This window comes from Gigantopelta aegis, chromosome 6 (genome assembly GCF_016097555.1).
Source record: "Gigantopelta aegis isolate Gae_Host chromosome 6, Gae_host_genome, whole genome shotgun sequence".
NCBI classification, from domain to species: domain Eukaryota; kingdom Metazoa; phylum Mollusca; class Gastropoda; order Neomphalida; family Peltospiridae; genus Gigantopelta; species Gigantopelta aegis.
Genome location: NC_054704.1, coordinates 4,264,222 through 4,515,684, shown reverse-complemented (window position 1 = coordinate 4,515,684; position 251,463 = coordinate 4,264,222). Strand labels below are relative to the sequence as shown.

Below are 251,463 nucleotides of genomic sequence, written 5' to 3'. Positions count from 1 at the left end.
GTCATGACCAAGGGGTCGGTCGGTACCACCTGGGGGGTCGGTCGGTACCACCTGGGGGGGGGGGGGCGAATGCTCATAGTGATGTTTGTCAATATAGTCCATGAGCCACAGGGGTCGGTCGGTACCACCTGGGGGGGGGGGTCGGTCGGTACCACCTGGGGGGGTCGGTCGGTACCACCTGGGGGGACGAATGCTCATAGTGATGTTTGTCAATATAGTCCATGAGCCACAGGGGTCGGTCGGTACCACCTGGGGGGTCGGTCGGTACCACCTGGGGGGGGGCGAAATGCTCATAGTGATGTTTGTCAATATAGTCCATGAGCCACAGGGGTCGGTCGGTACCACCTGGGGGGTCGGTCGGTACCACCTGGGGGGAGCGAATGCTCATAGTGATGTTTGTCAATATAGTCCATGAGCCACAGGGGTCGGTCGGTACCACCTGGGGGGGGGGGGCGAATGCTCATAGTGATGTTTGTCAAGGCTTACATCCCTAGGGATGGAAAATTTATGATACCATTGCAGGACTCACAGCTTTCTATTATTGTGTATCTGCCCGTTTTGTGACCCAACCTTGATTTCCACGACACTGACAGTTACAGAATTGCTAAAGGGTGACTATATTAAAAGCATTGTCAAATATTTGTCAAGGCATTTAGGAATACAAAACTTGGAGTTAATTGATTGGATAATTCAAATATGTTAACAATATTGAAATCCTTTGAAGATTAGGGTCTCATATAACACTTTTTCTGTAACGTTACAAAATACAGCTCACACAGTTTTATTGTTCAGTAGAAATTTAACATAAAGTTTAGGCTCAGCACCTTAAATATTTTCTTTAAAGGTTCTAATTAAAGCAGAGGCCCATTTGGATATCCAGGTATTATTTACATCCTATAAATAAAGTTTTATTGCAAGATTCTCTGTGTATTACTCATTTTATAACCCTGCCCCTATTTCTGAACAGCAATATTTCAATGGAATTGTTAAACAGTGACTAAATAAACACATTATAAAATATTTATTAGGAAGGACAAAGCACAAATAAGGGAAAAGCAAGTTAGTGGAATATAAATTTCATAAATAGAAGCAATCGTGTGATCCCTAGAGGGTTAAGGTCTCACGTAACACTTTTTTTTACATTATGTAAAATTTATTTTGTTTAACGATACCACTCGAGCACACTGATTAATTAATCATCGGCTATTGGATGTCAAACATCTGGTAATTCTGACACGTAGTCATCGGCGGAAATCCGCTGCAGCAAGGGATCTTTTATATGCACTTTCCCACAGACAGGAAAGCACATACCACGACCTTTGATCGGCTATGGTGCACTGGTTGGAACGAGAAAAAGTCCAATCAGTTAAATGGATCCACGGATGCAAGCAGCTCAAGTAATACATTATGTACATGACAACCAAAACCAGCTTGAATCGAGTTTTAAAGTGGAATCGGGGACGTGTAAGACCATTACAGTTTTCTCTCACGACTGACAACTAACCATTACCCCATGTTCTGGAAACGCAGCCTAACTAGCCGCTTTGTCTCACCCAGTAGAATGAAATACCGCTTGCGTGCGGTCTAGGGATTAACTAGGGCTTCTAGAATATTTATAAAAATCCACTAGCCTTGGGATCAGTGATATAAAAATTAACAAGCCACGATTAAGAATTCATTAGCCCTACTTTCAAATAAGTAAATACATTTGTACTAATAGTAATAATCGGATATGTCGCCTAAAGGAATGATATAGAGCTTAAAACCCCTTAGAATGGGGTTGGGGGTATGATATTCATATTTACAAAATGCTGCATTTGACAACTTTTTTTCACTAGCCATCGGGAATGGTGATAGTAGTTATTTACTAGCCCAACATTGAATATCGCTAGCCATGGGAGTGGGGCTACCATAATCTAGAAGCCCTGGCTTAAGCCATCGGAGATGTGACCGGTAGTTTTAAGGTATCGGTGGGAAAGTGTAAGACCTCTCTAACATTAACCATTATACCCCTAGACACCGATAGCTTTGACTGAATAATAAGCACGAAAGTCAAGTTAAAATGATGCGCAATGAACAGATGTCTGTGACTCGATAAAAGTGTGTGTTTATCGGCTGACATCGGCTATAACCATTTGGAACGCCACGAAAACCCGGGCAACCGTAGTTTTCGGAGTATCAAAAAAAGGTAAATTTCCTTTTGTTTAGCGGTCACTTTAAAATAAGTGCAAAAAACAATCGTCGTGAGCTGGGGGGGGGGGGGGGCAGACCCCCTAGATCAGCGCCTGCTTGAACAAATGCACTTACTAAAATAGTTGAACTTGGACAAGGATGTGTTTGGCTGGAGCTTGAGAGAAGCTATTTCGTTCTCTTTAACACTACAGACACGGATTATCATTGATGTACTCGATCGGTTCAAGTGTGTCCATTCCCAGGGATTTGTACACGCATCGTATCTTCATCATAACGGCTGTGGAAATTCATTGATAAGTTTGATAACAAAATTACCAATATATATTAATAACATTCCGATTTCCATATCAGATGCAAATAGATTAAGCGCTCACAAATATGGGCCCTGTAGACAAAACGGCCCCTCGTTTTTCAAACCTTTCTCACTCCAATACCGAAAACAATTTTGTGATTGTCATGCTGACAGTTCCAATTTAGATGTAGTCAGGCAAACGTCCCTGTCTAGTAATTTAGATAATTGTTTTCTTTTACTTGGCTGTTTAAAAAACAAGACTAATGGTGTGGAAAATACATTGAGCTATGGACGTCTCGTCTAAATGAATTCAAAGACGGGGGGGGGGGGGGGGGGGGGGGGGGTGCAGGTTTTCATTATAGTTTGGCCTGTTGGAACCGATGGTCTACCCTTGAACATTCCGGTAAAAAAATGTATCCGGCTGGTAGACTTAGGATTAACAACCAACAACAAAAAACCCCACTTCCAACCAAATTGCTTTATGTCATCGTCAGCCATGCAGGAACGTGACTTTTCAACCAGTACTAAAATGTCAGTCATTTTAAATATAGTACAGATCAAAGTAATTACAGACAAAACCAGACTATCGTGGGAAATTAATTATCACAGAATTGTTGCGTGGTGAAGTGCTACATTTCTGGCGTCTTGGGACAAAGTGGACGATATTAATTTGTAGCTAAGCGGTTCCTAAGTCTGCCGTTCGACAGATAAGTGCTGTGCTGCAGAATTCGCAAAGACAGGAGGAGTTAGGCTAGTGGAGAACATTTTGTTATGTGAAAAGCATAAAGTATTTTCATGTACTCTTTAATTCTTATGGGTTTTTTCTATTTTCATGCTAATAAACTGCTCATAAACGTTTCTATCATGGTGTATTAAGTCAACAAAGACCTTTATATGCAAACCAGAGCATGTTTAGAAGACAGCAGTAGATGCGTGGTCCTCATAATTCAAATCTTCCTTGTGTTCACATAACCCTAACCCACTGTGCAATCGAACGTTGATCGACTGGCTGAAATCGATTATGACCGTGACTACCCCCCCCCCCCCCTCCCCTTGAAAAGTCATTTTAAATTAAATTAGACACACTAAATTGTCCTGCGCATCTCTATTTCAACATTTTCCATTTAGCTCTTTTTTTCGGTCAGGATATAACCTGCTGCTGCAACACGCAAGGAGGTTTATATACACGTGTGTACTCTGTTTTATTATAGACATAGGGAACAGATTTTACTCATATAGGCGGATACATGACAAAATTCTAAAACAAACAACAAGACAAATGAGTCGATCTGCCAAAGACTGAAATCTGTATGGAGTTCGGGAGAATCTTCGCCGGAAATGTTTAAAATAAAGATGCTCAGACGCTGTTTCATGGCCATTTAGTGTTGTGTATTGTCAATAATGAATTTTGTTTTTAAATCATTAAAAAGGGCACTTCAAACGGCACCCGCCAATGTCTAAATAGATGGTTTATTTGAAGCATTGTCATCACTACACATGGTCTTATACTTTGGTGATTTTTTTTAAAAGCGCTGACAAATCTGTAAAAGTAACACTTTAGCCATCTGAAATAAAGAGAACAGCCTTTGAAGTAAACCATTTTGAAAAGGGGTTTTGCTCTTCAAGGTTCCGTATCAAATTGAATCATCCTCAATAGCTGTATAATTTGAAGCGTATAACCACAGTAGTACTGTAAAACGGGTAATTCGCGAATGTGTAATTTTCGCGTTTTTCGCGTTTTTAATTTAGCCGCGAAAATTACACTTACGCAAATAATAAAATCCATTAGAACCAAAAAAACAAAACAAAAAACAAGCCAAAAAAACACAACAACAAACAGTTTAGCAATTTTGGCATTCTGTTCTGCATCATACAGTCTATATTCGCCGTGTTTTTGTTTACGATTTGTAGAAGTGTTTAATTTATCAACGGCATCATTGGCGGTCTGTGTCGATTGAACTTCTTCGATCGTTAAACACGTTGAAGGGTCAGGTAAACCAACGGTTTCAGGTTTGTCCGAGCTTTTTTTAACCACTGCAAAACTGAACCTGCCATAACGCTAAATGTAGTTGATTTTTGGTACAGACATTCTTACTGGTATTGTTAAGCTATTGAATAAACATTTAGAAATTAGTATAATGAGCCATTTTTAATTGGCCAATCAAAATAAGGGACACAAATGGTTTTGTAAACTTTCGGAAAAAGTGACAAAAACAAAAGAGGTGAGACGTTTTTAAAAAACCGGTGTTTAAACATTAAAACAAGATTACTAGTACAATTGTTTGTCTTTATTTCACACTTTCTGGAGATTTGATTCATCCACATCCTGGATTAATTTCATTAATTGTATACACAGTGTGGTCGCCGCTGGACATGTGGATGCAGCACTAAGCGGAGTCGCTCAGAAAGGGATAATATTACATATACCTTTGTTGACCACTCTAGTATCGATTTAATGTTATGTACCAAAGTATAGTTTTGTACGTGTTAGTAATTTAAAAAACAAACAAACCAAAAACAAAAAACAAAAACCATGATACCGCGAAAATTAAAAACCGCGAACTGCCTGAATTTTTCATATCGCAAAAATTTACTGCCGCGAATAATACCCGTTTTACAGTATTTGATCTTGAGTGGGCTAATCTTTGGGCTCTCTTGTAACTTGCTCTTGTGGCACACTTGAGTACCAGCCACGGTGCTTTGTGGCCGTCCATATTATACAACCAGACTATCAAAGCAGAGAGCCCTGTGAAAATACTAAAGAGATGTCATTACTGCCACGGCCTGGGTTAAGCCATTACCGGCCTCGTGGTGTTGTCGTGGTTAAGCCATCGGACATAAGGCTGGTAGGTACTGGGTTCGCCTTCCGGTACCAGCTCCTACCCAGAGCGAGTTTAACGACTCGGTGGGTAGGTGTAAGCCACTACACCGACTTCTCTCACTAACAACAAAACAGGAACCCGCTGTCCTAGACTGACAGTCCAGATAGCTGAGGTTCGTGACAAGGGCAGAGTGCTTGAACCTTAATTGGATATAAGCACGAAAATATATAAGTTGGAAAAAACAAGATAAGCCTTCGGACAAAAGACTGATAGGTACTGGTTTCGCTTCCCGGTACCGGCCCCCACCCAGAGCGAGTTGAACGACTTGGTGGGTAGGTGTAAAACCACTGCACCGACTTCTCTCTCACTAACCACTAATCCACTGTCCTGATGTCGTATTAACGTTCAAAGTTAGTATCGTCATTGATATATAGAGAATAATACATGAGTGGCCGTTAGATATCATTTATCTCACAACGAGTTGTTTCGAAATGTATCTAACGAGCGAAAGCGAGTTTGATGCGTTGTTAAGCGACAAGTTGTGAAATAAATGATATCTAACGAACACGAATGTATAATTCTATTTCTTACATATCCTCAAAAACCAGGTGTTAAGCAAATTTTAACATCTTTTTCGACTAAAAATTATTTTACAACCTTTGCACTTGTAGCTAACTTACGCGTCACAGAACCATGATTGTCAGGTTAACTATTCGTCGCAATGTAATGTATTTCCATCGTGTAGGTTTTCATTGGATGTATGGCAATGGTGACCTGGTCATCACCTAAGAGCAGCCAGTCGTATGTCTTGAAATTGTTAACACACGTACATGTATAAACAACCATGTGTTATGAAAAATAACGCATGGTGTTCTCACCGACGGGTGTGTAAGAAATTGTAATATTGGATGTCACGACAATACTTCCCAATGTTTTATTTGTGTCTATAGGAAAGTACTACAGGGCCGCATCTAGTGGTGGGGGCTAGTAGTTGGGGGGGGGGGGGGGGTGCCCTTTTTGTCTACCCGAAAACGATATTAGTGAGCCATGATTATTAGTTTACAACTGCCCCCCCCCCCCCCCCTCCCATATTTTAGGCTGTATCTGAACTATATGAAAGACTACAGGCTGTTGAACTCTCGTATCGTTTTAAAATTCCGGGGATTAATGAGTGGCAGATTTGCACTGGGAATATTTGTGGGGAACATTCCAGGGTGATCGATCGAACGACCTCGGGCACACAGGGTGGTCACATTGTAAATGACAAGGTTCCATTAAATACTCTCTGTTCGGATTATTTCAGATAGAATCATTGATTTTTCATATTAAAAAGAAAATCAGAGATCATAATGGATGGATACATTGAAAGTGCATCATCGCGGGACGATCTGTAATTCGGGATTATCATGGAAGTGGCCGAGTGAAAAGTCGTGTTCAGCAAGAAGCCAGCACCAAGCCATGTTTGTTTTTGTTTTTGTTTTTTTGCTTTTTTGTTTGTTGGTTGTTGGTTTTTTAAATAATAGTAATAAATACATAATACAAATTATTTTAAAAATAATTGGAGATGGAATTCACAACTGGCGGCCCGGTTTAGTCATATGGCGCCACGTCAGGCGCATATTCAGTAAATTGTGCGGGGGGGGGGGGGGGGATGTAGGAGGTTCTAGACTATAGCGAGCGAATGTTTTAGTGTTGTCCGAGCCATTATCGAAAATTCGTTTTGGGCAGACGTGGTTTCGACCCACGAAGCCCCACCTTCACCCGCTGTCGGTAGCGACAAAGAGCTGGTTTCGACCCACGAAGCCCCACCTTCACCCGCTGTCGGTAGCGACAAAGAGCTGGTTTCGACCCACGAAGCCCCACCTTCACCCGCTGTCGGTAGCGACAAAGCGCTGGTTTCGACCCACGAAGCCCCACCTTCACCCGCTGTCGGTAGCGACAAAGAGGTGGTTTCGACCCACGAAGCCCCACCCTCACCCGCTGTCGGTAGCGACAAAGCACCTAGTACCAAATTCATAGGATGAAAACTCATTATTTCTATTACAATATTTAGACTGCATTCTTAAAGCGACAGACCCTAGTTTCAGGCCATGAAAATTAACACTAAGTTTAGTTAATCTACAAACCTGTAACACATTTGGATAAAGTTACAATTGAGTGAAACATAAGTCTGTGACTTTCAAATGGTGAAATACCCTCTAAAATAGACTAAAACTCGACTCAATAACTGTTACCTCTCAGATGCACGTGCGTTTTTAAAAATATGAGAAATGCATTTTGTGATATTAAAAACACTCAGATGAACAAAAACACTTCGAAAGTACGGAAATGGATAATCTAAACAATAAAATCTAAGTAAAGTATGATTTCAGTTATTAAAAACGGCTCTAATAGTCAAAAATATGTTTTAGTGTTTAAAAATTAGGGTATGTCCCTTTAATAATCATTATCTTTTAATTTTAGGATAATACAACCTCACCCCACCAACCCACCCCCTTCCTTTATAGCTAGCTAAGTTCGTTTAGCGCATCGGGAAAGTTTGATAAAGCCTATACTCACTATAGTCTTAGAGAGTATACTCGCTACATATTTTCCATTAGCAGCAAGGGATATGTTATATGCACCATCCCACAGACAGGGTAACACACAACACGCCTTTGGTATACTAGTCGTGGTGCACGGGCTGGAATGAGAAATAGCCTAATCGGCCCCCGACAGGGATCGATCCTAGATTGAACTCGCATCAAGCGAGCGCTTTACCACCGAGCTATGCCCCGTTCCGGCTTTTTATCAGAAACCTACACCTTCAGTCTATGATCGATCTCAGTCCATGAACCCAGTACTCCATAACTGGTGTAACGAAGGTCATGTATGGTATGGGGAGGGAAGGGAACTCTTTTTAAGTGCCCATATCCCGCAGGTCCAAGCACGCCCACCCCGGATTTAGTCTCTGGCACCGCCAGTGACCAATTCTGGCCCATGAGGGGAAGTGGGAACTGGAGATTAAAGGGGACAATTTTGAAACTTTGAAATTAATGGTCTAATAATAATGGGAGGGGATAAAATTAATAATAATTAAAAGCGCCATGCAAAAGGATAATATTAACTATTAAGTTAATTAATTAAATACTTAGTAGGCGCATTTTTCAGTCGGGCTGGTCTAAATAATTGAAATATTAACTATATTATACTTGTACAACATTTCAGTTTATAAGCCCTGGAGGTTAAAGATTCGCCATGGGGAGGGCTTCGCGACCAAGCTGGCCTACGTTTAAACAGCCAGGCTGAACCCAAAGGTAGTCGGTCCGGATTTCCAGGGGGTGTACGCGCCGGGGGGGGGGGGGGGGACAGGCCTCCTATCCAGGCAGCCTATCGGCCGAGACCGCCTAACCCTTATCGCACCCAAATGCATCCTAATACGACGCCACCCACCCATCCTGTCAACCCCCAACTTATCCATACAGCAAGCAAATTATAGGTGTATTTAAAATGTCAGTGAAGGAGGGTAACAATGACAGGAAGGGAAGTAGGAATGATGATGTTGATGACAAGGTCCGCCAGTCGCCGCTCAGATGTTGGTGAGTGAACGTATTGTTGATGTAGATCTGGCATGAAGGTTGATTTTTTTTTTAAAGTCCGAGGTGTGAGCAAAGAGTTCCTCGAGCATTCGTGAGCCTACATCTGAAAAGATGTGCCACTGATACGGATGACCACTTAAAGGAAGGGACAATTAAGGCATTTGGCCTGGTATGCATATTCAACGATATATAATGCACATTATTGCTTAATATCAACAAGTATAATCGTATAGTTAATTAATAAAACGGTTAAATGTGACGGCTATTATATATAACGGGCGTAGCCATTTTGTACCATCTCAGTGAGTACGCCCTCTGGCGAGCTGGTGGTGTCGTAATACTTAACGCGTAACGTCAGGAATGAGCCTTAGATAAACACAATCTACCTGGTTTTTGCAGGATGATAAATAGTCATACATTGCAATGTTCTGTAATAATACACATCCCAATAAGCCAGCAATAAGTATATTCAGCACTATATATACTATTTTTCAATACAAAATAAAATACCATTGTCAAAGTGGCTACACAACAAGTCGAAATAATTAACAATCTTTTGTCCATGCATTAACCTACGTACTGAAATGATAGACGGAATGTTTTCTTAGTTAATTGGTCTATGCTGTTAGTTGCTTCTACCTATGATTCCTGATTGGCAGGTGTGTATTTGATTGGTAACCAGACGAGCCAATTAATTGACGCGGTCTAGACACAAAAATACATACCGGTATTGTGGAATGTTACCTGTCGCCCCTAAAATGGTAATGGGAATGGTTTATTACTGTAAATAGTTCTGTAAGACTATTGATTAAGTAGACTTTTCCATCTAAAACCACAGAACTGACCAATTACGTAGTCCCAAAGAAAAGAAAATTATCACTTGGGTATCGTCGGTTGTCGTTTTTTCTCCAACGTAGCATATCAATAGGCCTAATAGTGTACATTTTTCCTTTGGATTATTTAACAGAGAAAAATACTATAACCACATTTTGTTCCCTTAATGCAACTTGGAATATATTTAGTTAAATAGTTTATTATATTGTTACGTCATTTATGCTGTTTTACACGTCAGGTTGATCAAAGAGAAGCGCCTTGTCGAAAATTACTGCTTTTGTTTACACTGTACATACAGGAGATAGTCAGGAGCTGACGTCGCTTCTCCCCAAGCTATCCCACCGGACGTCACAAAAACGAAACAAAATGGCTGCCCCCAGTTAGCAGGAATAATCATGGTTTTTTATTAACTCTAAAATTACGCGTTTTTCATTTGCTAAAGTGTCAGTATGTGTTGGTGGTCCGGGTATGCATCTTTCCAACACATAAGGCTCTTGTTTGAGTTGACCCTACCTTTAAGGTCATTGCTATATAAATCCCAGCGGCAGCCGGGGGAACTACTAATCGTTCGACGGATGTCGCTGAGTTTCAACCAGGCTATACCTAGGTTTGAGCTTGGGGATGGATAAAGTGTTTATCTTGTTATTATTATTATTATTATTATTATTATTATTAACTGGTTTAACGTGTCCATATACCACTGAGGTTTCGAACACGCCTGTCACGGGCTTAGCCTCTGACATCGCCAGTGACTAAGTCCGGGCCAGGGAGGGGAGGGTAAGTCTTAGGTGGGCGGAATTTGCAATAAAAATTTAGTAATTAGGTCAGAGACATAAGGCCAAAAAATAAGCTCATGCATTCTACTTGTGTCTGGACAAAACTTTAAGTCCCAAAAATAAAATTAGAGTGTTCGACCAAGAAGAAAGATCCTCCATCTCGGTGTGTGCACTGTCAGTGTACTTTGAATGAAAATCGAAAAGATATATTTGGTCAAAGAAATGTGATGGAATCATTTTGATTCCATCCAGAATTTTTATTAAAAATTTTACGTGATACTGACTTTTACTCTAAATTTTAATTTGATCCATCTGTGATATTTATGGTTTTGCACAGTTCTTTACACTGTGTTATTGATGTAGATAATCACTTCATATTTGGATTTACCATAGTTTGACACCCAATAGCCGATGTATTTTTCGTGCTGCGGTGTCGTTAAACATCCATCCATTGATTCGCGAACAGTTTGACTGGTACCATCGTGTTCTATGATATCCCATTCGTTTAACGTAGGTATAAACTCCAGTCTAGCGAGACACCTCGTGCGTCACACTCATTAATAAGCGTCAATAACTTGATCGTTTTCGTGTACTACTGTAACTCAGAACAGCTGTACGTTTGGCACAATGAATCGAAAGAAAAACACGTATTTAACAACAACAAAAACATTGATCAAATAAATTAGTATTGTAAAAAATCACGCAACATGTATACTTTTCAAGTTTGAAATATTATTTTTTACAAACAATTATTCAACATATAAATTTTGCTTACATCAACCATGCACAATACAACTGCAGCACCATATATCGACTCGAGTGGCAGCTTAAAGTAGTGTTGGAAATAGAAATTAAAATGATTTTCGTCAATCATTTCTTTCATTTTAAACTGAAAAGTAAATATTTTGTAAATACCTATTTAATGATACAGGAGATTTGTGACCTTTATTGGAACAGACTATAACATAGTTTGATGGATGTGTCAATTTCATTTACCCTTAAACAAACTTTTAATTTAAAACTGCAAGATAACTGATTATTTTGAACTGCAGCATAAATTATTAATTATGGCCAGCATATTTAGTGAATATAAATTCAATATAAATACCGTAGAAATTTACACAATCTTGCAACCACTTAAAGGTGCTACATCAGAAGTTATATGTAAGCATCTGTTTGTGATAAAGATTCTCCAATAAAAATGTAGTTTCTATTAGTAGATAAAATCATTTTCTATAATCATTATGGGCATATAGTTAAAGGTGTAGCCTTTAAATGTTAAGCAAAATTTAATAAAAACATGATTTGCAATAGCTGTCATAATGCAACTTTGAGATAGCACCTTTAATACCGGAAAATAGATCACAAACACAAAATGGTTCTTGACAGTTTTGCTCAAAAGTTACTTATAAATGTCTACAAATATTTAGTTTTGGAGAGGAATAGGGGTAAACCATCATCAGAAACGGTCCCTCACATATTGTAACAGCAATGAAATTGACCAAACGCTGTTATAGTCTGTTCAAATAAAGTGCACAAATCACCTGTTTACTGACATATTTATTTAATTTCAAGAGTAAACACCACCTTGTACATCAATGAGAGCCAAAACAAGTAAATGTTAAATTAGGTAGACTATAATTAAATATATATTTAAAAAAGATTTACTTGTCTGTTCAATATGTAAGAAAGAATCGACGAAAATCATTTTTATTCTATTTCCGATAACACTATAGTAAACGATCGAAAACAGTTGGCGTTACTTAAATACAGAACAATGTGCTTTTCTAAAGGACAACAATATCTTCATTGCAGATTGTCAATGTTTTACAGACTACATTAGCATAACCATAGGTAGGTGAAATATTATCCATGTACCACATGTCATTTTAATTTATAAATATTGTTCGCTTATTGTGTATAGGCCTACAGTTCTAAAACGTCACGTCAAAAAAATATTTTAAAATCCAAAAATCGATCTCGGGGAAACAAACGCACGCACGCGAGCGAAAACACACACACACACACACACACACACAATCACACACACACACACACACAGAGAGAGAGAGAGAGAGAGAGAGAGAGAGAGAGAGAGAGAGAGAGAGAGAGAGAGAGAGAAAGAGACGCACACACATACATACACACAAACGCACTGTCTAGTACTGCACTACAGGCGCGTGTGCAGGGTGGGGGGGGGGGGTGGGGTCGAAACCCGATTTGTTACATTCCTGTGAATGGATATGGAAGTACTGAGATGTTATCGGGCTTCGCCAGACACCTCGGGGGCCCCCCCCCCCCCCCCCCCCCATGCAAAATTTGACACCTCGGAACCCCCCCCCCCCCCACCCACCCCACACTGCAAAATTTCTTGCGCACACCCCTGCACTAGAATCCATTTTTTATTTTGTTTTAGTTTTTCTACTTTGGCCCTTGGGGTGGAGAAGCGAGCCTCAAGCGAACGATTATTGACTTGATGAAGACTGAGGAAAACTGAGATTGACCTGTATGTAGTTGGGTTATTTCCAGACTGTACTCCAGCTATACGTTGTGTAGTTTAGTATTAAACTCCTCCACCGTGCTGTTGGAATCGCAGCATGCCTGCTACTAATTGGTTTCCAAATCTCGGTTTTTTATTCACAAATAACTTTTACGAAATACTAATTATTCCTTGACTTTCGGTTTTCCTTTCATGCCATGTAATTCACTGATTTACTTCCTGGTGGGAAAATTCACTTATTAATTCTAAATTCAGAAAAACGTGATTGCTCGTGGACAATTTTTCTTGTTATTGCTTTGTTTTATAAGACACGTTTGTCATTTATCGAATCTGAATACGCCAGCGTATCCTCTGAGAATACAGTGTAAATGTAGGTGTTGTTTTTCACATTAGCAATAAGAAACCTGTACATGGAAATAAAATGTGAATAATAAAAATAATACGTTTGGTCTTATTGGGTGTATACTACTAAATCAAATCCCATAGGCGACAATAGTAACATATGCGGCTAAAATTCCTACCTGCAGCCTATCAATCGACATAAACGCAACGGATATAGATACTACCACCCCTCACCCTTAAAGTCAATCAGAAAAAATTGGGGTTCAAGCTGCTTATTTCTGAGATAACGGGTAGGGTTTATGACTACCCTAGTTCCGCACAAAATTCGAGTACTTTTTTTAACAGGTACCCCATACATGTTTCAAGCACAATGCTACATGACACCGTGGTACTAGATGAAATAAAATTGCATACATTTTTTCTCAGATAAAGCTATTTGTTTTACAACCAACACACTCACATTTATCACCAGTCACAGGACTTGTGTTGTTCACTTCTTTATCAAAAGTCCTCAAACTTTGACCCAGCTGGAAGTTATCTGGTTTAGTACTATCTATTGAGTAGCGATCGAATTCATATAACAACTTAATGCCTAGTTTCTTGTTGGGTCAGTTTTTAAAGAGTAAATGTTTAGCATTCATTTGTTCAAGGATTACATTGTGTGAGGGTTTTTTTTAGTATTGCTATGTAAAACAAAAACCTTTATTTAAATCCTGCAATGCAATATTTAGTTGATAGTTATAGTCAAATTCTTACAAATATCACAACTAAAAACTTGGTAACGTATGGATATCCATCATAAAACAGCATTTTTAGTATATGCCAAAGTGATTTGATAATGATTAATGGCAAGAGTACAGCGATACAATTTAATACTTTACCCTCCAATATGAATTCTAATTATTAAGATACATATCAGAGTAATTTTCTTGAAGAATTAAATTCGCATAAGTTGCAAAGTAACAACTTAAATGGATAGTTACGATTCAACTTCGTTATATCGATGTTTATGATGATCATCATAGAGCTTGACGCATGTACAGACATTTCCTTTCGGTTTCCACGCTAATGCTGATGCATAGCTTCTGTACTTTGGAGTTTTCCTTTTCCTAGAAGAGTTTCTTTATTAGGATTCTGAGCCTCTACAGCCCAGTTTTGATTTTGAAGTTTGCTTCTCCTAGACCGATGTCGTTCTTGACTCACGTCCTCTGTTTGTCCGGTCCATATTAGTCTAGTCTCTATCCTTTGACCAGTCCAGCTTGGGTGACCCTACTAGGAGTTGAAGCGCCAGCTGACATAGCTCCCCGAGTCATTGAGACATGCAAGCTACTTCACCACGTCAAGGAATGGACCATGAGAAAGATGGATGTTTATGACTTAGGAAGTATATTAGTCTGGTGCTACATGAAGTGTTGCCATTACGTTTTTGTGGGGAATGTTCGTAGGTGGTTTTCTAATAACAGATCATCCCCAAAGCGGTGAGTTACTTGCAAAAGACTTCAACTGAAGATGTAGATTTCCTCATCCTCAGCACAGCCGATTTGGACGAGTCTGACTAGGTAATGTGAAATGAAATACAGTGGTAGTTACCCCCTCTTATTTGATGATGTCCTTCAAGCCCGTTACCTCAATACAATACAACTTTATTTCCATGTTCTTGTAGGTTTCAAACATAGTTTGATTAACCAGAAAATATATTCTGTTTATCTAGCATTACTGACGGAAAAAACAAACGCTGGTTTTTTTTTCAATGGTAAATATTTCAAATGTTTTATTGATATTATTTCATTGTTTGGGTTTTTAGATTATGTCTTTGTCACGGGGATCCTATAATACCCGTAACTGAATGAAACACGATTGTCCAAATATCTCTCCTAACTGTATATCTATTAGATCTCTCTGTAACAGGCAGTTATACCCGCTGGCTCGTCTAGGTATGATCAGAGATACGATCTTATATAAAGTATATATAATATAGTACGTTTAGTTCACTAGAAAACACAACAAAACACAGTACACTTTGGAATCTGTATTAACCTACGCTGACAAATGTACAGCCGCAGTAGTTAATTAACAACAATAAATAATAACAACCCAGAACTGATCACTTAATTAGTTAATCTCTAGGTGTCTAGTTTACACAATATGCTAATCACTTCACCGTGACACAACACCCACACGTGTGATAATTGAGAAACGCTGCCAGGAGAACTTAATTAATAAAGGAATTACAACTCTATTCCTAACTGGTTAATTTTTAATTAACCCTTACTACTCGTTCAATAACGTGTGATAATTGAGAAACGCTGCCAGGGGAACTTAATAAATAAAGGAATTACAACTCTATTCCTAACTGGTTAATTTTTAATTAACCCTTAACTACTCATTCAGTAACGTGTAACACAGAATTAATACTGGTACCTATCACAATAAAGACAATAACTTACAGTTTACCTAGGTCCTCTAGGATGACTGGTTAAGCTTTATATATATTAGACAGTGAGCCTACAGATTACTGCGTCGGATGACCGGCAGCACCGTCTAAATAATATTGGTATAATACAGTATTAAAATATTTAAAGTCACATCAATCACATCAAGGTTATACACAGAGCAGAAATAAAATTATTTACCAGTCCGGACGGACAGCGATCCCCTGGAGCCTTCCTTTTGTTTCTCCCCGATATCTCTAAAACCCTAGCTATTTATTAAAAAAAACGAATATCGCCTGGGGGTACAAGGCGGTACTGAATCTTATCATGTGAATTTCCACAGCGACCAAGCGGTATTTTTTTTCCTAGATGGTCAGACTCAATGACGCCTAGTCACCAAAATCATGGTTGTAAAAACCGCACTCGCGGAGGTATTGCGTGACTACTGGCCACATGGCCTCCGCACCGGCGCTGGGTGTGTATTAGAAAAGCTCGACGACCGTCGCGCAAAGGTATCACGTAACAAGTTGCCCATCTGGGCTTAAGTGCATATTGGAACTGCACACGGCCCTCTAAAACAATTAATATCGCCACAGGCGAAAACAAATTAAGAGCATGTTCCGTCACAGTCTTCATTACTGGATAAATTTTGACAAGTTTTGTTGTGTTGTCACAGGCGGCATTTGCAAGGATAACGTTAAAATGTGGGTGCTCTACGCCATTTCCTATTCCAAATCAATAGCGTGTGTGCCCACCTCGGGTTGCAGTCGCTGCTCTAACTCTCCTTACCATTTGTCCTTTGTAGGATGTTATTCCAATCATGAAGAAGGGCCTGCGTGAACTGAGCGATTTTGTTTAGGACGTTAACGCGCTTCCTGACCCTCCTGTCCAGCTCGTCCTACAAAATTTTAATGATCGATCGGGTTCAAATCTGGACTGTAGGGTGGCCTATCGAGCACTGGGACATTGTTTTGGTTGAGGAAGTTAAGACAAACCCTCTCAACGTGCGGCCTCACATTATTCTGGTGCAACGTACGGTTACGAGCATGGATAAGTGGAAGGACGTGAGGCCTGATGACCTGACCCCGATATCTTACGGCTGTAAGATTGCCAAGAATGATCACGACAGGCGTGTTCACGCCATGGGATACCCCCACCGCCAACCATAACAGACCCTCCCCCAAATGTGTTGTTTTCCTTGACGCACTCGTCTGAATATCGCTCACATTGACGTCGATCGACACGTTGTCATCCATCTAACCTGTAAGGCGAGAACAGAGACTCGTCAGTGATTAACACACGTCTCCAGTGAGCAATGTAATTAAAATTAGCTCCACTATTACATGTGGGCCTAACAGCAGCCCGTTGGAGCTCATGTCCAGTTGACCTTTCATTCGACCAATCAAAACCTTACTTGCAAAATCATGCCACTGATTTAAAAAGAATTTGAAAACATTCGGGATTATGCCGAGGTTATAATAAATGATTCGGGTGAATTACGAAGTCTGCCGGAAACTAATTTCAAAATAAAATGTTATATAATTCCTTTCAAGACGAAAAAAAAAACTGTGATGGTATAGCCATAAAATCTGTTTATACTAGTATACAATCCAGAGCTTATTACTGCACTTTCCCCCGTTCTTTTAATGTTGAAATAGACTATCAAGTTCGCCTATTACATAAATAGTCTCGCCCGATATTTTTAGAATTTGTATGCTCCCGAATAACGCTATAAACGGCGAAGTGTAATTGGTCGATATTTGAATTATTTATAGATGAAATGTCACCTGGACATGGGAGTCCACGCAATGTTGTTAGATCTACATGGGTACACCCAGTAGAGCTAATTTTAATCAGATTGTCCAGTGAGCCAAGTAAAACCGATTTTGTGCATATACACGCAGCCATTGCAGTCGACGTTGACGTCGCCTGGGTGTAAGTTGCGGTCCAACGTAGGCACGTCGTGACTTTGAAGTTGAACTCCCGCAACAGATTCCTAACTGTGCGTAAACACATTGGGCGGCCATGAGTTCCTACAATCGGTTACAGAGGTGTGTTAGACATATGCCTCTATCTTGACGTGGCAACGTAATGCACGGACGTCCGCTCCTGGGATGGTCAGCTATTCTTCCTGTGGCTCTGAGACGCTCAACTAAACGAGCTATCATAGACTCATGTACCCTAATTTGCTGGGCGACGCGACGTTGCTATTGCCCCTGCATAATTAGAGCTATAACTCTACCCTGATGAAAAGGAAATAAGAGTTGAACATCAGTCAGCTCCTATTGTTAACGAGGGAGCCTATTGTTATCGAGGGATCCTATTGTGTGGTCTTCTGTTGCATGGGCGTGGTGCAATACTGGAAGTTCCCATCGCGCTATAAATAGATCGCGTCACCCCAGTCGGTTAGGTCTAATAAGGTCATTGTTATTAATGGTAGTGTGTGTTATTACTAGTGTTTTACTTAATCTACAAGTCGGAAATTAGTTTAAGGACTAGTTTAATGATATGTAGTTTAACAATATATTGCGAATAGTATTTAGTGTGCAAAGAACATTGTAGCGTTATCAAATGGGGACACAGCCGATATGAACTGATATTGTTGAGAGGTGTTCCACTGTGTGCAGGCACGTGTGTAAACACATGTGTTGTAAGCGATGGACGTAGAGCTCTTGGTCTGGTCACTTTAAAGTAAATACACGCTAACGACCGAACTAAGCTTAACAATAGCCTGACGGATAATGAGATCACACCCAGATGTGATGTAGCATGTTATCACTACACCCGTTAAACGAAGAAAAATAGAAAACCCACCTATTTTAAGTATTTCCGTATTATGAATTGATTGAAAGGTGCCTCGCGGATATGACAACATTGTAATGCAAGCAAATTACTACATTCAGTATAAATATTAGCAGCATATTGCTTTTATGTCATTTAATCTAAAACGATGCCGACTGAAGGGTGGAACGAATATTTGTCTGAAATTTACTTCAGTTCAAAACACCCAGCATCCTTTTCGGGAGTAAGTAAACTGTATCAAGTCGTGAAAAATGAAGGTAAATTTGACATTAGCCTACACCATATCAAGCAGTGGCTCGCTTCCCAAGACACTTACTCGCTTCAGCGATCGTTACGCTACAAGTTCAAAAGGAACAGACTCGTGGCCAGTGGACTGAATGCACGGTGGGATGTTGACTTAGCCGATGTATCTAATCTTTCTTCGGACAATGATGGTGTGAAATTCCTGCTGATAGCTATCAATGTATTTACAAGATATCTATGGGTCGAACCCATGAAAAACAAAACACCCGAGTCTGTCATTAAAGCACTAAAGAAGATTTTTATTACTGCACCTCTCCCAGGGATCATAAGATCGGATAAAGGTCGTGAATTTAATAACAAAAAGGTAAAATCCTATTTGAAAGACAAAGGCATTGATTATTACTTTACCCAAAATGAAACTAAAGCTTCCTATGCTGAGAGAGTAATAAGAACTCTCAAGGTTGCTATGTACAGATATTTTACGTATAAACAGACTTATCACTACCTGGATATTCTACAAGATCTAGTGGATGGTTACAATCATAGACCACACAGGTCATTAAATCAGCGATCACCTTCAGATATCAATGAGCAAAATGAAGCTATGGTGTGGAAAAAGCAATACATCGATCCTTTGAAAACAAAGTCAAAAAAGAAACTATTTAAATTTAAGATTGGGGATCAAGTGAGAATTTCTCATTTGAAATACACCTTTCAAAGAGATTATCAAGAAAAATGGACTGAAGAAATATTTATAATAAAGAGGAGATACTATAGAGATGGAATTCCCATCTACCAACTGAAAGATTATGCGGATGACCCCATTGAAGGTAGCTTCTACGAAAATGAGTTACAGCAAGTCATCAAAACAAATGATAACATTTGGAAAGTGGAAAAGGTGCTCAAGAGAAGAAACAGAAGAGGACAAAAAGAAGTCTTTGTCAAATGGATGGGCTACCCTAAAAAGTTCAATAGTTGGATACCAGAAACAGATCTTCAGCAAGTATAAATAGCAACACTTCTTAATCGATCACCAATGTTCGAAGTTAGATGCGACTATAAAGGGAGAAACAACCAATTGGTATTCATTATGATTTCTGATGTCATGGTGTCAACACCTATTTTAAAAGATGTATCAGTGTCATATTTGCATTAAAAAATATGTCTGGCCCCATGATCTGTCTCGTCATATACGGACTAAACATGACAAAATAAGACAATCTTTTTCACCAGTGGCAGCAGTAGCAGCATCTATACCATCAGCAGCAGCAGCATCATCATCTATACCGTCAGCAGCAGCAGCATATATACCAGCAGCAGCAATACCACCATCGGCAGCAGCAGCAATACCACCATCGGCAGCAGCAGCAGCAGCAGCAGCAGCAGCAACAGCAGCAGCAGCAATACCACCACCGCCGCTAGATCAAGAGATATCGGGTCCACTTGTAAAAGAAGTGCCTTTTCAGTTTACCATACCTTCCAATGCTGTTTTCGTGGGTCCGAGTGGATGTGGCAAGACTATGTTTATGTATCATATTCTGAAGAGTGGACTCATCAAGCCAGCACCTAACAACATTGTATGGTGTTACACCGAGTGGCAGCCCCTTTATGATACTATTCGTGAGAACCTACCCCAGGTTAAGTTTGTGAAAGGTATTCCCTACAACCTACATGATGATACTTTCTTTGATGCACGCAACAACAACGTTTTAATTCTGGATGATCACATGACCGAAGCCAAGGATGACAAACGTATTTCTCAACTGTTTACAAGAACTTCACATCACAAGAATGTAATTAATTTTTTACTACTTCAAAATTTGTTTCCGAGAGGCAAAGAATCACGTGACATTGCTCTGAACTCTCATTTTGTGACTTTGTTTAATTCACCAGTGGACAGACAACAGGTGAACTTATTTGCGAGAAGAATTTATCCCAACAGTACTGATCGTTTTATGTCTGTGTACGAAGCAGCTGTTCAACAACCTTATGGGAATCTGACTATTGACTTACGACCTTCTACTTCCGAAAATGAAAGGCTTAAACCTAATGTTCTAACAACTAATAGCAGCGTTTCACAACAAGCTATAAGAGAACCATCAACTCGAGAGTTTCCTCAGTCGAGTAGTATCACCCCACCTGTGAACATCACACACAACGCTGCAGGTGAATACCCTAACGTTAACAGTGAATTTAATTGCAGTGAGAGTGAAAATACTTCAGAAATGCCTTCGTGTGACGATTGTGGTGTTATGTTTGAGAATAATCATGATCTCCAACGTCATGTAAAAACCTGGTGTCCAGAAAATGGAGATGAGCCTTTAAGAAAACGAACTAAACTGGATGAAAAATCAATGAACACTGATGTGAATAATTCCGAAGTTGATAACAAAGAATGGGAAGCTGCTGGCTTAACACAGATGTGGAGATTAACCTTGCAAAACTGCAAAGAACGCATTAAAGCAAAACGAGAAACGTTTGAAGATAAAGGCAAGTCTGAAAGATGGATTGAAAAGAAATTGGAAAAATGTTGGAAAGACACTTTTTTGAAGAGAATGGTTCAAGCTATTCAGTTTGTGACTTATTTTAGTGAGGCACCCTTCTTTAAACCCATTATCGCTAAAGTCAAGACAATGGACCCAGAGACAGATCCTGATATGCTATCTACCAAGATTGAATTGTGGATGAAACCCATTGTAAAAGACATACTATTGCATGTGGATATATCAGAGGCTGAGGAGTTAGTCAGTGAGCAAAGTGAACAAAGTGATAATGACACTGACACAGACACTGAATAAACATTAATCTCTGTTGTTAAATGTATTGTGTGTACTTGTGGGAGTTTCCCTCAATCCTTAACATGTGAAATATGACTGAGTGAGGAAATAAATATTATACAGTATAAAGTTTATGAGTTTTGTTATAATTTCAATGTAAATAAAGCATAAGAAAACCCCAGTCAATTTCAGCATTTTTATTGGCTCATTATATTAAATAAATACACAAATATACATAAAGTCAGGATGTATTGGACACATAACATTCATATATATTTACATTTATTACATATAACATCATATATCATGTTCAAAAGACCACACTCTTTTTATAAGGTGTGTGTAACCTCACATATGCAGTTAATTATTCACAGCACATCTATACAAATACATGTTTGCCAAGCGTGTTGACAGTAATACAATATTCAATTATATGCTTAACAAAATACTATACAAAGAAATGAAGTGGTTCTGTAAACTTAGGTTAATTCAATGTTGTAGTGTCCATGTGCCAGTGTGTGAATACCATCTTCTAGAACATAGCGTTTGTCATCAAAGGGACTTAAGCTGATTTTATTTCGACAGACACTGTAAAGCTGATGACCCGGACTGTGAATTTGTCGCATTTCGTGTCGAAGCTGAACATGATCAAACAAACACTGTTTGTACATAGAATGTCTCAGCTGTTTCTTTATGACAGTTTTACTGACACCTTTGGCTGTCACTTTATCTTTCCCATCATAGGAAAGCGAATACATTTTAGCTCTAAGACCTACAAACTCTTCCATAATACTACCCCCTAACTCGTCCTTCATTTTCCCCAAGACTTTAGTATTGACTTTAGAATAGTTCAAATGGGTAGGATCATAATTACTGGTGTCGAATAAGTGAGAATGACCAAGCATGTCAGTGTAAATATCATTCGTTTCTATCTCATACAAAAGAGAATCAGTATCTGTGAAACAGAGCTGGGCTTTGTTACCATACTTCTTCTTAATGAAGTTATAATGAAAATCGTACATGAGTATTTTTGACATGTCTAAAATCGAAAAGCCAGCATAGAGTGGTTGATTGAGATAAAGAGAAGCTTTCTTCAGGTGAACTGCCGCCAAGTCTGGATTAAATATTTTAAAAGCTTCAAATGTTGGTTTTGAACATAGCTTTCTCAAACGCTTTTTGGTGTTGACCAGTTCGACGTGAACGTGCTTTCTAACATTCATCATACTTCGTCCAAAACATGAATTGTTAGCCAACTTGAAAAAGGCCTTCTCAGCTTCATTTTTGGCCGCTTTTCTTTTTTCGGTATTGAAGTCGATATAGGGTTTTAGCCAAGGAGATTGAGTGAATTGTATAACCTTGTATATCTTTTTGAGAATCAAGCCTTGTTTTAGATAGAATTTCAAGTTTCTGTAATGAAGGACATATCTGTGTTTATCGTTGAGATTAGGAACAAGCTTTTTGACAGGTTTTCCCTTAATACATAGTTTGTTTTTTAACTCTTGAGAGTGTTGAGACATCATATTATCTGTGACTGTCATGGATTCTGGGGCAAGAGGGTAATCGTTATGATGATCGTGTAAGTTGTTAGGGTATTCGAGATCTACCTCTAAAATATAGCCAACATCAGAATTGTCTGGGATAGTATTTACATCAAAGTGTTCAAGATCATGGGAACTTACCCACTCGAAATCCCTCTCAGGCAGTGACTGAGACATAGCCCAACCATATAGGTTGTTCGCATCCCAGTAAATAAGATGCGTTGTTTGATCACTTGGGTTGTAATCCTGGAGGTGGGGATTATTGGCTTTAGCATACTTCTTGGTAATCATAGATATTCCACCTCTCAAACCCTCTTCTACCATCAAATGCATATCTAAATCTGTGAGTAACTCCAGCTTGACATCACCCATCTTTAACATGGCATCCCATCCAAGCCCAGGTAAAGTGTAATAATGGGCACTGTCTAACCCATAGTACTGAAGACATAAATCCCTAAAATTTTCAAAAACATCAGCCAAAAGAATGACATCCGTTTTCATGTACAAATCGTGATAATCTCCCATTGTTTTCAGATTAAACCTGGTCCAGACGTTTTGTGCATGTTCATAATCACTCTGTGAAATATGACTGTTTTTCAATACATTATAAAAGTCCAATATGGATGGAAGATGGTTAATATCAAATTTTGATACATCATCCATATAATCGTAGGGATAAACCCCTTTTCTCAACAGTAAATCAATCTTGTCAGAGCTAAATTCCCGCTTTAAGTGTCTAAATGAATCAGTACCTTCTGCTTTTAGATTTGTTACCAGTGTATCCAAAGATGCATTTAAGAACTGAAGTGAATCTATGAATCTTAAATTGCCCAGTGAGAAAGATATGTATTTTTCCATATTGTTAGCAATGCAATCTATTTGTCCTCTGTAGGTTTTATCCAACTGTTTTATAATCAAATGTGAATCATACCCTTTCAAGTTGTGGAATACAACAGGTATAAAGAATTTATCAGGCTCATTCATTTTTCCATTTTTCTTTTTAAATTTCAAGTTTAGATTGCAGTTTTTATGGGCAGCACCTCTGAATATACCAGACAAGTGATCATGATCACGGACTCGATCCTCTCCTAATTTACCATGACAAATGTGACATTCATCAGCCATTTGAAATGTCTTCTGTTGTTCTTCTGTTAAATACATTGGCTCAGGAATTTCTAAAAGCTTAGTTATCTCACCTTCTTCTTTCACGAGACACTCTATGAAGTTTTTGATGACATCAGGTCCCCGGTAGACTATGGCTGATTTGTCAAATTTTGAATCAGAAGCAACAATTTTGTAACAAAAACCAGAAGGTTCGTGCTTCTGATACTGTGTGGTATGTGATACACCTGGGGATGGATTACAACCACTAATTTGTTTGGTAACAGATTCGAAGTCACAATAGATGATGAACGGTACCCTTAGCTGTTTGTGTACACTTTTGAATTCTACCCACTTCTTTTCCTCTGAAGGTAGTCTAACCTTTTGAGTACCGTGTTGAGTACAGTAAGGTGTGTGCTCGCTTAACAAATCTTGCCTAGAGAAACCATGCAAACATCGTCTACAATAAAAGGTCTGTCCATTGTATTTTGTTCTGTCTCCCATGAGCCTGCTAAAATTTCTGATGAGACAAAAATGTCTCTGCCCTCCCTGGCTAAGAAGTAATAAATCAACTTTTTTATGCACTTCAACATTACTTATATGCATAGGAAATACCCCATCCTTCTCATCGTATCCAAATACATTGATAGATAGTTCATTCTGGTCTTCAAATTTGGATATTTGAGAGAGAGGGATAGGCATGTCAATGCCTTTTAGGTGAAGCTCACTTTCATAAGGTTGGTATTTTCCTACCCTGTTAGCATTATCCTTAAAAGATATTGGGTGAAGCGCTGCCAATATGGACCAGATAAAACATTTTTGGTCTTCGTTCTGAATATTGAGGATAGCTTTCTTCTTAGTCAGGACTTTTGGAAGAGGGATATAGCTGCTACCACTCAGTGGAACATATTCAGCTGTATTGACCTCCAAATGTATGATATGATCAATAGCCCACCCACTCCCTTCAGCTTGAAACTCCTGTGATGATGTGTACAATTTTTGAAATGCCTCTGCTATTTGTTGATCTATTTCAGAAACATTAGTGGCAGTAAAATTTGTACTTCTAAGCACAGGTTCAGCTAATGTGCTTTCGTTGTTTTCATCATATTTAATAAATTTAATTTTTAATGTTAAGAACCACTTCATACCTTTCTTTTGCAACAAAAACTCATGCAGAATTCTGTCTATATTTGCTTCTTCATCTGATAAGAACTGTAAAATGTCAACATCATTTGCATGATTAGGTGTAAGTGTAGTTGTTAAAACTGCTCCCTCGAGTGCCTCCACACGTCCTGCTCCGACCTGGTTTTGTCTGTTTTCATATCTTTCACGCCGCCTCACACAGCTGTCGCACTGGTTGACCCGCTGGCTGTAAAATCTCTCGGGAAGTGGACGGTGACACTGTTTACATTCTCGACCTTTCATTGAACAAGCTTGACAAAAGCGCTTTCCCGGGAGTAAACACTTAAAATGACCACACCAGTTACATTTAGCCAGTCGAGCGGGTACAGCATTGTTTGTGATACTGTTCACAGTATTCTCTAGTGAGTGAAGACACAGTCGTTTATTTGATACAGGTGATTGTGTGGTCCGCGGTCGCTTGACACCATGCTGACGTGTGTGTGTAATATATTTATCATGACGATTAAAGGAGACTCCACACTGCTCACACTTGTAGTTTTCCCTCATTTGTATAGACCTGTTGTGTCTTAATAGATTTTTCCTTAAAGTAAATGTTTTGCAACACATACTGCAGTCATATCGTTTTGGAGATAATCCAGTCTTTTCACCAGAAAGGTTTGCTGCCATTAACTCGATCCGCTTCATGTTGACTTCTTCGTCATCAGAGTAATGATGTGCATTAGCCCATGTATCTAACGCTTCGACCGTCTTCACGTTATTCAGAAATTGTTGTTTTTCCGCCATTAGTAAATTGTTACACGTTATAGATCTAATTTACCTTTAAAAAAATATTACTGGCGAATATAAAAATCAACAAAGTCGGTATCTCGAGATGTTTCGTGCACGAGAGCTATCTGTTGACATGTCTTGATTGGCGATCCGATCATAAATGACCCAATGACGCTAAACCTAACTCTTTATTGTACATTCAAAATACAAGAATGGACATGCTCATTTAAACATTATTACAGATAGTATACTTAACATGACTGATAACTAATACGTGTAATCAGAGGGGTGGTAGGTTCTGTCATACCCTAAAATATTTCTAACTACATAGCAATAAAACTGAAATCACCCCTCCGGAATAGACTCATCCAACAATGCAGATGTGTTGTGGAGAGTAGCTAGATATGTGACCTCGATTGAGTACACAACAGCTTTCTTTTCACATGAAATCGTGGTCGTCTATACATCAAACGAAATATATTGTTAAACTACATATCATTAAACTAGTCCTTAAACTAATTTCCGACTTGTAGATTAAGTAAAACACTAGTAATAACACACACTACCATTAATAACAATGACCTTATTAGACCTAACCGACTGGGGTGACGCGATCTATTTATAGCGCGATGGGAACTTCCAGTATTGCACCACGCCCATGCAACAGAAGACCACACAATAGTGTGTTTTCACGTGACGTTACAGAACGGATGTCCGCCATTGTGGAGGTATCGGGCGTTCCAGTTGACCTGTGTTGGCGTGTAACCTCAAGGATTTAAATTTGAATAGCAATGGTTAACTATTGTCGAGTGGTTGGCTGCCACAATAGATCCGATAGAGAGACACAATTAATGTATTATAGACTACCCAAGGTGATAAAAAGCCAAGGAAAAGACTGGGAAAACCTGACTAGCGAGCGAAGACGACTGTGGTTGCAAAGCCTTAAACAGAATTTTGACACATTATAGAGTCAGTTAAAAGATGGTGTAGCTTGCTAGAAGTAGCAACAGTATTACTTATTTCCTTTAGTTTTCAGTCAGTAAATATCTTTGTCGACATATGTACATATATCCACTGAAATGGCAAGTGATTTGGCAATACTGACTTTCCCTGTGTCACAATGCAAACTCATTTCCCACAAATTGCCTTGTTTGAGGCAGAAATCACTATATTAGTGCACGAAAGTATTTCCCTTTATGGTAAAGTCTGTTTTGTTTGACATCTCTAGAGCACCTTGATTGTTAATCATCGGCTCATAGTCAATAGAGGAAACCCGCTACATTTTCTTAATGCAGCAAGGGATCTTTTATATGCACTTTCGCATACTAGTAGACAGGGAAAGCACATACCACTGCCTTTGTCAAGTTGTGGTGCACTGGTTGGAACGAGAAAAAACCAATCAGTTGAACGGATCCAATGAGGTGGTTCGATCCTGCAATGCAAGCACCTTAAGTGAGCACTCAACCAACTGAGCTAAATTCTGCCCCTCCCTTTATGGTGTCATATCTGTTTGGAACATGTAATAGGAAACAAGCAATATTTTGGTTAAACCTAATGATGTTAAGATACATTTACAAAAAAAGAAGATTACATTGAAAACATATTTTATTGCTTAACAAACAAATCAGTTGGGCATACATTTACGTCCCTCTCATATATATACATGTACATATAAACACAATGCAAGTGATGACAAAAAGTGGGCACCTTAATAAAGATACATGTATTCTGAGCCTAATAATAATTATACAGTGCCTTACAATGTGTCGCATAACATGTTTATTTTACAAACTTGTATTATTGTCCATTGATTAAAGTCATTTTAATATCATTCATCTTACATACATATACCTTGTGATGTGTCACAGATGAAAAAAAACATGCTCATAAAGTTTTATTTTACAAAAACAAATAGCCATTGTTTAAGTAATTTTGAGATCACTTTTTTTTACAGTCTTGCATATATATCATTTATGTACATAGTTTGACAGTATGTAATACTAGAAGTGTTAAATTCATCATCTGATACACATTAGGCTGTGTTTCCATAAATGCAGTTTTAGCTGATATACAAATAAATAATGAAAGGCAAACGTGTAGTTTTTTTTCCTTTGAATACTACGGGTGTTTCAGGTGTTAGATCCACAGTAATAACCTATTTAAGCAATTCACAGTTATTGTACTACATCAATGAATCAATTTGATATTGCTGTAATTTTTTTGCCACGTTTGGACCGAAACTCAGGAAGTTTCCTACAGTCTGGACAGTACCATTTCCCCTTTGGTGCACAGCTTATACCCACACACAAATAATGAAACCATTGTAATGGACAATTTTGGTTGTCACATCCAATCATCTTGCCCGATTCCACCTGGTCACAAAAGCACCATTTTAGCTCTTCGTCATTGGCCACACTTTTCACATTGGGTGAAATAGGTCCTGTATGTGCAAGTTCACTGAAGGGAAGACGTGAGTAAAATTTGCCCACAAGTTCTGGCAGAATTGCAGAATAAAAGATGTGTTTCGACTTTTCACATATTTCCTCCCACATTCTTTCATCAAACATGATATGTTCTATGTGCAGATCCTTCTCTGTCCATACAACAAAATATGCCAATTCCAGTTTGCATACCCCTAGCTGGGTTTGTACTTGATAGTAATACTGATGCTTACTGTCAAGTTTCAGTAAACCATCATCTCCCACTTTTAGGTAGAAATTTTTGGTACTAGTTTCAGCTAACATTGTATCTTTCTTACAAAATGGGCATTTGATTTCCACAACACACTGTCCGCAACAGTCACATGTTACAACCCCATCAGGAGATGCACCAATAAAAGGAACGTCAGGATTAATGAAAAAGCCAACATCCTCAATTCTGAAATTTTCATGCAATGGTTTCATTTTGTCCATAAATATATCCAAAGCATATTTCTCATGCTGACATCCCCACTGAGTTGCTTTTGTTGAAAATTTGTAACTTTCTGGATAACAGACACTCTTGATTAAACTTTGTGCTGGTGAGGCCGGATCAGTACAGCATGCAGTTTTCATTTTGGATGCTGTAATTCTCCCAGCCCGAAAACGATACCACATTTTTGAATTTTCCTGCTCACGAGTAGCTGTCTCCACAACTCTGGCTTGCTCTTCTGTCACTTGTATATCAATGTCTTGACATTTTTTCAGGAGTTCACTGTAATTCAAATGGACTGCACTCTCGTCTCTCAACTCTGTTAACAAAATTGGAAAGTTTTTTTTTTCCATTGGTGTTGGTATATACCCATCTGAATATGGCGGAATTAACGAAAGCAAGGCTGGTTTTGAGTCACGACAGTCGTACAAAGATTTAAATAAAACAGAAAGTTCCTGTTCTGTTGGTTCAGGGATGAGTGCTTTCTTAGCCGTGTAACAGGGTGTGTAAACAGATGAACCACACGTATCTAACATTCTGTCCATTTTCTTTTTCATGGTCTTTGCTGAGGTGAAATCAATCTCCCGACATGGTTTGTAGCCAACACCTTTAACTGAGCTTGGGAGAAGCCAGTAAGCTTTCTCTTCTGTAACTGTTTTGGAATCCCTCAATTTGACTGTGGCTTCAATGGCAAAAAGTAATGCAGCTACATGTGTGCATGCTTCTCCTAAGCCTGCCATACAGGTACAATGGGCTGCTAAAATGCACCCTTCCTTGCTGACAATAAGCCATGGCTGTAATGGTTTCTCACTCATTCTCTGCGAATGAAGAACCTGAAATCACGAATACAGCAAAATTTATTAATCAATAATTTGAATATCCATTTACATTTATACATGTTCAAAGTACATGCAACTTTTTAAAGTAAATAAATAATTCTGTGCAGTTTAGTATGAACACATGACGATAGGGTGTCATTGATAAAGTGTTATTCAATTGTTTCTTTTGCAATACATGCATAACATTTTGTTGCTCTCACAATTTTTATAGTAAGTTACTGGTAATTTAATGGGGACAATTATTAATTTTAATAAGAAACTGGCCACAAGAACTGGTTTTTGAATCTTTGGGATATACATTAAGCACAAACAGTTTAATGTCAACAATATTTTTATTAATATTACTGACAAATACGAATAAAGTAAATGCATATTTATTCGACCTGATTCGTTTGAAAAAATGGGACATGTTGGTAACTTTTGAAGGACAAGTTGTTTAAACAGCATGGAGATAGCTGACCAGCCATTCACCCATTGGGATGAGTTGGTATGGTGCGAGTAACTAGCATTCTTTGAACTGAGCAGATGAAATGTACAATGAAAGAAGGAAATGTTTTATTTAACAATGCACTCAGCACATTTTATTTATGGTTATATGGTTAAGGACTACACAGATATTGAGAGAGTAAACTTGCTGTCGCCACTTCATGGGCTACTCTTTTTCGATTAGCAGCAAGGGATCTTTTATGTGCACCATCCCAAAGACAGGATAACACCAGTCGTGGTGCACTGGCTGGAGCAAGAAATAGCCCAATGGGCCCACCAACGGGGATCGATCTTAAACCGATCGTGCACCAAGCGAACGTTTTACCACTGGGCTACGTCCCACCCCTAAATGTACAGTGAATGAATGGTCTGAAATGTTAAAGCTGTAAATATGTGGGGTAATCTTTAAAATACATACCTACATGTATATTCATTATTAGAAACTTCAGACAGTTCCATCCATACCCCCACCCAACAAATTATTTTATATATTTAGGGGTCTGTTTTAGCCTTTAGAATTATGGTTAGATTGATAACTAATGGGGGAACTGATGGAAACTCTTTCCATAATATATTCATTATACAATATACATGTACATCATAATGATATAATAATAAATAGACCTACCTTTGCTTTAACAACACATCTGTCGTTCACAAGTCTAAAAGTCTTGTCTCGTACCCATCCACACACGAACTGATTGTAAGCTTCTAGTCCTTTAAAGCTCTTTAAGTCATCTGATGTGTAAGGACTGGGTGAAAATACCAAGTAGTTTACTATGTCTGGATACGTGACCGGTGGAAGTAAACACACGTCTTCAGACCACGCTGAAACTGCTATTTCATAGGGATCTTCACTTGCTATTAGCTCTAGTTTCCCCATATATCTTATTCGTTCTTCTTTATTAAGTCCATCTCGATATTTACACGAAGAAATGGTCAGTTTAGTGGAAGCTTTAGCCATCACATTAAGCTGTTTTAGCAAAAGCCCTTAAAAACGTGTAGTTTGTTTACAGTCGAATACCGCCAACATGGCCGCCCATCCGGGTAACTCGATAAATTGTGACGTCAGTGCAAACACTCTATAGGATCCCTCGATAACAATAGGCTCCCTCGTTAACAATAGGAGCTGACTGATGTTCAACTCTTATTTCCTTTTCATCACTACCCGTATCAACTTGTAATATTCGCGGCATTTTGTTTTTCAATGGTGTTGAAACGAAATGATGTGCACTCGATGTGTACTGTTCAAAACTTCGATTTGGTATGGTGTTCAAGTGGCCCGGAAGCACGCTTTCTTGACAACTCGGTAAAAAGCAGGCAGTTTCGTACGTGTTCACAGTTGATCCAGTTTTAACCAAAGATTCTTTAGACAGTGCATTGAGATAGCTATGTGTTAAATGTTACTACATTTAGTATACGGATAAAAAAAAAAAAGTTATATTACCAAAACTGAACTTGCGTTTCTTTTTTCCGTCAGTATATATTAACGTATCTTGGACAAGTTGTCTCTTTTAAAATATTTTTAAATTGTTACTGGTAGTGTGTAAGGATCTATTTTTTGACTGCCTGCAAAGTAATTATGGGTTTTTCACACTTTTGTATTAGTTTTGTAAATATGTCTTTCTGTGCTTTGTTGCAAATGCACTTTTTTCAAAAGATTCATATTCTAGGCATTTGAGTTGAAATTTAAGTCTCTCATACATGAAGCAATAATACCATTAATGCCAAGGTGTCGGATTTTTAAAATCAACAAAATGTCACCTTTTGACCTCTAGTAATCTAATTTACACCAATTTGTATATATCATATATCAGTTTGTATAGAGGTTTAATATAAACACTTTGAGTGCTGATTTGTGTGGCTATATTCAGTGATTGCAAAGTTACAAGAATTTGTCCTCACCTCACTATTTGTATGGGCTGATATCCACCAAAAAGCTACTCCTTACAAAAGTCTATCATACTAAATTGTTATATACAGGCACAGGGCTATTAAAATAAAACACCATGTGAATTTTCCCGCCCATATGATACCAAATTCGTTAAATTTCAGGGTCTGGCCCATGGACTATCATCTGCATACTAATAATTATTACACACCAGTGTAAAATATTGCTCATGTCATAACAATCACACAATATCTAACTAGTGTAATATTGGTGTGACGTGAGCGTGACGTAATCACTTGCTGACCCAATTCGTAGAAAAATAACATGTAGTAGGTCTTGACATCTCCTTACTACTGCGTTGTGGTTTCTTTGCAGTTGGTTTGTAATAAATAGAATACTAAACAAGCTTGCCTGTCATATCATTTTTATGAAACTCGTGAACAGTGTTGGTATCGGACTCGCTTTCGCTCGTCTAATACAAAAACTGTTTACTCATTTCATAAAAATGGTATGACAGGCAAGCTTTTTTTAGTATTCTATATTTTGCATTCTATATTCCCTCATTTAGTGCACTATAAACATTTTGCAGTTCTTTTTATTTACATATTATTTAAATTCCTATCCTAATATAAAATGTATAAACAGAGAATAATACATGAGTGACAGTTAAATACCATTTATCTCACGGGTTGTTTTAAAATGTATCTAACGAGCGAAAGCGAGTTTGATACGTTTTTAAACAACGAGTTGTGAGCTATATGGTATCTAACGGACACGAATGTATTGTTATATCCTCAAAAATCAGGTTTTAAGCTAATTTAAAAAAAAAATTCGACTAAAAGTTACTTAAAGCCGTTGCACTTGTAGCCGACTTACGCGTCACAGACATGAATGTCAGGTAAACTATACGTCACAGTGTAATATATTTCCACCGTGTTGTTTTTCATTGGATGCTTAGCACTGGTCACCTGGGCCCCGTTCCACGAAGCGATCTCAGCCTTAAGATTACCTTAAGTGCATAGGGTAGCTATGTGCTTAAGGTGATCTTAGGGCTAAGATCGTTTCGTGGAACGGGGCCCTGACCATCACCTAGGAGCAGCCAGTCGTAGGTCTTGAAATCCTTAACACACGGACGTGTGTTAACAAATCATGTTCACTTTTCATGATGCTAATGAGGCAATTTTAATAAATAAACAAATAATTATTAAAAAAAATAAAAATAAGTAAACACCCTGCACGGCATTCGTGAACTAAAATCGTATCCATGAAAGCACGCTGCGGTTCGTGTTCCTCGGTTGCCTGCAGAGCGTGCTGGTAATATTCCAATCCATTACCGATCTTCCACATCGATTTGCTGTAAATGCAGTGTCACAGGCTATTGTTCCGTCAATTCATTTTATTCTGCGTAAAAAAAAGCACGTTGTTAGCTTGGTTTAGTTACAAGCAGACAAAGATTTTCCCATTCAATAATTCATTTGCTTTACATTCACTTAAAGTTTAAGCACGTCTGTCCTGGGCATATCCTCAGAATGTCCCAGAAAATGTTTTCATGAAATGGTAATGTTATGGAAAATCAGTTGCGGGTGACATTATATCAGTTATTGCGTACATGTTCTACGTTGTTGTTTTGGGTGTTTTGGGGTCGGTTTTGTTTTTGTTTGTTGTTTATATATATATATATATATATATATACTCTTCAAAAAAAGAAACGCAAAAGGGTACAAATGGGTTATAACTCCGATTTTATGTTTCCTACCGGTTCATGCTTTGTGAATATACGGTCATTGCATGTCCCAAACACATTCCCACGGTTACATTCGATAAAACGCAGCTACTGTACAATAAAGTTCCAAAATGTGAATATTCGCAAAAACGCAGCCACGTGCAAACCATGTCACCACTGCACGTGCGTTGTCTGCACGTGCAACATGAACACCGACAGTATAAAAGTGCAGGGTGTTCGCTTGCCTGGCCTCTGTATCTGGCCGACAGTTGACAATCCAGGACATGCCACGTCTCAGTGAACCGCAGAGAAACAATGCCATCGGCCGACTAGACGCAGGCGAATCCAGAATGGCCGTTGCCAGGGCATTCCATGTGTCCCCAAGCACCATCTCCAGACTGTGGGACCGTTACCAGCAACATGGATCAACACGTGACCTCCCTAGATCCGGTCGACCACGGGTCACTACCCCCGGGCAGGACCGCTACATCCGGGTACGCCACCTTCGGGAACGATTGACTACTGCCACTTCCACAGCCGCAGCAATACCAGGTTTGCGCAGGATATCCGACTAGACCGTACGGAACCGCCTACGTGAGGTAGGAATTCGTGCCAGACGTCCAGTTCGAGGTGTCATCTTAACACCACAACACCGTCGACTCCGACTGCAATGGTGCCAGATTCATCGACAATGGCCTCAACTGCGATGGAGACAGGTGTGGTTCAGTGACGAGTCCCGATTTCTGCTTCGACGTCATGATGGAAGATGTCCCGTATATAGGCGTCGTGGTGAACGTTATGCGGCAAACTGCGTGCAGGAAGTGGACAGATTCGGCGGGGGTAGTGTCATGGTGTGGGCAGCCATCTCACACACTGGCAGAACTGACCTGGTCCACGTGCAGGGCAACCTGAATGCACAGGGCTACATTGACCAGATCCTCCGGCCACACATCGTTCCAGTTATGGCCAACGCCAACGCAGTGTTCCAACATGACAACGCCAGGCCTCACACAGCACGTCTCACAACGGCTTTCCTACAGAACAACAACATTAATGTCCTTCCTTGGCCATCGATATCACCGGATTTGAACCCAATTGAGCATCTATGGGACGAGTTGGACCGACGCCTCCGACAGCGACAACCACAGCCCCAGACCCTGCCCGAGCTGGCAGCAGCCTTGCAGGCCGAGTGGGCCACCATCCCCCGGGACGTCATCCGTACTCCGGTTGCTTCAATGGGCAGGCGGTGCCAGGCAGTTGTCAACACACGCGGAGGCCACACCCGGTATTGACTCCAGATGACCTTGACCTTGGTGGTGTGTCCTATCACTTACTCACAATGGACTAGAGTGAATTGTGAACAATCCTGCAACATTTGGTAATTATCGGACTCACCATTCTATAATTAAATCAATTCTCCAAATGTTACGACAATGTGGTTTTGCGTTTCTTCTTTTGAAGAGTATATATATATATATATATATATATATATATATATAAGAATTTAAGGGTCAAAAATTTATAACCAAATAAGTTTCAGAGTGTATTAGATTGATGATGTAAACTACACCAAAAATTTAATTTATTGTTCCATATTTACAAAAAACCACAAATAAACGTCACTGTATACAAGAAAGTCACATGACATGCTGTCAAAGTTGAAGGTTGTCAAACATGGATTTTACACATTAGAACATTCGTTTAATAGTGTGTGAATCCACCCCTGGCGCGAATACACTCGACACATCGTTGCCTCATTCTGTTGATCAGACGTCTGAAGAACTCTTGGGGAATGGCCTGCCACTCTGCCATAAGAAGTTGACCCAGATCATGAAGGTTGGCCGGAGGGGCATGGTTATCCCGAACTCTCCTGCCTAATTCGTCCCAGGCGTGCTCTATTGGGGCCAAGTCAGGCGAATATGCTGGCCAATCCATCCTGGCGATACCTTGTTGTCTGAGAAAGTCCGTTACCACCCTGGCGCGGTGGGGTCTGGCATTGTCATCCTGCAGAACTGCCCGCCGCCAATCTGCTGAAGGCCTGGGAGAACCAACGGCCGGATAATCTCATTCAGATAGCGGATTCCATTCAGATTGCCATCCACCACATAGAGGGGGGTCCTGTGGTGGATAGAGATGCCGCCCCACACCATGACGCTGCCACAACCGAACCGGTGACGTTGTCTAACGTTAACGTCAGCGAAGCGCTCCCCAGGACGTCTGTAGACACGAACCCGACCGTCGTTGAACTGGAGACTAAACCTGGACTCATCAGTGAACATCACTCGACCCCACTTAACACGTTGCCACCGCAGATGAAGTGTGCACCAGTCTGGCCGTTCTGTGACGTGGTAGGAGCGGTGGTCGAACAGCCTGGCGACGGCAGCGTAGATTATTGGCTCTCAGACGATTGCGTATGGTTTGATCAGACACTCGAGTTCCAGTCGCAGTCCGCAGATTGTCACGTAATCGGCGTGCAGTGGTTGTGCGTTGACGTAGAGCCATATTGGTGATGTAGCGGTCCTCTCTATTTGTAGTGCTTCGGGGTCTTCCCGAACGTGGACGATTTCGAACAGAATTCATTGCTTCGTACCGTTGCCACAGTCGGCCAACGACACTCTGGCTGACACCAAGTCTCAGAGCAACATTTCTTTGCGTATTGCCATCCTGAAGCCAAGCAATAGCCCTTCCTCGATCTTCGATAGTCAGATGACGTCGTACCATTGTCGAATTTGGAGTGTGCACCGTACACGAACGCAAGCTCCAATAATACGGAAATTCAGCATTGGGAACATGGAATACACATGCAAAGCGTGCAAATGAAGCGCTTTGTGAAAAAGCAAGTTATGGGCACTTAGCAGACCTTTCGCTTTCGCCCTAATTTACGTGCAAATGTAAGCATGTTTTCGCCATTAGAACTAGTCGACAGTGTCAATGACAGTGGATTTTAATTAATTTATGGGTTGCTTAGACCCACTTTCGTCAAAATGGAACAATACCATGCGTGACATTATGGACTAGCTAATATAATTGACATTCAGAACATAATGTCGAAAATATCGTCTGACACTTAAATTCTTTTGAGTATATATATATATATATATATATAACTGGATATGTTTTTAGCTATGGATACGACTACTGTTGATTTTTGTTTACTTTTCCACTCAAGATTCTTGTGGAGGCAACAGTTTACCCGGAATGTCTGCACATTACTATCTCGATATTTTGGAGTTAACTATACTAGCATAGTGTGGGATAATTTATAACAAATACCAAAAAAAAAAGTAAAGTAAAATGTGGCACTTAGAATTTATAATAATGCACTTTTAACATATTCTGAGTCTCCGATAATTCTAGCCACTCAACTTAGGTTACTATTAGCATCCGACATAAGACACTTTGTGTCCAGGGGACCTTTGTCTCGAGGTGTTGTTCACAGCCAAATATGACTGGTCATATGATCGATAACTTTATTTTGGATCCAGTAAGTTATTTTCCCCATTTACAACAGCGTTTCATGACTTGTGCATAGATGTGGTATATCAAACAGATTCTTTTATCGCTAATACTAGTGTAGACATCTAGTAAATAATCATGTTTACAGGGTGATGGGGTGTGATTATACATTTATTTCTTTTCCATTATTCAGGTTTGTCGGACATTAAGTGGAAAGGGGTACATACAAATAATGGTTAGTGTTCATAACAAGACGTTACAGGATACTGGGAAGTGTGTGTGTGTGTGGGGGGGGGGGGGGGGGGGGTTAAATCATATATGACCTTTGTACATACAATTTAGATAACAAATACACTTAAAAATTGTTTATAGAAACTTAAAGAAAATTATCTTCTTAACCGTTAAAGGAATTTTAAACTATTAACTACTCGGTTATCCCCTCACACCCCACCACCACCAAATTCTAGCTACGGCCCTGGCAATGTTCTGTAATAAAAGCCAGCATTAAGTATATATTATTTTTTCAATACAAAATAAACCACCATTGTCAAAGTGTCGAAATAACTGCATGATGTTTGTGTATATTTGAAAGGTCAAACAAATAAAACACCAATAAAATGTGATTCGTGTTTAATCATTATATAGACATAATAGTAAATGGTTTCAATGTATACAGCAGTTATAACAAGATTAAACTCGCATCTTGACAACGTAGGTGTTAAAATTGTAGTTCCATAATTTACATACAAATATACAACACGAGCATCATCACAGCCCAGATGACAAAAACATCAACATACAAATCAAGGGGCATAACTCCTTATTACTTAAAACAATACAACATTGAACATCATCTGTAGGTTGCACTACACCAAACCTTATTCTTTTGGAACTCGTGTTAATGTTTACTGGGAAGTCTCTTTAGACAAATAGTAACAGCTGCTTTGATAATATATTGTTGTGATGGTTACTGATGCAAATATTACCTGTGTGAATTAGTCTCCTTATTTCAGTGTACAAAACTATTATGAGCACATTAAAAATAGTTGTATTTTAAATTATAATGAATATAATAAACAGAAAGAAAGAAGTGTTTTATTTAACGACGCATTCAGCACATTTTATTTACGGTTATATGGTGTCAGACATATGGTTAAGGACCACACAGATTTTTTTAGAGGAAACCCTCTGTCGCCACATAGGCTACTCTTTTATGACAGGCAGCAAGGGATCTTTTATTTGCGCTTCCCACAGACAGGATAGCACAAACCATGGCCTTTGTTGAACCAGTTATGGATCACTGGTCGGTGCAAGTGGTTTACACCTACCCACTGAGCCTTGCGGAGCACTCACTCAGGGTTTGGAGTCGATATCTGGATTAAAAATCCCATGCCTCAACTGGGATCCAAACCCAGTACCTACCAGCCTGTAGACCGATGGCCTGCCACGACGCCACCAAGGCTGGTTATAATAAACATAAACATCCCTTAAACATTTTAAATGCTCATGAAAGCTATCTTCTTTATTAGAAGATGGATATGTTAATATTTTTTATGGGTCATGTATTGTGGAATACTGTTTATCTTGCACAAGTTTTATTGGGAAATGTTAACATTGTTTTCAAAAGAAGAGAGTTTGTGTAATGTAACCAGTATACACATTATTTATATACACAAATATTGTACTGAGGTATATATATATATATATATATATATATATATATATATATATATATATATATTTCAGTAAGAGACAATGCATTTTTGATATGAAAACTGAACGACAAACACAATATGCACTCACTGAAGCAGTTCTGTAGGTTACGGAAAACACACATCTGATTGTAGGTCTTTGACTAGAAACATTTACATGCACTCATTTAAAAAAAAAAAAATAAAAAAAAAAAAATAAAAAAAAAAAAAAATTGAAAAAAAAAGCACAAAGATACAATTTGAGACTGAATCGGACACACACACAAATGTTTCCCTGATAATCGTCCATCACACTTTGTCTAGTAAGTGACAATTCAGCCAAAAACTGACATATCAATATCCATTTTGGCCGAAACCTACAAAATTTTTCCCCTTCTTCACCTATTACAATCAATTCAAAACTGACCCCTTAAATAATTTCCCTTCTGTCCGATACTCAAACAATGGCCTTGCCAGAGACTGGACATGGGACAGACATGCCTCAACCATGTGTGGATAGTCACACATTAATAAAATTACTTAACTCAACATCCTACTCAAATAGTTTCTGCATCAGATTCATGTGAGCTGCAGAACTAGCCAGTGTGTTGACGGAAACCTCAAAGGGAAATAACTCTGCTATACTCTGAAGTATTAAGATGGATATCAATTTGTTAAAAGATGACAACAGCTTCCAAATAAAACATCAGATTTGTGTCCGATACATGAGTATACTCGTACACAAATAGTAAAACCATAAGGTCAGGTCATAGTTCTAAAGCAAAAAAAAAAAAAAAAAAAAAACAATGCCAAAAAAATATTAAAACTTTAAAAAATAAATTTAGGATTCCTCATGACAGGCGATTAACAAAGACAATGTCCCCTCATGTGTATTGGTGGAGACATTACCAGTTTTACAAACAATAGTATATGGAAATGCAAAATGAACCAGGAATATTTCAAATAAGTTACCAAAACAAACATTTAATTTTTTCATAACTTTAAATTATGTAGAATGTGATATTTTTTTCCCCAATTCTCCCTTAGACATTATTATCCATACATATAAAGGGTAGTTTATGTAATGAGAAGTAAGCCAGAATCTGACCTGCAGAAACTGGTAGAAATGCATTAAAACATCAAGAGAAACTGTGATTAGTGAAACATTTTGAAAAGTTAATTATATTTCATTGTAAATTTTATTTGGAATGTTTACCTTCAAGAAACGTTGTGCCAGTGCAAAACTCTACAAACGTTGAGCATTACTCTGACAAAACGTCTTCAATGACTGAGTCTTCATTATAGTCCTGGTGATTCTGTAATGTAGCCCACCATTTTTTTGCCGCCATATTATATCTGGGGAAAAAATAACAAACGAGACGAAAAAACCCCCCAAAAACCCACTATTGCTAAAGGAAAGTTAGGGTTAGCAGGTATGCCTGCATAAAATATTGCTTGTGAGCGACTTGTCAATAGCTGGCCGAGACTGAAAACTAGATGTCCTGAAATGCATTTTCATGCAACACATTTTAATTTATGTATTTTTCACCACATAATTTTGTATTTTCGTTTTATGCTGAAAACATATATATACTTATATAATATAATAAACAGCAGAGTCATGTACCAAATTATTGTATCAAGTGAAATAATTACTCATAATGAACTATATGAATCATTTAAATGATTTCTTAACAGTTGCAATCACTAATGTCACATATATTAATTAAAAAACAAATAATTATTTTGTAATGCATTATTTTCAAGTGACCAAGTTGGACTTTGTATTTAAAAATTCATCTGATTTAGTTTGACTCTAGTTAATATATTTACATTAATTGTAATGGGGTTTGGGGGCATGCCTAAGCAACTAAACAAAACAAACCATAACAATTCAAGTGGAAATTTATTTAGTAAACTTAACCAGAAATTAACTCTAATTAATAACTGTAAATAAAATAAAATAAAACTTTAAAAAACACAACAGAAAATAACACATTTGTCACAAAACCTAAACCTATATTCGCGATCATAATCTGTTTGCATCAAAAGGGAACCAATGAATTGACATATAACTCTACAATGATTTATGTTGAACTGGTATATTGTATAAACACAAATTTAGTAACAAATTACCATCAAATTGCAGTTTTGCCTTTAGCCTCTGTGCAATGCATTATCGATTACTAGTCTTTTTTTGTTACGAGTTGGTATGGATTTAAAACTTAATAATATGTTTTTACATTGGTTTTAGCATTATTAGCAAGTCATCAGTTCCCTTTTGATGCAAATGGACTGTACAGGCTAATGTAACTCAAAAACAACCCACTGTCAAAAAACAAATACAAAACCCTCACAAAATCAGCAATGTAACTTTCGTTCCTATGAGACAGACTTTTACATGTTCTGCGTTTATCTACACTATGCAAGGTGTGGCAACAGAATCAGCAATATAACTTTCGTTCCTATGAGATAGACTTTTACATGTTCTGCGTTTATCTACACTATGCAAGGTGTGGCAACAGAATCAGCCTTTAACACTTTATCTCCGATATTACTTGTGCTTTCTTCGATTGGGAGTTTTCTTCCAATCCATCACAAAGAGATAAAATCAGTTTCTTCTTCTTCTGAAATTTTATAAGGAGCAGAAAAGAAAAGGAAAACAAATATTAAAAAATAATAATAAAAAATAAATAAATAAAAAAAAACCCAAAAAACAAAAACAGCACTAGAAATACCTGTGTTATATAACTATAGTATATGTAGTTTTGCCTTTTTAAATACCTAGCATAATGAAACATTTATATATACTAGCAGTTTAACAATAATTTGGACAAAAAGAAATATGATGTTCACTTTTTAATGATTTAACATGTTTTAAGTGTTTCTGTATTTATTATTTTTAGTTGTTTGTGTGTGTATTATTTTTAGGTGATTTTGTGTTTATTGTTATTAGTATTATATATATATATATATATATATATAGAGAGAGAGAGAGAGAGAGAGAGAGAGAGAGAGAGAGAGAGAGAGAGAGAGAGAGAGAGAGAGAGAGAGAGATTATACGAGCTTGTGTCATACTGATTTTACGAAACAAGTGTCAGGATTATTGTATTACCCAAGCGAGAGCAAGTGTAATACATGAATCCTGACACGAGTGTCGTAAAATCAGAACAATTCACACGCAAGTGTAATCATTTCTTTATTATCCAAACTATTATTTTTATGAATAACAAGCTAGGACCATGTTAAAACGTTGACGTCGCTTCACAAAATGACGTCACTCGTTGTGCACCTGAAATCATTAAAACACACATGGGTCATAGTGGTTATATTTCCCTGAATATCTTGAACTATGTGGACAATAAATACATCATATGTCTTAGTCTTTGTCAGGCAATTTACTCAAAGAAATTTCATGTTTTATTCAGAATCAGTTTCTAATTAATTTTAACACTACTATGTTTTTATGGGGTTTTTTGTGGGATTTGTTTTTAATTATTTCTTAAATTGTTTTATTAAATGAATTATACAATGATCAAATGGAATAATTACATGTTAATTGTAATAGTTTTTAGTGGCTTCTATATATTACTTCACAAAGAAGAAACCTCCGACCCCCCTTCCCCTTATGAGCACCCATTTGGACAATCTGCCCATGACAGTGGGTTAATGCTTTCTGATCAGTTTGTTCGTGATCAGTAAGAGAAATGTTAATGTAATGGTCTTACACCTTCCCATTGCAACAGCAAAAAGTACGAAGGATTGGTTTGTCACCTGAATTAATCCATGTTTTTATCATCACTGCATAAAAAATTATAGTGGCTTGTGTTGTCTTCTGGAAACAGGGACAGGGCCCCACTTTTGTTAATGGAAAAACTACATATTGGTCTTCAAGTTTTTCCTATTCACGGCAGCTTCACACTAACAAATAATACTAATTTTAGCCACTTAACAGCAATGTTTAAACCAGTGAGATCACAGGTGGTTATGCACCACGACATATTGCTATTAGTAATGATTTATAAGTAAAAACAAAAATGAACAGATGAACTTTTCACTGTGCACATGCTCCAAACAAAGCCATTCGCATTACTTTTCAGTGTCGTTGTGGTCATCAATGATAACTAAATTAAATGATGATGATTACTATTTAGCACAGTAAGAATCCCTATGTAACAAAACAGAATACATGATGATGATACTTCATGGCAGTACCCAGTGAATTGATCATTCTCTATGACAATAGATCATAAACATTGATTGGTCAAATACTTTCTTTTATTTTTCTATTGGTCACCAAATGAAATATTGCAAAAAAACAGTTTGTACAACCAGAGTTCTAAATAACATTCACTAATATGATTTCCAGGCAGACCAATGAATGACATGGCAATGAACAGCTTCATACATTCAGTGATATTTTTTTCAATATCAAACAACAACAAAAGAGCTTTCACAACAGCACAAAATTGTACCAAGACATTTAAGCGTGCACTCATGTCAACACAGACACAAACCAAGGCCTAGCCCCAAGAGGTTCAAAAGAAGCTAGACATGTTAACTCCAACAAAGCTGCATGTAGGGTCTCCACGAGTACTCGAGTACTCGGGTGCGGGTCGAGTCTAGCAAAGACTCGAGTCCGTTCACAGGACTCGAGTACCCGTGCAACGAAGAGCACGCTCATTTAAATATTTTTTTTACGTCATATTATGCTTCCCGCCGGTTACATTATATGCTATGAGACATACAGGGGGAAAAAGTCAAATGTGCTGAATGCAATACATACAATGGTATGATTGGGCATCCATGTTCAGCGTTGGAAGTAAGAAGCATAAAGCTATTTTACTTTATTCCTTAGTCTCATTATCATCTAATGTAAATGGCGAGTACTCGGGTCCGGGTCGAGTTTGACCCTCAAGTACTCGAGTCCAATATTTTGGACTCGTGGAGGCCCTAGCTGCATGTTCCATTGACGCGAAGCTCACCACTTAGAACAAGCACTTCTCTTAAAGCATATAACAGAAACGAAACAAGACAAAGCAATTGTAAAAGTTATTTCTTTAAGAATAAACCCTACCCCACCCAAAAAAAAAAAGAAAAACGAAAAACAGAAAACCAAAAGTCAACTGTACATATATGAACATTTGTCACAATATGCATGGTAAAACAAATGCCTTTAACAAAATTATATATGAAATACTGATATTGGTAATTTGTGTAAAACTTCACAAGTGGCAGGTGCTGGAAGAGAGTATAATAGTAAGGAAGGCTTTGTTCAATTTAGAAGAAAAACCTAGGTCTCACTGCACTGTTAATTACTAGGTCAAAGTTCAGTCATAAAGTCCATCATAGGTGTCAATTTTAGAGTAAACTAGATGAGGATGTAAAATATATTCTAAGTGGTCGATGTTGTTGGTGCCAATGATAACCCATTCTCTAAACACACTTGATTTGCAGATGGCCACACTGATTAAGTGACAGACCCTAGTTTTTAAAGACTATGGCACATTTATCACTATTACTATCATTTTGATAACTGAAATCAGACATTACATAGATATTATTATTTAGATTATCTATTTCTGTACATCTAAAGTGCTCTGGTAATACTGCTGTCTCTAATATAAAAAAACACATTTTTCATATTTAAAAAAATGCCAATACATCCGAGAAGTAACAGTTATAGAGACTAGCCTATTTTTAAGGGTATGTCCCCATTTCAACATCCTACTCTATTGTTTCACTCTACTGTAACTTTATCCAAATATGTTATACGTTTGTAGATTAACCAAATTTAATGTCCATTTTCACAGGTTGAAACATGGGTTTGTCTGCATTTCAGTGTCCTACACTCTCGTTTTACCCTATTGTAACTTTATCCAAACCTGTTATATGTTTGTTGTGTCTGTTTTCAAGGGCTGAAACGTGGGTTTGTCTCCATTTCAATGTCCTACACTCTTGTTTTACCCTATTGTAACTTTATCCAAACCTGTTATATGTTTGTGTTGTCTGTTTTCAAGGGCTGAAACATGGGTTTGTGACTTTAAACATCTGTGAATTGAGACCAGAGGTTTTTAATTTGATTTTCCAGTTATTTTGTAAATAACTGTGGTGTCCTTCAGACTGTACTGTTGCGCTATTTGGTGGGGTTGGTACTGGTGTACAGCCAGTTCCTTTCATCACCTACCAGGTATCAGTTTTCTTCGTGTAAATCTACAGTGAAGGACATTTGTCAAAGCACTTTGTTACCTCATTCACTTGTACATGTACTGGTAGTCATCTGTCTGCAACATTTCACAATGGAATGCTTCTTAGCCACATCAAGCACTTGCCGTAGCCAATTCATAATACTTACTACATGTTAAAGTATACTAGATACTAATGCAAGCCTGCCACAAGGTAACGATAAATTGCACGAAATGTCTTTTTTCTATTCTGATGCACCCATACCAGTGCTTGTGACCACTATAAACTGTATCCTCCAAACACCTGGTACTAGCACTGTTTACTGAACCTATGAGTCCTGCACACACAACAAATACCGACTTATTCTACACGCATCAACATACAACGCATCAAAGTACCACGTTCTATCGTCATTAATCTGACATTGATATAGGTAAGTTTCAAAACAGTCTGTGGCTTTCGGACGAGTTCACCCAACATACACACACATCCTGTTTACATCTATTCTGCATAAACATCATAAATAAACTAATCACATATATTATTTACATACATCTGTTAGTCGTTTTCAGCATATACTTACAATAAATTAAAAATATCTTCTGATTTGATTGATTTGAATCTACACTCAAACTTCGTTATCTCAGTGTTGAAGGGTCCAGACCAACACTCTCGACACATCGGTTGTTTGAGATGAACATAACAGATGTTACAATTATTTTAGCGAAAATTATGACAGAGGACCATTTCTCAACCTCGAGATATCTCAGACTCGTAAAACAAGAAAGATAACAATGTTTGACTGCATTTCCCTGACCACCAAACAAATATCATCACTTGTGTCAACATGTCCGGTCTGAATATTTGAAACACTAACATATACCCTAAATCTACTGTCACCTCACTGGAATTGATGTGTGAATATCTACACCTGCCGATATCAGTTTAACAAACCATGCACCATTCACTACTCCTCCACACTACAGATCTCTGTAACATGCTTTCACTCCTGTCCAACCACTTTTAAACTTGGTCACAAACATCACCATCCATTTTCAACTGGATTTCTTTATATTGGTTTCAAGCTTCAAACTTATTTTCTAATCATTTGGTCACAAAATCTTAATTTGTTGTCACTAAACCACACAATCCACCTTTAACTGGCTTTTTTTTCCACAATACAATCAAATCCAGATATTTGTTTCTAAACATTTGGTGACAGAACCACAAAAATTAGCTTTAGCCAGCTTTTTTTGAACTGCAATCAATTCCTAGACATATTTTTTAAATGTTTGGTGCTAAAACCACATGATCTATGTTTAATTGGCTTTCTTTGAACAGCAATCAATTCCTAGACATATTTTTTAAATGTTTGGTGCTAAAACCACATGATCTATGTTTAATTGGCTTTCTTTGAACAGCAATCAATTCTAAGACTTATTTTCTAAATGTCTGGTCACAGAACATCAAGACCTAGCTTTAATCAGCTTTCTTTGAACTGGATCAATCCCAAGACATATTTTCTAAATGTTTTGGTAATAACACCACATGATCTATGTTTAACCATCTTTCTTTGAACTGCAACCAATCTCCAGCCTTATTTCGTAAACGTTTTGGTGCCAACACCACCACATGATCTGTGTTTAACTGGCTTTCTTTGCCTTGCTATCGAGCTCTAGACTCTGCCATTCATCGTCCTCGTCGTTAGCCCACACCTCGTTATCCCAGCCCTTATTATCCGTACCCCCTGATCCGGCCGTGTCGCCCAGATCCAGCAGGTTGCCCACCAGTGGCTCCCTCTGCCTGGACTCGCTCGTGAAACCCGTGTCCCACTCCGCATCTTTCCAGCCGTCGTGCTTCACTTTCGAGTATTTCTTCGATTCTTTAGGCTTCCTGTTTGAGCTGGACGGTGGTTTTTCGGGCTGCCCTCCACCGCTGCTGCTGCCCCAGTCGTCCCACTCATCCTGAATCAACTTCTTGGATGACGGCGACGAGTTGTTGTCGTTCAGCCACGCTTCATACTCGTCCTCATTCCCAGCCGACCACTCAGAGCCCTTGTCTCTTTTGTTGCCGTTCTGCCCGGGAGACTCGTCTTCGTCCCAGTCGCCCCAAGAATCGTCGTCACCGGGCAACAGGCAGTTCTTCGGGGTGTCACTGAAACAACAAACAACATGCTTTCTTTAGGCAGATAGTAAAAAATATTTCAGTAAAAAGCTAAATAAAATATTGTTGGTCTGTTTTATTAACGACACCACTAAGGTCTACAACAGTCACTTTTTGGACCCTTGTTTTGGCTTTGTACACAATAAATAAAGCATATCCAACAGTAATTTTTTGCAAGTACGAGTGCGAATAATTTGTACATGCTCATATACCACTAGAGTTTCGAGCATGTCCGTCCCGGGGCCTGTCTCTGGATAGCCAGGGGCTTGTCCCGGGACAGAAAAAAATTAAGCGGACAATTTTAAAATTTACATCCAAAAAAATTAAATAGTGGGACTTTAAAATTTTGATGCGCATCTCTAATATAATTAATAAAAACAATTCTACTCATTAAATTTGGTCGCTAGATTAGATCGGGTGGTCAAAAAGAAATTAGATAAGATAGGGGGGTGGGGGGGGTGGAGGTGTAGAGTTGAAAATGGGCAGAATTTTGAAAATAGCAATTAGTAAAAAAGTTAATAGAATTAAAAAAAGAAAAAAGAAAAAGAAAAAGAAAAATTACACGCCAAAAATAAAAAGAATTGACTGCTCGGTCGAATATTTATATAATTTGGAGCATTTTAGAAGGACAGTCCAAAAATAAATAAGAGAAAGAAGAGAGGATCAGACTATTTAATAATATTTTTTTTTTTAAAGTAATTTCGACATAAACTTTTGAACGAAGGTCTAAAAGTTTAAAGTCCGATATATATGTCCACGTGAGTGGCCTCGTTAAGGCCGTTAGGTTGGTTTCTACTTTGGAGAGGCTGAAGATTCCTGGAGTGTCGGCAGTTGGTCTTTTCGCTGACGTAGTGTCTGAACTACACTGGAGTAGCCGGGGCCGCAGACTGCACTGATCATCTTGTGTATGGATCTGTTGTCGATCTTGGCGAACAAGATGCACTGTCTGTAGGTCTGGTCCCTCCGGTGCGTGACGACTACTCCACGTATTCCACTAAAGATCTTGCTGTGTAGCTCGTAGCTGCTGCCTTCATCCAGTGGTCTCCAGTCCGCGTTGAGGTATCCTCCCTGAAGTCATTGTGGATCCCGCATGTCCCCCTGCATATACTGGTGCAGTTGGCGTCGAAGTCCGTTGATGGCAAGGACCCATTCGGCATCGTCAGGGGGCGGGGCTACCGGCGGCGGCTTGGTCTTGGCTGGTTGGGTGGTCGGTGATGTCGCCTTCCGCTTTGCCGCCGCAACAACAACATGTCCCTGTGCCGACTCAACGACTGTGCCGACTTGGTCGGTATAATTGACCGCTGCACCGGAGTCGGCATCCGGGGAGTGGAGGTCGGTGGTACCGCCCTTGGAGGCTGGCACATCGCGATGTCCAGGCTCGAATACGGCTGCTCCGGGATGCAGGCGCCGATGGCGATCGCGTCCTCTCCGGCTAACTCAGTAGGGGCGGCGACGCAGAAGGGACCGCCGCTGGCGGTTGTGCCGCAAGCTTTGACCCCCCCTCCCCGAGCCATCCCTGGCACGGGTTTCTTCTTCCTCCTTCCTCTTCCAGTCCCTCCATTCCTCTTCTTTGGAGGCGGGTCACCAAAGACACGGTCGGACACGGTATAGGTAACCCGGAACTCCAGTAGAGCCCCAAAGCCGGCTATCAGTCCCCCCAGGTGGGGGGGCAACTCAAGAGCGCATGTAGACACGTCTACTCGCATCACGAAAACAGTTGGGAGTCTGTTTCTGAATTTTTTGATATAATACATTTGATAGAAGGTAAATTTTTATTTCATTCATCTTTTAAAACTTAAAATTAATATTTGTCCAGAATTATGAAATATAAAAAAAATAACAACATGTAAACAAGTCAAGGTCAGTGGACCAGTTTTTATTTTAATGTGGCGAAGCATTGTAATAATATAGCTAATTTTGAATTTGAATGACGTCAGTATTCCAACGACATCACTTTGCATCTCCTTACAATAACCATATGCTGGGTACATGACGTTTCCGTTTTAAGAATGCAGGAAAAATTCCAGTGCAAAATTGCTATTGGAAATGTTTCGTTTGAACATTACTAATGCACGTGAATCAGTTTGAAGAAAATCTTGTTATTAAAAAATTGTACCTTTTATGAAATATGGATTTCAAGTGAAATTACGGTGAGATATGTTATATTTATTGCGTATGAAGCCGAAACAAAGGTGTTAAAAGTGACTGTCATCGACTTTAGAGCAGATGGATTGATTAATCATCAGCTATTGGATGTCAAACTTAATAAAAAATGCAATAATTAAGCATATAATTCTGAAACATTTATTTGTGTTTGCATTTTGTCCTTGATAAAACAATGAGTTTCCATTCTGTCCATAAGAAAGGAGGTACCTGGTACTTTCTCTCCTGAGAAAGAGCTGCCATTTTATCTAACGCAAAATGAGCTGTATTGTTTTGGAACATACAAATTCCTTTTTTGGAAGCATAAGTTGTACTGCAGTTAATTACGGTTCATTCTAATAATAAAAATTAAAATTACACCTAAACAATGTGTTTTTCTGTAAAATGGTATTAATGACATTGACAATATCATCCACATCCTGTAAAATAGTAACAACGTGGCTCAGTAATGACAACTCTTTTGAAGACGACGTACCCATCAGTGTCAGTTGGCTTGATGCCGAGTAGAGAAGTTTTCTCGCAGGGACTCGTGTCAGCTGTGGCCAGGGTCGTCTTCGGCTCCGCCCACAGCGACGATAGGTCTTTCCATCCTTTCGTACTGGCTGCGGTTAACTGGAATAACAAACAACATATGTTAGGAACACACTTTGTCTAAGGCCCACTTTCCTTTAACACGATGCTGTGCACAAGTTTATCAATATAGTGCAGTTACACAGTGCCTTTCCCATATATACATTTCTGTGCACGAGCATTCAGCACATAGAAGAAGAAAAAAGCTGATTAATGAGCAATTTTTCCGCACAATGTTATAATGCAAAGTGTTTACCAAGGGCTTAAAAGTATGCATCAACATCATCACATTTTATATAGTGATCCCCTTACAAAAATGCAGATATGGAAATGCACATCTGTGTGTGCGGAACTGAATTACTGGAAAGCAGGCCTTGTGTACAAACATGTCTACAGCAGTCCAGACTTACAAACCCTTCAAACCTCAACCTAAACTCATGCAGAGCATCTCGACTAACTACATTTATGTTGTTTAATAAGAGTTTAGGTTATCATAAAGATCAGGACCCATATTCACAAAAAGGTGTAAATTTACGTCTACGACTAGCACTTACATCTGCCGTAGATTTACGTTTACGTGCAAGAAGCACCTTATTCTCAAAGACGGTCGTAAATGTAAATGTAACTTAGTTGGACGTAAATCTACGATTTAACACTCTCACTGGAGTAATTAATAAAAACACATTAGAAACGATGGCTACCGGGTAAATAACAAATGCGCAAAACGCAATTTTGTTTGTCGTCTGCTAACAATAACATCGCGGACAGTGAACCATGGCATTTTGGTATTGGTGATGATCCGTGTTTTGGTACGAACTTGAGGACATTTCTTAAAAAGGAAAAGATAACTCAGGAGAAATTGACTGAGTCGAAAACATCCGTTCGATCACCAACAAAAATATGTTCAATCCGTGGGCGTTCGCCATCACAAACTGCTTCATTTATTGGAAATGCTGCTAGTTTCCATAAATAATAGTAAATAACGGCGATCGTGCTTGATTTATTATATGTACACGACTTACGTGCAGCGTTAGTTGCAACCTGAGGCACTCTTATATTTACGTCCAACTTTACACGTAACTTACGTTTTCGTTGTTTCGTGAATAGCTCTTCAGTCGTAGATTTACGTTTACGTGTAAAACTAGGCTTACAATGTTTTGTGAATATGGGTCCAGGGGCCTAATTCACAAAGGTCTCTTATGCTCTGCTAGACAACAAAGCATCCTCTTTGCAAGTTTTTTTGCATTGCACTGTGAGATCATGAAGTTACAAGAGTTTAGTGAATTAGGCCCCAGATGTAAATTGAATAACAATAAGATCTGATTGATGTTGCAGTCATAGTCTGATAGACTAGACAAACTCTGGCTGAAATCTAGTCTGGCAACTACTGTAAACCAGTAACTGTCTAATCCAGAAATCTGTCTTGAATGCATCAACTTTACAAAACTAGGCCAGTTTGTCTAGTAGACATATGTTGGACCCTAGCTGGTAATTTATAACAATAAACATATTCCATTCAATCTGGCATCTTAGATTAAACCAGCATCTGTCTACATCATCAAATACTACACAATTCTACAATAACAGCAGCAAAAAAAACCACCTTCAGTTCCACTACAATTAGTCTGGTTGACACATGGACTTCACCAGCTATAGCTGCATTAACATTTTAACAGAGACTTAAAGTACTTTAAGCAGAAGAAATAGGTCTACATCTAGGTTTATCAGTGAGCTATAGAAATAACTCAACACAGACACACAATTACATTTTTAGCCATATAGAACTAATTAAACTTCAATATATTTATCAGGATTTTTTGTTTGTTAAAAGCTAGTTCATCTTCCCAGGAGTTAATTTGTGTACTGTTGCTAATAGCAGCTGCCACATTCGTTACTAGTTACCTTTGATGCAAACCCACTCATTGAGCTGCCTACGTCATTTATTAAAGTCCCGTCTTTGACCTAGAAATAAAAACAGTTTAAAACATTAGTTTTCTCAACCACATACATGTATTACAAACCTGTACACACAGCAATGCATTACTATCAGTCTGGAAACACTCGTCAGCTAGGCTCATGATTCCAGCTGGTTAGTGCCATGTGTATCCGAGTGTTATCAGTCTGATTTATACAAAACCAAATTGTTGTTTTCCGCATTTTGATGTTTATTTTACCTAATGTGCGTTCATGATAGGTAATATTATTTAAGAAAAATAGGAAAGGGCATTGTCAGTTGCGAACTTGTGCCCAATATTTTTGATGTTTATTTTACCTAATGTGCGTTCATGATAGGTAATATTATTTAAGAAAAATAGGAAAGGGCATTGTCAGTTGCCAACTTGTGCCCAATATTTTTGATGTTTATTTTACCTAATTTGCGTTCATGATAGGTAATATTATTTAATAAAAATAGGAAAGGGCATTGTCAGTTGCCAACTTGTGCCCAATATTTGTGTTATTTATATGCCTTAAAATAAGTTTTCAATCAATGATCACCTGCTTTGAGATTTTCAAAGAAGAACTCTACAAATACAATGAAATTGTCAATAACTGTAGTCAGTTTAATCTAGATTTAGAGTCAATGATTTTTAGAATCCATACTGTATCAGAATACTACTTCTACTAAACCATTCACAAACACCATTTAATTTTTGTTCAACTAATATTACGTACGAATGGTGTTAATTTAAAAGAAGCAATAACTATTAATTAAACAGACAAGTAATAAAATCACAATTTTGTATGAACTATCTTTTGACAAACTTAGCAAACATGTCAGTGTTAATTAAATCTGATGATGTTAGTAATATGCATTTACAAGCCATCGCTAGAACATCTTGTTTTAACAGAACTTAAGATAAAATTCTTCTTACACAGACTCGTGGATAATAAAATTTAATGAATAAAATCCATTCATTGAATAAGCTACATTGTATGTTTTCTGTGTATAAATATGAATACCTCATTTCAAACCAAAATCTTTTCACTAATATGAAAAAATGCTATTTAAGTGTAGTCCAATTGTGCTTGACATGCAAGAATAGCAAGATATTGTTTTTATCAAAATTAAAGATTCCAGGTATTTAAATACATTTTGTAAATATTTGACATATATATTTCCAACACTTTAGGTGTTACACCAGTGGCAAGAAGCCACCTCATGAGTATCAAGATATGTTCTCTTCAGACAGGTGCTTGCTTAATGTTTCTCCAAGCATGTTTTAGTGTGGCGTGGTGGTACACCTCAATAGTGTCGTGCCTTCTCAGTTCTTTCCCTAATCAACACTCACAGGAACACCAAACAGAAACTCCCAATACTAATACTATAGTTACACATATAACACATATCAATAGTACCCTCGGCAGTATTGGATGAGAGTACCGGTGGCTTAACTAACAAGCCTTTGCAGTAATTAAATCTAAACTGACCTTAATAAATTAGCCAGAAACCAACAATCCCACAACTAATCTGGTAGTTACATAGTTCTACCAAAACAGTGTACGACACACAAAGTTAATGTTTACTAATGAACAATGTGACATGTTTTCGTGACTATGAAATACATTGGGATAAAGTCAGCATGGTAGTAGTTTATTATAACAGTGGCTTTTAACAAATATCAAAGGCTGTGGGATGTGCTATCCTGTCTGTGGAATGGTGCATATAAATGATCCCATGCTACTAATGGATAGCTTGCTACTACAGTAATGGTGTGTTGATTTCACAATGTACCAATTACTTTCATACTATGCCTCGTAGAAAACACCCATTGTGTATTAAGCGATGAAGTCATAACGTTTGTCTTGTCGCCATCAGCTACTCTCCTACAAGGCACTCGTGTTGAGTAGCATCACCTTTACTCTTACAAAAGTATGGATTACATAAACATCAAATTGGGGGATGGAAAAGCAGGTGTGAGTGCAGGGTTTCAGGCGATGAAACTTAAGCAAATTTTCTTGTTTGTCACTATATTTCCTGGTGAAGCATGATTCCACCCCTTATAAAGTTGCATTTTACACCATCCAAGCATTAAAAATATGTTATGGGGAAAGCATATGGCTTGCACATACCCTCCTCCTAAAATATCCTTCAGACGGGACTGATTTGTAATTTATATATGTATTATTAATTAATCATATTTATCTGTTACTTATTTTGAAATTCATTTATCAAAGCAAGCACATTAATTAAATTTATTATTTTAGTTTTTTTCTATTTAATGAAAAAAAAAAGTGTCCTAAATAAAGTGAAAATCCCTAAGTTTTCAGTCTATCAATGCTTGCCAAATTTTTAGAGAAAATACTATAGCTTAATAGTTATGTTAATTTATTTTAAATGATGAAGGAATAGTATGGTGGCATCTCGACATACATGTAGGTGGTTGGTGGAACAAATATGATTAAAATTTTTTTTACCAAAAGATGTTAATCATCACTACACCGCAAAACTTGAAAAACAAAGAGTTTAAAATATTACTTGTCACAAACAAGCGATTAACATCTTCCCTAATCTCAGACTGAAACATTATGACCACATGGAAACTTAACTGAGGTGATACTCGGCTTCTTGTCTGAACATTTGACAACAAATCACAGCAGAAAATCATGTCAAATCATATTACTGCACTATTTTGTGACGTCTAGCAGTCTTTATCACATTAGGTTCTGAAAACGACTTTGCTCATTGCACCGAAAACATCTAACTGGCCTTTATAAGAGGCCATAAAAAGCTCAGTTCATAAGATGGAGCTTAAACACTTATAATGTGGTCGAGCAGCGATCTGCTAGGACACTGTGGGCTCACTAGCTGTGGAATACCAGCTCAGTGTAATCCTATAGCAGCTGCTTAACACAACGATAAGTCCTTTAGACATAACAACCTATAGGAGCTGATTAACACAACGATAAGAGTCATTTAGACATAACAACCTATAGGAGCTAATTAACACAACGATAAGAGTCCTTTAGACATGGCAACCAATGTGAATACTCAAGTATCTATTACCTTACAATCAATATAAAAAAATATGCTGCATTCAGAAATCATATACTTCATAAGAATTATTTTACTTCAGCCAATGTAAGGAATCGTGGATTACATTCTTGAAAAATGATTGAATCATGAGTAAATTATAAATAAGTAAATGTTGTTTTTAAACAGCCACAGTAAAGTTAGTTTCCAAGCCCATGTAATCAAAAACACATGATGTCTAAATAAAGTTTGTGTAAGATGCACATCAGTTATTATATGTTCTCTCATCTTTTAAACCTTGATATGAGATCAGACATTACACACAAAGTTGTTGTTGAGTATTCATGAATAACAGAAATAAATAACAGTAATTGTAAAATATAACAATCATAAAAGCTAACAGTTAACGTAGCATTTTTATAGAGTATACGTAAATGTTTTATAATGCTTTTTGTTTCCCTTTGTAAGAAATATATGTTCAACAATTAATGTTAACATTTTATTATAGTAATCAGATAATTTAAAAATCTTTTCTTGTGATAACGGACCAAATTAATTTTCACATAATCTCAAACTTAAAGAAATCAAAAATTTGTTTTTAACAACACATGCTATCAGTGGAACACTGTTTTTGATAATTAGTAAATTTATTGGTTTATTAAAGAAGGTATTTTTCATTACCAATGTTTACGTAATAAAAAACTGAAACAAACAAATCTCAACTTTTATAATGCCACTTTAATCTTCACTTTAAGTTTAAGACTACAATGTAATTATAACAGACTAATACTAATATGGCACAAATGGCACCAACAGGATGAATGAAAAACAAAAGCAGAGGCATGCTTGCAACACAACAAATCTGTAGGTATAAGCATTAAAAACAATTTAAGATGTAAAGTTGATCCAAGTGTAAGATGCTAACTGTCATCACTCACTTTTTCAGCAAGACTCGACACCGAGGCAGATACACCGTCTACGAGATTGCTCTCGGCTACCTAGACAACAACAACAACAACAACACTAGTCACCATGACAACCAACACCACAAACAACACCCCAAAACACCAGTTTTCAATTAAATAACAGGTGTTACAACACAAATGTTTGACTTTTAAACAATAAAATGATTGAATTCACTATATATTTTTTTTAAATTGATGAAATAACAACTTTTTTTTAATCTGAATATTTCTCCCTTCAGCCAACTAAATATATGTTTAATTATTTTCATTTTGACAACCATTTACTTTGTTGACTCTTTATTTTCAGAATATGTTATTGCTATAAATATATAATCCTGGGCTTTCTCTGGTGTTGTGGAGTGTAAAACATGCAAAATTATTAATAAAATAAAAGGTGATTAGCCAGAAGCATACATACAAGAGACAGTCAAAATGTTCATAGAACTAGATTCCATAGCTTGGTACACCATAATAAAAGTATGTTCGAGTGTTTCTGAAAGGTTAATTATTCTTTCTTCTTGTTTGTATATTTATAAAACATTTCTTAAAGATAAACTACTCAACTGAGACAATGAATTTGACCATATTGGAACACGAGCCCTCATCCAGTTTCTCCCCAAAGAAGGTAAAAAATGCTACTGAAATCCATAACTGTAGGATTGTGAATAAGTGATGGATCTACAAATTGTTCAACAATTGTGAAATATGGTCAACTAAATTCAAGCAAGGACAAAACAACTTTGATGGTGACAAGGTCTGGAAGACCTGATGATGTCAAGGCAAGGTTTTGCCAAGTGTTTTCTGGGATGCCAAATGAATTCTAATGGTTGATTGACTGAAACATATTTTAAAGTTTTTTAAAAAACAAATGGATTAAGTACTACTAACTAGTTATACAACTTACTAGGCGTCCTTCATATAGGTTGACTAAATGCCTCCAAAACCTACTATCACTGGTGCCTAGTAAGCTAATATGATGATAAAATAGAGAGAAGCAATCAAGGAAAAGATCAATAAGAAATGTTGACAGAGCTCTGCTCCACGACAATGCTCCAGTGCTCAAATCCAGGATTACTCAATCTGATGTCCCTAAGTGTGGCTTGGAGCAGCTTAATCCCCCACCCTACAACCCAGACCTTACCCCAAGTGATTATCAGTTGTGCAATAGTTTAATGCTCGAAACCTCTGTGGTATATGAGCATGTTAAAAAGTTACACTATGTGGAATATTAAAGCCTTCCTTTGTGGTACTAGTTTGAAGATGCTGACAGTCTGAAGGCAGCAACAGAAGAGCCGGCCAGAAAGAGTTCTGGTTTGCTGGCATCAGTAGCTTGCAGAATAAATGTGTCAAATACAATGAGGTCAAGGCCGATTATATTGAAAACTAACGTATTTATACCTTTGGTCTATCATTGCTTTTAATACAAACTTCTATGAATGTTTTGATGATCCCTCATATCATTGAAAAAGTCTTTAAAAATAATATTTAAACCAACCTAACCTCCGGCCTTATATACTATGAGGGGCAGAAAGTAGCTTAGTGGTAAAGCTATCACATGATGCGCAGTCAGTCTAGGATCAATCCCCATCAGTGGGCCCATTAGGCTATTTCTTGTTTCAGCCAGTGCACCACAACTGATACATCAAAGGCTGTGGTATGTACTATCCTGTCTGTGGGATGGTGCATATAAAAGATCCCTTGTTGCTAATGGAAAAATGTAGCAGGTTTCCTGTCATAATTGCCAAATGGTTGACATCCAATAGCCAATGATTAATAAATCAATGTGCTCTAGTGGTGTCGTTAAACAAAACAAAGTTTACCTTTTGAACCAATGAATCTGTGACTCCAATGAAGATGCATGATGACATTGCTAGTGAGAGGTTATAAGAGATCACCATACAGCAAACTTTCACATATACTGTTATCGTTTACCTCTAATCTCATTTTTAAAAATAAAATTCCATGAGAATCCATTTGGATTAGCACAACTTTTATATCACGGGAATCCAAGATAATCCATTTCTTAATAGATTTTTTGTTACAACATGCTAAGTAATTAATTATGATTTTATCTGATGCTATTATCTGTACATTGGAATTTATATATATATATATATATATATTCTGACAGGTATTCCTTCAATATTGGATGTCAGACTGGATGCTGTTGGTTGTTTATTTTTCAAAACGGATGTTACAGAATGTTTTTTGTTACATTTTTACTTACAGAAATATTTTAGAAATCAAACATTAGAATTCCCACTGCACATCAACTAAGTCCCATAACTTTGTAAATCTGTGGTATTAAATTCTATTTAGGACACAAAGTGAGATGGCTAATGTGACAGTTTAGTTGGTTTGCTTTGCTTACCTACTTACATATATGAAAACCATTGATATCTTTAGCTTGTGCTATAAACGTCTTTCATGTGTGTACTCTGATATAAGTTGCTTTGTGCGAGTCTTTAGGTAATCACATGTGTATACATGCATATTACATTTGCCACATACACCTATAATAACTCAAATATCACTCATTATTCTTTTAATATAACATCAGTCGTCGTGAGAGCTGAAATACATTGTACAGACATAGTGAACTAGTGTACTAAATAAATCATTTCATATCATGTACTTAGTTTTTACCATTTTATTTGATTTGTAGGCCATCACTTGAGAGACACTTTGGAAGAGCAAAGAGGAATGAAGTTAAAAGATTAAATGTGCGTAAAAGCCGAGAAAACTGTGATTGTGAGATGATAAGAGATCGGGCCAGCTCCCAGCTAGCACATCGTCTGTCTCGGAATAAAATCAATAATTTATCCTCATTCCACGTGCCGAGTCAGCGCGGACACAACAGCTACAATTACAGCTTACGTAAAAAGATGACAAAAATAATTTCATCCATAATATCAAGTGGACAGAAAAATATTGATGTTTCCTATTTCTATGCGATGCAAATTACAACTTACACAAAAAGTTACCAATATTATTGGCAATTTAACTTCAAATACTTTGTATTTGTGCTCAAGAATATAACTTGGCTGTTATGTTTTATTCATAATATCATGTCCAGCATTTGTGATGATAGACAATGTTTCTTATTTCTCTATATATTGTCACAAACTACAGACTGTATGAATGGAACTGTATTATCAATATCTCATTCTTAAATATCATATGTTGCATCTGTGCCGACAGAAAAATCATGTTTTGTGTTTCTACTACATTGTGTATATTGTGTAAAAAGATAAGACGCCAATGGAATAATGTCAAATAAGAAACATTCTGAATTAATGCATCTCTCCTGTAACATTTTCAGTGACAAATGTTTAGTGTATTAAAGGCCTGTATTTAAATATCACTAAACGCTTGTTTCCTTTTTAAATAAGAAAAATATACAGACTTTTCTGTTGTTAATATTTCCAAGAAAAAATGTTAAGAGCCCTATAAATAATACAGCACTCAACTGTACTGTAAAACCTTACAATGATGTGCTTTAAGTGTTGTGTATTGATATTATCTGAGCACTGGGCCTTGAGACCATTACAGGAACTGACAGTTACAGAGTGCCTGCTGCCTTCAGACTGTCACTGCTACACTGGCGATATCTTTAATAAAGAATTTTCTGTCGCCCATTTCAGAACATGATTCATAGGGGTCACTTTCTACACTTTTATTGAGCTATGTTGTGAGTTATTGACTTGCATAATAGTGGAAATATTACTGTAATGAACTCAGCACATTCTGTCAACTGTATGACAGTACGGAAAGAGATGTCTGTATAAAGACTGCAGGAGAGCAATCCATTGTTTTCATTGTTAAATAATTCCAGGCAAGATGTCTTAACATTCTAACAAGGAGAGCAGGGCTCAGGTTTTCAAAGCTATCTTAGTGCTACGACATCGTAAAATCATCGTAGGCTATGACTGTACTGGTAGTAGAACATATTAGCCATACCTAGCAGTCTTAAACCTCATGGTGTATTTTTTTTTGTCCACTAGCCAAAGAAGAGTAAGTTATAAAACCGAGTGTTAAACACTGTTAATAACACGTGCTCTTATTAGGTACCACGGTAATTGGTGACACACGAGATCGCATGACAGTACGGTAACGTGTGTGGCGATTAAACGGCTTTTATTACAAACTGCTAAATACTGTAGGCCTATAGAGAAAAATATATCGTATTATCGTAACTCCAGTCATCTCATACAATGTAGGTTTATTTTCCAAAAACAACAACGTGCGATCTCAACAAAACAATAAAGGATTTCTCGATACCACATGCACAGACTACAAGTCATCACATTTTTTCCACATGCAAAGGTGAAGGTCATTTGAAGAAGACTTGGTATAATTTTCGTTGCTGGCTACTGCTTAATATACACGGGTGTAGCCTGTAGGAAGATACCAAAAAGTGGGGTGGGTGGGTACACACACATATAAAATTAATATATAAACCATCGAAGCCGCTTCCTACGCCAGTGATGTAGATAGGCCTATCAACTGCTGAGCATGGGTAATAATTAAACGGAATATTCAAGAATAACCACTAACATTAAACAGTTCACATTTATTTCAGTGTTTCAGTTAATTGGGAATAAATTAATTTGAGTGATTGTTCAATAGGCTAATAAACATTAAAACTATAAGTCCGTCCCACAGGGAACGCCTTAGCCCGAGTACTCTGACTGTAAGAGAGCTAGACGGACATTTGAACATAAACACGCTCTCATTATTTATGTCCAAATGTCCGTCTAGCTCTCTTACAGTCAGAGTACTCGGGTTAGGAACGCCTTTTTTATTACTATGAAATTTACTACAAGTTATTCATTTCTAAGCCGATTGATTTGTAAATTGCACACAAAATTAGTATTGTTTTGTTATTTCCAATACAAGTTGGATAAATCTGTGAACTTTTTGTGCAAACATCTATTGACCAACTTGGACAAATTTGTGCAGTCATCCTCTGACAAAACTGGACAAAGCTGTCAAGTTTCTGTGCAGTCATCTACTGACTGGATAAATCTGTGAAGTTTTTGTGCAGTCATCTACTGACTGGATAAATCTGTGAACTTTTTGTGCAAACATCTATTGACCAACTTGGACAAATTTGTGCAGTCATCCTCTGACAAAACTGGACAAAGCTGTGAAGTTTCTGTGCAGTCATCTACTGACTTTTATTGGTGAAAGGAATAGTTTGAACTTTTTTTGTTTTCCTGTCTTTTGAAAATGGCACCTGAAACTTAAAACTGACATTGACAGTGAGATTGTTTTTATTTCTCTCTGGCTGCAAAGAGTAAACTAAGATTTTTCAGACAGCTTGCCTTCATGTCTTTCATCTTGAGACTGAGTTTTTCTCTCGCAAACACATTTAAGGTAGGGTAACCTTTCTTTGAACTAAAAAAAAAAAAAGAAAAAAAAAAAAAAAAAAAAACCCCACACAACCTACCTACCCTACTTTTTTTGGCCATGTTACCTGAAACAAACTTTTTTTTTTTTTTTTGCCTAAACCTCATGGTGTATTTACTGTACTGGTAGTGGAACACATTAGCCATACCTAGCAGTCATAAACCTCTTGGTGTATTTACGGTACTGGTAGTGGAACACATTAGCCATGCCTAGCAGTCTTAAAACTCATGGTGTATTTACGGTACTGGTAGTGGAACACATTAGCCATACCTAGCAGTCTTAAATCTCTTGGTGTATTTACGGTACTGGTAGTGGAACAAATTAGCCATGCCTAGCAGTCTTAAAACTCATGGTGTATTTACTGTACTGGTAGTGGAACACATTAGCCATACCTAGCAGTCTTAACCTTCTGACTACTGCAGGCGAGATATCTCGCCCGACGTCACGTCAGTCGATATACTGTACACTGTATACAGTGCATTCCCCAATTCATATTTCCCGCCGTTTTGCACACGACACTCACCGGAAACGGAAATATAATTAAAGAAAAAAGATTTTTTTTCAAAATGGTGGTTTTTGTTTTGATTTTTTCAACTGAAAATACCTTGAAATTTTGAGTTCAAAAAGTGGTTTTCGGCAAGTATTTTCGCTTGACAACAATGGTGGCACATCGCGGTAATTTTCAGGGATCGATAGCTGATTGTAACAGCTAATTTAATAATAAATTTGATCGTTTTACCAACAACGAAAATTACCAAATATTGCAATATGAATCGTAGTTCGGGTTTAAAAAAAAATTCTGGTCAGAAAACCACTGTTATCGGGAATAATGGACATAAATACTGGACAGCTGGCCACAAATGCCCGTAAGTAAACGCAACTTTTTCGATTTTTTGCCTAATTTTAACCACCATTAGCCGATCTAAAACAATAAATTTTACAAAAAAAAGACACGAAAATAATACTTACCGATTCATATATGAACTTTATTTCATGTATTTATGAAACATTTGAGTGAATATATGTGAGTAAAAATTATAAACTTGTACCCACTCAACGTGGTTTTTGTTAAAAATTAATCCAGTAGTCTAAAGGTTAAACCTCTTGGTGTATTTACGGTACTGGTAGTGGAACACATTAGCCATACCTAGCAGTCTTGAACCTCTTGGTGTATTTACTGTACTGGTAGTGGAACACATTAGCCATACCTAGCAGTCTTAACCCTCTTGGTGTATTTACGGTACTGGTAGTGGAACACATTAGCCATACCTAGCAGTCTTAAACCTCATGGTGTATTTACGGTACTGGTAGTGGAACACATTAGCCATACCTAGCAGTCTTGAACCTCTTGGTGTATTTACTGTACTGGTAGTGGAACACATTAGCCATACCTAGCAGTCTTAACCCTCTTGGTGTATTTACGGTACTGGTAGTGGAACACATTAGCCATACCTAGCAGTCTTAAACCTCATGGTGTATTTACGGTACTGGTAGTGGAACACATTAGCCATACCTAGCAGTCTTGAACCTCATGGTGTATTTACGGTACTGGTAGTGGAACACATTAGCCATACCTAGCAGTCTTGAACCTCTTGGTGTATTTACTGTACTGGTAGTGGAACACATTAGCCATACCTAGCAGTCTTGAACCTCTTGGTGTATTTACTGTACTGGTAGTGGAACACATTAGCCATACCTAGCAGTCTTGAACCTCTTGGTGTATTTACGGTACTGGTAGTGGAACACATTAGCCATACCTAGCAGTCTTAAACCTCATGGTGTATTTACGGTACTGGTAGTGGAACACATTAGCCATACCTAGCAGTCTTAAACCTCATGGTGTATTTACGGTACTGGTAGTGGAACACATTACCCATACCTAGCAGTCTTGAACCTCTTGGTGTATTTACTGCACTGGTAGTGGAACACATTACCCATACCTAGCAGTCTTAAACCTCATGGTGTATTTACGGTACTGGTAGTGGAACACATTAGCCATACCTAGCAGTCTTAAACCTCTTGGTGTATTTACGGTACTGGTAGTGGAACACATTAGCCATACCTAGCAGTCATAAACCTCTTGGTGTATTTACGGTACTGGTAGTGGAACACATTAGCCATACCTAGCAGTCATAAACCTCTTGGTGTATTTACTGTACTGTAGTGGAACAGTGGAACACATTAGCCATACCTAGCAGTCTTAAACCTCTTGGTGTATTTACGGTACTGGTAGTGGAACACATTAGCCATACCTAGCAGTCATAAACCTCATGGTGTATTTACTGTACTGGTAGTGGAACACATTAGCCATACCTAGCAGTCTTGAACCTCTTGGTGTATTTACTGTACTGGTAGTGGAACACATTAGCCATACCTAGCAGTCATAAACCTCTTGGTGTATTTACGGTACTGGTAGTGGAACACATTAGCCATACCTAGCAGTCATAAACCTCATGGTGTATTTACGGTACTGGTAGTGGAACACATTAGCCATACCTAGCAGTCTTAAACCTCTTGGTGTATTTACGGTACTGGTAGTGGAACACATTAGCCATGCCTAGCAGTCTTAAATCTCTTGGTGTATTTACGGTACTGGTAGTGGAACACATTAGCCATACCTAGCAGTCTTAAACCTCTTGGTGTATTTACGGTACTGGTAGTGGAACACATTAGCCATGCCTAGCAGTCATAAACCTCATGGTGTATTTACTGTACTGGTAGTGGAACACATTAGCCATGCCTAGCAGTCATAAACCTCTTGGTGTATTTACTGTACTGGTAGTGGAACACATTAGCCATACCTAGCAGTCATAAACCTCATGGTGTATTTACGGTACTGGTAGTGGAACACATTAGCCATACCTAGCAGTCTTAAACCTCATGGTGTATTTACTTACCGTACACATCGAACACACCACTTAGCTAATCTGACCTGTAATCTTAGACACAAACAAATAAATGAGCATGCGTTACTATGGTGATCAACTTCTGAACCCAATCAGTGCTACCTTTATTCTGAACAAAGTATTACTAACACAATTAGCCAAACTACTAGTGTGTCAAAAAATGTGCCACTAAAAGGGCTAACATCATTACAATTTATTAGCATTCACTGACCCTGTGGCACTACAAAAATAGCAGATTTGGTGCCAGAAAGAGAAATGATGCTAACTGTAAATGAACTCTAACAGAAAACAGTCCAATATGAGACTAAGAAAGGACAGTGACAACATGCACTGAATACAGTTATTGTTATGAGATGAGGAAAACAAACCTTATCACGAGTGGGTCTGATGACAGATTCATTCACAGTCTGACTAATTTCTTTGGTCTTCTTCGTTGCACTACTGGCAATTTTTACTGCCTGCAAATAGACATTTGATATTTTAATTAGCATCACCGTTTCATGCAAGCAAATAAAATCAATAGCCTCCAAAACTGCCTATTGCTGGAGGCTCAGTCCGTTTTTGACAGATGGAACCATGTTCACATCCACTGTTATCGCTTTTTTACTCCTTTACACACAACATTCAAACATTTTAATATTGGTGATCAAGTACTAAGATTGGCCCTAGGATTAAGGTTGTACAATGGTTTAAAATGGAAGCCTCCATTCAGAAAGTACGTAGAATGTCAGACAAAACCAAATCTTATGTTTTAATGAGAATATCAAATGTTCGACAAAAAGCAGAAAACCTGGAAACACTGTACAGATGATTTAAAATCCAGAATTCCAAATAAATCCTGAAACCTTTCATTCCTGTACAATGATTCCTTACTGAACCATCTGATACATAAAGTGTTCCCTGTACAATGTTCCGAGTTCCCTTACTGAACCATCTGATACAGAGTGTTCCCTGTACAATGTTCCGAGTTCCCTTATTGAACCATCTGATACACAGTGTTCCCTGTACAATGTTTCCTTACTGAACCATCTGATACACAGTGTTCCCTGTACAATGTTTCCTTACTGAACCATCTGATACACAGTGTCCCTGTACAATGTTTCCTTACTGAACCATCTGATACACAGTGTTCCCTGTACAATGTTTCCTTACTGAACCATCTGATACACAGTGTTCCCTGTACAATGTTTCCTGTACTCAACCATCTGATACACAGTGTTCCCTGTACTGTTTCCTGTACTCAACCATCTGATACATAGTGTTCCCTGTATCATATTTCCTGTACTCAACCATCTGATACACAGTGATCCCTGTACAATGTTTCCTGTACTCAACCATCTGATTTATAGTGTTCCCTGTACAATGTTTCCTGTACTCAACCATCTGATTTGTAGTGTTCCCTGTACAATGTTTCCTGTACTCAACCATCTGATAGTGTTCCCTGTACTATGTTTCCTGTACTCAACCATCTGATTCATAGTGTTCCCTGTACTATGTTTCCTGTACTCAACCATCTGATTCATAGTGTTCCCTGTACAATGTTTCCTGTACTCAACCATATGATACATAGTGTTCCCTGTACAATGTTTCCTGTACTCAAACATCTGATTCATAGAGTTCCCTGTACTATGTTTCCTGTACTCAACCATCTGATACACAGTGTTCCCTGTACTATGTTTCCTGTACTCAACCATCTGATACAGTGTTCCCTGTACAATGTTTCCTGTACTCAACCATCTGATTCATAGTGTTCACTGTACAATGTTTCCTGTACTCAACCATCTGATTCATAGTGTTCCCTGTACAATGTTTCCTGTACTCAACCATCTGATACATATGGTTCCCTGTACAATGTTTCCTGTACTCAACCATCTAATACACAGTGTTTCCTGTACAATGTTTCCTGTACTCAACCATCTGATATATAGCATTCATTGTACTATGTTTCCTGTACTCAACCATCTGATACATAGTGTTCCCTGTACTATGTTTCCTGTACTCAACCATCTGATACACAGCGTTCCCTGTACAATGTTTCCTGTACTCAACCATCTGATACACAGTATTCCCTGTACAATGTTTCCTGTACTCAACCATCTGATACACAGTGTTTCCTGTACTCAACCATCTGATACACAGTATTCCTTGTACTATGTTTCCTGTACTCAACCATCTAATACATAGTGTTCCCTGTACAATGTTTCCTTACTGAACCATCTGATACATACAGTGTTCCCTGTACAATGTTTAGAGTTCCCTTACTGAACCATCTGATTCATAGTGTTCCCTGTACAATGTTTCCTGTACTCAACCATATGATAGTGTTCCCTGTACAATGTTTCCTTACTGAACCATCTGATACACAGTGTTCCCTGTACAATGTTTCCTGTACTCAACCATCTCATTCATAGTGTTCCATGTACAATGTTTCCTGTACTCAACCATCTAATACATAGTCTTCCCTGTACAAAGTTTCCTGTACTCGACCATCTGATTCATAGTGTTCCCTGTACAATGTTTCCTGTACTCAACCATCTGATTCATAGTGTTCCCTGTACAATGTTTCCTGTACTCAACCATCTGATTCATAGTGTTCCCTGTACTATGTTTCCTGTACTCAACCATCTGATACATGGTGTTCCCTGTACAATGTTTCCTGTACTCAACCATATGATACATAGTGTTCCTTGTACAATGTTTCCTGTACTCAACCATCTGATACATAGTGTTCCCTGTACAATGTTTCCTGTACTCAACCATCTGATACATAGTGTTCCCTGTACAATGTTTCCTGTACTCAACCATCTGATACATAGTGTTCCCTGTACTATGTTTCCTGTACTCAACCATCTGATACATAGTGTTCCCTGTACAATATTTCCTTACTGAACCATCTGATTTATAGTGTTCCCTGTACAATGTTTCCTGTACTCAACCATCTGATACATAGTGTTCCTTGTACTATGTTTCCTGTACTCAACCATCTGATACATAGCGTTCCTTGTACTATGTTTCCTGTACTCAACCATCTGATACACAGTGTTCCCTGTACAATATTTCCTGTACTCAACCATCTGATACACAGTGTTCCTTGTACTATGTTTCCTGTACTCAACCATCTGATACATAGTGTTTCCTGTATAATGTTTCCTGTACTCAACCCTCTGATTCATAGTGTTCCCTGTACAATGTTTCCTGTACTCAACCATCTGATACATAGTGTTTCCTGTACTCAACCATCTGATACACAGTGTTCCCTGTACTGTTTCCTGTACTCAACCATCTGATACATAGTGTTCCCTGTACAATGTTTCCTGTACTCAACCATCTGATACAGTGTTCCCTGTACTATGTTTCCTGTACTCAACCATCTGATACAGTGTTCCCTGTACTGTTTCCTGTACTCAGCCATCTGATACATAGTGTTCCCTGTACAATGTTTCCTGTACTTAACCATCTGATACATAGTGTTCCCTATAATCAAACTGTCTTTTACAATGTTCCTCCTACTTCAACTGTCTTTTGCAAAGTATGTTCCCCCTACTTCAAACTGTCTTTTACAATGCTCCCTTTTATTTAACCTTTTTTACATCCAATGTTCCGTGTCCTTCAATCTTTTTAAATTACATCCAAAATGAATGTTCTTCATACTTAATCATCTTTCATATGTTTCACATTCAATGTTTCCTGTACTTCAACAGTTATCTACATCCAAAATGAATATTCCATGAACTTCCAACATCCTTTCCCACCTAATGTTTGCAGTCCTTTAACCATGTTTTACATCCAATTTCCCACCGTCCTTCAACTGTTCCTTGATCTTGTCCCTTTAACCATGATCTCTGATAAGGTTAACACTTAATCTCCTGAGAAATATCCACTGCAACAAAACCATCAAATTACTGAGCCCAACAAGACCTAGTCCAGCATTATCAACTTATACACAGGTCTTTAATACAATTTTAACAGGAGTCTTCTTCATGGATCCTGGGACATTAATTGGATTTAGCCATCAATGTGACATAAATTCAAATGAAGGCTGACAGTGCACATCATTTCCATTAAGAACTGTTACTAACAATTAATTGGTTAGTGCAACCTTCGCAAACAAATTCAATGATCAAGTTATTAACATGAAAACCAAGACACAGAGAGAAATAACAAGGACAAGTCAAATGTCACTTACTTACAGATAGACAAAAATAAAATTTGTTTTGTTTAATGACACCACTAGGACAGACTGATTTATTAATCATCGGCTACTGGATGTCAAATATTTGGTAATTCAGAAATACACATGTAGTCTTAGATAAAAAAAAAAACCCTACATTTTTTCCATTAGTAGCAAGGCATTTTGTATATGCATCATTCCACAGACAGAATAGCACTGGCTGGAATGAGAAATAACCCAATAGGACCACCGACAGGGATCAGTCCTAGACCAATCGTGCATCAAGTGAGTGCTTTACCACTGGGCTATGTCCCACCCCCTACAGGTAAACAAGACAAGGAATATTTCACAGCATCCAGTAAGTTAATCCACACATACATCTAGAAACTGAGAGGATACAGCTGAGAAGAAACCTGCTGCTACTAGGTAGTAGCAAGGAATCATTTAACTGCACCTTTACCACAGACAGGATAGTACATACCACACATACATATCAGTCATTGAGCAATGGTTGCAATGGGGGGAAAATCAAGTCCATCAGCTAGGATGGGGGTTGATTCTACACCTGTGGGTGTCATCTACTCCAAAGAAATGAAAAAAACAACAACAAAACATTTTAACATCACAACAGCACATTGGGTGATCAACACCTGATATTATGTGTATTGTATATCTGTCACACCTGGTCTACCTACTAGAGAAACCCAGTGTCAATTCACTCAATTAGCAGCAACATTTGACAGGAAGTTTTTCTAATTTATACACAACACATTAACACAACCTTTGAAAGACCTATGTTAACTTTCTGTAGGCTTGTGTTGTCATATCAACACTCACAGTTCTAGTCCCATACTAAGTGCTGACCACATATACTCAAGTAACTTTTAACAATAATTAACTACATGGGGTTGAACAATGGACAACAGTAACACATGTTACATGCAGCAAGGAATATAATTACAGCCACAAGTATTTCACCGGGAAGGTAATGCTTTGTCATTCAGCATCATGGTATAGATACCATAGAAATACGTTCCTGAATTACTAACTTTAAGAAACAAAATCATTCCGTTGCCTAACAAAACCTTTACCAGAAAGTCGCAAAAATTAGTTTTCTCAAAACAGTTAATTTACCACTTATTCTGTCCTTTGCCGTATCAGGACACGACAGTATACTAAAGTTATTTGGTCACGGTCAAAGTCAAGCTCAAGGAGTTCAACGTGGACGTTCAGAACAAACTGTTGTAGTGCAAACCTATCATGGTCGCAGTTTGTGACTTTCACCAGTTCTTCCATGCTGGACATCTCAGTCCTTACTTCCAAACAGTGATCTTGAGAGAACCATCAAAGTCAAGAGACTCTTGTTATTGCCTGGCAATGGACTTTTACAAATTAAAATCATATCTCAGTACCGTATTTGACCGGAAATAAGCCCAGGGGGCCAAGACAACTCATTGTGAGCTTAGCATGGGGTGGGCTTATTCCCAGACAAGGGGCCAGTTTTGTTGAAAAAATTTTTAACAATAATAATTAAAATAAATAACAATACTTAAATGAACTAGGAAGAAAACAAAAAACGTTCAGTAGCACATCTATTAATTAGTGTTCCATTTGTTATTAATAAATAATAATTGTTATTAATTAAATTGTGGTTTTTTTTACTAGTATCTAATTATCAGAAACACACCTTCTATGTTACAATCACTTACAAGTGCTGTTTATTTACATCCAAAATTTAATGCTGAGAAGACTTAAAACAACAGCAATTAACAACAACTCAATAGCGTATACACACATTTCTGACACAGACAGCCAGCTTACACTACAAAGAATTGTCAATCTACGGTCATTGTTCTTAGCCAATCAGAATAAGGTATTTGCTTAATTAGCATTAACTGCGGACCCAGTGTGGTGGTAAAAATAGACATTGGTTTTTAGTTCATACTTGGGCTTGGATACTTCAGAGAAATACTGCAGGCATGAAATTGAAAACAATGTTACACACTGTTATTGTTAGACTGCTAAATCTCACTGGTGGTAAAATATTGTGTTACATTTGTGTTTAATTATCTGCAGGAGGTATGACCTTTTAAATGAACTTTGAGCAAACTTGCAATTTCATGTTATTTATAAGGTGACGAAGTTGGGGGTGGGCTTATTTACGAATGAGGGCCTAATTTCTTAAATGCTATCAAAACGGGGGGGGGCTTATTCAAAGACATGGGCTTATTTCCGGTCAAATACGGTATATAAACAAGACCAGATGAAATTTATTCAAAGCTGTGACAAAATCGAATCTATATATCCCTTTACTCTGCCAGGTACAAAATGCAGTAAACTGTAAAGTCAGTACAACACATCTTCCTGTTAAATGCAAAATTACAAAAAACAACCTACATGTACATTAGAATAAGAACAACTTACAACTACACACAATTATTTTACCACCAGAGGTTCCGAAACTAGTTTTTGCTAGAGTTCCTGACTTGTAGAAGCCTGGCTTTGCAGAAATCTCAGCTGGCAGTCCACAGACAACAGCTGGCCTGCCGTACTGCTCACACAATTAACGGCCACTTCAGCTCCTACTTGAGATTTCTCTGCTAAATCCAGCCATCAACCGCTGAGAAATGAAATGAGCTTCTATGAACAGATTTCTGTGCTAAATCTAACCCTTGAGAACACAGACCTGAAATAAGCTTGTGTGTGCTGAAAGTGACTTGATGTAATCAAACTCCTCCTCCTCCTATTGCTAACAGCATCACAACCCCACCGATGAGAGCACTGCGTCCTACTCACAGCAATAAACTGCAAATTGTACCCAGTTTGAGATGAACTCAAGTGGACTGGGACAGAAAGACTGGCAAATAACAATCAATGGACTGCCCACAGGAAGACCTACCAGCAGTAATAATATAAAAACGATTACCGGACCACCTCTTCAAGTCACTGAGGTAAACACGCTGCCAGTATTACATTATTGGATAGATTACACCGACCACAGTGCCCATAGATTCCTCTTGGCCATTACTCATCGCAGAGCTAGTTTCATCTATCATGGGCAGAAACGGAGAAAGCTGGTCACTATGCCCATGACAGTTGAATGTGAACCAGTCAAATATATGCAGATTACATTATTCAGTTCACCAGGAGAATCCCCATATCTAATGATATAAAGGTCACATTTGTGTTGCTGACCAGCACACTGAAGACCTATAAACTGTAGACATTGCACTTAAACTATCAAAATATTCCTCAACAAGCATCATCAGGTGAACATTGTTTTATTGCGTTGGTGCTGATGGAATAGTCACTTTTAAAAACAGAATTTTGCAATAATGACTGGAAATCAGACATTTTTACAAGCATTCACAAATATCATTTACAGGTTGTATATGTGTTTCATCCTTCTAAGTATAGGATGCCTTATTAAAATTAAAGAAATTGTTTTTGGTTTTTATATGAGACTTCTATTGATTCAAGCTGAAAGATACAGCTTAGACATAACTTTGATTGAACAGAATGGCAGAGATATCAAATCAGTTTAAATGATATAGAATGGCACAGATATCAAAGCAGTTTAAATGATATAGAATGGCAGATATCAAAGCAGTTTAAACGATATAGAATGGCATAGATATCAAAGCAGTTTAAACGATATAAAATGGCACAGATATCAAAACAGTTTAAACGATATAGAATGGCACAGATATCAAATCAGTTTAAACAATGCAGAATGGCACCACTATCAAATCACTTTAAACAATACAGAATGGCACTGCTATCGAATCACTTTAAACAATGCAGAATGGCACTGCTATCGAATCAAACAATGCAGAATGGCACTGCTATCAAATCACTTCAAACAATACAGAATGGCACTGCTATCAAATCACTTCAAACAATGCAGAATGGCACTGCTATCAAATCACTTCAAACAATGCAGAATGGCACTGCTATCAAATCACTTTAAACAATGCAGAATGGCACTGCTATCGAATCAAACAATGCAGAATGGCACTGCTATCGAATCACTTCAAACAATGCAGAATGGCACTGCTATCAAATCACTTCAAACAATACAGAATGGCACTGCTATCGAATCACTTCAAACAATGCAGAATGGCACTGCTATCAAATCACTTCAAACAATACAGAATGGCACTGCTATCAAATCACTTCAAACAATACAGAATGGCACTGCTATCAAATCAGTTTAAACAATGCAGAATGGTACAGCTATCAAATCAGTTTAAAGAATATAGAATGGCACAGCTATCAAATTAGGTCTCACTACACAGATGTCATCTGCCATTGAAACCCATGTTGAACTGCCCAACTTCAAATGAAGATTGCCAATAGAACGGGTTCTCGTTGGCACTAACAACATACACCGTTGCGAACATACATTATATAAGCATTTATTTTCACTCCAAAATTGAGAACATTTCCGTCTCAGTTTTTTGCTATATGACCGCATCTGACTGTAGTACTGGTCCGAATAGGTGGTTCATTAACCGAATCACTCCTGCTGTCACTTGCGCTATATACCCATGTCCCAAAAGGTCGATGCACAATATTACAAAATAACATGGGCAAAATACAGCCATAAGGCTTACCATTAAACATACATATTGTTTTAATTCTTCACCATTTCTTAGAAGTGAATATGTGAACCATAACATGTGTCACAATTAGGAACTATAGTGGACCGTGATAAATGAACTCTCACCTGGAAGTGATCTGTGTAGTGAGACCTTAGTTTAAAGAATATATAATATGGCACAGCTATCAAATCAGTTTAAACAATGCAGAATGGCACAGCTATTAAATGAGTTTTAACAATACAGAATGGTACTGCTATTAAATGAGTTTTAACAATACAGAATGGCATTGCTATTAAATGAGTTTTAATACAGAATGGTACTGCTATTAAATGAGTTTTAACAACTGCTATTAAATGAGTTTTAACAATACAGAATGGCACTGCTATCAAATTGGTTTCCTTCAAACAGAATGGCACTACCCTAATATCAGTTTGCTCTGTAACAGCTTTATCAGTTTTTTGTATATTTTGAGAACATGTACTGCACAAACACAAAAGCCATGTGCTTGGTCACAGCTGGTTTCCCCTCCAATAAACACTAGTTATGTAACAATAACAATAAGCTGGCCTGCTCACCAAAGAAGCTGGATTGTTGTTACAGATATTCCACTATCGGTGTTATCCGAGTGTTAACCAAGAACAGGATAAATGTCTGGGTGAATGGGGTCTGGATGTGTAATTGCTAATCAAGACTACAAGTGCTACGTCCCCCACAACAAACGAGAGAGTAATAACTGTGTATTACTGGCAGCAGTAACAGCTTTCCTACAGTATTATCCCAAACTCGGCACACGCTGCCAACCACCACAGACTCATGGCTTATCTTACAAACCCATTTCCAAACATTAATTTACACTGTAATGAAAACATGGTCTGTCCACGGAGCTGGAAAGATTTTGAAATGGAATGACTTCCCAGCAAGCCCTGTGTTCAGTGACAGTGATGCTCGAATCGATGCAACTAGCCATCTATCACCCACTTCCAGACAAAATGTCATTTTGTGCACCTAATTCTCATCAATGTGTTTTATTTGTCAAGTTCTTTTTTAACAGAACATGCCGACTTATTTCAAACTGGTTTGAATGCTAATGTAGTCATTGTATGGCTTTGTATAATTAATATTATCCCATGGACTTAGTTTTATAGAGATACAAAGTTTTGTTGGGGGGTTTTTTGTTCTGTTTTTTTTCTTTCTTTTTTTTTCTTTTTAAGTACAACTGTGAAATGGCATTGTTCAGTTAAGAGTTGCAGACATCACAAGACAAAGTAATTATCTGGAACAATGTGTATGAAATACAAAACGATGTCCTTGAGAAGATTATATTCAGATACATCAAGTCAGAGGACTGATATTTCTGTATCCAACATACATATGAAAATAACTCAAATATCACTGTGCATCAAAATATAGTGATCGACGGTCGAACGGTAAAAATATAGTGATCGATGGTCGAACGGCAAAATATAGTAATCGACGGTCGAACGGCAAAATATAGTGATCGACGGTCGAATGGCAAAATATAGTGATCGACGGTCGAATGGCAAAACCACTGCAATAAACAATGCCTCAATGTTCCTTAATTAATAATGCTCATTAATAAACTTGTATTTCATCAGAATAAAGGAAATGAAGTTTAAAATAATGAATTATTTTACTGATTTTAAAAGGAATTTATTAGTAAAATTTGGAATTCATATCATTAAAAGGTTTAATTAAACACCAGTTACATTATTAAACCATATGATGGTTATTAAATGTAAATTCTTAAGCTTGTTAATGTTCATTTTCTAATCTTCAAATGGTATGTCTAGTTATTGGTTTAAAATGACAACCTACATGACAAACCCATAATCGACAGGGGAGTAATTAAATAGTGCTGAAAGAAGGTGCAATTCCTCACATTACTCAGCCGAAACAAATAAATGCTAAATTAGGTAGAGTATAATCAAATAGATATTTACAAAATATTTACATGTCAGTTTAATATGAAAGACATAATCGACGAAAATCAGTTTTATTCTATTTCCGACACTACTTTAGTGATATCCAGCACTGCAATATCACTTGGTGGTATGGCTGTTACTAATTCATATGAATATAGTTTATTACCAGTCTAGTACTGTGATATCACTCAGTGGTATGGCTGTTACTAATTCATATCAATATAGTTTATTACCAGTCTAGCACTGCGATATCACTCGGTGGTATGGCTGTTACTAATTCATATCAATATAGTTTATTACCAGTCAATATAGTTTATTACCAGTCTAGCACTGTGATATCACTCGGTGGTATGGCTGTTACTAATTCATATCAATATAGTTTATTACCAGTCTAGTACTGTGATATCACTCGGTGGTATGGCTGTTACTAATTCATATCAATATAGTTTATTACCAGTCTAGCACAGTAATATCACTCGGTGGTATGGCTGTTACTAATTCATATCAATATAGTTTATTACCAGTCTAGTACTGTTATATCACTCGGTGGTATGGCTGTTACTAATTCATATCAATATAGTTTATTACCAGTCTAGCACTGTAATATCACTCGGTGGTATGGCTGTTACTAATTCATATCAATATAGCTTATTACCAGTCTAGCACTGTTATATCACTCGGTGGTATGGCTGTTACTAATTCATATCAATATAGTTTATTACCAGTCTAGCACTGTTATATCACTCGGTGGTATGGCTATTACTAATTCATATCAATATAGTTTATTACCAGTCTAGCACTGTGATATCACTCGGTGGTATGGCTGTTACTAATTCATATCAATATAGCTTATTACCAGTCTAGCACTGTTATATCACTCGGTGGTATGGCTGTTACTAATTCATATCAATATAGTTTATTACCAGTCTAGCACTGTTATATCACTCGGTGGTATGGCTGTTACTAATTCATATCAATATAGTTTATTACCAGTCTAGCACTGTTATATCACTCGGTGGTATGGCTGTTACTAATTCATATGAATATAGCTTATTACCAGTCTAGCACTGTGATATCACTCGGTGGTATGGCTGTTACTAATTCATATGAATATAGTTGATTAGTAGTATGGCTGTTACTAATTCATATCAATATAGTTTATTACCAGTCTAGTACTGTGATATCACTCGGTGGTATGGCTGTTACTAATTCATATCAATATAGTTTATTAGTGGTATGGCTGTTACTAATTCATATGAATATAGTTTATTACCAGGATCAGATTCCCATCAGTGAAGTTATAAAGATGTAACAAGCACTGTAATATCACTCGGTGGTATGGCTGTTACTAATTCATATGAATATAGTTTATTACCAGGATCAAATTCCCATCAGTGAAGTTATAAAGATGTAACAAGCATTGTTATATCACTTGGTGGTATGGCTGTTACTAATTCATATCAATATATACTACTCAAAAGAATTTAAGGGTCAAAAATTTATAACCAAATAAGTTTCAGAGTGTATTAGATTGATGATGTAAACTACGCCAAATTTTTTATTTATTGTTCCATATTTACAAAAAAACACAAATAAACGTCACTGTATACAAGAAAGTCACATGACATGCTGTCAAAGTTGAAGGTCGTCAAACATGGATTTTACACATTAGAACATTCGTTTAATAGTGTGTGAATCCACCCCTGGCGCGAATACACTCGACACATCGTTGCCTCATGCTGTTGATCAGACGTCTGAAGAACTCTTGGGGAATGGCTTGCCACTCTGCCATAAGAAGTTGACCCAGATCATGAAGGTTGGCCGGAGGGGCATGGTTATCCCGAACTCTCCTGCCTAATTCGTCCCAGGCGCTCTATTGAGGCCAAGTCAGGCGAATATGCTGGCCAATCCATCCTGGCGATACCTTGTTGTCTGAGAAAGTCCGTTACCACCCTGGCGCGGTGGGGTCTGGCATTGTCATCCTGCAGAACTGCCCCGCCGCCAATCTGCTGAAGGCCTGGGAGAACCAACGGCCGGATAATCTCATTCAGATAGCGGATTCCATTCAGATTGCCATCCACCACATAGAGGGGGGTCCTGTGGTGGATAGAGATGCTGCCCCACACCATGACGCTGCCACCACCGAACCGGTGACGTCTAACGTTAACATCAGCGAAGCGCTCCCCAGGACGTCTGTAGACACGAACCCGACCGCCGTTGAACTGGAGACTAAACCTGGACTCATCAGTGAACATCACTCGACCCCACTGAACACGTTGCCACCGCAGATGAAGCGTGCACCAGTGACGTCTGGCCGTTCTGTGACGTGGTAGGAGTGGTGGTCGAACAGCCTGGCGAAGGCAGCGTAGATTATTGGCTCTCAGACGATTGCGTATGGTTTGATCAGACATTCGAGTTCCAGTCGCAGTCCGCAGATTGTCACGTAATCGGCATGCAGTGGTTGTGCGTTGACGTAGAGCCATATTGGTGATGTAGCGGTCCTCTCTATTTGTAGTGCTTCGGGGTCTTCCCGAACGTGGACGATTTCGAACAGAATTCATTGCTTGTTACCGTTGCCACAGTCGGCCAACAACACTCTGACTGACACCAAGTCTCAAAGCAACATTTCTTTGCGTATTGCCATCCTGAAGCCAAGCAATAGCCCTTCCTCGATCTTCGATAGTCAGTTGAAGTCGTACCATTGTCGAATTTGGAGTGTGCACCGTACACGAACACAAGCTCCAATTATAAAACGGAAATTCAGCATTGGGAACATGGAATACACGTGCAAAGCGTGCAAATGAAGCGCTTTGTGAAAAAGCAAGTTATAAGCACTTAGCAGACCTTTCACTTTTGCCCTAATTTACGTGCAAATGTAAGCATGTTTTCGCCATTAGAACTAGTCGACAGTGTCAATGACAGTGGATTTTAATTCATTTATGGGTTGCTTAGACCCACTTTCGTCAAAATGGAACAATACCATGCGTGACATTATGGTCTAGCTAATATAATTGACATTCAGAAAATAATGTCGAAAATATCGTCTGACCCTTAAATTCTTTTTAGTAGTATAGTTTATTACCAGGATCAAATTCCCATCAGTGAAGTTATAAAGACGTAGCAAGCACTGTTATATCACTCGGTGGTATGGCTGTTACTAATTCCCCTCAGTGAAGTTATAAAGACGTAGCAAACACTGTGATATGACTCGGTGGTATGGCTGTTACTAATTGCCATCAGTGAAGTTATAAAGACGTAGCAAGCACTGTGATATCACTCGGTGGTATGGCTGTTACTAATTCCCCTCAGTGAAGTTATAAAGACGTAGCAAGCACTGTTATATCACTCGGTGGTATGGCTGTTACTAATTCCCATCAGTGAAGTTATAAAGACGTAGCAAGCACTGTTATATCACTCGGTGGTATGGCTGTTACTAATTCCCATCAGTGAAGTTATAAAGACGTAACAAGCACTGTTATATCACTCGGTGGTATGGCTGTTACTAATTCCCCTCAGTGAAGTTATAAAGATGTAACAAGCACTGTGATATCACTGGGTGGTATGGCTGTTACTAATTCCCCTCAGTGAAGTTATAAAGACGTAACAAGCACTGTGATATCACTGGGTGGTATGGCTGTTACTAATTCCCCTCAGTGAAGTTATATATCCGTAACAAGCACCGTTATATCACTCGGTGGTATGGCTGTTACTAATTCCCCTCAGTGAAGTTATAAAGACGTAACAAGCACTGTGATATCACTCGGTGGTATGGCTGTTACTAATTCCCCTCAGTGAAGTTATATAGACGTAACAAGCACTGTTATATCACTCGGTGGTATGGCTGTTACTAATTCCCCTCAGTGAAGTTATAAAGACGTAGCAAGCACTGTGATATCACTCGGTGGTATGGCTGTTACTAATTCCCCTCAGTGAAGTTATAAAGACTTAACAAGCACTGTTATATCACTCGGTGGTATGGCTGTTACTAATTCCCCTCAGTGAAGTTATAAAGACGTAACAAGCACTGTGATATCACTGGGTGGTATGGCTGTTACTAATTCCCCTCAGTGAAGTTATATAGACGTAACAAGCACTGTTATATCACTCGGTGGTATGGCTGTTACTAATTCCCCTCAGTGAAGTTATAAAGACGTAACAAGCACTGTGATATCACTCGGTGGTATGGCTGTTACTAATTCCCCTCAGTGAAGTTATAAAGACGTAACAAGCACTGTGATATCACTGGGTGGTATGGCTGTTACTAATTCCCCTCAGTGAAGTTATAAAGACGTAACAAGCACTGTGATATCACTGGGTGGTATGGCTGTTACTAATTCCCCTCAGTGAAGTTATAAAGACGTAACAAGCACTGTGATATCACTGGGTGGTATGGCTGTTACTAATTCCCCTCAGTGAAGTTATAAAGACGTAGCAAGCACTGTACTGGTGAAATAGTTTTATCCTGCTACCACCTACTGCCCGATTAGGATGATCGATTAAAGCAAAGTCATTAACATATACTAGCACATTATGACTTTTGCTGTCACGCATGTGACGTCACATGCATGGCTACATTACAAAATCACTATCTGACCTCTAGGTCATCATACAATGTAGCTCAAATAACAGAAATAATAGCTTTTCCCCTAATTTTTACGGACTGCAGGATAAAAATAATAACTACATTGAATATCAGCTTTATAATGTTCTGTGACATGCTTTAAACACCAAATATTGTGATGTCAGGGCTTTGAGAATTTCAGCAAACTTTCATAAATTGTAAATATGTCGATGGTGTGCTAACACAGTTACCATTTTATAATAAAAGTAGACCGTGGTTGTGAAGGAAATAGCTGAATACGAACGACGGAGGAAAAGCTGGTTAGAACATTACCATCAAGAACATATGACATACATCTAGGTCGGGGATTTCACACTGCACACAGTTTTCCAAAAAATTTTCTGACAAGTGATTACAGCTTTTGCACAAATAATCCGTCGTTTATGTTGATAATGGTTTTGCATAACCTAAAGATGCACAACACAATTGTTTGTGCTAAATTTTATACACTGTAATTTATTTTTCTTCCAAACACCAAAACGAAATTTGAAACAATTAAGTCAATTAATCCCGAATGTTTTTATGCATGTAGTGTTTTACACTTAAAACTGGGTTGAAAATTAACATGAACAACATGGTCGCCAGCAGGGCCAGTTAAAGAAAACTTCTACTGGCCCTTCTCAAATTCAACTAGCCCTCTAATTTAACTGCACAACGAAAATCAAAACTAGAATTTTCTTTGTTGAGTAACAACCATGTATAATAATAACCATGTATATAGTCTGTTTGCATCAAAAGGAAAATGATGAATTGACATGTCTTTTGTCACACTGGTCATTCGATTCAGTTTCAGTGCGTTTATTTTTTAACTGGTAGTACCATACTCGCCAGACTCTAAAATCGATGGTCGCCCAACTGACTATCTTTGTAAAATTCTTAGTCGCCCTTAGCCAATAAAGGATGACACGGGCAACCGGGCGAATGCTAATTTTCAACCCTGTTAAAACATGTTTAAGATAAGATATTGTTGAGTATGATACATGTTTATTTTGTTGGGGGGGGACCTCTTACTATGGCTGAAACTGAGGACAGTCCCTTTAATTTCTGAACAGCATATGATTTTGTGCACATAACAAAATGATCAAAGGGAATTAACAACTATTTTACTAAACTTTTCTGAGACTTCTAAAGACAGCGCCGACTTTGTATCACCGCAGTGCCGACTTTGTAATATGTACCGACTGCGATGCTGATTTCAAACGGATACATTGTATCTTTCTCATACCGACAATGTAGGCTTATTTTCTTCCAAAAATAGTGATAATTTTTGTTAAAGATTTTCTGACAACCGATTATAGCTTTTGCATGAATGATCTGTCATTTATATTCATATTGGTTTTGCATAACTGACAAACGAATGACAAAAAATTGTTTGTGCCAAATTTTATGCCCTGCTCTATGTATGAGGCCAGAAGAGGCGATGGTGTTGGTAGCAACTAAATACTTTAGTTTATGTAGACATACATTCAGGATCATGTATGTGCATGAAAAACAACAACTGGATAATGAGATTTCAATATTAATTTTTCACATGAATTCCAACTAGTCACCAACTGTGAACAATTACTCATGTGCATTTTATTTATTTATTTATTTAAGCTTGATGGGTATTATACAATCTTCAAAGTATATATTATTTTGCTGGTGGTTGCAAAGTATTTAATTTCATTCCATAGGTGCATGATGCATTTTAAAACAGTTTTTCCACCATCATAACCCCTCATGCATACTACCATCAGCATACCAAGTAAATAAAACTTGAAATCACCCCAAAAAGCTATACTTCCTATTATTGATTTGCAGCTACTGGTTCAATAAGGTGAAATTCTTGAAAGCCACATCTGTATTTCAGTGAATATAGCCCATACTTTCCTACTGGCAATCATCCTATGTAGTCCCTGAAGATCCCAGCACACTGCAATTTGTGCAAGCTGTTACTACTGACAGTTCACTACATGAATACGTTCAATGGCACGGCATAGCCAACTGTTGTTACTAGCAATCGCAGTATACAATAGCAAAATACTATATATTTGGTGTTCATTTTGGCAGTGTACAGTAATGAGTCATGATGCTGCAGTTGGGTAAATTGCATACATGTCTGTCATTCTGTTTTGTCAGTGCAGGTATTAATAAACTTCTGGTGTGGCATACTTGATCAGATATTACACTTACTTTAATAAATTTCAGGTGTGGCATACTTGGTCAGATATTACACTTACTTTAATAAACTTCAGGTGTGGCATACTTGATCAGATATTACACTTACTTGAATAAACTTCAGGTGTGGCATACTTGATCAGATATTACACTTACTTGAATAAACTTCAGGTGTGGCATACTTGATCAGATATTACACTTACTTGAATAAACTTCAGGTGTGGCATACTTGATCAGATATTACACTTACTTTAATAAACTTCAGGTGTGGCATACTTTAATAAACACTGGCCACATTCATACAGATTTATAAAATGTGTACAGTCAGACCTCATTACAATGATCATGTTCGTCCCTGGGTCACTTTGTCGTTATATCGAAATTGCAGTTGTATCGAATTGTCATGAGTTATCTCCTTTGCCAAAATGACGTAACAAAAAATACTAATTAATATTAACTAATGACTGAATAGCATTTAAATAATTAATGCATTGCAATTATTATTAAAAACAACAAATACACATACATATAAATGTGGGGTTTTTTTAAATTATTAAATGTATTAAACAAGGTGCATTCACTGTCAGTCTAATCATTCCTTGATTAAAGACATCTCTGATTGGTAACTGTTTTGTTTGCAAAATATCATTAATAAAGAAGACTTGATTGTTCGAAGTTAATCCTTTTAACTGGTTAACTACAGGCTTATTTTCAAAAGTATTACATGTCTACAGATTTATAGCAGACATCGGTAACTCAGATAGCATGTGTCACTGTCGGCTCACTACAAGATCAAGAATTCTAAGTGGCTGTGTGTGTACTACCAATGTGCTACAGTATCTGTGATTCTGTAATGTTAGTTGTAAAGGTGTTTTCAGATGTCGGATGCATGTTTGTTCCTAATTTGCTCTGTTAGTGTTGGAAGGTATGAATTCCGGTGTAATAAACAGGATAACACTGATGTACGTTTTTGGTCAAATGGTATAAATGTTGTAGTAACGATGGTCGTTGTTACAAGGTCTGACTGTATATATATTGACCTTGTTATAATATATTTAGTTTTGTTATTAAGACAGGAATCTAGTCATATTGATGTTGATTCTGTTTACACGGCCAATAAGCACATTACAGTTTTGATATTCCAAAGTTATTTATGCAAAGATTAAGCATAAAATGGACTAAATTTGTAGTTAATTTTATTATTTATTAAAAATGTGAAAATAGCAGAATATAGCACAATGAAACAGATTTTTTAATTCAACAATATTTTAATGCATGTGTGCATGGGTGTGTTTCATAATATTTATATTGTTTGTAACTTGTTTTTGTTTGCTTATTTTGTTGTCTTTATTTTTGGTTTTTGTTGAGTTTTTTTACTACAACTACTACTACTACTACTACTACTACAGCTGCTAGTACATTATTATTATTATTATTATTATTATTATTATTATTATTACTACATGTATGCTCACCAAATCCCTGTCTCTGCTGGCTTGTGCACTGATGGTGAACAATGACAACAATCTCACAGCAAGTCTGATGACCTCATCTAATTATGACATCACAAATGATGACATCATAATCAACAGATTAATAGTTGTTCAACAACTTGGATGTGCAGACAAGATGACAGAAGGAAATAATGACTTTTTAAGGGGGGTTTCTTGTTGGGGGTTTTTAAATGACTACAATTATATTGTGTATTTGTCATTCTTTATTTGGTTATAATATTTAGTCTGCAGTAATACAGAAAAAGTATCATAATAATTTAGTAAATAACATATAAATACCCAAATGCACTGAAAAAATGCACTGAAATTTGTTTCACTAAAGGTAATTATTTCTCATTATTTGTAAAATGATCCTTAATTATTTGTAACAATCTATAAATTATTTGTAATTAGTAATTATTTGCACTATAATCTGTTTCCAATTAGTTACCTCTATTCAACTACCAATGATATTGTTGTTGTTTTTGGGGGGGGGGGGGGGGTGTGTTGGTGTAGGGAGCCCATATTTTGAATGACCAAGCTTCATGTATAACGAGCGAAATATATTTTAAGTGTTTTAGTCAGAGAATCAAATCTGACCATAAAGGCCACAAAATTAAAAAAATTCCAGGTTACATTATGCTTTAATTGTTTTTATTTATAACTAGTTTTTTTAAATTATTATTATTATTTTAATAGAATTTAAGCAAGCTTTAATTCTTGTGAGGACTGTTTCTTAGTTTAAACAAAATAACACTGTATATATGCTAGTTTATTATATACATAGCAATGAAATATATAGATCTACAGAAACCATAAAAGTCATATCCGGTGAAAAGTCATTGCTTTGCAATTCATGAAAATATGGTTTTCACATATTACACGTTGATATAAAAATAATATTTAAAAAACCCCATGAAAAAGCCTCAATTTATCAAAATGATAAACCTAATGAATAACATCACATAACAACAAACCTAATGCTGAAGAATCCTACATCTCAATTTATGGGGGAAAAGAAGAAAGACAATTTTTGTCATATTCAAATTGTTTAACATGAATATACAAATATAGCATATTTTCAAGACTGGAATGTCACCAAAGGCATATGAATGGGGAAAGCCAGTAAAGTTACTGGTATTGTACAAGAGGTTGCTTGTACGACTGACAATAAGAGACTATTAAAAAATATTAACTTTCAACATTATATTATGTCTACATTATATGTTTGATAGGGTTTGATAGGATACATGTTGTAAAAATAATTATGATTTATAATCATCAATTCTGTGAAAAAACAAATACACACAAAGAGACCAATTCAGGTACATGTATGTCCACTAAACTGAATGACGTAAAAACATGAATCAACTCACATGAAGAGTAAACTGTTCACTATATTCACTGAAGCTTATTCACAGACTGTTCGCAGTAAGCCATTGTTTCCCCCAATTATCTGTGATGCCATGTGGTGTGACAGTTATTAAAATGCTGCCTATCTGCTGCGGTAGCTGCTTCTATAAAATCAATAGTCCTGACTTACCACAGTGGTCCAGGAAGACGTGCAGTAAATTACACGAGAAATGCAGGTGACACAAGCGCTTGACAACTGCGGAAATGCAGCTGTGATTCACATCAGGCCAGCTTACAGCCAGACTGCTGCCGTTTAGATCCAGATGTGTCCACACAAACACAAACAAATCATGTTTTCCAAACAACCATCCTTCATTTTCTGGTTGTCTCAGCCAAGATCTGTTTTGCTTTTATAAATGCTAACATGTTTTAATTGCTGCCTTTTTGCCTGGTTGAAAGAACACTGCACATCTATGGTGTAAGCAAATGCCGAGAGTTGAGTTGGCCAGTGTTCGCGTCAACACACCTGATCAATACTCCTGCCTTTGTTTAATATGGTTTTGCTGCGTTCAGTGTTAGGTCATAATCTGCCCAACAAAACGTCTCAGACACTGACTGACGGACTGGCTGCAGTAGGGAGATATCTCTCTCAATTTGCAGACTTCTTCCCTAAATACAGCTCTCCCGACTGGAGCACCACAATGACTGGCTTCACACTCGGCACGGTATTGATTTGTGTCCAACTTTTCAACGTGCACAACTCCAGCACCACAGATGTCAACTTATTACAATACAGTCTATTGCCTTTCAAGTGATAACACCAAAATAGTCTTCATCAACATATAAAAAGCACAAAGGTTTCTTTTTTGACACAAGAACAGATGTCTCACCATCTAGACAGGTTATATTTAATATCAATAGACAGATGAAAGCTTAACCTTAACTAGAATTGTCAATACCAAAGGAAAGGAATATAAAGCTTAACCTCAACTAGAGAAGTCAATACCGAAGGAAAGGAATATAAAGCTTAACCTCAACTAGAGAAGTCAATACCGAAGGAAAGGAATATAAAGCTTAACCTCAACTAGAGAAGTCAATACCGAAGGAAAGGAATATTTGTTAAATAACAGCAAAACACACTTCAAAAAATAACAGCACTCTGCTGTCTAACATAATAGTACTTTTGATACATGGTAAAGAGAAAACAAATCTGATGCTACCATATCGCCTGTGGCAAAGCAGAAAGGGATCTTATATATGTAGTTTCCCACATACAGCAGAGTACACATTATTACTATTTAGAATGGTCAATCCTAGAACCCATGATATCCATGTCATCAAGCCATATCATATCAGCATAGTAAGCTGGTTAACATACTTATTGCTGCATTGGTTTCAAGCCAACAAGACCTGTACACCTGAGTGTAACTTTGCGGTAAAATGTTACTTAAAGTATGTGACATCAAACTAGACTTGCGCCAATTGTAATGACCTCATATTATTGACAAAGGCGACTTTATATAGAATAAATAGAATTTGCTACTCTTGTTTTTAATATGTAAAATACCAACCTTGTCTAGTAAACAAGTACAGTATTTGTCTCAGTTAAGCCTAAACAAATACTGATTAACATACTAGTACTTGGCTGATATTTTTCCATATTAACAAACAATTGTGTTGAATCTTATTTTTATTATATTCTGATTGGATGATGTCACAAAACAATTTAAAGTTATCCTTCGATAAAGCTCAGAAAATGACGTTATTATGTCAAATAGGACATCATTATGTAGAACAGTTCATGGAAAGACTGTAGAAATTGATTTATGTGTATTTCTAAGAAAATAAGACTAGCTATTTGCAATTATAAAAAAAAAAATTAATTGTTTTTGAATTTATCAATGTATAAGTCACAAATTTAGTATAAAATTGATTCACTATGCTACATGATTTTTTTTTTTTTTTATTATTATTATTTTTTTTTAACTTTGTTTTTTAAATTCATAATCATACAGTTAATACAATAACTTTACATAACAGATCCAATGTTTATAAATAAATATATGAATGTGAAATGTATACACAAAATACTATTAACAATATCAATACTTGTCCTGTCCTTAAACAGTCCTAAAAGCAGTATTCAAAATACAGAAAAAAAAAGTCCACCCCCACAACATATGGACATTATAAATGAAAAGGATCTACACAGTCGGACCTCATTATCTCAATCTATGTAAGCTCATTATCCCAGGCTGTTTCATCTCAGTCCACAGTTACATCAAATTTTGGACCATTTTGTTCGTTCCCTTCAACATCAAGATAACAACGTTTGACTGCATTTATATAATTAATCCTTGAATAAATTGTGACATATAGACCAGAATTTTACAAATTTATCATAATTGCAACAAGAGAATGCCAAACTTTTTGTTACATTATAATATAGACTCAGCTCCTTTTGTATCCATGTAAAATCTGGGATGAGACACTTTAAATGACTTTTAAATATTAACTGTTTAGTTATTAATATAATAGCATTAATAGGATCATTGTTACTGATCTTAAATCCCAAAATTGTATTTTCTTTTGTAAAGTTCATTATTATACCAGTTTTTTGTTGCATCCAAAGCTTTAATTGTTCCCAAATATGCCCAACATCATTACATTCCCAAAATAGGTGTATTAGTGTTGATATTTCATGTTTACAGAAGGAGCAAAGAGGTGAATCAATATATCCTATGTTATGTAAAAACTTATTTGTAGGCAATATCCTATGAATAATCTTGTATTGAAACCATCTTAATTCTGTACTATCTGTACGAAAAGGTATTGTGTTTACCGTTTTCCAATCATCATCATCATATTTGAAATTTAATTCTTTTTTCCATTTTAAATTAAATTTATATTTTAAAAATCTTGAATCCAATAAAATATTGTAAAAATGTTTACTGCCTTTACAACTTATCTTAAGATTCAAATTATTATAGGGAAAAATAGGATTTTGCAACTTTCTTTAAAAAAATTTTATTTTAAATGTATTGCCATACTGCTTCACTGCACTTAAGACCATGGTATTTTAAAAAGTTGACATCAAGATTATAAATGTTTTTAAATTGTGGGAATGTAATAAATAATCCACTGTCATCTAATAAATCATTTATAAATCTAATTCCTATCTTGTGCCAACTATCATAAAACACTGATTTATTATTTACTTTAAAAAAAAATTGTTTATATTATTTATGACTGTTATACATCAATAAATTCACTCAAAAAAAAATATAAAAAATCTTATGTAAATGTGTTTTATCAATAAACAATAATCAAATGTAAAAGATGTTGACATTCTGTTGAGGATAATAATTACTGATATACTAGTGAAAATATTAAATTTCCTGTTAAGCAATAAAAGCTGTTACTGATAAAATACGTGAAGGAAGGAAGGAAGGAATCAATCAATCAATCAAGGAATCAATGAATGAATAAATCAATCAATCGAGAATGAATCAATGAATCAATTAATTAATTAATGTTTAACGACACCCCAGGATGAAAAATACATCAGTCACTGGGTGTGAAATAATATGTGAAGAGTTTCTCGTAAATGTCAAGGGTGAACATGCTTGATCAATAGTTATGCGGAGTAGACTGCAGTACTCTGACAGACTCCAGTGTGGACACACTTACTGCATGACATCTGGTCACGGTTTGATCAATAGTTATGTGGAGTAGACTGCAGTACTCGACAGACTCCAGTGTGGACACACTTACTGCATGACATCTGGTCACGGTTTGATCAATAGTTATGCGGAGTACACTGCAGTACTCTGACAGACTCCAGTGTGGACACACTTACTGCATGACATCTGGTCACGGTTTGATCAATAGTTATGTGGAGTAGACTGCAGTACTCGACAGACTCCAGTGTGGACACACTTACTGCATGACATCTGGTCACGGTTTGATCAATAGTTATGCGGAGTACACTGCAGTACTCTGACAGACTCCAGTGTGGACACACTTACTGCATGACATCTGGTCACGGTTTGATCAATAGTTATGTGGAGTAGACTGCAGTACTCGACAGACTCCAGTGTGGACACACTTACTGCATGACATCTGGTCACGGTTTGATCAATAGTTATGCGGAGTAGACTGCAGTACTCGACAGACTCCAGTGTGGACACACTTACTGCATGACATCTGGTCACGGTTTAATCAATAGTTATGCGGAGTAGACTGCAGTACTCTGACAGACTCCAGTGTGGACACACTTACTGCATGACATCTGGTCACGGTTTGATCAATAGTTATGCGGAGTAGACTGCAGTACTCTGACAGACTCCAGTGTGGACACACTTACTGCATGACATCTGGTCACGGTTTGATCAATAGTTATGCGGAGTAGACTGCAGTACTCTGACAGACTCCAGTGTGGACACACTTACCGCATGACATCTGGTCACGGTTTGATCAATAGTTATGTGGAGTAGACTGCAGTACTCTGACAGACTCCAGTGTGGACACACTTACCGCATGACATCTGGTCACGGTTTGATCAATAGTTATGCAGAGTAGACTGCAGTACTCTGACAGACTCCAGTGTGGACACACTTACTGCATGACATCTGGTCACGGTTTTACAACTGTTTAGTATTCATGCTTCTATTTACAAATTAACATTGATCTACCAGTTGATTTTTGTTTTGTTTTAATTGTTAACTTTCTTACTGAAATGAACAAATGATTGAATGAATGAAATGAATGAATGAATGAATGATTGAATGGATGAATGACCAACCGAACAAACAAATGAATCCAATCATTGAATGGTTTAATCATATCTACACAAGAACATTGCTCCAGCCAGTGCACCATGAATGGTATATTAAAGACCATGGTATGTAGAATGGTGCATATAAAAGATCCTTGCTACTACTAAAATAAAAATGTAGCAGGTTTCCTCTGAATGACTGTGTCAAAATCACTATATGTTTGATATCCAATAGCCAATGATTAATAAATCAATGTGCTCTAGTGGTGTCGTTAAACAAATCAAACTTCTTCTTTTTTTGTATACTGAGTGTTCACACTTGAAAATACAATGTACCTGGTATGTACTTGTAGCACACCATAATTTGACTTAATCTTTACACAAAATCATTTAACTTGCATACTATAAAACAATTACAGTCAAACTTGCCCAAGTGGCCATCTGTTTTCAGCAGTCACCTGTTTTAAGTGGCCACTGTTTTTCCTAATGAACTACTTTCAGTTACATCACCTGTATTAAGTAGTCACCTGTCTAAACTGCATCTCTAATAATTTATTAAGTGGCCACAATAATGTTTTGCTGTTCTATCAATGGATTATTTTCCGCAATAGTGACAAAGTACCGGAAATAAGCAATTTGAACACATTCAGATACTAGTATCAAATTTGTCCAGATGTGTCATTATCAATAAAGGGTCTGTGACTGGGTGATGCATCACACTGTCTGAGTAAGTTAAGCTTGACATCTGTAAATGCATCTACTGTGACAATACACAGCATGAAGTGGTGATCACATGAACACAGAAAACAAACGGGCGAGAGATCATTTCCAAATGGTAAAATTAATACTTCCCAGTTACATTTTCATTGTTTCTGAAGGCAGTGACATGTCGTAAGTTGATTTACAGTGTACATCGATTAATTGCCAGTACAGACAGTGAAAAATAACTCATTCTAGAAGACTGAAATGACGATCTGTATTCACCAGCCACGTGTCTAAAATGGCCACTTATTTTGACATTTGGTATAGGGAAAGAGACAAATCGACTGCTAAGATGTATGTTGCTCCTAATAATAAAGCAGAAAGAGATCTTTTACATGCATGTTCCCACAGACAGGACATATCATCGCGTTTTGTGTGGCACTGGTTGGGATGATCATACAATTCACTGCACTTTAGGAGACTGCTCTACCATTGAGCGACATCTCGCTAACCATGGATGGCCACTTAATACAGAGTCCAAGTCTTGCCGTTTTCAGCAAAAGCAAGTGACACTAACATTGGCAAACTATTTCACTGGTCCCCATGTGGTCTGTTGCAGTGTTCAACAAATCTTTAAGAAAGTTACCAGCTCTCACACAAGCTTTAGCTAGTGCTCTATGTATTGTAGTAAAGCTGTTGATAATTTCCACTAGCCCTCACACAAGCTTTAGCTAGTGCTCTATGTATTGTAGTAAAGCTGTTGATAATTTCCACTAGCCCACACACAAGCTTTAGCTAGTGCTCTATGTATTGTAGTAAAGCTGTTGATAATTTCCACTAGCCCACACACAAGCTTTAGCTAGTGCTCTATGTATTGTAGTAAAGCTGTTGATAATTTCCACTAGCCCACACACAAGCTTTAGCTAGTGCTCTATGTATTGTAGTAAAGCTCTTGATAATTTCCACTAGCCCTCACACAAGCTTTAGCTAGTGCTCTATGTATTGTAGTAAAGCTGTTGATAATTTCTACTAGCCCTGACCAAAATTCACCAGACAGACCGAGGGCCAGTGGATTTGTTGAAGCCTGTCTTTTGATTTAATGTGAAGCACATAAACCAGTCTAGCAGACATTTTTTTGCTCTGTCTGTCTGAACTCAGGCCTGCATTTAGTGCACTGGTCTGGGGCCTAATTCACTCAACTTCTGCAACTTTGCAATTTCATAGTGCAAGGCAAACAAAAAAAAAAGACTTGGAAAATCGATGTGATGTTGCTTAAAAGAGCCCGAGAAAGCTAAAGTTGTGAATTAGGCCCTAAAGCACTGAATTGTGCCAGTCCTACTATAATTCATACTGACTGAAATAAAATTACATTAACCAAGAAATAATGCTCAAGGTTCATTCTCCACTAAACCAGCATATTAGGTAAAATGTGTGTCCTAGGACTACCCAGCACCCCCGCAATACAAAAATCGTTTTAAATTGTTTTCAAAATATATCTACATATGCGATCTCCTGAAAACATGTTGTCCTGTCCTACATTGATCAGTATGCGAGCTATGGCTTTACTCTAAATGGAGCAAAATACCACATTTAATGCTGTCACCGGGTAACCCCCCAGTTTGAAATCACAGTATACTATGTTAAAATATCACCCTACATTTGAATATATTCCGAATTTAGTGCAGTTTTATATCAAAGAAATAGTTACACAGTCAGTTATTAAGCGAGGTTTTTAATAATGTGTTGAATTTTTCTAAAATGTCTATATCGCTAAAAACTTGACCAGATACGTTACCATTATTCCACTGATTTTTTTAAAGGTGAGATAAATGTGTAGCAGATATGTTATTTCGGAGATAAAAAGTTTTAAGTATTAGTAACTCATTTTCAGCAAGGGTTTAATTCCAGGAGCCAGAGTAAAACCGAGTATTACTCTTTCTTCGTTCGAAGTGGAAAAGTGTGCAAGATTTCTACCAGATACGTTACCACATTTCATGTGATAACCAGCTACAGAGTGACATAAATCAAGTGCATGTTCATGCTATGCACTGCATTAACACACATTTCCTTAAAAGTATAGTTTGATTTTTGGAAGAAATTTAACTTAAGCATCACCAGATACGTTATCATCAGATACGTTACCATAAATTGACAAAATCTGTTATTTTCGAGCATTTACTTTTCAACTTAGTATAACAAACAATTTCATATAGTTGTCGTTCAATACTTGCACTATAACGTCATAACTTAGCCTGTTGAAAATGGGCAGAATTTTGAAAATAGCAATTAGTAAAAAGTTAGTAGAAGAAATAAAAAAGAAAAGAAAAAAAGTACGAGCCAAAAATAAAAAGAATTGATTGCTCGGCCGAATATTTATATAATTTGGAGCATTTTAGAAGGACATTCCAAAAATAAATAAGAGAAAGAAGAGAGGATTGGACTATTTAATAATATTTTTTTAAAAGAAGTAATTTCGACATAAAATTTTGAACGGAGTTCTAAAAGTTTAAAGTCTGATCTATATGTCCTGAGAAAGGTTGACGCCTACAGCGAGTTGATGAGGGGTCCGATGGTCAAGTTCGGGACTTTGTGCTTCCTGTCCATAATAGCTGATATGATCTGGTGGTAGCCGGCGCTGAAGATAGCCTTGAGGATCCTGTGGATGGTCTGGCTATCCATCTCTCGTAGCAGGATCGCTTGTCGGTAGCAGTCTCGGCGCCGGTGGGTCACAACGAGTCCCAAGTGGCCCTCCTTGGTCCGAAGATGGTGTAGTTCTAGTCGGTACCATCCTGCAGTGGTCTCCAGGCCTGGTTGAGGAACTTCCCCATCAGCTTGTCGGTAGCAGTCTCAGCGCCGGTGGGTCACAACGAGTCCCGAGTGGCCTTCCTTGGTCCGGAGATGGTGTAGTTCGTACTCGGTACCATCCTGCAGTGGTCTCCAGGCCTGGTTGAGGAACTTCCCCATCAGCTTGCCGGGCTTGGTGGTGTCCCCCTGCACGCAATGCCGGAACGATGGCTTGATCTTCTTAACTTGAAGCTTCCATTCGTCTTCCGGCTGGGCTGGGGGGGAGGGGGGGAGGGGGGTAAGTTGGCGGCTCAGCGACTTGTCCATGTCTGGCTGGATGGCAGGTGTAGTGGCCTTGCGCTTTGCTGCAGCAACAACAACAGAGTCCCTTGCTTGCTCAACAGGAGTGGTCGGTAGAGTTGACCGCTGCACCGGAGCAGGCGTAGAAGTCAACACAGGAGGCGGTGGTGGCGACTGGGCCATAACAGTGTCCAGTAGGCCTGCCATAGCGTCAAAGGTGGTCTGCACTGGTGGCGTCGTCCTCCTCTTCGGCGAAGTTGTAGTGGGGGGGGGGGGGGGGGGGGGGCGACGCAGAAGGGACTGCCGCTGGCGGTTGAGCCGCCCGTATTGCCCCCCTCCCCTGAGCCGCCCCTGGCGCACGTTCCTTCCTCCTCTTCTTGTCTTCCTCTTAGAGTCCGCGTCGCCGTAAACCAATATCACGGTCGCCCGTGACCCGGTGTATGCAATGCAGAACTCTAACAAAGTCCCAAAAGAAGCTATCATACCCCGGGGGGGGGGGGGGGGGGGGAGGTAAAGTCGAGAGCACAAGTTACAGCGTCTTGTCTCATCGCGAGCTAACAGCGGAACGAAGAAACAGATAAGGATTTTGAATGATTACTTAAGCAACTTGCATGATCTATTTCTGCTTGAAAACCCTGGTGTTACTGTGTCCATGTCACAATTTTGTAAATTACGACCCAAATACATACAAGTCACATCTCTTCTGTCAAGAAACAAATTTCTCTGCACTAAACACCAAAATATTGCTTTAAAATTGAAGAGCCTCGTTTCTCAAGAAGTTGTTAAAAAAACTGTTTCTGTTGACCAGCTTACAGAAATGCTGAAGAATATCACAGCTGACGCAGTAGAGTATGAAGAATGGTGAAGTGAAACCTTTGCGTGTAACCCATACAGGGTACTATGAAATTACATGCTGTGCAGTCAAATGGAAATGGTAAAATCACGATACGTGATAAATCTTGCTATTGCAAAGGCTGTTTGGATTGGAATTTCATCGAGGACAGATGATTGGTTTCAAAACCAGATACGTTACCTTATACTCACTTTTAAATTGCTTATTTATAACAATGAATGGATGCTGATTGGGATTTGTATTTTGTAATATCAAACAGTAGTATAATGGCAAGCATATTCATGGTAACAGTTACTCAGCTGATGCTGCAGTTAATAAAATACTCAAAATGGAAGTGTATTCAAACTGTGAAACAGTTTAACATTTCCTTATGTCCTAATGAGTATCCAGTGCGTCGGAAACATGTAATATTAATTTTTTCTGTATTAGCTGTATTTCTATGCACAGTAACTTTATTTTCCACAAATTGGTATTTCTGATACATTACTGTATCGTCATTTGGCTCTTGTTGCATTATTTAGAAAACTGAGCATGTAACGGATCTGCTTTTTTAATAAACACAGTATCTTTATTCATATGCAGATAATGTTTTATCTACTACTGCTTAAAAGAAGAAAACTGAGATATGGTGTCCTGAAATGTACTTCTTTAGAATAAAAGCATTGTTAAAAGGCAAACTGAAAATTGTTTTTTATCAAGTTTCGAAGTTAGAATGTGCTGATTTAGTGGAGAATGAAACTCAAAGTGTATGTGAGGGCATGAGAAAAGAAAAGACTAGAAACTGAGGTAACATTGTGAAAGCTGTTGGAAGATGTTTTTAACAGTAATTAATTGACCTTTCAACTGGATGAGGCAGCGCGTAGGTTGGCAACTTCAGTTTCCAAGTTAGTGGAGACAAATGCACCATTGCCTCCACCACTTCAGATATTTATGGTTTGAACAGGTGTGGGTGAAGACTGCACAATGTGTGAATAGCACCAACCAAGTGCACACACCTGACAGAGAACTATAAGGTACCAGTAGGAGTACTCAACAAGTGATGGCCGTGGGGAGTCCCTGCCTCCACTGATAAACCACGTTCAGTGAGACAGACGCCAGACAGACACAAGACAGACAAGGCTCTTGTCTGAGCAATTAAAAGACTTCCATTTGTACTCAGAGAAGAGTTCACATCTGTGCCTCACTTAAGTAATCTGCCACTGGCTACCAGCAGTTTATTTCCTATTATTTCCACACGCTAATTTCTCCACTCAATTCTATAATATCCATGACACACTGTGCTTTAGGAATTACCAAAATAAACATAATTTTCTAACGAAATCAATAACACTTAAAGATTGTCATGCTGAAGGGCAATAACAACAAATAACTCTCCATCCATGATGCTTGTAGGTTTACTCATTCAAAACTAACGAATGATAACAATATTTTAGTGTCATCACGATAAACTGCAGCCTCTCTGAAGCTTGTTTGCCTCCTCTTATCAAGTAAAAAGCAATTCTGTCAACTAAACCCTCTCTGAATTGGACTTAAAACAGGACACATTTTATATATCTCTGGTTCTTGCATATTTTAGCACTACAGTCCATCCCAAACAAACAACAGAATGATTCACAAAATATTGTATATACAGAATGTCAGATATTATTTAATGATTTATCTTACGTTTCATTTATTATCTAATGAGTGAAATCAGCTATTGACATATTTTTTAGCAAGTTGAAAGATGCATGGTATCTTGTGGTTGTGAGTGTAGAAGTCTATTTTTACATATACTGTTCTCAAAAAGTAGTTTTTAAAAAAGTGATTTGTAATACCTATAGATGCTTGCACAGTTAAAGGTTAATTTCATAATAAATCAAGGATTCGTCACGAGTGTTTTTTAATAGGGAAAATATCAACTGAAACTATGCTAATCTGTTTTTCTCAAGGCTCTCCTGAGACAAATACCAATTAACTAGACGAGGTTGATATTTTACATATTAAAATACACGAGTAGTGAAGTCTATTTATCACCTGACACTTCTAAAATAACATTTTCATTTGATATTTAATAAACTACAGTACTGAAGTCATCTCCGTTGGTAATATGACGTCATGACGATTAGCACAAATTAGTTTGACGTCATGCATTTTAACTAAATCTTATGAAAACATTACGCTCAGGTATACAGGTCTTGTTGGCTTGTAAACAAATGACCCATTGACAGAAACACTTTATTATTCAGAGACCTTGCAAATTTGCATGTACCTTTAAATTTGCATACCATTATTAACCAGGTTAATACACTAAATTATCACATGGGTTTATGACATGGATATCATGGGTAAGTTACAGGATAAAGTAAAGTTAAAACGAAACCAAAAAATGTTTTGCCAAGTTGAAGTCAAATATTACTAGCGTATGTTTTCATTTCCAATAAAGGCTATTTCAAATTTATAAAAATTATTGAAAATTTGGCATTAAAATTTATTTTTGGCTAAAAGAAAAAAGGACCAAGAGTTAACGCTCTTGAATAGTGATATAGTCTTTGTGATTTTCTCTTGATTAGTGATATAGTCTTTGTGATTTTCTCTTGAATAGTGATATAGTCTTTGTGATTTTCTCTTGAATAGTGATATAGTCTTTGTGATTTTCTCTTGATTAGTGATATAGTCTTTATGATTTTCTCTTGATTAGTGATATAGTCTTTGTGATTTTCTCTTGAATAGTGATATAGTCTTTGTGATTTTCTTTTATAGTGATATAGTCTTTGTGATTTTCTCTTGAATAGTGATATAGTCTTTGTGATTTTCTCTTGAATAGTGATATAGTCTTTATGATTTTCTCTTGAATAGTGATGTAAAATGTATTTCACCCACATGATCAGCCTGTACATACTAGTCTACATACTGAAAACATTGATAACATTTGGAACGTTTAGCGTAGCTTTGCAGCACTTACATGAAAGCAGAAGCAGGAATAACACGTTTATCATCCATTAAAGGCTTTTGTAGGAGATATCGCTGGCACTATAATTTGCGTTATCTCCCGATTGGTCAAGTTTTAATCACAAGACAATGTTTTGTTACGTCACTGTGTTTGTTTCAGCGCTAAACCTACCATTAGTGACGTCACGCCACTGCCGTTCTGCTAGTTAACAAGTCTACCGCTGACATTCAACCCACATTACTGACATTGTTTACAACTGTCGCAAATGAAAAGAATAATAATGGATGATAAAAAGAATACCCCCTCGTGTCTTGTGATATCATAATTTATCAGCACTCATTGATAGAAGTATCAAGCCTTGGATTTAATACTTTTATCAACTCGTGCTGATAAATTATGATATCACAAGACACGTGGGGAGTATCCTCTGTTTACATGTTACTGAGAATACAAAGTGAGGATGCACAAGATTCTGGTTATGGCAGGTATATTGGAAAGGTGTGAACAAAGAGAGAGGGAGACAGGAGTGAGAAGAGAAAAATAAGACTGGTCAAGTAAAATGGTCAAGTGGAAAAAAGTGGAAAAATTTAAGTTTGTTTTGCTTAACGACACCACTTGATCACATTGATTTATTAATCATTGGCTACTGGATGACAAATATTTAGTAATTTTGACAAACAGCCTTAGCGAGGAAACCTGCTAAATTTTCAACCATTACAAGCAAGGGATCTTTTATATGCACCATCCCACAGACAGGATAGCACATACCATGGCCTTTGATGTACCAGTTGTGGTGCAATGGCTGGAACTGGAAGAAAGTGGAGGCAAATAGCCAATGTTACATTGGTCGCAGCAGTGGGATTATTTGTTGTAAGTGGTAGTTGTGGGGTAATATTTTGTTGCTCACATGGTTGTTGAATTCATACCGAAAGGTGTGTTTTCGTGACTGATTCAAGGGGTAACAATTTTAATAATCCCAGACAATATTTGCATCAAGAGATTTCACACTGAAGTTTGTGATTAAGAATAGTGCGAGGATTGATGATTTGAGAGAGTTAACGCTACACTTTTTTAATGATAATTACCAGTCCACTAATCAACATTTAAATGTGAAACTTGCTGTGGGAATTAACGACATGTTGTTGATTCGACTATATTTCAATAGACCAGATCTTCATGCTGAAACGTGTTTGTCAGAATAATCAGCACAAAACATTATTGAGAAACTGAGGTTGTTCAAGAAAACTATCAAAGAACATTATCCCAATTCGTTTGTAGGTATTGTGTCTATACCTTTGGCATTGTTACAACTGATTTGTGATCATAAGCAGTTAACACAAAGTTCTGTGTTTACAAAATAAGAATGGGAAGAACAGCAGCAAATTTTAAATACAAAACTTGAGGTTATAAACAAATGGTTTAGGGTGAAAATTATTCACACCAGGAACCACACCTTAGCGGGTGTAACCAAGTAGACTGGGCACAACATATTATCGAATCATGCAAGAGATGCTGCAATAAATGGAGGCAACCAAGATTGTATATTCAATAAATTATATGATGGACTGCATGCAAGAAGTGACATTGAACATTTGTGGTATGATGATGTGGTAGCAGCTTTTGTTCGTGAAATCAGATATACAACAGATAGACGTTGGTTAGGACTCACTGACAAGGAAACTACAGATATACATACGTCAATTATTATAAATATGTATCACATAAAGCCCCTCAAAATATATAGTCGATCTCTGGTTAGACCAGTGATGTGTTGTTATTTAGGGGTGTTTTTTTTTAAAAGCATAGAAATGGTTTATTTAAGGACACACTCAACACATTTTATTTACAGTATATGGCGTCGGACATATGGTTAAGGACCACACAGATACTGAGGGAGGAAACCCAATGTTGCCATTTCATGGGCTACTCTTTTCAATTAGCAGCAAGGGATCTTTTATATGCACCATCCCAGACAGGGTAGTACATACCACAGCCTTTGGATGGAGCAAGAAATGAAAAAGCATGGATGCCCTCCTCATCTGCCTTAATCCCTCCTCATTGGCCATTGCCCCACCCATCTGTCTTGGTACCTAAACGTTTTCTATCACATTTTTCATATAGCCATGGCAACTTTTATGACATCAACTTTGCCTCCATATTACCTCATATGGACCCAAAGTGACATGGTGTGTCACAATATTATTATTTAAGGCAGCGAAGAATTACTTTTGACCAGTATAGATGACACTGATGTACCTACTGTGATAAGTTTTTTTTAAATAACAAATGTTGATGTACAAAGTCAAAATCGACATTTCAAGTTAACATCAACAAAACAACTATTTCCAACACAACCGCTGATACAGATACATCAGCCTGTGATAAGAATATAAGTTTCCGTTTTGGTTGATTCAGGTTATTTGGGTATGGTTACAAAGACTGAATACTAGTATCTGAATATCAGAGTTAAACAAATCCACTAGCCCTCAGTCCTGTCTAGTGAATTATTGGTCTGGACGAGCAAACATTAACAACTGAATTACTATACTACATAGGGCACTGGCCCTCGGTCCTGTCTAGTGAATTACTGGTCTGGACGAGCAAACATTAACAACTGAATTACTATACTACATAGGGCACTGGCCCTCGGTCCTGTCTAGTGAATTATTGGTCTGGACGAGCAAACATTAACAACTGAATTACTATACTACATAGGGCACTGGCCCTCGGTCCTGTCTAGTGAATTATTGGTCTGGACGAGCAAACATTAACAACTGAATTACTATATTATATAGGGCACTGGCCCTCGGTCCTGTCTAGTGAATTATTGGTCTGGACGAGCAAACATTAACAACTGAATTACTATACTACATAGGGCACTGGCCCTCGGTCCTGTCTAGTGAATTATTGGTCTGGACGAGCAAACATTAACAACTGAATTACTATACTACATAGGGCACTGGCCCTCGGTCCTGTCTAGTGAATTATTGGTCTGGACGAGCAAACATTAACAACTGAATTACTATACTACATAGGGCACTGGCCCTCGGTCCTGTCTAGTGAATTACTGGTCTGGACGAGCAAACATTAACAAATGAATTACTATACTACATAGGGCACTGGCCATGGCTTCTGGGCTAGTGACTAACTCACTTGTCACACACTCAATATGTATTCTTCATTTGGACCATTTGTTTAATACAGCAAACAGGGGAGATCACTCCTGGAACCTGAAGTATACACAACCATTTAAAACCATGTTGCTGTGACATTAAAGACAACAATATCTGGGTAAATCAATGGCCAAAATTATTTTAGAAAGAAAACAGTCTCTACCTCACTGTCTGACACAGAAAATACACTGTACAAGCTTATCAGGGGTAAAAACTAAATTAAGTTACAACTTTCTTAGTTTCATATGAACTACTGCATAAGCATATGTAACAGGGGGAGTGGAAGCATGGGGTCTGAAAATGTTGCACCATGTATTTCCATCATTCTACTCACAATCCAAAAATATGTATTGATTCGTTTGAAACCTAGACCCAGTGATTTTCCGCGATCGCGGAAAATGGACAGAATTCATGGAATTCCCATTGTGAAACGGAATTACAAATTTCTGCGAAGTTTAAAAAATTAACACCATTTTACTATTGCCACACACTGTAAAACTGACGATTGGCCCGTGTGCAGTACTACTGGCAAACGTGTAGTGTTGTATTTACCGGTGCTACATTCAGCCAGACCGAGCGGAAAAACGTAAAACAAATGGCCACGTTGGGAACTAAATACTTCGCGAACGTTAGCGAAACGTTTGCTGGCTGAACTTGGGACTGGTTCACTGCTTAGTCAGGGTTTTTTTGGGGGGTTTTCAGGAGTAAGTTCAGTCAGTGGTTTGTCGCTAACGTTTGACATGGTAGACTGATTTTTACGTTTTGTTAACACTAAGCCCCGTTGAATAAAACAGTGCACTCAGTTGTTGGACAAATATGCTTTATGTAGTTGTTATAACTAACCTTTGCTCCGATTTTTCACTACTAATATGAAGGCCTACTTTGATTTAACAACAAATAGCAATGTATGTCAACACCAGTCAATTTTCGGACCCTTGTTTTGGTTTCGTCAAAAAGTAAATAAAACAGACCCAACGGTATTTTTTTTTATATGATATATTTGACAAAAGGTACTTTTATTTATTTTTTCATCTTTTAAAACTTAAAAATGTAATACTTTGTCAAGAATTATGAAAAAGTAAAAAGTAAACAGCGTTGTCTGCCTGTTATGTTAATTTGTCACAGCTTGTGTTATTTAAATTGTTAATTAGGCCTACACATTGTATTCTGAAACGGAATGAAACAGAATTTACAAAAACATGAAACGGAAAATAGTTTTTTTTTTAAACGGAAAACCACTGGGTCTAGAAACCCTATATAACAGTTTGGTAGTAATGCAAATATGAATAACATGTTATCCAGATTCAAACATTTAATTCAGGCAAAAATCCACCAGCCCTTTCAAAAAATGGGAGCCCCTTTGCCTATGGACTACCATGCAGTTGAAACACCATTACATTCTGCTAAATTTAATGGAAGGCCAAACTGGTTAAAAAGGACATCAACAGGTTTTCAATACAATGAATGAATGAATGAAAAATACATCGGCTATTGGGTGTCAAACTATGGTAATTCAAAACATGAAGTTATGGTTCTCAATACAGATTATACAAACACCACATTCTTAACTGAAATTACAGTTATACCAGATTTGTTATAATATATTCCGTAAGAGCATATCCCCAGCACCTTTTAGTATGACATGTTAATAACCTCTCTACCATCCTTTCCAGCTTAAAATTCTTTCCAAGAAACCTGTCTGAATCACATAATCTGCAGATACCCAACACTGAAGCAATAGCATTGATGTTCAAAAACCATTTGTTTTAATACAAAATTTTGATTTTTTTTTGTTGTTGAAAAATATGACATCAAGAGACGTCATTATTTATAGGGAGCTATCACTCTCACTCCCCATTACTCCCCTCAGACTATAGCTCAAGGAATGTAATTTTAGCTCCCCTTAGCAGATCAATGTGGTAATATCTTAAATGGCTCCCCATAATTTAAGTTAGGGCAGCAATGAACAAATCCCCTGAACTGTTTTCACAGTGTAGTCGGTCATTAATCTTGTGACAAAATCAAGGTTACATGCAGACATTTCTAGCTGTCTCAACATAAAAATACAACATCCAAGCAGATAGATATTTCTAGCTGTCTCAACATAAACACATAACCATGCATAAATTGATCACTTACCTTCTCAGTAGCAGCTGAAGCAAACTTTGTGGCACCCACAGCAAAAGTAGACCAGCTCTGCAAAAAATAACAAAACAATTTGCTTAAAAACCTTTGATGGTTAAACAAAATTAAAACTAATTATTAAGTTATGTGTACTTTCTACATGATTCGGTCTGCACAAACAACCATGATAGGCCACTATAAAGAAGATGGTTTTCATCTAATTTGGTTTATTCTATTAGGAAAGCGGCCTACAACTTTTAATTGCTACAGAAACCTTTTTTGTTTTTGTTAAAGAGAGACAGTCTGAAATAGATATCACAAGAACTTATAAACACTAGCATGCTGTCCAGACATGTTTCAGAGTCCTTTATAGAAATAATTATATCTATCTATTCATAATCTTTACCCGATTCCTACATTCTAAAAATGCAATTCCTAAGACATCTTCTTATAAAAAAAACATGACAGATAATACTACAAACATCAATCATATGCAGCAATGTGGAATAGAAACAGTACACCCAAGGTGGAGGAAATTTCCACCACTGATGTTGTATTTTTTCTATCCTACATGACTGCAAATAATGAATTATTTTTCTCTCAGCTATTGGGTAAATAACCTGTCATTTAACATGAACAACGATGGTTGAAAAGTGAAACTCACCGAATGCAGTGTGGACATGGTGCTGTCGAAGATGTCATCTCTTTCTGGTTCCATTGGCGTGCTGCCAAAACCGACGTATCGCCCGCCCTGACTGGGAGGAAGATCACTGTAAGAAAAACACCAAACTGAGAACACAGAATGAGAACCTGTCACTATCAAACATTTACCATTCAAACTCAAAACTCTATCTTTAATCAAGGCATGTTTAATAACACTCAAGCAAGAAAACTACCTGGGGCCTTATTCACAAAGGTCTCTTAGGCTCTGCTAAACAACAAAGCATCCTCTTTGCAAGATCGCAAAGTTGCTAGAGTTTAGTGAATTAAGCCCCTGGACATTGACTGTCAAAGACAAACACAGCACTAAAGCTGGTGCAATGCGTTATGAATGCCTCGTATAGGAATAGCTATACGAATAACCGATCGCATAGCAACCGATGAAATCATTATGTTTGTCTTGTTAATCTGCTATTCTCAAACGAGGCACTCATATCCTTTGGTGTCGCCTTACGAGATTCAAAGTCACATCAATCAAAACATCAATGATACAAACAAACATAAAACAATACATTTTGTGGGCTTAAGGGCTAACATTTATGCATTCAGTTAGGTTAAACATAACTGGCTCTTTTTTCGCTTCAACATAATGGCAGGTGTGTAACAGTTCACAAATCCAGTACCAAAACAAATTCTGACAGATAGCCTTTAGTGTTGAACAGGAATATACCAAAGACACTGATAACAGGTTTCTCTTTTATTTTCCAAGATCAAAGCTCAAAATTGAAAGGAGGCAGGCAGCTAATACCACTCAAAATTGAAAGGAGGCATGCAGCTAATACCACTCAAAATTGAAAGGAGGCAGGCAGCTAATACCACTCAAAATTGAAAGGAGGCAGGCAGCTAATACCACTCAAAATTGAAAGGAGGCAGGCAGTTTAAGGTGCGCGGGTGCGATCGCGCTCATACAGCGCACATAATTTCAATCTGGCGAGTGTGAAAAATAACACACAATACACTTAGCAAACAGCTCATGTAAAATAATTTTGTATATTGATTGCCACTATTTACCTTATGTAGCTGATAGAAAGATCCATTTAATAATACCAGAAAAAAAGTGTTATGAGAAGGGTAGTGTCCATACAAGATTTTAAAATATGACTGGTACTTATCTCTGCTATGCAAATCGGAAAACACAGGTTTAATAGACATCTTCGAAGATGTACCAATCCGATCAAAACTTCTTTGCCTATTTAATTTATTATTAATTAGAAACAGTCTACTAAGGTAATAGATCACAACGTCTGATAAGGATAACTCATTTATACTGTTCATATAGTTATGACAAAATGAGAAAAGGGATTGAATTAAATAGTGGCTTCTGTAGCCTACACAAATGAACTCGTTACGGAAATCAGCGAAGTCGGTAAAACTGTCTCGACTAGTTCATAACTGTTAGCCTACAAAGCTTATGTCAGGTCCCGAAAATGGCAATCGTGTAATTTTATCCTTTCTTTTTTTCAAAAAAGAAATGAAATTTAGACGGAATAATAAAAAGAAGGAAAAGAAATGATAATAGGTATGTAGGAATAAGCCTAGGTCTTTTTTTACGTCTATTATTTTTCTTTTTTATCTTTTAAAAAAAATCAAATCAAACTTCATTTAAATATTTGTATTTCAGCCAGAGGTTTATGAATGTGCATGTTATTTATATATGTATATATGTACACACTATAGTAACAGTAATCAATGATCATTGCCGACTATTTAATTTTTGTTTCGTTTGTTAGAAAGTTACAGACCATGGGACTGGAACATGATTTGATGCGCAGTACTCTGTGGCATATTGGCTGATCAGAGCTATCGGGGTCAGATTATTTTTACTCTTGGAATTCTGCACACACACACTGGTCTACTTAACAACTTATTATGCATTGATGATGGTGTTTAAAATTATGAGGGTTTTTTATTATCTTTATTATGGCATCCCATGTTTGGAATAAAATCCTTTGTAATGACAGATTTTGTCAGAGTTTGTATATTTTTTTATCAACAACATTGGGGCCGTTCTAGATCAATGACGTAATGCTGTCAGAGCAGTTCATAACTTGTAGCGGTAGGTCAAATGACGTGTTACAAAATGTTGAGGGAGGGAGACTGGTTGCGTAATTGTTGAATTAAAAATGCCACGTGAATGTCAATGTCTTAACCAACACTATCATTTGAAGTAATTGTAGGCCTATATTTCACAAGTTATTTAAAACAATGTTTTAATAATACGAGTCGGTAGTGCACACCTGAGACGCTTGGGTCGTAGTTCGTGAACCACCTCCTTGGAACCAGTGGGTTTTTCCCATCCCAACTATCCTAATCATGTTCGTTGTCTTGAAATTCAAGACAAGTTGATTGCTATATGTTTAGCTGCACATTCATCAAACCATCTAACACTGAAAAGGTATATATATATAACTGTGTGCATTAAATTATCTGAATAGTACATATTTTAATTTAAAAAATCAAATTGTCTGCATCAGTGTACACATGTCATAATTATATTTCTATAGTACTACTCCTGAAACTGTTTACAGGGTTTCTACAAGAGGGTAAAATAGGTATGGCGCCAGACCTAAAAAAAATTGCAGTTTTGTTTTAAAAAGTTAACCTTTTAACAAAATTAATTACTCTTGTCAGTAATGTATGATTTTCTTAACCCTAACCCTAAAAGTAACCCATTTTCTTTCTGGGTTAGGCCCACCACACCCCCTGTTGACTGTGGTTGCATTCAATTCTATAGCGCCATACCCAAAAATTTCTTTCTGGCAGAAACACTGGTTTAATAAATTATAACTCCATTCCTGAAAGGGAAAATAAGTCAGACTACACTAATGAACCAAACAACATAAAATTAGAAGAAAACATTATTGGTTTAGTGGTTAATTTTTGCAACATGTCTCTAAATTTACATGTACCAATTACTTCATAAATTAATAATGCTTGGTTTTCACTCGCCTTAGCATTTTGATGAGTGTGATTTTTCACTCGCCTAAGCGTTTTGAGGTATGCCATTTTTCACTCGCCTTTGTTTTTCAAAAGCCAAGGACTGCTATTATATACAACGGGCACAGCCATTTTGTACCATCCCAGTGAATATGCCCTCTGACAAGCCGGTGATTATGTAATACTTAACATGTCTCTTCAGGAATTAGTCTTAGAACTGAAGAAACAAAACATATCTGATTTGTGCGGATGCATCGCAATGTTCTGTAATAATATCCATCCCAGTAAGCCAGCAATAAATATATACATGTATTATTTTTTAATACAAAATAAACCACCATTGTCAAAGTGTCGAAATAAATGTATTATGTTTTGTCCAAACATTAAACCATGTACGGAAATGATAATCGGAGTGTTTTCTTAGTTAACTGGTCTTTTCTTTCCGTGGCTTGTACCTGTGGTTCCTGATTGGCAGGTGTGCTTTTTGGACAGTCACCAATCAAGGTGTCTAGACACAAAACAAAACATGTGCCTGTTTTATGAAGATTACAAGATACTGTGGGATAACCACGCAGCCACCCCTAAAATCATAATAGACATTATCAGCCGTCCTGCTTTATTACTGTAAATCATCCTGTAAAACCCTCGATTAAGTAGACTTTCTCCATCTAAAATCACAAAACTGACCAATTACGTAGTCCCAAAGAAAAGAAAATTATCATTTGGGTATCATGAGCGGTCGTTTTTGCTCCAATAGGCCTAATAATATGCATTTTTCCTTTGGATTTTCTAAGAGAAAAAAATACCATAACCCCATTTTATTCTATTAATGCAAACTGAAATATATTTTGTTAAATAGTTTATCACATTATCAAGTCATTTCTGTTGTTTTACAAGTCAGGTTGATCAAAGTGAAGCACCTTGTCGTAAATGACTGCCTTTGTTTACACTGTGCATACAGGAGTTGGTCGGAGCTGACGTCACTTCGCCCCAAGCTAGAATTTCCAGACGCACAGAAAACAAAAGAAAATGGCTGCCTCCAGTTAGCAGGAATAATCAAGTTTTTTTTATTAACTCTGAAGTTAAACGTTTTTCACTTGTTAAAGTGTCAGTATGTGTTGGTGGTCCAGGTAAACATCTTTCCAACACATAAGGCTCATGTTTGAGTTTACTCTCCCTTTAAAATAGTCAAGTCTAATTTTGATACTAATTTCTATAAATGCTTTTTAATTTGTTATTTATTTCCATGTTGAAATTTGAAAGGCAAACGTTTGTTTCCCACTCTACAAAATAAAATGTGATCCTTGGAAATGATGTAGAGAAGTTAACTTAATATGCTCAATGTTTAAAGTATGCTAGAAATGCTGGTAAACTTGTAACAGGTTTCACTTCTATTTTTTGAGACAGAGAAGAGTTAACATAATATGTTCATCACTCACTCTGGTCTGGAGGAATTTTCAGCAATCCGTTGGTCAAAAAAGTTTTGTTTATGTTGTTTGAATTCATCACTGAAAATAGATAAAAACCATTCACTAAAATATGGCTAAGTAGACCAAGGGAGATAATTCAACAAAATATCCCATTATCTATTCTCTCCCCTTACCCCTTACATACGACACTTCAAAAGCATATTCCTTTTTTCTGTGGGTTAAATATGCAATACTGTATTGAAATGTATGAAAGAACACTATATGACTCATACTGTAAACCTAATAACTTGATGAGACTTGTTACATTTTATTTGCATAAAAATATGGATAAACATGGTTATTCCATATTTTCCCACCTCCCTCCATTTTTAGTTTGTACAGTTTCCAGGTATTCCAATCACTTTAATTCAACTTTCAAAATAAACCACATAATTTTTGCCCACAATTTCAAGTAAATTTCATAAATGTTTTTACAAAACGTCTCAAACTTACTCTTAAAAAAACTCATTAAAGACCTAGCCTTTGTTATATTTAATCAACCACAATAAGTACATATCAAACACTTTTATCCTATCACTGATCTACACAGACATATCATCATATGTTACATGTCGTTTCCATACCTTTGAAAATTGAAGTTGTCATGGTAATTGTTTTCCAGTTCACTACTACTATGACTTGTGTGTATATTGCTGTTGGTGGCTGACAGATGAGACAATCGAGGTTGGGAAGCAGATGTGTTTAGTCTCGGTGAGTATGAAACGTAATTCCTAGCTGGTGATGTCTCTATACTCCACGACCGGCCATCAGCTTCTGTGGATATCTAAAATTTTACCCCACAATTAATAAATAAACAAACCAATGTTTGTTCAATGACCAACTATTTAACATCAGGTTCTCATTCTGTGTTCTCAGTTTCCTGTTTTTCTTACAGTGATCTTTCTCCCATTTTGGGAGGTTGATACGTTGTTTTTCGGCAGCAAGCCAATGGAACAAGAGAGAAAAAAGCTTGCATTTATTACACACTATTTTCATTATCAGCCTGGTGTTTTCATCCATCTTCCCACAGACATGATAACACATGTCATTACCTTTAGCATACCTTAGACATCTCATTTTCATTTTGTATTTTAAAAAATATATAAAAAATACCTAAATACCCTGAACTCTTTTGTGTATGATTAAGAAGAAATTTTTAAAATTAGCTACACATTTTGTCTGTTCCATTCTATGACTAAAAAAATTTTTTTGTTAATTGTGTTGTAACAAAGAAAATTTAAAGTTAGCTAGACACTGTATCTGTGTTGCACATAGAAAATCTACAATGGACTAGATACCTTGTCTCTGTAGAGCGCAGCTGCCCGTGTGTTGTATTTCTCCTGTATACTCATGCCAGCATGGTAATCTGACTGAGATTCAAAGAAACTCTTTGCTTTATTGTTTCCACCAACTTTCATTTTCTCCAGTTCTGTGTCCTTCCATTTGTCCATCGTAGCCGATCGGACAAAACTATACAAATGTGAAAACAAAATAATAGGATAAAGTATATTCTGGGGGATATTTTGTTTAACCTTATAGTATTTCATTTGTCCATAGTACCTAAACAAAAACAAAACGTCAAAAAAATATATAAAACAGCTGACAGATGTAGTACTTGTATAGACATTTTATCTCCAATATATAGCATTTCACATAATAACTGATTAACTAAAAAGATTTGTTAAAACATGAATAATTACATTAAATTGGTAAATAAATAACTTACTAACATGAATATTAATAATCACCGATTATTTTAAGAATACCCAGCAGTAAATAAATAAATAACTTGTGCACATTAATATTTATACTTAGAGATTACCTTAAATGAACACCAAGACCTCTGTGTTTTCCTGAACACTCAAGACAGATCCAGATGCCGTACGTAACGCTGACCCACTGAGGGTTGTGTACATTACATTCAAAACAATTCTGAAATTAAAGTAAATAATTACGTAATAACTGGCATCAAAATAAGTCGAGAATGTCCGTTCAGGTTACCGGGAGGTTACCACATGTAAGAAAAGACGAGAACATTGTTTTGTTCTCGACAAGAATTTCAACATGTATACTACAATAATCATCTGGCACACATGTAAGGGCATTAAAAGTAGTAGTAATAGGAATTCAATTCTAACTTTCATATAGTTGTGGTAACCTATAGGTTACTAGGCTATATTTTGTGGTAACCTGTAAAGGTTGCTGGTCATTTCGTACCATAGTCATTTCGTACCTAATTTTGTCGTTTCGTACCCTGGTCATTTCATACCATTGCAAAAAATCATTTCGTACCCTGGTCATTTTGTACCATTGCAAAAAGTCATTTCGTACCCTAGTCATTTCATACATTGGTCATTTCGTACCATAACTGCAAGTCATATCGTACCATGGCATAACAATTTGAAAAAAATCCAACTAGAATATTAAAAATAAAATTATTACTTAACCTGTTTATGTATCGTCATATGGTTTTTTTCTATAGTTTCATTGGGTTTCTATTTTTGTCCTTGTTATGGTAGGCCTAGTGTTGGGTCTATATTCTGTGCAATAATTTACATCAAAATCTTCTTTTGAAAATAAAATCATAAAATGTTTGTAACTTGTAAAATATATTGAATAATTTTCAGACCAATAGACATTGTTCACTGAAAACAGCTCGACTTGAAGCATATAACAGTTGACAGGTATTATCAGTATCAATAACGATATGCTGAACAGTAACGTGTTCTGAATTTCAAACTGTCCAAATAAAGTTATTTTTTTAAAACACTGCTTTTATGCTATAGCCTCTATTAGAAATTCGAAAAAAAAAATACGCAGAGTTACGTCCCCTAACCACTCTCTACTTCTGGTGATTTCCGGTTTGGACAAACATGGACGATCATGATATAAATTCCTGGATCAGCATGGAAATGTGCCTCCAAAAAAGATTACAAAGGTTATGGTTGCAGGAATATTTATGAAAAAGGGAGCTTCCAACCACAGGAACAAAACCACAGCTGGAAAAAACGATGGTCAGAGTTGTTTGTGAATCTTTAGCTGAGATTTATGCTTGCCAATCCCTGGCATCAAAAATGTCCCCACCTATGCTTTAAAAATAAAGAATGATACACGTAAAAATTAAGTTGATGAAATTGCGTTTTGTTACAACTGATCATGTGTTAAATATAGGAGATGAATCTAATTGTAAAATTAAAGTCACCCCTACCCCACCCTGATTGTTTTGGTTTTCTTGTATGGAAATTTTATATTTTTTGCGTCAAAGCTGCAATCTCGCAATATCATAATTTCATTTAAACATACAAACACACCTGCTGTTTTACTGAATTGTGTGTGACAGTAACACCATTGTAATAGATAATAGAAACATTATGTTTATAGTGTGGCAGGCCCGTACGCAGAAATTTATATGGGGGGTGCGTAATCGACGGCCCTATGGGCCTGAGTTATTAGGGGGGTCCGGGGGCATGCCCTTCGAAAACAAATTAAATCTAGAAAGCAGATGCATTTTCCTGCATTCTGGGAAGTAAATTTGTCACATCGCCAGACTATTTTTTTTTTTTTTACACATCCACAGACGGACCTCGACAGACTAGGGGTTGCATACGCATATATATATATATATATATATACACACACACACCATGGAATGCTTAATGGTTGTGCATAATATTAATAATTGCAGGTAGATAGTCGATCGTAACCAGGGGTGGGGAAAAGACCTTTTTTTTAAACATGTGTTTGCCGGTCCCACTTTTGTCATTCTTGTCGGTCCGAAGCACCTGTCCATTTTTATTATTGGAACAAATTCTTATCCGTCAAGTGGACCGGCCTGCCCAGACATCGGTATTTCATGCACGATTTAAAATAATAAATAAATAGTGGTCAGTATAGCTTGTGTTTCAGACGTCTGTGATTTTAAAGTCTGCCTAAGTATATATCATCAGTCACGGAAGTCGGAACTAAAGTAGTGTCAATCCACAGACACTAGGCTAGACATTAATTGTGTCAAAGTTGCTGAGCCAGTCAAGAGATAAAACAGACGTTAATACAATAACACCATTCTTGGTGAGAGAGCCATCAAGGTATTACACTCCAATTAAAACAAAGGACCCAGAGTTTGCAACTGGTTACAATCAACACCTGTCAACACCTATGATGTACGGAGCTTTGTCGGGTCGAGTGTGCCAGTCCAAAGCAAGAGACTTTTGTGCAATACAAACTAATTGAAATAGCGTAAAATATACTGAAATAATCAATAAATGTATTTATTGTTGACTGTTCCATGTAGTCTATCCAATAATTATAAAGGATTTTAAAATTAACAAAAGGTTTCCACTTTTTTGTTAACAAGTGAGAGTAAGCAGAACAGCTACATGTACTGGTTATCTCAAGAGCCAGTAGAGGTCAAATTTCGTCCAATCAGTGATGACATTATTAATCTCTTTGTCTAAATGTGCTAGCTCAGGCAGTCAAACGCTTCAACAGTGCAATCTTTTATTAATTTTCAGGACACAGTACTACTGAATACTCGTACTTTTTATACATATATGGGATTTAAATTTATAACTTTTATTCCTTTTTTATATTATTTATTCCATTATGTAAAATATATACAATTTGTGGGGTGTGTTTTTTCACTGATGTGATAAAAAAGTTATTTTTTTATTCCTTTCTTTTCCCCCCTCTCACACCCCCCCCCCCCCCCCCCCCCCCCCGTTAATGATGACGTCAAGTGGGACCGATTGACAATTTAATTTTTCCCCATCCCTGATCGTAACTATTAAATTACACATGAAATTGTGTCCGTTACACTATGTCACTATGTCTTTTTTTGGCAATTCCTGACTACCAAACGGTAGGCAACGATTCCGCCTTGTGCAGCAGTTACAGGGGTCGTCTCATAAGAGGAGGCAGTACGTAGCACATACTTTTGCCGTATCCTGTCGATAACACCCCAAATGTATCCTTCAAATTCAAAATGGAATCAATAATGTGTAATTGTTTTGGTTTAATGACGTAATGAAATCCAAATTCATCCAAAACAGCATTAGCCAACTCTTCCATGTTGTAACTTCGCTTGATATGAGACGGCCCCTGTAACTGCTGCACAAGGCGGAATCGCCCAGTGCGCGATCACGTGGTCTACGTCTCGAAATAGATCGCCGAGCTTTGCAATTGTTGCGACGGAGTGTCACGAAGCGTAGCTGAATGTGGGTGCTGTCGGGTTTCTTTCTGTAGTATGTGTATTAGTGATTAATATGTGGATTTTATTTTATCACTTAAAGGAAACATGTCACGTAAACCATATTTGGCACCAACCATGTACAATTAATTATAAATTGAATCACCTAAAAAACATTTTTATAAAAAATTAATTACTTAAAATATCTCCATAAAAGAACCCCAGATACGAGCTCTTAGCGGAAATTGTCGATCTTTAATGAGCAGGGCAGTCACGAGGTCTGTGACGTCAGAGACGCGTCGCTTGATCTGAAGCCTTACACTTAAAAGCATTAGTCCGTACCACTCATAAAGAATCTAAGACTTGCACAGCTTACCAAAACAATGAGTGTTCGTTCGCAAAACGTTTTGCCGTATCAATATGAGCTGTTAGTAAATGAAGAAAGACACACATTTACTTACAACAGTGATACTGAAGAAAAAACGGATAGCGAGTCAGAGGGTGGAGAAACTGATGGTGCCAGACCAGACCGGTCGACCAATTTACAGCCCGGAGCCCGAAAGTAACCCGGAGACAAAACCAAAACTCGGATACTAATGCCGAGGTGTATACTGTTCATATTTAGCATAAAGATACACCTCGATATGATGTATTTAAATATGTAAAAAATATAAATGTAGGACAAACATTTTTGGGGGGGGGTTTTTTGTTGAAAATATCGCATTTTTTATGTTCGGGCTGTACATAATGAAATTTGTATGCACAGTGTAAACAAACGCTCTAATTTACGACAAGGCGCTTCACTTTCATTAACCTGGCTTGTAAAACAACATAAATGACTTGAGAGTATAATCAACTTTTAAACTAAATATATTTCTATTTGCATCAATAGAACGAAATGGGGTTATAGTATTTTTCTCTCATAAAAAAAAGTAGCATATTATTAGGCCTATTGGTAGGGTGCGTTAGAGTAAAAACGACCACTCACGATACCCAAGTAATAATTTTCTTTTCTTTGGTACTACGTAATTGGTCAGTTTTGTAATTTTAGATGGGAAAGTCTACTTAATCAAGGGTTTTACAGCATTATTTACAGTAATGAAGCAGGGCGGCTGATAATGTTCATTAACATTGTACTATAGTCGCGACAGGTTACGCCACAATACCCTGTGATCTTAAAAAAACTGGCACGTATTTTGTACGTATGTCTAGACCGTGGTAATCACTTACCTGGTCGATAACCCTGCAATATACACCTGCCAATCAGGAATCACATGTGCAGGCCACGGAAAGAAAGGACCAATTAACTAAAACAACACTCCGATTCTCAAGTCAGCCCGTGGATGAAACATAATAGTTATTTCGACACCGACAGTAATGGTTTATTTTGTATTGAACTTCGTGTTGCTTTGGGGCTTCGGGCGATGAGGAACGTTTTTGTGACGTATTCCGCCCGAAGATTAAAAACATTATTTAAAATTATTATTGTTTTCTACACGTTTTTTAAAAACATATTTAAATACATCGTACTGAGATGTATCCTCATGCCAAATCCCATGTTTGTATATGCCATATTTAATTACTTGTTGACGTTTCCTTCTTCGGACGGTGAATACAGATTTTGTTATGTAGGCCTACAGCCCTAACATGAAAAATCTTTTTTGTTTTAACATATATAAATACATCATGCTGAGGTGTATCTTTGTGCCAAATATGTACAATGTACACCTCGGCATTCGCAACCGAGTACTGTTTTTGTCTCCGGGTAACGTTCGGGCTCCGGGCTGTAAATGGGCCGACACCAAAGTACTATGCGGGTGTTGGTGTCCAATCTTTTCTTTTGCGATAAAATACACGCGTCTTTCTTAGGATACCATCCTTGTGAAAACCATAAAAAGACAATCCCGATCGTTTAAACTGTTTATTTTTACACCCAAAGGCCGCGCAGTACGGCACTGTTGAACTGAAAAGATCGTAAGCCCCTTACTCCATATATAAACAGTTAACAACAATGGAAGAGTACAGCGGCTCTGACGTCACTTCCCTTTTTTTCCGAACGCTCACGAAGAAATATGCATAAATCGTACTTTGATACTGATTAGCGTAATTTCTTCATTTTAAGTTGACTACACATATTTTATTGTTATAAAGTTATTTGTATATTATTTTTATATCATTTTTCTTTTAAAATGAGCTATAATATGGTCTCGTGTCATGTTTCCTTTAACTCGAAAATGATTGATGTAAAGGTATTTGACGTCAAACATAGGATTGTTGTGGTATTAGAGCGGGACTCGTTGCCTACCGTTTGGTAGTCAGGAATTGCCAAAAAAAGACATAGGTTGGTCTCTGACTGTAATGAGAGCGTGTTTATGTCCAAATGTCCGTCTAGCTCTCTTACAGTCAGAGTACTCGGGCTAGCAAAAACCCTGCAGTTATAGGCTTGCACTGGCTAGAGTGAAAAATAGCCCAATGGGATCACCAATGCAATGCAACATTAAGTTATTAACACTAAATACCCAAAAGGGGGGGTTGGAATTACATAATTCTTTCCATATTTTTTAAACTACACTCTTATTCTGTGTTCAGCTCACAATTACTTTTCATTCAAACAATTAATAAAAAAATAATTAAAACATTGCTGGTAAATATGCAAGTAGCTTGATTTCTGAATCATTATTAGCAAGTCAAAGGTAATGTGGATATGAAATACCAGATCCACAGAGAGACAGTGCTGCAGACAGTAAGTCTAATATCAGTCAGATGGACACTGCCAACCTGGCACCGTGATGGCCACGGGGTTTTTTCTTCACTGACACTGACACAGTGACAGGTGTCTCTAACTGGGTGATATTTGTTTTGTAAACTTACGTTGTTTCCATCCTTAATTTTTAAGTCTTTCAGGACTCTTCGGGTCCTGGGACTAGCCATGATTGAATGAAACTCCTATGTTTCAGAAACCACACCTAGAAATATTGACAATATCGCCCACTTTGTGTGTCGTGGTGAGTTGTCAATCGGCCATTAATGTGAAGCTTGTAAAAGTATCCGAGTTTTCGTAAATAAACACATTTCATATATTATTAAAGAATGATAATTGTATTTAATTAAACATGAAGCTGTTTATTTTTAAATAAAGAAGAGCCTGTTTTTAATTTTAAAATATTTTTAAAATGTGTCAAAGAAATAATAGCTTTACTTTAACATAAATAAAATGGCGCCGACCACAAAAATATTTTTTTAGCATTTGTGTAATCAAAATAATATTACAATGTATCCAAGTGCATCAGTCAGAAAGGACTTGAAGCCAGATACTCAGAGACCTTTCAAATTAGGTGAATACATTAAAGCCAAACATATTCTATTGTACAAATTTTTTATCCGAGCCATGTGTTTACCATAAACTAAAGCACCGCAAGCTAAGGTGTCTCCCCCCCCCCCCCCCCCACACACACACACACACAGTGACACCTTCCAACCAGGGCAACCCTCAACTGATAACAACACTATATTCTCAACCTATCAAAACCATCCCATTAAGAAGAACAAGTCACTGTATATGTTTATTTTATTGCAAGTATCCAATCACGTATTTAGTATAAACTAACAAAATTATTATTTTTGGTTTAACTATGTTTATCAAATCGATCATACGGTAATGATTTGATGATCACTGATGATAAAAAAGTAATAACTTATCAGGATGTCAAAGTTATAATGGAAAATTGGTTTCACATATCCAGGCCTGTAGAAATTACCCACCTGTTTTCCAAATGTGAGTAAATAAATGTAATGTACGGACACTTTTTATTTTAGTGAAATATCAACACACAGAAGTGCAGATTGTAACCTAACCTGACAGCTTTGCCATGTCTATATCTTTGAAATTGTCAGTGGCTTGGCCCGCGGCAGTGGGAAAGATTACCAAGTATGATGGGGACAATTTGATAGACATAGTCTATTATAGTTATAATATTGTAATTATAATACAGTATGGTATTTTTGACATAAATGACAACATTTTTATCCGGTGCGCATTGACTATTATCTTCTGACGCAAACTTCCTAGTAAAAACAACGAAAATCATGTACGAGCGTGTGGACAAATACGTGCCTGTGGACAAAATGTTTATGGTAATACAGCAATCGCAATGTACAAATTGTAATTTAGCAAGAGTTTAATTAGGCCTGCTAGCTTTGTTTTCTAAATAGTATGTCAGAATTATAGGTGTAATTGAAGAGCAGTTTGAATAACAACATATCAATAAAGTACTATAATGGACACAGACAAACAATAACAAGTTGATAGTGCCACTAAAATTTAGTATGTTTCATATACTAGTAATTTACCACAAAACCACAATAATTCACCATTTCAATGGCTAAGAAATAACATTTTAGATTATTGGTCTAAATGTTGTAATCAAGTGGAAAAAATTGTCCAAGGTGGGTGGACGAATTGTACAGTGGACGAATCAACTGGGCGAAACGTCCAGAGGACGAACCGTCTGGAAAGCTTAATATATTGTTCTATAGACTGGCAGACTAGTAGAAATTCGGGGGGGCTAGTAAATTTTAGTTGGTTTTGGTCCAGAGGGATAGTTAAATATTTTCCGTTTCTGCACTCCTGTGTATCAGAAAAGTATTATTTGCAGGGCATAAAATTTGAATTTTTCAGACAACCAATATGTCGTTTGTGTGGTTTTAGTGTTTATATGAACAATTTTCTTTAGTAGTTGAGATACAAATGAAAAGGTTAATAGGCAATGCTATTCAAACAAGATTCTAAGATGAGTGTCACAGATGGACGAGAGATTGACTATCAGTAAGACATATTGTCCAAGAAACAAGTCAAACAACAAAACATTTTAACAAATTTATATACAAAATATGAATATACAAAATGATGATATCACTCTAAACACAACCTTAAATTAAACCCCCAAAAAAACTATTCTGGTGTCCATGGTAAGCCAGTTTGAGTCAACTAGCTTCTAGTCAATGTTCGAACCTTAGTAAAATAATCATTTTAAACCAGTTCAATTTGTATCAGTATAAACTCATCTGAAATTCACTGTCATTGCGAATACTATCAATATCTTGATGACGACCAGACACTAGTACACCTTGGTTGGTTGGCCAGTGTTCGAGATTAAATTTCTTGGCCAGTATCCCAATTGGATACTAACATTCCAAAATCTGGTATCCCACCTGAGAATTTTGTATTATATGGCATCCCAGTGGGATACTGGGTTCTTGAAGTCTGGTATCCAAATTAAATTCTGGTATCCCCGGGATATCGGGATACCGTTAATCTCGAACACTGTTGGCTGTTGACATCTCTTGCAGACATCCTAACAACAGTCCACCACCACACTAGTCTGTAGACATCTCTTGCAGATGTCTCTCCTACAGTTCTGCTGGTAACATCTGTGTCATCCCGCACACCCAATTATAGCTCACGTGTGCCAGGAGTGACCATGGTACAACACAAGGGATTGAGGTTAATTTGTTTTATTGTGTTACGATAGTTTTTATGTGTCAGACGGGCCTGATAATGAGGTGGTAGTTTATTGCCATAATTATATTAAGTGAGCCAGGATGTCACAGAATGGCTGATTCATTTGATTGTGTTACGGGACAGGATGTCACAGAATGGCTGTGATTTATTTGATTGTGTTACGGGACAGGATGTCACAGTATGGCTGATTCATATGATTGTGTTACGGGACAGGATGTCACAGAATGGCTGATTCATATGATTGTGTTACGGGACAGGATGTCACAGAATGGCTGATTCATATGATTGTGTTACGGGACAGGATGTCACAGAATGGCTGATTCATTTGATTGTGTTACGGGACAGGATGTCACAGAATGGCTGATTCATTTGATTGTGTTACGGGACAGGATGTCACAGAATGGCTGTGATTTATTTGATTGTGTTACGGGACAGGATGTCACAGTATGGCTGATTCATATGATTGTGTTACGGGACAGGATGTCACAGAATGGCTGATTCATATGATTGTGTTACGGGACAGGATGTCAGAGAATGGCTGATTCATTTGATTGTGTTACGGGACAGGATGTCAGAGAATGGCTGATTCATTTGATTGTGTTACGGGACAGGATGTCAGAGAATGGCTGATTCATTTGATTGTGTTACGGGACAGGATGTCACAGAATGGCTGTGATTCATTTGATTGTGTTACGGGACAGGATGTCACAGAATGGCTGTGATTCATTTGATTGTGTTACGGGACAGGATGTCACAGAATGGCTGATTCATTTGATTGTGTTACGGGACAGGATGTCACAGAATGGCTGATTCATTTGATTGTGTTACGGGACAGGATGTCACAGAATGGCTGATTCATTTGATTGTGTTACGGGACAGGATGTCACAGAATGGCTGTGATTCATTAGATTGTGTTACGGGACAGGACGTCACAGAATGGCTGTGATTCATTTGATTGTGTTACGGGACAGGACGTCACAGAATGGCTGTGATTCATGTGATTGTGTTACGGGACAGGACGTCACAGAATGGCTGTGATTCATGTGATTGTGTTACGGGACAGGACGTCACAGAATGGCTGTGATTCATTTGATTGTGTTACGGGAAAGGACGTTCCAGAATGGCTGTGATTCATTTGATTGTGTTATGGGAAAGGACGTCCCAGAATGGCTGTGATTCATTTGATTGTGTTACGGGAAAGGATGTCCCAGAATGGCGGTGATTCATTTGATTGTGTTACGGGAAAGGATGTCCCAGAATGGCTGTGATTCATTTGATTGTGTTACGGGAAAGGATGTCCCAGAATGGCTGTGATTCATTTGATTGTGTTACGGGAAAGGATGTTACAGAATGGCTGTGATTCATTTGGTTTTGTTGTGGGGCAGGATATCATAGAATGCCTGTCAATCATTTGATTGTATTTTGGGGCGGGATGTCACAGAATGGCTGTGATTCATTTGATTGTGTTATGGGACAGGATGTCACAGAATGGCTGTGATTCATTTGGTTTTGTTGTGGGGCGGGATGTCACAGAATGGCTGTGATTCATTTGATTGTGTTATGGGACAGGATATCACAGAATGGCTGTGATTCATTTGGTTTTGTTGTGGGGCAGGATATCATAGAATGCTTGTCAATCATTTGATTGTATTTTGGGGCGGGATGTCACAGAATGGCTGTGATTCATTAGGTTTTGTTGTGGGGCAGGATATCATAGAATGCCTGTCAATCATTTGATTGTATTTTGGGGCGGGATGTCACAGAATGGCTGTGATTCATTTGATTGTGTTATGGGACAGGATGTCACAGAATGGCTGTGATTCATTTGATTGTGTTATGGGACAGGATATCACAGAATGGCTGTGATTCATTTGGTTTTGTTGTGGGGTGGGATGTCACAGAATGGCTGTGATTCATTTGATTGTGTTATGGGACAGGATATCACAGAATGGCTGTGATTCATTTGGTTTTGTTGTGGGGCAGGATATCATAGAATGCTTGTCAATCATTTGATTGTATTTTGGGGCGGGATGTCACAGAATGGCTGTGATTCATTTGATTGTGTTATGGGACAGGATATCACAGAATGGCTGTTATTCATTTGGTTTTGTTGTGGGGCGGGATGTCACAGAATGGCTGTGATTCATTTGGTTTTGTTGTGGGGCAGGAAATCATAGAATGCCTGTCAATCATTTGATTGTATTTTGGGGCGGGATGTCACAGAATTGCTGTGATTCATTTGATTGTGTTATGGGACAGGATGTCACAGAATGGCTGTGATTCATTTGATTGTGTTATGGGACAGGATATCACAGAATGGCTGTGATTCATTTGGTTTTGTTGTGGGGTGGGATGTCACAGAATGGCTGTGATTCATTTGATTGTGTTATGGGACAGGCTATCACAGAATGGCTGTGATTCATTTGGTGTTGTTGTGGGGCAGGATATCATAGAATGTCTGTCAATCATTTGATTGTATTGTGGGGTGGGATGTCACAGAATGGCTGTGATTCATTTTATTATGTTGTGGGGTGGGATGTCACAGAATGGCTGTGATTCATTTGATTGTGTTATGGGACAGGATATCACAGAATGGCTGTGATTCATTTGGTTTTGTTGTGGGGTGGGATGTCACAGAATGGCTGTGATTCATTTGATTGTGTTATGGGACAGGATATCACAGAATGGCTGTGATTCATTTGGTTTTGTTGTGGGGCAGGATATCATAGAATGTCTGTCAATCATTTGATTGTATTGTGGGGTGGGATGTCACAGAATGGCTGTGATTCATTTTATTATGTTGTGGGGTGGGATGTCACAGAATGGCTGTGATTCATTTGATTGTGTTGTGGGGCGGTATTACACAGAATGGCTGTGATTCATTTGATTATGTTGTGGGGTAGGGTGTCACAGAATGGCTGTGATTCATTTGATTGTGTTGTCGGGCGGGATGTCACAGAATGGCTGTGATTCATTTGATTTTGTTGAAATTATGATTTGATTTATAGAATGCATGGGCAGAACACTGCTTCAGCCTTCATTTGTCACAATTTGATAAATAAATATCGGGTAAATCTGACACCTTCAGATTTGTTTTTTATTTTGACATTGAGTGAAATTACCTCATCATTGATTTTCATACTGTTAGCACTGTAAGTTATTTGTAAAACATCAAATAATTAAATTTCTGTTACCTTCATTACAATTTAACGTCATCCCATTGGTCCAGCCATAGCAACGGGAGTTTGTTGTTTTCTCGATGAACGTAAAAGAAATAACAGACAATTCGTATATGGCTGTAATTTAAAAATATTCTGAGGTTTCATTAAACAAATATATCTTTGTTCTCCTTTAACACTGTTGTATAACAACTAGTTACTTATTTAGAAAAATACCAATTCGACAAATACCAATTAACATATATTTGGTTGATATTTTCTATATTCAAAAACATTCTTGACAAATCATCTATGTATCTTTTTATCATTTCAGCACACCAGACATTATGCATCACTGGTATCAATTTTGAAAAACAACTCATGGTCGTAAGTACATTAGGATTATTAATTTTTCTTTTTAGAAACAGCATAGAATTAAAAGTAATCAGCACATATTTATACATTTGTGCAATTTAAAAAAAAATCAGTATCTAAGAGGGTTTTCTGATTTGTAAATAAACTAATGTTTGTTTTACATGTTTGTTTGAGTGATATTAATTAATATTATCTCGCCTTCATGTAAAATTCTTTAATCTCATTGGTTGTTTGCCGTTGGACAAATCCCTTATACCCCTGTGGGCGGAGCCAGATTCTCTTATACCCCGTCTGTAATTTCCAACGGTTTCCAGCCACCCCAGTTAATGCTAATGCATACACTAACATACACTATTTCAATACTTTTAAAAGCTGCAATGTTGAACTCGGCCACCTAATTACGATTGTGGTGTTATTGTATTAATGCGCGATTCTTGTTGTTTTTTTGTTTTTTATTTTTAATATTTTTATTTATTTTACTACATACATTTCTGATAAAAAAAAAAAAATTGTTTTTTTTATTAATATCTGTTTCAGACAATTTCGTATTACAAACATTTAAAGTTAAAAACTTGTTTATCGATGGAACTATTTTTCTTCACAGGCAAGTGGTTTCGTTTGCATCCGCATGGTACGGCTCCGTTAATAAATTGTTAACAATTATTGTCTGGCGTTATTTTGATTATTTGGCTATATGGTTTAATATGTTGGCAAGATAAATTTGTTGTAGAAGCATCTCTCGGGGTATATGGCTTTTTATGTACCCTCTGTGTGCTCTTTTACCCCCTCGCCTTCGGCTCGGGGTAAAAGAACACACAGAGGGTACATAAAAAGCCATATACCCCTCATGATGCTTCTACAACTTATAATAAACTTTTATTTTTTCAGAGATATGCATTTTTAATAAATTAAACATTTGAGTGATATTAGTTTTTAATGAACTGGAGTTTGTTTTACTATATGTTTTAATGGTATGTTTCAGGGGTATTAGTTTGTAATAAACAAATGTACCAATATTTTGGGGGTATTTGTTTCTAATAAACAAATGTAGTGGTATGTTTTGTGGTGGGTGGGTTTTTTTTTTTTGTACTAAACAAATGTACCAGTATGTTTTGGGGTATTAGTTTGTAATAAACAAATGTACCAGTATGTTTCAGGGATATAAGTTTGTAATAAACACATTCCTGTATTGTTCCGGGTTAATTTTTTGTAATAATCAAATGTACCAATATGTTTCAGGGATATGTGGAACTGGCACTTCATCCCCAGAGACCTGACCTCAGACGAATCAAGATTAACAGCAAACAGTGCAATATCCTTGTCAACGTTTGTCTCAGGTTTTGTTGTTTTAAATATATCCTGGTATATGTTTTCTACAGGTAAAAACATATTTAGTCTATAGAACATCAAGTGATCACAGAACATCGGATAACACCTTGATAATTTTTGTATTTAATGTGTTATAAGATGTTCCATCTTGTGACTTGAATATTGGAATTTAAGCTCATTTAGAGTAAGCAGAAGACAACATTTGCATGGGTATTTTATTGAGTTATTTCCCCTGTTGTAATGTTACCTATTTGTTTTAATAACTAGTAATGCTTGGATAAAGTAATAGTTATTGATGTAGCACTAAATGAATCCTTCTAAAGTGTATTTAACTATCTCCCAATTATATTTTTGTTTGTTTTTATGGTTATGTTGTATGTTGGTTTGCTTCTTAACGCAAGTAAGGATTTACCGAGTGTGTGTCAATGACCACTGGGAGGCTCCATTCCTGTACAATGACCCGACTCTGGAGATATGTCAAGGGGACGTCAAACAGTAAGTGTTCTAGATATGTCAGGGGGACGTCAAACAGTAAGTCTTCTAGATATGTCAGGGGTCGTCAAACAGTAAGTGTTCTAGATATGTCAGGGGGTCATCAAACAGTAAGTGTTCTAGATATGTTAGGGGGACGTCAAACAGTAAGTGTTCTAGATATGTCAGGGGGACATCAAACAGTATGTCTTCTAGATATGTCAGGGGGTCATTAAACAGTAAGTGATCTCGATATGTCAGGGTGATGTCAGACAGTAAGTGTTCTAGATATGTCAGGGGGACGTCAAACAGTAAGTGTTCTAGATATGTTAGGGGGACATCAAACAGTAAGTGTTCTAGATATGTCAGGGGGACGTCAAACAGTAAATCTTCTAGATATGTCAGGGGGTCATTAAACAGTAAGTGATCTCGATATGTCAGGGTGATGTCAGACAGTAAGTGTTCTAGATATGTCAGGGGGACGTCAAACAGTAAGTGATCTCGATATGTCAGGGGGTCGTCAAACAGTAAATGTTCTAGATATGCCAGGGGGTCATCAAACAGTAAGTGTTCTAGATATGTCAGGGGGAAGACAAACAGTAAGTGTTCCAGATATGTCAGGGGCACATCAGTTGGTAAGTGTTCTAGATATATTGTGGGGGGGTCAAACACTAAGTGCTCTAGATATGTCAAAGAGTAAGTAAATAAATACATATATTAATACTTCAAAGTTTTTGCTTAATCATGGCTTCTTGATACAATCATGTCTGTGAAGATCATTTGCTTTTCCCAATGCTTACCCTGACCTCAGCTATAAAATGGACTTCACTGAAATTTCAATTACAGCCAATTAAAAGTGTTTGGCTATTTTAGGAGAATTTAATATAAAAGGTTTTTATGGAAGCTAAGATGTATGAAAACTATTTATTTGTTACACATATCTATATTAAACAAGTTTTTGTTTTGTTTTAACTATTTTAATTTAAAATTAATATTGTTTTATTTTCGGTGTTTCTATGGTCTGAACTTGTATTGCTGCTTAGGAAGATGGATATACCGGCTAAGATGAATTATAGTAGAATTACATTCTCAGAGGAAGGCCGCTGCTGAAGGGAATATTTAGTGTCATTGAGTATGTTTAATTTGTTGTTGACTGCAACGATGTTGTTTCTCTGCAGACGGAACCTGGACTTCTTTCAGCACTGCCACCTGTCGGCCATGTCGGCGGTGGATGCAGACAACACCAACGGCGAGGTCACGATACGGCTACCACAGATCATCTGGCCGCTCATATCCGGTAATCACACGGTTTGCATCATTTCAGACCACGCTGTGTAAAGAGAGCCATCACTCTCACTCCCCATCACTAGCCTGAGATCAGCTCAAGGAGAGTGATCTTTAGCTCACCTTAGCATGTGGTATTATCTTAAATGCCTCCCTGTAACCTAACTTAGGTGAGCAATTAATCACTCACCTCAGGGTTTTTCACATTGAGGTCTGTTGTATTTTTAAAAACACAAAATATGTTATCTTGACCACTGTAACTGTGAGTTTGTAGGATAACTTGAGGTTATAAAATTTGGTCCAGATGTGGTATTTTTACCCCAAAAAACCAAAAACATTTAATTTCTCAATCCCTGATATTTGAAATTTGTTCGATCAGTCTCATCATTGTTGACAAACCACAGAGAAACTGTTATAAATATTTGCAGAGCTGCGTCCGATCAGAGTGTGTATCGAGTTTTCTCTGGAGAAACCTCAAGGGGGAATCCATTTTGTCGTTCCGGACATTGAGGGGTCACTAGCGGAAAAGGGAGCTCACATGTTCTCATGTGCACAGGAAAACACGGCACGGTAAAACATGTTCATGAAAAGCATTATGTGCATTTTTATACAATACTTATTTTATCACTATAGACATAGCAGTGTTGTTTCATGGATCACGCTTCTAACAAACTGTTTCCTAAGCTGTGGCATTTAACTAAGATGTAATTAAAAGTGTATTATAATGATTCAGTGTTTATAAAATAAAAAAATAAATATTGTCTCACATTGTTACAATCAAAGGTGAGATGCAGGTGTTACTATTTTCCTATTAGACTGGTTTTCTTGCCTGGACATGTTTTCCCAGTAATACAGTAATATTTTCCTGTATAAACTGGTTTCCATGTGTGGACACGTTTTCCCTGTAATACAGTAATATTTTCCTATATAGACTGATTTTCATGCGTGGACACGTTTTCCCACTAATATAGTAATATTTTCCAATATAGACTGTGGTTTCCGTGTGTCGACACGTTTTCCCCACTAATACAGTAATATTTTCCAATATAGACTGTGGTTTCCGTGCGTGGACATGTTTTTCCATTAATACAGTAATATTTTCTAATATAGACTGTGGTTTCCGTGTGTGGACACGTTTTCCCACTAATACAGTAATATTTTCTAATATAGACTGTGGTTTCCATGCATGGACACGTTATCCCATTAATACAGTATTATTTTCCTATATAGACTGTGGTTTCCATGCGTGGACATGTTATCTCAGTAATACAGTATTATTTTTCAATATAGACTCTGGTTTCCGTGTGTGGACAAGTTTTCCCATTAATACAGTATTATTTTCCAATATAGACCGTGGTTTCCATGCGTGGACATGTTTTCTCAGTAATACAGTAATATTTTCCTATATAGACTGTGGTTTCCGTGTACTATAATAATAATATTTTCCTATATAGACTGTGGTTTCCAAGTACTATAATAATAATGTTTTCCTATATAGACTGTGGTTCCCGTGCGTGGACACGTTTTCTGAGCTGTGTACGTGGAAGCTTGAGTTCACGGTAGACCGTGACATGACGGCTGTGTCATGCGGAGATCTCATCGAGATCATCTACTCGCCCGACATGAAGAAGAAGACCTTCCACTACTTCCTGTCCACGCCTACTGCAGCGCCAAACATCGCTCTGGCCGTCGGGTGAGATTCTTAGGATATCATACCAGAGTACATTTCACAGCACATTGATTTATTTAAAAAAAAATTAACGACACAACTAGAACACATTGATTTATTAATCATCAGCTATTGAATGTAAAACATTTGGTAATTTTTACATATAGTCATAGAGAAGAAACCTGATACATTTTTCCATTAGTAACAAGGGATCTTTTATGCACCATCCCACAGACAGGATAGCACATACCACAGCCTTTGGTATACCAGTCGTGGTCGACTGGCTGGAACGAGAATTATTAATCATCTGCAGTTTCAGAGCAGGTTTGTGTGCCAAGTGAAATATGTTTCATAAACTTTAACAAGATATATTCACTTGATACAAAATGGTATCAAATTTACTCACTAATTATGTTTTCACAAATTATAATAAGAAATAAAATTGACTTGTTCATATCTATGATAATGTCTGACATAATGAACAGTGGAGTATTACTTTCTAATGGGACACATTACTTCAAGACATGAACCTGGATATTTCAATGTATACTTATCAGGTGATAAAAAAAAAGTGTCTCTATTAACCGGACTTGTATTGTGTTTGAAGACTTATTGTATTTGTATCGGTATGAATTTTCAACATTATTTTACTGAAACAAAACTTATACTAATTAAGTTATCTTTTATAAACATAAATAAAATTATTTTAAAACAGCTTTTCTTGTAAGTGTTTTCCTAGTCTGAAACGTTACTTACTGTAGTTGTGTGCTTTTATATTTCAGACCTTTTGAGATTTTGGTTGATCCCAACATGCACGAAGTAACTCACTTCTGTCTACCTCACCTGTCATCCATCTTGAAACACACAACAAGCTACTTACACGAGGTATGTCAAAACTAAACACACAAGAAGTTACTTAATCGAGGTATGTCAAACTAAACACAACCAGCTACTTACTCAAGGTATGTCAAAACTAAACACCACAAGCTACTTACACGAGGTATTTCAAAACTAAACACAACTAGCTACTTACATGAGGTATGCCAAAACTAAACACAACAAGCTACTTACACGAGGTATTTCAAAACTAAACACAACTAGCTACTTACACGAGGTATGTCAAAACTAAACACAACAAGCTACTTACACGAGGTATTTCAAAACTAAACACAACTAGCTACTTACACGAGGTATGTCAAAACTAAACACAACAAGCTACTTACACGAGGTATGTCAAAACTAAACACAACAAGCTACTTACACGAGGTATTTCAAAACTAAACACAACTAGCTACTTACATGAGGTATGTCAAAACTAAACACAACAAGCTACTTACACGAGGTATGTCAAAACTAAATACAACGAGCTACTTACTCGAGGTATTTCAAAACTAAACACAACAAGCTACTTACACGAGGTATTTCAAAACAAAACACAACTAGCTACTTACATGAGGTATGTCAAAACTAAACACAACAAGCTACTTACACGAGGTATTTCAAAACTAAACACAACTAGCTACTTACACGAGGTATGTCAAAACTAAACACAACAAGCTACTTACACGAGGTATGTCAAAACTAAACACAACAAGCTACTTACACGAGGTATTTCAAAACTAAACACAACTAGCTACTTACACGAGGTATGTCAAAACTAAACACAACAAGCTACTTACACGAGGTATGTCAAAACTAAATACAACAAGCTACTTACTCGAGGTATTTCAAAACTAAACACAACAAGCTACTTACACGAGGTATTTCAAAACTAAACACAACTAGCTACTTACACGAGGTATTTCAAAACTAAACACAACAAGCTACTTACTCGAGGTATTTCAAAACTAAACACAACTAGCTACTTACATGAGGTATGTCAAAACTAAACACAACAAGCTACTTACACGAGGTATGTCAAAACTAAACACAACAAGCTACTTACTCGAGGTATTTCAAAACTAAACACAACAAGCTACTTACACGAGGTATTTCAAAACTAAACACAACTAGCTACTTACACGAGGTATGTCAAAACTAAACACAACTAGCTACTTACTCGAGGTATGTCAAAACTAAATACAACTAGCTACTTACATGAGGTATGTCAAAACTAAACACAACAAGCTACTTACACGAGGTATGTCAAAACTAAACACAACAAGCTACTTACATGAGGTATGTCAAAACTAAACACAACAAGCTACTTACATGAGGTATGTCAAAACTAAACACAACAAGCTACTTACACGAGGTATGTCAAAACTAAACACAACAAGCTACTTACACGAGGTATGTCAAAACTAAATACAACAAGCTACTTACTCGAGGTATTTCAAAACTAAACACAACAAGCTACTTACACGAGGTATGTCAAAACTAAATACAACAAGCTACTTACTCGAGGTATGTCAAAACTAAACACAACAAGCTACGTACATGAGGTATGTTAAAACTAAACACACAACAAGCTACTTACTCAAGGTATTTCAAAACTAAACACAACAAGCTACTTACACGAGGTATGTCAAAACTAAACACAACAAGCTACTTACATGAGGTATGTCAAAACTAAACACAACTAGCTACTTACTCGAGGTATGTCAAAACTAAACACAACTAGCTACTTACATGAGGTATGTCAAAACTAAACACAACAAGCTACTTACATGAGGTATGTCAAAACTAAACACAACAAGCTACTTACACGAGGTATGTCAAAACTAAACACAACAAGCTACTTACACGAGGTATGTCAAAACTAAATACAACAAGCTACTTACTCGAGGTATTTCAAAACTAAACACAACAAGCTACTTACACGAGGTATGTCAAAACTAAATACAACAAGCTACTTACTCGAGGTATGTCAAAACTAAACACAACAAGCTACGTACATGAGGTATGTTAAAACTAAACACACAACAAGCTACTTACTCAAGGTATTTCAAAACTAAACACAACAAGCTACTTACACGAGGTATGTCAAAACTAAACACAACAAGCTACTTACATGAGGTATGTCAAAACTAAACACAACTAGCTACTTACTCGAGGTATGTCAAAACTAAACACAACTAGCTACTTACATGAGGTATGTCAAAACTAAACACAACAAGCTACTTACATGAGGTATGTCAAAACTAAACACAACAAGCTACTTACACGAGGTATGTCAAAACTAAACACAACAAGCTACTTACACGAGGTATGTCAAAACTAAATACAACAAGCTACTTACTCGAGGTATTTCAAAACTAAACACAACAAGCTACTTACACGAGGTATGTCAAAACTAAATACAACAAGCTACTTACTCGAGGTATGTCAAAACTAAACACAACAAGCTACGTACATGAGGTATGTTAAAACTAAACACACAACAAGCTACTTACTCAAGGTATTTCAAAACTAAACACAACAAGCTACTTACACAAGGTATGTCAAAACTAAACGCAAGAAGCTACTTACACAAGGTATGTCAAAACTAAATGCAAGAAGCTACTTACACGAGGTATGTCAAAACTAAACACAACAAGCTACTTACATGAGGTATGTCAAAAGTAAACACAACAAGCTACTTACATGAGGTATGTCAAAACTAAACACAACAAGCTATTTACATGAGGTATGTCAAAACTAAACACAACAAGCTACTTACATGAGGTATGTCAAAACTAAACACAACAAGCTACTTACACGAGGTATTTCAAAACTAAACACAACTAGCTACTTACATGAGGTATTTCAAAACTAAACACAACAAGCTACTTACACAAGGTATGTCAAAACTAAACACAACAAGCTACTTACACAGGGTATGTCAAAAAAAAATACAACAAGCTACTTACACAGGGTATGTCAAAACTAAATACAACAAGCTACTTACTCGAGGTATGTCAAAACTAAATACAACAAGCTACTTACATGAGGTATGTCAAAACTAAACACAACTAGCTACTTACTCGAGGTATGTCAAAACTAAACACAACAAGCTACTTACATGAGGTATGATAAAACTAAACACAACAAGCTACTTACATGAGGTATGACAAAACTAAACACAACAAGCTACTTACTCGAGGTATGTCAAAACTAAACACAACAAGCTACTTACATGAGGTATGACAAAACTAAACACAACAAGCTACTTACTCGAGGTATGACAAAACTAAACACAACTAGCTACTTACTCGAGGTATGTCAAAACTAAACACAACTAGCTACTTACATGAGGTATGTCAAAACTAAACACAACAAGCTACTTACATGAGGTATGTCAAAACTAAACACAACAAGCTACTTACACGAGGTATGTCAAAACTAAACACAACAAGCTACTTACACGAGGTATGTCAAAACTAAATACAACAAGCTACTTACTCGAGGTATTTCAAAACTAAACACAACAAGCTACTTACACGAGGTATGTCAAAACTAAATACAACAAGCTACTTACTCGAGGTATGTCAAAACTAAACACAACAAGCTACGTACATGAGGTATGTTCAAAACTAAAACACAACAAGCTACTTACTCAAGGTATTTCAAAACTAAACACAACAAGCTACTTACACGAGGTATGTCAAAACTAAACACAACAAGCTACTTACATGAGGTATGTCAAAACTAAACACAACTAGCTACTTACTCGAGGTATGTCAAAACTAAACACAACTAGCTACTTACATGAGGTATGTCAAAACTAAACACAACAAGCTACTTACATGAGGTATGTCAAAACTAAACACAACAAGCTACTTACACGAGGTATGTCAAAACTAAACACAACAAGCTACTTACACGAGGTATGTCAAAACTAAATACAACAAGCTACTTACTCGAGGTATTTCAAAACTAAACACAACAAGCTACTTACACGAGGTATGTCAAAACTAAATACAACAAGCTACTTACTCGAGGTATGTCAAAACTAAACACAACAAGCTACTTACATGAGGTATGTCAAAACTAAACACAACAAGCTACTTACTCAAGGTATTTCAAAACTAAACACAACAAGCTACTTACACGAGGTATGTCAAAACTAAACACAACAAGCTACTTACATGAGGTATGTCAAAACTAAACACAACTAGCTACTTACTCGAGGTATGTCAAAACTAAACACAACTAGCTACTTACATGAGGTATGTCAAAACTAAACACAACAAGCTACTTACATGAGGTATGTCAAAACTAAACACAACAAGCTACTTACACGAGGTATGTCAAAACTAAACACAACAAGCTACTTACACGAGGTATGTCAAAACTAAATACAACAAGCTACTTACTCGAGGTATTTCAAAACTAAACACAACAAGCTACTTACACGAGGTATGTCAAAACTAAATACAACAAGCTACTTACTCGAGGTATGTCAAAACTAAACACAACAAGCTACGTACATGAGGTATGTTAAAACTAAACACAACAAGCTACTTACTCAAGGTATTTCAAAACTAAACACAACAAGCTACTTACACGAGGTATGTCAAAACTAAACACAACAAGCTACTTACACGAGGTATGTCAAAACTAAATACAACAAGCTACTTACTCGAGGTATTTCAAAACTAAACACAACAAGCTACTTACACGAGGTATGTCAAAACTAAATACAACAAGCTACTTACTCGAGGTATGTCAAAACTAAACACAACAAGCTACGTACATGAGGTATGTTAAAACTAAACACACAACAAGCTACTTACTCAAGGTATTTCAAAACTAAACACAACAAGCTACTTACACAAGGTATGTCAAAACTAAACGCAAGAAGCTACTTACACAAGGTATGTCAAAACTAAATGCAAGAAGCTACTTACACGAGGTATGTCAAAACTAAACACAACAAGCTACTTACATGAGGTATGTCAAAAGTAAACACAACAAGCTACTTACATGAGGTATGTCAAAACTAAACACAACAAGCTATTTACATGAGGTATGTCAAAACTAAACACAACAAGCTACTTACATGAGGTATGTCAAAACTAAACACAACAAGCTACTTACACGAGGTATTTCAAAACTAAACACAACTAGCTACTTACATGAGGTATTTCAAAACTAAACACAACAAGCTACTTACACAAGGTATGTCAAAACTAAACACAACAAGCTACTTACACAGGGTATGTCAAAAAAAAATACAACAAGCTACTTACACAGGGTATGTCAAAACTAAATACAACAAGCTACTTACTCGAGGTATGTCAAAACTAAATACAACAAGCTACTTACATGAGGTATGTCAAAACTAAACACAACTAGCTACTTACTCGAGGTATGTCAAAACTAAACACAACAAGCTACTTACATGAGGTATGATAAAACTAAACACAACAAGCTACTTACATGAGGTATGACAAAACTAAACACAACAAGCTACTTACTCGAGGTATGTCAAAACTAAACACAACAAGCTACTTACATGAGGTATGACAAAACTAAACACAACAAGCTACTTACTCGAGGTATGACAAAACTAAACACAACTAGCTACTTACACAAGGTATGACAAAACTAAACACAACAAGCTACTTACACGAGGTTCGTCAAAACTAAACACAACAAGCTACTTATAGTCCGGGAGCCCAGAGAGGTTTAATTAGCATTGCGAGTACAAAAGGTTTGAGGCCTGGAATATGTAGGTGTGGGCTGTGGGACCCCCAAACGGCCATTCTTAAGTGTTATCTCCTGTACCAATCCGAGGGGCCGCCCTTCAAAATACCCCAAATTTTAAGTTTAATTAGCATGGTTGAGTACACCAATCAAACCTACACCAAAATGTTCTCTGTTGATGTACTAATGAAGATCCACCATTCTTAAGTGTCATCTCCTGTACTTAGTCCACTTAAGAACACCCCTAATTAGCACTAATTAGAAGTTTAATTAGCATGGTTGAGTACATCAACGAAACTGATGCCAAAATATTCTTTAGGGTACCCTGACTAAGGATCAGTGATTCTTAAGTGTCAAACCCTGTACTGAATCCACTTAAGAACGGGTCAAAGGTCACAATCCACCCAATTTCAGGTTAATTAGCACGATCGAGTACATCAACGAAACTAACGTTAACATTTTCTCTGTTGATGTACTAATTAAGATCTACCATTCTTAAGTGTCATCTCCTGTACTTAGTCCACTTAAGAACACCCCTAATTAGCACTAATTAGAAGTTTAATTAGCATGGTTGTGTACATCAACGAAACTGATGCCAAAATATTCTTTAGGGTACCCTGACTAAGGATCAGTGATTCTTAAGTGTCAAAACCTGTACTGAATCCACTTAAGAACGGGTCAAAGGTCAAAATCCATCCAATTTCAGGTTTAATTAGCACGATCGAGTACATCAACGAAACTAACGTTAACATTTTCTCTGTTGATGTACAAATTAAGATCCTCCACCATTCTTAAGTGTCAACTCCTGTACTCAATCCACTTAAGACTGCCACTAATTAGCGCTAATTAGAAGATTAATTAGCATGACTGAGTACATCAACGAAACTGATTCCTTAGGGTTCCAAAATATTCCTTAGGATCACTAAGGATCAATGATTTTTAAATATCAACCCCTGTACTGAATTCACTTAAGGTCAAAGGTAACAATTTGCCCAATATTAGGTTTATTAGCATTCACGAGTACATCAAAACATTAATATGTTCTCTGTTGGTATGATAAACAAGACCCACGATTCTTAATGTCAACTCCTGTAGTTAGTCCACTTTAAATGCAATGAGTGTGAAATGAAAATGTATGATTAATATAACTAAATAGTTTTCTATTTGATAGTCATATCATCAGATTCATATAATATTACAATTTCCACATTTGAACAATGAAAGATTACATTTACTTGATCTACTCATTGCCTTTAATTCTCAATGTGAGTGTTATAGCAGTGATACTTTTTGCATGAATGAGAGTAACTGTTGTAATAGTTATACATACGTTGATCCATTGTTTTCACCAGTGTCTAGTGAAATTCTGAATGTACTATTAGTTAACAATGAAAAGCCTGGTATACCAAACATAAGATACAAGCTAGTTCACAGGGTCCATAGGTGATGGTTCTTGGCGATGTAATGGCCACTCATTTGAATAATCAATTTTGGTGAATTCATGCGAGCCACATGATATACTTTCGATTCCACGCCATAACACATGACATAAAAATGGGATTTCTCCAAAACTACAGCATGAATAAAGAATGTGAGTATGTGATTACTATAAATGCAGTCGAACTCCAGGACTAGATCAAAACAAAAAGTGCGTCCCTAAATCTAAACTAAGTTATTAATGTGATCAAAATTCAACTCAAGGGGTTAATCTTTTTTATTAGTCACCAGACAGAAAGAAAATTATTGATCAAAACAGAATTTGAGTTCCAGTCTGGTTCCATTTCATTGCCTTCCTAAACAACTTTCACCTTCCTTAATCTTCATCCTCAGAAAGGACTGCCTCATCTTCAGATGATACTGTCATGTCTTCCTCTTCAATGCTCTCATGACCAACGATCCCGTTTTCATCAGGATGAGGGTTTCTGGCAGTTGTGTTTCTTCATGGAATATTGGTTGATAATATCCATTGTAAAAATCCCAACCATTTGATGCAGTTGGATGTTATTGGATATCAGTGAGATCGGCATTCACCCACATTTGTGCAACAAAGGATGCATGTTTCATATGAATGTTTAGCTCTGCCTCACATGGTGGAATGGCACTAGCATTTATGCCCTTCATCTTCTCCAACGGATTCTTTGTCGTTGACTTTGGTCCATAACCCTTTTCAAATATCTTGTATCGAAAGGTATTGAGTGTTGTCTTGCTTGTATCCTTTGCTTCATAGATGCTAGCGGTAAATGTTTGCAGGGTATTTTGTGTGATATGACTGCTTCAATCGCCATATCTTCAAATGCTTTTTGTACCTTTGTATTATTTTCCAGATTAGCAGATGGTCTCAACTTTCCCTTGCGAACAAATGATCCAGTGTAGTCACTACCGGTGAATGCATGGAATCCTGGTAGTGCTGCACATATCTGAGGGCCAAGTATCAAACTCAAACTTTCCGCAGTGATACAACATGATGACTGCTTTGTCAGTACCTGACGCACGGATGACTATGTCTCCTTTTACCCCAGTCTTATGAGTGTCATCAACTGCTTTTGCATGAAGGCATATCTTGGTATCCGCCTCCTCGTGGTTATGTCTAAGGTCATCGACCACATCACACTTGAGAACTCCATCTACAACTTTGAAATGATGGCATTCCCATGGAATATCAAGGTAGAGCTGGCGGCTTCCAATTATCTGTGCATATTGCTGGTCCTGCCACTCCCTTGCCAGGAACTGTGAAAGTTGAGTTTTGAATGATCAAAAACTCTCTGTTATCTGCTCCTCTTCTGTCTCACTCCATATCTTTCAAAGATGGCTGTGGGTAGTTGTCAAAGCCGAGGTGAATTTGAATGATAGACAATACCATTGTTTGAATCAGAATGTTTCTTGCAAGTCCTCCGTAAGTTGACGGTAGACAGTGAGGTAATGTATGAAGGAGAAATTGGCCGTCTACAATGCATACACGTGTGAATTCGGGGTGGCCTTTTCCGTCTTTCACCTCTGATTCCAATAAATGGAAGGGAGTTCTTTTTTCGTTTTTTTCCATTTTTCCATCTGTGCTGCACATTGACAATGGTACAGGTGTGAGTGAATATTCAAATATGAATGGCAAGTCCAGATTCCGTTAGGTTGCTAGTAACACCAGGTGAACCATTAGATATCTTGTACTCTTAAGTTCAGCTATTCTGTGGTCTTTAGCTCTTTGATTCTTCACACAATCATTTGTAAAGGACTTTATCTTCTCTTCAAATCTGTTGAGATCACTAATGCAGGACTGTAGGAATTCTCGGTGGTGTGACTGTCCATTTTCTGGAACGCTGAGCAGACTTTCCCGAATCTTGTCACTGGCAGCCTTCCCTGTGCTTATGTTGAGCAGATAACAGGACCTGAACAAAGGAGACCACAGGTCAATAGTAATGCCTTGAAATCGAAATCATTCAAAACCCAACTACCACAGTTCCTGGCAAAGTTGTAGATGGAGTTCTCAAGTGGGAAGTGGTCGATGACCTTAGACATAACCACAAGGAGGCGGATACCAAGATATGCCTTCATGCAAAAGCAGTTGATGACACTCACAAGACTGGGGTAAAAGGAGATACTGACATAGCAGTCATCATGCTGTATGACTGCAGAAAGTTTGAGTCGCCACTGTGGATTGATGTTGGTACAGCTGCCAAAAATAACCACAGGTATACCAATATAATCACTATTTACCAGATACTTGGCCCTCAGATATGTGCAACACTACCAGGATTCCATGCATTCACCAGTAGTGACTACACTGGATCATTTGTTCGCAAGGGAAAGTTGAGACCATCTGCTAAGCTGGAAAAGAATACCGAGGTACAAAAAGCATTTGAAGATATGGCGATTGATGCAGAACTCAGTCATATCATACAAAATACCCTGCAAACATTTACCACTAGCATCTGTGGAACAAAGGATACAAGCAAGACAACACTCAATGCCTTTCAATACAAGATATTTGAAAAGGGTTATGGACCAAAGTCAACGACAAAAAAAATCTGTTGGAGAAGCCGAAGGCCATAATTGCAAGTGTCATTCCACCATGTGAAGCAGAGCTAACCATGCATATCAAACATGCATCCTTTGTTTCACAAATGTGGGTGAATGCTGATCTCACTGATACAACTGCCAGAAACCCTCATTCCAGATGAAAACGGGATCATTGATGATGAGAGCATCAAAGAGGATGACATCACAGTATCATCTGATGATGAGGTAGTCCTTTTTGAGGATGAAGATTAAGGAAGGTGAAAGTTGTTTAGGCAGGCAATGAAATGGAACCAGACTGGAACTTAAGTTCTGTTTTGATCAATAATTTTCTTTCTGTCTGGTGACTAATCAGAAAAATGAACCTTGAGTTGAATTTTGATCACATCAATAAATTAGTTTAGATTTAGGGACACACTTTTCATTTTGACCTAGTCGTGGAGTTCGACTGCATTTAGTATAATCATATACTCACATTCTTTATTCATGCTGTGGTTTTGGAGAAATCCCATTTTTATTTCATGTGTTTTGGCACAAAATCAAAAGTATATCGTGTGGCTTGCAGCTTTGGACAGAATTCTCCAAAATTTATTATTCAAATGAGTGACCATTACATCACCCAGAACCATCACCTATGGACCCTGTGAACTAGCTTGTATCTTAAGTTTGGTATACCAGGCTTTTCACTGTTCAACTAATAGTACACTCAGAATTTCACTAGACACTGGTGAAAACAATGGAACAAGTACGTATAACTATTACAACAGTTCATACAAAAAGTATCACTGCTAGAACACTCACACTGAGAATTAAAGGCAATGAGAAGATCAAGTAAATGTAATCTTTCATTGTTCAAATGTGGAAATAGTCATATTATCATATTCATATAATATTACAATCAAATAGAAAACTATTTAGTTATATTAATCATACATTTTCATTTAACACTCATTGCATTTAAAGTGGACTAACTACAGGAGTTGACATTAAGAATGACGGATCTTGTTTACCATACCAACAGAGAACATATTAATGTTTTGATGTACTCGTGAATGCTAATAAACCGAATATTGGGCAAATTGTTACCTTTGACCATAAGTGAATTCAGTACAGGGGTTGATATTTAAAAATCATTGATCCTTAGTGGGGGTACCCTAAGGAATATTTTGGAACCCTAAGGAATCAGTTTCGTTGATGTACTCAGTCATGCTAATTAATCTTCTAATTAGCGCTAATTAGTGGCAGTCTTAAGTGGATTGAGTACAGGAGTTGACACTTAAGAATGGTGGAGGATCTTAATTTGTACATCAACAGAGAAAATGTTAACGTTAGTTTCGTTGATGTACTCGATCATGCTAATTAAACCTGAAATTGGATGGATTTTGACCTTTGACCCGTTCTTAAGTGGATTCAGTACAGGTTTTGACACTTAAGAATCACTGATCCTTAGTCAGGGTACCCTAAAGAATATTTTGGCATCAGTTTCGTTGATGTACTCAACCATGCTAATTAAACTTCTAATTAGTGCTAATTAGGGGCATTCTTAAGTGGACTAAGTACAGGAGATGACACTTAAGAATGGTAGAACTTAATTAAGAATGGTAGAACTTAATTAGTACATCAACAGAGAATATTTTAACGTTAGTTTCGTTGATGTACTCGATCATGCTAATTAACCTGAAATTGGGTGGATTGTGACCTTTGACCCGTACTTAAGTGGATTCGGTACAGGGTTTGACACTTAAGAATCACTGATCCTTAGTCAGGGTACCCTAAAGAATATTTTGGCATCAGTTTCGTTGATGTACTCAACCATGCTAATTAAACTTCTAATTAGTGCTAATTAGGGGCATTCTTAAGTGGACTAAGTACAGGAGCTGACACTTAAGAATGGTGGATCTTAATTAGTACATCAACAGAGAACATTTTGGTGTAGGTTTGATTGGTGTACTCAACCATGCTAATTAAACTTAAAATTTGGGGTATTTTGAGGGGCGGCCCCTCGGATTGGTACAGGAGATGACACTTAAGAATGGCCGTTTGGGGGTCCCACAGCCCACACCTACATATTCCAGGCCTCAGACTTTTTGTACTCGCAATGCTAATTAAACCTCTCTGGGCTCCCGGTGTATTACACGAGGTATGTCAAAACTAAACACAACTAGCTACTTACATGAGGTATGTCAAAACTAAACACAACAAGCTACTTACATGGGGTATGGCAAAACTAAACACAACAAGCTACTTACATGAGGTATGTCAAAACTAAACACAACAAGCTACTTACATGAGGTATGTCAAAACTAAACACAACAAGCTACTTACACAAGGTATTTCAAAACTAAATACAACAAGCTACTTACATGAGGTATGTCAAAACAACACAACAAGCTACTTACATGAGGTATGTCAAAACTAAACACAACAAGCTACTTACATGAGGTATGTCAAAACTAAACACAACAAGCTACTTACACAAGGTATTTCAAAACTAAACACAACAAGGTACTTACTCGAGGTATGTCAAAACTAAACACAACAAGCTACTTACATGAGGTATGTCAAAACTAAACACAACAAGCTACTTACACAAGGTATTTCAAAACTAAACACAACAAGCTACTTACTCGAGGTATGTCAAAACTAAACAAAACAAGATACTTACATGAGGTATGTCAAAACTAAACACAACAAGCTACTTACACAAGGTATTTCAAAACTAAATACAACAAGCTACTTACTCGAGGTATGTCAAAACTAAACACAACAAGCTACTGACTCGAGGTATGTCAAAACTAAACACAACAAGCTACTTACACAAGGTATGTCAAAACTAAATACAACAAGCTACTTACACGAGGTATGTCAAAACTACATACAACAAGCTACTTACATGAGGTATGTCAAAACTAAACACAACAAGCTACTTACACAAGGTATTTCAAAACTAAACACAACAAGCTACTTACTCGAGGTATGTCAAAACTAAACACAACAAGCTACTTACATGAGGTATGTTAAAACTAAACACAACTAGCTACTTACATGAGGTATGTCAAAACTAAACACACAACAAGCTACTTACATGAGGTATGTCAAAACTAAACACAACAAGCTACTTACATGAGGTATGTCAAAACTAAACACAACAAGCTGCTTACATGAGGTATGTCAAAACTAAACACAACTAGCTACTTACACGAGGTATGTCAAAACTAAATACAACAAGCTACTTACTCGAGGTATGTCAAAACTAAACACAACAAGCTACTTACTCAAGGTATGTCAAAACTAAACACAACTAGCTACTTACATGAGGTGTGTCAAAACTCAACACAACAAGCTACTTACACAAGGTATGTCAAAACTAAACACACCTTCAAAACCTGTGATTAGGATGTTTATAATTTTCAAGAATCCCTCCGGTAGGAATTATGTGGTACTAATTTAGTGACCAATTATAAACCTTGAAATTTTCCCGTTGCTATGAGCATTCGTGAATATATTATCTTTGCTTGATTTCCAGTCATTTGAATTCTACGAGGAGCTACTTTCTAGTCGATATCCTTACTCCTGCTACAAGCAGGTGTTTGTAGATGAAGCATACTCTGACTGTGCATCATACGCCACCATGACCATTTTCAGGTGAATTCTTACCTTAAACATATTTATTGCCATCTATAAATAAGCAGTTTTGTTTTGGAATTGGCCAACAGACTGAAGCCTGTGTTAAGCCAATGAATATTTACTAACCAACATTTATACAGTTAACATGATATCAATGTGGTAAATCAAAAATTAGAATATTTTTAGGTGAATTACTTCCTTCTTACTACAGCAGCTTATTAGGGCTCAACCTTAGCGGTAGCCCGGGCTCTTTTGGCTACTGATTTCTCACGACCAGTTGTCTAACCCTGGTAGTCCGCCGGGCTACCAAATGTTTTCACACGTCCAGTCACTCCACAATCAACAAGACGTTTAAGTCATCGGTGTCTGAAATTCCACCCTTTCATGTGCGCGCTCTCTACTGCCACAAGATGCTGAAACTGTTAATTGCTCCCCTCGTCTGTCCACAGGGAGCGGTTGCGCAATATGATTAAGAGAAACAAAGGAATATATTTGCTAGTGGTATGATTTTTTTAACATAGCAGACTAATACAAATAATTTGAAGTAATTCAGTGACCAGATATACAGGGTTCGTATAGGTTATAGAATTTCCATTTGGGTCATAGGTTATCTATTCGTAGTCATTTATAACGATCAACAACACGGCCATTGTTTTGATGCCTACATATAACTGATGCCTTGTATTATCAAGACTATTTGCCGCCAGCTGAAGTCTAAACTAAACCATAACTCAGTTGTGGTTTATTTCCTTCTAGGCTACCTATGTAAATTGTCAGATTATTGTTTACAAAATTAATATCTATTATTATGTTAAAGAAATGTATAAATTGACTAATGTTTCAATGTTAAACATATTAATCATTCTTACAAATTATTTTTAATTAAATCTCTCTCATCGTTTACTATTGCTTTGCGTGATATCCTCGCTCAAAATGGCATCTGATCGTGTCACGTGATAACAGACACACATGGCAATCCCCTGTCTGGGATAATTGACTTACGGCATAAGTTTATTGTCATCAATAAAAACTGCTATTGTTTTGAAATAAAGGCAAGTTTTGTTAAGATTCTTTGAAATGAAACCTATTAAAGATAGTTACAGCCATTTTAAGTATTAAATATGCAATATCGATCTTCAGGATCGTAGAATTAGCAGACAGTTCAACACTAGTGTAGGATGCACATTAAAATACTTTTCTTAAGAATCACATTTTCAGCACAAACCTCCTCCATTCCATTCGTGTTAATTTAAGTTTCAGTGATGAGTTTCAGTGATGGGTTTCTTTTCGATAATACTGTTTGTGACTCTGTGTTTTTTGTTTTACAGCACAAACCTCCTCCATTCCACTCGTCTTAATTTAACTTTCAGTGATGGGTTTCAGTGATGGGTTTCTTTTCGATAATACTGTTTGTGACTCTGTGTTTTTTGTTTTACAGCACAAACCTCCTCCATTCCACTCGTCTTAATTTAACTTTCAGTGATGGGTTTCAGTGATGGGTTTCTTTTCGATAATACTGTTTGTGACTCTGTGTTTTTTGTTTTACAGCACAAACCTCCTCCATTCCACTCGTCTTAATTTAACTTTCAGTGATGGGTTTCTTTTCGATAATACCGTTTGTGACTCTGTTTTTTTTATTTTACAGCACAAACCTCCTGCATTCCGCTCGTGTTAATTTGAGTTTCAGTGATGGCTTTCTTTTCGATAATACTGTTTGTGACTCTGAGTTGTTTGTTTTACAGCACAAACCTCCTGCATTCGGCTCGTGTTATTGACCAGACGTTCAACACGCGGCAACTCATGGCTGGGGCGGTCGCCTATCAGTTCTTTGGGGCCTTCATAACCATGCAGTTTTGGTGAGTGGTGACATAGTATGTGTGTCTGGGTTCATTACTCGACAACTGTCTTCTTGTTTATGTATCTCTAACTACTTTAACCCTTTCACTTAAAGATGTATTTATTCATTTTGTGTAGATTGTTTGGTCCATACAGATAAAAGGTTTAACCATTTATGTTTACACAGAACAAATCCAGATCTCATTTATTTACATGCTTAGAATTATTCTTCTAAAGCATAGAAATATTTTATCTTAAACATTTTAGTTGTTCAAGAGGTTTCACTTTTTTGTTATTGCTTTACCAAATAGTTTGAAGTGCCGAAACTTTAATTAGAGGATTTGATACTACCAATCTATCATTGACTGAATTTTGTCTGAACTTGCAGTAAATTTCTGTATCAGTGTACCAGGTCTGTTGTGCTTGACACGTGCAGACTGACACTAAAATTAGGATGACATTTTTTGTCTGGAACTATGACCAGTTTTAATATTCCGGCTGAAGTGTTGTAGTATTTGTTGATTAAAACTCTACAGAAGACAGTTTTAGCCAGACATGTTAGCATTTTTATCTATGAGTTCTGATATTGTATTATTTAGGACTGATGCTTGGCTTCCAAAGGGCATTGCTGGCTACCTGGCTAGTTTGTTTGTAAAGAAAACATTTGGAAATAACACATACCGATACTGTGTGTCAGAGGTAAAACTTGTTATCAGTGATAAAACATCTGTATGTTTACTATTAACACTTAGAATATTTCACTAGTAACAATGGTTCATTAATCTTTCATTTATGAAGAAATTTCACAATAATATGATTAAAACCAAAATAGGACAAGAATCTAACATTTGTATCCTTTGAGTTTTTTTGTCATTTTGGACTTTAATTGTGAATTTTAACCATGGTTCAGAACCAGGCATCTTGGAGGTTGATTTAAACTGTAGATGAAAATATGTTTTATAATTACCCAACATTTGTGTATTATACAGTTTTATCTTGTGCTAGTTGATACGATCACCGTATAACATGTTTGTACAGGATCTTAGTGAGGTGTATGACTATGTATTGTACAGTTTTATCTTGTGCTAGTTGATACAATCGTCATATAACATGTTTGTACAGGATCTTGGAGAGGTGTTACTATGTATTATACAGTCTTATCTTGTGCTAGTTGATACAATCGTCATATAACATGTTTGTACAGGATCTTGGTGAGGTGTGTGACTATGTATTATACAGTTTTATCTTGTACAGGATCTTGGTGAGGTGTGTGACTATGTATTGTACAGTTTTATCTTGTGTTAGTTGATACAATCGTCATATAACATGTTTGTACAGGATCTTGGAGAGGTGTGTGACTATGTATTATACAGTTTTATCTTGTGCTAGTTGATACGATCACCTTATAACATGTTTGTACAGGATCTTGGAGAGGTGTGTGACTACGAGTTGAAGATCGGGGGAATTGTCCTCAACCCGTCGGCACGGGACAGCACGCACCACTTCTCTGTGAGAAACTATCACAACGTGTCACCACGCTACTACAAAATGTTCAAGAAGAAAGCGCAGCTCATCATGAGGATGTTGGAGTTTAGACTGGGCACCGAACTCCTACTGCAGGTAATTTGATGTTGGAGTTTAGACTGGGCACTGAACTCCTACTGCAGGTAATTTGATGTTGGAGTTTAGACTGGGCACTGAACTCCTACTGCAGGTAATTTGATGTTGGAGTTTAGACTCAGCACGGAACTCCTACTGCAGGTAATTTGATGTTGGAGTTTAGACTGGGCACCGAACTCCTACTGTAGGTAATTTGATGTTGGAGTTTAGACTGGGCACCGAACTCCTACTGCAGGTAATTTGATGTTGGAGTTTAGACTCAGCACCGAACTCCTACTGTAGGTAATTTGTCACTGGAAGTAAGATTTAAAAATATAAATTTGAAATGAACTCTGATTATTAGAATATATATAATTTTTTTTTTTAAACTTTCTTAGACAACTATCACAATTTTCATGTTTAGAAAGTTGTATGTTTTTGCCCAATATTAATTGTTTTTATAATTCAAATGAATTTGTTATAAAAATAAACAAGATATTAATGTGAGAGAAATGATGTATACCACTGGTTTATATCAACCTTAAAAAGGGATATAATACATTTTGGAACAACTACAATGCATGTAACCTTGCCCAGTGTTTCAAACAAAATAAGTTACATGGTTATCTCTATTTTTCACAGTTTTGAACTTGACGAATATCATAAACTGTGTTTACCATAGCACACAGCTTTGGTATCATAAACTGTGTGTTTACCATAGGACACAGCTCTGGTATCATAAACTGTGTGTTTACCATAGCACACAGCTTTGGTATCATAAACTGTGTATTTACCATAGGACATGGCTCTGGTATCATAAACTGTGTGTTTACCATAGGACACGGCTCTGGTATCATAAACTGTGTGTTTACCATAGGACACAGCTCTGGTATCATAAACTGTGTGTTTACCATAGCTGAGGACACAGCTTTGGTATCATAAACTCTGTGTTTACCATAGGACACAGCTCTGGTATCATAAACTGTGTGTTTACCATAGCACACAGCTCTGGTATCATAAACTGTGTGTTTACCATAGGACACGGCTCTGGTATCATAAACTGTGTGTTTACCATAGCTGAGGACACAGCTTTGGTATCATAAACTGTGTGTTTACCATAGGACACAGCTCTGGTATCATAAACTGTGTGTTTACCATAGGACACAGCTATGGTATCATAAACTGTGTGTTTACCATAGCTGAGGACACAGCTTTGGTATCATAAACTGTGTGTTTACCATAGCACACAGCTCTGGTATCATAAACTGTGTGTTTACCATAGGACACAGCTCTGGTATCATAAACTGTGTGTTTACCATAGGACACAGCTCTGGTATCATAAACTGTGTGTTTACCACAGGACATGGCTATGGTATCATAAACTGTGTGTTTACCACAGGACACAGCTCTGGTATCATAAACTGTGTGTTTACCATAGCACACAGCTTTGGTATCATAAACTGTGTGTTTACCATAGCACACAGCTTTGGTATCATAAACTGTGTGTTTACCATAGGACACAGCTCTGGTATCATAAACTGTGTGTTTACCATAAAACACAGCTCTGGTATCATAAACTGTGTGTTTACCATAGCACACAGCTTTGGTATCATAAACTGTGTGTTTACCATAGGACACGGCTTTGGTATCATAAACTGTGTGTTTACCATAGGACACGGCTCTGGTATCATAAACTGTGTGTTTACCATAAAACACGGCTTTGGTATCATAAACTGTGTGTTTACCATAGAACACGGCTCTGGTATCATAAACTGTGTGTTTACCATAGGACACGGCTCTGGTATCATAAAATGTGTGTTTACCATAGCACACAGCTCTGGTATCATAAACTGTGTGTTTACCATAGCACACAGCTTTGGTATCATAAACTGTGTGTTTACCATAGGACACGGCTCTGGTATCATAAACTGTGTGTTTACCATAAAACACAGCTTTGGTATCATAAACTGTGTCTTTACCATAGGACACGGCTCTGGTATCATAAACTGTGTGTTTACCATAGCTGAGGACACAGCTTTGGTATCATAAACTCTGTGTTTACCATAGCTGAGGACACAGCTTTGGTATCATAAACTGTGTGTTTACCATAGGACACAGCTTTGGTATCATAAACTGTGTGTTTACCATAGGACACAGCTCTGGTATCATAAACTCTGTGTTTACCATAGGACACAGCTCTGGTATCATAAACTGTGTGTTTACCATAGGACACGGCTCTGGTATCATAAACTGTGTGTTTACCATAGCACACAGCTTTGGTATCATAAACTGTGTGTTTACCATAGGACACGGCTCTGGTATCATAAACTGTGTGTTTACCATAGCACACAGCTTTGGTATCATAAACTGTGTGTTTACCATAGGACACGGCTCTGGTATCATAAACTGTGTGTTTACCATAGGACACAGCTCTGGTATCATAAACTGTGTGTTTACCATAGGACACAGCTCTGGTATCATAAACTCTGTGTTTACCATAGCACACAGCTCTGGGGGGTTTTCTTAGTTATCTTGTAAAGTTTGTGTCTCGTGTTTTCAGGTGTTGAATAAACTACTGGCTCTTGCATACGCCGCCTGTCAACAGAAGTTTATGTCCAACTCCTGGGCCAACATGCTGTTGTCCACAACTTCAGTGAGTGTTCAGTCACCGGCATTTTTATTTTTCTTAATCTTTATAACATAACAAACAGTGTATTTTGATTGTTTTTAGATACAGCTATCCTGAATCAGATTAAACAAGAAAGTAAAAATGTAACAAAAAGTTAAATCTTTATTTAAAATTCTGCAGTAAATAATATAATGTTGCTGTCATCATTACAATGGTTTTTATATGCTCATCTATGATGGGTTGTATTATGATATGGCATTGTCTGTCTGATCGTCTGTTCATCTGTCCATACGGCTGTCTGTTATCTTTTTGTCCGGACCATACTTTGCATACAAATGCATACAGGACCATCAAACCTCACATGTAGGAACAACTTGGGATGGCAGTGTGTCGCATACTGTTTCTAGGTAACTGTGACCTACTTTTCACACACTACTGCATATAACAGTCCTTGTCCAAACCATATCTTGCATACAGATCCATACAGGACTATCAAACCTCACATATAGGAACAACTTGGGATGACGGTGTGTCACATACTATTACTACGTCACTGTGACTTACTTTTCATGGTCTACTGTACATAACAGTAAATCGGGGCAGGACATAGCCCAGTGGTCTCGCTCGATGCGCGGTTGGTGTGGGATCGATCCCCGTCAGTGGGCCCATTGGGCTATTTCTCATTCCAGCCAGTGCACCATGACTGGTATATCAAAGGCCGTGGTATGTACTACCCTGTCTGTGGGATGGTGCATATAAAAGATCCCTTGCTGCTAATTGAAAAGAGTAGCCCATAAAGTGGCGACATCGGGTTTCCTCTCTCAATATATGTGTGGTCCTTAACCATATGTCTGACGCCATTTAACCGTAAATAAAATGTGTTGAGTGCGTCGTTAAATAAAACATTTCTTTCTATTATAACAGTAAATTCTTGTCCAGACCATATCTTGCATACAGATGCATACAGAACCATCAAATCTGACATGTAGGAACAACTTTGGATGGCAATGTTTAGAGTTTAATTACTAGGTCATTGTGTACTACTTTTCACGGTCTACTGCACATAACAGTAAATCCTTGTCTAGATCATATCTTGCATACAGAACCATCAAGCCACATGCTGGAACAACTTGGGATGGTTCTTGGTCCAAAACAAATTGTTCATCCATCCCAATGTAACAATTTCTCATAATTAGACTTGAATCATACCCGTAACATATTCATTAATATAGATATGGTTTTCCAACAAACTCCTGATGGGCGTATCATGTACCTCACCAGTACTCTTGTTATTTGTTGTGAGATTGGTGACCTGCTATGAAAATATTGTCACTCTTTAAAACTACAGTTCAGAAGAGATATTTAAATAATGAGATCTGACATAGGATTGTGTAAATAGGCTCATGGGGATTCCCCTAAATTTGCAACATGTTAATATTAGTATAAATTAATGTTGGAAATGGATTTGATTAGCCAAATGAATGTCATTATTTTCACATTGAACTAAATTTGGTGTTTTAAAAAGACTGTTCACAATTTAATACCATTGTAAGTTGTCTCCAACTAACAGATTCTTTATACCAACTAAATTTGCATTAAATACATTGACTGGACATTTGTTGTAGAACATCTACTTTGTATTTGTTTCAGTTTCTGCAGATCATCTTCACAGTGACAGGTAAAGACATCCAGCCGTTTATAGACCAGTGGGTGTATCCTTGTTTTATAGTACACCACAACACGCGGTAGTTTTACCTCTCGGATAAATAACACAGTCTTTTCAATTACGCAAAATGTCACCCCTCTTGGCTTTCATTTGACTATTTATTTTCAGATTATATTACAACTAAAAACTGTTCAGGCCATTGGTCTTTGATGACAAGTTAACAGTAAATCTGCAATGTTCAGATATCTTGTCCAGTGTGTAAATGATTTAACCCTTTTGAGACTTAGTTATTGGTATATCCTCAAAACTCAGGTTTAAAGCAAATTTAAACATCTTTTCCAACTCAAACTTATTTACAGTGTTTGCACTTAAGCATCACAAAATAATCAGTTTCATGTTGATTTATCCATCACAGAGCTATTGATTTTTATCTTACCTATTTGATTCAGTGGATGGCTGTGTCATTCAGGTCCTCGCCTAGGAGCAGCCAGTAATATATGTTTTACGTCAATAATACACACATGTATATTATCATAAATAAAAAATAATATTCTCACCACTGGTATTTAGTTACTGCAAATAAAATAGCTGTGTATTCAATTAATAAAGAAGGAAATTGTCTTAACTGGAGTCAGATACCAAAGTGGCTGTGCGAGATTCACGGGCAGTTTTGTCTTCAACCGGAAACGCAACGTTGTCGAGTTGGAGATGAAGCAAGACCTGTCATCGAAGGGAGTTCTCAAATACGTGGTTTGTCTTTACTGTCTTTAACTCTCACTGATGTGATAAAATTATTAGTGTTATTGTTGTTGTTATTATTATTATTATTATTAAAGAAACAAATAATTTAATATCTTGAACAATTAAAATATTTGTTAAGTCTCACCCTTACGTTATTTCAGTGTATATGTCAGAACATTCATGTAAAATACACTAAGTTTCCAGCTTGATCTGCCTTGGAAGTTAGGACAGCTGTAGACTTCCGTCAACATTACCGGTATTGAACTTTTTTACCTTCACTAATTACTGTAAAATTAATTTCTTTTCAACATCACCTGTCCTCATACTAGTGCATATTCCCATACGGGTAGTAGTCTGGTTCAATCCTTATGTGAATATGCACTAATTTGAGGACAGGTGATGTATTTATAAAAGAGAAAACACCTCAAGTTTTCTCCACTCAGTGTCGGTACACTGTTAGTGTGAACAGGACCAGCAGTTCTCAGTATTTATTTACTTTTGTCTGATTGTGAAGTACATTTTGTGTTATTTTATTATGGTTGATAGCATCAATTTATCATTTATCCCAGGGCCCGTTGACTGTGACGATACAGGAGTTGGACGGATCATTCAACCACACATTTAAAATTGAAGAAAACAAGACCAAATTCGAGATCACCTGTCACTCCAAGAGTAGAAGGTACAAACAAGAATTCTAGACAATATAAGCAAATATTCAGTTACATACATGTAAAAACTATATGCTGTTTACATATTTTATTTATATCGTACTTCACCTTTCATGATTTAAAAAAAACCTCAATTATTTATTTTTATTGTGATTAATTGTCATAGTGGTAAGGTGTACAAAAATTAGTTTTGAACACATTATAGATGTAACTGGAATTTGTGAAATATCTATTGGTGAACATGGATTTGTAAATACTGTAGGTCCTGAAATTAATGTGATCATAATATTAATGCAAAAAATGCAAGTTTGTGTTATTCGCATTAAAACTATTACACATTTATTTCTGTTTTGTATATGTGTCTCACGTTATTCAAATATAAACCTCCTTCCCCCCCCCCAAAAAAAAAAAATTCTAATATATTTTTAAAACAGAAATTGAAAACAATTCATTGTTGTTTAAACAATATTTATTTAACAAATTAAATGGATTGGCAAACAGGCCATTGGCCTATATTAATGCCTCTCCACACATACTTTGTTACATACAATTTATAATATACACATACATCAGTTGACATGTTCTTCAGAGAATTAGAAACAATTACATAATTTGCACTCAATCATAAAAAACAATTCTACAAGACCATGAAATTTGTAGATATACTTGTCCATGTGTACACATACCCACATACATAAATATACCCGATTTCCTAAGATTAACTTACATAGTGATTCTCGCCCACCGCCCACATTACAGCAACCAAACTTGCAAGTGACAATGTGATGTAGGATAAATGGCTTTAAGAAATTAAACTGTGAAGCGTTTTGACAATTCAAAAAAGTTATGAATAGATTCTGCTATACGTAAATTACGGTCCAGAGGGTAATCATTATTACCATATAGCACTGTATGGAGGTAGAAACACCTATTATAAAAATACATTGTAGGCGAGACAGACTAATTGTCGAATAGTCCAGCAAATTATGTATCACATGCTAATAAAACAAAGAAAGATTAAAATTCTAATACATTTATAAAACAATTGGAGCACAGTTCATCGTAGACAAGACAGACTAACTGTCCAATAGTCCAACAAGCTGATGACTGCAGGGTCTTTGGCCACCCTGTCAAAAGCTGACATGATCCATCATGTGTGAATGGGTTTAGCACACTAATATTGTGGTCAATCTTTTCTTTGTCTTTACTATTCAAGTTTTCTGCAACTGTGTTGGCATACAGTTGTAATGGTACATGTATGCTAATGTATAGCCAGAATTAGGTAACTATACACATTATGTAAATGCTTGCCACAAAAATATGCTTTGAGTTGATCTCACCAAAAACACTAAGGACTAAACAGGTTAACTGATGTGTACACAGACATGTTAGTGAGTTGATCTTATTGAAGACACCTGTAACTTGGAATTAACCAAAAAGTACACAGACATGTGTTGTTACGTAATAATATTTCAAAGGGAGGCCACTCGTATTAATTTCATGTTGCATTATAGTCTGCCCACCGTCACTCGCATTAATTTAGGGACACGTTAATTTCAGGATCTACAGTAAATTAAAAATCATTCATTATTTTAAATTGTTTATCTTGTATCCTAGTGAACAAAGGATGTTGTTGATGGTGTTTTTATGAATAGTTGATGGTGTATTTATGAATTGTTGATGATGTTTTTATGAATTGTTGATGGCATTTTATGAATTGTTGATGGTGTATTTATGGATTGTTGATGGTGTATTTATGAATTGTTGATGATGTTTTTATGAATTTTTGATGGCATTTTATGAATTGTTGATGGTGTTTTTGTGGATTGTTGATTGTGTTTTTATGAATTGTTGATGGCATTTTATGAATTGTTACTGGTGTTTTTATGAACTGTTGATGGTGTTTTTATGGATTGTTGGTGTTTTTATGGACTGTTGATGGTCTTTTTATAAATTGTTGATGGTGTTTTTATGGATTGGTGATGGTGTTTTTATGGATTGTTGATGGTGTTTTTATGAATTGTTGATGGTGTTTTTATGGATTGTTGATGGTGTTTTTATGGATTGTTGCTTGTTTTCTGTGTTTGTAGAAACAAGAAGAAGAAGATTCCGTTGATGACTGGTGAGGAAGTGGACATGGATCTGAACGCCATGGAGTAAGATCATCTTAGTAAATTTGTCTCATATTTCTCTTTATCCAAATAGCATACATAATATATTGCAGAGAAAATGTTTGTCACATATTGAACTTAATATTTTTTAAATATGGTGAATTGGCAGAAAAAAAATATAATGGGGGAGGGCAAGATTAATCTAGTTTAACTAACCAGTAGCAGTTGTTTAGGACATGGTATTATGGTGTAGGTCTGAGTGACAGCAAACTTGAATGAAATACATATATATTTTTTTTTTTGGGAAAAGTAGTGAAACATTAAAAACAAATTCTTAAATGTATATTTACAATTTTTCATCTATATATTTATTATTAAGTATTTTATCGGTAAAGTTTGTTACTTGATGTTAAAAATGGTATCATGTTTGATTTCCATGTGCTGTGATGTTAATGATGGTTATGTCTCTTGTTGACAGTGCTGATTCCCCCGTGTTATGGCTACGGGTTGACCCACAGATGCACCTGCTGCGTGCAGTGTCCTGGGAACAGCCCGATTACATGTGGCAGTACCAGGTCAAGTTTGAGCGAGACGTCATCGCACAGAGAGAGGTGAGTAGAGCTAGTCTAACAGAATTAGTTTTATACAGGAAAATAATATCATGACAGTTTGCCAAAAATATCTAGTTAATATTTCATCAAAACCATTTTAAATGGTCACATTGAAAACTTAAGATGCAAACAAAAGAACAAAATTGCAACAGTAGTAACTATAATATTGGTATAGTATATCATGTAGGTGTAATATTTCAAGCTAACTATCATTCTTTTGGGATGTCAGAACATATTCAACTTCAAATTTATATGAATTGTAATTTTGTTACACAATGAACCATTACAATTCTAAATTTAAAAGTTGCAATTACAGGACCAAAATTTATTCATGTATGCATGAAGTTCATATATTCCAAAACTGTTGTAGACTGATGTTTAAACACGTTATGTGCCACTAATTAGTAGTAAAATTAGAAAATTGACTACCTTAGTACAAAATTAATTTGTTTAAGATACATTTTAGACATCAGTGTAGTACAAAACTGCACTACATTTGGGGTTGGGTAACTCACCAGTTACATAAATAGAATTGATGTAACCAAACACTTGGTTATTTTGGTTAAAATGATGTAAAATGACTTCCAGTTGCCTAAGGTTTTGAATTATAGAACCCAGTGTCTTTGAATTCTTTTTCTTCAATTTGCTTTCTCATTGCAGTTTTAATACTATAAGTCATATAGCATGAGTAGTCTCACATTATTATCTGGGTTTTTTATGTGCAAGGCATTTGTGAGCATCGTAAAATGTCATAACTGATATTCTTGTTTCAGGCAATATTTGCACTGGAGAGATTCTGCACCCCTCAGACGAGAATGGCTCTGACAGACGTCATTGAAAACGAACACACGTTCTATAGAGTGCGAACACAGGCCTGTTTGTGTTTATCTAAGGTAGATACCACTACTAATCTTGGTACCTAAGATTTATTAGCATCTGCAATGATAAGAAATAAAATTCAGAAAAAGTTTAATTATTTTGTAGTGACTTTAAGATCAAAGGAAAAAACAAATGTCAATTTTTTTCATTATTAGACTACTATTATTCCATTAGTGTTGAAGGTTTTAAGAAAGTACTGTATTTGACCGGGAATAAGCCCATGCCTGTGAATAAGCCCACTCCCATTTTTTGCAGATCTAAAGAATTAGGCCCATATCCTTGAATAAGCCCATACCCAAATATGTAGTATGTTTGCTATCAAAATTCACTGAAAGTTCAAAAGATCGTTGGGTGACAAACTGGTCCCAAGATAACAAGTATTAAAATGATTTAAAACAATGTTGTAGTTTGTGTTGTTTTTATTTTTTATAGCTTAATAAATACGATTATATTACCAATAAAGTGCATACTTTTAGTACTATGTACCATCCCCCCACCCCACCCAGCCACAAACACACTACAGTCATATGCAGTCAACAATTTCACAGTCGGCTATTGTACTTTGATCAACAAAGCGACCATTTCGTGAAACCTAAAGTATGTCTGTTTCACTTGTGTCTTTGATGAAAGCCGACCTTCCTGGCTTACAGTAAAAATAGCTACAACAAAAACCTTTCTGATTGGTTGATTTGTAATACTACTTGTGACGTCCCATGAACTGACTGTTGTGAGGTATGGAAGAGGGCGTGAAGACTGCCTTGATTGACAACCAACTCATGATTGGTTGAATGGTGTGGTAAGCATTTTAATTAATTGACTGTTGTTTTTGTTGTGAATTCTCAGTTGAGGCGCACTGACTCATTAATGAATAAAATAAAAGAAATAAGTGTTTAACACAAACGATGCAGCCACATCTGTGTTTTTATAATATCATTAGGTTTATTTAGTACTAATCACACATCAAACGAATTGAGAAAAAATATTATGCATCAAACAAAATGAATAGAAAAGGTGAGTAATATTGATAAACAAGCTCGCTTGGGGTAATTACTGAGAAATGCTATATAGTGGGTCTTAAAAATACACATAGTTTCTGTTTTCACCAATATACACTGAACATGCCTTTCGTACGCAAACGGTATACTGTAAAAGATAAGTTAGATGTTGTTGGCTGGTTTAGACGTAATGGCCGAAATCTGTCCGCGGCTGAAAGAGAATATGGCATTTCAAGAAAACAGGTTCGACTGTGGGACAAAGATTACGAGAAATTGCTGATGTTTTCGAAAGGCAAAGATAGCGAACGAAAGAATATTGGTAGTGGAGCGGAAGCAATGAACACCGAAATGGATCAAGCCGTCTTCGAATGGTTCAAGGATGAGCGGGCAGAAGGTAGATGCGTGTCAAACTACTTTCTGCAAAGCAAGGCCAGAGAAGTTGCCAGTCAGATTAGAGTACAGAAGTTCCAGGCATCAAACGGGTGGCTACGTAGGTGGAAGCAGCGATATTCGGTGGGAATCAGACGGGGGACAAACGACGCACAGAAAATCCCGAGTGATTACAAGGAGAAAATTTCAGGTTTTCATTCAGCAATCCGGGCTTTAAGACAGAAATGGGACTACACCGATTACAACATAGCGAATATGGACTAGACGATGGTTAGATTTGACACTGTACCGAAATACACAAATGAGGTCAAAGGAGCAAAGACTGTGCGAATCTCTCACACCGGCGGTGCTAAAAAGGGGTGTACAGTAGCTTTGACGGCGAGTGCAAATGGGGACAAACGGAAAGCTTTGATCATCTTCAAGGAGAAAAATGGTGTTATCGGCCCACGAGTGCTACCCACGTTGAAAGTGCCAGACAATGTATTGATTACTGCTACGGAGAACGGTTGGATGACAACAGTGAAAGTACACCATTTCATCCGACATGTCTGGGGACCAAACGACGACGACACTCGGCGACTTCTCATATTGGACGCATACAAGCCACACACGTGCCAGTCATCGACAGATCGTTTTGACGAGTACGAGACCGACATAGTAACAGTACCAGGAGGTATGTAAAAAATGTTTTTTTAATTTGATATTTTGTAATTTGATATTCAAATTTGTTTATTTATTTATTTATTCACAGCGGTTTTTACCTAGTCATCTACTATTAAATATGTTATGAAATGTAATCAAATTAACTAGCAATTATTTGGTCAGTCTCATTATTTTGACGATACATTAATTGCGTGAAGCAATAAACAAATGGTTTACAGTATTCAATATTTATTTTTCAGGCTGCACGGGACTTGTGCAGCCAATGGATACTCACGTGAACAAGGTGTTCAAAGAGAGAATAAAGCAACAGTGGTGCGAGTGGTTCAAGTTGGCAAAGCGGAACTGCAAAGGAAATTATGTACAACCGACAAGACAGAACATTATAGACTGGATAAGTGTCGCGTGGGAAGCTGTTGAGGAGGGAACCATCCGGGGGGCTTTTAAGTCCTGTGGGATTTCGCTACCATTGGATGGAAGCAGAAACTATCTGCTAAGTTCTCGCTTGGTCGACGATGTTGGACTGGAAATCGAGGAAGTGCCACCACACGAAGAGATCGAATCTGGAGTTCATTTCGACGATGAGGATGACGACACAGAGGACATCGAGTTTGTTGGGTGGGACCAGGATGAACTTGACATCTGATTATGTACTTTCACTTTGTGTGCTGGATTATGTGTGTTCATACGTTGTAAAATAAATTAAAAAACGATATTCTTTGGAAGTTGAAATTAAATTTATTACCGCTTTTGTTGTTTTATTTATTGATAATTTCCAGGTTCTTTTACTCATTAGTGAACATTGGAAATTTTTAACAAAACTGGCCCCATGTCTGGAAATAAGCCCACCCCCAACAAAGCTACAAATGAGTTGTCTTGGCCCCCTGGGCTTATTCCCGGTCAAATACGGTAATCATTCTTTTTAAAAAGCATTTATTTTTTCTTCTTTTAAAAAAATATTTGTATTAACTTTCAGTTGGAAGGTGGTTTCATTGGAAATAATTGATTAAAGTTTTTGTAAGGCATTCTTTGTATTGTTTTGTAGAACTAGCTCTAACACCTCTAACAGATGTATCTCAGTGGTAGGGGAGCGGGCAGGATGTATCTCAGTGGTAGGGGAGCGGGTAGGATGTATCTCAGTGCTAGGGGAGTGGGCAGGATGTATCTCAGTGGTAGGGGAGCAGGCAGGATGTATATCGGTGGTAGGGGAGGGGCCAGGATGTATCTCAGTGGTAGGGGAGGGGCCATGATGTATCTCAGTGCTAGGGGAGGGGCCAGGATGTATCTCAGTGCTAGGGGAGGGGCCGTGATGTATCTCAGTGGTAGGGGAGGGGCCAGGATGTATCTCAGTGGTAGGGGAGGGGCCAGGATGTATCTCAGTGGTAGGGGAGGGGCCAGGATGTATCTCAGTGGTAGGGGAGCGGGCAGGATGTATCTCAGTGGTAGGGGAGTGGGCAGGATGTATCTCAGTGGTAGGGGAGTGGGCAGGATGTATCTCAGTGGTAGGGGAGGGGCCAGGATGCATCAGTGGTAGGGGAGGGGCCAGGATGCATCTCAGTGGTAGGGGAGTGCCCAGGATGTATATCAGTGGTAGGGGAGGGGCCAGGATGTATCTCAGTGCTAGGGGAGGGGCCGGAATGTATCTCAGTGGTAGGGGAGGGGCCAGGATGTATCTCAGTGCTAGGGGAGCGGGCAGGATGTATCTCAGTGGTAGGGGACGGGCAGGATGTATCTCAGTGCTAGGGGAGCGGGCAGGATGTATCTCAGTGGTAGGAGAGGGGCAGGATGTATCTCAGTGGTAGGGGAGGGGCAGGATGTAACTCAGTGGTAGGGGACGGGCAGGATGTATCTCAGTGGTAGGGGAGGGGCAGGATGTATCTCAGTGGTAGGGGAGGGGCAGGATGTATCTCAGTGGTAGGGGAGGGGTCAGGATGTATCTCAGTGGTAGGGGAGGGGCAGGATGTATCTCAGTAGTAGGGGAGGGGCCAGGATGTATCTCAGTGGTAGGGGAGGGGTCAGGATGTATCTCAGTGGTTGGGGAGGGGCCAGGATGTATCTCAGTGGTGGAGGAGGGGCCAGGATGTATCTCAGTGCTAGGTGAGGAGTCAGGATGTATCTCAGTGGTAGGGGAGGGGCCAGGATGTATCTCAGTGGTGGAGGAGGGGCCAGGATATATCTCAATGGTGGAGGAGGGGCCACGATGTATCTCAGTGGTGGAGGAGGGGCCAGGATGTATCTCAGTGGTGGAGGAGGGGCCAGGATGTATCTCAGTAGTAGGGGAGGGGCCAGGATATATCTCAATGGTGGAGGGGGGCCAGGATATATCTCAATAGTGGAGGAGGGGCCACGATGTATCTCAGTGGTAGAGCTCATCACTGAGGTTCAGTAGGTTGTAGGACCGATCACCATCAGTAGATTTAAAAGCTGTGAAATGTACTGTCCTGTTTTGGGGGAAATACATATAAAAGAGCCATCCTCCTTTTAAATGGTGGTAGCATGTTTTCTCTGTTTCTCATAATAATCACAGCAGAAAGTTAGTATTTTAACTCCATTACAATCAAATTTCAACTTACAGGTAAGTCTTGTTGACTGTTGTACTGTTTCAAGTTGCTAACATAATGGTTTCCACGTGGACTGGCCCGCCCGCCATGATGACGATATTCCTTAAATTGTTTACTGTTATACTGTTTCAAGTTGCTAACATAATGGTTTCCACGTGGACTGGCCCGCCCGCCATGATGACGATATTCCTTAAATTGTTTACTGTTATACTGTTTCAAGTTGCTAACATAATGGTTTCCACGTGGACCGGCCCGCCCGCCATGATGACGATATTCCTTAAATTGTTTACTGTTATACTGTTTCAAGTTGCTAACATAATGGTTTCCACGTGGACCGGCCCGCCCGCCATGATGACGATATTCCTTAAATTGTTTACTGTTATACTGTTTCAGGTTGCTAACATAATGGTTTCCACGTGGACCGGCCCGCCCGCCATGATGACGATATTCCGTAAATTGTTCGGCTCTCACTCGTGTCCTGCGATCATCCGACAGAACAACTTCACAAACTTCCAGCACTATTTCCTGCTCAAGGTCAGTACTTCATTGACATATTCATAGACCGTTCGATCATGTCAGTTTTGTATTGTTAACTGTAAGCACTATTTCCTGCTCAAGGTCAGTACTTCATTGACATATTCATAGACAGTTCGATCATGTCAGTTTTGTATTGTTAACTGTAAGCACTATTTCCTGCTCAAGGTCAGTACTTCATTGACATATTCATAGACAGTTCGATCATGTCAGTTTTGTATTGTTAACTGTAAGCACTATTTTTGGCATATATACACAATAGGACAAAATATCTTGGCTGTAGTCACTTGCCAAAAGGTCGCATAGAGCTCAGAACGCTCACCTAAAATGTGTTGGGTCACAGGACCTTCAGTTAATCTGTCCTACACAGTGCCCCATGACTGGTATATCAAAAGCTGTAGTACGTAATGTCCTGTCTGTAGGAATGTGCATATAAAAGATTCCTGGCTGGTTCATGAGAGGGCAAACTCTCATGAACAGTTTGACTGATACCATTGTATTCTATCTTATCATATTCATTTAATATTAAGCCATTGCAAGCACTCATCTTTGCCTTCCTGAACATGCCTCAGTAGGAGTATCCTATTTGTTAGCAGCCAAATGTTGTAATAATCATATGTTGGACACCAAATACCGGCCTTGGTGGCGCAGTGGTTAAGCCATCGAACTACAGGCTGGTAGGTACAGGATTCGCAGCCCGGTACCGGCTCCATCCCAGAGTGAGTTGTTAAGGGCTCAATTGGTAAATGTAAGCCCACTAAACCCTCTTCTCCCTCACTAACCAACTAACAACTAACCCACTGTCCTGGACAGACAGCCCAGATAGCTGAGGTGTGTGCCCAGGACAGTGTGCTTGAACCTTAATTGGATATAAGCACAAAAATAAGTTGAAATGGACACCAAATAGCCTTGTTAAACAAACATTCCTTTCGATTTTTAATTGACATGCACATAAGTGTTTTTAATAATTAAGAAGTGATATCTTAATGAGGTTTACATTTCTTATATGTATGTCTACGTGTAGTGATGACATTCGGTGTTTGACATCCTCGGTTACAGTGTATGACATGATATTTCCACATCATACATGTTGGCTCGTATTTCATGGATTATTGACTAAGAAGTTACCATACTTCAACACGCACTTACTGTGTTACATCTGCTGGTCATGCTCTTTCGACCGGCAGTGTGACATCGATATTTTTAAGCACTAGATAAGTATGAATAATAATGAAAATTAGACACAAATTTTCTCCGTGTCTGATGATTGATGTCATGTAGTGAGTAACATGTTTTGTTACAATGTGCATACAGACCATCCCAGTGGCAATGGCGAGACTGCGTAACCTGCATGCTATCTGTCCCCCGGACGTGATGAAGTTTCTCCTCGATCTCTTCAAGTACAACGACAACAGCAAAAACAAGGTATGTACATATCACGTTAGATTCATACATATTACACAAGTGTTTCAGGTCAAACTCACAGCTAGATTCATACATATTACACAAGTGTTTCAGGTCAAACTCACAGCTAGATTCATACATATTACACAAGTGTTTCAGGTCATACTCACAGCTAGATTCATACATATTACACAAGTGTTTCAGGTCAAACTCACAGCTAGATTCATACATATTACACAAGTGTTTCAGGTCAAACTCGCAGCTAGATTATTGCAGATATCAAAATTGGCAGATGGTTGTCCGTTTGAAGTACACAATTTGTTTTAATAGATGTTTTTTAATCATTTGCATTAATAAATGTTTTAATCATTTGTTTTAATAGATGTTTTAATCATTTGTTTTAATAGATGTTTTAATCTGTAATTAGCTACTAGTAGGTTAATGTTAATAAATTCTTACGCATGTCATTGTTTTATGAGGTGGGGAGGTGGGTAATTAATTTTGGTGTTGGACAGTTGGATCCAATACTATTTATACAAATACATGTATTACAGGTTGTATACAAGTTTTAACCAGTGAATTAGCTACTAACAGGTTTTGAGAGGTGGGATGGTGACAAATCAATATGGTTTTGTAGTTTAGATTTAGTCGTTACAGCTTGCTCAGAAAGGAAAACTTGACCCATGAGAAAGAATCACTCGCTAACAATCTGTGTGTTTGTGTTTCAGTATTCTGATAACTACTACAGATCATCTCTGATTGATGCTCTATCCGCTACCATCACGTCAGCCGTTACCACTATCACCATATCCGGGTAAGTTATTATTATGGCAGTTTAGGGTAGGGGAGCAGGGGGTTACCTCATTGAACTAACTTTAATTGAATTACTTTTGATAAAGAAAAGGTTTTTTAATGACAACACAACTTGTTAATTGAATTACTTTTGATAAAGTAAAGGTTTTTTAATGACAACACAACTTGTTATTTGAATTACGTTTCATAAAGTAAAGGTTTTTTAATGACAACACAACTTGTTAATTGAATTACGTTTCATAAAATAAAGGTTTTTTAATGACAACACAACTTGTTAATTGAATTACGTTTCATAAAGTAAAGGTTTTTTAATGACAACACAACTTGTTAATTGAATTACGTTTCATAAAGTAAAGGTTTTTTAATGACAACACAACTTTTTATTTGAATTACGTTTCATAAAGTAAAGGTTTTTTAATGACAACACAACTTGTTATTTGAATTACTTTTGATAAAGTAAAGGTTTTTTAATGACAACACAACTTGTTAATTGAATTATGTTTCATAAAGTAAAGGTTTTTTAATGACAACACAACTTGTTATTTGAATTACTTTTGATAAATTAAAGGTTTTTTAATGACAACTCAACTTGTTATTTGAATTACGTTTCATAAAGTAAAGGTTTTTTAATGACAACACAACTTGTTAATTGAATTATGTTTCATAAAATAAAGGTTTTTTAATGACAACACAACTTGTTAATTGAATTATGTTTCATAAAGTAAAGGTTTTTTAATGACAACACAACTTGTTAATTGAATTACGTTTCATAAAGTAAAGGTTTTTTAATGACAACACAACTTGTTATTCATAAAGTAAAGGTTTTTTAATGACAACTCAACTTGTTAATTGAATTACGTTTCATAAAATAAAGGTTTTTTAATGACAACACAACTTGTCATTTGAATTACTTTTCATAAAGAAAAGGTTTTTTAATGACAACACAACTTGTTATTCATAAAGTAAAGGTTTTTTAATGACAACACAACTTGTTAATTGAATTACGTTTCATAAAGTAAAGGTTTTTTAATGACAACACAACTTGTTAATTGAATTACGTTTCATAAAGTAAAGGTTTTTTAATTGAATAATGAATTATCAGCTGTTGGATGTCCGATACTTTTGACAGTTCACCTATTCTGTGGTGGTATATTTAGATACATTATATCTGATAGTTGGGTGAGAGGAATATCACTGGTCTCTCAGTGATAGTACACTATCGTCAGTTGGATGTTTATTTGTTGGCAGTTTACCGTAGATCATAAATCAGTACAAACTGAATGTACATTGTGAGTGGGAACACATTGAATATTGATTTTGTGTTTGTTGTGTTTCCAGTCAGAACCTGATGACAGACAGTCTGAGTGCTGACACGCGACTCATCCTGGAGGAAGTGACGAGATATCTCAACCTGGAGAAGTTGTTACCATGTTATCGGCACACTGTTACTGTGAGGTACGCACTGATATAAACTTTGTCTACTATAGTCTAGTAAAATAATATTGTTAGTCCCCTACCGGTCCAACTGGAGGGGACTATAGTTTTCATCGCTGTCCTTCCCACATATAGTTTCCAGGTGCTTTTTTCATAATGCATTGAGATATTTAGCTGAAATTTTGTGTATAGCTTTATCATGTCTGCTACAGATCAAGTTCGACTTTCTTGGCAATTTACCCATTTTTGACAGAGTTATGGCTCTTGAAGTTAGGCGATATGAAAAGTTGTTCAGCTCAGTAGGGAACATGTATTACTTTAGCGGTACTCTCAGAATACTTGCTGATAATACATTACAATCTGAAGAAGTTGTTACCTTGCTTTTGACAGTCTGTCACATAATCTTTTTTTATTTCATTCAACAATCTGATTTTTGTTTTAAAAATATCTCCTTCATGGACGCAAATAGTCATTGAATATTTAGTGTATAGTTTTTATTTATTGTAAATTTGACATTAAACTTTACTGTTATTATGTTGTGATCAGCTCTTTCACTTCTTGGTTTGCACCCTAGTTTGTATCGGAAAGCATGCAAGGTTCAAAGTGCTAACATATACAATTTTGTTTCTTTTCAGCTGTCTAAAGATTATTCGACAGCTGCAGAAGTTTGGACACTTGCCGAGTGAACTGGATCTCTTTAAGAGTTACGCTCGTTACGGTATTTTCCGAGATGTCCGACTCGCAGCCTTGGAGGCCATGGTGGACTTTATTAAATGTGAGACAGTTATCTGTGTTACAGTACAGTGTTATACAGTTATACAGATAATAGTACATTAGCGGCCATTACAGTACAGTGTTATACAGAGAATAGTACATTAGCGGCCATTACAGTACAGTGTTATACAGAGAATAGTACATTAGCGGCCATTACAGTACAGTGTTGTACAGAGAATAGTACATTAGCGGCCATTACAGTACAGTGTTGTACAGAGAATAGTACATTAGCGGCCATTACAGTACAGTGTTGTACAGAGAATAGTACATTAGCGGCCATTACAGTACAGTGTTATACAGAGAATAGTACATTAGCGGCCATTACAGTACAGTGTTATACAGAGAATAGTACATTAGCGGCCATTACAGTACAGTGTTATACAGAGAATAGTACATTAGCGGCCATTACAGTACAGTATTATACAGAGAATAGTACATTAGCGGCCATTACAGTAGTGTTATACAGAGAATAGTACATTAGCGGCCATTACAGTACAGTGTTATACAGAGAATAGTACATTAGTGGCCATTACAGTAGTGTTATACAGAGAATAGTACATTAGCGGCCATTACAGTACAGTGTTATACAGAGAATAGTACATTAGCGGCCATTACAGTACAGTGTTATACAGAGAATAGTACATTAGCGGCCATGATAGTACAGTGTTATACAGAGAATAGTACATTAGCGGCCATTACAGTACAGTGTTATACAGAGAATAGTACATTAGCGGCCATTACAGTACAGTGTTATACAGAGAATAGTACATAGCGACCATTACAGTAGTGTTATACAGAGAATAGTACATTAGCGGCCATTACAGTACAGTGTTGTACAGAGAATAGTACATTAGCGGCCATTACAGTACAGTGTTGTACAGAGAATAGTACATTAGCGGCCATTACAGTACAGTGTTGTACAGAGAATAGTACATTAGCGGCCATTACAGTACAGTGTTGTACAGAGAATAGTACATTAGCGGCCATTACAGTACAGTGTTGTACAGAGAATAGTACATTAGCGGCCATTACAGTACAGTGTTATACAGAGAATAGTACATTAGTATTATACAGAGAATAGTACATTAGTAGCCATTACAGTACAGTGTTGTACAGAGAATAGTACATTAGCGGCCATCACAGTACAGTGTTATACAGAGAATAGTACATTAGCGGCCATTACAGTACAGTGTTATACAGAGAATAGTACATTAGTGGCTATTACATGCTATTTGTCTTTCATTAAGTGAAAGAGTAGTGTTATTTCTTACATATCCTTAAAAACTAGGTTAATAAACAAGTTAAATGTCTTTTCTTCAATTCAAACATATTTACAGCCCTTGCACAGTTATCTTATATTTTTGGTTTTATATATAGCTTGATTGTAAATGCATAATAGTCTAAAATCATGTTTATATTTCTTTTGCAGCTGAAAGTAATTCTGATTCACTACTATGGTTGTTGGACATCATAGAAACTGATCCAGATCACTTCGTTAGGTAGAGTATTTTCTTAATTTATAGTTCGTTAGAAAAAGAGTATTTCCTTTTTATTTCGTTAGAAAGAGTATTTCATTTATACTTCGTTAGAAAGACTATTTTATTTATACCTTGTTAGGAATAGTATTTCATAAAAAAAATTATGATATTAACCAATTACACGTAGTGATTTCGTGTTTAGGATGCTTTTGCTAAATTTACTACATAATGTGGTTACAAAATATTCACAATTATTAGATTTATATTTTTAAAAAGTGTGCGTAGTTTGTTGTTTTTCGATTATTCAGATGTAATTACAGTGTTTGTGTGTTCTGTTATCGTGTTTTTGTTTTAACATGCAGGTATACAGCTCTGAGCTGCCTGATTGAAAATCCACCATTTAAGAAGAATGAACATTCTTCCCTTCACAACAGTGCCCTGGTGGAACGGCTGTGGACGCTTATGAAGTAAGATGTTTCATGTTTGTGTCCAGGTGGCACATGGCTGGGGTATGGGAGAAGGCCTGCAAATGCATTCAGAGTCAATTCTGTGTGTATAACTAGGGGTGTTCTCAAGTGAGTGACAGCAGCATGGTTAGAATGGCATTCTGACTGATTTTTTCACCATGCTATCTGGGAAGACTGCCTTTATTAAAATTCCCCTGTAGTGAGATCTTTATTTTTTTAAAATTGAAGTGGTGTCTTTCTAGGTATTTTGTCTCCTGGCAACATACAACATCTACTCTTTAAAAAAACTGCATACTTGGGTATGCTGTCCCTGTGTGTACATAACATGTCGTGTTATTAGTTGTGCAAATACAGCATTTCTAGCTTTATGAAAAGGGGGAGGCGAATTCCCTGTGATCCCCCCTCTTCAGTGGCCTCTGTACATGATATAAAGCACAAATACAAAACTGAACAGACATACCCCTTTTTACCAAGTTATTATAATCACTTTTACATTAGAAATTGTACCTAAAAGTGATCACATGATGAAAGAATGATACATGTATCAGGGCCCATGAAGTGTATTTGAAAGGGGGCAAGGTGCATTGTCAGTGTGGGATGGAAATTTGAGGGATCAATGGGTCTGAACGTGTTATAGGGAGTTCAGAGGCATGCTTCTCCAAGAATATTATGAATTGTAGGTGTGCAAACACAGCATTTCTAGCTTTATGAAAACAGGGGTGTAATTTTTGGCATGCTTCCATCAGAGAAATGTTCAAGCACACCTGTCATGGACACAACCTCTGACTTTGCCAGAGAGTTCTGTCCAAGACAGGAGAAACCTATTTATTATAACTTGTAATTTGTTTATTTTTCAGTTCTGGATTCTCGTACGACAGTCGGTTGAGATGTGGTGTCACAGATCTTTACTTCACGCTGTACGGTCGAACTCGACCCTCCTGTCTCCCCATCCCAGAGGTTAGAGTCTCACTTTTATTACTTCACGCTGTATGGTCGAACTCGACCCTCCCATCTCCCCATTCCAGAGGTTAGAGTCTCACTTTTATTACTTCACGCTGTACGGTCGAACTCAACCCTCCTGTCTCCCCATTCCAGAGGATAGAGTCTCACTTTTATTACTTCACGCTGTACAGTCTAACTCGACCCTCCGGTCTCCCCATCCCAGAGGTTAGAGTCTCACTTTTATTACTTCCGGTCTCCCCATCCCAGAGGTTAGAGTCTCACTTTTATTACTTCACGCTGTACGGTCAGACTCGACCCTCCTGTCTCCCCATCCCAGAGGTTAGAGTCTCACTTTTATTACTTCACGCTGTACGGTCAGACTCGACCCTCCTGTCTCCCCATTCCCAGAGGTTAGAGTCTCACTTTTATTACTTCACGCTGTACGGTCAGACTCGACCCTCCTGTCTCCCCATCCCAGAGGTTAGAGTCTCACTTTTATTACTTCACGCTGTACAGTCGAGCTCAACCCTCCTGTCTCCCCATTCCAGAGGTTAGAGTCTCACTTTTATTACTTCACGCTGTACGGTCGAACTCGACCCTCAGGCCTCCCCATTCCAGATGTGAGAGTCTCACTTTTATTACTTCACGCTGTACAGTCGAGCTCAACCCTCCTGTCTCCCCATCCCAGAGGTTAGAGTGTCTCCCCATCCCAGAGGTTAGTCTCACTTTTATTACTTCGAGTGTCACTTTTATTAAAAATCTCAGGCTTCACACAGTATTGTGTATTTCTTTACTCTTAAGTAAAAGTACATGACTTTTGTTTTATTTTTATTTATTTAAATGCTGCATCTATATGATTAAACATGTTAGAATATCCAAAACATTGTATGATATTATATATCCTGCTATGAACAGATTAACATTGTATAGTGAAATGTGTGATATTTTTCTTTTGTTACAGACTGTGATGGTTTTGAATCTTCGTGACAAAACAACAATGCTCAATCCTTCGGTTATTCCACAAAAAACTGAGGTAATATTGTTTCAGTATGTTATTTTTCAGTCCCCTACCAGGCCAACCAGGACCCATATTCACAAAAAAGTGTAAATTTACGTCTACGACTAGCACTTACGTCTGCCGTAGATTTACGTTTACGTGCAAGAAGCACCTTATTCTCAAAGATGGTCGTAAATGTAAACGTAACTTAGTTGGACGTAAATCTATGATTTAACACTCTCACTGGAGTAATTAATAAAAACACATTAGAAACGATGGCTACCGGGTAAATAACAAATGCGCAAAACGCAATTTTGTTTGTCGTCTGCTAACAATAACATTGCGAACAGTGAACCATGGCATTTTGGTATTGGTGGGTATTCGCGTTTTGGTACGAACTTGAGGACATTTCTTAAAAAGGAAAAGATAACTCAGGAGAAATTGGCCGAGTCGAAAACATTTCGTTCGATCACGAACAAAAATATATTCAATCCGTGGGCGTTCGCCATCGCAAACTGCTTCATTTATTGGAAATACTGCTAGTTTCCGTAAATAATAGTAAATAACGGCGATCGTGCTTGATTTATTATATGTACACAACTTACGAGCAGCGTTAGTTGCAACCTGAGGCACTCTTATATTTACGTCCAACTTTACACGTAACTTACGTTTTCGTTGTTTCGTGAATAGCTCTTCAGTCGTAGATTTACGTTTACGTGTAAAACTAGACTTACGATATTTTGTGAATATGGGTCCAGAGGTTTTGTTTCCGTCCTCCTGTCTGTCTGTCTGTATGTCTGTCTATCCATCTGTTCCATATACAGTTTTCCGGATGTATTTTTCACATTGTCTCTAGATATTGACTTTTAATTTTGTGTATAGCTTCATGTTCTGTTATGGATCAAGTTTAACTTTCATGGGAATTTATCAAGTTTAACTTTCATGGTAATTTATCAAGTTTAACTTTCATGGTAATTTATCAAGTTTAACTTTCATGGGAATTTATCAAGTTTAACTTTCATGGGAATTTATCAAGTTTTTAGTTATGGCCCTTGATTTTATGAGATATAGAAATTAGTTTTCAAGACTTTTTTTTTGCAATGACTGAAGATATTGAGATAAAATTTTGTATATAGCTTCATCATGTACTGTTACAGATCAAGTGTAACATTCATGACAGTTTATCCATTTCTGTAGGGGACGTATTGCTTTGGAAGTACTCTCAGAATGCTTTTTAAAGGCATATAGTCACAGACCACTGACCTGTTAAATGGCCTAACAAAGTATTACCTAAAAATATATAAATTTGATTTGTCCTTAAATGTACTTTATTCAACCATCTCCATAGCCACCATACTCCTCTTATTCATGATATTTTGTAAAAAAATTATTGAATTATGGCAATGGTCTATAATTCAAAAACTAATATTGTCAACAGGGTTGACATGGATTTCACTCCATCGTAGTTCAGTTAAGGTGATGTGATAGCTAGATTTGGTTTCCAAATATTAATGTAATGATCATTTATTATCCATTTTTAGAGAAATAAGGTTTTTAAATCTGTGACAGTATGCCTTTAAGTTTGGACTTCTTGGGAGGTCAGTGTTATGAAGTATATTTTTTCATTTATGAGGTTTTTATTTTTGTCCCTGTTCAGGATGAGATGTTTGATGAGGAGGACAAGCGCACCCTGTCGGTCAGGACATCGGTCAGTACGTCGGTCGGGACGTCGATGGAGACCCAGACGTTTGACTCGGAGCTCACCGAAGTGGACGTGATGTCGGTGAGACACGGACTCGGCTCGCCGCTCTTCAGACAGGACTCAGTGGAGCGGAACCACGATGAAGGCCTCAAGAGGAAGGCTGAGTCTGATGTGAAACCCCCGACATCAAGTCTGTCCCTCTTCACCGACGGAGCACAGCCAGCCAAGAAGATGAGACTAGATGTAGGTGCACCGCCATCTACGGACAAGAGTTATTTCATGTCATTATATAGGGCATTACATTTCTCGACTCTGAAAATTGTGACTCATTCTTTTTATTTGCATGTTAAAGTTGGGACGTCATATGCATGGTTTTAATGGGTTATACTAAATGAAATGGATTACTTGAAATATTTGTGGTATAACATAACAAACTTTCCAATTTCAGAGATCTGTATCATTATTTTCAGTTAAATAGATAAGGATGGATAAATATTCTATACAGAGTTGATTTACTAACCAAATGCTATAAATTGTGTAGGATTTTGTTTTTTTAATGAGCAGTTGACTTTTGACAGGGTGAGCCCTATTAATGACTACAGTAGGATGTTTTTTATATTATAAATATTTAAGTATGCATTGATCAGTGCAGATTCATGTGCTAACAGAATCATATAACTAAACATATTTTGTCACCACATTTAGTCATGATGTCTGGTTTTGCCGGTAATTTTCCTTAGTTAATGGCAGTTATGGAGAGGGCCTTGTAAGTATACCATGTTTGAATCATCAATCAAACATGGCAATGAGATTGATATTTAAATGTTTTAATCCTCAATCAAACGCTTTATCGATGAGGTTGATATTTAAATATGTTAGAAACATCAATCAGTTTGGCGATGAGGTTGATATTTAAATATGATTCAATCCTCAATAAAATGGTTTGACAATAAGGTTGATATTTAAAATATGTTTGAATCGTCTATTAAACGTTTTGGCGGTGAGGTTGATATTTAAATATGTTTGAATAAACGTTTTGGCGATGAGGTTGATATTTAAATATGTTTGAACAAACGTTTTGGCGATGAGGTTGATGTGTATTTTCGTACGGACAGATTGACGTCGGCCCGGAACCACGTACACCGTCTGTCATGTCACCTCCAGTCGGACTCTTGTCACCGGGCGGCTCGTTCGCCTCCGAGTTCCTCAAATTTGTGGCGGTATTTTGTTTTATTAAAAACGCTTTCCGTCTGTAGCGCTTCTTGGTCGAGTCTTTTTGTATCGCTGCTTTGTTGTCTTAGTTTTATGTAGCAGAACTTTATCCATGTGCACCTTTTGGTATCTCTAGCTTTTTGTCTCTGTGGTCCTTAACCATATCTCTGACACCATATAACCATAGTTAAAATGTGTCGTTAAAAAAATAAATAATAATTAAGTTGTTTTTTAATTAATATTATAATAGGTTTTAGCGATCCATAAATAAATAAAAATTTGTTAAAATATAATTTTTCCTTTTTTCTGTGTTTAAATAATTGTAATAATTTTTTACTGTATCAGATGATTTATGTTTAAAACCCTTCACTGAAGGCTATATTTGTGTTCATATCAAATTCTGGTTTAAGCATGATTTCTTGGGAAATCCTGAATTCGAATTTGGGGGATGGGGCTGCATATTTCTAGCTGATAGCTGAGTAAAAGACCTGTCAAACAATACAGTTAGCAAACAGTGGTATCAGAAGACCTTATTGTAAGTACTAGTTGTGACAAGCTGGTTGGTATACTCTGGACATAGGGATCAATGGTGTTAGGTTTTTCCCATCCCAACCAGTGTCCCACAATTGGTACATCAAAGGCTATGGTATGTACTGACATGTCCATAGGAAAGTGTTTATACAAAAGATTCCTTGCTGCTTCTCTAGTAGAAGAATCCTGTGTATTGGCATTGTGTTCCTCTTTATGGACAAGATGGTGAAATAACCATAGGTAAATATCTTCCGTTTACTGTGATCACATACATAACAGTTGTCAATACAGTCATTTCCTGCAGACAAAATAGAACAGTGGCATGGCTTTCAACATAGTCATTGAATATTGGTTAAAAGTGAAAACCTCATCACTGGGTATACTGAGGGTTATCAATGTTTGACCTATTTCTCTGTTACCGAGTTAATCACAACTGGGTATACTGAGGGTTATCAATGTTTGACCTATTTCTCTGTTACCGAGTTGGGTATACTGAGGGTTATCAATGTTTGACCTATTTCTCTGTTACCGAGTTAATCACAACTGGGTATACTGAGGGTTATCAATGTTTGACCTATTTCTCTGTTACCGAGTTAATCACAACTGGGTATACTGAGGGTTATCAATGTTTGACCTATTTCTCTGTTACCGAGTTAATCACAACTGGGTTTACTGAGGGTTATCAATGTTTGACCTATTTCTCTGTTACCGAGTTAATCACAACTGGGTATATTTCTCTGTTACCGAGTTAATCACAACTGGGTTTACTGAGGGTTATCAATGTTTGACCTATTTCTCTGTTACCGAGTTAATCACAACTGGGTATACTGAGGGTTATCAATGTTTGACCTATTTCTCTGTTACCGAGTTAATCACAACTGGGTATACTGAGGGTTATCAATGTTTGACCTATTTCTCTGTTACCGAGTTAATCACAACTGGGTATACTGAGGGTTATCAATGTTTGACCTATTTCTCTGTTACCGAGTTAATCACAACTGGGTATACTGAGGGTTATCAATGTTTGACCTATTTCTCTGTTACCGAGTTAATCACAACTGGGTTTACTGAGGGTTATCAATGTTTGACCTATTTCTCTGTTACCGAGTTAATCACAACTGGGTATACTGAGGGTTATCAATGTTTGACCTATTTCTCTGTTACCGAGTTAATCACAACTGGGTATACTGAGGGTTATCAATGTTTGACCTATTTCTCTGTTACCGAGTTAATCACAACTGGGTATACTGAGGGTTATCAATGTTTGACCTATTTCTCTGTTACCGAGTTAATCACAACTGGGTTTACAGGTCAGGGACCAATTGTACAAAACATTGTAAGCTAAAGTTTGCATGTAAACGTACATTTACGACTAAATCACTATATAAACAATACAACTAATAAAATTCGAAGTACACACATTTCATTTCATTGGTCCATACACTAATCCATCTACCGTCATCATGTAATTTTCTGCATGCGTTAGATGACAACTACATGTAAACATATGACAGGTATGAGTGCTAGTCGCAACGCAAATGTAAATGTATGATTTTTTGTGAAACCTGTCGTAATCGTCTGTACAAGCAATTTTACACTGCACTGTGAGATCGCAAACATGCAAGACTTAAGTGAATTAGAGCCCAGGGTTATACACCCAGTTTAGAGGACAACTGTTTTCATTGTGTTCTGTCAACATGGACAATACAGAATATGTGAAGAAAATAAAGTCAGTCTTCAGTCTCCTTGCTTGCTACTAACACTCTCACATGCTGCCTGTTATAGCTGTAGTGTCCATTTATGTTTCCTCTAACACTCTCACATGCTGCCTGTTATAGCTGTAGTGTCCATTTATGTTTCCTCTAACACTCTCGCATGCTGCCTGTTATAGCTGTAGTGTCCATTTATGTTTCCTCTAACACTCTCACATGCTGCCTGTTATAGCTGTAGTGTCCATTTATGTTTCCTCTAACACTCTCACATGCTGCCTGTTATATCTGTAGTGGTCATTCATGCTGCCTGTTATATCTGTAGTGGTCATTTATGTTTCCTCTAACACTCTCACATGCTGCCTGTTATAGCTGTAGTGGTCATTCATGCTGCCTGTTATATCTGTAGTGGTCATTCATGTTTCCTCTAACACTCTCACATGCTGCCTGTTATAGCTGTAGTGGTCATTCATGCTGCCTGTTATATCTGTAGTGGTCATTTATGTTTCCTCTAACACTCTCACATGCTGCCTGTTATAGCTGTAGTGTCCATTTATGTTTCCTCTAACACTCTCACATGCTGCCTGTTATAGCTGTAGTGTCCATTTATGTTTCCTCTAACACTCTCACATGCTGCCTGTTATAGCTGTAGTGTCCATTTATGTTTCCTCTAACACTCTCACATGCTGCCTGTTATATCTGTAGTGGTCATTTATGTTTCCTCTAACACTCTCGCATGCTGCCTGTTATAGCTGTAGTGGTCATTCATGTTTCCTCTAACACTCTCACATGCTGCCTGTTATATCTGTAGTGGTCATTTATGTTTCCTCTAACACTCTCGCATGCTGCCTGTTATATCTGTAGTGGTCATTCATGTTTCCTCTAACACTCTCGCATGCTGCCTGTTATAGCTGTAGTGGTCATTCATGCTGCCTGTTATAGCTGTAGTGGTCATTCATGTTTCCTCTAACACTCTCACATGCTGCCTGTTATAGCTGTAGTGGTCATTCATGCTGCCTGTTATATCTGTAGTGTCCATTTATGTTTCCTCTAACACTCTCGCATGCTGCCTGTTATATCTGTAGTGGTCATTTATGTTTCCTCTAACACTCTCGCATGCTGCCTGTTATATCTGTAGTGGTCATTCATGTTTCCTCTAACACTCTCGCATGCTGCCTGTTATAGCTGTAGTGGTCATTCATGCTGCCTGTTATAGCTGTAGTGGTCATTCATGTTTCCTCTAACACTCTCACATGCTGCCTGTTATATCTGTAGTGGTCATTTATGTTTCCTCTAACACTCTCGCATGCTGCCTGTTATATCTGTAGTGGTCATTCATGTTTCCTCTAACACTCTCGCATGCTGCCTGTTATAGCTGTAGTGGTCATTCATGCTGCCTGTTATAGCTGTAGTGGTCATTCATGTTTCCTCTAACACTCTCACATGCTGCCTGTTATAGCTGTAGTGGTCATTCATGCTGCCTGTTATATCTGTAGTGTCCATTTATGTTTCCTCTAACACTCTCGCATGCTGCCTGTTATATCTGTAGTGGTCATTCATGTTTCCTCTAACACTCTCGCATGCTGCCTGTTATAGCTGTAGTGGTCATTCATGTTTCCTCTAACACTCTCGCATGCTGCCTGTTATAGCTGTAGTGGTCATTCATGTTTCCTCTAACACTCTCACATGCTGCCTGTTATAGCTGTAGTGGTCATTCATGCTGCCTGTTATATCTGTAGTGTCCATTTATGTTTCCTCTAACACTCTCGCATGCTGCCTGTTATAGCTGTAGTGGTCATTCATGTTTCCTCTAACACTCTCGCATGCTGCCTGTTATAGCTGTAGTGGTCATTCATGTTTCCTCTAACACTCTCGCATGCTGCCTGTTATAGCTGTAGTGGTCATTCATGTTTCCTCTAACACTCTCACATGCTGCCTGTTATAGCTGTAGTGTCCATTTATGTTTCCTCTAACACTCTCACATGCTGCCTGTTATAGCTGTAGTGGTCATTTATGTTTCCTCTAACACTCTCACATGCTGCCTGTTATAGCTGTAGTGTCCATTTATGTTTCCTCTAACACTCTCGCATGCTGCCTGTTATAGCTGTAGTGGTCATTTATGTTTCCTCTAACACTCTCACATGCTGCCTGTTATAGCTGTAGTGGTCATTTATGTTTCCTCTAACACTCTCACATGCTGCCTGTTATAGCTGTAGTGGTCATTTATGTTTCCTCTAACACTCTCACATGCTGCCTGTTATAGCTGTAGTGGTCATTCATGCTGCCTGTTATATCTGTAGTGTCCATTTATGTTTCCTCTAACACTCTCGCATGCTGCCTGTTATAGCTGTAGTGGTCATTCATGTTTCCTCTAACACTCTCGCATGCTGCCTGTTATAGCTGTAGTGGTCATTCATGTTTCCTCTAACACTCTCGCATGCTGCCTGTTATAGCTGTAGTGGTCATTCATGTTTCCTCTAACACTCTCACATGCTGCCTGTTATAGCTGTAGTGTCCATTTATGTTTCCTCTAACACTCTCACATGCTGCCTGTTATAGCTGTAGTGGTCATTTATGTTTCCTCTAACACTCTCACATGCTGCCTGTTATAGCTGTAGTGGTCATTTATGTTTCCTCTAACACTCTCACATGCTGCCTGTTATAGCTGTAGTGTCCATTTATGTTTCCTCTAACACTCTCACATGCTGCCTGTTATAGCTGTAGTGGTCATTTATGTTTCCTCTAACACTCTCACATGCTGCCTGTTATAGCTGTAGTGGTCATTTATGTTTCCTCTAACACTCTCACATGCTGCCTGTTATATCTGTAGTGGTCATTTATGTTTCCTCTAACACTCTCACATGCTGCCTGTTATAGCTGTAGTGGTCATTCATGCTGCCTGTTATAGCTGTAGTGGTCATTCATGCTGCCTGTTATAGCTGTAGTGGTCATTCATGTTTCCTCTAACACTCTCGCATGCTGCCTGTTATAGCTGTAGTGTCCATTTATGTTTCCTCTAACACTCTCACATGCTGCCTGTTATAGCTATAGTGTCCATTCATGTTTCCTCTAACACTCTCACATGCTGCCTGTTATATCTGTAGTGTCCATTTATGTTTCCTCTAACACTCTCACATGCTGCCTGTTATAGCTCTAGTGGTCATTTATGTTTCCTCTAACACTCTCACATGCTGCCTGTTATAGCTGTAGTGTCCATTTATGTTTCCTCTAACACTCTCACATGCTGCCTGTTATAGCTGTAGTGGTCATTCATGCTGCCTGTTATATCTGTATGGTCATTTATGTTTCCTCTAACACTCTCGCATGCTGCCTGTTATAGCTGTAGTGGTCATTCATGTTTCCTCTAACACTCTCGCATGCTGCCTGTTATATCTGTAGTGGTCATTCATGTTTCCTCTAACACTCTCGCATGCTGCCTGTTATATCTGTAGTGGTCATTCATGTTTCCTCTAACACTCTCGCATGCTGCCTGTTATATCTGTAGTGGTCATTCATGTTTCCTCTAACACTCTCACATGCTGCCTGTTATAGCTGTAGTGTCCATTTATGTTTCCTCTAACACTCTCACATGCTGCCTGTTATAGCTGTAGTGTCCATTTATGTTTCCTCTAACACTCTCACATGCTGCCTGTTATAGCTGTAGTGGTCATTCATGCTGCCTGTTATAGCTGTAGTGGTCATTCATGTTTCCTCTAACACTCTCGCATGCTGCCTGTTATAGCTGTAGTGGTCATTCATGTTTCCTCTAACACTCTCGCATGCTGCCTGTTATAGCTGTAGTGTCCATTTATGTTTCCTCTAACACTCTCACATGCTGCCTGTTATAGCTGCAGTGTCCATTCATGTTTCCTCTAACACTCTCGCATGCTGCCTGTTATATCTGTAGTGGTCATTCATGTTTCCTCTAACACTCTCGCATGCTGCCTGTTATAGCTGTAGTGTCCATTCATGTTTCCTCTAACACTCTCGCATGCTGCCTGTTATAGCTGTAGTGTCCATTTATGTTTCCTCTAACACTCTCGCATGCTGCCTGTTATAGCTGTAGTGTCCATTTATGTTTCCTCTAACACTCTCACATGCTGCCTGTTATAGCTATAGTGTCCATTCATGTTTCCTCTAACACTCTCACATGCTGCCTGTTATATCTGTAGTGTCCATTTATGTTTCCTCTAACACTCTCACATGCTGCCTGTTATAGCTCTAGTGGTCATTTATGTTTCCTCTAACACTCTCACATGCTGCCTGTTATAGCTGTAGTGTCCATTTATGTTTCCTCTAACACTCTCACATGCTGCCTGTTATAGCTGTAGTGGTCATTCATGCTGCCTGTTATATCTGTATGGTCATTTATGTTTCCTCTAACACTCTCGCATGCTGCCTGTTATAGCTGTAGTGGTCATTCATGTTTCCTCTAACACTCTCGCATGCTGCCTGTTATATCTGTAGTGGTCATTCATGTTTCCTCTAACACTCTCGCATGCTGCCTGTTATATCTGTAGTGGTCATTCATGTTTCCTCTAACACTCTCGCATGCTGCCTGTTATATCTGTAGTGGTCATTCATGTTTCCTCTAACACTCTCACATGCTGCCTGTTATAGCTGTAGTGGTCATTCATGCTGCCTGTTATAGCTGTAGTGGTCATTCATGTTTCCTCTAACACTCTCGCATGCTGCCTGTTATAGCTGTAGTGGTCATTCATGTTTCCTCTAACACTCTCGCATGCTGCCTGTTATAGCTGTAGTGTCCATTTATGTTTCCTCTAACACTCTCACATTATTGCTGCCTGTTATAGCTGTAGTGTCCATTCATGTTTCCTCTAACACTCTCGCATGCTGCCTGTTATAGCTGTAGTGTCCATTTATGTTTCCTCTAACACTCTCGCATGCTGCCTGTTATAGCTGTAGTGGTCATTTATGTTTCCTCTAACACTCTCACATGCTGCCTGTTATAGCTGTAGTGTCCATTTATGTTTCCTCTAACACTCTCGCATGCTGCCTGTTATAGCTGTAGTGTCCATTTATGTTTCCTCTAACACTCTCGCATGCTGCCTGTTATAGCTGTAGTGGTCATTTATGTTTCCCTAACACTCTCGCATGCTGCCTGTTATATCTGTAGTGGTCATTTATGTTTCCTCTAACACTCTCACATGCTGCCTGTTATAGCTGTAGTGTCCATTTATGTTTCCTCTAACACTCTCGCATGCTGCCTGTTATAGCTGTAGTGTCCATTTATGTTTCCTCTAACACTCTCGCATGCTGCCTGTTATATCTGTAGTGGTCATTTATGTTTCCCTAACACTCTCGCATGCTGCCTGTTATATCTGTAGTGGTCATTTATGTTTCCTCTAACACTCTCACATGCTGCCTGTTATAGCTGTAGTGTCCATTTATGTTTCCTCTAACACTCTCACATGCTGCCTGTTATAGCTGTAGTGGTCATTTATGTTTCCTCTAACACTCTCGCATGCTGCCTGTTATAGCTGTAGTGGTCATTTATGTTTCCTCTAACACTCTCACATGCTGCCTGTTATAGCTGTAGTGGTCATTCATGTTTCCTCTAACACTCTCGCATGCTGCCTGTTATATCTGTAGTGTCCATTTATGTTTCCTCTAACACTCTCGCATGCTGCCTGTTATAGCTGTAGTGGTCATTCATGTTTCCTCTAACACTCTCGCATGCTGCCTGTTATATCTGTAGTGGTCATTTATGTTTCCTCTAACACTCTCACATGCTGCCTGTTATAGCTGTAGTGTCCATTTATGTTTCCTGTCTTTACTACATGCATGCTATTAATGGTGTTATGTCGTATCATATGTATCATATCATATCATATATCATATTATATTGTATAATATCATATCATTATCATATATCATATATATTATGTCATTATTTATATATATATCATATGGGTATTGTCTGATAAAGCACATAATATTTATGTAAACATTTATTTCATCAGAGTGCATGCTATTAACTCTGTTACTAATTCTCTTTACACGTTGCTGAACTAACATTGCACTTGTATGTGTTAAATTAACCTTTTGCTTGCACAATAAAGCTGGGTGGTATACCATATATACTGTTCGGTATCAGTATCATGTCAATACTGATTTACAATACCGAGCAAATTTCAAAATAAAGAAATTTCGATATTGAAAAATGTTATCCGCCATTTAGTAATTAAAGCACTAACAATATATCTAACGAACACAAAATAGCTAAAAAGAAGAGAGAGATGAGGGTCTTGTGTGTGGAATTTAATTTTATTTACGTGAAATTAGTGGGTGAGACTTAACTTGGCCTTGCATTTAAAGCCGAGTATACTGAAAATACCGCTAGATTATCGGTATCGGTATTGCGCAATACTGAATACCGTACTTATACAGAGAAATCACCCTAAAAATACCAATAACGATACCGAACCTGAAATTTCAATACCGCCCATCTCTATTGCACAATAGTTTTAGTTTTTAGGTATATTAATTAGCTTAACTGACATAGTTTCAGTTATATATAACATTTTCTTGACCACACTGATGTTGAATGAACAGTTAAGTTACAATGGTGGTTTAATCTGATGGTTGGGGGATTCTTTCAATTCACTGGGCATAGTGTACTTTGTGAAAGTGACATAGTCAGTCCTTGAAATTCATGATGGCAGTCGGCAGTGCCATCACTAAAAGCTTTTGTAAAAACTGATCTGCAACATTCAGCATATTTATCATTATTGGGTATTTGCTTTGTTATTATGTGTACAATTGTCATCGCAAGTTGATCTGAATTTTAAGGGCTGCAGAGATCATGGTCTTGTATGGTAACATCATTACATTGGGATGTTCGTTATAATCAAGTTAGTCCGTCATTGCTCACTTGACCCACTTAACCCACTTGACCCACTAACCAATTACAGCTTCCAGAGTTAATTCCCTTTTATCTTCCTTTGTATACTAATGAATAAGTCTCATTTCTGACTACTTGAACCACATTACCCTTTATGTTTATGAATTGGAATCGGAGATCGTAAAATTAAGATTATACATGTGTTTGCATCAACAAAGTGGAGGACATGTGCATTGATAATAATGCTTTGAAATTAAATTTAACAGTGAGTTGATTAATGTAAATATAGTTGATTTGTGAGAGCTTACAGGTATGTATGCGTGTGTTAAATTCACAGGTAACTGCTTTGATGTGTAAAATGAATGTTAAACTTAAAGGATGGATGAAAAAGTACTGCATATGCCTGTAATGTTGAACTTGGTGTAAATGGCAATTGCTCATAACAGTTATGTCAAACCTTTTGTCATGTAATAACGTATTGTTGAAATGTTCACAGTGATAACATGTTAAAGGATTTCATTGTGGCAACATGGAGAAAATGTTTCTCTGTTATTTCTTGTTGAAAATGTTTCACTGTAATAACTTGTTGAAATGTTTCACTGTAATAACTTGTTGAAACGTTTCTCAATAACTCTGTTATCGAAATGTTTTATTATTACATTACAGAAACATTTGACTAATAACTTGTTGAAATGTTTGTGTTGTTGTTTTTGTAGACTAAGTCTGAATCTCACGGTGGTGAACAGTCGCTTAACCTGCTTCCGCCAGCGATGGCGGTTGCGTCCGAGTCGTTCAAGCGTGATGACAGCATGAGTCGTTTGAGCGAGGAATCAAGTTCACCCTCTCACGTGCCTCATTCAGCACCCGGTAAACATTTCTCTCATTTGTGTTTTATACTACAGTCAGTGTTAACATAATGTCATTACAACAGATCTCAAACTGATACATTCAGCTATTTAATTGTAAGCAATACATTTAGTCGTTTAATCGGTTAAGTATAATAAAAAAATTAAAAAACCTAAAATATTTGTTTGCTAAAACGTGAAATCCAAATTAGGTTTTCTCAAAAGAGAAGACAGTATAGCTGGAATATTAAAAGCCCAAATAACATTGTACAAATAATTGTGGCATAAGGTACAATTACTGAAACCTGTGATACTTATTTGTGATATTGTTCCCAACAAAAACAGACAGTGGAAATACAACTGGTCATATTATGGACATCTTTAAAGCTATGGATTAAGAAACTGATCATGAAATATGTATCTGAAATAGTTCCCAAGGAAGACCATTTCAAATCTTCAGATCAGTCAAAATATTCCCAATTTAAAGGACAAAATTATTAACGTGTTCAAAATTCTATCTCTGTATAAGATGCTGTGTAAAGGATATATTGACATGGTTGTGATGCTCCCATGAATCACTGTCACGTCTGTGTGCAGTGCCTGATTTATAAGGGGGCAATTTCCCCAGGGCCCCCTGCCAGAGGGGCCCCCCAGACTAAGGACTTACATTATTTAAAAAATGTAATAATTATAAAATTAGTTCCTTTTTTTTATTTGTCATGTAATTTAATTTCTATGTTGAGGAGTCCCGAACTTGAAGTGCCCCAGGCCCCCCAAGGTCTAAATCCGGCCCTGTCTGTAGGACAAAAGAAAACAGGAAAACTAGTAGTTCGGAGTTCCTTAAAATATGTCAAATACTTTCTCATGTTTTTTTAGTGTTAATGACGATTATGTTCGCAGTACATAAGGATAACTTTGTTTTGTAGATGTTCCAAGTGCTCCACCACCTGTTGCTTCTCTGTCCTTTCCCATCCAGTCATCAGCCCTGCCCCTTGACCTGTCGTCCAAGGGAGGCGACTCTCATGGCAAGTCACACAAGGCGAAGAAGAAGAAGAAAAAGAACAAGAAACATAAACACAAGCACAAGCATGATAAGGAGAAGAAGGAACGAAGAGAAGGTGATGAAAGAAAGGACAAGAGAGACGGTTCTAAACACGAGTCTAAACATGAGTCTAAACACGAGTCTAAACACGAGTCTAAACACGAGTCGCACAGAGAGAAGGAAACGCTTTTACCAAGTACATTCACATCCCCACATCTCAGTCCGCCCAGCTCACCCGAGTTTGAAGTCATGTGAAACAGGATCGTGTGTCAGTTTACATTCAAGTCATGTGAAACAGGATCGTGTGTCAGTTTACATTCAAGTCATGTGAAACAGAATCGTGTGTCAGTTTACATTCAAGTCATGTGAAACAGGATCGTGTGTCAGTTTACATTAAAAGCCATGTGAAACAGGATCGTGTGTCAGTTTACATTCAAGACGTGAAACAGGATCGTGTGTCAGTTTACATTCAAGACATGTGAAACAGGATCGTGTGTCAGTTTACATTGAAGTCATGTGAAACAGGATCGTGTGTCAGTTTACATTCAAGACGTGAAACAGGATCATGTGTCAGTTTACATTCAAGTCATGTGAAACAGGATCGTGTGTCAGTTTACATTCAAGTCATGTGAAACAGGATTGTGTGTCATTTTACATTCAAACTTGTCGGGTATTGATCTGTGACTCGATATTAAGCATAAATATAGATAAACATGAAATATGTATGTTGATAGATTGATAATGCAGACTGCAGTATGCTGGTAGATCTATACAAAGCAGAATAAGGAATGTGTATAGATCTACATGAAACAGAATAAGGAATGTGTATAGATCTATATGAAACAGAATAAGGAATGTGTATAGATCTACATGAAACACAATAAGGAATGTGTATAGATATACATGAAATGTGTATAGATCTAGATGAAACAGAATAAGGAATGTGTATAGATCTAGATGAAACAGAATAAGGAATGTGTATAGATCTACATGAAACAGAATAAGGAATGTGTATAGATCTAGATAAAACAGAATAAGGAATGTGTATAGATCTACATGAAACAATAAGGAATGTGTATAGATATACATGAAACAGAATAAGGAATGTGTATAGATCTACATGAAACAGAATAAGGAATGTGTATAGATCTACGTGAAACAGAATAAGGAATGTTTGTAGATCTACATGAAACAGAATAAGGAATGTTTGTAGATCTACATGAAACAGAATAAGGAATGTTTGTAGATCTACATGAAACAGAATAAGGAATGTTTTAGATCTATATGAAACAGACTGAGGAATGTTTTAGATCTATATGAAACAGACTGAAGAATGTTTGTAGATCTACATGAAACATTATCTTTGCTGTGTGAAGAGGATTTTGTAAACAAATCATCTATGGCAGAGATATGATAAAATAAAACAAATGAGAAGGCTTTGTATGTTGTTTGTTTTATTATTTTGTGAAATTCAAGACAATAATTAGGGGATTGTGAACATAGATATCTCAATTCAGCTTGACATAAATGATTTCCTGCAACGTATCATGACATCCATAGAGTATTCACAGGGTTCAAAGTAAATCAAAAACAGTTGTCCAGGTTACCAGGAGGTTACCACATGCTATGAAAGTCAAGAACAATACTCTGTTCTCTACAAAGGGGTGGGATGTAGCCCAGTGGTAAAGATCTCACTTGATGCATGGTCGGTTTGAGATGGATATCCGTCGGTGGGCCCAATGGGCTTTCTCGTTCCAGCCAGTGCACCATGACTGGTTTATCAAAGGCTGTGGTATGTACCATCCTGTCTGTGGGATGGTACATTTAAAAGATCCCTTGCTACTAATGGAAAAATATAGCAGGTTTCCTCTTTAAAAGAAAGAAAGAAATGTTTTATTTAACGACGCACTCAACACATTTTATTTACGGTTATATGGCGTCAGACATATGGTTACGGACCACACAGATTTTTGAGAGGAAACCCGCTGTCACCACTATATGGGCTACTCTTCCGATTAGCAGCAAGGGATCTTTTATTTGCACTTCCCACAGGCAGAATAGTACAAACCATGGCCTTTGTTGAACCAGTTAAGTATCACTGGTCAGTGCAAGTGGTTTACACCTACCCATTGAGCCTTGCGGAGCACTCACTCAGAGTTTGGAGTCTGTATCTGGATTAAAAATCCCATGCCTCGACTGGGATCCGAACCCAGTACCTACCAGCCTGTAGACCGATGACCTACCACAACGCCACCGAGGCCGGTGTTTCCTCTTTAAGACTATATGTGAAAATTACCAAATGTTTGCCATCCAATAGCCGATGATTACTAAATCAATGTGCTCTAGTGGTGTTAAACAAACTTTAACTTTTAACTGTTCTCTACAAAGCTTTATTAAACAAAAATACCTCTACATCTAAATGTTGACATATTGTGTTATTGATATATACAGTATATTTAATGAATAACAAAGTATCTGTGGAGGGATTTTACAGTAATAATGATGTAAATATAAATGTTGACCTATTGTGTTATTGATATATACGGTATATATAATGAAAAGGATTTTCCAGTAATAGTGATGTAAATATAATTAATGTTGAAAAATGACAAGTGTCACTGAAATATAAGGTATATATAATGAATAACAAAGTATCAGTGTGTCTGAAGGGATCTTACAGTGATATTAATGTAAATATAAGTGTGTCGTAAGCTGTACTTTACCAGACCCATAGTTTATGGTAACTTGTACATTCGTAACATTGGTTACCAAACAGTGTGCTTATTTTGATGCCCCATTTAGGCTTTCTAGGCAGAAATGACGTTGAACTATATTGTATGCATATTTTATACATAGACCACAAAATCAGCCCACCTACTGCATTCCATTGCAAACAGGCTTACTGGTCAAACAAATGAACTTTTGTACATTGTTTTTAAAAGGGCTCTTTGAAGGTGGCAGTTTCCTGTCAAAAGTATGATTTTATTTTATTATCATTTTTATTATTATGGTATTTATTTATTTTATTTTTTAATTCTGTTGATGGTGTTGGACAGATATAGATGTAAAAATAGCAGAGTATGACATTTGTAACTATGATCTTGCATTTAATTTGACCTTTTATTATCAAAACTATTTTCTTGCAGTTTGCTACTCTATCCCAAGAAAACAAATATTAAAAATAATAATAAACAAATAAACAAAAATTACAAAGGGAAACAAAGCTACAGCTTTCAAATAAATAGAACACTGAATTAATTTTGTATATAAACTTACACCTGTTTGATTTCACTAACAATGAAATATGGGGTTGGACTACAGGACATCACTATTTTGATCTGGGTGGATATAGGTTGCATAGTACCAAAGAAGAGAGTACCGTGTCAAAGTTCGACGTGCACCGTCAAATATTTACGGAGTAAAAGCAGCTGTGGGTGTGATTGGTAGTAATATGTGACATTGATTATTTGTGCAAATACTATTATCCACTGGCAATAAATAAATACACTTTTATTTGTTATACAGTTGTTATGCAGTATATACCAGAGGTTGAAACTAATGCGGGGTACCCCCAAAAATGGAACTGCAATTTTCAGCAAAAATGACGGTTGCTATTAAAAACATAAATTAAATCTCTTAAATGATACGTGCCCCCCCATTTTCTTGCAGCTAGATTAGATGTGAGGTGCCACACTTTCTATTGCTGTACTTCCTGGGTGTGTTGAAACGCTGCTTATATCAGTTTTATTAGTAAACGTTAACATTATCGGCAATAGGAATTGATTTGGTCTAATGGAACTTATAGCATATATTCACTATATTATCATTATTTTATATTGTGTGCCATTTACTGTTATTTGACAGTCATAATTGCTTAATTAGGGTACACTCAGGCATGGGAGTTCATAATGACCTTGACCTTGGCATTAATTTACTGTGCACTGCTGAGAATAGAGTTTGAAAAAAAAGTCTGTGCTGACCAATTGGAGATTTTGGCCCATATTTTTTACTTAAAATATTTTAAAGCTTATTTATCCAAGGTGATGGACATGTCATATAACACTAATCGTATTTAGGATAATAAGTCTAGGCAAGATGAAATAAGCTATTAGTAATAATTTATTTTTAGTTAAAAAATAATGTTAGCTGATATTAGGTTAAGCTTTTAGATCTCCATCAACGATGTGTATTTGAATGCAATTGGCTCTGGAATGACTATATTTAAATAACCTGATTTCTGCTGTAATTTTAACATACTTTTTAGGTTGGTGAATTATGTTTTAGGCAAATATGGGAGTTTTTACAATTGTTTTTGTGAGTTTGGCAAAAACATTAAAATCTACAGAAGTGGGTTCTGTGTAGCCATTTTGCATTCTCTTCTTTATTTGTACACAAATATAAGCTTGGTAATGATAGCTTTAGGTCAGTTCATTAAATCTTGTCCATGTATTCAGTGAGTTTTCTATAGTAAAGGGTATTTGAAGTATATACCAAGTACGAGCAATTTTGACACATTTGTTAATCTACCTAGGAGTGTGTTAGTATTATCTTCCACTATTACCACACTTGTAAAGCTATATTTTCCAATATTACTATGTAAATGATGTGTTACATTACAGATTGTAGTAATGCATATGATATAAATATTATATTCAGTTAAAACAGAAAATAATTAAAGAAAAATGACTTTCACACTCTTTTGGTGGATTGAATGTGCTTTTTTTATGACAAATAAAAAATAAAGATGTAAAACCCTAATGATAACTCTAGATATGATACATGTCTGTAAGCACCAATCACTGGAGATTATTAATAAAATATCAACAGATATATTGGTAGCTGTCAGTGGATTTAATAATGCATATATAAAAACCAACTAGGCTGATGGGTTTGAAAATATTGCATTCAGTGACTTGACATCCAAGCATAGTCCATACCTTGGGTGTTTACCACACCATGATGTGTATCACATTAATTTACTACTATTTGTGGATGCAGTGGTGTTCATTTCAGATACCACATGTAATATGCTTTTTTTCTAGTGAAGTTCTTATCATATGCCCATTAAAGTCTTTCAAAACACAGGGTCACTGCAATAAATGAGTTTTAAGGTAATTATTTATTGGAAATGAGAGACTCTGACTATGCATGCACACACTACATATACAACTAAGCATACACAACCAACCCATAGTATGTATCTTCAAGAGTAGTATTTTTATTTATTGTTTTAAATATGATACATTGCATTTGTATACAACTTTGCATAACACTGATGCTTCCTGAGGTGTACATTAAATCAGGTTGCACTGTAGGAACAACACTTTCAATTATGTTGTCACATCATATCAGAACACAGAAGATCCTGATAGTCATGAAAACACCCAATTGGACACTTTTTGAAAACTATATTTTGTTGATATAGGTTGCATAGTACCAAAGAAGAGAGTACCGTGTCAAAGTTCGACGTGCACCGTCAAATATTTACGGAGTAAAAGCAGCTGTGGGTGTGATTGGTAGTAATATGTGACATTGATTATTTGTGCAAATACTATTATCCATTGGCAATAAATAAATACACTTTTATTTGTTATACAGTTGTTATGCAGTATATACCAGAGGTTGAAACTAATGCGGGGTACCCCCAAAAATGGAACTGCAATTTTCAGCAAAAATGACGGTTGCTATTAAAAACATAAATTAAATCTCTTAAATGATACGTGCCCCCCCCATTTTCTTGCAGCTAGATTAGATGTGAGGTGCCACACTTTCTATTGCTGTACTTCCTGGGTGTGTTGAAACGCTGCTTATATCAGTTTTATTAGTAAACGTTAACATTATCGGCAATAGGAATTGATTTGGTCTAATGGAACCTTCAGGTTTAGGACGCCCAAGGGAGTTCACTCTGATGATGTATGTTGTTATGCGGAAGCATTCCTAGCAACCAGTCAAAGGTGGCAGTAAGTGAGAGCAGTTGATACAGAATGGCTGGGAAAGCACCAAAAGAACCTGCAAATGCTGTTCATCAAAATGCGATCTTATGTGAAACTATTAACAAGGAGCGGAGACATCAGAAATTATACACGAATTTTTTCATGAATCCATATAAAAAACGTGAGTATTGATTAAAACAAATATATCGTGGCGTCGTGTGTTTTCGATACGATAATAATAACGATAAGCAAAATATCAAAATAAAAACAATACTTCATACATATAATAATACTTTACCTTTTTTAAATCACATTAGTTTATTGTGAAAAACTGATAATCTTCCATGAACAATCAGAACATCATGTTTTCCTCTAGACCGTGTCGGTATATTTCTGTCTGTAAAGCTTTATTTTTTGTTTTATACAGCATAATAGGCCTGTTTGTTTGTTAATGAGTTTTTGGCCTTTATTTTATATTTATATCTTATGTTCAATGGCTTTTACAGCCATTGTTAATAAATATAAAACATGAAATAAAGAATTACAGAGACAGAAATATTTAGTCTAGTTTTCTTCCAGAAAACAAGCCACCAAGTTGTACAGGTGTTGCCACTATATTTTGACATTGTCATATATTTGTTACTTTTATTGGCTGTCTATTTTTTCCTTGTTATGGTAGTGTAGTCTACACTCCATGCAGTAATGTATATTAAAATTCTACTTTCGAATATCAAATCATAAAATGTTTGTAACTTGTGAAAAAATATCTAATAATCTTCAGAATAATAAACAGTTTTAACTAAAAACATATTTACATTATGTTCTTGTCAAAGATTAATGTCTAATCCTCTTGTTCTACATATTAGTGGAAAAAAAATTTGGATTGTCATCTTAAGTACTCTGACGGAGGTACAGAACTATGTATATAGTTTTTAATTCTACTCCACCACACCACCTTGATTTGTACTAAAGTCTGAACCACAATACGATAATTTACTATCTTACCTTTAATTTCTGTTACATTTTCTCAACCTTTTGTCCAGACATAAATTGTGAAAAAAAATATATACCAGACTGAAACCATATCTCCTATTTCGACTTCACTAAGATCTCCTAGGACAAAACATGCACATTTTCACCATCTGCCATTTTGCTTCTCTCTTTTTTTTTTATGGAATACTCTTCAAGAAGGGTGATAGCCTCAAAATGTGACCTAATTAATCTGATGTCATGACAATCAAGTTATACCTTAGTGCATGTCATGATGTTAGATTACGTCATATCGATCCACCCCTCTTGAAGAGTATTCCATAAAAATTCTAATGACAGCCAGCAAAATTTTTATGTATTTTGTCCCAGGAGATCTCAGCGAAGTTAATTTAGATGACATGGTTATAATCAGGCAAGAGAAATCTGTGTCATTGTAATGTTTGTTCACATCTTTGTTTGTGCAAAGTGTGGGGACAATATAATGGTATGGGTAAGTAAAGGTAGGAGAGTAATTTATCATAGCTGTTAACAATGTGGTTCAGACTTTAAATGAAAATGTACATATAAATGGGCATATATCAGAAATTACTGTAAAGAACTTTGCTGTGAACGACATACGATGTAACCCAACTAGCCTTCCATATATTTTATTGTTTGGTGTATAAGACCACATGGTATATCACCAAACTTTGACAGGACTGATGTCAGCGTAGCAGATAACTGCATATATTTCTGATAGGCCCTAGCTAGTTCATCAAGAAAAAAAGAAGAAGAAAGAAGTGTTTTATTTAACGACGCACTCAACACATTTTATTTTACGGTTATATGGCGTCAGACATATGGTTAAGGACCACACAGATTTTGAGAGGAAACCCACTGTCGCCACTGCATGGGCTACTCTTCCGATTGGCAGCAAGGGATCTTTTATTTGTGCTTCTCACAGGCAGGATAGCACAAACCATGGCCTTTGTTGAACCAGTTATGGATCACTGGTCGGTGCAAGTGGTTTACACCTACCCATTGAGCCTTGCGGAGCACTCACTCAGGGTTTGGAGTCGGTATCTGGATTAAAAATCCCATGCCTCGACTGGGATCCGAACCCAGTACCTACCAGCCTGTAGACCGATGGCCTGCCACGACGCCACCGAGGCCGGTTAGTTCATCAAGATTAACCTTGACTGCATGCTTTCAAGGTTAATCTTGATGAACTAGGCCCTAGCTAGCTTCTGCAAGTCATTTCATTTGTACCAAAATGTTGCATTAGTAAACACTGATAACATGCACAATATTCATGGTATTATAATTAAAACATAAAGTTTGTAGCATTTTCAATATTGAGAGAAAAAAACACTTTATTGTTTCTGTTCAGGCTAATAGTGACGTAATATCTCGTGATACATGCAGATACAAACAAAGTATCAAAAACATATGTCGATCAAAATTGTGTAACGATAGGATAAGTTGTGAATGATGAAATGTTCGCCCTAAAGTCGATGACAGTCGGTGACTCTTCGAAACCCATGTTTTGACTTTGTACACAATAAATAAAGCCAGTATAAAAATAGTTTGGAACAGGTGACACTTTTGTGGAAATTTAGAATTTTTTTTCACTTTGGCTATCCATAAGTGTTTTGTTAGTGCAATGTTTGGTCAGGTTTTTTGTTTAAGTGTTTATGCTGGAACATGTAAATTATGTTATTAAAATTGTCTTTATTTTGCAGTACACATCATCACTGGAAAACCCAATTCGCCATACGATACACAAGATGGGGAAGAAGACAGTAAGTTGGAACATTTTGTACTTTTAGTCTGATCAAGTTAACAGGATTCAACACTTATTCAAACTTTAACCTAATATTGACAATAGTTAGACAAAATGTCTTTCTGTTGACATACAATATATTAAATATGCACTGCACACAAGCGAAAAATCTGTATACTGGTACATATTGATAAAAACAGGAAATGACAAATAACACATTGATTCAATTCAAGAGAACCTTCTATGTTTACTAAATGTCTTTGTTTGTTTTTCAGGTCACTTTGTTGAGGTGATAGAACGAGCACACCAGGAACCAGTAAAGAAATATGCATTTCCACAAACAGAGGCTCAAGAACTTGGCTGGATCAGCAAACCACTGGTAAGTCAAACCATTTTCTTCAACTCACAATAATATCAGGCTTGTATGCAGAGGAGGGATTTGGGCATCTGAGTCACACACACGCACACACTAGTGCCAGTACCAGTGCCAGTATACCATTTCAGTGCTGGGTCTTCGCAATACAAGATGGTTTTCTGTCTCCTCAAATCATTACTTTAACTTGCATAAAATATTTTACAAATTAAGAAATGCTTTGAAAAAAAAACCCCAGCTGTCTACATAATCTGTTTTTGACTAAATTAAGATGTATAAATATAATTATTATAATATATATATGATTGTTTTTCAGCTTGAAAGTGACAAATGTGATCGAAGAGTGTTTTAGAAATTAAGAAATGCTTGGAAAACCACAGCGATCTACCTTATTTTTGCTTTCAACTGTAAATGTAGGATGTATAAATATAATTATTATAATGTATATACAATTGTTTTTCAGCTTGAAACTGACAAATGTGATAGAAGATTGAACTTCCACAGAATAGGAACCCCCATCACTGCATACATGGATGCTGCCTGGAGGGACAAAGAGCAGAGAGAAAACCTCAATTAGACTCTTGTTATTTTAGTGTAGTTACCATTCATTTCAATACCTTGTTCATGTTGTAAATATTTTGTATAAAAAATACTTTAAAAAAACAAACAAGTCATTAATTCATTGTGCCATGGTATCTGAAGACATGTTTGTCCAAAGTACTTGGCCCTTTTCAAAAAAAATAAAAATAAAATCTCAATATATAATGAATTGGAAGTTTATTTTTGGGTGGACCAGCAACACTAAACCAGGACTAAAAATTATTTTAAAAACATTGTTAGTTTTGATGTTCATTTTAAGTGCATGGGGAAAGAATGATGATGTAGAACCGAGAGACTGACCTAACATATCGTTGTTGTTACCAAATGAATACATTCAGAAAACAGTCTCCCCCATACGCTGTTTGACATCTGCATTGACGGCAGTCGACGACAGTACAGTAATATTTTGTGTGTGGAGTCCGTCAAAAACACTCCTATTAAAGTGCAATCTCAAAACTATGTGTCTGTTATGTATTTATAGTGTTAAGTGAACAAACGCCAATTAGTTGTTACATTACATATATCGCAGCAGAGAACTGTTCCTGAAAGTGCAAGTTTATCTCGTAACTGGTCACAAGAGTTGTCGTCATTCAGTGAATGCAATTCTGAGCCTATGCTTATAAAAGTTTTTAGAACATATATACAGTTCAAACTGAATTGTTCACAGCTGTGGATTTGAAAATAATAATCTGCAGTTAGAATAGTTTAACATGTTTGGCAATTTTCCACGACTCAAGAAGCACATATTTGGGCTGTAAGAATTTAATGAAAACTATTCTAAAATCCCACCAAAACAAACTAAACCACTGATAGCTAGGTTAATATGCAGAAAATTCTTCACCAGTCATGGTTGAAGGATTTTACGTGCACATTCAGAACAAGCTGTTGTGAATGCCTGTCATGGGTGCAGATGTCAACTCGCTGGCTACTCCGTCCAGGACAACCCTCATCAGTGTTTATTTTGTAGTTATGCCCTTCATAGACAACAAAAACATTAATAACTGAATAATTATTTATTGGTAATAGTTCAAGAAAACACCAATCTCCACATTTTGTTTCTTGAATGTAAGTAATGGAGGTACATAATATGTAAAATGCATCGTCGGCCATCCCATTTTTATAAAACATTTCTAATTCGAGACCTAATTGGAACTGAATTCCAGGTGACTTGTGTGGAAATTTTTATAGTTTTTTTGTTTTTTAACTGCAAAACAAGCATCTCCAGATAGATTTGAGATTGCTAGTGGTCATGTAAACTCGGAAGTTTAGTTCAACAAAGAAAACTGATGTTAGTGGAAGACAAAATTATTTTTCTCCCTTGAACCTTCATGACAAAATCATTTTTGTTCTGTTGGGTGTAAGGAATAGGGGGCAGGATACTCACTTCATGTGTTTGCAATGCAGGATCAAACCATCTCAGAGGATCCATTTAACTGATTGCATTTTTTCTCATTCCAACCAGTACACCACATTTGGTCAAAGGACATGGTATATGCTTTTATGTCTGTGGGAAATTGCATACAAAAAATCCCTTGCTTCATTAGGAAAAATGTAACAGCTTTCCTTTGATGAGTATGTGTGAGAATTATCCAATGTTTGACATCCAATAGCCGATGATTAATTAATTAATGTACTCTAGTTAAACAAAAGAAGTAAACTTTCATTATAATAGATACAGCAGGTGAAAATAAAATTAAAGTGGTTATGAGTACGTCTGGACCAAATAACTTCCGGCTGGGTCAAAGTTCGAGGTGCACCGAACTTTTGATAGAGAAGTGAACACCACAAGTCCTGTGATTGGTTATAAATGTGAGTGTGTTGGTTGTAAAAAATAATAGTTTTATCTGGGTAAAAAAAAAAATGCAATTTTATTTCATCTAGTACCAATGTGTCAAGTAGCCTTTTGCTTGAAACATGTATGGGGTACCTGTAAAAAAAAAGTACTCGAATTTTGTGCGGAACTAGGGTAGTCATAGACGCTACCCATTATCTCAGAAACGAGCAGCTTGACCCCCATTTTTTTCTGATTCACTTTAAGTGTGAGGGGTGGTAGTATTTATATCCGTGGCGTTTATGTCGGTTGATACGTTGCAGGTAGGAGTTTTAGCCACATATGTTACTATTGTCGTCTATGGGATTTGATTTGGTAGTATACACCCTATAGCACATATTCAGTGCATAATAAAAAATATTATGATTTTATTTAATTAAACTATACTGGTTGATTAATTAGCCATCACTCGACCATGCAAGTTCACAATGACCTTGACCTTGACAATAATCTCTGTACATGGCTCTGAATGGAGTTTGAATCAAAGTTAGCACTGAAGAAAAGTTGGTTTTGGCCTATAATTCATACTGTAAAGATTTCAATAATTTCTTTTTACATGGTATTTGACTTGCCATATACAACTGCTCTTAAATATGGTATTATATATAGGCAACCTGAACTAAGATTTTAATAGCAATTTATTTTTATATTAAAAATAGCATGTGCCAATAGTGGGTTAATGTCTTTAGTTTCCATTAACATTGTTAATTGTTTATGTATGAAATTCTGAAAACTCAAATTTGTAAAGAACTTGATTTTTATTGTCATTTTGACATATTTATAGGATGCTAAGTTATATTTTAGACAAAATAGTAGTTTTATGAAAAATGTTAAGTAAATTTGAAGAAAAACTTTACCAAAAACATAATTAAATTTGTTGTCACTATTGTGCCTTCTATTCTTATTTGTACATAACAATAAGGTTGTTAAACATATACTTAGATCTCCAGATCATTTTTTTCTTCTTAATAATCACTTAGTTAGCTCTCATGAAAAGCATTTTGAGTTTATACTAGATTCAGAACCAATGTTTTCAGATTTGATTATCTGCCTTGGATCAAGTTGATAATTTATTTTATTGTTAAAGCTGTATTACCTAATGTTACTAGCTAAATAAAATGCTTGATTACAGATTGTAGGAATACATCTAATATACATATTGTATTCATCCGGATTAGAAAATAATGCAAGAAAATAGATGTTCGGGTAATTTTGTCATTTAAAAATAGTTTTTCTCAGTAATTAATCAAAAATAAATGTGTGAAAGCTGCATGATAATTCCAGATATCACAACTATTAAAACCTCCAACTACAGTAGGCTATAAATAAAATATAGTCAGGAATATTGGTGGCTGCCAATGGTTTTCATGGTTCATTATGAAAATCAGCATGGCCGATGGATTTGAAATTCCCACACCTGGTAACTTGAAGACACCCACACCCAGCATACAGGATTTCCTCCCAACACTAATGTTCAGGACATTAAGTCATTACTTCATACAGGTACAGTCATGTTTGTGTTTCCTTCCTCAGACAGTGTATTTTTTTAATACTGATATTTCTTTGATGTGCCTGTTAAGGTCTTCATAATCTAGGGGTCAATCATGTGCATGTGTTTTAATGGAATTCTTTAAAGGGGTAGAGGTACTCTGACTATCTTTGTTGTCTCTATATATATACCTGAGTACACACACCCAACTGAAAGTAAATATCTTCAGGAGTTTTATTTTAAAACATTTTGTTGTTTAATATGACATATTGCATTTGTACAAAACTATATGCAATATATATGTTTTTTGAGGTGTACATTATATTAGGTTGCACTGTAGAAACAACAGTTTCAGTGAGGTTGTCAGTTTATGTCAGAATACACCAGATCCTGGTTGTCATAAAGACACATATCTGGACACTTTTTGAAAAATGTATGTTATCAGTATAGATAGTACTAGACCAAATAACTTCCGGCTGGGTCAAAGTTCGAGGTGCACCGAACTTTTGATAGAGAAGTGAACACCACAAGTCCTGTGATTGGTTATAAATGTGAGTGTGTTGGTTGTAAAAAATAATAGTTTTATCTGGGTAAAAAAAAAATGCAATTTTATTTCATCTAGTACCAATGTGTCAAGTAGCCTTTTGCTTGAAACATGTATGGGGTACCTGTAAAAAAAAGTACTCTCGAATTTTGTGCGGAACTAGGGTAGTCATAGACGCTACCCGTTATCTCAGAAACGAGCAGCTTGACCCCCATTTTTTTCTGATTCACTTTAAGTGTGAGGGGTGGTAGTATTTATATCCGTGGCGTTTATGTCGGTTGATACGTTGCAGGTAGGAGTTTTAGCCACATATGTTACTATTGTCGTCTATGGGATTTGATTTGGTAGTATACACCCTGTAATGAATGTAACAAAAATGTAATTATTTAATACAAAAACTTGTGTACATTCCTGTTTTCAGATGTGTTACCGTAACACATAATTCATTGTGGTTTCAGTAAAAAAAAATTTGTGAACAACACACAATTCCTCAAACTGCAATGTTTCTAGTCGGTGTAAACACTTTATGGTATTGTAAAACTGTCATAATCTCAGAACTGTGTTATCAACAGTATCACACAGCATGCTGACATTTAATGATTTTAGTCTGTCACAAAGGACAGGAATCACATCAATACTTCGGCACATTTTGTAAACTACAACTATTTGGTTTCTAACAAACGGTTATTTTGACACTTTGGAGAGAGCATGCATGTAACCCCTACTTAACTATACCTAAATAAAAGTAATCTTTCTGCATTTGACATCAAATTCAGTCTACGTTTTAAAAATCATTTTAGACAACTAAAAAGAAGCTCAAATTGGATTTTTAAAACCTAGAAAAATACAGTCTGTGAGAAAGAGACCTAGACAGCGACGAAACCTGCTGTTGCCACATAGGCTACTCCTATGTACATTCCCAGAGAAACCTGCTGTTGCCACATAGGCTACTCCTATGTACATTCCCAGAGAAACCTGCTGTTGCCACACAGGCTACTCCTATGTACATTCCCAGAGAAACCTGCTGTTGCCACATAGGCTACTCCTATGTATAAAGCAGAGAGGGGTGTTTTCTATGCACATTCCCAGAGAAACCTGCTGTTGCCACATAGGCTACTCCTATGCATAAAGCAGAGAGGGGTGTTTTCTATGCACATTCCCAGAGAAACCTGCTGTTGCCACATAGGCTACTCCTATGCATAAAGCAGAGAGGGGTGTTTTCTATGCACATTCCCAGAGAAACCTGCTGTTGCCACATAGGCTACTCCTATGCATAAAGCAGAGAGGGGTGTTTTCTATGCACATTCCCAGAGAAACCTGCTGTTGCCACATAGGCTACTCCTATGCATAAAGCAGAGAGGGGTGTTTTCTATGCACATTCCTAGAGAAAGGACAGTAAACGAGTCTGTGGCAAACATTTGTGGATTTGCATGCTGACAGATCTTCCTGTAGATTCCCAACTGGCCACATCTTTGGACAAGCTTATTGGGGAGTGATGGCATATTTGGGGGCAATTATTGCAGCACCAGGTGGAATGCAATATAAAACTAAACCTACTTTCACCAGAAGATCTTTAGCAATGATTACTAACAATAACCATACACATTCAACGAGAAATATAATCTCTAAAGACTATTGAAGTGTACAAATACATTACTGTAAGGGATGAAGTTAATTAATTGTAAATTAAATAAAATGCTTTGTACATGGTTCAGCTATGTTAAAAATTAGTACAAAAAGTATTTTGAAAGACCTATAAAGAAAAAACATATACATGTATATACCTCTTTTTAACATAAAGATATGAACCGAGCCTGGGGTTATAAAACTAGTCTTCACACAAATATTTAATGATGTCATAGGCATGCAATTTGTCAGGCATTAAAGTATTAGACTTTATTAAAGTCTTGAGTTTAGTCTTAGTCTTAAGTTTTATAAGCACCGGGCCAGGAAGACAATTATCAACAAGAAATATGAATACTGAATATTGCATACAATATGTGAGCATTATCATTCTGTTATTGCACGTAACTGTGTAGCAATCTTTCACTAATTAGTTAAATCATCGTCTGTGGAGTATTTTCATTAAGCTCATCGGACATGAGGAAATCATTATTGCCAGGCACAAATAAATGGGATGAATTTACAAAGCCAGTGTTTTCTTAAATGCATTTTAAATACATGTAGTTACATGTGGGTACTTCAAAAACAGGCTCTGTAAATACATGTAGTTACATTTGGGTACAACAAAAACAGGCTCTGTAAATACATGTAGTTACATGTGGGTACAACAAAAACAGGCTCTGTAAATTCAGCCCATTGTGTTTAAGTTCACTCAGATCCATTCAATTTGATTATCTTTACCATTCAAATTGCATGCAAGTCAAAATATCATTAAAGCTTTGTTTCAAACCATGTGTTTTACAGTGTCAAGTCTTATGGTTGCCATTGTAACAAAATAGCAACTTGTTTTATCAAGGGAGGGAGGGGTAATAAAAGCCATTTTGTTTAGTTCCCAACAAATGTTGAAGATTACACAATCAGAAGTAAAATTCACATGGTTATAGTCCTTCCAGGGAACGTCGTTTTACTGTGGTATGTACTACAACTTATTTATTATTTCTAAGCAGATTGTTTTCTAAATTGTATACAAAAATAGTGGAGGTTTTTTTTGTTGTTATTTCCAAAACACTTTTACATTTTTCTTACGTCAAATCAAACTGAAATTATTTACTGTTGGAGCTGGGAAGGACTATAGATATGTAAACAATTACTATTTCAAGCTCGTCATGTTTGAACAGAAATGCCACCCAGTGATGGACTGACCATACACTTTGAAGTGGGCTGTGTCAAACGAGAATAACCAGTTACTGCCATAACATACTGGCTTTATCCAATGAAGGTTAGAATGGTTAATGCCACGAGGCTGTGATTTAGATCATATCGAGTAACTGGTTATTTTATTTATCCTGCAATCCAACAGGAACAGTCGGGGCGGAAAATCATTATTTATTCCAGTTTTTGTACATAAAATCAAATACCATCAACCTAGCAAGGATTTTTGTAGTATGTAAGATATATGAAATTATTGCCTGTAAGACACTCGCTATATTTTGTCACATTCAAAAAGCATTTCAAACTCTTAATTAATAAATAAATATATATGTTTTGTATCTTTATCAAGACACAAAACATTATTTGTATATACTGTACTGAAAAGAATGATTTAAAGACTTATATATAAATACTCTAGTTGAGTTCCTGGATCCGCCCCAGGACTGAAACCTTACAGACTATACGAGATCTGAGATCATTAGAGTGCTTCATCATGCTTTTAACACTAATAATTCTACCGCCTCACTTCATTCTCCACTGGGAAAGGGAAGACATATTTTCTTAATGACACCTCGACACATTTTAAACTACAGCTATTTAGTGTCCAATTGGTTATTGCTACCAGGTAACTCGTAAACGTAACTTAGTTGGATGTAAATCTACAATTTAACACTCATCGAATAAAAAAAAAAACACACATTAGAAACGATGGCTACCGGGTAAATAACAAATGCGCAAAACGCAATTTCGTTTGTCGTCTGCTAACAATAACATCGCGAACGGCGAACCATGACATTTGGTATTGGTGAGGATCCGTGTTTTGGTACGAACTTGAGGATATTTCTTAAAAAGGAAAAGATAACTCAGGAGAAATTGGCCGAGTCGAAAACATCCATTCGATCACCAACAAAAATATGTTAAATCCGTGGGCGTTCACCATCGCAAACTGCTTCAATTATTGGAAATACTGCCAGTTTCCATAAATAATAGTAAATAACGGTGATCATGCTTGATTTATTATATGTACACGACTTACGTGCAGCGTTAGTTGTAACCAGAGGCACTCTTATATTTACGTCCAACTTTACACGTAACTTACGTTTTCGTTGTTTCGTGAATAGCTCTTCAGTCTTAGATTTACGTTTACGTGTAAAACTAGGCTTACGATGTTTTGTGAATATGGATGTGTCATAGGTACAAACTGATCAATCCTACAATCCCTCACAACTCCGGTTAACACTTTACCACTGAGCTACAACTCTTCCCATTTCCAACTGGTAAATGAGTTTTCAGGTTTTAAAAATATTACCATTTTATGGTATGAACAGTTATATAATCAATTGTAACAAAACAAAATCTAAAGACTAATAAATTTCAATTCCTAATATACATTCTAATGTTAACATATATAAATCTGATTAATGTAAACAACAAACTGAAAATAAATCTGACATACATTATTTTGCTAAAAATATATAAATCTGATTTAAATAATCCACAAAGTAAATAAACTTAAGATAGAGTACAACAAAAACAACTCTCACAAATCACATGTAAGATATTATTAACAAATCACATGTAAGATATTATTAACAAATCATATGTAAGATATTATTAACAAAATCACATGTAAGATATTATTAACAAAATCACATGTAAGATATTATTAACAAAATCACATGTAATGTATTATTAACAAAATCACATGTAAGATATTATTAACAAAATCACATGTAATGTATTATTAACAAAATCACATGTAAAATATTAGTAACAAATCACATGTAATGTATTATTAACAAAATCACATGTAAGATATTATTAACAAATCACATGTAATGTATTATTAACAAAATCACATGTAAGATATTATTAACAAAATCACATGTAATGTATTATTAACAAAATCACATGTAAGATATTAGTAACAAATCACATGTAAGATATTAGTAACAAATCACATGTAAGATATTATTAACAAATCACATGTAAGATATTAGTAACAAAATCACATGTAAGATATTAGTAACAAATCACATGTAAGATATTAGTAACAAATCACATGTAAGATATTAGTAACAAATCACATGTAAGATATTATTAACAAAATCACATGTAAGATATTAGTAACAAATCACATGTAAGATATTAGTAACAAAATCACATGTAAGATATTAGTAACAAAATCACATGTAAGATATTAGTAACAAAATCACATGTAAGATATTAGTAACAAATCACATGTAAGATATTAGTAACAAATCACATGTAAGATATTATTAACAAATCACATGTAAGATATTAGTAACAAATCACATGTAAGATATTAGTAACAAAATCACATGTAAGATATTAGTAACAAATCACATGTAAGATATTACTAACAAATCACATGTAAGATATTAGTAACAAATCACATGTAAGATATTAGTAACAAATCACATGTAAGATATTACTAACAAATCACATGTAAGATATTAGTAACAAATCACATGTAAGATATTAGTAACAAAATCACATACAAATGCACAATTATACTAAAATAAACACACAAAAAAAGACTAACAACAAATATAATTGAAGTAATTAAAAAAACAAACATTGTCACATACACAGTAAAAACCAATCTGAACAAAAGTCATGGGTATGCATAGAGGAGTAAATGGTTCTAAGTGTGTAGTGTTGTTAAAACTGGTACATGTCGTAAGTGGCGACCCACGACACGAACACGGTCCACAGTGCTGTTAAAACTGGTACATGTCGTAAGTGGCAACCCACGACACGAACACGGTCCAGTGTCATTAAAATTGGTACATGTCGTAAGTGGCGACCCACGATACGAACACCGTCCAAGGCGGCAGTTTTTCTGTGAACGACAGCAGCGCTGGGGTGACCTTCTTCTCTCCGTGCAAGTAGTGACCCGAGAACGCAATGTCAACTATCGGCTCTGACTTCGAACGTCTGCGATCAACCTGTTAAATATGTATTATGGCATTTTAAAAAAACATTTTTTATGTTTTACATATTGTTACTTTAAGCTTCATAATATCAACTTAAAAATAAAATGTCATGCTAAATTAATGTTACAAATGTGAGGGCTGTTTGTTATAAAAGACCAGACCTTCGCTTCGCTTCGCTTCTGAATACTCCATATTTTCTAAATATTTAAACTCTTTTGCCGATATACAGAGTGCAAAATTAGACTAGTTCTCCCAAATTAATGTCACTGAACTGGACTCTTTTATCATGCCAGTTTACACAGAAATCCATATTATAAAGAGTCCACTGTATATGATAACATAAGATATTAATAAATAAAATACAAATTGCTGGTTACAAAACTTTAAACTAAAGAATCAGTTCACAATTTTTGTTTATACACCAAATGTTAACAGATATTGTCTTACATGAAATTCCACAAAGAACTCCCACACTCGGGGCGGACCTTCGCCGTGGGCGTAGTACAGGAAGTAGGTGGTCTGGTTGAAGATGGGCTCAGTTTTTGATGGTTTAGGGTACCCGCTACCCATGGACCAGCGCTTGAGTGACACACCGGACCGAGGGGAGATGTAGCAACTTCGGTGGTTTGGACCTGGAAATAGTACAAGTGATGAAATCACATTCCTCTAACAACTTCGGTGGTTTGGACCTGGAAATAGTACAAGTGATGAAATCACATTCCTCTAACAACTTTGGTGGTTTGAATCTGGCAATAGTACAAGTGATGAAATCACATTCCTCTAACAACTTCGGTGGTTTGGACCTGGCAATAGTACAAGTGATGAAATCACATTCCTCTAACAACTTCGGTGGTTTGGACCTGGAAATAGTACAAGTGATGAAATCACATTCAAGTGATGAAATCACATTCCTCTAACAACTTCGGTGGTTTGGACCTGGCAATAGTACAAGTGATGAAATCACATTCCTCTAACAACTTCGGTGGTTTGGACCTGGCAATAGTACAAGTGATGAAATCACATTCCTCTAACAACTTCGGTGGTTTGGACCTGGAAATAGTACAAGTGATGAAATCACATTCAAGTGATGAAATCACATTCCTCTAACAACTTCGGTGGTTTGGACCTGGCAATAGTACAAGTGATGAAATCACATTCCTCTAACAACTTCGGTGGTTTGGACCTGGCAATAGTACAAGTGATGAAATCACATTCTTCTGCTGTTGTAGACATAAAACAAGTGTGAGTTGCTCAACTACACAGATCTTACAGAATGTTTAGAAAGGAAAGGAATATTTGTCTACTGACATCTCAGCACATTTTAACTACAGCTAACTGATGTCTAACATGGTTATTTCAGAATCTGTTCACACAGACCTAGAAAACCTGTTGTCATCTAACAGATGACTCCAACAAAAAAGGAGCATGGGATCGTTTGTTTGCACTAACTCATCAAGACGAAAAACCCAGTCCACTGAGGGTAAGTAATCCTATAAGCCTTCACGCCTCCGATAACCACATTACCACTGAGCCACAGCACCATCTACAGACTGGTGACTACAAAACTGTTTACAAGACACCTTTCGTACACACCACAATACACTAACACATTTAAATAATTAACTTCTGTTATTTCTTAAATGTCTCGAAATTATTGGTATAAAATATATGCAATCCAAGCTCCTAATTGTATCCAATGGATGTTTCAGCAATGTATGTCCATACATGGGGGGCAATGTATGTCCATACATGGGGGGGGGGAGGGAGAGGTGTAAACATCAAATGTACAAAATGTGTACAAGGAGATGTAAAACATCTATTTTGTGTGAACATACTTTATGGATGGCCCCTTACAAGTAGCTTACAAAATCAACCTTCATGCAGAATGTACTCACCACCAACTGTAACATTGAGTCTTACAGTGCCAGACGAGAGGGTAGAATGTACTCACCAGTAACCTCAACATTGAGTCTTACAGTGCCAGACGAGAGGGTAGAATGTATTCACCAGTAACCTCAACATTGAGTCTTACAGTGTCAGAGGAGAGGGAAGAATATACTCACCAGTAACCTCAACATTGAGCCTTACACTGTCAGAGGAGAGGGTAGACTGTACTCGCCAGTAACCTCGAGGGTGAGCCTTACACCATCAGACAAGAGAGTACAATACACTCACCAGTAACCTCAACATTCAGTCTTATAGTGTCAGAGGAGAGGGAAGAATGTACTCACCAGTAATCTCAACATTGAGTCTTACAGTGTCAGAGGAGAGGGAAGAATGTACTCACCAGTAACCTCAACATTGAGTCTTACAGTGTCAGAGGAGAGGGAAGAATGTACTCACCAGTAACCTCAACATTGAGCCTTACACTGTCAGAGGAGAGGGTAGACTGTACTCACCAGTAACTTCGAGGGTGAGCCTTACACCGTCAGACAAGAGAGTACAATACACTCACCAGTAACCTCAACATTCAGTCTTATAGTGTCAGAGGAGAGGGAAGAATGTACTCTCCAGTAACCTCAACATTGAGTCTTACAGTGTCAGAGGAGGGGGAAGAATATACTCACCAGTAACCTCAACATTGAGTCTTACAGTGTCAGAGGAGAGGGAAGAATGTACTCACCAGTAACCTCAAGGGTGAGCCTTACTCTGTCAGAGGAGAGGGTAGACTGTACTCGCCAGTAACCTCGAGGGTGAGCCTTACACCGTCAGACAAGAGAGTACAATACACTCACCAGTAACCTCAAATGAGTCTTAGAGTGTCACCAGTAACCTCAACATTGAGTCTTACAGTGTCAGAGGAGAGGGAAGAATGTACTCACCAGTAACCTCAACATTGAATCTTACAGTGTCAGAGGAGAGGGAAGAATGTACTCACCAGTAACCTCAAGGGTGAGCCTTACCCTGTCAGTGGAGAGGGTAGACTGTACTCGCCAGTAACCTCGAGGGTGAGCCTTACACCGTCAGACAAGAGAGTACAATACACTCACCAGTAACCTCAACATTGAGTCTTAGAGTGTCAGAGGAGAGGGAAGAATGTACTCACCAGTAACCTCAACATTGAGTCTTACAGTGTCAGACAAGAGGAAAGAATGTACTCACCAGTAACCTCAACATTGAGTCTTACAGTGTCAGAGGAGAGGGAAGAATGTACTCACCAGTAACCTCAAGGGTGAGCCTTACACTGCCAGAGGAGAGGGTAGACTGTACTCGCCAGTAACCTCGAGGGTGAGCCTTACACCGTCAGACAAGAGAGTACAATACACTCACCAGTAACCTCAACATTGAGTCTTACACTGTCAGAGGAGAGGGTAGACTACTCGCCAGTAACCTCAACATTGAGCCTTACACCATCAGAGGAGAGGGTAGACTGTACTCACCAGTAACCTCAACATTGAGTCTTACAGTGTCAGAGGAGAGGGTAGACTGTACTCGCCAGTAACCTCAACATTGAGCCTTACACCATCAGAGGAGAGGGTAGACTGTACTCACTAGTAACCTCAACATTGAGCCTTACACCATCAGAGGAGAGGGTAGAATGTACTCACCAGTAACCTCAAGGGTGAGCCTTACACTGTCAGAGGAGAGGATAGACTGTACTCACCAGTAACCTCAACATTGAGTCTTACACCATCAGAGGAGAGGGTAGAATGTATTCACCAGTAACCTCAAGGGTGAGCCTTACACTGTCAGAGGAGAGGGTAGCATGTACTCACCAGTAACCTCAAGGGTGCGTCTTACACTGTCAGAGGAGAGGGTAGACTGTACTCACCAGTAATCTCAACATTGAGCTTTACACCATCAGAGGAGGGTAGACTACCCACCAGTAACCTCAACATTGAGTCTTACAGTGTTAGAGGAGAGGGAAGAATGTACTCACCAGTAACCTCAAGGGAGAGACTTACACTGTCAGAGGAGAGGGTAGACTGTACTCACCAGTAACCTCAACATTGAGTCTTACAGTGTCAGAGGAGAGGGTAGAATGTACTCACCAGTAACCTCAAGGGTGAGACTTACACCATCAGAGGAGAGGACAGAATATACTCACCAGTAACCTCAAGTGTGAGCCTCACAGTGTCAGACGAGAGTTGTTCTTTCTTTAGAGACTTGATTGAAAACCGGTCGGTCAGGTTGAGTGGAGGAGCAGGCACGTCAACACAGTGTCTACAAAAATCAAACATGCTTATCAGTGAGGTAGCCCACATGGTGGGGACGATGGGTTTCCTCTCTCATTAATTCGCATGGCAAGTTACATGCCCTGGATGGCAATCTTAGCTGGATATAATCATGGTCTGTAGCAGGGAAACCTTTTCAGATGTGGCAAACCAAATCATACAGAGTAAAATGTCAGCGGCTCTCGAAATTGCAGTCAAAGTTCACAGTTAAATGTAACCCTTTTAAAGAATCCAATTTCTCATCTTTTAACTATATGCATTTTTGTATATATGTATCCCACTCCAAGACCTTATATGTTCATGATTTACAGCAGAATGTCACTACACAGTACAAATTATTCAGTCTGGTTACTTGTTGGTACTGTGATGGTAAATAATTCATGGATTTTAATCTATAAGCATTAGTTTCAGTCAAATGTCTTTGAAAGTGGAACTATATATTTCTAGATGTCAAAAGTAGACATATGTGAGACACAAGTAAAGAACTGTTTTGTACCCCGGCTGATACATGGACACTACAGGAAGTGTGTATGGCCGGCCACAGTATGCTCCCTCACACCGGACAGGAAAGGCATCCTTGAACACTTCTGGGGCGTACTTCTCAATCGACTTAATACCATGGTAGTCAAACGGAATGTACCATATGGATGATGCATTCTTATATTCCCTGTCGATGTTGTGAAACCGACGGTCTATATGCTGGAAAGTAAAGTAAATGATTATTAATCAAACACAAACATTACATTAAAGTGCAACAGACATTTTCTGTTAGTTTTTATTCTGACAATCTGACAATCCACTAAAATAACAAAAACATTAAGAAATTTCTTCAGTAGTAATATAATTTTAAGTTTTGGTTAATCAATATGATACATTATAATTGAGGGCAAAACAATTTTTAATGGATATTCTCTTTTGACTGTACAAAATATTATTGTAATATACCCACTAGACAATATTCCCTTTAAACAGTTTATTAAACCAAACAATGAATTAAGATATATTTCTACACTATTACATTTTCCTATATTTATATATATGTCAACAACAAATTTAACATAAAAAAGTAAATTTTAGACAGAAAAAGAAGACAGGAAATGCATCTCTTATTTATTACACAATGTTTTTTAACAGTAAAAGAAAGAAAGAAAGAAATGTTTTATTTAACGACGCACTCAACACATTTTATTTACGGTTATATGGCGTCAGACATATGGTTAAGGACCACACAGATTTTGAGAGGAAACCCGCTGTCGCCACTACATGGGCTACTCTTTCCAATTAGCAGCAAGGGATCTTTTATTTACGCTTCCCACAGGCACGATAGCACAAACCATGGCCTTTGTTGAACCAGTTATGGATCACTGGTCAGTGCAAGTGGTTTACACCTACCCATTGAGCCTTGCGGAGCACTCACTCAGGGTTTGGAGTCGGTATCTGGATTAAAAATCCCATGCCTTGACTGGGATCTGAACCCAGTACCTACCAGCCTGTAGACCGATGGCCTAAACACGATGCCACTAAGGCTGTTTTTTTAACAGTAAGGTACAAGATAAAAGTAACTGTATATATAATAAAAAAGAAAACATAGATATGTTGGTTTTTTGTGTTTTTTAATCTGTAATAATGATTTGTATATTGCCTGTCACAGCACCCAAAGATATACACAGGAAAAAGCACTCACTAAAAACATAGCTCTCTGTTGTGAGGATACAACTCTGTCTGCTGTAAACGGGAATCCAAGCGGCGTCAAGAAGACAGCTGCTATACCGACTAGAGAGATGGTTACCATGGCAACCACAACCTGAGACATTCTGCGAGATATGTAGACTAACCCAATCTACAATAAATAACCAAATCGGAACTTGACTGTATTCATCTGTTTAACAAATTCTACTTACAGCATAAATTAAAAAAAACCCAGAGGTACATGTTTAAATAGGGTACATACTACACAATCAAACATGTGTATATCAAAAGGTACTGTTTATAGAGGTGGCGATCTGAACCAATATACAATGTATATTTGATTGATACGGTTACAAGAACAACGTCAATAAAGTTCATGTCAAAATATGGAAACATCCTTACTGGCAAGTTGTATCATAAATGTATTGAAACATATAAAACAGTATAACCTAAAAACACTGACATAATACTCATAGGAAAAACTACTTACATGAGGTGATATACAGAGTATGACTGAGAAAGGTGACATAATACTGATAGGAAAAACTACTTACGTGAGGTGATATAAAGAGTACGATTGAATACTGATAGGAAAAACTACTTACATGAGGTGATATACAGAGTACGATTGAATACTGATAGGAAAAACTACTTACATGAGGTGATATACAGAGTATGACTGAGAAAGCGGACATAATACTGATAGGAAAAACTACTTACATGAGGTGATATACAGAGTATGACTGAGAAAGCGGACATAATACTGATAGGAAAAACTACTTACATGAGGTGATATACAGAGTATGACTGAGAAAGGTGACATAATGCTGATAGGAAAAACTACTTACGTGAGGTGATATAAAGAGTACGATTGAATACTGATAGGAAAAACTACTTACATGAGGTGATATACAGAGTACGATTGAATACTGATAGGAAAAACTACTTACATGAGGTGATATACAGAGTATGACTGAGAAAGCGGACATAATACTGATAGGAAAAACTACTTACATGAGGTGATATACAGAGTATGACTGAGAAAGGTGACATAATGCTGATAGGAAAAACTACTTACGTGAGGTGATATACAGAGTATGACTGAGAAAGGTGACATAATGCTGATAGGAAAAACTACTTACATGAGGTGATATACAGAGTATGACTGAGAAAGCGGACATAATACTGATAGGAAAAACTACTTACATGAGGTGATATACAGAGTATGACTGAGAAAGCGGACATAATACTGATAGGAAAAACTACTTACATGAGGTGATATACAGAGTATGACTGAGAAAGGTGACATAATGCTGATAGGAAAAACTACTTACGTGAGGTGATATACAGAGTATGACTGAGAAAGCGGACATAATACTGATAGAAAAAACTACTTACATGAGGTGATATACAGAGTATGACTGGGAAAGCGGACATAATACTGATAGGAAAAACTGCTTACATGAGGTGATATACAGAGTATGACTGAGAAAGCAAACATAATACTGATAGAAAAAACTACTTACCAGCGGTTGCAAAACGAAGTACTAGTAGGTGTTGGAACTGACAGAGTAGGAGTTGGGGTTTTATCAAGAGCTACAGACACTCAGTAATTGGGGCACGGGGGGGGGGGCTCTATGGGCCGGAGTCTATTAACACCACAGACGTGCAGTGTAGGTCTAGTCCACTTGTAATGCATATAGTTGGTGAATTTGTTGGCCCAAGAATAGAACAAGTATGACTCAGTGGTTTTCCATTAAAAAAAAAACTATTTTCCATTTCATGCTTTTGTAAATTCCACTTCATTTCCATTTCAGACTACAACATGTAATTAACAATTGAACTAACACAAGTTGTGACAAATTAAAGGGTCTGAAAACTGACTGGCATTGACATGCATTGCTATTTGTCAGTAAATCAAAGTAAGCCTACGTATTAGTAGCAAAAAATCACATCAGGAGCAAAGGCTACAATTATAATAACTACATAAAGCATGATTTTCCAACAATTAAGTGCAATCCTTTATTCAACAGGGGCTTAGGGTTCACAAAACATAAACATTTATTTCATCATCTCTTTGACAGTCTAACATCGTCTGCAAATTGAAGTATGCGCATGACACAGTGGAAATAAAGTAACATTGCAACGTTCAGCCAGCCGTTTTTTTGCTAAACGTTTGCAAACATATTTTGACTGGTGGTTCCCGAAATGGTCATATAGTTTAATGTGTAGCGTAAAAATCTGTCTTCCAAGACAAGCGTTAGCGACAAACCGCTGGCTAAACTTACTCCTGGAAAAAAACTTGTCCCATCTGCACAGACGCAATAGACTAAACAGTAAACCAGCCCCAAGTTCAACCAGCAAACGTTTCGCTAACATATTTGATTGGTTCCCAATGTGACCATTTGTTTTACCGTGAAGTGCATAATCCACTCTAGCGTTTGCCAATAGTACTGTGCACGGGTCAACCGTCAGTTTTACAGTGTGTGGCAATAGTAAAATAGTAAATTAATTTTTTTAACTTCGCAGAAAATCGTAATTCAGTTTCCAAATGTAAATTCCATTTCACAAGGGGAATTCCATCCATTTTCTGCTATCGCGGAAACTCACTGGGTCTAGTGTGCTCATAAATCAAAACAAAATATATTTTAAAAACAAAGGCAATGACCAGTAATGGACGTTGTATTCGTGGGAAACTCAAAGTTTTCCTGAAGAAATTAACCCCTAGCAGCCGAGCTATACATTCAGACAAGAACCAAGAAAATATGAACTGGAGTCTGAGCAACTGTGGCAAAAATAGACGTCGGAAATGAGGGTAGTAAACGTTGTATGCGACGCCTTGTTTTGCAACCACTGCTTACATGAGGTGATATACAGAGTATGACTGAGAAACGTGACATAATACTGATAGGAAAAACTACTTACATGAGGTGATATACAGAGTATGACCGAGAAAGCGGACATAATACTGATAGAAAAAACTACTTACATGAGCTGATATACAGAGTATGACTGAGAAAGGTGACATAATACTGATACGAAAAACTACTTACGTGAGGTGATATAAAGAGTATGACTGAGAAAGGTGACATAATACTGATAGGAAAAACTACTTACATGAGCTGATATACAGAGTATGACTGAGAAAGCTAACATAATGCTGATAGGAAAAACTACTTACATGAGCTGATATACAGAGTATGACTGAGAAAGGTGATATAATGCTGATAGGAAAAACTACTTACATGAGCTGATATACAGAGTATGACTGAGAAAGGTGACATAATACTGATAGGAAAAACTACTTACGTGAGGTGATATACAGAGTATGACTGAGAAAGCGGACATAATACTGATAGGAAGGTCTGGCATGACGGCCGGAAGTCGGCCCATGATGGGCGTGAACAGCTGGAAGATGGTGATGGTGAGGTACAGAGTGTACACAGCAGGGATTAATACTGTCATCAGGCTGACCGCAACAACACCTTGTGTATTGGCTGCAAATGGAAAACATAGAAACAAAACTAGAACAATATCACAGAGAAGAAGTATTATTGAGGGAATGGTTATTGTTCACTGACCCGTCTGGACCTGTCATTTGTTCCATCCAGAGGTAGATCATGAAAAACATGCACCAGTCTACAGAAATTGTATTGATACAGTCAATCAGGCTGTGAATTTAGCAGAACTCTGTGCTTCCACGAGTCCCAGATTTTGGGTCGGAAGTGTAATATTATAAGACGGAATCCCAAAACATCTATACTGAATCATATTATTGATGCTGGCAGAATCCTAAACAAAATTCCCAAATTCAATGCCTGTGTAGTGTGTAGCATTACGTAAGTAACCAATATGATATACTTCAAATCAATGTTTCTATGTTTGGGGAGGGTTTTATTTTTTTAATTATTATTTTGGGGGTTTTTTTATCCCACTGCCCCCTTTCCTTTCTCTCCTTTGGAATTCCATCTCATTTCTTTCCAATCTGGCAACTCCTATCTTTCAACATCTTTTGCTGTCCATGTCCACATCCTAGTCCTTGTTTCTCTAACTGCAACAGGTGCTTGTCTCTTGTGGCTATTCATGCCACACACCTGCCATTCCCCATCAGCGTTTAGCTGTGGCCTTAGTCTGACCACTTCGGGGAGTGTTCAGTAGTAAGTTACTTCTGGCATTGTTAAGAGGATCTTGTAACCACTTACTATACACCCTTACTACCGGCGGTCGTTAGTCAGACTAGTGCCATGGGTCAGACCAGCTTTATTAGCGGCAGAGGACAGGGATGCCAGGTGAGTGCAGGGAAATACACAGAGACTGCACCCGTGGAGGACGTTGAGACAGGTAGACGATGGTGTGGACAGCTCATCTATATTGAATCATGTATGCTATAACAAGTGTACACAACTGGCTATTCTAAGAGCCTGATTGTCATGATATAAAAACTACCTACATACAACATACAAAAAATATTAACACCGAAGCACAAACAAAACCTATTAATAGTACATTTAATGGAAAAAGTACCTTAAAAACAAGATGACATGCAGTGGAATTGATTGAAACTGTACCTGGTGAGCCATTTGTTAGCAGCTTGGTCAAAACACTTCGTATGAACACCGGACAGATAACCCACAGCAGAGCAATATACGCTGACATGATGCCGTTGTAGGTGAACAGGGCGAGAACAACGGTCCACACCAACAGGTTAGCTTCAAAGTACAGACTCTCAACCTGCCACACGTCAGAGTGCTGCAACAACAAACACTGCAACATTAGTCTAATTCACGACGCCAGACTCATGTGAAGATAGTTTATATTTCATGGAGTGTATAGTCTAACATTACAATACCACTTGAATCATACTTTGTATACCGAGTAATGGAAATACACATGATTTTCACATGATGTTATAATTTATTTGGGGGCGGGGGAGGAGAAGAAATTTGGCCTCATATTCAAAAGATATACAGAACAAGAATTCAGTAAAATTAAATGTCTTGCACACCATAAATTTATTTAGTGTCACTGATGGTTGCATCTACATATCTCAATGCATGTTTAAAAAAACCCTTAAATTAAGCTTTAAATTTAATAAAGCTCTTTTTTTTAACATGTATTGATATGAACATTCACAGATGTAACTGTAAAGCCAGTTTCAATGATCTAGACCTTTTCAGAAATGGAGATAAATGCTCATTTTTAATATTAAGCCACTGTCACGGGGATTCTATAATTCCCGTAACTGAATAAAACACGATTATCAAAATATCTCTCCTAACTGTATATCTATTAGATCTCTCTGTAACAGGCAGTTAAACCCTAGTATGGCTCGTCTCTAGGTATGATCAGAGATACGATCTTATATAAAGTATATATTATTATAGCACGTTAATTCTCTAGAAAACACAACAAAAACACAATACACTTTGGAATCTGTATTAATCTACGCTGACAAATGTACAGCCGTAGTAGTTAATTAATAACAGCAATAATAACAACCCAGAACTGATCACTTAATTAGTTAATCTCTAGGTGTCTAGTTACACAATATGCGAATCACTTTACCGTTACACCACACCCACACGTGTGATAATTGAGAAACGCTTCCAGGAGAAGTTAATTAATAAAGGAATTACAACACCATTCCTAACTGGTTAATTTTTAATTAACCCTTACTACTCGTTCAGTAACGTGTGATAATTTAGAAACGCTTCCAGGGGAACTTAATTAATAAAGGAATTACAGCTCTATTCCTAACGGGTTAATTTTTAATTAACCCTTACTACTCGTTCAGTAACCTTGTAACACAGAATTAATACTGGTACCGATCACAATAAAGACAATAACCTACAGTGTACCTAGGTCTTCTAGGATGACTGGCTAAGCTTTATATTACCAAATACTCGTATAATGTTAGAACAAGTCTACGATTTACTTCGTCAGATGACCGAAGACACTGTCTAAAGAATATTGGTATAATACAGTATTAAAATATTTAAAAGTCACATCAATCACATCAAGGTTATACACAGAGCAGAAATAATATATTTACCAGTCCAAACGGACAACGTTCCCCCTGGACGCTTTCCAAATGTTTCTCCTCGATATCTCTAAAACACTAGCTATTTATTATAAATCAGGATTTTGCCTGGGGGTACAAGGCGGTACCTCACGTATCATCTCATATTCTACCTCTACTAGAGTCGGTATATTTCTCTCTGATCGTCAGTCTGGCTGTCGCCAACCGCGAGCAATCTCCTGGCCATAAACAGCACTACCGGAGATATTACGTAACTACTAGCCACATGGCCTCCGCACCTGGCTGGGTGTGTATTAAGCGTACCGATCGAGGACCGTTGTGCAGAAGTATTACGTAACAAGTTGCCCATCTGGGCTACGGGCAATGAAACTGCACACAGCCCTCTAACACAATTAAAATCGCCACAGGCGAAACAAATTTAAGAGCATGTACCGTCACAACCACCATCAGACAATTCATACTTATACTTTGCCTTTTTCGTAAATGTAAAAATAAAAACATATTACACGTGTGTCAGGTTAGTGTATATGTCAAACTCTGCATTACAAAATAACACTTCTCAGATTATATCTGATACGAGACCTCAAAAAGATCTGTGACATATTTTGGGAAAGACACCTGCAGCTTTAAATGATGAATAATAAATCTGTGACTTGCCTTGTACACAGTGTGTTTGAGTAGGAGGTGGAACACCAGCCCCCCCCCCCCCCCCCCCCCCCCCCCCCCCGCAGTCCCAATAACAGATACTTGCCTTGTACACAGTGTGTTTGAGTAGGAGGTGGAACGCCAGCCCGCCCACAGCCCCCAATAACAGATACTTGCCTTGTACACAGCGTGTTTGAGTAGCAGGTGGAACACCAGCCCCCCCCCCCCCCCCCCCCCGCAGTCCCAATAACAGATACTTGCCTTGTACACAGTGTGTTTGAGTAGGAGGTGGAACGCCAGCCCGCCCACAGCCCCCAATAACAGATACTTGCCTTGTACACAGTGTGTTTGAGTAGCAGGTGGAACACCAGCCCGCCCACAGCCCCCAATAACAGATACTTGCCTTGTACACAGTGTGTTTGAGTAGGTGGAACACCAGCCCCCCCCCCCCCCCCCCCCCCCCCCCGCAGTCCCAATAACAGATACTTGCCTTGTACACAGTGTGTTTGAGTAGGAGGTGGAACGCCAGCCCGCCCACAGCCCCCAATAACAGATACTTGCCTTGTACACAGTGTGTTTGAGTAGCAGGTGGAACGCCAGCCCCCCCCCCCCTCCCCCGCAGTCCCAATAACAGATACTTGCCTTGTACACAGTGTGTTTGAGTAGGAGGTGGAACACCAGCCCGCCCACAGCCCCCAATAACAGATACTTGCCTTGTACACAGTGTGTTTGAGTAGCAGGTGGAACACCAGCCCGCCCACAGCCCCCAATAACAGATACTTGCCTTGTACACAGTGTGTTTGAGTAGCAGGTGGAACACCAGCCCGCCCACAGCCCCCAATAACAGATACTTGCCTTGTACACAGTGTGTTTGAGTAGGAGGTGGAACACCAGCCCGCCCACCCCCCCAATAACAGATACTTGCCTTGTACACAGTGTGTTTGAGTAGCAGGTGGAACACCAGCCCGCCCACAGCCCCCAATAACAGATACTTGCCTTGTACACAGTGTGTTTGAGTAGGAGGTGGAACACCAGCCCCCCCCCCCCCCCCGCAGTCCCAATAAGATACTTGCCTTGTACACAGTGTGTTTGAGTAGGAGGTGGAACACCAGCCCGCCCACAGCCCCCAATAACAGATACTTGCCTTGTACACAGTGTGTTTGAGTAGCAGGTGGAACACCAGCCCGCCCACAGCCCCCAATAACAGATACTTGCCTTGTACACAGTGTGTTTGAGTAGGAGGTGGAACGCCAGCCCGCCCACAGCCCCCAATAACAGATACTTGCCTTGTACACAGTGTGTTTGAGTAGGAGGTGGAACGCCAGCCCGCCCACAGCCCCCAATAACAGATACTTGCCTTGTACACAGTGTGTTTGAGTAGGAGGTGGAACACCAGCCCCCCCCCCCCCCCCCCCGCAGTCCCAATAAGATACTTGCCTTGTACACAGTGTGTTTAAGTAGGAGGTGGAACACCAGCCCGCCCACAGCCCCCAATAACAGATACTTGCCTTGTACACAGTGTGTTTGAGTAGGTGGAACACCAGCCCCCCCCCCCCCCCCCGCAGTCCCAATAACAGATACTTGCCTTGTACACAGTGTGTTTGAGTAGGAGGTGGAACGCCAGCCCGCCCACAGCCCCCAATAACAGATACTTGCCTTGTACACAGTGTGTTTGAGTAGGAGGTGGAACACCAGCCCCCCCCCCCCCCCCCCGCAGTCCCAATAAGATACTTGCCTTGTACACAGTGTGTTTGAGTAGGAGGTGGAACACCAGCCCGCCCACAGCCCCCAATAACAGATACTTGCCTTGTACACAGTGTGTTTGAGTAGGTGGAACACCAGCCCCCCCCCCCCCCCCCGCAGTCCCAATAACAGATACTTGCCTTGTACACAGTGTGTTTGAGTAGGAGGTGGAACACCAGCCCCCCCCCCCCCCCCCGCAGTCCCAATAAGATACTTGCCTTGTACACAGTGTGTTTAAGTAGGAGGTGGAACACCAGCCCGCCCACAGCCCCCAATAACAGATACTTGCCTTGTACACAGTGTGTTTGAGTAGCAGGTGGAACACCAGCCCGCCCACAGCCCCCAATAACAGATACTTGCCTTGTACACAGTGTGTTTGAGTAGGAGGTGGAACGCCAGCCCGCCCACAGCCCCCAATAACAGATACTTGCCTTGTACACAGTGTGTTTGAGTAGGAGGTGGAACGCCAGCCCGCCCACAGCCCCCAATAACAGATACTTGCCTTGTACACAGTGTGTTTGAGTAGGAGGTGGAACACCAGCCCCCCCCCCCCCCCCCCCCCCCCCCCGCAGTCCCAATAAGATACTTGCCTTGTACACAGTGTGTTTAAGTAGGAGGTGGAACACCAGCCCGCCCACAGCCCCCAATAACAGATACTTGCCTTGTACACAGTGTGTTTGAGTAGGTGGAACACCAGCCCCCCCCCCCCCCCGCAGTCCCAATAACAGATACTTGCCTTGTACACAGTGTGTTTGAGTAGGAGGTGGAACACCAGCCCGCCCACAGCCCCCAATAACAGATACTTGCCTTGTACACAGTGTGTTTGAGTAGCAGGTGGAACACCAGCCCCCCCCCCCCTCCCCCGCAGTCCCAATAACAGATACTTGCCTTGTACACAGTGTGTTTGAGTAGGAGGTGGAACACCAGCCCGCCCACAGCCCCCAATAACAGATACTTGCCTTGTACACAGTGTGTTTGAGTAGCAGGTGGAACACCAGCCCGCCCACAGCCCCCAATAACAGATACTTGCCTTGTACACAGTGTGTTTGAGTAGGAGGTGGAACACCAGCCCGCCCACAGCCCCCAATAACAGATACTTGCCTTGTACACAGTGTGTTTGAGTAGCAGGTGGAACACCAGCCCGCCCACAGCCCCCAATAACAGATACTTGCCTTGTACACAGTGTGTTTGAGTAGGAGGTGGAACACCCGCCCCCCCCCCCCCCCCCCGCAGTCCCAATAAGATACTTGCCTTGTACACAGTGTGTTTAAGTAGGAGGTGGAACACCAGCCCGCCCACAGCCCCCAATAACAGATACTTGCCTTGTACACAGTGTGTTTGAGTAGCAGGTGGAACACCAGCCCCCCCAGCCCCCAATAACAGATACTTGCCTTGTACACAGTGTGTTTGAGTAGGAGGTGGAACGCCAGCCCGCCCACAGCCCCCAATAACAGATACTTGCCTTGTACACAGTGTGTTTGAGTAGGAGGTGGAACGCCAGCCCGCCCCAGCCCCCAATAACAGCTTGCCCCAATAACAGATACTTGCCTTGTACACAGTGTGTTTGAGTAGCAGGTGGAACACCAGCCCGCCCACAGCCCCCAATAACAGATACTTGCCTTGTACACAGTGTGTTTGAGTAGGTGGAACACCAGCCCCCCCCCCCCCCCCCCCCAGTCCCAATAACAGATACTTGCCTTGTACACAGTGTGTTTGAGTAGGAGGTGGAACGCCAGCCCGCCCACAGCCCCCAATAACAGATACTTGCCTTGTACACAGTGTGTTTGAGTAGGAGGTGGAACACCAGCCCCCCCCCCCCCCCCCCGCAGTCCCAATAAGATACTTGCCTTGTACACAGTGTGTTTGAGTAGGAGGTGGAACACCAGCCCGCCCACAGCCCCCAATAACAGATACTTGCCTTGTACACAGTGTGTTTGAGTAGGTGGAACACCAGCCCCCCCCCCCCCCCCCCGCAGTCCCAATAACAGATACTTGCCTTGTACACAGTGTGTTTGAGTAGGAGGTGGAACGCCAGCCCGCCCACAGCCCCCAATAACAGATACTTGCCTTGTACACAGTGTGTTTGAGTAGCAGGTGGAACGCCAGCCCCCCCCCCCCCCCCCCCCCACAGCCCCCAATAACAGATACTTGCCTTGTACACAGTGTGTTTGAGTAGCAGGTGGAACGCCAGCCCCCCCCCCCTCCCCCGCAGTCCCAATAACAGATACTTGCCTTGTACACAGTGTGTTTGAGTAGGAGGTGGAACACCAGCCCGCCCACAGCCCCCAATAACAGATACTTGCCTTGTACACAGTGTGTTTGAGTAGCAGGTGGAACACCAGCCCGCCCACAGCCCCCAATAACAGATACTTGCCTTGTACACAGTGTGTTTGAGTAGCAGGTGGAACACCAGCCCGCCCACAGCCCCCAATAACAGATACTTGCCTTGTACACAGTGTGTTTGAGTAGGAGGTGGAACACCAGCCCGCCCACAGCCCCCAATAACAGATACTTGCCTTGTACACAGTGTGTTTGAGTAGCAGGTGGAACACCAGCCCGCCCACAGCCCCCAATAACAGATACTTGCCTTGTACACAGTGTGTTTGAGTAGGAGGTGGAACACCAGCCCCCCCCCCCCCCCGCAGTCCCAATAAGATACTTGCCTTGTACACAGTGTGTTTAAGTAGGAGGTGGAACACCAGCCCGCCCACAGCCCCCAATAACAGATACTTGCCTTGTACACAGTGTGTTTGAGTAGCAGGTGGAACACCAGCCCGCCCACAGCCCCCAATAACAGATACTTGCCTTGTACACAGTGTGTTTGAGTAGGAGGTGGAACGCCAGCCCGCCCACAGCCCCCAATAACAGATACTTGCCTTGTACACAGTGTGTTTGAGTAGGAGGTGGAACGCCAGCCCACCCACAGCCCCCAATAACAGATACTTGCCTTGTACACAGTGTGTTTGAGTAGGAGGTGGAACACCAGCCCCCCCCCCCCCCCCCCCGCAGTCCCAATAAGATACTTGCCTTGTACACAGTGTGTTTAAGTAGGAGGTGGAACACCAGCCCGCCCACAGCCCCCAATAACAGATACTTGCCTTGTACACAGTGTGTTTGAGTAGGTGGAACACCAGCCCCCCCCCCCCCCCCCCCCGCAGTCCCAATAACAGATACTTGCCTTGTACACAGTGTGTTTGAGTAGGAGGTGGAACGCCAGCCCGCCCACAGCCCCCAATAACAGATACTTGCCTTGTACACAGTGTGTTTGAGTAGGAGGTGGAACACCAGCCCCCCCCCCCCCCCCCCGCAGTCCCAATAAGATACTTGCCTTGTACACAGTGTGTTTAAGTAGGAGGTGGAACACCAGCCCGCCCACAGCCCCCAATAACAGATACTTGCCTTGTACACAGTGTGTTTGAGTAGGTGGAACACCAGCCCCCCCCCCCCCCCCCCCCCGCAGTCCCAATAACAGATACTTGCCTTGTACACAGTGTGTTTGAGTAGGAGGTGGAACACCAGCCCCCCCCCCCCCCCCCCGCAGTCCCAATAAGATACTTGCCTTGTACACAGTGTGTTTGAGTAGGAGGTGGAACACCAGCCCGCCCACAGCCCCCAATAACAGATACTTGCCTTGTACACAGTGTGTTTGAGTAGGTGGAACACCAGCCCCCCCCCCTGCAGTCCCAATAACAGATACTTGCCTTGTACACAGTGTGTTTGAGTAGCAGGTGGAACACCAGCCCGCCCACAGCCCCCAATAACAGATACTTGCCTTGTACACAGTGTGTTTGAGTAGCAGGTGGAACGCCAGCCCCCCCCCCCCCCCTCCCCCGCAGTCCCAATAACAGATACTTGCCTTGTACACAGTGTGTTTGAGTAGGAGGTGGAACACCAGCCCGCCCACAGCCCCCAATAACAGATACTTGCCTTGTACACAGTGTGTTTGAGTAGCAGGTGAAACGCCAGCCCCCCCCCCCCACCTCCCCCGCAGTCCCAATAACAGATACTTGCCTTGTACACAGTGTGTTTGAGTAGGTGGATACTTGCCTTGTAACACCAGCCCGCCCACAGTCCCCAATAACAGATACTTGCCTTGTACACAGTGTGTTTGAGTAGGAGGTGGAACAACAGCCCCCCCCCCCCCCCCCGCAGCCCCTGGTAACAGATACTTGCCTTGTACACAGTGTGTTTGAGTAGGAGGTGGAACACCAGCCCCCCCCCCCACAGTCCCCAATAACAGATACTTGCCTTGTACACAGTGTGTTTGAGTAGCAGGTGGAATGCCAGCCCCCCCGCAGCCCCTGGTAACAGATACAGCCAGACGATGTTGTGCATCACAGTAAACCACGACATGTCTCGTCCCATCGTCGTCACCGTCACCGCTACCATCAACACACAGGCCACCACCACCAGCCATGTGAGGACGATGCCCAGCACTGCACCAAGCAGTTTCAGTAAGTAGAATCCACCTGACACACAAAAACAGTAGCAGCTTACCTGTGTGTCTTGTTAGTTTTCACTGTAACACTGCAGTTGAATTTTTTTTGGATATGACCATAAGTTGACATGAAAATAAGTTAAATCATGTTTCACTAAGACAACGGCATATGAAATGGAATGGTTTAGGAGAATGACAAATTGATTGCCTTGCAATAAAAAATGTAATGCATTTTATTTGAAACTTCATGTAACTGGTCGCCTAGTACCATGTTAGGAGAGTGATCTGATCAGCTCGCCTTGATTGTGTTCATGGTGAAAACTGTAACCTATACAATGTGACAACTTACAAAAATTGTTGGTGTGACACTGTTTGAGTCATAATCTTTTAAACTCAATGTGTTTTCATTGAGCCAAAATAGGTGTGCCAATAATCAGGGTTTTTTTTCTAAACCAGTCAATCCTACTATGGCTGAAGCACAAATTGAATCACTGGTGTCATGGTGCCTAGCCTATGACCTTTTGATCCCAATGTTATATTTCAATGCCTGTGCTTATACAACTTTAGACTCTAATCTCTAATTACGTCACACACATATAATTTGTATTGAGTTGCCATGACATTAATACCTCAAACTCTATAAAAATAGTAAATCTCATCTCATCATGACTATGACCATTCATTCTGTACTTTTCATTCCAAGTTTTGATTATGTTGAAGCAAGACGTGTGTCTGTGCTCGCTCGAGCTACCCCCCCACCTGGGGGGACTCATCACCAGCTTTGGAATGCTTCTGGAATACCGGGTTTCGTGCACCGGGTCACGGGCTTCGGTGACCTTGGTGTACGGGGACCCGGTACCGCCGAAGAAAGGAAGGTGGAGGAAAAGGAGACGTGCACCAGGGAAGGCTCAGGCGGAGGCAAAACCGGTGGCTAAACCACCGGCAGCGGCTCCGTCTGCTTCGCCACCCACCGCCACCCCCCATAAGAAGACTGGAGTGGAAGAGGCCCCAGCCCCTGACATCCCGTCCTCTACGATGGTTCCAGATGGACCAACTCCACAGGCCAGGACTTCAGCGCCTCCGGTTGTGCCGCCGATTATACAGGCGGCACCCGTTGAGGCACAGGCCCGAAAACTGGCTATTGTGAAGCAGAAGGCAACCACTCCCCCGAGTGGCCAACCAGACAAGCCATGCCCTCCGACTCAACCGCCGAATCCTGTCACGGACACCGAGGAGCAGTGGTCACTTAAGGCCGGCAAGATACCAACGCGCTACTCCAGGATAGTTAGGACCAACCTCGGGGATGTTCGTCACCTGCTTAGTCAACCGAAGCAGCAATCTTTCCAGCCTCTGCCAAAGACCGAAGGAGAATTCGCGGTGCACAAGGTCACTATGCAGGATGGGCGTGGGATCTGTCTCACGGTGCGCCAGAATGGCCTTTACCATCAAGGATTGCTATTAGAAGAAATGGACAACCCGACCCTCCATCGCATCATTAAGACAGTCACCGGGAAAATTACCGTCCTATTACAGAATACTTGGCAACAGGCACGTACCGGCAAGCCCTCCGGCAACTTGACGCTTTCTTGTTCATCCATTCTCCCTGACGACATCCCCTCTACCAACATCCGTTTCCTCCGTGAGTATGGACTATACTAGACTTTAATCTTTTAGGCCGTCATTTCAAAAACTTTGTTTATTTTTTTGTAAACAGTCGGTAAACCTTTATTTTCGGCAGTCCGTCTAAATTGCTCAAAATCACCTTAAAACCTTTTCGGCCGAGCAGTCATAAACCTTTTGGTTTTAATTTAGAGTCCAGACATGTCTTTGGATGCAGTTACTCTTTGTAGACTTAGGTAAATTACAGGCTTCACCGAGGAATCGAAATTCAGCCAATCAGAGCACGGCTACCACTCGGTGTTACTTCAAGTTTGCGAAGTGTCTGCTATTCGGTCCACGCTCGCGCCTGACCGCACTAAATGGCTTTTTTCCAAAACCTGCACACTTCAAACTCAATCCCCCCCATCTAAATTTTAATTGTGTGCTGTTAAAATGTAAAAAAACACTCACAGGTATAACAAGAAAAGTGATATAAATTAATAACAATGTATCACTATGTTTGTGAAGTAATGAGAATAGTAACTAACCTTCATGAATGTGTTTTTAACCAGGGCCCCGTTCCACGAAGCGATCTTACCACTAAGTTTATCTTAAGTGCATAACTACCATGTGTACGTAAGGTGATTTTAGCGCTAAAATTGCTTCGTGGTACAGGGCCAGGCACTGTGCTTATTTCAATGCTGCAATGCCAGTGTAAATATTAGACAAAACAAACAGAGGATTAAAAATCTACCTTTACTAAGTGAAACCTTTTTTGCACAGAAGACCAGCATTAGGACAACCACCGACCAGTTAATGATGACAGCGACATTGTGTGGGTAGTAGACCATGAAGAACCCAACCACATCGTAGAAGACCATATTGCCGTGTTTCTCTTCCCTGGGATGCACTACCTGGGGACTCGACGCGAGGGTCGTCAGTAGAGACATCACGTTTTCACCTGACACAAATACAGGGCAAAAAAAAAAAAGGATTTAGCTCTCATCATCAGAATGTCTAAAGTGATGTGATTGTGCGACTTTTTTTAAATCTTACATTTTTATAGTTAATTGCATTGCTGGTTATGAAATTGTCTAGGCATGTGTGTGTATATATATATATATATATATATATATATATATATATATATATATATACAAAGATCAGAAAGTGGAACATAACAGATATAAATAAAACTGGTTTATGTACTGAAATTGGTGGCTGGAATGGGTTAATAAATGAGCATGCAGTGACAATAATCTAAAATGTTTTTTCTTATTAGTCTAATACTAAAATTGCTATTATAATTGCGTCACACATCAGCCGCAGATTGACGTTTTTGCCTCGGTCTGCAACTGCCCCATGATCAAGTGTTATAAATTTAGCCCCGATCCAATATGATCGGAGTCCTCTTGTGATGGAGTTACAACATCCACAATTTGTGACCCGAGCAGAAATGTGTTGTTTTGTTTTTTCATCCTGACTGTAGGGGTCTGATCTGTTAAATCACAATGTCGACCTGTGCCAGTCTTTAAAGGTAAACACCTATCAATATAATAAACAAAAGTAAACGGATAGTGACACCTCAGCACATTTTAAACTTTGCCTATTTGGTGTTTAGCATATGGTTATTTAGTACCTTATATTAATACCACAATGTACAACTTAAGAAGTGTGCCAGCCTCACCTCCGGACAGATGACATAAAAAGACTTGTTTTGTATATTAGTACCACTATGTATAGACTAAGAAGAGTGCCAGCCTCACCTCCGGAGAGAAGACATAAAGACTTGTTTTGTATATTAGTACCACAATGTATAGACTAAGAAGAGTGCCAGCCTCACCTCCGGAGAGACGACATAAAGAGACTTGTTTTGTATATTAGTACCACTATGTATAGACTAAGAAGAGTGCCAGCCTCACCTCCGGAGAGAAGACATAAAGACTTGTTTTGTATATTAGTACCACTATGTATAGACTAAGAAGAGTGCCAGCCTCACCTCCGGAGAGAAGACATAAAGACTTGTTTTGTATATTAGTACCACTATGTATAGACTAAGAAGAGTGCCAGCCTCACCTCCGGAGAGAAGACATAAAGACTTGTTTTGTATATTAGTACCACTATGTATAGACTAAGAAGAGTGCCAGCCTCACCTCCGGAGAGAAGACATAAAGACTTGTTTTGTATATTAGTACCACAATGTATAGACTAAGAAGAGTGCCAGCCTCACCTCCGGAGAGACGACATAAAGAGACTTGTTTTGTATATTAGTACCACTATGTATAGACTAAGAAGTGTGCCAGCCTCACCTCCGGAGAGACGACATAAAAAGATTTGTTTTGTATATTAGTACCACGATGTATAGACTAAAAAGAGTGCCAGCCTCACCTCCGGAGAGACGACATAAAAAGACTTGTTTTGTATATTAGTACCACGATGTACAGACTAAGAAGTGTGCCAGCCTCACCTCCAGAGAGACAACATAAAAAGACTTGTTTTGTATATTAGTACCATGATGTATAGAAGTGTGCCAGCCTCACCTCCAGAGAGACAACATAAAAAGACTTGTTTTGTATATTAGTACCACAATGTATAGACTAAGAAGTGTGCCAGCTTCACCTCCGGAGAGACGACATAAAAAGATTTGTTTTGTATATTAGTACCACGATGTACAGACTAAGAAGTGTGCCAGCCTCACCTCCGGAGAGACGACATAAAAAGACTTGTTTTGTATATTAGTACCACGATGTATAGACTAAGAAGTGTGCCAGCCTCACCTCCGGAGAGACGACATAAAAAGACTTGTTTTGTATATTAGTACCACGATGTATAGACTAAGAAGAGTGCCAGCCTCACCTCCGGAGAGACGACATAAAAAGACTTGTTTTGTATATTAGTACCACGATGTATAGACTAAGAAGAGTGCCAGCCTCACCTCCGGAGAGACGACATAAAAAGACTTGTTTTGTATATTAGTACCACGATGTATAGACTAAGAAGTGTGTCAGCCTCACCTCCGGAGAGACAACATAAAAAGATTTATTTTGTATATTAGTACCACGATGTATAGACTAAGAAGAGTGCCAGCCTCACCTCCGGAGAGAAGACATAAAGACTTGTTTTGTATATTAGTACCACGATGTATAGACTAAGTGTGCTAGTCTCACCTCCGGAGAGACAACATAAAAAGATTTGTTTTGTATATTAGTACAATGATGTATAGACTAAGAAGTGTGCTTGCCTCACCTCCGGAGAGAAGACATAAAGACTTGTTTTGTATATTAGTACCACGATGTATAGACTAAGAAGAGTGCCAGCCTCACCTCCGGAGAGAAGACATAAAGACTTGTTTTGTATATTAGTACCACGATGTATAGACTAAGAAGTGTGCTAGCCTCACCTCCGGAGAGACGACATAAAAAGATTTGTTTTGTATATTAGTACCACGATGTATAGACTAAGAAGTGTGCTAGCCTCACATCCAGAGAGACAACATAAAAAGATTTGTTTTGTATATTAGTACTACGATGTATAGACTAAAAAGAGTGCCAGCTTCACCTCTGGAGAGACGACATAAAAAGACTTGTTTTGTATATTAGTACCATGATGTATAGACTAAGAAGAGTGCCAGCCTCACCTCTGGAGAGACGATATAAAAAGACTTATTTTGTATATTAGTACCACGATGTATAGAAGTGTGCCAGCCTCACCTCCAGAGAGACAACATAAAAAGACTTGTTTTGTATATTAGTACCACAATGTATAGACTAAGAAGTGTGCCAGCCTCACCTCCGGAGAGACGACATAAAAAGATTTGTTTTGTATATTGTTTCCACGATGTATAGACAAAGAAGTGTGCCAGCCTCACCTCCGGAGAGACGACATAAAAAGATTTGTTTTGTATATTAGTACCACGATGTACAGACTAAGAAGTGTGCCAGCCTCACCTCCGGAGAGACGACATAAAAAGACTTGTTTTGTATATTAGTACCACGATGTACAGACTAAGAAGTGTGCCAGCCTCACCTCCGGAGAGACGACATAAAAAGACTTGTTTTGTATATTAGTACAACGATGTACAGACTAAGAAGAGTGCTAGCCTCACCTCCGGAGAGACGACATAAAAAGACTTGTTTTGTATATTAGTACCACGATGTATAGACTAAGAAGAGTGCCAGCCTCACCTCTGGAGAGACGACATAAAAAGACTTGTTTTGTATATTAGTACCACGATGTATAGACTAAGAAGTGTGCCAACCTCACCTCCGGAGAGACGACATAAAAAGACTTGTTTTGTATATTAGTACCACGATGTATAGACTAAGAAGTGTGCCAACCTCACCTCCGGAGAGACGACATAAAAAGACTTGTTTTGTATATTAGTACCACGATGTATAGACTAAAAAGTGTGCCAGCCTCACCTCCGGAGAGACAACATAAAAAGATTTCTTTTGTATATTAGTACCATGATGTATAGACTAAGAAGAGTGCCAGCTTCACCTCCGGAGAGACGACATAAAAAGACTTGTTTTGTATATTAGTACCATGATGTATAGACTAAGAAGTGTGCTAGCCTCACCTCCGGAGAGACGACATAAAAAGACTTGTTTTGTATATTAGTACCACGATGTATAGACTAAGAAGAGTGCCAGCTTCACCTCCGGAGAGACGACATAAAAAGACTTGTTTTGTATATTAGTACCATGATGTATAGACTAAGAAGAGTGCCAGCCTCACCTCTGGAGAGACGATATAAAAAGACTTATTTTGTATATTAGTACCACGATGTATAGAAGTGTGCCAGCCTCACCTCCAGAGAGACAACATAAAAAGACTTGTTTTGTATATTAGTACCACAATGTATAGACTAAGAAGTGTGCCAGCCTCACCTCTGGAGAGACGACATAAAAAGATTTGTTTTGTATATTGTTTCCACGATGTATAGACAAAGAAGTGTGCCAGCCTCACCTCCGGAGAGACGACATAAAAAGATTTGTTTTGTATATTAGTACCACGATGTATAGACTAAGAAGTGTGCTAGCCTCACCTCCGGAGAGACAACATAAAAAGATTTGTTTTGTATATTAGTACCACGATGTATAGACAAGAGTGCCAGCCTCACCTCCAGAGTGACGACACAAAAAGATTTGTTTTGTATATTAGTACCATGATGTATAGACTAAGAAGTGTGCTTGCCTCACCTCCGGAGAGACGACATAAAAAGATTTGTTTTGTATATTAGTACCACGATGTATAGACTAAGAAGTGTGCTAGCCTCACCTCCGGAGAGACAACATAAAAAGATTTGTTTTGTATATTAGTACCACGATGTATAGACTAAGAAGAGTGCCAGCCTCACCTCCAGAGAGACGACATAAAAAGATTTGTTTTGTATATTAGTACCACGATGTATAGACAAGAGTGCCAGCCTCACCTCCAGAGTGACGACATAAAAAGATTTGTTTTGTATATTAGTACCATGATGTATAGACTAAGAAGTGTGCTTGCCTCACCTCCACGCTGCATACATCCTGCAGCGACCATGTCAGCCACGTCGTTCTTTGTGTGATACACAAACCCATTCTGGATGTGTGCAATGTCGAGACCTGTACAACAGTATAAGCACATGGTCAAAACATCATCCTAGAAACATATTATTGTGTTCAGACAGGTACAAACTAAAATGTGTATTTTTATTAATGCGTTTGGCAAATGCAACTTTTAAAAATCACAAAGCAAAACAAATCACGTAAATTGGTTTAAACTTTTGGTGAACCAATCAAAGTACAATGTACAAAACCTATTTTAATAAAGATTTCAAGAGAGCTGAAAAAGAATAAATTTTAGGTGTTTTTTTTAAATTCCCTAATGTGGTATAACATTGTTCTGGGTTTTTTTTTTTTAATTCTCTAATGTGGGATAACATTGTTCTGGGGGGTGGGGGGGTTCTATCGTTTTCAACTGAATCGATCGCATGGACATCGCTAGCTGATAAACGTAGTTTTACTTTTATAAGGCGGTGTAAATATTATTTAACATGCACAATAGATAATTGCAATAATGAACACAATCTCTTCTGTTCTTTTTGTAAGTGGTGATATCTCTAATAAAACGTAGTTTTTATAATTTATTAAGAGTTGCATAATATACAATAACAGTGAGTAAAAATCATCAAATGCTCGTAAATAAACGCAACTTTTTTCGATTTTTTGCCTAATTTTAATAGCCATTAACTGACTTAAAATATAAAAATTACAAAAACCCACGAAAATAATACTTACCGATTCATTTATGAACTTTATTTTATGTATTTATAAAACATTTAAGTGAATATGTCAGTACCCACTCAACGTGGTTTTTGTCAAAAAGTAAACCAGCAGTCTAATGGTTAACACACTAAATCAATAGAATAAACGTTTTAACAAATAATTAACCAACATGTTTTATTTTTATTAATACACAAAATCAGAAACTAAACACTTCAAAAGTAAGCTGAAAACATATACCAACATGTGTAACTTAATACATCAAAATAAGCTGAAAATGGGTTTTTTTAAATTTATAATGGTCTAATTTAAACTTTTTTAAAACAACACAGTTATCAAAGTATTTTAATTATTATACTAATACATGTAATGTAACAACTCCAAACAAAATATGTTAAAAGAAACTCAAGAAATATTCATTAAAATGTTTAAACTGAAAGATGGAATAAATATGTCAAAGTATAACTTATGGTTTAACTTCATATTATACAGAGTACATCAGTCATCTGATAATGTCTTTGGTTAGGGTTAACAGGAAATTAACTTGAGTACGTACCTGCAATATTTCCAAAGTCTCTAAAAATGCGGTAGTCTGTATCGGATGGCACCAGTCCACTCTGGAAGATTTCCTGACTGAACACCGATCCGCAGGGGTAGACGGCTGAACTAGCATATGCCCTCACCAACCAGGGGTGCTCAGGACCTGCAGCGAACAAAGTGCAAATCATCATCATGGTAACAATATACATGTACATCCACATTTTATGTCATCTTTTACCACTATTTAATAGCTTAGCACTAACATTGTGAAGGTGGTTCATCCCAAATACTTAGTAACTTATATAAAAATTTAATGCTTAGAAACAGTGACTAATACTCATTTAATATAATTTAACACCGTGTCTGATCACAGTTAACCCAACAGGCTTTGTAAAATTGTTCTTTAAATATGAATTGAAACTGAATTTGTCAAATATATTTCACAGTTGCTAAATTTGGCTACATTCCCTCAAAATAAATTTGTCAAGTCAATCATAATTTCCATGAATGTTATTGCAGAAGAAATAAAACACACTTCAAAATTCAAATTGGATTATTATTGTGTTTTATAATGTATTCATGAATGTGTAATCATCTCAGTGCAAACCAGATTGACACTGTGTGTTCTCTGTTGATGAATACCTGTTTGGAAGACTATCTCCCAGCCCCCAGCCCCTGCTGATTCCAGATTGACATTGTGTGTTCTCTGCCGATGAATACCTGTTTGGAAGACTATCTCCTCGCCCCCAGCCCCTGCCGAATCCAGATTGACATTGTGTGTTCTCTGTTGATGAATACCTGTTTGGAAGACTATCTCCCAGCCCCAGCCCCTGCCGAATCCAGATTGACACTGTGTGTTCTCTGTTGATGAATACCTGTTTGGAAGACTATCTCCCAGCCCCCAGCCCCTGATGAATCCATACTGACATTGTGTGTTCTCTTTCGATGAATACCTGTTTGGAAGACTATCTCCCAGCCCCCAGCCACTGCCGAATCCAGATTGACACTGTGTGTTCTCTGTTGATGAATACCTGTTTGGAAGACTATCTCCCAGCCCCCAGCCCCTGCCGAATCCAGATTGACATTGTATGTTCTCTTTGGATGAATACCTGTTTGGAAGACTATCTCCCAGCACCCAGCCCCTGCCGAATCCATACTGACATTGTGTGTTCTCTGTGGATGAATACCTGTTTGGACGACTATCTCCCAGCCCCCAGCTCCAGATTGACACGGTGTTCTCTTTGGATGAATACCTGTTTGGAAGACTATCTTTCAGCACCCAACCCCCAGCCCTGCCGATTCCAGATTGACACTGTGTGTTCTCTTTGGATGAATACCTGTTTGGAAGACTATCTCCCAGCCCCCAGCCCCTGCCGAATCCAGATTGACACTGTGTGTTCTCTTTGGATGAATACCTGTTTGGAAGACTATCTCCCAGCCCCCAGCCCCCAGCCCCCAGCTCCCAGCCCCCTTGGAAGACTATCTCCCAGCCCCCAGCCCCTGCCGAATCCAGATTGACATTGTGTGTTCTCTTTGGATGAATACCTGTTTGGAAGACTATCTCCCCGCCCCTAGCCCCTGCCGAATTCATATTGACATTGTGTGTTCTCTTTCGATGAATACCTGTTTGGAAGACTATCTCCCAGCACCCAGCCCCTGATGAATCCATACTGACATTGTGTGTTCTCTTTCGATGAATACCTGTTTGGAAGACTATCTCCCAGCCCCCAGCTCCTGCCGAATCCAGATTGACAAAGGCTCCAATACTCCTGGCCCATGGGTGTTTGGTGATAAACCCATGACTTGCCTGCAAGTAACCACAGAAATATTATTAGAAATTTGTATGAATATAGCTCACTTTATTTAGTAGTATTAGTGAGAAAAGCATGTTTCTGAGATCCAGAAATCACTCCATCAAAGGCTTGGATTTAGTGGTTAGCCTAACATTGGCTACCATGTTTCCACCTGTATCAGCAGAGCTTTTAGAATTTTTTTTATAAAATCCACTAGCCATGAGATCAGTCATTTTAAACATTTACTTAAAAATTCATGAGCCCTACTTTACTTTAAGTTAATACAATTTTACTAAATAATAGTAATAATCAGATATGTCACCTAAAGAGGGAGATAGAGCTTAGAAAACACTACACTGGGGGGGGGGGGGGTTGGCAAGATAGACTTTAACTGCAACATTTGACAAACATTTTTCACTAGCAGTCGGGCATGAAAATAGTACCGGTAGTTATTTACTAGCCTAACATTGAATATCACCAGCCATGGGAGTGAGGCTACCATAATCTAGAAGCCCTGATCAGTGAGAAAAGCATGTGTTTCTGAGACCCAGAAATCACTCCATCAAAGGCTTGGATTTAGTGGTTAGCCTGACATTGGGTATCATGTTTTCACCTGCCAGGACGGAGCCTGGGATCCGTTTACGAAGCGATCTTAGACCTAAGATCACATTAAGTGCATATGGTAGCAATACACTAAAGGTGGTCTTAGTGCTAAGATCACTTCGTAAAACACGGCCCAGGTCAGGATGACAAGCTCATACACAGACAAGATTTTGTATTCTCCTACTTATAAGTAGAATGATGAATTTCAAAATATTTAGGTACCATCAGTGATAAAAGAGTACATTGCTTATTTTATTGTTTGAGCTCAATGCTCTTCAATACAGCCTCAAAACAAAACACATTTAACTCCCAAAATATTAATTTGCATTTATCATGAAGGGAAGATGCTTTCTTGATCACATTATACAGTTAAAAGTGTCAGTCATGGCATTACAACCTGTATTATATTTTCCTCATCACAACTTTGTCAAAATCCTTTTCAACTCTAAAGCTGTATCCTAACTGGCCATGAGCGATGCGAGTGATTATTTTAGAAATCATTAATTTCAATTATCTGGATGTGGTGCTTTAAGTCAATGATTTCTAAAAATAATTGCTCACATCATTTGCGTCCAGTTAGGAGACAGCTTAAGATACAGTTTTGATTATAGAAAGTGGTCTTATCATTCAGATTTACAAATGTCAGTCTGTATAGCATGTTTTTCTCACTGTCAGTGTTAAAAATGTATTATATAACTTTATTAAGTTGTGTTCATGTTAAGCCATTAACAGTAAACGTGTGAGAACCTGCAGGATGTCCTCCTCGGCGCCGTTGAAGAGGAAGATGACGTTGTGTGTGAGGGGCGTGTCGCGCTGGGACAGAGCTCGCAGGATCTCCAGCATCAGACAGCAGCTCACAGCACTGTCGCTCGCACCTGCAGCAAAATTATTTATTTTATACCTGCAGGAAACCTGTATAATTATTTTTTAAATATGTATGTATTAAATATATATATTCTTAACCAAAAAAGATCCTGTGCATGTATTACACAGAGAATACAACATGAGTGGCCGTTAGATACCATTTATCTCACGAGTTGTTTTAAAATGTGTCTAACGAGTTTCATACATTTTTAAACGAGTTGTGAGATAAATGACCAGTATCTAACAGACACAAATGTATTACCGGTATTCTATTTCTTACATGTCCTCAAAATCAGGTTTTAAGCAAATTTTAACATCTTTTTCGACTAAAAGTTATTTACAGCCGTTGCACTTGTAGCGAACTTACGCGTCACAGAACCATGATTGTCAGATTAACTATACGTCACAATGTAATCTATTTCCACAGTGTTGTTTTTCATTGGCTGCATGGAACTGGTAACCTGATCATTACCTACGAGCAGCCAGTCGTATGTCTTGAAATAGTTAACACAAATTGTTAATTATCAAAAATAATGCATGATGTTCTTACAAACAGTTGTGTAAAAAACAAAGTGATTCTGTTTAATGGGAATCAAAGAAAAAAAAAAAAAAAAAAAATGTCACAGACAGGTCTCTGAAAATAAAAAATTGGGGTTAAACCATTTATGGCCAAGTTATATTTATTTTTAAAAAATTCAGGTAAACCACTGTTTCGTTTTTATGTAACTGTCACGGGGATCCTATAATATCCGTAACTGAATAATACATGATTATCCAAATATCTCTCCTAACTGTATATCTATTAGATCTCTCTGTATCGGGCAGTCCAATGCCCGAGTGGCTCGTCTCTAGGTATATCAGAGATACGATCTTACATAAATATTTATATATATAGCACGTTAGTTCACTTGAAAACACAACAAAACACAACAAAACACAATACACTTTGGAATCTGTATTAACCTTAAGCAGACAAATATATCTGCCACAGTTAATTACTTACAACAATAATAATAACAACCCGGAACTAATCACTTAATTAGTTAATCACTAGGTGTCTAGTTTACACAATATTCTAATCACTTCACCGTGATACAACACGCACACGTGTGATAATTGAGAAACGCTTCCAGGGGAACTTAATTAATAAAGGAATTACAACTCTATTCCTAACTGGTTAATTTTTAATTAACCCTTAACTACTCATTCAGTAACCTTGTAATACAGAATTAATACTGGTACCTATCACAATAAAGACAATAACCTACAGTTTACCTAGGTCCTCTAGGATGACTGGCTAAGCTTTAATAATTTTAGAACAGTGAAGCCTACAATTTACTTTGTCAGTATACCGGAAACACTGTCTAAATAATATTGGTATAATACAGTATTAAAATATTTAAAGTCACATCAATCACATCAAGGTTATACAACAGAGCAGAAATATATATTTACCAAGTCCAAACGGACGCGTTCCCCGGAAGCCTTCCAATATGTATCTTCTCGATATATCTAAAATCCTAGCTATTTACTATAAAATCCGAATATCGCCTTGGGGTACAAGGCAGTACCGAATACCTACAAGTGATATTTCCACAGCAACCAAGACGGCATATTTTTCTTAGATGGTCAGACTAGCTGTCGCCAATCGCTAGAAAAACAAGGTCGTAAAACAGAACTCGCGGAGGTATTACGTAACTACTGGCCACATGGCCTCCGCACCTGGTCTGGGTGTGTATTGGGAACAGCTTGACCACCGTCGCACGGAGGTATTACGTAACAAAGTGCCCACCTAGTCTAACTGCATATTGGGACTGCACACAGCCCTCTAAAACAATTAATATCGCCACAGGCAAAAAAAAATAAGAGCATGTTCCGTCACAGTAACACATCACTATGTAAATGATATCCTAAATAGATGAAGAAAAAAAATGGGTTACATAAAATTTGATTTACACAAGCCCTCAAACAAAACTGATCCTTTCACTCCAGGTGGACAGAAACTGCTAGAGTAAACGAATCCTCCATTATGTATCCATGTGGGACAGGGCTATTCCACCCGAGGGTACATACTTTGTTGTCAGGGACGAGGCTCTATGTTTAATTTTACCTGGACTATCCGTAACTGTGTCGAAGTGGCAGTTTATCAGTACACTGTGACTAGCTGGCTCCCTTGGCGACAACTTGGCTATAACATTGGTGATGTTCTCGTACACATTAGTGAACTCTCCCATGCCGATGAAATCCAACGCCAGCGACCCACCAACTCTCTGAATATCCATGTCCACAACATTGGCCGGGCTGGAACCCTGTGAAATCAGCTTCAGTACACTCACAATGTAACGTTCGGCCTGCGAGATGGCAGCACTTCCCACTACTCTTGCTCCAACACTCGTGATTCGGTCTAAGTGTTCTCGAGCTCGTTCTTCTACAAAATCGGTCTTCAGCGAGTCTACGACTGTCTTTGGAGCAGGGTAAGAATGAACGCGGATGTTGATAAGACCAACAATTGAACAATAAAACACTGCGACTATCAAGAAGACCAGACATCCATCCAGTTGTGTGGCTGGTTTCTTCTTGTCGTGTTCTCCGTTTGACATGAGGCCGTTCCATGTAGAAGAGTTGTTGTAGCTCGTACCATTCCTGTTGTCTAGGGATAGAAAACGCCTCTGTCGTAAAGGATCCATTCAGCTAAAAACCAGAGATTACCTGAAAGTATCAAAAATATAGTAAAAGGTTATTACCAAAAATCTTTGTCAAAAGCAATGCATTACAGCCTTAGCACAAGCTTAAAATGAAGAGAAAAAACAATAAAACATTTTTACAAAGCATGTCTGCCACACACAAAAATTAATCCGAGGATACATAAAAATAAAATGAATTTAACCAAAAAACAAGAGTACTGGTGAGGTACATGATACACCCGTCAGGAATTTGATTGAATACCATAGATATTAATGAATATGTTACGGGTATGATTCAATTCTAATTATGTAAATTTTTTGCAATGGGATGGATGAACAGTTTGTTTTGGACAAACTACATAAGAGTTTTCCGAAAAGTATCATAAATATAACAACACAATTAAAACAAGATATCTCCACATGAATGATTATCCATTATAACATGTACAATGGACACAAAATTACAAATTTAAAAATCTTTTGCTACATTTCTATAATTAGAAAATATTAAAATAACATTTTCAGCATTTAAAACAAAGTTAATTTATACATGATGTCAATAGTTAGCATGTTCATTACATATGAGAATATTTAACAGCAGTAATGACAACCTGGCATTGTTGTTTCTGCTCAAATGGTCCTCAGCTGATATAATCAGATCTGTCACTAACTATGAAATGTTGACAGCCACACTAACACATAGCTTCAATCTACCAGTAACATAAATAACAACCAGCAGTTATCAGACACCAGCCAGCTATTAACTATCAAGTTGGAATAAAATATGTCTGTTTATGTAAAGGAAAGCCACCTGTTATTACCACTTGAAACATTAAATACAAATGTATAATATAATTAAACACAATAAAGTATTACCACTTGAAACATTAAATACAAATGTATAATATAATTAAACACAATAAAGTATTACCACTTGAAACATTAAATACAAATGTATAATATAATTAAACACAATAAAGTATGTTAGAACTTCAGTATCTGATTATTATACTACAAGTCTGGTATAATAGTTTGGCATTAACAAAATAATTAAGAGAACTTTTACCTTTATAATTAGTTAAACCTGCCCTGCAATCAGCGTTCACATACCTATGTGGCCATTTTTTTCTCTATTAATTGATGTTTGATGTAAATGCACTCGTAATAAGCGGTCACCTGTAAAACACGGTCAGCACCCAGTGTTTCTGCCAGAAGGAAAATTTTGAGTATGACACTATGGAATTGAATGTAACCACAGTCAGTAGGGGATATGGCGTGCCTCCCCAAGAAAGAAAATAGGTAAATTTAAGGTTGGGGTTAAAAAAATCATACAGTAATGATAAGAGTAATTAATTTTGTAAAAAAGTTAACTTAAAAAAATAAAATCTGCAAAAACATTTGGGCATGGCGCCATACCCATTTTACCCTCTGGCAGAAACCCTGGCACCTACCTAAATTGGACCACAAATCACTAAAATACCTGTATTAAGTGGCCACATAAAATGTTTACTGTTCCATAGGACCGGCCTCGGTGGTGCAGTGGTTAAGCAATCGGACTACAGGCTGGTAGGTACAGAGTTTGCTTCCCTGTACCGGCTCCAACCCAGAGCGAGTTCTTAAGGGCTCCATTGGTAGGTGTAAGGCCACTACACCCACTAACCATTAACAACTAACCCACTGTCTTGAACAAACAACCCAGATTCCTGAGGTGTGCCCAGGACAGCATGCTTGAACCTTAATTGGATATAAGCACGAAAATAAAGTTGAAACAAAACTTTTTCATAAAAGTGTTATTTTAAACAATGTTGATATCTTCACTGATTCAGTGTGACATCTCTAATGTGTCTCAATTAAGAAAGTGTGACTTTGGAATACACCTAACTGCCTCTGGGTTGACTAAGCATGACATTCATAGATTCATCTACATGTACTATGACAATATACCGCATGAGGTAATAATTAAGTAATTAAATAAAAATGGAGAACAAAGTTGTAAGTGAATTAATTCCAAATGGTTAAATCAACACATCCAGTTTCAGAAGGTAACACGTCAAAAGTTTATTTTCAGTAAACTATGGCACACACATCCAGTACAATAATTAGCATTACAGTAAGTAAAAAGAGAAAGAAACACAACATAAATTTTTAGAAACTGTAAAAGTGTAAGCCTGTATTCAGCAGCCACCTGTATTAAGCAACTGCTTTTTTCTACTCCCATGTGTGACAGCAGCCTGAGACAGGTTTGACTGTATAAATATATGTCAGGATTTTGTGTTCTTCCTATTAAATTATAGATCATTATAGATTTTAAGAATCAGGTTTCATTCTACCACAGACAGGCTGGGGTATGGCTCATTGGTAGAGGTGATCTGGATCACAAGACTGTAGGTTGCCCCTCACTCCCCCACCAATATACAATTATACCTGTATCAATGCCCATATTGGACTCTTGAGGGTTTTTCCTTCCCAAACATCAAAGCTTGTGGTATGTACTGTCTTGTCTATGGCAAAGTGAATATAAAAGATCATTAGGAATAGACTGTAAGATGGTGGTAGGTTTCCTCTCTATCAACCAAATGTGGAAATAACCATATATATGTGAGACATGTCATAATTTATATTGTACTGAGGTGGCATTAACAAACTTTCCTTTCTTTTCCTCTCACTTTACATAGGAAACAATACATTTCTGACAAAAACACTGCAATGTATATTTTATTTTTAAAAATAAGGAAAACATACATTTTGACAAAAAAATCCAAAATGAATGAAAAACTCTGCAACAATCTCCACGGCATTGCTGACTGCCGCGGGAACTTGCTGGGCTTGAACTTTCCTTTGATCAGGCTGATTCAGCCTGACTTCACCCTGTCATTGTCTCTATAGAGAAATCAATTGATGTTGCTTAGTAAAAATAATAGAGACCACTTGCTTTGTATACAGTCACAGCTGAAGGATAAAAAAAACTTGATGAAAGTTAGGCTTGAATGCCTCTTTGTAAATAATAATACATCAATTGCAAATATCAATCTGTGAGCTGCCACAAACCATGCGACAGAGTCAGAGACAGACCAAGTCCAGACCACATCATTGTCTGGCACTAACAGTAAAATGTGCTACTCACCGGTGAAACTAATTTTTAGTGGCCCTATTAGACTTAGTGTCAGGAGATCATAAGATCATGAGGTGACCATATTTCTATATATTTGTTTGGCTATAAATATTATTTCGTCTAATTGTTTTAATTTTTTAAAGGGATATTCCTGAGTTTGCTGCAATTTTTAAGATGTTCTCGATTAACAGAGACTTTTTAACCATTGTTATTACATATCAAATATATTTCTCTTCATAAAATATTAGTGGCTATATATTAAATGTGTTTCTGATTGTTCTAATATTTGTACTAGGTTAAATTTCATTTTATTTCCTAAAAAAAAAATTTCGGCTTCTTACAAATATTAAGATGATCAGAAATACATTGAATATACAGACACTGATATTCTAAACAAGAAAATATATTTAATATGTAAGTTTAATCGTAGAAATATTTTATTAGTTGGAAACACCTTACAATGCAGCAACCTCAGGAATGTCCCTTTAATACATATTACTTTTTTTAGGAATGTAAAAAAATATTGGGTTAAAATAAGTTCTTTTAGTTTTTTATAGGGTTTTTTTATACCCCAAAATATGTGCAACCAAAGATATTTGGATACTCTTGGTGGACCAAGTATTCTCTGACTGCCCCTACCCCCATCGATCCCAACCAGTAACCCATGACTGGTATACCAATGGCTGTGGTGAGTGCTATCCTGTCTGAGGAAAAGTGCATATTAAAAGATCCCTTGCAGCTAATGAAATATGTAGTGGGTTTCCTCTTCAATATCCGCTGATAAACATTAAAGTTATTAATTAAAGGTAAAATTAGTGGTATTTAGGATATATCCCAGAGAACACTAGCTACAATAGATGCATGGTCCTTATAATTCAAACACTGTTTATGTTCTGCTTCATATAGTTTATATATATTCCTAACCAATTTGTAATCGGAAGTTGATTGGATAGTGCAAACTGATTATAACTGATGACTGATGATGAAGTCCAACCGATTCCCAGCACTAGATAGTACATACACTGATACAGCGTCATGAATAGCAACGACTCGTATTGGATATTGTTACCATGCTCACAAAACTGTAGAATGTACAACATTTAATACTTACAGATAGAGAACACCTGGCTCGTGTGTTTCATGGTGTGTCGTAAAACAGTTAACTGCTCATACATATCAAATGAATTAATAACGATGTACATGTATTCTTTGAAATATGACAAGCTGGAAATATGTGTAAGAAAGGAATTGAATTTTAAACAGCACATAATATTTAAGTGCAAAAAGAACACTGCTTAAAAAGCAGCAAGGGATTTTTTATATACACTTTCTCACAGACAGGACAGTACATACCATTACCATACCTTTGTGGGATCGATTAATATTACAAAGGTTAGCAGATTAAAGTGACCAATCTTTTAGTTAATATTACATTTTTATGTGACATATACTCAACAAAATTAATTAAGGTCAAGCATCTCATTTTACGAAGCGATCTTAGTGCTAAAATCGCTATGTAAAATGGGGCTCCATATCACAAGACGATTTCTAATCATTTTGGACTAAATTTTGACCAGCGGTGCACACAAAAACCATGTACGTGATATAGTTTTCATATTTTATACCATATTGACTAAAGAAAATATCTACTGTCAGGGTTTCTGCCAGAGGGTACAATGTGTATGGCAATATACCCAAATATTTTTGCAGGTGTTTTTTTGTTAAGTTAAACTTTTGACAAAATTAATTACTTTTATCATTACTGCATAATTTTCTTAACGCTAACCCTAAACTTAACCCATTTTCTTTCTGGGGGAGGCCCCCCATACCCCCTTGTTGACTGTGGTTGCATTCAATTCCATAGTGCCATACCCGAAAATTTCTTTATGGCAAAAACACCGACTGTTCTTAATTAATTACATGTATTCTCGATTGCACTTTGTGTTCATTGCCAATTTATCTTTGAAGGCAGATCACTGTTAGAGACAAGTAAGCAGATCACTGTTTGAGACAAGTAAGCAGATCACTGTTTGAGACAAGTAAGCAGATCACTGTTTGAGACAAGTAAACAGATCACTGTTTGAGACAAGTAAGCAGATCACTGTTTGAGACAAGTAAGCAGATAAGCCAGAGCAGTTATATCCCACGTAACTAAGCACCTGCTGCTTTCAAACGGAAATCAGACTTGTCTATATAATATTGATGAAAGATACATCACACGACACAAAACAAAGTAAATTATTTATTCTAACTGGTTAAATGCAAATATTTAAATTTTCATGACTTGCACACATTTAATTCAATAAGGCCAAAAAATAATAATAATCCATCTCTGGTTAAGACCAAAGTTCCAGAATCTACATGGCGATGAATGTTTTTGTTGGGTTTCTTTCTTTTTTTTCTTCTTTTTTTTGTGGGGGCATATTTTGGAGGGTGTGGTGTTTTAACCCACCTTGTGGTGTCGTGGTTAAGCCATCAGACATAAGGCTGGTAGGTATTGAGTTCACAGCCTGGTATCGGCTCCTACCCAGAACGAGTTTTAACAATTCAATGGGTAGGTGTCAGACCACTATGTACATGACCTCTCTTTTATTAACCACTAACAACTGAGGTGCTCATGTAGTCCAATATATATATATATATCTGCTGTCAAGCCAAACTAAAGTTAATGGCAGATGTATCAGGCTTGGGGTAATGGTTTGTGCTCTGAAAAAGATGATGCAAGAAAGAAAGAAAGAAAGAATGAATGAATGAATGAACTAACGAAAAAGATGGGCTTGGAATGAATGAATGAATCATTGAATGAATGAATGAATGAATGAATACAAAAGGTGGACATGAAATCCTAATTGGGCGGAGATTGTCTTAGTGTCTGGTTGCAAGACGATTCATTGTCATCAGGCAACATCCAAAGGACGAAATGACCTGACGTCGATATGACAGGTCAACGTTCAGCAGGCCATTTTTCGCTAAACGTTAAAAGACTATTTTGACTGGTTCCCGAAATGTTCTTTAATGTATAGCGTGAAAACCAGTCAACAAGCGTTAGTGATAAACAGCTGGCTGAACTTACGTTATGCAAGGCAAGCTACCTTTGCGTTAAAACAATTCATGCATTTGCCAAGATTATTTACACAACAATCTATATTAGCAAAAAAATCTGACCTGTTACGAAAGTCCGTTAATATCTAATGATAGTGGGGTTTTCTGCAAATTAGTCTATATTTTTGTACACAATAACACTTGTGCTACATTGTAAAGATGATTGTCAAATTAGCATACGATACAGTACATGGACAATAAAGTACCTCCGCTGATCAGTCGGAAGTCAAAAGAGTTCTTTACGTTCATTGATTTACTGAGTAAATAATACAAATACTCAACAGATTATATCGTGGATTATTTACACTGGTGGTCTTTACTCTTCACTGGTCACATACAACAGAACACTGATTTCGCTGTATTTAATAAGTTCATGCATAATAATGAACATGTGTTCATCCGCTAATAGCGGCAAATATGAAAGCATCAACGTAGTAGGTGCTAGTTTTTTAAAAGCGTCAATGTCGGATAATTTAAAATACCGAGACGAATGTGAATGTGAATGAATGTTTGTTTAACGACACCCCAGCACAAAAATACATATCGGCTATTGGGTGTCACAAATGGTAAGTATATGGAAATATTATTTATATATATTCATGTAAAACCACAGTGTAAGGAGCTGTGGGTAAAAAAGTATAATACAATACATCAAATCAAGTTAAGTACATTTTAAAACTTTGTATAGAAGTCAAAGTGAGTACATTTTAAAACTTTGTATAGAAGTCAAAGTGTTTTAAAAACTTTACAATTAATTCTGGGTGGAATTTAAAAGATTCCAAAACATTTCTGTTGCCAAATATATCATTTCTCGTCGGCTTGAGATGATCACACTCCACCAAAATGTGACGCACAGTCAGTGTACACTGACAATGTTCACACAGAGGGGGAGGGTCCTTCTTTAAAATAAATGAATGCGTCAAATATGTATGGCCGATGCGGGCACGGCACAAGACTACTTCATCCTTCCTGCATCGCCTGTAGGATGACTGCCACTCTCCCAGGACTGCTTTGACAGAATGAAGCTGGTTCGCAACCGCACCGTCCCAATCGTCTTGCCAAGTCGAAAAGATATATTGCTTTATATGAAATTTAAAATCACTGTAGGGGACACCAACACGGACACGGGGCATGTTCAAAGCAGACTTGGCAGCAACATCTGCCTTTTCGTTACCCCTAATGCCGACATGGCTGGGTACCCAACACAGTATAACATCTTTATTGGCAATTGATAAAAAGACACACTTTCGTATCACCATCCCAACTAAGGGGTGCTCCAATTTCATGTACTGTAGAGCTTGAAGACACGAAAGTGAGTGTAAAAATAATATACTTGGATGCATATGAATCCTTAATCTGTTCCAGGGCTTTAATGATTGCCCAAATTTCAGCAGTAAAGATTGATGCTGAATCGGGCAATCTCATGGAAATTATTGTGTCTGATGGAAACAATGTAGCACAAGCCACAGAATTCCCATCCCGTGATCCGTCTGTGTAAACAGGAATGTAATCACAGTACCGCTCTTGGATTTCCATGAAATGTTGTTTATAAATAACTGCATCTGTGCGATCTTTTTTTAGATGCACAAGATCGAATACAATTTTTGGTGGTTTGATACACCAAGGTGGCAAAATAAAATATGAAGGCATTTCCAAAATGTCTGTTAAATCAATGTTGGAAACTGATAAAAGCTGCCTAATGCGAAGACCAAATGTCCGAATCGCATTCGGTTTCGTATCAAATAATTTCATATATTTATTATCAAACACCGCATTGTGTGCAGGATGTTTTGGCATTGATTTAATCTTTGTAGCATACTGCAGAGAAAGCTTTGAACGTCTAGCACCCAAACTAGGTTCGTGTGCATCGACGTACAAGCTCTCCACAGGAGATGTTTTGAAAGCACCAAGACAGAGCCTAAGTCCCTGGTTGTGTATAGGATCTAGCATTTGCAAGTAAGACTTACGTGCTGAGCCATACACAATGCACCCATAATCAAGTTTAGACCGAACTAAAGATCTGTAAAGTTGGAGCATAACCTTTCGGTCTGCCCCCCATTCAGTCTTGCCAATAACCTTTAAGATATTGAGGGCCTTCAAGCCCTTCTTTTTCACATACTGTAAATGAGGAACAAAAGATAGCCTCCTGTCAAAAATAACCCCCAGAAATTTGGTCTCCTCCACAACTGGAACCGGAGTTTTGTCCAGAAACAGCTGTGGATCTAAATGGTGACCTCGTTTCTGGCAGATGTGCATACAGACTGTTTTTGACTTTGAGAATCGAAATCCATTGTCAGTTGCCCATTGTTGAAGTTTATTCAAAGCTGCAACTGACGTTCAATGATACTCATACTGGACGACCTGTAGCAAATCTGAAAATCGTCGACATATAACGAGCTATCAACGCCAGGTTTTAAACATTGGGTGATGCTGTTAATTTTCACGGAAAATAAAGTTACTGACAGGATGCTACCTTGAGGCACACCCATCTCTTGGGAGTGAGAATCGGATAACGTAGATCCCACTCGTACCTTGAAAGACCTATTCTGTAAGAAATTTGAGATAAAGCCAGGCATACGGCCTCTTAGGCCCATGCCATGGAGGTCTTTCAAAATCCCATACTTCCACGTGGTATCATAAGCTTTCTCGAGGTCAAAAAAGACCGATACCAAATGCTGGTTATGGATAAAAGCATCCCTACAAAACGTTTCAAATCTAACAAGATGATCGACCGTGCTACGTCTAGGCCTGAACCCACATTGCATGTTAGTAAGCAATTTGTGGGACTCAAGATACCAGACAAGTCTACGGTTGATCATTCTTTCCATGGTTTTACAAATGCAACTTGTCAAAGCAATAGGGCGATAACTGGTAGGATTTGTTGAATCCTTACCAGGCTTAGGAATAGGAATGACAATGGCTTTTCTCCAATCAGAAGGAAAGTCACCCGAAATCCAGATTTTGTTAAAGATATTTAATAGAACCATTAAGAATGATTCAGGTAAATGTTTTAAGAGTTGATAATGTATTTCATCTGGTCCTACCGAAGTATCATGGGCTCTACGTAGAGCGTCCTGCAACTCCTCCAAAGAGAAGTGCCTGTTGTATACTTCAACATTTTCAAATGAAAAGTTAATAGGTTGCTTTTCAGCTTTATTTCTGACAGACGTAAAAGCATCTGTACTGAAAGAAGAAGAAGAGTTATGGGAGAAACTGTCTGCCAGTGCATTGGCAATGTCACGATGAGACGTAACATCCGTGTCATTGACAGACAAATGGCGAACTGTATTATTGGATTCTTTTCCCTTGATTTTACGTATCCTATTCCAGACAGATTTCACAGATGTTTGAGAAGTCAACTTGGAGACATAATTTCTCCAAGATGATTTCTTACTCTGTCTGATAGTTTTACGAGCCTTTGCCCGAGCAATGCGATAACTATTCAGGTTATCCCCGGTAGGTTCGCGTTTGAACCTCTCGAGGGTCCTGTTTCGCTCTTTGATTGCATCTTTGCATGTCTCATTGAACCATGGTTTATTGAAACGCTTCGGTACTGCCGAAGTCTTAGGAATAGTTTCCTCTGCAATATCTTTCAAGATGGAGGTGAACAAAGACATGGGATCATCGGCACCAGTCATGGCAGTTTGTTGCAGTCGAGTGCTGCATAGATGCCGAAATTGATCCCAGTTAGCCCCTGTCAACCTCCATCTCTGAACTCTTTCAAGTGATGGAGGTCCATCATTCTCCAAAATAACTGGAAAGTGGTCACTACCACAAGGGTCTGGACAAACTTTCCAGGAGAAATCAAGACAAAGTGATGGACTACAAAGGGTTAAATCAATGGATGTGAAAGAACCACTTGCAGGATGAAAGTATGTATGACTTTTATCATTAAGTAATATTAAGTCATTTTTGAGAATTAAGTCTTCTAATTGTTTACCTCTAGTGTTTATGTCATCGCATCCCCACAAAGTGTGGTGTGCATTAAAATCTCCCATGATAATAAAGGGAGTAGGGAGTTGATCAAGAAGACCTTGAAAGTCCCTAGTGTTAAAATTGTAACTGTTTCGAGGGGGTAAATAAACTGAACAGAGAGTAATAGTTTTATGAGCCGTGACCTTTACGGCCACAGCTTGTAAAGTCGACTTTAATATGACTTCACTCTGGGGAATGTTTTCATTTACAATAATGGAAACGCCCCCAGACGCTCTGTTTTCACTCTGTTGACATTTATGGTAGAGATTAAATCCTCTGATGTTAATACTGTCAGTATCCTTCAGGAAAGTTTCCTGAAGACACACTGCAAGAGGATTATACTTTTGAATTAGAAGACTTAATTCATCAAAATTGGGCCTAAGCCCACGACAGTTCCACTGGATAACTTTATTTTCCATCGGGAGGAAGTATGGGTTTTATCTTTGGCTTTGCTGGTGGTCTTTGTGATCGGCAATGATATGGAGATGAAATCTCCATATCATCATCACCGATATCAGCCAAAGTATCATACATATTGCTGATCGGGACCGAACGTAATTCGATCTTTTTCAGCCTACCAGACAGTACTTCTGTAGCTTTCTTTGGAGATTTCTTTGTGTCATTGCCCGTCTTAGGGAGACTAGTGCTCGACCTATTTGGTGGATTTTTAAAATCCATTGACACTTGAGTTTCAATTTCCTTTTTCTGGGGTGTGATTTTTTGTTTTTGTGCTGCTTTTTGCACCTGTTTTTGCGTCTTCTCAATATCAGACAGTTTCTTGTACTTGGCTTCATCACAATGCCAAGTGAGGTCTGTGTTGACTGCAACACTTTTAGTGGCGACTTTGGCAGCAGCTGCAGCTGCATATGACTTGTCACCGACTGTAGGTGTTGCTGTCTCCACCAACCTCCTGGCATCCGTGAAGGACAGTTTATTTTGTACCTTCACCTGTTGAACTCTTTTTTCCAGCTTCCACCGCGGACACTCTCGCGAGTATGCACAGTGGTTGCCCCTGCAGTTGAGACAAAGTGTATCGTTCTTACATGTCTTTCTGTCATGGTCAAATAGACCACAACGAGCGCATGTAAGTTTTCCACGACATGTGTTCTGACCATGGCCAAACCGCTGGCATTTGAAGCAACGCAAGGGGTTTGGAATAAAGGGTTCAACAGGAATATTAAGGTAACCGGCTTTGACAGATTGAGGAAGGGTAGGGACGTTAAAGGTGAGGATACAAGTATTCGTCGGTAACAAGTCATTGTTTCTACGAACCTTTATCCTCCTCACAGCAGTAACTCCTTGTATACGTAAATTTTGGCATATTTCTTCCTCGCTAACACCTTCCAAATCTCTGCATCTGATAACTCCCTTTGACGAATTAAGGGAGGAATGCGCAGTTACCTTAATTGGTACGTTGCAAAAAACTGTCGACTTGAGAAGACAAGTAGAATGCCTTTCGGTTAAACATTCAACCAAAAGGCCAGTCTTAATTTTTTTGACAGATTTGGGCTCACCAGCCAAGCCAACAATTGCCTTTTGAATGGCAAAGGGTGAAAGTTTATTCAAGGCTCCGTCATCAGTGGAACTGATGACGAGAAACCTTGGCCAGTTTTGTGAAGAAATCACTTTGGATTTCTTCACACTAGTTTTCGATTTCATGGACTCCTCGTCGGAAGACAAGAAGTCCGAAACTTCGGTGTGGACCCTTTTACGGGTCCCATCTGTATTTGGTATAATTTTTGGTTGATCCATATTAGATTTGAAATTTTTTTCATCAACCATGCCCCCACCCACCACCGGGTCCAACAAGGGGACATGGTGCTGCGGATAACCAGCAGACAGCCATGCCAGGGATACATAGTTGATATACTTGGGCATTAAGAAAACAAAATCACCCAATTGACCCTAGCCACCGCCCCAAGAGCAACAAATACATATGGTATATAAAACAATGTTTGCTCTTGACTAAATGTAAACAAAACAAAGATTGTATGCTCTCGAGCTTGGCGTGACCAGCCGATTGATCAGGTCGGGCCTACCTGACCACCCGTCTATTTGAACTCCGGGCCAAAGTGATGTATTGTCAGAAGTCATACCCGCAGGTATGCCCCAACTCAATCACCAGGATCCCATCATCCATTTTCACGGGTCGAACCTCACGGCAAACAAGGCGCCCCAAAAGGGGAGTTGTACTGTATTAGCCATTCTCAAGGAGAATGTTTCACCCCTGCACCACGGTGAGGTTACAGTACACGCAGGGGAAAATACCGAGACATGCTGTTTTCATGTCATGCATTACTTAGGTAATCTTGATAAGCAGTTTTACAGTTTGCCTTGTGTTTATCGACATACGGATTATATACAAATGTCAATTACTGAGAGCTTTAGCGTTCCACTAAAACCAGGGGCGGATCCTGGATTGTCTGGGGGAGGGGGGGGGGGGGGTCCTACAATTCCAAAAAAGACAAACTGATCGATCTATAGGAAGTTCGATTGCTGTAACATTGAATTACTAGTAGGAGGGGGGGGGGGGGGGGGCTGTATGGGGCCATGACCTACTTTTCCGTAATCACGTGACCTTGGTAGGAGACAATGGCCTTGGTGCAGGTGTGCGACCTTGGTGTGCAGGTGTGTCACCTTGATGTGAGCCTGACCTTGGTGTGCAGGTGAGTGGACAGACTTCTGTCCTGGTTGATCTTAGTGTTCTGACCTTGGTATCCTTCGTGTGCAGGTGCGTGACCGATATGAGCAAGGGCACGTCTGTATTTCATCTAACAACATGTGCAGGCATGGTGCGGTTGCGAAGATTTACCCAATACTACCCAATACTTACCCAATACTTATCCAATACTACCCAATATTTACCCAATACCACTACTAACTATTATATCATCACTAAATTCAAACAATACTGGGATAGCTTAAAACCTATGTCATGGAATCTCTCAGACAAAATATTATCTCAATTCTTTGGACAAACAATAACTGAATCAATAAATCACCGACTAAAACAGGTTTCAGAATGGAAACAACACAAACTACCAGAACTCGTGGATAAACTCTCTTTAGTGTCACAAATACAAATGTTTGATTTAAGACGTTGTTTACACAATACATGTAATTTTAAATTGACCGAACGCACCAAATCATTTGAAATAGCGTCGGATTGTTGGGCTGAAAAAACAGCAGGCGAAAAGGAAAGACTGTTTAAAAACATTCTTGGCAAAAAAGAAAAATCAATTGAACGACCACTTGTTGCGTGCTACACAAGTTGCCGATTCTGTGTGTCCTAGGCCCAAACTGTCATGTGGGGAAAAAACCCAGCCCAAAGAAAACGATCAAAATCTGAAAAATCTAAAACTTTGACAATTCGCCGCAAACACTTGTAACTAATATCCAGGTTTAGGGGTTCTTGCGTGATGATATAATAGTTAGTAGTGGTATTGAGTAAGTATTGAGTAGTATTGGGTAAGTATTGGGTAAGTATTGGGTAGTATTGGGTAAATCGTCGCACCCGCAACTGGCGTTTTCTTTTTGTCTTTGTTGTATAATGTTATTGTGTTGTTGTTGGTGGTTTTGTATGTTCACAGTGGACACACACGCGGGTGTTTTTTTCACAGTGGCTTTTTTTTTTTTTTATTCTAGTTGAATTCGAAGGTCAGTCCAAGGACGTCGGGACCAGTCCAAGTAGACCAAGCCCAGTCCATGGATGTCAGTACCATTCTAAATCGGCCAGGCACCTGTGCCAAGATCACATCAAGGTCGCACACCTGTCCAGGTATACCAAAGTCGCGCCAAGGTCGCACCCCTGCCCAAACGGGCGGGCGTTGTCCAGGTCGGTCACGAACCTGCACACCAAGGTCACTGCCTCCCAACACCAAGGTCAGACTTATACCAAGGTCACACACCTTCACACCAAGGTCAGGCTCACATCAAGGTCACATACCTGCACCAAGGCCATTGTCTCCTACCAAAGTCACGTGATCACGGAAAAGTAGGTCATGGCCCCATACAGGCCCCTCTACTACTATTACTCCCGCTTGATACAGCTCTGGGGGCGTTAATCATGTGCTTGGTTCGCATCCCACCACGCATGCATACCGTCTGCCCCTGCCTCTGGAGGTGTAATTTTATCACACCATTTCCTCTTCTCCCTAACAATTAACACTTGTCCTGGATTGATATTGTGGTGCCCAGATAAGAATTGCATAAGAGCGCGGAAATCAATGGAAAATGCTTTCGAAGAATCTGTAATTGGTCGAATTATTCTGAATGGACTCAATAAATACATAGATGGGTACGTATACATACCTGTAAGTCTAAATATTAGCACGATAATTAATATATTATGCACGGAAATAAACTTGTTACCGCATTATTCGGATCTTATCCGCAACTGGAGCTACATAACATTAATAATTCCATTTCCAACTGTTTGTTGACAGGATTATCATTGTACGTAGCATGGAACAATAGTTTCTATGAGAAATCTATTACATCATCAACTACCCTAGCTACGGCACAGCTCAGAAATTGATGTAATTAATATTATAACGGTGTACGTATAGGGCCGCATTTGGCGGGGGGGGGGGGGGGGGGGGGGGGGTTAAGGCAGAAACATTAGTGCTGAAGTTGGCTGAAAATACTTTACATTAAAGTTTGTTGTGTTTAACGACACAACTAGAGCACATTGACTTATAAATCATCAACTACTGGATTTCAAACATTTGGTAATTCTGACATATAGTCTAAGAGGCTACATTTCCCCATTAGTAGCAAGGTATCTTCTATAAGCATTTTGCCACAAATACATCAAATACCACGACCGTACCAATTGTGGTTCAATAATGGGGACGGGGGTGGGAGGATCAAAGATTGGGTTCACTGTGGTGATTCGACCCTACGACGCAAAAACCTCAGGCTAAATGAGCTAGATCCCGCCTCCTGTATATTAAATACCTACTGTGTCATGAATGTTGCACACGCACACGCACACACACAACACGCGCGCGCACACAAGCACGCACACACCTATACACGTACACACACACCAACGCACAAACAACACGTGCGCGCGCACACACACACACACACACACACACACACACCACAGCTAGTTATTTCAGGCAAGGTATGGCCCTGTAACGATGACGAATTAACGGCAATTTGAGAACTATATTTTTCAACTTCTGTGTACGCGGTTCATTAATTCTGTAATCCGATTCCATCGTAGCTCCTGATCGCGTGTATGTAACAGGGTGCTCGGTACACGAAATGATAACAACCGGTTATGTAGCTTTGCACAGTTTATTGGGTTTCGTCTCCGTGATCTACATCTCTACAATAATAAATAACAATATATAATAAATATACAGTATAACCATTATCATTCTGAAAATATACGTATTTACAACAATTCATTTAAAAATCATACTATATTTATATGTATTAAAAAAAAATACATTAAGGTAAAAAATTATGCGAAATACATACAATTATTCATTTAAAACATTAATGACATACGACTATCTAAAACATTAATGACATACGACTATCTAAACTGTATATGCATATTTAAACTGTTACGAATTAATCTTACCATAATTGACATATAAACATGATAATACAATGATATATAACATTCTGGTCAATAAAAATGACAAAATAGGTGAATGTACAATAATTATAGTAAAAACACTTTTACTACTAGTTGATACTATAAAATGACATAACATTACCAAACCCGTGAGGTTTAAGATGTTCTGTTCAACCATATCCACCGTGTTACAAATGTCCGTACCGCCCCCGCGTCCTTTGATGTGCCCTTTTTAAATGGCTTTTTAAAAAATATTCATAATCCACAATACAATTCATCATGACACTCATTGTGACAATATCCTGAATGGCATACATACGAATCTTAACTGTCTGTCTTCAGGGCAGATCAGTTGATCTCGTGAAAGGCCACCGACATATTACTTCCGTTCAGAAAACACTTCAAAGTGTGCGTCAACAAATTCAACAAACATTGGTACAACCAAGCTGTTAAATTGGCTAATAACATCTCTGTCGGTCCATCGATTCCGAAAAGCTGTTATGTACAACAACATCGCTGCAATGCGCCTGCCCTGGACCCTGAGGAATATTACAGAAGAAACCTCACCATACCGTATCTGGATCACATCATACAACAGTTATCTGAACGTTTCAGTGACATTCACGTTACTGCAGATAAGTCGCTTCACCTAATATCTGTCATGAGGCAAGGATTAGCGGAATTGACCAAGCCTTTAACTGAATACCACCGAGAAGATTTACCCAACCCATCTGATGCATCAGCCATTGATCAATGTTGAACTAGATTTATGGGGAAGACACTTAGTCCATGAACCAGGACCCAAAATTTGACCAATTGGTATCACCGGGGGGGGGGGGGGGGGGGGGGGGGGGGGGGGGGGGGGGGGGGGGGGGGGGGTGGGGGGGGGGGGGGGGGGGGGGGGTGTGGGGGGGGGGGGGGGGGGGGGGGGGGGAGGGGGCGAATGCTCATAGTGATTTTTGTCAAGGTCTACATCCCTAGGGATAGAAAATTTATGACAGCATTGCAGGACTCACAGCTTTCTACGTGTATTACCCGTTTTGTAACCCTACCCCCATTTCCACGACAGTTATATTTTTACAGAATTTCTAAAGGTAACTATATTAAAAACATGTAAAATATTTATCAGGGTATTTAGGAATACAAAACGTGGATGATGGGGAGTTAATGGACTGGAGAATTTAGATATGTTACCAATACTGAAATGCTTTGATGATTAGGGTCTCAAATAACACGGGTTTTTTTAACGTTACAAGATAGAATTCACAGTTTTATTTTTCAGTAGAAATTTGACATAAAGTTTAGTCTCGGCACTTTGAGAAAAACAGATGTGATGATGTTTCTAAATATTCATTGTTTGGTACGTTTACTCTGTGTCATTCCATTAACAAGTTGCGAGTGTGAACGTTCATTCAGTGCACTGTGTCGCCTGAAAACATTTTTGCGTACAACTATGACGGGGGATCGATTATATGGACTTGCACTCATGTATATTCACAAAGACGTCGCTATCAACTCAGTGATTGACATTTTTGCAATGAAATTTCCAACACGCATGCAAATTGAACACATTGTTCACCCCGTACAGCATGACTGACAACATTACACATGTTGTTTCTTGCCTGATGCTTGCTTTCAGCTTTCCATTAAACCATATATATATATATATATATATATATATATATATATATATATATATATATATATATATATATAAGTAGTAAGGGGGCCTGTATAGAATCATGACCTACTTTCCGTGACCTTGACCTTGATGACGTCACGTGACCTCGTCCTACTGGCCCGGCCCTGACCTACTTAGACTGGCCTACTGTGCCGTGTGCAACGCCCTACTGACCCGGCCCTGACCTACTTAGACTGACCCTGTCCTACTTAGTCTAGTCCTGACCTATTTAGCCAGGCCCCGACCCGTCGTACTTAGCAACGCCCGTGCTATCCTGTCTGTAGGATCCCTTGCTACTAATGGGAAACTGTAGTGGGTTCCCTCTCTAAAACTGTCCAAAAGTATGTTTCACATCCAATAGGCAATGATTCATAAATCAAGGTGCTCTAGTGGTGTCGTTAACCTACCACATCTAAGGACTCGGCCCGACGCCAAGTAGTGTGTTTAATTTTAGCGCACTGAATGATGAATGGTTATAACTGCTTACATCCGGGAAGCGGTGGTATCCTATTTTATTGTTGGTGGCAATACTGAACTAGAAGTTACATTCTTAAAGACGTGAAATAAGAAATGATTTAAATGGTGTAAAATAGAATTCTCGTTCTACGCTATCTGATAGCGCATTCACAAGATTATTATTAACTAACCTATTTCGTCAC

The 251,463-nt window shown here is 37.8% G+C and overlaps 5 protein-coding genes and 1 long non-coding RNA gene across 9 annotated transcripts; 3 read left to right on the top strand and 3 right to left on the bottom strand.

Moving 5' to 3' along the window:
- The first annotated feature begins 36,822 nt into the window (after positions 1 to 36,822).
- LOC121376233 lies at positions 36,823 to 59,824 on the top strand. The gene is made up of 3 exons (XR_005958420.1): positions 36,823 to 36,881; positions 37,640 to 37,681; positions 58,822 to 59,824. It is a non-coding gene; the product is annotated as an uncharacterized LOC121376233 (long non-coding RNA).
- LOC121376232 (ADP-ribosylation factor GTPase-activating protein 1-like) lies at positions 39,129 to 115,808 on the bottom strand. 3 transcript variants are annotated; one of them, XM_041504051.1, is made up of 13 exons: positions 115,647 to 115,808; positions 109,413 to 109,522; positions 108,889 to 109,060; positions 108,175 to 108,374; positions 107,561 to 107,629; positions 103,129 to 103,234; positions 102,480 to 102,536; positions 64,843 to 64,932; positions 56,130 to 56,189; positions 52,122 to 52,181; positions 50,125 to 50,261; positions 47,068 to 47,477; positions 39,129 to 41,764 (listed from the first exon to the last, which is right to left on the bottom strand). In XM_041504051.1, the coding sequence occupies exons 1-13, from the start codon at positions 115,704 to 115,706 to the stop codon at positions 41,733 to 41,735; spliced, it is 1,563 nt and encodes a 520-aa protein (XP_041359985.1). In that variant the 5' UTR covers positions 115,707 to 115,808; the 3' UTR covers positions 39,129 to 41,732. The 3 variants fall into 3 exon arrangements, with proteins under 3 accessions (XP_041359985.1, XP_041359983.1, XP_041359984.1); XM_041504049.1 differs by lacking the exon at positions 39,129 to 41,764 and having other exon boundaries at positions 43,398 to 47,477; XM_041504050.1 differs by lacking the exons at positions 39,129 to 41,764; positions 56,130 to 56,189 and having other exon boundaries at positions 43,398 to 47,477.
- A 184-nt stretch (positions 115,809 to 115,992) lies between these two features.
- Positions 115,993 to 182,381, top strand: LOC121374879 (transcription initiation factor TFIID subunit 2-like). 2 transcript variants are annotated; one of them, XM_041501996.1, is made up of 32 exons: positions 115,993 to 116,110; positions 121,789 to 121,841; positions 123,069 to 123,141; positions 123,563 to 123,653; positions 124,808 to 124,926; positions 125,342 to 125,483; positions 126,412 to 126,606; positions 127,365 to 127,467; positions 140,747 to 140,865; positions 142,590 to 142,703; positions 143,283 to 143,382; positions 144,106 to 144,303; positions 146,843 to 146,935; positions 148,562 to 148,623; positions 149,213 to 149,327; positions 149,888 to 149,997; positions 152,077 to 152,142; positions 152,576 to 152,708; positions 153,482 to 153,601; positions 158,587 to 158,727; positions 160,042 to 160,152; positions 160,860 to 160,945; positions 162,283 to 162,399; positions 163,014 to 163,153; positions 164,582 to 164,651; positions 164,993 to 165,097; positions 165,955 to 166,054; positions 167,001 to 167,072; positions 168,694 to 168,981; positions 169,854 to 169,958; positions 179,772 to 179,922; positions 180,827 to 182,381. In XM_041501996.1, the coding sequence occupies exons 1-32, from the start codon at positions 116,047 to 116,049 to the stop codon at positions 181,195 to 181,197; spliced, it is 3,927 nt and encodes a 1,308-aa protein (XP_041357930.1). In that variant the 5' UTR covers positions 115,993 to 116,046; the 3' UTR covers positions 181,198 to 182,381. The 2 variants fall into 2 exon arrangements, with proteins under 2 accessions (XP_041357930.1, XP_041357931.1); XM_041501997.1 differs by lacking the exon at positions 169,854 to 169,958.
- A 4,490-nt stretch (positions 182,382 to 186,871) lies between these two features.
- LOC121375042 (protein FAM183B-like) lies at positions 186,872 to 191,056 on the top strand. The gene is made up of 4 exons (XM_041502251.1): positions 186,872 to 187,056; positions 189,587 to 189,646; positions 189,903 to 190,006; positions 190,464 to 191,056. Exons 1-4 carry the CDS (start codon positions 186,927 to 186,929, stop codon positions 190,575 to 190,577), a joined length of 408 nt encoding a protein of 135 aa, XP_041358185.1. The 5' UTR covers positions 186,872 to 186,926; the 3' UTR covers positions 190,578 to 191,056.
- Positions 191,057 to 199,846: 8,790 nt separating this feature from the next.
- LOC121373889 (endoplasmic reticulum metallopeptidase 1-like) lies at positions 199,847 to 239,728 on the bottom strand. Its single transcript, XM_041500687.1, has 19 exons — positions 239,616 to 239,728; positions 232,765 to 233,363; positions 230,538 to 230,665; positions 229,096 to 229,201; positions 227,411 to 227,557; positions 226,102 to 226,194; positions 221,343 to 221,549; positions 218,796 to 219,020; positions 216,784 to 217,498; positions 215,507 to 215,652; positions 214,766 to 215,053; positions 213,882 to 214,165; positions 210,692 to 210,872; positions 209,433 to 209,620; positions 206,119 to 206,274; positions 204,931 to 205,133; positions 204,308 to 204,423; positions 200,707 to 200,891; positions 199,847 to 200,271 (listed from the first exon to the last, which is right to left on the bottom strand). Exons 2-19 carry the CDS (start codon positions 233,339 to 233,341, stop codon positions 200,101 to 200,103), a joined length of 4,116 nt encoding a protein of 1,371 aa, XP_041356621.1. The 5' UTR covers positions 233,342 to 233,363; positions 239,616 to 239,728; the 3' UTR covers positions 199,847 to 200,100.
- LOC121373887 lies at positions 233,346 to 245,279 on the bottom strand. The gene is made up of 2 exons (XM_041500684.1): positions 244,272 to 245,279; positions 233,346 to 233,363 (listed from the first exon to the last, which is right to left on the bottom strand). The coding sequence occupies exons 1-2, from the start codon at positions 245,277 to 245,279 to the stop codon at positions 233,346 to 233,348; spliced, it is 1,026 nt and encodes a 341-aa protein (XP_041356618.1).
- Positions 245,280 to 251,463: the final 6,184 nt, after the last annotated feature.

Coding starts and splice junctions, on each gene's coding strand:
- LOC121376232 (XM_041504049.1), bottom strand. CDS start 115,706: ATGGCTAGTCCCAGGACCCGAAGAGTCCTGAAAGACTTAAAAATTAAG. Junction 108,375..108,888: donor CTGCGCTCTACAGAGACAAG/GTATCTAGTCCA, acceptor GTAAAATTTTAG/ATATCCACAGAAGCTGATGG. Junction 107,630..108,174: donor GACAACTTCAATTTTCAAAG/GTATGGAAACGA, acceptor ATCTATTTTCAG/TGATGAATTCAAACAACATA.
- LOC121374879 (XM_041501996.1), top strand. CDS start 116,047: ATGTATCCAAGTGCATCAGTCAGAAAGGACTTGAAGCCAGATACTCAG. Junction 121,842..123,068: donor TTGAAAAACAACTCATGGTC/GTAAGTACATTA, acceptor AATATGTTTCAG/GGATATGTGGAACTGGCACT. Junction 127,468..140,746: donor CAACAAGCTACTTACACGAG/GTATGTCAAAAC, acceptor CTTGATTTCCAG/TCATTTGAATTCTACGAGGA.
- LOC121375042 (XM_041502251.1), top strand. CDS start 186,927: ATGGCTGGGAAAGCACCAAAAGAACCTGCAAATGCTGTTCATCAAAAT. Junction 189,647..189,902: donor ACAAGATGGGGAAGAAGACA/GTAAGTTGGAAC, acceptor TTTGTTTTTCAG/GTCACTTTGTTGAGGTGATA. Junction 190,007..190,463: donor GCTGGATCAGCAAACCACTG/GTAAGTCAAACC, acceptor ATTGTTTTTCAG/CTTGAAACTGACAAATGTGA.
- LOC121373889 (XM_041500687.1), bottom strand. CDS start 233,341: ATGGATCCTTTACGACAGAGGCGTTTTCTATCCCTAGACAACAGGAAT. Junction 215,054..215,506: donor ACACACTGTGTACAAGGCAA/GTATCTGTTATT, acceptor ACTGTGTACAAG/GCAAGTATCTGTTATTGGGG. Junction 205,134..206,118: donor AACAGAGAGCTATGTTTTTA/GTGAGTGCTTTT, acceptor TTTACTTTCCAG/CATATAGACCGTCGGTTTCA.
- LOC121373887 (XM_041500684.1), bottom strand. CDS start 245,279: ATGGATCAACCAAAAATTATACCAAATACAGATGGGACCCGTAAAAGG.